The following is a 288,358-nucleotide window of genomic DNA, read 5'->3' as shown; positions in this document are numbered from 1 at the left end:
AGTTAAACATATGAGTAAACCCTGAGTAAAAAAAAGAAACAAGTATGGTGTAAAAATGTTGTTAATTTGCACACAGATGCATTGCTTAATACCGTCATGTCTGTTTGACAGCAGCTAAGGCTGTAAAGTATATCAAATGAAAAATCCCTAGTGGTTTATTACTTGATAAGTAATGATCCCATTCACACTGTTTTTTGTTGTTGTAGAATTTAGTCTTCAAAGTTATCTGAAAGATCTCGCGTGTTTTAAGAAGTTGATGTAGGTGTTATAAATGGCATGAATGCAGTGTAAACCACAATCCTGTTAGATGTGTGATATCAGTGTATGGATAAGATTTTATACATGACAGTTAATACAACTTTCTGAGGGCCTTAAATTAAATCTTGCAAAATACTTTAAGTATTAGCTGCTTTTCAAAGAGTGTTCGTTTAAAGGGGTATTATAAGGGGGTTTTCAGCCAACTTTCAAAAAACACCTATCTTAAAAAGAAAGATTTGAAGAGCTACGTACAGCAATGGAGGACCAACGTGTTTGGAGGGCCATCATCCGATGCTCCGCATCAACTGAATGAAAGCTAAATTATTTGCAGTTCTTGTTTCTCAAAAGTATAGCCAAAAGCCAATATTAGCAAATAAAGTAAGATGTGACATGTTAAATTGTTTGGTTTTGTTCTGTTTTTTTTGTTGTTTTTTTTGGGGTGGGGAGGGCGCTCTGCCATAAAGGGCAAGTTGTGCATCCCCCCCCCCCCCCACACAAACATTTTTGTTTGTTGGTACGTAAGCAAAAAAGTGCTCATATTACATTTCTTGACCTGTGATACACAATAGCAATTTTTACTTGCTGAGACCTATTCCGACATGGGTTTGCAAACCTGAAGCCTCAGCTCCCATGCTAGAAGTGAAAATACTTGAACTTAAAAAATATGAAAAAGATCAAATCCAAAACTGGTCATCTTGCTTCTGATTAATTGTATGACATTAATTGAACAGAAAATAATTTGCAGGTTATTAAAAATTTTTCCATTCAAAAAGAGCAGTTTGATCAAATGATTATAGTTAACATATTTCCAGACATTCAAGTAAATCAAATCAGGACCCACAATTGTAGACCGGTGGTGATTAATATTTTATTAAAAGAATTCTGCGCCTGATATCTAGATGTCTCATAGATCTCCCTTTTGCATTTGAAACTTCTTGAAAGACCACCAACAAAACATTGCATAAAACCTCTTGTTTGACAATGATTGGGATGTAGAAAGTTCAAGGTGGTCTAGAGGTTATAGACTGAAGGACTTGTAATCACATGTTGGTTGTTGGTTTGAAATCTACTAAGCTAACTTCTGATTTCACATTGCCTAGAATAGGCATTGTTGTCAAAATGTAGTTATTTGATCAAATGTCTTGATTTGTGCAATTCATGTTAAACCAATGTGTAAAAAAAAAGAGAGGAGAGATTAGCTGTTGCCAGTGTGGTGTTTATATCCCTTTGTGGTAGTTTGCCGGGTCCCCTTGAGTGGAAGATCGTCTAAACAAATTTGTGGAACATCTAAAATGTAGAAACTGTTGAAAGTTGAGTGTGTTTCATTCAATCTAAGATAAGAAATGTCCCAGATTTTCCAGGTTATCCCCCTTACATGTTGTTCTACCGCTGAGTACAATTAGTGTTTTCAGACAGCAGGCCTCGGACTAAACAGACTTTAGGTTTTTACACAAGGGGTTTGCCAGGATGACAGGTTTAATGATACTAATTTTCCCTTTGGATGCAACGCCATGGGAAATTACATGTATGACAACTTGTCATCTTTTCCCCTCGGATTACTGGCCTGGATTTTACAATCCCCATGGGAGGAAATATAGATTGTTTTTTGAGGATTTGCCGTCCAATTTGCTACGACTGGAAGCTTCTGAGGATATATTAATTTGCTTTTATTCTAAATATAGAAGGTAAACAACGTTAATCTGTAGCGTTGGTTATGTAAGCAGAGTGTCTGTGTGTAAGGTTTGATAAATTGCAGCTTAGTTTGAAAGAAGAATAGAGCCAAGTTTTGAAAGCTAGGAAAACGAGAAGCTGAAATGTTGTTTCTCTTACTCTTCTTTTATGTAAGAGGACATCTAGGATTTGAAACTTTGCATGGTGGCAACATGATAAAGACAGGTTTACAGTAACACCATGAAATGATAATCTATAAATGAGTTGGGGTGGTTCTGTAAAGAACTGTTTGAAACTCAACGAAAGAGGACATGTTGTCAGATCTTCCATTTGGAGCAAAACTGTGCTTGGTAAAATGTTCTTTTAAAGGATGGTGTATGTGATGCAAACTTGTTTGCTTTACTAATTTTGATGCCAGGGGGATCTGTGTAAGAATGTGATAATGAGCCAGAACCGGAAAAACAACAACAACAACATAACAAGATAATAACCTGTAAATAGCACATAAATGGACTTCCGTGGTATAATATAATCAGTAAATTTCACTGCAAAGTTTCACTCGTATTGAAATGTAAGGTTTCACACTCATGTGTTGTTGAAAGAAAAGAAGAAAAACTTGTGTCAGTTAAGAAAGTAGTCTGTGCATCAGCATCTGTTGCCATGGAAACACCCAATCCTCAAAGGCCCCCCAAGTCCCCCCAACTGACTCTAAAATTAGCTCTGCCTTGCCAAAAGCATGATCAACGTTCTCATTTTACTCACCGAGCTTGTATGGGTGCCTAATATAGTATTCCATGGGCTATAAATAGCGCAGAATTAGAGAGCCCACGTCAGCCGGCAGAGGCCGGGGCCTGTTGCCAGGCAACAAGCTGGTTTCCTGTTAGCGAGTAGCATTCTGGACATGCCTGTCTGCCTGTTGCACATGAGTCCCAGTGATTCCCACACTCGGCTGTGGACAAGCTCGGGCAATACAGGAAATCTGTTTTTAAGATGATGAGCAGATGAGGTTAAGAGTCCACAAGCAGGAGGAGGGAGAAAAAACACTACACTTTTGAGTCAATGAAGCGTTACTTCAGAAGCCCTTGCTGACGTAATGCCATTAGCATGTATGAGAAAATGAGAAAATAACGATAAACTACTGGAATATGAGTCATTTTTCTGATCGGAGAGGAAAAACAGAACGAGATCAGAACAATACGAGTTGTATCTAAACTTTTGCCATCTTACAGATTTAATTTGTTGTTTAAAGGGAGGGTATACCTTTGATTGTAACTTTATAAAGAGTTACTTGGTCAAGAGCACTGGAGAGCTGTTGATGCTATTTACAATACGTTGTTAGAAACAACATTTGCTAAGTGTAGTTTTTAAAAATGAGCTTAACTTTCACCAACAATTTGAAAGCTTCAGGAATAAAGCCTTTCTCAGGCATCTGCAAGCACACAATTCTTTGAGGGGGTTCGTTTCTTTCATTATTTTCTTGCAACTTTGATGACCAATTAAGCCCAAATTTTCTCAGGTTTGTTATAGTATGCTTATGTAGGGTTGGGGCACAATGAGTGAGGATAAATGTCTTTGACAATTACCAAAAGTGTAATCTGACTTTAAATCGAATTGTTACCTTATGTTCTACTTGCTTTACATCAGATAAAATTGTCTGTGTTTTGTTACTTATTTTTAAAAGTTTACTTTTTACACACCATTAACAACATCATCATCATCATCATCAACAACAAAAGCAAAATTCACAACAACAAATTACGGGAAGGACCCTTGTCCTCATCACCTGTCTCCTCAAAGCATGACCTTAATTCAGCCTTAAGGTTGCCAAGATGTTTACTCCCTTATCAAAAAGCTGGCAGATTAGATGGGAAGAGGCTAAATAATATCAGACTCTCTGCATGATAAAAACCCTTGTATCATACAGGGTTATCAGAGTGCAAGCAGTTTCAGATTTCACTGTTAGCTTGGTCATGAATTTGCTGATGGTTAAAGACACTGGACACTATGGGTAATTGTCGAAGACTAGTCTTCTCACTTGGTGTGTCTCAACATAATAAATATGCAAAAAACAAACAAAAAAAACCTGAAAATATGAGCTAAATTGGTCAGTGAAGTTGCGAGATAATGAAAGAAGAAAAAACACCCTTGTCACACGAAGTTGAGTGCTTTCAGATGCTTGATTTCGAGACCTCAAAATCTAATTCTGAGGTCTCATAATCAAACTCGTGGAAAATAACTTCTTTTTTGAAAACTACGTCACTTCAGAGGGAGCCGTTTCTCACAATGTTTTATACTATCAGCCTCTCCCCATTATTCGTTACCAAGTAAGGTGTTAAGCTAATAATTATTTTGAGTAATTACCAATAGTGTCCACTGCCTTTAAAGTAATTGGGTCTAAAGTTTTGATTCAACCTGCTCATCATTGTTAGTAAATGTGTTGTTTGTAACAACTGTTGCGTCTTGTTTGAACATGTGTAAAAGAGAACATTCATTCAGTTACTGCATCAATACAACAACAGAAGCGAAGACAAGAGTATAAACAAATGTTTTTTTAAGAGGAAACCATAAATAAATAGTAAACTTGTGGGTACATCCATGTGTAAATCATTTAGGGTGAGTGTTGGCTCTGAAAAGAGCCGGTGTGGTCTCAACGTTTCAAACAGTATACTCTGCTCGTCTTCAGAAAAATGTTTATATTTGGATAAAACCTGGTCGAAAAATGAAAAACATACTGGGGTCATTTGAATAGAAAACATGATATATAAACACAGCAAATAAATAATGCAAACGGAATCTCTAAATTTGTTTACATTTTTAGCGAACACATACATCTCCGTTCATTGTTATAAAACAGTGGTCAGAATGACTTGGGAGTAAAGTATGTGAAAAAACCTAAAAATAAAAACATTTATGCAAACCAAACAGTAACAGCAACAACAACAACATCATCACACAGGTACATTTGGGCCGTTTCCGACTGTTTCGTACAACTTTTTAATTTTATGGTAAGTGGACAACAGATAGACTGCATTAGGCCCAATTCTTAGAAAAGTATCACTAGACAATAATAAATCTGTCCATTTAGTAGGGAGTCGATTTCCAGTTTATTTATCAGCGCTGCATATGATTATTATCCAGTCAGTCAGTCAATACCTCTTTGTTTCCAGGACATGACAATGACACAGGTGGTTTTTTGGCGGTGTTGCTCACTGCCGCAGCCTCTGGGGTCAGCAGGTGCATTGACTTCTGGAGATGATGCAAACTCGCCTCAAGGGGGGAGTGAGGAAAAATAATCTTGTGTTGGGTCATCTTTCTACACTCCGGCTTGTGTTGATGATGAAAGACAATTTTGTTTTTTCATCTTTAGGCCGCTGGTTTTTTTTTCGTGTTGGATCACTAGTGCTATTTTTGAAAGAATTTTGTTTCAATATTAGCTACTGAATAGCATAACATGTGTTGTACAAGTAAAGTTTCTTGTTGGGTTTAAATATTTGCAAAGCCAAAGTATCTTGCTGCATTTGGGGACTTTTGAACACTAGGTGGCAGCAGACTTACCAGTTAAATTTCCATTTTTAAAAGCATTTTGAGCATGCTCGCAATTCCGAGAATAATGGATTTACCTGGAAAGTTTGCTGCCATGATCTAGTGGTCCAAAAGGTTCCCACTGTAATTTTTGCTTTAAAAAAAAATAAAGAAAAAAGAAAAAAAAACTTTTAGGCTCAAAGCTGTTTTTTTTTCCTTTAAGTAGGCCTTCCACTTTTTTCTGCAGATTTCTTTTTTTAGTTACTTTAAATCAGAGCTTGCAACTTTTTTTATTCTAAAAAAAAAAACAGGTGTCAATTAAGTGTTATTTATTTAACCTTCGGGTTAAATCGGCCAAAAGTTGGACCTATCATACTAATGAAAGAAAAGAAACCTGATATAAAATCACAATTGAAATTTCAAATTAAGGCCTATAGTAATAATGCTTTGGATTGAACCTGGCTTGGAGACTTTCCCTTTTTTGTTTAAAGAATTTCTCTTTTCAATATATTTCTTAGTCATACTTGTTAGTACAGGGAGGCTTATTATTCATCTAGCAAACTGACATTAACAAGAGTTTTGTTACGCAAACAAAACAATTAGACACCGGGGACCGCACATTGATCCAAAGTAATCTGTGGTTTCCTGACCCCACATGTGTTGGTCTAGAGAAAAACAATTTCCCACTAAAGAAAACTCCTTTATATTCTTGGAGGGATATCGATGACGATTTTGTACCAAATCAGCAGGGTGGAAAAACCAAGACAAGTAGAGCTGTGTCCAAACTGGCAATGCCTTCGTTTTGGGGGGGTCAGTGGTACAAGTTTAAAAAAACCTCTAATAGAATAATACACAAATAATAAGAGTTCAAAAACTTTTTTTTTTTTTTTTGACAATGTTTCGGGTGTTAAATTGTTGGTCCTACATGTATGTAATTCAACCACATCCACTTCTCAATTTTTTTATTTTATTATACATTTACAGGCTTTCTGCTTATCAAAACAGCACCATACTCTATTTATTACATTCATCCTACTTAACGTTGCTTTACTCCACAGTTGCATGTTCTTTTCAATATTTTTCATGGAACAGGAAGTATATAAATAAATGTGTACCTGAGTTGAAATGGGTCTAAAACATAAAAACTGTATAAAGACAGACTATTGGTTGTATCCTAGTGTAGCTTTTTCATTCAGAGAAGCATTTCCAGTAGAGGGCCCTGTAGGCACCCGTGGGCGGTGAGCATGACCATGCTGAGCCAGTTCTGATTCATCCAAGTTTCACACTCAGCAGGACCTACAGCTAAAAAAGCCGCCTTAAAACCCCTTTGGCTGCCTACCTGCTGATGAACTGAAATAACCCACACACTATTCTTGGGTTCCGATCACACTATTTTCATATTGGTGGTGGGGGCTATTTGTGGCAACTAGGGCATTGGGTGGTCTTATACATGGTTCAATGTGAATGAGCAATCTGCATGCTTCTGTCTAGCCGAGGCAGGGGGAGGGTATTCCCAAACCGGTTCTTGGCTAGGACAGGAGCAATTTTTGTAATGCACTTCAGTTGTTCAGTTGTCCATGTCTCATACTTACCTACCTTAATCCTTATCATTCATAAGGGGATTAGTACATCATTGACTTCTGAAGACTTCTGATTGTGTGTTCAGCACCCACAACCAGCAACCAATCTAGTGCAAATCTCTATGCAAATTGGGTGGTCATGTAGTGAAGACGCTGCTGACAATTTGTTTGTGGTTTTTCAGAGGTTGGGGTACACACTCATATCTACCTGGTGATTTTTTTTATTACTGTGGCAACGGGAACTTCAAACAGATATGACTTGCTTGGTTTTACCAGTTTCTCAGCAGGCTTGGTATTCTTTCCTACTCAAGTCTGAAAAATTGTGGTTAAATAACCTGAAATGTATATTAAAGCCTACACCATGTGTACATGTAGGTCAGCCCTGTATACACAAAAAAATATACTTTTTTTCCAAGGACCAAATATCATGCCTATAGCATGAACACTTCTGTGGAGAATTGGTACTGGTAGAGTTGGCGTTCAGATCATATTTGTCTTTTATCTTACCAATCTTTTACTTTGTCGTCTAGTCAGGTGAGAGATAAGAGTTCACTTCTTGAGGAAAATAGTTGTATCATGTTTTACACTTTACCTGGGAAGGTTTCCAAGACAAAATGTTGCTCCTTTTCTTAAAAGTTATGGTCTATAAATCATTACAATTCAATGGACTGTCTGGTAGCTTATTGGTTTCTCATAGTAGTGATCGTTTTGGAAGCTGCATGCAGTTTTAAGTTTAAATTTGTGTTTCCACCTTTAAACTCGTTGATTCAGAAACTGCAATTCAGTCTTTGCAATTTCGTGTTATGACAGGCCCGGTTAAAACAGTCACCCAAAAATAACACAAATATATTCCTTTTACATGTAGTAAATCAAGTATTTGTTTGTTAAAGGAAGGCTCTTGCTTGCAGGTTACCTAATTTTAATTCAACCTGTGAGCTGCTTGAAGTTTAAACTTTTTCATAAAGAACCCAAGAGTTGGATTTCACGGGCGTAGTGTCTTTTTCACCACGACCAGTATCCAGCAAATTAATTATTGGATTAGCTTTCCCTCTATCAGAATCTATCGGGGCATCAAGGTTTCAAGTCGCTGTCCCAGATTACCGTAAACCCTAAAAAGCCCAAATCAATTTTCACAGAGAGAGAGAGGAACCACTAACTGGATCCAGTTTCATGCCCCAACCTGCCCCGGGGCAAGATACGTACACAGTGAGTGTCACTGGAACGCATCTCCCCTATGGTTGGTGAATAAAAACCCTTGGATTAATAGACATTAAGGTAGACAACTTTCAGGTAGTCTCTGGCGATCTGTCCGTCTCTCTTTGTCGACGGCAAATGTATCCATCATCCATGTCTCGTCGTTCTTGTATCTTCGAGATGATCGGGGGCGGGTTTCATGTTTCAGGATAAGACAATAATTATATTTAAAGGTGACAACAATACGCCAAGCCAATCACTGGTTTGCTGGTTAAGAGAGGCAATGAGTACAACCGAAGTCCTTTGATCCCTCAGCGGTTTCCCTCAAACACGGGGAAGTCACAAGGGGATTTGCGTCAACAAAAGAAAAATGTTGGATAGAATTTTTTATTTTTTTGACTCGGCTTTCTTTGCTTGGGACCTTTCTTTTGATTAATCGTAGGGTATTCATTTATTTCAGTTTTTTTTTAATGAGTTTAGGTCGATGGCGCTTCTATGTCTTGATAGGTGAGCGCGGTCAACAACCGTTCGAGTAGACACTTTTGAGAGATATCAAGGGATATAATAGCTGCTTTCAAAATCCGTTTGGAATTGTTCGTGTACTTATGAAGGTCTGGAGATGTAATGAATTGTTTAGTAGTCTAAACTACACTGATCTTGCCTCTGGTGTCCTTGTGTCTTGTAGATGTTGTGATATTCCAAGAGGGAGGTTCCCTTGTATGAGGGAGAGTTGATGCATTTTAGGAACAAGGTTCTTGGAAATCTGTTCCTCGATAATGTCTTATGATGGTTTTGTTCAATCTTGGTATAAATTTTAACATAAAACAAAGATAGCTTCTAAAATAACCGAATTGCTTAATATTGTTTTGTTGTTGTATCTTCATGAGATATTGCAGTTTGTTTACCACATTGCAACCAGAGAACAAAATCTTTACATCGGTTAAGAACATTTATCTCACGTAACAGGTAGGGTACCAGAGAGTAAAAGATTTCAAGGGGAAAAAAAACCCACAATTTTCAATTCCAGTCCAGTACTTAGTTTTTCATCGCCTTCCAATGTTGTCACATTTTGTAGGAAGAACGAGTATTTAAAATGATTTTCCCCCATGTATTTTTCTTTTCCCACTTGCAGTTGTTAAACAAGAAAGAAAACAAAGGCTGTGAAAGTCCAGAACAAGACGTTGAGGCGTACAACTGTACACTGACACCACGCACAGAAGCCAAATACAGTAAAATCAATGAGGAATTTGACAGAATGATGAACGGTAGTTTGCCGAGGGTAAGTCAACAGATTTCTGGGTTCAGATATAAATCAACTTCCTAAAAGATGAAGCACAGAAAATCTTTGGCTGCTGATTTATCCCTTTTATGAACTGATTTATGATACTCATAATGCCAATTCATAAATACCCCTGACAGTTTCTCTACTCCTATTGGTGTAGAGCCCGTCACGTGGGGGTGTTTAAACAGTTGATAATGACCAACTGAAGCTGTTTATAACCGGCTGGCTTGCATAAATTAGTTGGTCATGAGCAACCAACAATAGGGGACTTTCGGAACTCTTGGTGACAGCAGAGTCACCGGGTAAAATCCATTGTTCTCGATAACGTTTGGTGCTCAGAACTACGTAAACAATTGTCATCTACCCGGTAAGTCTGCTGCTGTTCCAAAGTCTCCTATTGAATAGAAATGTTTTCAGATGTTTCTTTAAAAGTTCCATTGACTCTGCAAATCAGATTTGATGAGGGAGGCAGTTCTAAAGGTACAGGCAGAGCATGTGCGTAAAACGCGTGATTGCCAGCAGCGAAAAACAAGTACTCTTTAAACCCATGAGGGTCACTCTAATTTTGCAATTTTTATTTTATTATTATTTGTTTCAGGGACAGGCTATGTCCAGCAACTACCCCACCTCCATGCCTGTGGCCATTCCCATCCAACAACAACAACAACAACAACAACAACAACAACAACAACAACAACAACAACAACAACAACAACAACAGACCCAACAACAGATGCCCACACACATATACAACAACAGTCCCCCCAGCCAGCCCTCGATCAGCAGCCCACAGCTGATGCAGCCCCCAGCCTCGGCGCCTCGACAGAGTCTCAGCCCCCAGCCGCCGATGTCTAGGATCAGTCTCAGCCCCCAACCCCACCACAACCCACACATGAGGACCAGTCTAAGTCCACAGCCGAGTATGATGCGGAACACCATTTCACCACAGCCCCCTCGCCCAGCTAGCACAGGTTAGTTTTTTGCTTGTGACATAAAGCCAAAAAAAAAAAAAAAAAAAAAAAAGTTATTTCACACACATCAGGTTTAATTCTTAAAATCGGGGTCCAATTTCATAAAGCTGCTTATCACTTCAAACTTTGCTTAGCAGAAACGTGTTGCCATCAACTTCCACACATATTTCGTATCGCCTGTGATTGGTCGCCCACTAGCCTCTGCTGCTAAGCAGATGATATGAATTAGGCAACTTTTACTGCTTGATGAAATTGGACCTCAAGTCCTTCAGGTTTTTTCTGCAAATTGGCTATTGAGCATGATTAGTGAGGACTGAAAATGTTCAAGAAGGTGGGGATTCTTGGGCGTGTTTTCTTTAAGGGAACTTGTCAAGTAACTGCTTGAAGAAAAAAAAGTTTGCAGAAAGAATGATGAAACAAAAGTTTCTAACAAAAATGCTTGCCTTCTTACTGTTTGATATTGCAAAGGGTATGTGTTATAACTCTCAGTGCATTGTAGATCTTGGCCTGTCGCTATGGGCATGGCCAGTCGAGTGACGCTAACAAACAACTCAAATAATCTCTTTCTAAAGAAAAGAAGAAGACATAGATCAAAACAAAAGCCCTTACAGAGCATGCAAATTCTTTCTACCTCAGTTCAACTTCATGTTTTGTTTTGATGATATGTGACAGAGCAATATGAAAGGAAATTTAGATACAAATTATGTGGGTTCTTCATTTTGTGTTTTTGGAGGGGGGCGTTCAAATGGAAATTGTTTTTTAACTTGCAAATGAAACAGTCATGAAAGCCATGAATAAAGGGACTTTGATTACCAAAGATTAAGATTTGGGCAAAAGAGAGCAGCGGCCACCATGGTCTGCATACAATGCGAGGGATATTCATTATGTTTGAAGAAAAAAAAGGAAAAATATTTCACATTTTCAAATTCATGTGAAGCTTCAGTATTTATACTGATCGTTTATTCATCATGCTCGAAGCTTCATCAAAACAGAATTAGTTACAGACCGTTCTGATACAAATTTATGGTGGGAATTACCTTTACTTTTTTTTAATTAAGTGATCTTTATGTTGCTAAGAGAATAACAAAAGGATTTGGTGACTTAAGGCTTTGTAGAGCACATTTAAGAGATCAGGAGTAGAATTGAATTGAGCATGAACTATGCTTTGAAATGTTACCTACGTGCGCACTATTTCCATTGAGGGATGGAAATACATGTCTGACAGAAATGTTGAAATCAATTGCACTTTGACCTCTGCTTATAAAGAAGTACCATTGTCACTGGCTTTAAATCACTCATGGTTCATGTTGGGATCAATAATTGATTGTGTTGCATTTTGGTATGGTAGTCATTTATCACTGTGTTTTGCATTGAAAAAAAAAAAAAAATGTCGCTTCAGCAGCACTATGTGTGTGTTTTTCCATTTCCTCTCTCTCCACTCCATGCATGTCCTTCCTACCAACCAACCAACCAACTGGGGCCATGTGCGCGACCCCCTATTCTTGCATTCACTCATTACACTGGCTGTCACTGGTGCTCCTCCGCATGTAATGGTATCCAGGCTGTTTGATCAGCGTCTCAGACGACCCAGACAAAGCCAACCTAGGTGACAAATCGGCCGAGTCAGAGCGCCAGTCAGGTAAGATAGGACATGGCTTGAACACATTGCGTCACTTCACTACCCACACACACACACATACATCCGGTAAATCCAGGACTTATTTTTGTTAGCGATGTTTCTTTTAGCCTTTCATGAAACCGCAACGAGAGCGTCCTCACTCTGTGTGAACACCAGGAGGCCTTCTTTAAAAACCTCAGTTTCAACCGGTAGATACGCCCTTAAAGTCTTCGGTTGAAATCTGTAGGTACACCCTTAAAGTCCTTGGTTCAACCGCTAGGCATTCAAAATAATTATTAGCATGAAACCTTACTTGGTAACCAGTAATGGGGAGAGGCTGATAGTATAAAACATTGTGAGAAACGGCTCCCTCTGAAGTGACATAGTTTTCGAGAAAGAAGTAATTTTCCACGAATTTGGTTTTGAGACCTCAGATTTAGAACTTGAGGTCTCGAAATCAAGCATCTGAAAGCACACAACTTTGTGTGTCAAGGGTGTTTTCTCTTTCAGTATTATATTTTCACAGGTCTGTTGTTTTATGCATGTTATACATCAAGTGAGAAGACTGGTCTTTGACAATTACCAGTAGTATCCAGTGTCTTTAAATGTCTTCCATTTATAATGGTAGACACGCCCTTACAGTCCTCGGTTTGATGTGGTACACATTCCTTTACAGTCCTCGGTTTCAAGCCCAAGACACACGCCCACTAAAAACTTGGCCTCAACCATAGGAAAAACTTTTTAAAAAAATAGTAAACTTTCATTCTCCTGAAGACGAGCACAGTATACTGTTGGAAACGTCGTGACCACACCGGCTCTTTTAAGAGCCAACACACCCACAAAAGAGACTCACACATGGTTGTACCTGCAAGTTTACTATTTATTTATAGTTTCTTCCTATTTATCTACACCATGCAAAGCTTTAAACAATACTTGGTCTCAACTATTAGACATGCCCTTCAAGTCCTCGGTTTCAACTGGTAGACGCGCCCTTACATACACTTCTTTCATTCTTTTTCATTGAGCTCTGTTGAGAAAGCTACAGCAAGTGGTTTTCTCATAAGCATCAATTGCAACCATTTCTCATAAAGCGGCTAAGCATATAACTGTCGCCTAACAAATTTGCAAGTAGAAATTAGCTGAGAATTGGTCCCAGACAATTCACATCACACTGCTTTGTGGCTGTTTATGCTTAGCAGTTCTATGAAACTGGCCCACACATTTGGTTACTCATTTGAGTCGAATGCTTGCTATGCACCTTCTCTATCTACAATGTTTTATATCTCATCATATAGGCCTACTTGATGATTTCCTGCTTAGTAAAACGATCATTATCCGTAGAGCAGATAACATACATGCTAAACAGCTACATGTACTTGAATTTGGGTACATTCACATACTAAAAAATGCTGTCATAATTTTGCTGACAAAGTATCTTCCTTCAATCCAGCCAAACTTGCTCAAAATATATTCCAGCAAAACTAAGTTCTGAAGCTTAACTATGCAATTAATGTGCATGAAAATTTCTGTAGACCTGCATTTTTTATCATTCTTACAGTTCCTTTTTTATAATTTTTTTAAAATGTATTTTTACTATGAATAATAATGGAATGCCGTCTAAAATCACACTGTGACTCAATGCACTTCAAAATGTACTGGAAAATGGGTACTTCACTGTATGCACTGCATGCCCTTTGTGTCATACACATAAACACAGAATTATGAAAGCTGTCTTTTTAACACATCCCAAGTTTACAAGTTTCCGATAAAGCAATGCTCTGACACGTGTATTCTTGCCTTTGAATCATGTATGACAGTCTGGTATTTGGTGGAAAGATTTGAAGATGGTTTTTGGGGGGCCGAGATCCCCTGTGTGAGAAGATATGATTGCATGTGATTGAGGCTGACACCCATCTATGCATCCATTGCCTTGTGCACGCTCTTGTTTTTAATCTTAGATGTCTAAGGACGTTGAATTCAAAGTCCAGAGCAGCTGCCATTCCCTACAATGTCAAACATTGTGTTGATTTTTTGTACATTTTTTACTGGAAATTTGTGGATTTTGACAGCAACTTTGCGGCAAGAGGAACACTCCAGGATTGTTGTGACATTTTTGCTGACAAATAAACAGAACTCTCAACAATTATATTTTGGTTATTATCTTTTGCAGGAAACACATATCTGGGCCCACCCATTACGTCATCAGGGGGTTTGAGTCCAGTATCGTCAAACAATGGCATAAACAACAACAACTTGCTGAAAACGTTGAACAAGCAGCAGGCAACGCATCGACTCGGTCTGAAGGTGGTCATACCCACATCAAGACCGACCATGCAAACTGTAAGAACCTTTCACCTACCCCCTCCACAGAGACCATTTAGAGTCATTTATGAGCAAGTTTGGGCGAGCGACTAGACCATCTAGATTTGACCAGAAACTGTGATGTAGCTCTCGAATTGACCAAATCGACCATGTCCCAGTGCATGGTTCGATATAGTCAATCTCCCTGTGCTCTATCGTTTCTGGTTAGTCTAGTCAGTCTAGTCGCCACTCAACCTTGCTCAATGTCTGAAATGATTTTATTTTGTTACTTCTTCAAACTTTTGGGAGGGTGGATCGAAAGAAGTAACTGAAAAATTGAAATTCAATAAAAAATAGTAGGAGAATTTTGTTTGTATGTGTTTTGCAATTTCCTCTTCTGTTTCAACTACAAAGTCGCACTCTGGAAGCTTGGAAAAGCCATTGAAAAACTCCCTGAGTTGGGAGAACTTGTATCTTAAACGATCTGCTTTATTTGAAGTATCAGTTTGTTCTTCAGTGTATAGGGTATGTTGAACAGTCGGTAAAAGTTATTTAAAAAATGGAATTTGAGATTGGGTGAATGGGTCAGTCGAAACAATTTTGAAATTAAAAGATGTATTAAAATCAGTTATTACAAATTATATTTATCTAGTATTTTAATCTTTTTTTTTTTTTTTTTTGGGGGGGACACAGAATAACGGAATCTCTGTCAACCAGTCGTTAGCCACGCCCACAGTATCATTAGCCACGCCTAGTAATCCGCACAACGTCATACCAAACTACCCTTCAGCCCTGCCTACAGGATATCACACAGGTAAGGTTTGTGGTTGTCAAACACGCCGGGCTTGAAGCCTGGCTTCTAAAGCCTGTCCTCTATAGCATCGCCTTGCTTTTACAGCCTGGCTTCTAGAGCCTGGCCTCTAAAGCATGGCTTCTAAAGTCTGGCTTTTAAAATCATGACCTTAGAGGTAGTGGACACTATTAGTAATTGTCATAGACCAGTATTCTCACTTGGTGTATCTCAACATATGCATAAAATAACAAACCTGTGAAAATTTGAGCTCAATTGGTCGTCGAAGTTGCGAGATAATAATGAAAGAAAAAACGCCCTTGTCACATGAAGTTGTGTGCGTTTAGATGGTTGATTTCGAGACCTCAAATTCTAAATCTGAGGTCTCAAAATCAAATTCGTGGAAAATTACTTCTTTCTCCACAACTATGTCACTTTAGAGGGAGCTGTTTCTCACAATGTTTTGTACTGTCAACCTCCCCCCGTTACATGCACCAAGTAAGGTTTTATGCTGATAATTATTTTGAGTAATTACCAATAGTGTCCACTGCCTTTAAAGACACTGGACACTATTGGTAATTGTCAAAGACCAGTCCTCTCACTTGGTGTATCTCCACATGTGCATAACAAACCTGTGAAAATTTGAGCTCAATTGGTCGTCGAAGTTGCGAGATAATAATGAGAGAAAAAACACCCTTGTCACACGAAGTTGTGTGCTTTCAGATGCTTGATTTTGAGACCTCAAAATCTAATTCTGAGGTCTCAAAATCAAATTCGTGGAAACTTACTTCTTTTACTCCTCTCGAAAACTACGTTACTTCAGAGGGAGCCGTTTCTCACAATGTTTTATACTATCAACAGCTCCCCATTACTTGTTACCAAGTAAGGTTTAATGATAAAGCTTGGCTTCCAAAGTCTGGCCTCTAAAGCATGGCCTTTAAATCCTAGCCTCTAAAGCCAAATCAGTACATCATGGATCTTGGTCAATTGCAACTCCCTCAGATACAGGTTAACATGCTATGCAACATTTCCTTTAACAAAAACCTTAATAGGGCGCTCTGTTGGGAAAAATACTTAAACAGACAGCTTGGCAAGTCTTTTCTAAACAATTTCTAAACTGTATGGAACCATGACAATTGTCCTGAATTCACAAAAAAACTAAACTATTAGGTCAAATGCTTTGAAACTTCATGTAAAACGGTACTCTATAAATAAGAGTAGGGCGTAGTTTGGTTTGGGGCCAGACAAACTAACCTCATCAGATTCAGAATCTGAATGCATTATTAAGATTGTTGCAACACTGGCTTAAGAATTCCGCATGACTCAGACTTAACGTACCCCTTTAGCGTCACCCCCTTTGATCACTGTTATGTTATCTGTTTGTACAGGAAGCGACATGCAGTTGACGAGTGCCGATCTCAATCAGTTCACCAGCTTCAATTCACCAGGTTCACTATCATTACACGGCTGGCATGGGCAGTCCAGTCAAGCAGGCCCCCTCACGGCGGCGATACAGGCCGCCGGCATCAGTGGACATCCTTTGTAAGTGTTCTAGATGTTGTACAGTGTTTCGTTGGTTCTAGGAAAAGAGGATTAGAAGATTTTTTATCTTGGTGTCAAGTTGTGGCTATCATTTATTTCAATCCTGACAGTATGAGTGTATTTCTCATGCCTATAGCTGAGACAAGATAACCTACTTTTCTTTTTCTTCTTTAAAACGAGAGTTTGAAGAATAAAAAAAATGTACCCTCCCATTGACTGAAGTTAGAAATCTTTAAGAAATGCATCCTTCTGGTTGAAAGGGGAGGTACACGTTAGGTAAACTTAATGTAATCAATTAAGGCAATTAAAACTTACCTGGCTAGAAGTACAGCAGCTTTCAATAGTATAAAATATTTTGAGAATCATTCCAACTCGAATTAGTGTGGTTGTGTAAAAAGACATCAGTTTTTATGCCTCAAAATTTGAATCTGAGAAACTTTTCTGTCAGATACGTTTTCTTAAATTGTATATTCCAATTCTAGATTATTCTTCCTGCCTGGACATAACCACTCGGATTCTTAATGATACCTTAAAAAAAGTATATTTCTGCATCTTCATGGATTGAATCAATCTACTGGAAAACTAAAGATTTTGATAAAGTTATTAAAACATACATTATTCACAAGCAAAGAAAAATCTTACAGTGCAGAACATGCCTCCACAAATTGATATCAATTGCACATTGCTTGATTTCCATCTGTTACACCCCACCCTTACTTCCCCAACACTTAGTCAGAAAATACCGTTGTTAAAGTGTTGTCTTTCCCCCTTGTTTGAACAGGAGTATCAACACATCATCGATGCAGGGACAAAACACCTACACCGGTCAAACCTCAATCAAGTGTGAGCCCCTCTCGCCCCCGAAAGACCGAAAGTTCAACTCTCAGATGATGCTCCAACAACAGCCCAGTACCTCACCGGGACCAGCTGACCCCAACGGTTCCCCGCCTTACAATGACCACGGAGGTCGTGCGCTGGTTGACAAGGACCTTCCACCATCGAAAAGGCCAAGAATGACCGAGGCGTGGGTCCGGTGAATAAAAACCACCCCGCCCCTTGGGGCTGTAATAACCTCCAAATCATCTGTTGCAGCTTCTTTTTCTTCTTTTCCTTCAAGAAAAAAAAAAAAAATTATTATTATTTTTTTTTTTTTCAACAATATGGGGCTAATCCACCGAAATGGTCAGAAATTCAATGGTAGTTTTTAAAAGCAGTCGGTTTTTGAGTTCAGTTCCACTGAGTACATTGTACATAACCTTGTATATTCAGTGTGTGAGTGACATGTAGGGAGTGCCACTATTGGACTCTTGAGGGCGCCAATTGGGGCTCTGTTTGATATCATAGGAAAACGTTGCTGCTTGTTAATTCGTAACTGAAGCAGGTTATCGGTAGAATTTCAATTACATCAAAAACCTACTGCTCTTTAACTGTCCAATCGTGGGTCCTATATTTCTTCCATTGCGGTTTATTCATACATTTGGGTGGGAGGGAGGGAGAGAATTGTCATCATCCGTCAGTGAATTTTGTGTAACTGGGCGGAATTTCATGGCTCTGCTTATCGCTGAATCTGCTTAAGGTCACCATTCTACGCTTACTGTGCAAGTGCCAAATGTGCTAGGTGTGTAGGCGTAGAATGCCTAGTAATGTGGAGTATGCACACACACAAGCAAAATTCTCTGCTAACAGTAAGTGCATAATTCCCTACTTCCGTTAGGGCTGACTCTTTGCTTTCAGTAAGCAGAACCATGAAATAGGGCCCTGACGAAGAGGTCACTCACTTCAACAAAGTGCAAGATGGCATCAAGATTGAATGTCTTAAATTTGACACACTGTAATGTTCAGTTTGAACTATGTTGAAGCCAATATTTTAAAGCAAAGTTTGCTCGAAGAGAATTGGGTTCAGGCTGATGTTTTATCCACCGTGTAAATTTTGCACTGTTCAAAAGTCGATGATGGAGCTCAAATCTAAGACAAGGGTTGGAAAAGGCCCAGCTGTACTTTCCACCCTATGAAGTGATCGGGCAACATGTGTCAAGTCTGAGGCATTGCAGTCAAAATGTACACTTGCCCTGACATAAGTCAGTGTGCCAGACATAAACACAAGATGTGTTGAATCAGCGACTTTGGATCTGGCTATGGCTGCTGCTGTAATAGCCAATAGCTTCAGCCAAATCCAAAGTACAATCAATTCATACATAGGGTCTCAAGAAATTTTTTTTTTTCATGAGTTGGGTGTGGGTTTTTTGTTTTTGTAAACTGCCCAGATTTCTTCCAAAAGGCTGAAGCTGACGTGAACCATTTGTTAGTATGTTTTTGTACAAAATATTCAGTCATCTGCTGTAAACTTAAATGTACATGTAATAATAGTGCGGGTAATATGGTGTTTTGTCTTTTTATTATGCACGGCCAGTGTGTTGCAGTTGTTCATTGTCTAACTGGGTTGCAATTGAATTATTTAAAAGTCTGCACTAAGTCACCTGCACACATGTCACACCCATGTTTTTTTTAAGGTGCCTCCATCACCCCATTGCAAACAGTTTACAAAATTAGTTTGGCTAAAATTGACTTGGAAGTGGGGTTTTTTTTCTCTCTCTTTTTTTATATATATTTTTTCTTTTTTTACATTTTACAATTTTTGTTGTGGAGTTGAAAGATTTGGTAGCTTTGTTCTTGTATATTAAAAATTTGTAGAGTGGCTGTGCCATTGTTATTATTATCATTATTATTTTTTTTTTCTTGTGCGTTGATTCAGATTTTTATTGACTTTAAATATTGATAAACTTTTAGAGACGATTATATATGAATGGTTTATACACAAACTATTTGGGGGCTGTGCCCCAGAAATTATCCAGAGCTTTTGTATAGACTAGAGTATATTCTTCACAAGCAGAATGTTATATTTTTGTTTGAAATGTGTGATGCTGTATAGTTAAGCATGTTTGTTTTTGATTTGATAAAATGCTAATCTCTAAGACGCTTTGGGACCTTCCTAACCGTTCGTTTCACTTCTCTACAAAAAGAAGTCCTCTTGGATAATTTGGGATAAAAGAAAAAACCTTGTACATTTTTTAATTGTAACTATGCGGAAACGTTAGTTCTTAAATTTTTCCCAACTTCATTGATATTTTTTCTCAGATAGTTCTCATGATGGAATATTGAATTTCAAGTGTCAAAACCAATACATCACTAATGCAAGCTATGAAAAACATCCCTTGCAATGGACGAAATGCTTTAGAGATTTTCCTTTTTGAGACTTATGTTTGGATGTTTTTCATTTTGTTAAAACAAAATATATATATATATATATGCTGAATGCTCTAATTTGCATTTAGTAAAATTTTCTGTACAGCAATTTTTCTCCTTTTTTTTCTGTTGGGAAAACATTTTATGATATGCTTTGAAACACTTATAGATCTCCAGATTTACTTACACGTTTTGTGTTTTAAACAAGACAAACGATTGATGTATATTAATTTGAAGTTAACAACTTAAAAGTTATTTTAGATTTATATCTCCAACAAAACTTCTGCTATATAAATTTGTATGTACATAGCATTCAAGTAATTTAAACTGGCTAGGATGCTGTTTTGTATTTAAACAAATTTTTAACAATCAAAATAGCAAACAAGTTAAATAACTTTCTATAAAAAAAAATTATAAAAAAAAACTTTAATTGAGCTACAATGAAATATTTGTTTTAATGTGAACTGGAATACTTTTTTTTCTCTTTTTGATCAGGGAAGAATGTCTTGCAGCTGTAGAAAAACGTTTGAGGAGAATTTTTTTCAGAATGTCGGGACAAATTCAACACCAATTTAAGACAAAAAAAAAACCATTTTCAGCATAAAGTAAGGCATGACACCACTTATTTCTATAATCTAGACCCCTATTTTTTGCATTCCTTAATATTTGAGGTGTGTATCATTAGCATCACTACTGACTATGTTTCTACTCTCTGACCAATCATTATAAAGTGCAAAAACAAAATAATGTTTCTCTATAAAATGTTTTTGTTTTTAAGCACGTGTTTGTTTTTTAGACTTAGTTTCATCAAGTCGTTTTTGCTTAACCATTTTCCACTGAGAAAAAAAGAAGCAGGATACCAGTCACAGATGCTACATGTGGGAATGGTATTTTGGCTGGTAACCTTATTCTGGTATGCATCATTTTGTTGTGCTTAAGCAGCGCTATGAAATTGGGCACAGGTCTTTACCCCTTACACTTTTATTGCCATGCAAACCATTGCATAGACCCCTTGTGTTAACTACCATTACGAAGGCCAAACACAATGCACCTGGCCAATTGGTAGGTCTTCCTTTAACCTCAGTGTGAGCCCTGTTTGTGACATCATATGCAGGGGTCAACTTTTTTGTTAACCTAATTTGTCACAAAAAGTTAAATTCTTAGAAGAAGCTTACACAAAATACAAACGGATACAAATAGTGTGCAAAATAAATCAAGTTGCTATTTTCTTACTAGAAACATAAATCTAAATTAATACTTTACTGATCTTGTTTGTAAATATACAGGAGGGCCCAATTCCATTCTGCTTAGCAAAATTTATCTGCAAAGCAATGGGATCCAGTTAAGAACAGTGTACATTAAATAATTTAGCTGGTAACCTATTCCTGCTAAGCATATTTGTTGTGCTTAGCAGGTTGCTTTCATGGAAGCTCTATGGAATTGTGCCCCAGATGGGAGTGGCTCTCTAGTGCCAAAAGAATACCTTTCAAATTATAAACAAATATATATAAACAGATCTTCTGTAAAAACAAAAAGTACTCAAGTATTTTTCTGACAAAGGTGGCATGAAATCTTGCTGTAAATAGTGTTTGTTTTCTGTTTATAAATCACTGGAGATGTTGCTAATAACAGATGATTAATTAAATCTTTGTATTTCTTGAGACGAGTTGTTGTGAAAGAAAGGAACTGTTCCCATTTTGTTGTTAATAATTTTAAGACCAAACTTGTTGGTGGTGACTTTATTTCTCATGCGATTATTAATCAACTACAGTTAATTTCAGTTTTGTTGTTTGTCAGTGTATGACTTCAAATCGCTAAATTGTGGTCGTTTTGGGGGCACGTCTGACGAATCATTAAAAAAAAAAAAAAATAACCAAGGGAACAGTTTGTGTCTTCCATCGTCACGACGACATTGTAGTGTCACATACTGCGAATGTTACTACTGTGCTATGTTTTTTTACATGCAGCTGCTTATTGGTGGTATAATTTGTCAGAGACTCGACCTCCGGTCTCTTCGTTGAAACTTCTCCTTTCTCTCAAAACTTGTCAGCAAATGACGACCGCAGAAATATCTTTTAAGGCAAATTATACATTTGGTTTTTGTAACCGGTCGATGGTTTTAATCCTATATAAATGTAGATGTATACAAAAAACTGACGTGTGAAAAAATCAACAGGCGGTCGTGCTTTTTATATGTGCACACAGGAAGACTAATCCCTGATAGGAAAACACATTCTGATAAGTGTTCCTGCAGTAACGCTTCTAAGGTTCAAATACTATGGAAAACTGTTTTATGCTTAGCAATTTCATGAGTGATTACAGAACTGATACTTTTCTTTTAAACTGCAATTCACATTGTTTTGACTGGTAATTGTTTTTTTCTTTCTACGTAACCCCTTCATGGGCGTAGACCGTGGTTCCTTGTGTTTTTTTTATTCTTATCTGCTTATGATCCCTCTTTCAACATCTCATATAAGAAACCTTTATGATGTTGCAGCCATAGAGGTATACTTCAATACAGATCCATGTGTTGAAAGTGAGGCTAGAAAATAAAATAGTCCGGTGCCTTGTTTTGTCAGAGTTTAGTATTTATCATTGATAATACACAGGGATCAAGATGGTGGCAACATCATGAAATTGTTTTGGTTTCTGTCTCCATATTGTCAGCTAGTCTGGTTTCAAAGGCATCTTAACTGTGTATTAAACAAACTATGTTGTTGTACATTCAACATTTATTCTGTATTATTTTAATTACAGAAGCTTACTGTAATCAATGTGTTTCTTTCTCAATTCATGGACCACTTAAATGTTTTGTTTATCCCATTAACATAAAGTATTCTGCTCTTTGACCAACATTTAAAAAAAACACCACATTTTGTAAATACTGTTTTAACAAGTTTTGTATCATCATGCACATTATTAAAGACAAATTGTTTGAAGACAAAAGAATGAAAACACTGTGATCGGTTAGAATACTCTTAGCATAAAATATCCAAAGTTTCTTAGGATGGTTTATCCATTCCTTTTAACTAAAAACACTTATGTGAGAGTTTCTTTTTTTTTTGTGGTTATGCAGAAAAATATTCTGTTCAAACTCGACCAATGTCATGCATAGTAACCCTTGGCAACTTTTTTTTGTTAAATCCTAAAATTGCACATGTTCATTTTTACGTCATATCTGTGAACTTAAAAATGTGTATTGATTATATTTAAAATAGCATAATTTGTCCGATTAGTGTGTTGATATTATTTTTTGCTGTTTTGTGGAATTTGCATTTGTAAACAGTTCAAGCCAAAGTTTGTCAAGAAAAAAAGAAGAAAAAATTATATCCATTGATAAAAATGGCATTCACATTGTCTGTGGTCATTTTGTTGAATGATAAACTTATAGTCCAATTTGATCACCTTTTTGTTCTCCTTTTAAATTAAGTTCAAAATATGAGACCAAATTTATTATTTTTATTGTGCTCAATTTTTTAAATCACCGAAACAAAATCTGTACATTGCTGTTCCAAACCACTAAAAATTTGCTTTTGTTGTTGAATTTGTTTGTAAATATGGTATTACTATTTGTGTAACGCCGTTATTTCAGTCATGGGCTGTCTTCGATCTTTGTTGGAGCTGATAAAATGTTAAAGGAACACGTTGCCTTGGATCGGTCGAGTTGGTCTTTGAAAAGCGTTTGTAACCGTTTGTTATCAAATGCATATGACTAGAAAGATATTTTAAAAGTAGAATATAATGATCCACACAAGTATCACTCGAAATTGCGTGGTTTTCCTTTTACCTCGTCGACTAACACGGTCGGCCATTTATGGGAGTCAAAGTTTTTGACTCCCATAAATGGCCGACCTTGCTAGTTTGCAAAGTAAAAGGAAAACCCTGCAATTTCGAGGCAAGTTTGTGTGGATCATTGTATCTTACTTTTGAATCATCTTTCTAACCATATGCATTTGATAACAAACGGTTACAAACGCTTTTCAAATACCAACTCGACCGATCCAAGGCAACGTGTTCCTTTAAATAGATTTATTTGGGAGGGGAGGGGTGGTTTGAATTATTTGATTTTCCTCCTTTACAATGCTTGTATAAATCAGAGCAAAGTATATTACAAGTGTGTATGTACGATATGCATTTGGGAATTGTAATGCCTTTGTCACAAAGTGAGACAAAAACAAAATGATATGTGAAATCTTCTATTATATGGATTAGACAACGATTCTTCAAATTATTCAGGGAATTTTCTATTCGGTTTGAGGTTTTTTAACTAATGTGATTTGTAATTAGGAAATTTCGTACGGTCCTTTTCACATCAGCGGACGATGCTAACAAAATCAATTATGGGGAAAATTATCCTTCGGTAACAAAAAAAATGGTTGAGGTCTCAGAAATAACTTCTGAAACTGGAGACGGCATGTCTTAACCTTTTGTACATGAAGAACTTATCCTTCAAGTGTAATGATTAAGCACAAAAAGTTGTCGACAACAACAAAATTATGCTTATTAGAACATGGTTACCAGCTAACATACAATGTCACATTTACAAGTTTTGACTGGTATCCTGCTCATTTCTGCTAAGCAGAACATTGTTAGGCAATATTTTCTGCTTAAGCAGGTCTATGAAATTGGGCCCTAGGTGAGGTGGTCACATACGTTATGTCTTATTACTGTATTTGTTCTCACTGGAAGATCGGCTTGACTAGATTTTTTTCTCCTGGACAAAAAACCTGTAAACTTATAGGACATATTTGCATATTAAAAAATAAAAAATGCAACATAAACATGTTTCAAACCTTGCTGAAAAGGCATCGGCTTTTTTCATCCTTGACTTTAACGTACTACCCCGACACTGGGTTACAATATTTCGAAAAAAAGGTTGGACTTAAAGGGTTTGATTGACAAAGTTTTTTACAATTATGAATCTCTGGGACAAGGGTTGGAGAATGCTAAATGTTTGTACTGCATTCAGTGTAAACAGTGTAAACAACAACGGTGTGAATCACATTGCTAAACAAATAAAGAATTATTTATTAAGCTTGTATTGTAATGTAAGCTACAAGTATTGATGTTAAAAAAATATATATTTAAGAAAAACGAAAAACTTATACATGTAGCAACAATAAAGAAAGAAAAAGTATAAGAAATAGTGGACAATTGGGAAGAAAAATGTTTATCAAAAGTAAATACAACTTTTTTGTCAAAATACTTCCCAGTATTAAATATGGAGATATATATTTTTGTTGGATGTTGTTGAGAAGGAAGGGGGACTGACTGCAAATCAGTGAATTTTGACTAGAATTTCTGCTTTGAATGTTGACGTTTTCTGGTGGTCTGGCTTGACAACCACTTGTTTGCCTACTTTGTACCATATTGATCACTTTGTGGAGTTATTGAAGAAAAAAAATATACAAAGTTTACCTCAAAATTGTTCGTCTGCTGTCACTTTCTTTGTGTCATTATTTGTAGTATATTGATATTGCTGCTTGATTTGGAATTGGAGTGTCTTAAATGTGGATAAATTTACATGCAAGTTCTTTTCTAATTTGGGGTTGAATCAGGAAAAAAATCTGAGTTAGATTTTAACCAACCTCCTAAAATTCTGCTTCTTTGTGTTATTATTATCTGATATTGCTGCTTGACTTGGGGTTTGTACCAGATATATTGACATACAGTTATTTTCTAATTTGGGGTTGAATAATTTCTTTTTTACTAGAGTTGGATATGAACCAATGTCCTCCAAATTAGTGTGTCGGCGCGCTACCAACTGAGCTATTTACGCTCTCCCTAAATTTGTTTCTGTTAGGTCTTCAGTGTTATTTTCTGTGTTAATTTTGATGAAATAACCATACATCTTTGAATTTGAAAAAAACATGTTTCGTTTTCTGACTGCCCAAGGACTCAACTGTTTTCTTTGTTAATTTTTTCGAGTCCCTTGGTCTCTTAAGAATATTTAGGGAATACTTCAAACAAAATGTTTCTGTTAGGGTTCCTTTTAAAGAAAATTGCAGAACTTTATTGGTCCCTCTTGAGAAACTTATAGGAACACTATCGTCGAGATCAAGCCATTACCCAATTTCATAGAGCTGCAAAAAAAAATTGCTTGACAATTTTATGCCAAGTAGAAATGAGCAGGATACCAGTCACAAATTCAACATGTGACATGGTAGTTTGGCTGGTAAACTTTTTCTGGTAAGCATATTGTGCTTAAAAAGCCATTATACACTTTCGGTAAACAGTATTGTCCAAGTCCCACACTTCGTGTATCACAACTTATTTATAAAATAACAATCCTGTGGAAATTTAGGCTCAATCGGACATCGGAGTCGGGAGAAAATAACGGGAAAACCCACTCCTGTTTTCGCGCGTTTCGCCGTATCATGACATGTGTTTATAACAAATCCGTAATTCTCGTTAACGAGAATTTATATTGGTTTACCGTTTTCTCAAAAAGTAAAGCATTTCATGAACTAATATTTCAAGAGAAGTCTTTCACCATTACCTTCTGTAAACCCTGTAAATTATTTGTAAATCTGTGAACTTTTTAATTTTTTTCTGTACCGAAAGGGTCCATTAAGCAGCTCTATGAAATTCGGCCCATGCCTGTGGCTGTGTGCGTAGTAGTAGAAAATGAGCAAAGTTTGCACAAACTCATAGTTCAAAACAACCGTAAATTTTCAGCACTGGTGGCGCCCTTCAACGGGTCCGTAAAATTCTTCGGCTCCGCCTCACGGTCGGTCGACTTTGAATGGAATCGCCCGCGGGACTGTTGAGGGGGTTTCCCCGTAAATAACTTATTTGTATAACAATTGCCTTGCGTAATTATGATGTTATGGGATCATTGTGTGAACTAATGCTGCAAACAAGTCGGAGGGGGGGGGGGGGGGGGGGACTAATTGGTACGATTTCATTGTTTTTGGTAATTTGTTTTTACTTTAATTGTTTTACTGTAATTATCATAACAAAATATATATTGTAAAACTTTTCCCAACTTGAAAAAATATCGTGTGCTCAATATTGTTTTGGGCATAAGGGCAGACATTTCTACCGCCCCCCCCCCCCCACCCCGGTTTAGGTTATTTGTCCTCCATGGAATTGGGGCATAGCTAGAGTATAGAGTGGAGCTATGTTACGACACATACACACGAACAGCATTGTCCTACCTCCCGGAGTAGTTGAAAAATCAATAAACAACCCAGCTATTCCTGTTAATGACGTGTAAATTTAGCACCCCCCCCCCCAAAAAAAAAACCTAAACAACAATGATATATTGGAAAATTTGGTATTACAAAATCACAATTTTCCCCTGTCTAGTTTACTTTGCCACGACCTTTTGACTTTTTGAAGTGGTTGTAGTGCACAACAAAGCAAAAAAAACAAACATCAAACATCAACTTTTAAGTTGAAAGACGACAACAAAAGTACTCAAATATTAACAATACATCTGTTTAAAAAAATAAACGCCGTTTTTAAGGTTACACTTTGTTTTTTATTATTGGGAAATAAAGAATCAAAATAAACGCACCCCTTTATCTATTTGGTACAGTCTAGCCAGACTGGGGTTGCACTGCTGTACTTCCGGGTGTGACCAAAAAACTAAAACCCGCTCGTTGTGTCGTACGTTGTTGTTTTCGCTCAGTGATTATCAATTTTCCCAACCGATTTTTGTGGTTCGAGAAAGAAGATCTTCATGAATCTTGGATATTAGCTGACGACCCTGGCAATCAAAGGACTTTATTGTTGAAAAAAAACAATGAAATAAATTGACAGCAACAGATGCGTTTGGTCAAATTTCTGGTGAGTAAACATGGATGGTAAATAATTGTGGACGAGGTGGTGTATAATTTTGTTGCAGTTTTAATCGGAGTTTTGTCCAGGGCAGGGTTCTCGAATGGTTTTGATCGACCAGTGCAGCATGGACGCGATGGACAGAGAGCCAGCCCATGCCGTACTGTCGTAATTTAGTTAACTTAGAGAATTATGGATCTTGTGATGGAAAAGTTTCCGTATGGCGCCACCACTTTTTCATTCGAAATAAAATAATATAGTATCTAATTTACCTGATTGATATATCCCTTTTTGTAAAAATGAGTGAAAAAGTGGTGGCGCCATACGGAAAGTTATCCCTTGTGATTTTTATGAAAGTTCTGAACAATATCATCTGACTCTTGCTCTTCTGATCTTGCTGGTAATTTGTCATATTCATTATTATGACCAATGTATGTAATGAGAAGTAAGGGAAAACTTTCTATATCCTTTATACTTTTACTCACTCTCATTTTTACAAAAAGGAGTGTTTCGTTTAGGTATATATATTTTTTTGATAACAAATGAAAAAGTGGTGGCTGGATACAGAAACTTTTACAAGGTAAGTACATGTATTGTAAGTACATGTTGAACTAGTTGCGATAACGTAATCCTCCTCCCGACCTCCGGCTCCGCTGTCGGGAGGAGGGTTACGTTAGCGCAACTACTGTTGAACTACATGTACGTAGCTCGACATTTTGAGTTGCAATAAATGATTGAAATGAAGGCGTGCCCCAAATGCCTCTTGTGATGCCAAGGGCTTCTCTTCCTTCAGTCAGGCATGCCTTCCTAGGCTGTCGGACGCCTCTCTTCCTTTTTTATGCACGAGTACGTCACAATTCTGCTCAAAATGAGGCTATAGACGCAGCCACTGCACATGCACGTGGCGGAGATGCGCCTATAGCCTCATTTTGGGTAAGAATTATGACGTCATGCATAAATATTAAGAGAGGTGTATAGTGTACATTTGTACACCATACAAGCCATTGATTGAAACAAACCATGAGTAATTTTTGTTCTTTGTTTGTCCTAACTGCCATTTTGTGTCATTTTGTTATTATACCAAAAAAGCTTCATGTATCGTCAAGTTTTTGAGAGAAAAAAAAGTGGAAATCACAGAGCAAGAATGTTTTAAAGGAGGGGTGCAATTATCCTTTGTACAAAACTAAGACAATTTTTGTGAAATTGTTTTCTCAAAAACTACAGCACCGTGTAAATTTTAATGCAAAACTGACGACGTTTCAGGTTTGTGTCAGACAGAAAGTACCCAAACCCTTAAAGGTGTCTGTTGTGATAATAAAAGTTTTGTTCCTGTTATAAAACTGTTTTTATCAAGAGCACTACATGTACTTTGTGTGTGCAATGCAAGGTAGTTTCCTCTTTCTCCAGAAGACGATTGGATCAGAGCATACTGATCGAAACGTCTAGTTGAAACCAACGATTCTTTTCAGAACCAACCAACTCATTAGAGATAGTCATTACATGGTGTTACCGCAAACCTTTCTATATTGTATTTCCACCATGCAAAGTTTGAAATCCGACTTAGTTTCCTCTTCCTTCAATGAAAAATTTGCATTGTCTTGAAGTAAACTTTTAAAAAACTGCAATGACAGACATGTTTAGTGAAAGGCCAGTCACTGAAAGAACAGGATGTTTCAAAATCAAAACAGTCATTTCAAATTCCAAAAGGATGAATTGGTTTTGCAAGTCTGGAACATCGGTACACGGAGACCATGAAGGCCTTGATGTTTGTTAACAGAAAAGTTAAGAATGGTTCCTGACTTTTTAACGGAACTTGTAAAAGTGCAGAAACTTGCAGAAAAATTGGTATTGCTTATTAATCTTTAATATTCAAGGCCAGGGGTCGATTTCACAAAGAGAAGACTGTTCCTAGGGGATATTAAAAACGTACAGCTATTCCTAAGTTAGGACGAGTAAACTCTTCGTGAAATCCACCCCTGGTTTTGTTTGCAAGATAGAAGAAATTTGGTATTGCATTCGCTATAGCTTCCCCAGATCCCAGGTGTCCCCCCCCCACACACCCTCAATGTCCGTCAAAACAACAAGTAAAAAACATTTATCTTGTGGATTGAAACAAACCATTGAGTAATTTTGTTTCAATGTTTGTCCTACTTCCATTTTGTGTCTTTCACATTTTGTTTTTATGCAAAGGTGTGAATTTAAAAAAAATAAAAGACAAAAGTTAAACTGGTCTTTAGTGTAAAAACAAAGTTCGCATAAAAAGTAAAAAATAAAGGTCACTGTAAATCTGATAACTGACCTGATGTAAAAGTCATGTTTCTTCCTGAACTTCAGCTTTTGTGATGTATTTCATTCAATAATAAATCCTGAAAAAAAAATGCTTTCAATGTTTTGACAGGTTTACAATTTTTGTCTTCATCATGTATGTGGGGAAATGACAGATGTATCTTCTAAAAAAAGTTGAGCAGAGGTATATAATGCGCACCTGACTTCAAACCAATGCAAGTAAGTTGCATTGGTTTGAAGTCGAACAATGGGAACTTTTACACACCGCGCAGAAATTTCAGCCAATGATAGATCTTCATTGACCTCACTGAGGGCGGTGTTTAGGCTCGTAACGTCATACATCGCCAATACTCTGTACCACACGTTAGGCGTGAGAATGAGGTGCATGCTGGTTTAGCTAGTGGACCAGCATGCAATTTATTTTAAAACAGTTAGCGCTTACGAAAAGGTCTGGATGCAAGAGTCTACAAAAAGATTTTAAAAATCTTTTTTGAAACTTTTCTTTTTTATCTCCAGCAGATGAGACGCCTTCGAGAGAGAATGTAACATAAATCACATAAAAAGACCAATAGAAAACTGCATCTCACTTAGACTCAATTCTCACCACTCACCCACTTACCACTATGGACGCTGAAGTACCACCAGATTCACCTGTGACCCCAGGACTCACTAAGCACTATGAAGGATTTGTGGAGAAGAAAGGACCCAGGGACAAGGTAAATTAGATTTAATCAGTTCTTTTGAAAATTGTTGTTTCTCTTTAAAGACACTGGACACTGGATACCTCTCACTTCATGTATCTCAACACATGCATAAAATAACAAACCTGTGAAAATTGGAGCTCAATTGGTCGTCGAAGTTGCGAGATAACAACGAAAGAAAAAACAACCTTGTCACACGAAGTTGTAAGCTTTCATATGCTTGATTTCGAGACCTCAAATTCTAAGTCTGAGGTCTCAATATCAAATTCATAGAAAATTACTTCTTACTCGAAAATTACCTTAAAGGGATCCATTTCTCACACTATTTTATAAAATAGTGTGAGAAATGGCTCCCTTTAAAGTAATGTAGTATAAATACTATCAACAGTTCTCCGTTACTCATTACCTAGAAAGGTTTTAGGCTTATAATTATTTTGAGTATTTACCAATAGTGTCCACTGCCTTTAATTTCACTTTGTTTAAAATTAACTTTTTTTATATTTTTAGAAAGACTTCAATTGTGTCGAAAAACACAAGGCCAATTCCCACTTTAAGTAAACAACAGCTCTTTTTGGTGGGTTAGTTGTTTACCGCAGCTAATCTTTTTTTCAATTGAAAAAACCCCCAGAACAGACCTTTTGTATTGTTATTGTTGACCACCATCCTGTATAAAAAGTGTTATATACAAGGCAAGAGAGGTCAGCATAAAACAGTGCCAAACAGTCTTAGTTTTCATCTGAGCTAGATTCAAGCAGGGATCTTTATGCTGATTTATTAGCTTCATTTACATAACTTACAACTCTGTCAAAAAAACACAAAACAAAATTACATTATTTGTACAAAACTAATTGAACTTGTTTGTATTTTTTAGTATTAAAAAACCACAAAAATTAAGTTTTTACTAATCCTTCACATAAAAATCCTGACCAGGTTAGTCACTCAGATCTACTGTAGTACAATAATAGTTTCTGGTTTCTTAGGTCCTGAATCCTTGGTTCCAGTCTGGTTCTTTGAAACCCTTAGACTAGTAGTAGTATAGACACTCTCTCCAGCTGCACAATTTAACTTGAAATCTTGCTTGTTCAGTGTTGGCTTTAAAGGAACACGTCGCCTTGGATCGGTCGAGTTGTTCCTTGAAAAGCGTTTGTAACCGTTTGTTGTAAAATACATGGTTAGAAAGATGTTTTAAAAGTAGAATGCAATAATCCACACAAATTTGCCTCGAAATTGCACAGTTTTCCTTTTACTTTGCGATCTAACATGGTCGGCCATTTATGGGAGTAAAAAAATTGACTCCCATAAATGGCCGACCGTGTTTGTCGACGAGGTAAAAGGAAAACCATGCAATTTCAAGTGATACTTGTGTGGATCATTATATTCTACTGTTAAAATATCTTTCTAATCATGCATTTTATAACAAACGGTTATAAACGCTTTTCAAAGACCAACTCGTCCTATCCCGACATGTTCCCTTATAAATCGTCATTTTAATTTATAGCAGAGTTCCTTCTCTACGCGCTAGGAGTGTCTTTCTGATAGTCATGGTGCACTATAAATATCCACTTTTATTATTAGTATTGTTAAATTTATCAGAGTCAGACGAAACAGGGAAATGAATTTTGGAGGATGAAAGAGAAAAAACCTGTTTACACATACATGTAGACATGGCGCACTATAAATATAAAATTTTGTTATTAGTATTATTAAATTTATCAAAGTCAGACAAAGAGGGAAATTAATTTTGGAGGATGAAAAAAACAAACTGTTTACACATTATGTTCTGAGACTAGTAAAAAATAAAACCAGTAGTTGTGTTTAAAGACAAAGCTTTATTTTACTCATTTACTTAAATCTTGAGACATGTCTATTGATCCCCATGAATATATTATCATTGGAACTGTTGACCCTAGGAAGGGAAAGCCCCAGGATTTTCCAAACTTAGTGGGAAAAATAGACAATCCATCTTTTGTCGTGGCTGGCTGGTGAGTGCTTTGTTGATACAAAAGCTAAACCCCTCACTGTAATCTGAAGGTTCTTCTTCATGCCGATGATAACAAATGAACGAACCTTAGACTTTGTATGTGTTCCCAGGTGTTCCAGGTTCGTTGTTGTAGACCATTGAATCTTTTACAGAAGAGCTACAGAGCCTGCAGTTGATTTCACGAAACGCTTGGATTAATCCTATCTTGAGTTTTAGGACGAGCGCCTATGGATATGGAACTTCAACTCGTCCTAAGTCCTATTAAAGGAACATGTTGCCTTGGATCGGAAAAATTGGTCTATAAAAAGCGTTTGTAACTGTTTTTTATAAAATGCATATGGTTTGAAAGATGTTTTAAAAGTAGAATACAATGATCCACACAAGTTTGCCTCGAAATTGCTGGGTTTTCCTTTTACTGTGCGAACTAACACAGTCGGCCATTTATGGGAGTCAAAAACTTGACTCCCATAAATGGCCGACCGTGTTAGTCGACGAGGTAAAAGGAAACCCATGCAATTTTGAGGCATGTTTGTGTGGATCATTGTATTCTACTTTTACAACATCTTTCTACCCATATTCATTTTATAAAAAACGGTTACGAACGCTTTTCAAAGACCAACTCGACTGATCCAAGGCAACGTGTTCCTTTAAGTTTGGTGGAATCGACGGCTGGACCCCCCCCCCCTATCTGATATTTTGGGGAAATTGCACTCTATCAACTTTTGGTGTGAAGAAATGATGCACATCTCAAAAACAGCCAAATTTAATATTGAACACTTGAATTTACTTGGAAATCAAAGCCTTTTGGGAAATTCTCCCCCCCCCCCCTCCTCCAAGAAGATGGCTTTGTGGAAAAAAATGAGAGGCTTATTAGGTTTGAAGTAGATTAATCTGTTTATCATGATGGGTGATCAGTTGGTGATGATACTGCTGTAATGCAAGATAGGTGTGAACTAAGGATTTGCGATTTCACAACCAGGAGCTGGAGGTCAAGGCCATTGGGGGGGGGGGGGGTGCGCTTCACCCTGGACCACTAGGCAAGGGTAAGTATTCACTGGGCATTACATAAACGGAATTTGCATAAATTAATTAATAGTTTAATTCTCTGTAGGCCTACATCTTATCTTGTTTAATGCTATTTCAGGGGGGGGGGGTGCCCTTGGCTTGTTCAGTGACTGGCCATCAGGACCAGTTCACTTGTCATTTCACAGGTCCGTCAGCGACACTAGTCCTTACTGCAAATGAAATACATGAAGGATGCTTTTCAACACTGTGAACAAGCCAGCGGGACCAGTTGTATTGATATTTGACTGGTCCTCGGGTGTTGGGCCAGCGGACCATTGTTAGGGAGAACACTGGTGTTTTAGAGATCTCAAACAGACTACATAACTTCTGAATATTATTTTCCCAACTCAATGTGTTTATGTGTTTTGGTGTGTCATTTTTAAATACAATTTTGTACCATACTGTACATATGTACATGTATGCCATTTGCAGATGGAGTGCAGCTGGCCCCCACAAGCCATCTCTCCCACGAATGCCTCTGACTCTGCACTTTGCCCTGCTCCCAAGAAGACCATCTTTCCACCAAGTCGGGGCCCCGTGCCGGGCCCCCAGTGCAGCCGAGCGAGAGCTTCGCAGCCTTGCTTGGTCGTACTGTCATGCATGCTAACCCTGCTTTGTGTTATTTAGGCCAGTTCGATTTATAGAGTTTTCTTTAAACTTTAGTTGGTACATTTAGCTGAACCTACTTCAAGGGTCAGTACCGCTGAAACACCCCTTATATTTGCATTTTATTGACAATTTCTAATCGACCAATACTTCAGTGGGCAACCAGTGTGGGTTTCAGATTGTGCTTTTTGAAGTAAAGTTCTGGCATTAAGTAGGTACTTTGTAGGCTGTTGGTGCAATTCAACCATAACGCTAACCGATACAAACAGAGGTGCCAGACAATGTTTGAACAGACGTTTCCTTGTACAGAAGTATTTTTTATTTGTATGAAACCAAGGATGCCTTATACTGTAAGTGAACTTGATCATTGTAGCTTTCAGGCCCTGAGTAAACCTATAATTAAAAGAGTGCTTGCTATATGTGAACAACCTAAAACACAAGGGTAAACTACTGCTCTTCCATTAAAAGTGTTTTGGGTTCTGGTTCTTGCGCAGCCAACACAAGACCTACTGCCTTATGTCCAATTCGAAGGACAAAGCATATTAACAGTATATATTGCTCTAGAGGACACAAGTGCCACAACTGGGACTCGAATCCACATTCTGTTGATCAGAAACACGAGAGCTCGAGTCTGGTGCTCATAACAGCTCGGCCATGACACACACTATGACATTCGTTAAGAATAAAACAACAAGTAGCTCGATTCATATTTACATGTGTAGGAACCATTTAATATGAACCTTTTATTTTTATTATTTATTTTACAAATCGCAAACCTAGTTTTTCTTTTTTAATGAAATAAAAATGTGAATGCCATCAGTTGTTAATTTCCCCAAATCTAATCTTCAGGGCGAAACAAAAACTTGATTTTCAAAAGAAACCATCCGTGTTGTAACTTGTAGGAAGTCGGAGTACTTTAATAGTAACTTCCTGGTTGTTGAAAGACACACTGAATCTGATTCAAACATAATTCCTGGTTTGAAGCACATTTACTTAGAAGCCAAAGCAAATAGCATAGCAAGTAACAACAAACTTCGGTCTGCAGAGAAGGAAGTGGTGAAATAGAAAATAACAGATAGCACTGCTTTGGAATCAATCATGGTTTAAAGGCAGACTTGGACACTATTGGTAATTACTCAAAATAATTATTAGAATAAAACCCCTTCTTGGTGACGAGTGATGGGGAGAGGTTGATGGTATAAAACATTGTGAGAAACGGCTTCCTCTGAAGTAACGTAGTTTTCAAGAGAGAAGTAATTTTCCACGAATTTGATTTCGAGACCTCAGATTTAGAATTTGAGGTCTCGAAATGAAGCATTTGAAAGCACACAACATTGTGTGACAAGGGTGTTTTTTCTTCCATTATTCTCTCGCAACTTTGACGTGCAATTGAGCTCAAATTTTCACAGGTTTGTTATTTCGTGCAAATGTTGAGATACACCAAGTGAGAAGACTGGTCTTGACAATTACCAATACTGTTCAGTGTCTTTAATACTGGATGAAAGCTTCCAAAGACAGATTTGCATTTAGTTGAGTTTTGAGCCAGAGCTGTTCCTCTTTCACTCTGGAGAAAAACACAACATTTTTCTTTTTAGTTTATTTCACATTTCATGTAAATAAAATAAGGATGCTTTGAGTGAAAACAAAATCAGTTCAGCTACATGGGATGGTTGAGTGAGTCTCGATCCTAAAATTGTTTGTTTTTAAAACTTGAGACTGAGCAAGTTATAATCACAATATTATTTAAAATGAATAATCTTTTAATAAGCTATAGCACTCAGCACTAATGCTTAAAATAGGAGCCTTAAAGGCACTGGACAGTACTTATTACTCAAATTAATTGTTAGCTTATAAACTTATTTGGTAATGAGCAATGGAGCGCTTGTGAGATTAAAAAACATTGTGAGAAACGGCTTCCTCTGAAGTAACATAGTTTTTGTAAAAGAGGTAACTTCTCACTCAAATATTAAAAGGCTTCAAGCCTGAAGCTTTTTAGTCATCATCTGAATGCACACAAATTGTGCAACAAGGGTGTTTTTTCTTTCATTATTCTCTTGCAACTTTGATATTGACCAATTGAGTCTAACTTTTCACAGGTTTGTTATTATGTTGGGATACACCAAGTGGGAATACTGGTCTTTGACAATTACCAAAGTTGTCCAGTACCCAGATCAAGGACAAACGTTTCAAATATTTCCTAATACACAAACAAAAATAAAAGTTTTATTTTTTACTCTAATGTCCTGAGCTGACAACTTGCTACTGAGCTGAGCTGACAACTTGTAGATGAAAGTGGTGGAATGTTTGTCTGACAGCCGGGTATTTTTTAGTAAAAGTGATGTCAGTAGTGAGGAGTGCTTTTTAAGTAGGTACCCTTCGAAGGTTTTTTCAATTTTTTTTTTTTTTTTGTACATTTTCTTTCTAGGATTATGAGAAGCAGTGGATAATACTTCTTGGAGACAGAATGCTGGCTTATCCACAGAGACTGGCACAGCGAGAAATCAACACAACTAAAGTACGTATTCCCATTCAATGCATCTGAATCCAGCGGCTACGGCTATGGCTATCGGCTGCTGTAGCAGCAATCTAGCTGTAGCTGAAGCCTGTTAACTTGGACTTGAATGTTAGACTACTCTTTTGACTCAAGTTTTAATGCCACAAAACACATGCAAACTGCTCTCGGTTGAACTTAACAATAACATGGTGTTACCGCAAACCTTTCCATATCGTATTTCTACCATGCAAAGTTTCAATTCTTACTTTAAAACGATGTTGCTTTATCGCATAATTCTACACTTACGGTGCTTTGTACATGGTTGGAAGCAGTCAATGTCGTATACTAGTGTAGCACATGACTGAGACTCTGCAACTCAAGAGGCAACTTGTCCAGTAAATTATCATTAAGCATGGCTCATTCATTGGAAAGTCAGATGCCGTCATGTCAGTGTTTCACTTTCATTTGATTGTTTTTACTAGAAACAATAACTGAACTTTCAAACTATATTAACAAAAGTGTTTTGTACTGTCCATAAAAGTACAGTCGCTACACTAGATATGATGTTGTAATATAACGCTATTGTTAATCTCAGGAGGTTCATATATCTCTAAGATACATCACAATACATGTGACTATGGCAACAGTGAAAACCATAGTCACGTTTCCATGGTAACTAATGTTAATGCTATCTGATCACTAATATTAGAAATCTGGCTTGTTTTAAATGATTTTCTTGACTTGTTATGTGGAGATTTGAAGATAATAAACAAAATCAACTTTTTTATCAGTTTATATAACTAATGCTCCGTAACCATTTTGTTGTCCCTTTTAGTAGTTGATTGCTATTTTATTACACATTTGAATACATGTACAAGTACATATATACAAATACATGTAGCTCTGCAAATGGCCGGTGAACTGCAGTATTTATAGTACATTGTGTGCTGCCTTTACAAAATTCATACCTGAGGGCTGTATAAATAATGGTAACATTTTGTTTGTTATGTTAAGGGATCGTCTGAAATGCTTAAAAAAAAATCCACGGGCAAGGACGAGCGCTGCATGCACACTTTAATTGGTGTGGCGATGTAGAGATGTCACTGGGGAGCATTAGTCTGGGCCTTATTTTCATATAGCGCTGCTTAATGGTAAGCAAATTTTCATGCTTACTGTAGCAGACAAAATTGCTAAGGTGCAACAGCACTTCACAGGTTTGCAAGAAAATTAGGCAGCCAGCTTGCGCATTCTCTCTAGATTTGCATCGAGACATCATTCATTTTCAAACAATAAGCACCGAAATGATAGCATGCCTTTGTGTACTTTCGGTATGAAATGGAAACCGTACTACGTAAGCACTTTCGGCTGTTAAGCAGCTCTATGAAATTGGGCCCTGGTTGCACGTGCAGAGATATCACTGGGGAGAATTTGTCTGGCCTTTTATGATCTCTGCTCCTATAAAATACTAGTTTTCTCCTTTGTTTCCAACTCTGTTGTTTTCACATCTTCACCTTCTTTCAGAACAAAAAAATTGTGGTACTTTCCCTTTTGAAACCAGTTTGACCTTTTTAACAGGACATGCAATATGTTCATCATGTTTCGCTTTTGATATTTAAGACCAATAAACAACACCTGCAGACCTGATACTTCACAGAGGCAACAAAGGCGATTGCCTCCATGCCCCCTGGTCATTGCGTTTGTGCCCTTGAACTGCTCCAATAGAAATTGACAATTTGCCTCATGGTGTGCTCTTCACCAAGGAGAAAATGCCTTGGTGCCCTTGCCCTTTCAAAAACGAAGCATACAGGCCTGCAACACTTGTTAGTATGAGAATGCACACAGTAACCAAAGCCTACAACATGGTTTCAACAGCCTGTTGTGAAACAAAGATTCACTTTGATCAGACTTTTCTAAGAAACTGCCTTCTGGACGATGAATTCAGTATCATCCCTGAGTCATATTTCATCCAAGCAGAGCTCATTTTCAAATTGGTTTTTGAATTAAATGGCGCAACAGATGGCCATGGTGGAAAACTTGTCTTGCACTGATTTGCCTGAAATGCTGTAGTTTTTGAAAAATGTTTTAGTAAAGGTTTATGCTGTAGGCCCCTTCAGTTATTATGTAAAAGAAAAGTTTTGTTCATGCATCAATGCACTTGGATGGCAAATAGTTTTTTAAATAATAGTACACTTTACATAACTTAAATACAAAAAAAATACTTGTTGAATTTGTATTTTTTCATTTGCTTGGGTTTTGAAGGAAATATTGATAAGGTTTTTTGTATGCTGCATAGTGTGTTTTCCCGTGAGAAGAAGTTAATCAGACTCAAATTCATTGTTCGTAAAGAATTCATCCATTTAAACAAAACTTTATAGAGTTAGGATTGCGAGTTTATACCAGGAGACTTTTTAAAAAGCAGTCAAACTTGCAGTTTACAGTGCTTTTTTCCTGACACTCACCGAAACTAACACCACAGGCTTTTAAGTTAGAGACTTTTACAATGGACCAAACGGGTGTATAAATGGACTGTATGATGCACCATGGAGGTCTACCTCTATGATTGCACGTAGACTTGGTACTTTTAGGTACAAAAACTGTACTTGCAGTTGCAGTACGGGACCTTTGTGCAGTGTGGACCATGTTCATGTAGTTTTCAATATACCTGGGGGACAATAGGTATAGTAAGGTATACCAGTTGTGTATAAAAACCAATCCCAAGTCTTTAAAACCAGTGAACTGTACACTTTGTTCAGGGTTTGTTTGTGTGACCATAGAAGCAAGGGTGTGACCAAACCATTCGTTAATAAGCCATTTGCGAATTACATTTGTATAAATGATTTCTGGTGATAACAAGTTGTTCGGTCACTCGTGACTGCTCAGTTTGACCTTGGTGTTTCCGAAAGACTTTGAAGGGTTACAATGGAAAGTTCTGCTTTTCCAAAATGAAAATGGCCTTGCCCTCCTAAATATTTAATTCCAGGCCTGTTGCTGTGCCACATTGTTAAGGGCAAGCTTTTTCTTAGGACAAGTAAGAGATGACAAGACCATATAAACCCAGACTTCAATGAAATGTGTGGTCATCTAGTTTTGAAATGCAGTAACTGAACATCGGACGTCGCAATAACAGTAGATACCTGCCTATTAGAACCAGATTTTGCCAGATGTACCTTTGACCTTACATTAATTTCACACGGAGATTCACAGTCAATTCACACGTGCATGTTCACATATAAAGTGAGTAAAACATTATTATAAGATGTACAAACATTATGCACAGGCTGCATGCAGACAATTGAAAATGCAAGATAACAAAAATAATTACATCACCTCGGACCAATCAGAACACAGATATATGGGAAGTTAACGTCACTGCAAATATATCCAATGAAATCATTGAATCCAAGCAAACTTAAATCATTTGGCCTGTAAGAGCAGTGCATGTGTCCCAGGGAAATCTGTCTGCTGCCACATAGCTTCCAAAAAGTCCCTGTTTACTTTTTACGACCTTAGAATTTTCAGTTGAAAATTTTTTTTTTTTATAATTTTACAATCAGAGCATACTGATCGAAACGTCGAGTAAGTTTATCCAACGGTTCTTTTCAGAACCACCCAAACTCATTTAAAGATAGTCATTACATGGTGTTACCGCAAACTCTTCTATATCTTATTTCCACCATGCAAAGTTTCAAATCCTACTTAAAATTTTACAGCAATTTTGATATAATTTTTGGTGGTTCGAAACAATTTGTTTCTCACAGCTAACACAACCTACTCACCCAAACTCACACAGCTCTGTTTTGCAGCCACTGTGTGGATATTTTGGAAAATCCTATTCTTCAGCACTGTAAATAACACTGTGTGGATTTGTGTCTGTCCACATAGTGTTTCAATTCCCTACATTATGTGGAATTCTTCTGTTCTCTGGTCCACACTTTCAGGTGTCAGGTTTGTTTTTCATACAATTAGGTCGTAATATAAGGAAAAATTACTTTACGGATTTAAGCAATAGCATGGGGAGGTCGCAGACAAGAAGCCTAATCTTGTATAAGGTCTGGCCTCTTCAAAAAGAACACATGTATAAAGTTACAGTCATGAGTTTTCAAAATAAATATTTAAGCAATAGTCATTATATGCTATTATTTGCTTTTTTTAAATTATTAAATCAATTTATAACCTGATAAGTCAATAAACAGGGGAAAAAAACATCATCTTTGTATGATTACTTCAGTGTTTTCCTTTAAAGCCATTATACACTTGCGGTACAGAAAAAGAAAAAAAAAGTTCACAGATTTACAATTAGTTCACAGGGTTTACAGAAGGTAATGGTGAAAGACTTCTCATGAAATATTATTCCATGAAATGCTTTACTTTTTGAGAAAACATTAAAACAATATCAATTCTCGATAGCGAGAATTACGTTTTTTCTTTTAAACACATGTCATGACACTCGCAGCGTGCGGAAATAAGAGTGGGTTTTCCTGTTGTTTTCTCCCGACTCCGATGACCGATTGAGCCTAACTTTTCACACGTTTGTTATTTTATATATAAGTTGTGATTCACGAAGTGTGGGACTTGGACAATATTGTTTACCGAAAGTGTGTAATGGCTTTAAACAGAAACACAATGAGACCATACAATGAAACACAAAACTTGGTTCATTTTAAGGGCTTTAGGATCACACTTCCTAATAATCAGAGTACTATCGTCCTTTGTGATATCAAACCAGTTGGAATCGAGGAAGGTGCACATCCGGTGTTCATACTCATTTGAACTTCCTTTTTAGAAGTTTTCTTGTCTGTTGCATGAACTTGTTGTTTGAAAACGAGTTAAAAATAGAGACGGACAAACCCTTGGAAATACTTATTTGACATTTGCAAAATTATCAAACAATCTGTAAATCGGTAGTGCAGTCAAGGATGGAGGGTACCATGGAAGCAAGTTCGCCAGCTGGTGTATCCTTATGGCTTGTATGCATGGAAGCCAGCTTGCGGACTACAGATATCACTCACTAGTAACAGGGCTCGAATTTCGATGAAAAAATCTCAAGGCCCCAGGGCTTAGGCTCAAAATATTTACTGGACCGGACATTTTTTTAACAAGACCAGAATCAAAATGAGAAAAACTACCAATATTACTCATTAGTAGGACTCAAAGTTCGGTACCGCTCAAGATATTCACTGGACTGGATGAGCCAAGAATCAAAATGAGAAAAACTACCAATATTACTCATTAGTAGGACTCAAAGTTCGGTACCGCTCAAGATATTCACTGGACTGGATGAGCCAAGAATCAAAATGAGAAAAACTACCAATATTACTCATTAGTAGGACTCAAAGTTCGGTACCGCTCAAGATATTCACTGGACTGGATGAGCCAAGAATCAAAATGAGAAAAACTACCAATATTACTCATTAGTAGGACTCAAAGTTCGGTACCGCTCAAGATATTCACTGGACTGGATGAGCCAAGAATCAAAATGAAAAAAACTACCAATATTACTCATTAGTAGGACTCAAAGTTCGGTACCGCTCAAGATATTCACTGGACTGGATGAGCCAAGAATCAAAATGAAAAAAACTACCAATATTACTCATTAGTAGGACTCAAAGTTCGGTACCGCTCAAGATATTCACTGGACTGGATGAGCCAAGAATCAAAATGAGAAAAACTACCAATATTACTCATTAGTAGGACTCAAAGTTCGGTACCGCTCAAGATATTCACTGGACTGGATGAGCCAAGAATCAAAATGAGAAAAACTACCAATATTACTCATTAGTAGGACTCAAAGTTCGGTACCGCTCAAGATATTCACTGGACTGGATGAGCCAAGAATCAAAACGAGAAAAACTACCAATATTACTCATTAGTAGGACTCAAAGTTCGGTACCGCTCAAGATATTCACTGGACTGGATGAGCCAAGAATCAAAATGAGAAAAACTACCAATATTACTCATTAGTAGGACTCAAAGTTCGGTACCGCTCAAGATATTCACTGGACTGGATGAGCCAAGAATCAAAATGAGAAAAACTACCAATATTACTCATTAGTAGGACTCAAAGTTCGGTACCGCTCAAGATATTCACTGGACTGGATGAGCCAAGAATCAAAATGAAAAAAACTACCAATATTACTCATTAGTAGGACTCAAAGTTCGGTACCGCTCAAGATATTCACTGGACTGGATGAGCCAAGAATCAAAATGAGAAAAACTACCAATATTACTCATTAGTAGGACTCAAAGTTCGGTACCGCTCAAGATATTCACTGGACTGGATGAGCCAAGAATCAAAATGAGAAAAACTTCCAGAGTCCTGACACAAATTAACATGCACAAAGATAATTTTCTGTTTGAATAATTAAGCACTAAGACATTGAAAAGATTGATGTACTTTATCTGTATTTTGGAGTAGCCCACTTCATTGTTATACTTGACAGAATTGAAAGGTATTTTCCAGACTGCATATTTTTGTTCAAAACACAAGACTGAATGATTTGTCAGGTCATAAGTGTACTGGCCCAACACTAAAGCCACTGCCCTCGGGCCTCAGGCCTGCACTCAAGTGTAAAATTAAAGCCCTGACCGGTCCAGTTCAAAAGAGTTTTGTGAAATAAGTCAAAACCTTTGCTAGGGCCCAATTTCATAAAGCTTGCAAGAACTTGCTAAGCACATACAAGTATTGCTTAGCAGAAACAGATTACCAGCCCAAAATTACATTAGGTTTGCATTGCTGTTGCTGGTGCCAGACTCAATGTTTGCTAAGCAAATACATTTTTCAAGCAGTATTTTCTGCTTAACAGCTTTTTGAAAATGGGCCCAGGTCACCAAAAACCTGTCTCTGTTTGGACAGCTTTTGCTTTGGCTACAACCAGTCCCCGAAAGAATGCTTTATGCAATACTGCTGCTGTAGACAAAAGCCACAGTGAAAGAAGTCAATAGTTGAAAAACAACCCAATTTTCAGTACACATTTGTTTTGCCTTATTTACTAACACTATTATTTTCTGGTGTTTGATTTTGATTGCGTGAATGAGTGTTACTTCTTTCCATGATAGTTTAGCGCAGGAACGTGGATAGTCTCTTAAAACGTAGACGTTACGTTTTTTTATTGACTCTGATGACGATTCATTAATTGTATTTTCTCATATTTTGTACTTTTATTTCTTCAGCCTATAGACTCCTTTGTAATCAATAGGACTACAGAGATTAAGCCTGATTCGAAGGAGAAGACAAAACTCGCCATCAAATGTAAAGAAGGTCACTATAAATTCAAGGTTTGTTGGTATTTTAATGATAATAGATTTAACATGCTAAGCAAAAAAAAACCTCCAGGGCACCAGTCAAGGCAATGTAAAGAAATACCGTTTTGGCTGGTAAAACTTATCTGCTTAGCAAGAATGATTTTCTTTGCTATGCAATTATTTGTGCATTTGTGGCTCTGGCTGTGGCTATGGCCGGAATACCACATTATGCTTGAAGTATTAAGCCCCGCTTATACTTACTTGGAATTTGAATGCCAAGCGAATGTGGAGGTCACCAGTTGGACACAAATAATTTGCAGCAGTTGAGCTGTGCTTAACGGCACCTGGAAATAGTTTTTTTTTCCTTCAAACATTAGAGTATATGTTCCTGAACAATAAAATAATTTTTTGAGTAATTGTTTTTGACGATTTATATGTTTAACATATTAAATAAAGTTGTGTGGGGGGTGACTCCGCCTACCCCTTTTGTGACGTCAATCGAGGAAGACTTTGCCTTGATCGAACATCGAACACACGTACGTGTAAGTACATTCAAGTCCTGGACGTGAGTTTGTACGTTTGCAAAAGTTTTTTTCTTGCATTTTTCCGGCAATGTCAACCAGGTGTATTGCTGCTGGATGCAGCAACCAGCAGCAAAAACAACTAAAGATTGTGTCAGTATGCCAAGTTGTCCGGTCCGACGTCTTTTCCAGCGCTGTGCGGAAAACACTTCGAGCCGTCGTGCTTCGAGAATCCGGAATACACTACACATTTTGACATGAAGAGAAAAGTTCTTTTCTAAAACATGACGCCATCCCAATAATCTTTCCAGGGGAAGTCGAAAAAGGTACCTGAAAGACCTAACGAACCTAAAGGAGCATTTGCCTAACGTGAAAAAAATCAGGTATTGTTTCAACTTTGAGGGCATGTTTTTAGCTTGCGCCAAGCGTCACTATGCTGTGTTGGCACTGCATGCGATTCATCGCGCCTCGATTGACGTCACGAACAGTGCCTTCTCGGGTCGGCTTTTTTCCCAATTTGTAAATAACATGGAAACTAATTTATGTAAACCTTAGTTAGTTGTTTATTCATATTCCACTCATCAAAACACATATTTTAGTGACAAAAGCTTTATTTTGACAAAATACCACTTCCAGGTGACTTTAACTCTTGCGAATATTTGCAACGAAAACAGAAATTCGCTTCGCATTACTATCCGCAGGAAGTATGAACAGGGCTTTAGGCTGGTCTTAGCAACATGCTTAGCAATAGCTGGAAAATCTGACGTACTTCAAGGCTATTGAATAATGCCAGATACTAGCCTTAAGAACCTGGGCCAAATTCCATGGAGCTGCTTTAAGGCACAAAAAGTAGCTTAGCACAACATATTGATGCTTACCAGAGTAAGGTTACCAACCCAACTGCTTTTCCGAAAGTCCGGAGCGAATATGTCCAAGCAGGAAGAATAATCCCTTATAGGAGTACACAGTCTGAGGAGCGTTACTGCGGTAACGCTCTTCATAAATTATTCAAATTGTTTGGGAAAAAAGTGTCTAAAGCTGCTGCACTTCTTACCACATAAGTTTTCATTGGCATTAATTTTTAGAGTCATTACCAAAAGTGCATGTATACAGACCCTTTAATTCTTATTATTTTATCTTTTGTTCCAGATGAGTACACCGGACGAAAGAGACAACTGGTGGATAAGATTCCATGCTTTAGCCAAGGTAACAAAGACAGAAAGAAAGACCTGATTGCTATTATTGTGAAAACTCGCATTCATTGTCTTAAGTTGTTTTATCATTGCCTTAAATTCTATTTGTTTTGTGTCTTTTTTTTTTCCCAGATGGAAATTCCCAAAGTTCATCTGTTACCTGGACAGATTATCGCTCTACAAGAAATCATAGAAAATACTCAAATGAATTACCAGACACCCAGCTCAAATCCTTCATCTCCTAATCAAATTAAGCCAAAGCTACCAGCAGTGACGAGGACGCCCTCGACGAAGACGTTTGTCAAACGACAATCCCAAGAGGATATGGACGCAGGTTTAAATGTAAGTCTCTCTCTAACAAACACAAAATGGACCTTTGGGAAATGTTATGAAGTTGAAAATGCTTATAGTGACTCCCAAAACTACTTTGTATTTGTTTTCATGTGAAAAATCACCTAACACACAGCCAGAGGAGCATTCCGGGTGATGGTGACAAAGGAAAACGAAAATCAAATGTGGGCGATTAGAAGATATTTATTGAAATTTCTCTTGAACGGAAATTGATTGTAAGATGGTGGGAGGCAAGATACAGCAGCAAGAGGGTTTAAAGACAGTGGACACTATTGGTAATTGTCAAAGGCCAGTCTTCTCATTTTGGTGTATCTCAACATGTGCATAAAATAATAAACCTGTGAAAATTTGAGCTCAATTGGTGGTCGAGGTTGTGAGATAATAATGGAAGAAAAAACACCCCTGCACACGAAATTGTGTGCGGTTAGATGGTTGATTTCGAGACCTCAAATTCTAAATCTGAGGTCTCGAAATCAAATTTGTGGAAAGTTACTTCTTTCTCGAAAACTATGGCACTTCGGAGGGAGCCGTTTCTCACAATGTTTTATACCATCAACCTCTCCCCATTACTTGTTACCAAGTAAGGTTTTATGCTAAGAATTATTTTGAGTAACTACCAATAGTGTCCACTGCCTTTAGGCCAAGATGAAGCAGTCTCGAGTCTTGAGTTGAATAATCCCTATAGGCCTACAGCTCACGTAGTAATAATAACAAGAATAATGGAAACTTTTATCGCAAGTGTGCTCATGGCGCTGCTCTACAAAAAACAATCAACAAGCAATAAAAGTAGCGTCACATAATTAGAAAAACGTACGTCAACAAAATGCTTCTTTAGTTTTTAAACTGTTCTTGACTATGCCAAGTGAGTTTGAAAAGTTTCACAGTTTCAGGTAGGGAGTTCCCAAGCCTTGGTGCTGCGCTCTGAAAACTTGTTTCCCCCCATTGATGATTTGTCGGTTTGTGTTTTGAAGATTTTAAGCCATGATGTCCTGGGGTATTTATCTGAACAAGATCACTTAACATATACTGGGGCATCACCTTGTAAGATCTTGAAAATAATAAGGCACAGCTTTGATTTAACTCTTTGTTGGATGGAGAGTCAGTGCAAGTCAGCTAGTACGTCGGAAGGGAGTTAAAGTTGGAAGGGAGTCGGAAGGGAGTTAAAGTTGGTCTCTTAACATATTAAGGCCTCCATATTCATTTTCGATCATTCATTCATTTATTTTTATTAAAAAACCAAATGGCAGCACGAAGCTGATTAATGTGGCATTACAAGATAAAAATATTAATAAAAATTGCACAGATAAAATACACAAAAAATGCACCACCACGAGGTACATAGGAACATTATAAAAGAAGACGACAATAAGTTAAACAAATTTTTTGATAAAAGACACTAAAAAAATGCACAGGGTGTTGGGGGAACCGTCTTATACATTGAAACCCCACTACGAAATAAACCAGCAGTTAAATACTAAACAGATGACAAAACAATGATGGCAAAAATGGGAAAACAAATTTGATAAAACAAGATAAGATTTACAAACAAATACTGAAAGCTTTAAACATTTTCCACCTTACCAGGGTCAATACCACTTCTACCCAGACAAACATCTGATGGACTTTAAGGACGATTGTCCAATTCCACCGACGTGGTTCTTTCAAGTTTCAAGGTTGCAAGCAGAGGAGGTAAGCAGGAATGGAATCAGAGGTTTTGATTGTGTTACTTATTAACAGTAGACATTCCTCCCTTTTGTATATTTCCCACTATTTTTATGATAATAATGTGACCAAGGCCCAATTTTACAAAAAGACGCTAAGCACAGGCAAATTTTGCTTACCATAATAAAGGTTACCAGCCAAATTAATATGTAACTTGTACCATTTCTGGCTGGTGTCCTGCCAATTTCTGCTTCGCAGAAAAATTGTTGAGCAATATATGTTTTCATATTATCAACAGCTCTCCCCGTTGCTCACTACCCAAAAATTTGATACTCCAATTTATGTATTTCGAGTAATTACCAATCATGTCCAGTGCCTTTAATGTATGTTTTTGTTTATTTCGAATCATCAGGCCTTTCACTATTTTTTTTGGAATTTATACCATCAGTCCTTTTGCAACAGCTAATTGTATTTTGTTATTTTTTTTATTGTTTCATAAGATATGAATAACAAAAAATTTGTTTTTTCTTTTGCCGCAGTTGCTTCTTAACAATCGGGAGAGTGGTGCGATTCTCATTCGTGAAGGAGAGGCCCACGCGGGATTCTCGCTCAGTATGAGGCAAGATCCACCCAAAGGCAACCCCCTAGCCCACCCTACCATTAAGCACTTCCGCTTTGTCTGGGAAAAGTTCACCTTTAAACTGCTCATTGAGGAACCGGTAATACTAATGATAGTTTTGGATTCTTAAAGGATCTGGGTACTTTTTGTAGGACACAAAACACAATGTTTACAGATATACATTAAACTTACACAGTTTGAAGATGATGATAGTAGAAAGCTTCCCTTAAAATATTACCTGCTGAGGTGCTGTGAAAAAAACAAGTCACAAAAATGTTCTCAAAAAGGTTCTCAAAATTACTTTTACCCATAGTTGTTGAACAAATGTTAGAGGTCATTGGTTAAAACTACGCTCTATTAAAGGAACATTACGGAATTGGTTTAATGTTATTCACCATATACATAAACTGAAAAACCTGTAGAATTCGAATTTTGCATTGCATTGACACCAAAACAAAAATGAATACACGCTCACTGAGCGATTAACTCTAAACGCGAAATTAGATTGTTTATTTCTCATCAAATTTGAAATTTCAGACAGAAATATTTCAAGGGATGTTTTCTACTTTTATCATGATTTGACCGTGTATTAGTTTCATGTGAATCTGTGATCTTCATGATTTTGTTTTTTTACTAATTCTGCAAGGTTCCTTTAAGTTTGTCTTTGTTCAATCGGCCGAAACTACTACTTTGCTTTGGTGGATCGGGGGACTTCTCTTTGTTAATTTCACTACAGAGGAGTGAGGAGTGAGTGCATAAGTGGTCTCAACATTTTGACTAGCCTGGTCTCGTCATCGTCAGGAGACTGATTGACTTTGTCATTTATTTCAGCAACCAATGATGCCAACCATGTATGACCTTCTGGCTTTCTTCATCGAAAAACATGGAGGTGATATCAAACCTATGCAGACGAGAGATCCATCCGCCTTAAAGCAGTCGCAACATCCGTATGAATGTGGACTCAGTAAGTTCGTTTGAGTTTTACTCCTACCAATTTTCGCAGCAACTCAAACCACTTCCATGGTTGTTGCCTAACCTACTCAATCTTTTAAATCTACTTTTCACAAAATGAGATTAATAAGTTGAATTACTTGCTTGTGCTCCTAAGTTACAAAGAAACTATAACAAATAGTTTTAAAAATACTCCTTTCTAGAATTTGTTTGAATTCAAGAACAAAATTAATTTTCCTCAGATTCTACAAGTACATATTAAGCAAGTAGTGTGTTTTCTTTTCAATGGGTATGTGTATTGCTTTATTTACTTTGTCTCTGCGACTTGAACATCTCTTAAGATTAATTTGGCACATTACCAAAGCTTGTTATTAAAGGGTCTATATTCTTTTTCGTCGCACAATACACAGATATACATTAAACTTACACAGTTTGAAGATCATGATAGTGGAAAGCTTCCCTTGAAATTGTACCTGTAGTTTTTGAGAATTGAGTAAAACTAAAAACTATCGTCCCAGTTTTAGCATGTAAAAACGTATTAACCAGTTATGCTATGTTTATGCTATGTAAAAAAACGTAACTGGTTAATAGGATTTTACATGCTAAAATAATGTTTGTCTCACTGAGACGAAATTATTTTATGTCTTGCTTTACTCATTTCTCAAAAAACTACAGTCCCTTAGTAAGGTAATATTTGAAGGGAAGCTTTCTTCTATCATTATCTTCAAACCCGGTAAGTTTAATGTATCTGAATCAAATGAAAAAAGTATCTGAATCCTTAAAGAGGAAATTTGCTTGCAAAGTCTAAACTTTTTCTTAAAAATGTTTGTTTCTTCAGAGGGAACCAGGAAAGATCCAGAAAATGGTGAGCCCCGTCGCGGTCATGAAACCTATCTGGAACCAACGAGAGGTAACACATGTTAATCTGAACATCATAACCGTCATTCAAACATAGCTGATTGGTTATTTGGTGAGATCAATGAAGCTGATTGGCCAGCTCTATATTTTCTGGTCAATGCGTTCCCTTTTCTTACAAATTTACTACTATATGGTTCTTTGGTCAACCAACGAATGTAATGGGTCAAACTTTGTTGGTAAAACGCTTCTTTCCGGCAAGCTGGGAAGTGATGTTCAGTTTAGCTAGTTGATTACATTGTGTCTTAAAAAAGAGACTTTGGAACACTTGGTGGCAGTAGACTTACCAGGTTCATTTCCAATTGTTTACGTAGTTCTGAGCATGCATAAAGTACCGGGATCAATATATTTACCGGGTCAGTCTGAAAATGTTAGACTTAGGCTATTTTGACTGGGCTTTTTTATTTTGGATTTTTTCAGCACCACCAATGCCACCAGCTAGGCCGAGGCCTGATCGCCAGTCCTTACCAGCATCATTTAATGAATCATATAAACCGGTAAGACCCCCCCCCCCCCCACTTCTTCCTTTTACTTAAGCTTTAACGTAACCCGGAAGTGGAAGATAAATAACCAATAACAACGCCCTACTTATGATGAAAGAAAAATAAATATTTTTGAGGTGGAAAATGTATTTGTTTATCTTTTATTTGTTTACAGGGAGAGGCTATGGGACCAGGAAATCGGTTGCATTTACAGACGTCTGCACGTGAGTACAAGAAAATCAAATTTTTCTGAATATTTTACAAAAGGAGTTTGAGGAAATTTTTTCTCCTATTCTGTTATGCAAATTTTATAATGTTGTTTCTATTAAGTGTATTTATTAATTTCATTTTTTACCCTAACCCAGCACTGTATACTTTCCCCAGTTCCGTTAGCTATTTTGGGTTTCAAAATTTGCACAAAAAGAGAGGACTCCCCCCAAAAAGGCAGAAATGGTAGACGCGCATTGTTCGTTGGTGCGTACACACATGTACCATCCTTTTGTGGGAGTTTTTGACACCCAAAATGGCGGACAGCAGAGGCGCTTCCAGGTGCGCTGTGCAATTTGCAATTGTTCTATTGGAATAAAACACCCTTTCGTTTTGATGACTTGGTTCCCAGAGTCAACTTTCTGTTGTTATGTATTTGTTTCTGTACAGCCACTAGTAATACTTCCCCTTACGTGGTACCTGAATCTTCGATACCAACGTACGTTAATGTGGGCCGAGATACACTCAGAACGATACATGAGGGCAAGAAGGACAGTGAGTAGCATCAGTGTGATGGACACCAGTGTCGGCCATTTTGGATCATATCTTGGCATTGTCTATACAAAAGAAGGAAAAAAGAGTAACAAAAGAAAATCAATTTAAACTTTGACATTAAAACAATCGATTCAGTGTGAACTTGGAAAGTCCATCTCCAAAACAGTTTTTAAAAAGCTTGCAAATTGTCAAATATTACTTCCAAAAGTTTGTTGATTCTAATGACATACATACAGTCTATATTAGAGCATCGTGTCCTAAAGCAGGACAAATAATTAGGCCTAATTGGGGCCTACTTTCATGGCTCTGCTTTTTATAAACGGAAGAATCTGAACTTACAGAAGCAGGTGAATTCTGGGCTTACATCAAGCATATTTCACGGGTTAACAGATAATTTTTTCTTGTGCACATGGGTGCTCTATTCACATTACTAGGCTTTCTTTGCTTACACATCTAGCACAGAAATACCTTACCATGTATGCGGAGAATGGGGGTAGTGGTAAGCAGCCATGAAATTTTTCCCAGTTCTTTTTTTAGCAAGCAATGCACTACGTTTGTTAAGCTCCAAATGTATGAAAATGACAAATCTAATCCATGTCATTGTCATATCATTCATTTAAAAGAAAACAACTCCAGCCATTTTTGGCTCCTCAATCACCAGTACTTTAAACTTTCCAGTTTGCTCTAAAAAAAAAAAAAAAGAAGAACGAGATCAAGTAAACTGATTTTACATTACGTTTAAAACAAGGTTTTCTTGTCCAGAGCTTTGAAGACAATGCCAGCATGTGATCTGAAAACCTGACGCATCATCCCTCCCATGACATCACCGTTACTATGACAACTTCACTGCATGTGCAATTAACTTTGTTTGTTTCCGTAGTAACATCTACATTCCTAACGTTTGATTTCTTTCTTTCAGTTTTTGTTTTCACTCACCAGTTTGATTTTGGTCACCTCTCACCTTCATAATTTTCTGTGAACGTTTAAGTTGTTATCGTTTTTATTTCACTTTGGGAAATTCTCGTTGAAGCCTTGATGCAAGATTCTTCATTTTAGGGTAATTTTATTTAGTTTTGCAAAAGTTAATGTCGTTATATTTGTTCGGAAGTTTTTACCTCGGCTAATTCAATTATTATTTTTTCTTTCAGTTTAGTTACTTCTAAGATAAATTTTGTGATTTCTGTCGTTTACAAAAATCACTAAATGAAAACATTTTCTGAAGTGGGCAAATTTTATTTTGGCCAAATTAAAAAAATGTTTTCCAGTCCTGAAGAATAATTTGATAGAATAAGTAGAAATTAAGAAAGAAAAAAAATGCCACCAAAAACCCAAGAATTGGCTGATGCAAACTGCTTACCAACCGAACAGACCAATAAGGTGTATGACCTGATGATTTTACCCAAGCAGAGTCTGTCTAAAAGGCTGCAAAGAACCTTTGAGAAAAGGGCAGCAATTTTCCAGCCAAAATCGCTGCCCAGGTCAAAACATTGAGGTTTAGCGGGACAGATTAAGGGGAATTGTACCTTTGATGATCCTTGGTTGGCAAACAGATCATGAGATGGATTATGTCATGATATTAGATATTTTTCCATATTGCCATCGTAGATTTAAAAAAAAAAAAAAAAAAAAAAAAGTAGAATAACAACAGACATTGTCAAAATGGTTTCCATTCCATCAATTATTACAAAGGACAAATAGCTTTCGCCTGACATACTCTTTGTTCGTGCCAAAACAATGCTCTTTTCATCAAAGGAATAATCCCACCATCAACATTCTGTACTCGGGCCTTCAATAATTGTTTGTGCACATATCAATCAAAACTAGTGTTTATTTTAACGATTGTGTCATTGCTATCAGTTTGATCAGTTATCGGAACAAAGTCCAACATTGTTGAATGTCTCATCGGATCAATTTTTATCTTTCATCTTGAAATACTTTGTCAGATATTTCACAATGATATTTATTAATAAGCTTCTCCCCAAAACACCTGATTTAGTGTCAAGGAAGTTCCATGTCGAAAACAACATCATGTTTGAGGAAGTATCATAGTATTTTTTTAGGTTTGATTTGACCAGAATCACATGCTCATTCCAATTTTTCTTTTTTTGGAGGTAATATTAGATTATGATTGTCGTGGAATTCTGTAGCTTGTTTCCTCCAAAACATTTGTGCTTATTTGTTTATTTATTCTTTTAAACTTCTGAAAATGGACAAACAGTAATTATGAGAATCAAAACCATTGGTTTGTTCTGGTTTTCTTTGACAATTTGAGATATGGAGGACACATTGTCAAAACATTCTCAGGTAGTCGTTACAAAGCAGGACAGTTCTTTTCAGAACTGAGAAGTCTCCCGAATTCTGAAAATCCACTCTGCAGTATACAGTAGAATATAAAGCAAGACAATTCTCTTAAGAACAAAATCTACCCGAAAAGAAGATACACACAAAGTTTTACCGCAAACAAATTATACCATTAGGTTAGGGTAATTTGTCTGTATACACCAATGCACTCCTATAATGTCCACCATTATTTCAAACAGCCTAATAAATCCTGGCTCGTACTTCCTGCGAAGGCGATACAAGTTTTGACGTCACAAATATTCGCACGAATAGTTCACATCGGGTGAAATGTGCTCAACTCCTGCGAAAAATTTGCAGCGAAAACAGCCATGTGACGTCAAAATTTGCTTAGCATTCACAGGAAGTATGAACCAGGGCCCAATTTCATAGAGCTGCTTAAGCACAAATTTTGCTTAAGCAAAAAATGTATTGCTTAGTAAAATCAGATTACCGGCCAAGACTCCACTCAATTGTTATGCTAAGTAAACAACAGCTAAATACTAGTCATAAGCAATGTATATGGCATGAAATTTTGGCCAGTAAACATGTGTAAAATAAGCGAGCTATTTTCGTGCTTAAGCAAAAATTTTTGCTTAAGCAGCTCTATGAAATTGGCCCCATGATACAACAGGCTTCGGATTGTTTTATTCCTAGTTTCTGGAAAATTTGCAATTCTCAGTACTGATTAAACCTCTACAGTACAAGTCTCATGTAGACCCAGTGCCAGTAATATAACAATGGTCCATCTTACAGAAACAACCCAAAACAATGCTTTTTGTTTCACTTTTGTCTTTGAGGCTAACAGTATATATAAGAATACCATTATGTGCATGCGGCATGTTTTGATAAAATAACGACAGGATATAAAATCATTGGCTCAGGACTAAGGCAGTTTGTATGGATTTCATAAAATTGCTTTTGTATTTTTGTTTAGCTACTTGTAAATGGAGTTCATTGGTCAAGAGTTGAACTCTAAAATAGTTGTTGGCAAAAAGAAACATCTTTTAAGAAGATATATGTATGGATTTCTGTTTATTTTTTTTTCTTCAAATTTCTTGCACACTTGTCCTTTTACCCTTTGTTGATAACTTTGGATATGGAATTGCACTGAGCCGATGAACTTATTTTACCGCCTATGAAGTTCTTTATGTTTACAGCTCTTTGATGGTTTCAGTGACTAATTTGATATTAACTTTGATTTTCAGATTCTACATCATAGTGGTGTGGATTATCGTCTTGTCGCTAACCTCATGAATATTCAGTTTTTGAAATAATATGTTAATTTGAATATTTATTCGGATACCGCTTAAATATCCTTTTGTTTACACATGACTTTTAATACTTGTATGACAAATATTCACAATGCATTGTAATTTGTTTGATTAATAATGCATTATTCATTCTTTGTTATTTTATTCATAATGCATTATTCATATTTTGCTTTCAAACAGTTCATAATGCACTATACTATCCATGTTTTATCATTTTCATCATAATACATTGTTCATATTTTGCACCCTCTCATTAACATAACTCAGTACACTCTCGAAGAGCTGAACGCTATTCTACAACCGACGCCCCATCTCCCCATTCATTCAATTTAGATCAACGTGAGTCGCAACATTTTGAGCAAACTCCAAGCAAGCCCCAGTTCCCCTTAAAGGGTCTGGGTACTTTTTGTAGGACAAAAAAACACAATGTCCACAGATTTACATTAAACTTACACAGTTTGAAGATAACGTTGATGGAAAGCTTCCCTGAAAATATTACTTGCTGAGGTGCTGTAGTTTTTGAGAAATGGGTAAATCAAAGTCATTAAAATCATTTTCGTCTCAGTGATCATAAGACAAAAATTATTTTAGCATGTAAAAAGACGTTTTTTCATGACATTGTTTTACTAATTTCTCAAAAACTACAGCACCTCAGCAAGCTTAAAGTAAATCTGTGGGAGAATTGTGTTTTTGTTAGAAAACGTTCCAAAATCATCCCTTAAAGGGGAGGGTATACCTTTTAGTAATTTATGGAACACTAAAACTCGACTAAGCAAAAAGCACTGCAGCTTTTGATAATGTATTAACACTTTGGGAAATAATTCTCTACAAATGAATAAGGTTTTAGGGAGAGGGATTCAAAAAACATTTCAATCTTTGAAACATTTCTGCATGAAACGTTTCTCAGAGTGATGATTCCAACGATGGACGTAACCACTCAAAGAATTTTTGGCATTGTCTCAAAAACGCTTTATATCACCTTTTGAAAGTTAAGTTTTGTTGTACATATCTACGTTTATCGAGGAACGAAACGAGACTTTTTGCAGTCTTTTTAAAGGCAGTGGACACTATTGGTAATCACTCAAAATAATTACTAGCATAAAAACTTACTTGGTGGCCAGTAATGGGGAGAGGTTGATGATAAAAAACATTGTGAGAAACGGCTCCACCTGAAGTGACATAGTTTTCAAGAAAGAAGTAATTCTCCATGAACTTGATTTCGAGATCTCAGATTTAGAAATTGAGGTCTCGAAATCAACCATCTAAATGCACACAACTTCGTGTGACAAGGGTGTTTTTTCCTCTCATTATTATCTCGCAACTTCGATGACCAATTGAGCTCAAATTTTCACAGGTTTGTTATTTTATGCATATGTTGAGATACACCAAGTGAGAAGACTGGTCTTTGACAATTACCAATAGTGTCCAGTGTCTTTGAGTTCTCACCAGTGGTGCGCTTTTTCAGACCTATGCACTAAGCATGTGCATGCATGCTCAGACCGTAAAAAAAAAGAACCTGTATTCTGTCACCAGCGTCTCAAAAGTCTCCCATCGAACAGTTCCAAAAGCCAAAGGTATACTTTCCCTTTTATATAGAATAACCCTAGAAATAATATAGAGTAGTTTCCCTGCCAGCATTATACCAGGTAGTGGCCATTTTAGAGACCATGTCACAATGTTTACAAAAAGAGAGACCTCGTTCATTTCTGGGCCTTCCTGGCAAGCAAGATACTACGCATAAAGTGTCAGCTGAAATTTGTTCGCACGTGCCACCATAAAAAGATGCAAATTGCAAACTCTATCAAACAATACTAACTGTGCCTGCAGGAAGTCTAGATACGGTCTGTTTTGTAAACATGTGATGTCGTTACTTTGATGGCGTATTTATAGCATTGATCAACTAACATTAACGTTCTTCTTATAATCCATGTCAAAATTAATTGTTGTTGTTTGGATTGAAAGGGAATGTTCACCAAATGTTAGTGCATAATCAATAAAAGATCATTCCTTCTCTATTAAGTAAACGGAGTGTAGAACAGTATAGAAATTGCAACGTATAGAGTTCACAAGTCACAAGATGCTTTAAAGGAAAAAAGTTTTCAAATAAATATTGAGGAATGGTTGGAAAAAAAAGGGATACTCTTCATTTTGTGGAAACTGCTCGTGCATCATGATTGGTCAATTTAAGTCATAGAAGTATTCCGGGTTTATTCTTCTCGCATGGTTCCAAAAAAACAAAGGTAATACTATGCCTTTGAGCAGTTTAAAGGGTCTATGTACTTTTTTCTAACACAAAACACAATGTCCACAGATTTACATTAAACTTACACAGTTTGAAGATAATGATAGTAGAAAGCTTCCCTAAAAATATTACCTCCCGAGGTGCTGTTAGTTTTTGAGAAATGAGTAAAACAATGTCACACAAAAAACAATTTTGTCCCAGTTTTAGCATGTAAAAACGTATTAACCAGTTGTGGTATGTTATGGTATAATACCATAAGTGGTTAATACGCTTTTACATGCTAAAACAATGTTTGTCTCACTGAGACAAAACATATTTTGTGACTTGTTCAACTCATTTTTTTTAAAACTACAGCACCTCAGTAAGTAATAATTTAAGGGAAGCTTTCTACTATCACTATCTTTAAACCCTGTAAGTTTTATGTAAACCTGTGGAAATTTTGAAAAAGTACCCAAATCCTTTAATAGATTCTTCTGTTCTGTATAAATGTTCAGATCCTCCCCAGCTTCCTCCTCCTCGACAACGGTGTGTCTCCTCCGCTGATATGGAGAGTTCGAACCTAGGTGAGTCTTAATAGATGGAAATATACACCGGGGATAAAGAACATAACTATTACGTTTTTACCCATATACCATGTATACACCTATGTGTTATAGCACTGTATACACAGTTCTTTCCCGAGCTCTAACCATAAGCATATTACACAGGTGGGATTCAAACCCATGACCCTTGCAATTCTGGAGCAGTGTCTTACCAACTAAACTACCGAGATTGCCCGGTAGGTAGCGGCAGTTCGAATCTTATATTAAAGCAGTGAGTACCTCAACGATTTAATAGATGAAAAATGTTTTGGAAAATCGAGATGTTTTTGTACAAAGTTATGATCATTTGAATGTGTTCAATGGGGAAGGCGGGAGATGGTGTACCATTTTGTGACTTTGCTAAGCAATGCTTGGGTGATGGTTGCTTAAAAATTCTATTCAGGTATTGATAGTTCTCGCTTGCTTTATGTGTGAAGTTTTTTCTTGCAACAAATGCAGAAAGGATCTGTTATTTAAAAACAGAGGTTTTTCTCCTTAGCCTGCGGAGGATGGAGATATCTTGGCCCAATTTGAGCTGCACAAAAAGTAGCTAAGCACAACAAATTATGCTTACCAGAATAATGCTTACCAGCCGAACTACCATGCCACATGTACAATTTGTGGATGGTATACTGCTCATTTCTGCCAAGCAGCTCTATGAAATTGGGCCATGCTTACGAGATTAAACTTTGGAACTATGTCTGTTCTTATTCCGTTGAGAGCATTGTCATAGAATGACATATTTTATGTTTTAGGTACGAGTCGGAAACAAGTTCTCTCCTACAAAAAGAAACCGCGCTCTCAGAGCTTCAATTCAGGGACTCGTTGATAGAGTGTGGTAAAAAAAACAACAACAATATTTCCAATGCATGGTGAAACAATTTGTTTTTAAACCACCTTTATTGTTTTCGGTTTCGATTATTTTCAAGAAGAGTTGATGCTAAAAACAGTGGCTGCCAAAATATTAAATAAATACTTGATTGCTTTTGTTGTTTTAGCTTACATTAAAATCGGCACAGCTGTTATCGTAGAAAACAAAAACCTTGTAAGCTCTCGCAAGTGGTTGTTTTGTTGCTTTATTTATTTTCCTTTCCTAGTGTTAACGTTGACTTCTTTGATTGGTGCATTTGTTTTTATTTACTCCACTGTTTCTTCAGTGTATGCTACATATGTTGTCTGTTTAGTTGTTGTTTATTTTCCTATGATTTGTTTCTTATCGTTTTCACTAAACGGGTATGTTCTATTTCTTTCTTATTAAATTGCCTCCTCCCTTTTCGTATCGTACTTTACCAGCAGCTAACAAGGAAAGTGAATATAGCGCCCCAGACGGAACAAACTTTGTTTTGTCGAAACGGCACAGTGCAGAATTAAAGGTGGCAGTCCAAGCAGCTCATAACAAGCAAGATGCAAACAGACACAGATCGTTCACCTCACCAGGTCTGAACTTTCAAACAGTAAAATTCAAATATCAAATTTCACTCATGGTTGTGTGGGGAGGGGGAGGGGGGAATGTTTAACCATAAATGTCCAATCATCGATCATAAATAATTATTTAATCGAGAAAGGAAGCAGAATGCATTGTAGGGTTATCCCCCGTGTTTAATGAGCTTGCGTACATCGTGCAGATACGTGCAATCTGCATGCTGATTTGTGCGCATTTTGAACGTTAGCAGAAACACACACATGCAGTCGTGTTTGACCATTTCCTTAGAGGACACCTATTGTTCTTTCTGTTGTTCCTGTATTGAAGCAATCCCTATTGGTTTTGTACACAAATGACTAGTGAGGACCCATGAAAACAAAGAACCGACTAGTGAGGACCCTTGGCCCTATTGAAAAATGTCTTTGGAGGGTAGGCATTACAAGCCCACAAAAAAAATAAAAAATAATAATAATAATAATAATAATAATAATAATAATAATAATTATAATAATAATATTATATAATTTAACCCCCAAAACATCAAGAGAAAACCGTACAGAGTGCTCTAGATTGCACAGTACGACTTTTAAAACCAATTTAAACTCAAGTATGAAAACATTCTGAAGATTTTGTTTCAATTCAGCTTGCTCGGCCAAACCACCCAAATTTTGGGAGCAGAATGTCCCACATTTTTGACAAATATCTGGGGAGAACCCTGCAATGTATGCTTTTTAAAAAATATCTTTCGCTGTACATTTGTTTTACACTCTAAGAAAAATTGTTTTTGTTTAAATTAGACAATTTTTGTCTTTCTCCACTTTCTTCAAACATTTATTCATACTGCGTTATGGGTTTCATTACATGAATTAATAAATTCCATAATAATATGATCTTTCTCAAGTTCCCTTTCTTTGTTTCACCTTTTTCCTTTTGTGGGAGTCCAGTTGCAGTCAAACAATTGTTTAGTAGAAATTGTGTTCTTGCACCGCGTGTCTCATTTTGTGACTGTCTTGTTTTTATCTTCGTCTTCAAGCGATCGATGACAATTACATGTTTCCAACCAGCACAAAGTGTTTGTCGGATCACGCTGAAGGCAACCTATCATTGCCCTTTGCGACTAAAGAACTAGTCCATGAGAAACTGACCAGACGACATTCAGGTCCAGCACAACACATTAAGGACCTCTTGAGTGGTCAAGTAGTGCCTCGTGCACTGCCACGTACAGCCCCACGTGCAGCGCCACGTGTAGCACCTCGTGCAGCGCCACGTGTAGCACCTCGTGCAGCGCCACCTTTAGTGCCACATCATGACCTTCAACCCAGAGGTCATCAAAGACCCAGAGGGATGAGTGACCCTGTTATCAAAGGTTACAGAAGTTCAATTTATCACATCAAACAAATTTCATTCACCAGTGCTGCCAACTCTCCCTGACGCCGCGGAAAGTTCCTGCTGATGAAAAACATTTGAAAATCTCCCTGATTATTGAATTTGGAATTTATATTTTTATTAAAAATGACAAACTTTGTGACCCCATGGTAAAATTACAGAGTCGTTACAATTGTGGACATGGATGCTGTTTCCCTATTACAATGAATGTAATTCTAAATGTCTCTCTGAATGTTGTACAAAATCTCCCTGACAGTTGTAATAAGTCTCCCTGATTGCAAGATGCGAAAATGTTGGCAGTTCTGCATCCACGAGCTTCATATTTTGGTTTCCATCAAAACCAATCATGTTTGAAATTTAAAAAAATCTGTCTTGAAATTCATTTCACTGCAGACTGCAAGAGCAAACATTGCATGTTGCTAAGTATTCAATTTCCCCACTGCGTTCATCTACAGTTTATTTTTTATTTTTTGCCAAGCTCATTGTTTTCTGACTTTGGAAATATCTTTCCCAGTGACATACTGTGTTTTCTTTGCATACAGAATGTCATTAGATTAGTGCACAAGATGAGTAAGGGAAGAAATCTAAAGCAAAGTACTTTAAGAATAATAATAACAAATACTTATATAGCGCATTTCACAATAACCGTATCAATGCTCTTTACATTAGTGCCCTGGTCATGGGGCCAATAACATCCCTGTAATGTTTCTCAGCTCCCTTGGGAGTATACAGCCCTGAGTTGCCTGTAAGGCGCTTGTGGCTTTTTCATACACAATATCAACCTCTACCCTTGCAGGTACCCATTTATACCCCTGGGTGAAGAGAATCAACTCTAGTAAAGTATCTTGCTCAAGGACACAAGTGTCACGACCGGGATTCGAACTTTGACAAATTTACTACAGCAGGACTTGAACCTCCAACCTCTGGATAATAACGTGCCGGCGCTCTACTAACTGAGCTATTTAGCCTAATATTCGTGGCCTCCCTTCAATATCTTTGTTCGGGTGCCAGACATAAGCCATTCAACCTGCGAAGTCAAAACGTTCCTTTTTAATAATTCGGTGAAGCCTTACCCTTTAAAGTTGTAAAACTGCATTTAAAACGGCTCTTTTAAAGGGACACGTTGCCTTGGATCGGGTGAGTTGGTCTATGAAAAGCGTTTGCAACCGTTTGTTAAAACACAATGATCCACACAAATATGCCTCGAAACTGCATGGTTTTCCTTTTACTTTCGGCCATTTTCTGGGTTTGAAAATTTGACTCCACAAAAGAGCGTGCCGTGTTAGTTCATGAGGTGAAAGGAAAAACATGCATCGAGGCACATTTGTGAGGATCATTATAAATTCTACTTTTAAAACATCTTTCTAACCTTATGCGTTACATAACATTTATGAATGTCAGTACTATTTATAAAACACTGATGATGTATTGTATCAATTATATCATGTGAGCGCGATGCCAAAACAAACTTGTATTGATTTGAAATGACAAACGGTAGGAATCGCTTTTCACTGACCAACTCGCCTGATCCGAGGCAACGTGTCCCTTTTAATCATTCCACATCTTCCTTCCTAACTTCCTTTGTATGCTTTACAGATGCTAGTTGACACAGAGTAGCTCTATGGCTTGAGTGTTTATAGACTTTTATCACGGTGTGGCCATCTTGATTTTACTCCATTCCAACTCATTGCAACCAAACTGAGGCTGGATGAAAAAATAGTCTGGTGCCATGTTTGTGCAATGATTGTTAGCATTTGTTAAAATGGAAACTGGGAACATGACCAAGATGGTGACAGCGTGATAAGGGTCTATGTTTGAGGTGTTTTCATAACTCACTGTTTTGCGTTTCATTTTACCTTCCACATCTTGTTAAAGACACTAAACACTATTGGTAATTGTCACAGACCAGTCTTCTCACTTGCTGTATCTCAACATGTGCATAAAATAACAAACCTGTGAAAATTTGAGCTCAATTGGTCGTCGGAGTTGTAAGATAACTATGAAAGAAAAAAACACCCTTGTCACACGGAGTTGTGTGCTTTTAGATGCTTGATTTTGAGACTTGATTCTAAACTTGAGGTCTCAAAATCAAATTTGTGGAAAATAACTTCTTTCTCCGCAAGTTTCGCCATGTCATGACATGTGTTTACTATAAATCCGTAATTCTCGATGTCGAGAATTGATAATTGTTTTAATGTTTTCTCAAAAAGTAAAGCATTTCATGGAATAATATTTCAAGAGAAGTCTTTTACCATTACCTTCTGTGAACCCTGTAAGTTATTTGTAAATCTGTGAACTTTTTTGTTTTTTCTGTTCCAAAAGTGTATAATGGCTTTAAAGGCAGTGGACACTATTGGTAGTTACTCAAAATAATTATTAGCATAAAACTTTTCTTGGTAACAAGTAATGGGGAGAGGTTGATAGTATAAAACTTTGTGAGAAACAGCTCCCTCTGAAGTAATGTAGTTTTCGAGAAAGAAGTAATTTTCCACGAATTTCATTTCGAGACCTCAGATTTAGATTTTGAGGTCTCGAAATCAAGCATATGTAAGCACACAACTTTGTGTGACAAGGTTGTTTTTTTCTTTCATTATTATCTCACAACTTCTACGACTGATTGAGCTCAAACTTTCACAGGTTTGTTATTTTATAGATACACCAACTGTGTCTCTAAGATCAATCTTGGCTCTTTGTGAAACCAGGCCATGGATGTCATTGGTTTTCTCTCATGATTGTTTTCAATTGTTTTGATTATTCAAATTGATTGATTACTGTGCATATGATTTTAAGATATCTCAGTATATCAAAGTCAAAACAATCAAAATCACCCATTTCGAGGGGAATATGACCCATCTTCTTTTCAACACTTTCACATCAGAATGTTACTATTTGATTGACCATTTTTAACCATAAAAAAAACCCTGTTATTTTCCAGCAAAATTTAATAAAGGTCAATTCTCTAGAAATTTCCTTTAAAAAACCCCCCAAAACAACAACAAGACTTACACTAATAGCTTGTTATTGTTGAGTGACACTCTCCGCCATGTTCCCTGTATACACATTATTGAATGACAAGCTGAATTCTCCTGCAATATAACGGGACCAGATCATCATTTCAATTCAGCTTCATTTTGATTTCAATAGTAAAAAAAGCAAATATGGCCGCACCATGCACAAATTTGACAAAATTTTCCTACACATTTTTTCTAAAAATACATGTAAAATCATCGCATAAAAAAAGCATCATGTTCTAATTCTTTAACTCTAACCCAATAGTATCGACAGCAATTTAAATTGTTTGTTGATGTTTGTTTTATTTTTTCAGATAATAACCCTGCTCCAAGAGAGCTAGAAAAGATCTTCAAAAAGTTTGGAATTGCAACAGAGAAATAGAGGATGCTGTTTTACATCTTGCTCTGGCTGGACGACAAGGATCCCTTCTTTAGAAACTTTGTAAAATGACCGGAATTAAAAGTGGATAAAACCTATTTGAACAAGAACCCAATACAAGATTGTTCAGAGTACATGGTTACGAATTTTCAGGTTACAAATTTTCACTGGCCAGTATTTCTATTATCAATATTGAAACCCTACTGTAATTTACTTGATGCTGTGCTGCTCTGGATCACAATAATATACCATCGAATTTCCTGACCATTTCAATATCATCCACATGGTTTGGATTGATAGTAAACTATGCCAGCGATGGGAGCTACACTTTACACAGTCAACCCTCCTACTGTTTGAACATTTAATACCATCCACATGGTTTGGATTGATAGTAAACTATGCCAGCGAAGGGAGCTACACTTTACACAGTCAACCCTCCTACTGTTTGAACATTTAATACCATCCACATGGGGTGGATTGATAGTAAACTATGCCAGCCTGCAATATGAGATCATGTGATGAATGCATCTATGCCGTACACAGTCAACCCTCCTACTGTCTGACCATTCAATGACATCCACTGTAGTTTTGAATGATAGATGAACTGTACCAGCCTGCGATATGATATTACTTGGTGAATGCATCTATGCCATACACAGTCAACCCTCCTACCGTCTGACCATTCAATAGCGTCCACATAGTTTTGACTGAATGATGCACTATACCAGCCTGCAGTATAATATCATGCAGTACACAGTGAACCATTCTACTGTCTAAGCATTCATATCAACCACTTTGCTTTTGAATGAAAGATAATTTATGTCAGCCTGCAGTCAACTACCATACGTCAAATGATAACGCAACAAAAAGTGTGGGGGTTGTCTTTCTACTTCCATCTTCTTCATGTTCGTGTATGCAACTGTGCTTCAAGTTATCAAGGAAAGAAAGGCGCTAGACCACTTCTTCCTCCAATCAAAGAGAAGGATGAAAAACAAGATGGCTGATTGGGATATTAATAGCATATTCAGACATTTATTTGAAAAAGGGTTTGAAAGTAGAAAATATTGTAAAGAATATGTCCAACTTGTTTGTGTTCTAGGATTAAGTAACTGAGTCAATGTTGCAGAATGCTCAACTGTACTGAAACTAATGGCATAAAATTTGCTGTTTTTAAAGGCAGTGGATACTATTGGTAATTGTCAAAGACTAGCCTTCACAGTTGGTGTATCTCAACATATGCATAAATTAACAAACCTGTGAAAGTTTGAACTCAATCGGTCGTCGAACTTGCGAGATAATAATGAAAGAAAAAAAACGCCCTTCTCACACGAAGTTGTGTGCGTTTAGATGGTTGATTTCGAGACCTCAAGTTCTAAATCTGAGGTCTCGGAATCAAATTCGTGGAAAATTACTTCTTTCTCGGAAACTATGGCACTTAATACAAGGTTTCTAAGCTGAACAGGAAGTGTATGATAACAAAAGAAAGACAATTAAAAGTGGGATGAAATAGCAGAAACTGAACAGACTAGATGGATTTAAATAAGTGTGTTTTGCGAGCAGTTTTAAATGAGTCCAGTGAAGATGAGGCACGGATATTAACGAGGAGATTGTTCCAAAGAGTGGGAGTGGCGATTGAGAAGGATCAGTTTCCATAGCGAGAAAAGGAAAACATTACAAGAAACAGCAACCAACTTTATGCTGTTTCATGAAAATACAAAAAGGGAAAATATTTCTATTTTATTGTTTAAACAAGGCACTTATTTAAGAAACTGCATCATTTGACGAGAAATATGACTGGTTTCTTTTAATTATTATTCAGTACTAGAATTTTGCTATGCATTCCTTTTTTCACGTGTTTGCGTCAGTTGCTTGAAAATATTTCTACCTTTCAGGCAAAGTGTCTTTTTTATGTTGAATGAACTGTTAGCATAGATGTGTGACTCCCTAAGCCAAGGTTAACCATTAATTACTAGTAGCACTAGTAGCATAACTCTGGTTAATAGTGCTGATTGGTTTAACCATGGAGGAAGGAAGAGAAGGAGCTTGAACGACCCGCAAAACCGCAGAGTAACAAAAGAATACCCTGACAATGCCCCTGTCTGACCAGTGGAAAAAGATAGGAGACCTCCAGCTGGACGGCCGATTAACGAGCAGGATAGGATCTCTTTGTACAGCACGTGCGGTACCGTTTTCATTTACCATTTGTGGTGTTTCACTGAAACATCATGGTATATTTTTACATTTTTTGTGACTTTCCGGTCACTAGCGGTGGTTCAAAATTTTGGTATTAGCACACAAGGGTGGTTGGTATTCAATTGTGTTTTTCGATTTGGTGGGCACAAGTGTACACAATTTTTATCAGGTCTCAAAAAAGTTGTTTTTTCTGTATTATATTCATACGACATACGACACCATGGTTGAGTGAAGAACCAAGTGCGCACGCGCAAACTCGCATTCGCCAGGTCGCCCATTGTCTGTATAAGGTATGTGGGTGATTATGAGGTGTCGTTAAACGACCGCGGTACCACGGGTTCTACTTTTGAAGGCCCTTCGTTCGAGCTCCTTCTCTTCCTTCCTCCATGGTTTAACTACAACTAATCCCGTAGGCTTTTGCGGGTGCTTGATCCCTGTATTCTTGTACATAGACACAAACAAGAGTGGGAACCAATGAACCAATCAAAAGTGGGATTGTTTTACTGGTTTTGAGAATGTTAGTTTTGGTAAGTTAAAAAGTCCAATCAAACTTGCCCTTAGATGACGATGTGGATGAAATCTTCCAAGCTTTGGTGGAAAAGTTAACATGTATTAATAAGGACAGTGTAAAAAAGAACTTTAGAAACGACTTGCTTTGAAAGTTCAGTTTGTTGCAGTTTTGTTTTGTGTCGATTTGTTTTTTAAATGTAGAAAGTTGTACACATGGAATGAAAAATGACAACTGTTCTAAATCGACTAAATCTGACTTTAGTAGCTCGGGGTGGAATGCTGACGCCAGGTTTTACAAACTACACACTCAAATTGAGGTTTGCATGAAAACTGTACAAAATGGCGACACAGTAGATTAAGTAAAACAAAATGCATTCCACGGGAACTGGACACAATACCCTTTTCAGCTATTGTCATGGAAAACCTTCCGTATCCTGCCACCATTTTTTTTAAACTCATTTTTACAAAAAGGAATTTTGAATTCAAGTAAATTTGATAGGACTACTATTCTATTTCATGCTGAATGATTAAGTGGTGGCAGGATATGGAAACTGTTCCATTCCTAATAACCTTATAAGGTTTGGGGCTATTTTTAAAGTCGTGATCTCAAAAGAGAATAATTTCAAGTTTGTATTTTGTCAATTTGGTTTGTACTTCTAGTAACTCCATATTAAATTCACTCCAGATGAGCTGTTGGTTTAAAAAAAAAAATGAAATTTCCTTATAAAGGTCCACAAGTTTACTGTGGTAATCATTATTTCATGCAAAAGTCTCAAAAGACATTAAAACGTTTCACTTTTCTGTCTCTAATTGGAAAACAAATTGTATGATTTTTTCTTACACATCTTATTTTTAGATGATACAATGTGCACCAGTTTGAAGCAACCAATCAAAGAAGGAGTTCTGTTTGACGATCACTTTGATTGGTGGAAACAAAATGTCATTCAATGTTTGGGGAATATGTCAGTGTAAAGAATTAATTTAATGGTGGAGTTACGATAGGTTTTGATCTGTAAATAAAAAAAAACATTGTATAATTTTCTGTTAAATATTTTTTTTATACTCAGAGTTGGCCAAATAACAATGTATCCTACAAATTTTTGTATGAAGCGTATTTTGTTGAGATATTTGAACTAAGCTTAATTTGTTTAAATAATTGTATAGAACTTTGTGAAGTATTTTTGTACATGTCTGCAGAGGTCATTTTAGATAATTGTGAACAAATATTTTGCAAATTTTAAACAAGACTTTATTTTTTTAATTGACAGTTTTAGCTGGTTATGGAAAAATTTATTATGTGAATGTTTACTTACATGAATTGGTAAAAACCAAAAGTGAGCCTTCTAAGAAATCCCTACAAATAATTCTGGAGATTTTTATCTGGTTAAAAAATTGCCTCAAGTGGCCCCAAATCCATGCCAATGGAAGGTTCTTCATCGGGTTATTATTTTAATTGCTTGTTAGGTACACATTTAATTACTTGTTAGGTACACAGTACTGGAGTAACATTTGTTTATTATAAAGAACACCTTTTTTTCTCAAGAAGACGATCAGAGCATTCGGATCAAATTATCAAATTGAAACAAATATATCTTTTCAGCACCACTGCAACTCAATTAGAGACTATATTTAGATGGTGATACCCCAAGCCTTACTTTATTGAACACTCTTAACCAAGAAATGTCGAGACCAAACGGCAAGACCAAACCGGCTTTTTTCAGAGACAACACTCACCCTAAGAGATTTACATATGGTTGTACCAGCAGGTTTACTATTCATTTATAGTTTCTCCGTAAGAAATGTTGCGTTGCACAGCTGAATATTTTGTAAGTTAATTTGGTGCTTAACTTACAAAAGTTTTTTTTATAGAAGAAAAAAAGGGGCTTAATGTAGAGATCTCGTTTGATCTAGTAACTTTTTATATTGGTAAATATGACAAGATCCCCCCTCGCCCCCCCCCCCAAAAAAAAAAAACAACAACAACAACAAAAACAGCACACCTGACACAAAAGTTTGTTTGTATATTCCATTATATAAAATTATCATGACTTTTTTAATTTTGTTTCAACTAAATAAATCTGAGACATATATACCTTGGGGGAAAATTAACCAATATTTATACATGTAAATAATAATAATCGAAAGGCTCAACAATGAATATGCATAAAGTACTAACGGAATTTTTTTTAATTATATATTTGTGGTAATGTATCAATTATGTATAATTTATTGTACTCCTATTCATGGTTCTATTGATACAATCAAGCTATGTAAATAAAGCAAAAAAAAAAAACAGCGTCTCTTCGTCCTGAATACACCTGTGTCATATTTTCATCACTAATTTTCCTTTTAACTCTTTCAGTGCCTATGTTGTACATGTCAAACTATTTGATGTATTCGTGAAAGTGTCATTACTGGACATGTACAGTCTAATTTATGTAGTCTTAAAAGTGTCATAAATAGTACATGTACAACCTATAAATTACATGTTATCGTTACTAAGGCAACATAAACTAGCAAGATACATTTTGTTTGTGAGAGAATGACTTAAAAAGGGGGAAAAAAGAAATGAAAAGAGTCTCTGAAAGAGTTGAAGGGAGGATATACTTTTGGTAATAACTCCAAAAGTTAGTGACCGCCAAACCTTACGTGTACTTGTTTGGTTAAGCGCTCTAGAGAGCTGTTGATACTATAAAACATTGTTCAGGTCAGTTTAAAAGCGATCGCACAATGGTCGCGCGCTCTTTAAAACACAGTTTATAGGCCTCAGCGCTGACTATAAACTGTGTTTTTTATGATTGCGCATCAAAAATTCCATCCGGCGACTGAAATGAAAATAGCCATTAAGAACGACCCACTTTGAAGTTATGTAGTTACACCGTAATGCTCCTACATCCCTAGTGTGTTTTCCAAACCTTTAAACCATGTAGTTACACCGTAATGCTCCTACATCCCTAGTGTGTTTTCCAAACCTTTAAACCATGTAGTTACACCGTAATGCTCCTACATCCCTAGTGTGTTTTCCAAACCCTTAAACCATGTAGTTACACCGTAATGCTCCTACATCCCTAGTGTGTTTTCCAAACCCTTAAACCATGTAGTTACACCGTAATGCTCCTACATCCCTAGTGTGTTTTCCAAACCCTTAAACCATGTAGTTACACCGTAATGCTCCTACATCCCTAGTGTGTTTTCCAAACCCTTAAACCATGTAGTTACACCGTAATGCTCCTACATCCCTAGTGTGTTTTCCAAACCCTTAAACCCTGGCCCTAACGTTACTATAAGCATGTAAATCAGGGTTGTTTTGTTTTTTCGAAAAAACAAAACCGGGTTTTCAAAACATAGGTTTGTCAGAATATAGAGCAGTCACAGCTGTGATACACCAAGGGCCAATTTCATAGAGCTGCTTAAGCAAAAATGTTGCTTAAGCACGAAAACAGCTCGCTTATTTTACACATGTTACTGGGCAACATGTTATGCCATATACATTGATTGTGACTGGTATTTAGCTGTTGTTCACTTAGCATAACAATTGAGTGGAGTATTGGCCGGTAATCTGATTTTACTAAGCAAGGATTTTTTTGCTTAAGCAAAATTTTGTGCTCAGGCAGCTCTATGAAATTGGGCCCAAGTGAGGATATTAGTCTCTGACAATTACCAAATTATCCTGCTTTCATTACTTACCCTGGAACATTTATATAAATCTTATACACGTAGTTTATAAAATTGCAGCAAAATTATCATAATTATTTTTTCTTAATGACTATTTACAGGTGATTCTGTTTCAAAACAAAACAAAACCGCTGCAAAAAAAATTCACATTTGCCATAAAATACATGTAACATTATTTGTTTTGGCTGATAGACTAGAGATAATACCATAATCCCGATAACAATAATACATTTTTAGCTTTAAATTATTTACCCCTTATCGTTGCCAGTTTATTTTTCTTGCAATACCTTAAGTGAAAGCTGAACTTTCCAGAACTATAAAAATAGCTATTTAAATTTGTTCTCTATATTTTTCGGGTCAATCCTTACTGCAGAAATATACCCTGTGATATTTTAATCCAAATGGGAACTCCACTTTGAAAATAGTTTCTAAAGCTTGTAATCACAAAAACCTGTTAAAGCCATTGGACCCTTTCGGTACAGAAAAAATTAAAAGTTCACAGATTTACAAATAACTTACAGGGTTTACAGAAGGTAGTGGTGAAAGACTTCCCTTGAAATATTATTCCATGAAATGCCTTACTTTTTGAGAAAACATTAAAACAATATCAATTCTCGATACCGAGAATTACGGATTTATTTTAAACACATGTCATGACACAGCGAAATGTTGGGAAAACAAGGGTGGGTTTTCCTGTTATTTTCTCCTGACTCCGATGACCGATTGAGCATAAATTGTTACAGGTTTGTTATTTTTATATAGAAGTTGTGATACACGAAGTGTGGGCCTTGGACAATACTGTTTACCGAAAGTGTCCAATGGCTTTAAGCACAGGAAATCTTGCCTAGCAAAAACAGCCAACATTCCATAAAATCTACATTGTTGCAACTGGTGCAACGAAATTCATTACACAGTATTTTCTGCTAAGTTGCTTTATGAAATTTGGCACAGAACGGTTTTTAATTCAGCAGTCATTCGTTGTGATATAATGGAAAGAAAAAAAAGTTCCCAGTATTTGTCTGAAGTGCTCGTTATTTTTGACCCACAAAGCTAGGTTTGAATAAGGAGTCTCTTACATAACACCTTGTAAGAGATTACAAGGTATCGATGTGCAATCCGGTAGCCAACAATGCCAGAAACACTAGGGTAAACCCCCTTCACTTTAAAGGGACAGTATACCTTTGGTAATAACTCCCCCCCCCCAAAAAAAAAAAAAAAAAAATTGCCATAAAAACTTGTAAGAAGCACTGCAGCCTTTGATAATATTTATCATTTTGAGAAACAATTCCCCTGGAAGAAATTCAAAATTCAGTCTGAGAAATGCTTCAGTGTGAACCAGTTCTAAGATTGTGTAGTCCAATAACGGATTATTCTTCATGCATGAACGTAACCGCTACAGTTTTTCAGCAATATCTCAAAAATGCTTCCACCTTTTGAAAGAAGACTAGGTTAGTTTTATTGTATGTCTACATTTATACAGGATTTAAACAACCAAATGGACCTAAAAACCAAAGGCACTGGACACCTTGGGTACTTGACAAAGACCAGTACTCTCACTTGGTTAATCCCAACATATGCATAAAATAACAAACCTGTGAACATTTTGCTCAATAGGTCGTCGAAGTTGCGAGAGAATAATGAAAGATAAAACCAACCTTTGTGTGCTTTCAGATGCATAATAAAAGGCTTTCAGGCCTGAAGTCTTTTAACATTTGAGTGAGAAATAACCTCTTTTTCTCAAAAACTACCTTTCTTCAGAGGAATCCGTTTCTCATAATGGTTTATACTATCAACAGCTCTCCATTGCTCGTTACCAAGTAAGTTTTTATGTTAACAACTATTTTGAGTAATTACCAGTGCCTTTAATGGGAATTTGTGCTTGTTTTATTTTTACACAACAGAATATGGCTTAACATTCCAGCCAAAAGACCATTAAGCACCATGGAAGGACAAGGGACGTACATTTAGTGTCTCTCTCAAGGACACAAGAGCCAACAGACTGGAATCAGGGGATGGTTTGACAAAGAGCTAAGATTTATGATCTTAATCGTAGCTGCTAGGTGAAGTGTTATGTCACAACAAAAAATCACCATCACTCTGGCAATTTGTCTTATTGACCCATTTCACCTGACGTCATCATCAGAAAAATCTTGAATGCGCCATACTGGTGGGCAATTTCACTGTGCGTTTTCATATATAACTCTTTGTTGTGTGTGGAATGCAGTGAAGTGCGCACTTTAGGCAATGCAGCGTTAATACACGTAAACCTAACTTGCCCACCAACATGGTGAGCGTGGCATCAGTCGCCGCGTGTGACGCGCGTGCAAGGGGTCAATAGGATGAATTTTATTGCTTTGTGAGATCCTGGCCCCGAAGCACAAAAAGTAGCTGAGTGCAACAAAATTATGCCTACCAGAAGTTACCAGCCAAAATATCATGTCAAACATGTACAATGTGTGACTGGTATCCTGCTCATTTCTGCTAAGCAGAAAAATGTTAAGCAATATTTGCTGCTGAAGCAGCTCTATGGAATTGGGCCCAAACCCAAGCAGGATACTCCAATATAATTGGACAAAGTTGAACTTTCTTTATAATGATACTTTACCATTCCTATTAGAGCAAATCATCATTTTCATTTGATCTACAGTTTCTATTTTGTACACAATTTTTACAATAGTTGTATTTTTAACGTGATTTAGAATTGTTGTCTGTTTATTACTTTAATTGCAGCTAATTCAACATCAATATGCACATTAATGTAATTATGGATACATCAGGAATACATCAGAGCAAATTTGGAGGGAAGACTTGTATCTAACGTCAAGACAGAAGTTAAAATGTTTCGGTGGGGATCTTACAAAATGGGCCCAATTTCACAGAGCTACTTTAGCACAGAAAGGAGCTATAAGCATACAAATATTATGCTTACCAGAATAAAGTAACCAGCCAAAATACAATGTCACATGCACCATGTGTGACTGGTATCCTGATAATTTCTGCTTAGCAGAAAACTGTTAAGCAATACTTTAGCAGCTCTATAAAATTGAGCTCAGGTTCCAAGACGTTCATCATCAAAAGGTTCAGGGGTTGAAGGAAGAGGGAAGCCTGGGGGTCATTTTGTTTCATGAGAAGATTTTACTTGAGACCAAAGAAGTACCTGACAGGAGGTGCTGGTAGATCTTTATCATCTTTAAGGGGCTTGATGCATCTAAGAGGTTTAGGGGCTAAAGGAAGAGTGAGGGCTGGGTGCCATCTTGGTGTTTTATTGAGAGGGTTTTACTTCAGACCAAAGTAGTACCTGACGGGAGGTGCTGGTAGATCCTCATCATCCTCACCAGGTGGTTCAATCCCTATCGTTAGATCCATGTATTCCACGCCATCAGCTGGCTTCAGAAGCTCCTTCATTCTGGTGAGAAATAATAAATAAACCTAGCGTTGGTCTCACAAATAAATAAATCAATCATGCCTGGCGGTGTCACCAATCTTCCCTGTCCTTTATGCAGGCAGCCAATGGAAGTGTCGTGGCCGAGCACCAAATTCAAACTCTGGTGTTTCTGATCAGCAGAGTGTGGGTTCAAATCCCTAGCCGTGACACTATGTCCTGAAGCAAGACACTTTACCATTGCTTCGTCCTTCGGATGGGACGTAAAGCTGTTGGTCCCATGTGTTGTGTAGCGCATGTAAAAGAACCCAAGTGCACTTATCGAAAAGAGAAGGGGTTCGCCCCGGTGTTCCTGGTTGTGGCTGCTAAATGCGCTGTAGCACCTTGTCAACCCTTAAAAGGTGCTAAATAATTGGGTTCTCAGAATTCATCACTGCAATAACCTATCTTTCTGAAAGTTTGTATATACTCAGCGCCTTGAGTACCTTGGTAGACACATGGGCTATATATGATTTTGATATAATTATTTTATATTAGCTCTCCTCAGGACACCAATATACAGTGTAGCTCAACCTCCGCCTTCACTCAATGAGTCGGTGCCCACAGCACCAGACGGCTTGCAGGCAGCTCTGTGTGCCTGCAGCGGTGCCCTACCATGCCAATCCGCCTGTGTGCGATCTTTTATGAGATCTGAGGCAGCATGTCTTAAAGGGTCTTATGAAAACACCAGACATTATTGCCCTTTAATTCTTCATCAAAGATAACAATTTGACCCCCCAAAAAATGGGTCAATACTGCTCTCCCCTCTCCCCAAGCTACACCCACAACAAGAATAAATAACTCACCTCTTGGGGAGTCTTTTCGTATGTCCAGGCATCAATGGTACAAAGATCATTCTGACTCCCTGTACTACTAGGGAAACGTTGATGCTATAGGTATCCTAGAAATATAAAGAGAGACAAACACCAACTATGTTAAGAATCAAACCTTACATTCATAGATATCAAACACATTCACCTGGGCTGCATTTCATAGAGCTGCAACAAACTCTAAATAATAGTAAACTTGCAGGTGCAACCATGTAATAAATCTCTGTTGAGGGAATGTTGGCTCTGAAGAGAAGCGGTTTGGTCTTGGTGTTTCAAACAGTATTCTCTGCTTGTCTTCAGGAAGACGAGCAGAGTATACAGTTCGAGACATTAAGTATAATGACAAAGTCCTGAAGTAAACTTTAGGACCTTACCTTTAGATGTTTGACGAAATCCGTCAGTGTATATTTCTCTGTGCCGTGTACATGCCACATGTCCCACTGTGTGAACGCCAAACCAGGTCTAATCGTTGTGACGGCAGCCGGCCCAGGCTCCGAGAACATGATCAAGGACAAGCCCAGATTAAGGAAGCAATTGCGGAAGTCCTCTAACGTAGAATGGAGGACGTATTTGATTAACTCTAACGTTGCCTGATTGGTAGAAATAGAGAACAAACGTTAAGAGAGTGGTTATTAAGAGCAATCAAATTCAATTTTTTTTTGGTGGTTAAGCCATCGTAGTGTGGGTTCGAATCCTGGTCATGACAGGTGTGTCCTTGAGCAAGACACTTCCCTGTAACTACTTCACTTCACCCAGAGGTAAATGGGTACCTGTGAGAGCAGAAACGGTTTCTCGTTTTTGATTTAGCTTAGTGCACAACATACTTGGCAGGACAGGCTGTATATACTCCCCATAAGAGCTGAGATAGTTTAAAGATTGAAATAAATGGCCCAGTGACCAGGGGTAATGGTGTTCATACGCAATGAGCCTCATAAAAGAAGCCACTACTATGTTATATATCTATTATGAAAGAGAACTATCCCTTAGAACCACCACTGTGTATACAGGATACCAGACCAAGATGGCCACAGATTTACTAGTATTTATTGATTCTCACCAGTCCAGCCACTGCAGCAGTCGTTGTAGCTATAGCCGGAACTATTTTTCCAGCGATACGTTTCGTCTTGAAGCGGTCTGCTGGCTCAATATGATACATCGCGGCACGGAGGTTCGACGCAGACGTAATATAATCAATATGTCCGTTTGTATCGTCATCCTTCTCGAACTCTGCAGGAGTCATGTGACATCGAGCTTCAACAAGGTAGAAATAAACAGAATTAAAAACATTTAAAAAAAAGAAGAAGTACATTTTGTGTATCCCTCTTGTCCTTATTTTTACTCATACACCGATCACTTTCCTGAACACTGTTAAAGACACTGGACAATATTGGTAATTGTCAAAGACCAGTCTTTTCACTTGGTGTATCCCAACAAATACATAAAATAACAAACCTGTGAAAATTTGAGCTCAATCGGCCAGATAAAGTTTCAAGATAATAATGAAAGAAAAAACACCCTTGTCAAACGAAGTTGTGTGCTTTCAGATGCTTGATTTTAGGACCTCAAATTCTAAATATGAGGTCTCAAAATCAAATTAGTGGAAAAATACTTCTTTCTCGACAACTATGTCACTTCAGAGGGAGCTGTTTCTCACAATGTTTTGTACTGTCAACCTCCCCCCGTTACGCGTCGCCAAGTAAGGTTTTATTCTAATAACTATTTTGAGTAATTACCAGTAGTGTCCATTGCCTTTAAACAATAAAATAAATATCCACAGGCTTATTACCTAGTTGGAATGCAAACTTTTGACCCATGCATTCTATTGTAGCCCACATGTCATTCTTGAAGTTGTTTGGAGAAAATAGTAGAATATAAACCTGCCAAAATTTCATCAGTGACACTATAAACTGACACACTGTGTATTCTCCTTCATTTTTGTGCATGTTTAGACGTTGTTATCCAAAGCCTACAATTTTATAAAGTTGCAAGGCGTCAGAAGATTCACTTTTTTAATTATGATTTTGATTGCAACTTTGCACTGAAACGACAATTTTCGTTGCCATAAACTGACACTCTCCCTCACCACATCAAGGATGCTAACACTATTCACATTTTCAAGAAACTCCTCAAATATTTTCTATTCCAACAAGTGTATCAACATTAACTTCAACCAACTGTCTTGAGCGCCTTGGAACAACTTTGGTTGACTTTGGCGCTATATAAATTCCCTCTGATTGATTGATTGATTGATTGACACCAACCACAAATGTGAAAACCACTTGTGTGTAGTTGCGCATTTACCATAAAAATAGAACCCGGAGAACGCTGAGCTCGGCCACCCTCTGTGTCGTCTGTGGACGCAGCGTATCGATACCGCGCGATACATGGCAAAATGATCATCGCGTGAGACGAGCGTATGGCAAAACGGCAAGATGTCAGCGCACATAGACCATTTCTAGTGTGCTCATTGGTCAATGATGATGTCACTGTATGGCAAAATTATTGTATGGCAAAATATTTTGCCATACATGCGTAACAAAAATGGCATATGCGTGTCCATAAAAATGGTCTCACAACAAAACCGCACGCACAATGAGACACTCAGCGTTCTCCGGGTTCTATTTCTACGGCATTTACCTACATTTCCACACACACGCACAACACAGAACTAACCTGGAATTGCTTTCCGTTCCATAACAAGATGAGATAATTCTTGTCTGCATTGTTCGATATCATCAGATGAGAAGGATTGTTCCGACGATTCAGGTTTCTCAGAAGATGCTGTTGCGTCTACCTCAATAACCTGAAATCAAGTCAATTCCATGAATGCACAAACTGAATGTGTGCAAGTCCCTCTGACAAAGCATTCAACAATTTTTGTGAGTTTTCAGGAAAACATGAAAAACATTTTTTTTTAAGGATTTGAAATGTTGCATGGTGGAGATACAAACTAGTAAGGTTTGTGGTAACACCATGTCCATGAGTGGGATTTAAAACTTTGCAGGATATTTTTTATTTAATAATAGAGTATTGGAAAGAATATTGGCTCTTCACGAAAAAACAACAATGTTCCAAAGGTTTTAATCTAAAAAAAATTAAGATCAGTTACCGAGACTGAAAAAAACAACCAACCTTGCTTGAGCGTTTGAACTGCGGAACTTTGACTTTGGCTAGAATCTGCAGTAAAGTGTCTGTGCTGAGATCATGTTCCGATACTGAGATATTACTGCAGGCTGCAATCAGCCTTGCAGTACTCACTACGAACAGCATGTGTCTAGAAAAAAAAATAAAATAAAACACATCATCAAAAGTTACCCCCCAAAAAAATAGCTAATGGCCTGACGTTTGATCCTAGCAGAGTCTTTCTCAAAGGTTAAATGACAACACCACAAACATGAACAGGTAACTAAGTCTAAAGGCCGAGTCACACTTCAGCGATAATAAAAATGATAACGATCACGACGTAAAGAGAACGCATTCTATTGGTTGAATGAGCGTGGGCATATTCTGTGTGGAGTAATTCAACGAATAGAATGCCCGCGTGATCATTTTCATTACTGCTGTAGTGTGACTCGGCCTTAACATAAGCAGTGAAGTGGAAATACATGAATACATGAAAAGAGAGAAAGTCAGAAAGCACACTGAAAAAAAAGTAAGCGGGTAAAACAATGAATAGGGGGACAACAATGACCAGTTCATTGCTTCATCTGGGCCCAATTTCATGGCCCTAGTTACCGCCAAACTCTGCGCTTACGATCTTAATTCTTTGTTTCCAGGGCAAGCGGCAAACTTCTGCACTAGCTGTGTAAGCAAAATATGCCTAATAATGTGGAGTAGGTGTGCGCAAAAGGAACAATTTCAAGATGGCTTTGTTTCACAGTTCACAATATTTCAATAAAGGAGAAAGAAACTTACAATTCGCTGGCAGAGTTAAACTCTACTGGGGCTGGTGGTCGTTTCGGAGATTGCCAAAACGGAGCTGAAAAAAAATTAAACACAGTGGTTATGTAAACTGATATGAATAAAGAATGACATTTTGTTCGGTTTAACTTTTATTAAGACTTACAGCAATACCAAAGCTTGTGATGCTTTGACGTACAGTCAAAATTCCACAGCCGTGTTTTGAGATGTTGCTAATAAACCATTACTGAACTAAACTGCATCGATTAAAATACAGCTGTGGTCTATGTTGTGTTCCCTGTTCACAGAAGAAGCCACAAATGACATTCCTAGTTATACAGATAAGGAGCCAGACTATTTGTGACCCGCTACGTGAAAATGAGTCAGATGTTGACAATTTCAAGAATTGAGTTGTACGCATGGCTGGAAAGAACACACCAGCAGCAGTAATTTGGTATATGTCTAAGCTTTGGGGAGTGTTGCATTGCTTTGAAATTAGCCAATACATCATTTTTCTAAAAAGCGAATTTCAAGTAAAGTGATGTTTTAAACTACCATTGCGCGCGAAAGGATACAAATTAGACATAAGTATGATCACAAAATTTTGTGGGCGACATCTGACTCATTTTCATATAGCGGGTCACATTTTACCATCGAGTCTCATTATGGTTAAATTGGGTTGAATGACTAGAAACAAGATGGCCACAGTATTATGAAAATAAAGTGTTTTGACTTGTGAGTATAGTATTTCACTTACTTCCATCGTTCATCATGTGATCAAGTGGGAATATGGACAATAACTGCTTCGCCTGTAAAACAAGAAAACAGCAATTTTAAACACTAAAAAATAAACAAAATACACCAATATCAACTTAGTAAAACATTTATTGTTTTGGGATGTGTACTGTTGAAACTTTCATAAAGTATGGAAATAAATGTGAGTTTTGAATTGAATCTTCTACAAATTCTGTCATAAAACAATGATGACCCTTCACTTTTCAAATTTTATTTCTTTAAACATACCCTGTGGTTGAAGTACTTCTCAAACTTGATCCTAGCCGAAGTGATACAGTCCGCCCAGTTTGTGGGTCTATTCCTCAGAATCTTGACTACAGCTAAAGAATTCTCCGGCTGTTGCGACTCGGACAGCTTCTGTTTAAAAACGGCAAGATTTGACAACAATAATCCATTTGTAACTATAGCGACATTGACAATGGAAAAAATTATTGTTGAAACATATATATATATTGAACTTATAAGCCCTTTTCCAAAGACAGGAAAACAAAATATTCCTGGCAAAATTTTCTCAATAATGTAAAATATTGAGCTGTGTATGAAAGGACAGCAATTTTGTACATATTCTACATTTTCTTGCGAAATTTCTCAAACATTGTGAAGTACCAACCCTTGAAAAAAACTTACGTAAACAAAAAGCAGATTTTTGTTTACAAGGAACCTTGTGCATCCCTCGTGTGAAACAATCCGTTGTTTATACTGGGCTTCTTGCTCAGAGTAAATCTGATTGGTACGAACCCAGATGTAGCAATTGAAAAGTAAACAATCCCCGCTGCTAAAGTTCATCACAAGGAATCTAAGTTTTGGAAAGAATCGTGTGAAAGAGATCGTTAGGTCATACCTTGATGACGTCATTGGGTGTCCCGTTTGTAGCCCAGTACTTGTTGAACGTCGTTGGCTTCTGAGTGAAGGAACTCTCAAACTAATAACAAATCAAAGCATCAAAGCTTGTTAATGAATTATCAGGCAATCATTGTGAAGGTCAAATGAACCGCCAACGCCTAAAATCAGAGGTCGAAGGTTAAAGGTCAGTACCCACCTTATCCCTTGCCCATTGTATAGTGTGTTCGACCGTTGCAGGGAAGGACTTGAGGGTGCAGTATGGAACAGACTCATCAGGTGGGTCTCGTTGACTGCCGTACGTCTCCGTCATGTGAGGTATGATGACCTGAACATGACCTTTAGCCCCCATGGTACCTGACTCAATCAGAGGTCGCTCGTTGGTGACACAACGGCTGATTGAAAAAAAAACCAGTACGTATGTTTATAAATATTGGAGTTTATCACTGTAATAACTAGTTCATAATAGTGCTTTTCACAATATTGTCTCAGTGCTTTTTTAACATTAGTGACTGGTCATTGGGTCAATAACATTCCTTTTAATATTTCTCAGCTCCCTGGGGAGTATACAGTCATCAGAGTCATCGGAGTATGGGTTCGAATCCCAGTCAAGACACTTCACAAACATTACTTCTCTTCACCCAGGGTTTAAAAGGGTACATGTGAGGGCGGCAGAGATGGCTCTTGTGATTGATTTTGCTTGGCCACTATACGCAGCACAGGTTCTGTACTCCCAAGGGAGCTGAGATGATTTAAGACATTTTATTGTTATTATTATTATTATTATTATATTTGCCGTAACAGTACAAAACAAAATACATTGACAATATACCCGAGATGGGCAAGGGACAACAAAAGCAAATACATACTATGATCCGTAGATCTGTTGCCCCACATCGGGGGTACACAATAAAGTTAATATAGATTTAACAAAATATAGTACACAAAGCAATAATAAAAGCATTTAATTATACAACCAATAGTAAATAATAAATAATAAATAATAAAAAGTAAATAATAAATATCTGCGTGGAATCAGTAAATTAGGTAAAGTTTTAGATTTTTTGAGTTTTCAGCCCCAAAATTTAAAAAAATCTGTGATCTGTAATGAAAACTTTAAAAAGGGGGGTTTGTACACAGTGTGTCCTTGACAAAATCCTTGAGAGTAACTAGAGAGTAACTAGTAATAAATGTCGGAAGCGCTTTAAGACACCCCTCGGGCGTGAAAGTAATATATAAAAACGGGTTATTATTACCTGTCCATATACTGCCTGGCAGCTACATTGTCCAATGCATTGACAACCACGTCCATCCCCTTGAAGAAATCATCATGAAAAATGGTCATCTCTGTGTCTGGACAAACTAGAAAAATGAAATCAATCAATCAGTTTGAGGCAATAAATCAGATAATCAATCAATTAATTATCAATCGATTAAACATCAGTAAATCAGTACATTGATAAATTAGATCATCAATAAATGAATGACTCAATCAATCAGTTAATGGGGCAGTAAATAAATCCATTAATCCAATCAATCAAATTCAATCAATCAATCAATAAAATTACCAATCAAGAAAATTGAATAACAGAGTTGAAACCATAGAGTTATATATATTGACTAGAGCGCTAACAGCCCGTTATACACGCACTAAGGTTTTGAAGCCGTGTGGGCGCAACCATGTTTATGTACAAACCAATACAAAAGCATGAAATTTTGTACGGCAATTGTACGGCTATTTGCATGATAGTGCGTTTGTTCTTTTATTTGTGTCATCGAACAAAAAAATGCAGCAAATGTAAACGCACAATCTGCTGATGAGCGTACAAACTGCGAGCGTCATGTGCGTCATGTTTAAAAGGCGGTATACTTTTTTTAGTACGTCAACCAAGTCGAACTTACAGTTTTCATGGTGCCGAAGTACGCAAATGGACAGTCACGTATATGTAAGCGCCCACGCCGGATGTAAAAAAAAATCACGGCAATGTGTGTTCTCCTAAAATTAAGATCGTTCTGTAATCACGCAACACATCAAACATGTCTGCGCCCAGGGTGGCTTCAAAACGCAGAGCAAGTTAGCGCTCTAGTCAATATATATAGCTCTATGGTTGAAACAGACAAGATTACAGGGAACTTTTTTTTTAGGGCTTTAGATTATCAGTTTCTTGTCTTTGCCAAAAAATTACAAAAGATCACTTTTGGTCACAGCGGACCTGGGCAATTGACAAGCCCCAAATATTGGGGTACCTTTTTTTGTATTGCCTTTGATTAAGATGACATTTTCTTTGTACCTTTGTGTTGATGAGCATCTATGTGAAGGGATGGGTTGATTTCCGAGGTTGATTGTGCAGCTGTAGTAGACTTTGGTTTCTAGGGGGAAAAAAAAGAAAAATATTACATTCACAAGTGAACATTCCAACTAAAAGAAAAAGCCTTGAGTGCCTGGCTGGACCCTGCCAGATATACCTTTGACCTTGCATCCAATTCACAAGAAGAATCAAAGTCAATACACATATACATAATCAAACATATTACATAGTGAACATGGTGAGTAAAACCATATTATGCATATTATGCGCATTATGCCCTCATACCCTAACCCCCTTCTCGCACAAACACAAACAAGCTTGTATACGCCTGCAACCTTGGACTTCCTATTTTCACTCTTTTGTTTATACTCTTTTACAATTTTATTTTGCAACAGCTCCCATTGGTTTTGTTAGAATGTGTATACCGGTACCTACTCACAAACCACTTTCTTTGTCAGGAAAAAAACCCATATAAATTAGAAACTCAGCTTTTAATAATCTTTACCTGTATATGATGTGGTCTGAAGAGGAACTGACGATTCAAATTGGATTTCTCTATAATATCATTGTCTGTGATTGTTATCTGAAAGAATGTAAGCAACAGTAGTTGTTACAATTATCATTCACTAAAACTTATATAATAAACCACAAGGGAAACTGAATGGGTAAAGTTTCAAATGATTTGGGGTTGACCAAAGAGAAAATGTCTGACGAGGGATTTAAACCAACGGCCTCTGAATTAACGTGCTGGCGCTCTACCAACTGAGCTATCTAGTCAATCATTCTTTGTTCAACTCCAAATTATAGATTAAAACTTGTCAGTGCAACAATGTTGTTTCTCTTAAAACAGTCAAAATGGTGAACCTGGCTTCAAAAAAAACCTTGATGAACAACTTAAACAAATTGGATCCGAGATACAACTAGTTTTGTACAGACCGTTGTTTTCATGCAAGATGATCCAAATTTTATGAGGTATGGTATTCCAAAATATTCAGTATCATCGAGAATTTGACAGCCCCAGCAGTTACAGAAAAGAGTATCCAAGCAGCTAGACTAGTAACTCAAAGAAAATGATTTCCTTAAATCCCCCCCCCCCCAAAAAAAATTGCCGCTTCTTTTCACCAGCCAGACATGTACAAAACTCTGAATTCAGTTGACAGTCTGAAATTGTTTATCCCTGAACAATGTAAAAAAACAAATAGTTGAAAACCAACCTTGCCCGTCTCTGCAGCAGCTATTCCGATAAGAGCATAGTTCTTAAGCATTTCACATCCTATAGCACCACATCCAACCATAAAGAGATTCAGTCTATGAAGAGCAGTTAAAGTGTCCTCCCCAAGACAGATTCGAAGAGCATCGTATCGATCATTCCTGAAGAAAAAACAAAACATGGATGATAGTTTCCATCAAGGATAAGAATATTATTTGTTTTTACCCAACATCGATGTGTGTAAGCACTGTACACTTAGTAATTTCCTGATTTCTGTGAACAAAATCCACAAGCAAATCACTTTGGTGGGATTTGAACCCCTGACCTTTGCATTGCTAGACCACCGTGCTAGCCCGGTGGCTTTTGGCAGTTCAAATCTTATGTGTTGGCAGCGAGTACCTCACCCAATTGAAAGATCTCAAACTTTTAGATCAGCAGTTGAGCCAAGCCCAACTACCAGTTAATTATCCACGGCAGTACAATGTACTTCAGCAGCAACCTGAAACAGAGTCCAGCATCCTCCTGAAAACGATCAGAGCATACTGATCGAAACATTGGAGTTTTCAACCACAAGTTCTTCTCAGAACCACGTCTCAAAAGCAATTTAAACCTGGGCCCAATTTCATAACGCCTGTAAGCACAAAAACTTGCTAAGCACAGAAAAATGTTGCTTAGTTAGAAAAGGTTACTGGCCAAATTTTTCATGAAGTTAATTGCTGCCGCTGGTTCTCAACTTGTGTTTTGATCAGCAAAGCATTATTTTCTGATTAACAGCTTCATGAAATTGAGCCATGGTGCTACTGCTAACCTCACCTCGGGTCTTACACCAAATACCATCAAGCTCCCTCATATCCTACTTACCTTGGTTGGAATAAACTAGCCGGACCCTCCAATAAGTTACTAATGACTTCTCTTGCATCCAGATGCAGCTGTTAAAAAAATATAAAACATTGTGAATTAAATTTGTCTTCTTTTTTCTTTAGATACCAACAGGATATATCAGATGTTAAAGCTTTAGTTCATCAGTTAATTTGTTTGCACTGTACATTCAGGGATGAGAGTCACTGATGACAACAAAAAGAAAATAAACTGGGATCCAGATCTAAGGAGGTACATTGAAGTGTTGGCAAACCAACCTTTTGGCAACCCCAGGAATAATATATTCAAAGAAACTTTTGGGAATAGTACCCTCAGTGCTAGAGAAGTAGATCAAAGAAGAGGACTTATTTTATTTGAGGAAAATACATGTTTTTTTGTAGCGCAATTAAACAAAATAATGATCAATGCGCTTTACACTCAAAAAAACTAGCAATATAATAAATTAGAATAAATAAGTTTTGAGGTTGCGTTTGAAAGCTAAATTTGTTGGAGAGGATCTTATGGTATGTGGTAATTTGTTCCAGAGAGTTGGCCCGAAAACACTGAACGATCCATCACCTATCCGTCTGCTACTCTGTGGGATGGAAAGACGAGTAACGTCCCGGCTCGATCATAGGCCTTCCCTAGATGGTATATGGGTGGCAATGAAAAGTCTGAAATTTCTCATCCCTGGTGTGTATTTGTTTTTTTATGAATATGTTGTTCCTCTATTTTTCATCTCTTTTTGAAAGTGCATACTCCCTGAATTTGGCAGAGTTCACTTCTTCGTCAATTTTTGTTGCAAAATTTGTTTCACAACAAGAAATTCTTAAAGAAGATGATGTCTCAGAGTTTAAAAATGTTTTGAAACTTAAAAAAAAAAAACCACCCAAGTGTTGGACTTACCCATTGATTGATAGGGGTGAACTTTCCAGTCAGAGCTTTCAAGACTTCCTGAGCAATGATCCCTCCCATTGCAGCAGTGAGAGGGGCAAAACACCCCTCGGCAGAGAATGACAAGGCCCGTAAACACTTTGCATCAAGTGGGTTACATGGACTGCCCATTGCATCGTTGAGCTTCGTTGCTATTTTTAGCAATGAATCACTGTCCGCTACAGACCTGTTTTATCAGAAACCAAGGATCGAAACCGGTGATAAAAGAACTTCAAATATTTGATAATTTGAATAAGGTTTCTTCAATATTACTTCATCATCTGAGACTTAAAAAAACGAAACCACAGCTCAAGTCTCGTACCCAATTTCATAGACAATGTTTCAACTTTCAATTTGTTTTGTATTATCTATCATTATGAGTATTTTTTTGCCGATACTAAGTATTCATAATCTGGCTTCAAACCAGTATAAAGCAGTTCTAACCAGTTCTAACCAGATCTGTCCTTACAGCTGGTAGTCTAGTGATTTCTTCTCTAAAATATTGTATAGATTGGATGGCAACCATAGAAATAGAACCCGGAGAACGCTGAGCTCGACCACCCTCTGTGTCGTCTGTGGACGTGGCGTATCAATACCGCGCAATACGCGCGATACATGGCAAAATTATCATCGTGTGACACACGCGTATGGCAAAATGGCAAGATATCAGCGCACATGGACTATTTCTAGTGTTTTCATTGGTCAATGATGATGTCATTGTATGGCAAAATTGTATGGCAAAATATTTTGCCATACACGCGTTACGAAAATGGCGTGTGCACGTCCATAAAAATGGTCTCACAACGTATCCACACGCACAATGATCACTCAGCGTTCTCCGGGTTCTATTTCTATGATGGCAACCCATAAACACGTTGCAAAAATCTGGCTTCAAACCAGTATTTACCAGTTCTAACCAGTTCTGACATTATAGCTGATAGTCTATCAATTTTTCTCTGGATTGTATAGGTTGGATGGCAACGCCCCATAAACACTTATCTGGCTTCAAACGAGTATAAACCAGTTCTAACCAGTTGTTACCTGACAGCTAGAGTATTCTTAATCTGGCTTCAAACCAGTATAAACCAGTATAAACCAGTACTGACCTGACAGCTGGTAGTTTACCAGTTTCTTCTCTGAAGGATTGTATAGATTGGATGGCTAAATGCGAGAAACTTGGATCTTTTAAAAAGTCGACAAACGAGGAGGAAGGTTTCGCTGTCTGTGTCTCTAAACTCTCCTAAAATCATGAAAAAAAAGGAAACCATAAAATATACTTATAGAAAGCAAAGATGATATTATTCCCTTCAATTTTTAATAATAAGTGTGGCGTGAACCATTTTAGCCATCTTAACCAAAAACAAGAAACAAATACCGAAAGGAAAAAGTCTTCTTTTCAATTGAAAATTGAGAATTGTATACTGGGAATTTCTTATATTGTTTAGGGGGAAGGGCTTTACTTCTGTTCAAAAAGGGGAGGTTGTTTTTACAAGGACATTTCGGTAAGGGTATTCCTCGGCCACATATTATTTGCAGTATTAAAATTGGGGAGAAAAAATACTTACAAATGTTACAGTTTTCGGTGTCCTAACTTGTACTGCAATACCTCCATTCTTATACGGCTGGTACTCATCACCACTGGTGTCACATATACTGTAGGCATAAGGAGACAATACTGAAAAAAAAGATACAAATATTCAATAAATTAATTATTTTGATAATCAATCTGAAAACTAAATAATGGCTACAGCAGCGTTTGATAATATGAAGCATTTTGAGAAACTTTTAACTTCATGGTATGTAAGTATGTAAAAAGATAACAGTTTTTATGCCCCAAAAATTGATTCAGGGGAACTCAGATTGTGTGTTCCTGTATTGGATTATTCTTCCTGCGTGGACATATTCGCTCTGCATTTCAACCGAAATCTCAAAATCATGCCCACCTTTTGAAATTGTGTTAGATTTATTCTGTACATCTACATTTAAGGGTTAAAACAATGGAACGATTTCAAAAGCCTACAGTTAACTTTGCCCTTAAAGCTTACCATACTTTTTTATTTGATAATAAATCAATTCATAATTACCGGATATTTTATGAGTTGTTCCATTGAGGGCCGTCATTCCCTCTACTTCTTTGAATGTGATGTTGTCGCTGGATTCAAAGCCGTGCATTCGATTATCTAAAGAAGTAACCACTCCCGGATTGGCCTAAGGATGGCAAAGAGGGCGGTACAATAAGATTGAGGTTTAATAGATACTAAATTTGCATCAGGGATAATGAATGTTCATTTTGGTTTTACTCATATACTCCATTTACCCAAGTTCGGTGAACAAATCACATGCATTATTACTTTGACAGGATTTGAACCAACGACCTTTGCAATTCTAGAGCAGTGTCATACCAACTAGACCACCGAGATTGCCCCGTAGCTAGAGGCAAATCAAATCTGATGTTTCAGCAGCGGGTACTGCAAAGATTGAGGTTATCCTTATTATATGGGATTTGAGGCATTGCATGGTGAGGTATCAATATATGTTTAGTTTGCGGTAACACCATGTGTGCATCTACTTGTGGCCAGGTAGATTATTATATGTTCTTTTGAGAACTTGTCTTGCTTTATATTTCTAATACCGCTGAGTTGATTTTTAGAGTTCTGGAGCCTTCTCAGTTCTGAAAACAACTGTCTTGCTTTGAACTACTACCTGGACAGAATTTAGAACTTGACCTTAGAATTCGCCTCCTTATGCTAGCAATAAGAAACATTAGAACTTGCCTTTGTGATCATAGCAATACAACATCAAAACTTGCCTTTGTGGTCATAGAAATAAAATATTAGAACTTGCCTTTGTTATGCTAGCAATAAAAGATTCCTTGGGATCTTCCCCAGTTGGGTCCATGATGGTGAACTGAGGTCCAAAGTCACAGAAGCAATAGCTGTACACGCCGAAAACATCACCAGCGATAAACTGTCAAAACAAAATAAACATGTCCATGGTTATCAGTTTGCTGCACCTCTTGTATGAGACAATCTCCCTCTACACATCAAACAAGCTGCCACTATCTCAAGTTTCAAGACTCTTCTCAAAACACTTCTGTTCAATTCAGTTCAATTCATCGTAAACATTATATTTCTTTTGTTCCTCTGAGCACTTTTGAGACTTTCTTTTGGAGGTGATTATATCAATAACAAGTTGTGAGAAAATGATGAAAGAAAAAACACCCTTGTTGGACAAGTTTGTGTGCTTTCAGATAGGAATAAAAGACTTCTAGCTAGAAGTCTTTTATTATCTTAGTGAGAAATTACCTCTTTCTCAGAAACTACGTTACTTCAGAAGGAGTCGTTTCTCACAATGTTTTGTACTACCAACAGCTCCCCAATGCTTATTACCAAGTCAGTCTTTAAGTTAATATTTGTTTTGAGTAATTATCAAACGTGCCTTCCCTTTAACCCAAGTCTGACAGCCTCATACTCTCTTCATTTTTGTCTACATAGATTTAACTCTTTCCCTTCCATCTTCTGTGCCTATTACTTTGCTTATAAATCTATGCAATATTTTGTAGGTTTTCCCCGCATAGCACGCAGGCTCTGGAACTCACTTCCTGAAAACCTCAGGGAAATACACAACATCTCCTCCTTGTATCAGCAGCAACTCAAGACACACCTGTTCACACTTGCTTTCCCTACCACTTGAGAATTCTCTCTTTTCCATTTTAACCGGCACCTTTGAATGGTTTTCTATCAGATTACAGTGCACCTCTACGAATGATGTGTTTTTATTATTATTATGTATGCTATATTCCGAGAAAAGTAGTATGAAATAAATGTTGACTCGAATTCAAATTGAATTGTTGAATTCACAGGAAAAAAGAAGAGAGACGTACCTTGATGGGCGGGGTCTGGGCTCGACAGAACTCATCCACCTTCATTTGAAGACTCTTTGTTCCCTCCGTGAGGACGACGCACTGATACTCAGACAAGAAACTGAGATTGGCATCTGAGAAGACATCCTTGGATGAGGCTCGGAGGGAAACATGAGGGTTGAGCTCAGCGAGGCGTGCCTGACACGCTTCAGCCCTGTAAAGATTTAGTTTTTAAAGGGTCGTTGTAACTTTTGTAGGACAAAAAACACAATGTCCACAGATTTACACTAAACTTACACAGTTTGAAGATAATGATAGTAGAAAGCTTCCCTGAAAGTATTACGTGCTGAGGTGCTGTAGTTTTGGGGAAATGAGTAAAACAATGTCATGAAAATAATTTTCGTCTCATCAGTAAGTAAAATTTGAAGGGAAGCTTTCCACTATCATTATCTTCAAACCCTGTAAGTTTAATGTAAATCTATGGACATTTTGAAAAGGTACCCGAATCCTTTAAAGGTCAGTCTGATAAAATAATATGTAGGTAAGTAAGGTTTGTGGTGACACCATGTAAAAATCATATAGTGGTGGCTCTGAGAAGAGGCAGTTTGTACTGCTCGATGCTTTGGTCAGTTTGATCCGACTGCCTTCTGGAGAAAACTAAATTCTACTCTGCGCCACCACTACTCACAAAAGAAATTCTTGCATGGTGTCACCACAACCTTACTTACTTAGTATTTCCTTTAGTAATACGAATGCGATCAAGCAAAATTAGTCGTTTGCCGAACCAGGTCAATGTTAATTTTTTGTATACATTTTTTTGTGTCTTAGATTTGCCAGTTTGATTTGACTTTACCTGTTTCTTTTAGATTTCACATCATCTTCTCTGAGGAAGAACTGCGTTCCTAAATCCTTGTTATTTGCTGTCTTCGTATCATGCACCATCAACGACTAGAAAAAAAAGAATGTTTCAATATAAATATTGTAAAAAAAAAAAAATTACAAACAGTTTTTTGAATAACTTTGAAACTAAAACATCATCAGAAATGCAAGATAAATTTCCTTACCCTCACTCCAGCTAAAACAACATTCTTGGCTGAAAAATAAACAAGAAAAATACAGTTATTAGGGTCTCAATGGAACTGAATTAATACTTTCATAGTAGGATTAACTTTAGTGTCAGTGTATTTTAGTGGTGAGTTGCAAAGTTCAAGAGGTAAAGAAGAAAACTGTTGCAATTCTAAACACAAATGCAAACTTTGGCATCTCCCTATAGAACAAATGAACCATTTCTTATGTGGTTTGCTTAAATAATATTCAACGTGGTAATTGTATATATATAACTAAATTTTATGAATTATTAATAATATCAGACTAGCTTTTAAAGGCAGTGGACACTATTGGTAATTACTCAAAACAATTATAAGCATAAAACCTTTCTTGGTGACGTGTAATGTGGAGAGGTTGATAGTATAAAAATTGTGAGAAACGGCTCCACCTGAAGTGCCATAGTTTTCGACAAATAAGTAACTTTCCAAGAATTTAATTTCGAGACCTCAGATTTAAAATTTGAGGTCTTGAAATCAACCATCTAATCGCACACAACTTCGTATGACAAGAGTGTTTTTTTCTTTCATTTTTATCTCGCAACTTCGATGACCGATTGAACTCAAATCTTCACAGGTTAGTTATTTTATGCATATGTTGAGATACACCAACTGTGAAGGCTAGTCTTTGGCAATTACCAATAGTGTCCACTGCTTTTAACAGCTTACACTGAATATAAGACAGGGACAGCGACCTCTATAGTTGGTTTCTAAACTCACCAATTTCGACTCCAAGACCGCCCAGCCCGCTGATGAATACGTTGGAGTGAGCCATTGCCTTCATTGCGCTATCACCAAGGACATAGCGCTGGCGACTATAAGCAAATATCAAAATTAAATCATTAGTTGAGAAAAATTATTATTGACTAAAACAATTACTTTTGATGAAGGTTTTATTTTGGGTTATTTTTTTCTGTGAATGTAAACAAACAGGGTTCAGGGTTCAAAGTATAGACGATGTGACCTGTGTCGTCACATGTTTACATAAGAGCCACCAAGCCTGGACTTCCTGCAGGCACGATTTGTACACAGCCTAATGGAAGAAATCATAAAAATCTTATATTTTATGGAGATGCAAAGTCCAATTCTAAATATCAACTTTTTGATATGATGAAAGGAGGCACATCTCAAAACTTGTCCAGCTTTTACTTTCATAACTCTTGGATTTATGTGAAAATTATGAAAAAAGTTCCAACTTTCCCGTATGACCAGTACAGTATCTTGCCTGCCAGACTGCCAGACTAACCAAAGAATGTACGAGGTCACACTTATTTTAAACAAAGTTCACATGGTCTATAAAAACTAAATTTATCAAAACTAAAATCAGAAATATCAATAAAGTAAGTAGAATAATTTTTTTTATAATATCATAAACATGAGACTGTAATGACTTACAAGAATATCTAAAAAATTATTGAAATATTAGTGTTTATATCCCTTTGTGGGAGTTTGCCGAGTTCCCTTGATGGGAAGATCATTCAAACCAAACAAATAATGTAAAATTGTTACCTGTAAAGCGAATCATCAATTTCCTCTTCCGTTGCCATGGTAACCAAGATTACTGATAACTAGGGATGTACCCAAGTTGATGCAAATCTCTGAATGACAATTACTCCTATAAAACATCAAGGAATGTTTTGTTAGCCACGATTCCATGAATTGGTTTCGAAAAACATCCGTATCCTGCACGCACTCTTTGAACCCTAGACCATGTGACTGGGGCGCTGTATTCCTTTTTTTCCCCCGAAATTTTGACGTTATCTGTGTGACAGATAGTGGCAAAATTTTAAAAAGGAAATACAGATGTCAAAATTTCGAAAAAAGGAATACAGTACAGCGCCCCAGTTACTGGCTGGGTCTATCTTTGATCAGTCGAATAAATAAATTAGTATCTAATTTACTCAAATGAGATAATATTCCTTTTTGGTTTGGTGAGAAAAAAACTGAAAAAAGGTCAGTGGTGGCAGGATAAGATAATCTTTCCCAGGTCTTTTGACTTTTGTAATATTTTTAATATTATTATTTAATTATAATATGTTTATACAGACAAATAATATATCTTTCTAATATAATAAATTCTATGATTGATGATCTTGAATCTGTGAATTGATTCTTGTCATCATGATCAAGATCAAAGGCACAAAATAATTTCCCAAATATTTCTGGTGGATCTGCTAAATAAAATAGTGCTATTATTGCTAAAGGGGAAAGCTGCTCGAACTTCGAACAAGTAGCTGAATTGAGTGCTGGGTTCGTGTGCTGGGCGGTCATGATGGTGCACTGGCCATGGCGGGCATGCAGAGCAGGTTTTTCTTTTCAAGGGGAAATGATAATTAATAAATAATTGATAGATGAAATACCCCTTGCGTTGATTTTTACATCTAATAATATTTATAAACATAGAAGCCTTGCCAGAGAAGCTAGATATAACTTGTCAATTAAATAAAGGTCTTCAAAATCTTACCCACAAATGTCGCCTACAACAAAAAAGATAGAAAGGAAGATCGCAAAGTCAAAAGCACAGCCGGCCACTACAGCCTACAGGACTTGTGGGTGTGTACTGTTGTTAGCATGACCTCATCAGCCTGTATAAGAATTTGGCCCATTCTGGAATGGTCTAAGCTTTTTTCCGATATGGCGGGGGATAACAGGAACTAGAGGCGGGCAAGGCAGCGATGACGGTGACAATGGGAATGTTAAATAGAGGTAGCTTGCCCCCCAAGTGAGCACCTATTATATGCTGATGTTTCCTCCGATAAAGTTATTTTTTTAATATAAATTTTGAAAACAGTTGCTTTGTTGTTTCCCAACAATTTAAAATTGGTCCAATTTGTAGTCGGGTCATTTATTTCTAGTTGGGGAACAACAAGGCCCATGTGCAGTTGACTCATTAATATTAATGAGGTCAGTGCTAGTGGAGGTCAGTGGAGGTCATTGGGTCATCACCGGCTGCTCTGTGTATGTTTTTGTGATCGTGAGAGAGCAAGAGAAAGAGGGGAAATGAACGTAACCATCATGACAGATCAAGAAAAAGCCAGTGTTGCCAAAGCGGAAAGAGAGTTAAAGGTTTGTTTTCTTTGTTGGTTTACAGTGTCAGACGATCAACCATTACTCTGTTAATTCATTCATACCATGGAGAAAGGAAATCTCAGTGATCACAATGCGGCAATGCCGATTGTGTGATAATTCCGTCCGGCCTCAGCATTGGAAATTGCATGCCATGCATCTTCATAGGATGGCAATGCATGTTGTTGCATTTTATGATTTTATCAGTCACTCAATGCTCATTCCAAAACAATTGTCAATGTCAAATTGATAAAAGTTTGGAAAAGTTTTTTGTATTTACATGAAAAGCTGCCAGATATTATATATGATATAAATTATAATAATATCTCTAGTCTCTTAAAAGTTAAAGGCAGTGGACACTATTGGTAATTGTCAAAGACTAGCCTGCACAGTTGGTGTATCTCAACATATGCATAAAATAACAAACCTGTGAAAATTTGAGCTCAATCGGTCATTGAAGTTGCGAGATAATAATGAAAGAAAAATAACCCTTGTCACAAGAAGTTGTGTGCGTTTAGATGGTTGATTTCGAGACCTCAAGTTCTAAATCTGAGGTCTCGGAATCAAATTCGTGGAAAATTACTTCTTTCTCAAAAACTATGGCACTTCAGAGGGAGCCATTTCTCACAATGATTTAAACCATCAACCTCTCCCCATTACTTGTCACCAAGAAAGGTTTTATGCTTATAATTATTTTGAGTAATTACCAATAGTGTCCACTGCCTTTAAAAATAATATTAATAGTTCTTACACCACAAATTAAATTTTGATTTTTGTGTTCATCATCAGTATCGTATTCATAAACCGAGCAAAGGTTCAAAGATTTTCAAAACGATTTCTGTATTCTGTTTCTTTCTTTTTTAGGCACTGAGGGCGACAAATCTTCAGCTTTCAAAAGAACTTGAAGAGACTAGGCAAGTCTAAATCCATTGAAGTTACTTGTTTACATTTGCTAAAACTGAAGTGACTCCTGCATTGTAACGTGTCAACAGTTCATTTGTGTCCTGATAAAATTGTTCTCATAAATGAGGTGTTAAACCTGTGTCATGTTCTAACTAATTCCTCTCCATTGTCTCATACTGTAGGGCACTCTATAAGCAACTTGTGGATGAAGGGCCTCACGAAAACTTCCATGAACGGAGAGTTCATCTTCTCAAATCACAAGTCCTCCAGTTAGAAAGACAGGTACGGGTCAGAGGTCATTGGGGTCTTCCATGAGATCATAGGGAGAGGCCAGGCATGATACTCTTTCTACTTGAGTCGTTTTTTCCATTTTTTGTTGCTCTTAGTCTTGGAAAAATCGTAAACTGTTTATTAATGAGGCTGAAAAGTCTATGACAACATACACCATATACACCTTGTCTACTTAGGTCAACCCATGTGTTCAATAAAATGTTTTGACGTTTTTCCAAGTTCCACAATCATGCCCTGGAAAGGCTATTATAAGTGTATTGTGTCTAAAACAATAGTCCATCTCTTCATTTTCTTTCAGCAGTGGACTGCACGATAAAAGAAACAATGAAGTTTAACAATAATCCCTTTTCAAAAGTCTCAAATTTGTCTACAATTACATCTCTTTTTATCTCTCAAGGTTTTACTGCACACAAATGCACTGAGCTCCCGGTCTGGAGTTTTGCTTCATGTGGAGAATGGTCTCCAATCGATAGCCGATCAGTTACGGTAAATATTTTTAAATTTCAAGCTCAGGAAAGTAACCCCTTCTGGTGAATAGATTTGGAGCAGCTTTGATAGCAGTCTGAGGATCTTTCCGTCAAGGGAACTCAGCAAAACCACAGGAGGGGATATGAACACTGAGCCTGCAACAGACAATCTCTCTCATACCAACATTGGTTTAATGTCTGTGGTTATGAATTGTACAAATCAAGAAATTGTGATTCAGTAACTAGATGAAAGTACATATTCTAGTCATTGTGAAATCAGATGTTAGCTTGATAGGATTCGAACCAACCACCTTGTGATTGCAAGTCCTGCAGTCTTACCACTGGACCACGGTAACATCAAATAAGTGTTTAGAAACTCCCTTGGCCGAGGGAACATCTCTGTGCACTTCCTGACCAATTTGATGTGTCAAGTTACTGCCTTTGAGCCATTTGAATCCAGAGTTGGAAAAGGTCAAGATATGGTTTATAGATAAAGGTCATATACAGCAGCTGGTTCTAAGGGGGCTAAAGGTTCGATGCGTTGGGGAAAATTATGTTACATCTTTTATTACCAATACAAATATTGCTTGAAAAGCTTGATTATTATAATAAATATGCATATATTTTATGTATTATTTCTTCAGAGAATTACTTGCAAGTGACCACAAAGGCCCTACTGTTCCTGTCAAGCGAGCTCAGCTGACTAGTCTGATTGAGACAGCAGAGGGCGCCAGACTAAGGCTATACAAAAATGTTGAGGTAGGCAGTGTGTGATGTGAGTCACTCTTGGGTATGGCTGTTGGCTGAAACGACAATATTTTTAAAAGCACTATCCATAGCCACATCCAATTGTGTTCATAATTGCACTGGTTACTCTCCTCCCCCTTTCCTAGTCTTGGTTCAAGATGCTCTGTTCTTACTTCTGGCGTTAATTTCCATCGCTGATAAGATTCGCCGATAGACCATGACCTGCTTTCACCCCAAGAACCACCATTACACAAGACCTGTTCTAGCTAGCGATCAAACTTGATTGATCGCTAGCTAGACAAGCATGCACCTCATTCCACGCCTAACACGTCTTTGATGCAGTCAATGGTGAGAGTCACAATGGATCACTGGAAGATAGTACTAATAACAGGAGAGTCTTGAGCCAAGGCTACACCCTACCCCAATATTCTCTTGATCAATCCTTGACTCAACACTTTTATCTAGCTGATTATTTTTTTTACATTTTTTGCAATTTCTTTTAACATCAATTAAAGGCAAACAATCCAGAAAGGCTATCTCGTCCCATTCTGTTTATGGGTTCGTTCCTCAAACCAAGCGCTGAGGAAGATGGAGTAACTCTTCTTGACGTCTGCAGTGGAAAGATAGACCACCTCAATCTCAAACAAGTGGTATGTTCAGAAATATTTTGTGGCATTTTAAAAGGATTTTAGAAAGTGACTTAATATTTATTTTAATTAGTGGATACTTTTTTTTTGGGGGGGGGTGTTACTGTTACACCATTGTATGCAAGCACTGTCTACTAAAGTAGTTTCCCCGAGTTCGGTGAAAAAAAATACTGGCATTTTACTTGGGCAGGATTCGAACCAAGACATTTGCCATTCTAGAGCAATGTCACACCAACAAGACCACTGAGAATGCCCGGTAGCTAGAGGCAGTTCAAATCCGATATTTTAGCAGTGGGTATCGCAACGATTAAATATGTTGAATTGCCATCAGAGAAAAGAATTGTTTTGTTTAATCCATGGTTATTGGCTATTGGCTATTGATTATTGGTTATTGTATTGAATCAATCAGTCATTGACCAGTATTATAGAGATGTTGATATTTACCAATAACTTATTGATTTACTTTCAGGCAAAGTTGGAATCCAAGCTCTTCAGCCTACACAGACAGCTGCTTGGCCTCCACCAATCACTCACAGTTACGTGGTCACATGACCATCAGCCAATGCAATTGACCAATCAGCACCAATCACTGGCTGCCAAGCAGAGGTTATCCGGCCTCTTGGCCCAGTGCCAGAAGTCAATTTCTGAGAGTTGCAGTGATTTGTTATCCCTTTCTATTCTAGTGCCAGCGGCTCCGTGGGTAAGAATTTCCTCATTGAGTTTTCAAAGGCAAAGTCTACCTCTGGATTTTGGAAGTGTTTAAACCAACATCTGAAAATTTCATTTCAAAAGGTGACCACTAGTGTTTTTGAGATAATCATCAAAACTTTGGGGCGAATTTTCCACTCAGTAAGAATAATCCCTGATAGGAATACATAATCTGAGAAATGATACTGACAGTTACGCTTCTCAAGATTTAAATTTTGGGGGATGAAAACTGACATCTTTTTCCCTTACCACATTACTTCAAAGTGAAATGATTCTCAAACTGCTTTATACTATCCAAAGCCGCTGCACTTTCAACCAAGTACGTTTTTATTACCATTAATTTTTAGGAACGATTACTCAAACAGATACCTTCCCTTAAAGTTTTGAATGTTGGTTCTGGTACACATCCAAAGTGAGGCTGGTAGGTCATTATTTGGAGTTTTTTTCTTTCTTTTTTTCCCGGCAGCCATTGATCACAAGGCCAGTGTGTGCTGAGTTAAGCCTGGATTCGGTCATGTCGGCTCTTCCTAATTTCCCAAAGAGTAAACAACAACAGGTTTGTAAATAATTGTTTGGAGCTATTGAATTTGACCATGCCCCCCCCCCCCCATCCATTTCAAAACGCCCTTTTAATGACATTTTTCTTGTAATGTTTGTCGAAATGTTTATAAATATTAATCAGTCTCTGAAACAACAGTTTGAAAAATAGTTGAACTTCAACTGCGCTTTTCTCCACACACACAAGTGTTGGCGATGGTGAACCATACATCAGTTTATGGTGTGGCTGACAATAGTTTTATTTATTATTTTTTTTGCTTGGAAGAGAATTCAAAGAGAACCTTTGTGTAGATTAGGTTTACTTCAGAATTTCTTTTTTCCAAACTTTTCAGGGGAAGGCCTGCATAGAGGCTTTGCTGAAGGCGTGCAATTATTCCAGGAACGTGGCTAAATTGGAGGTGAGACAAAGTGGCCGTTTTATATGGTTGATATTTTGCAAGAACTTGGCTCTAACATTCATCCTCAATATAGGGGACTCTTTGGGACGCTAAGTGGCAGCAGACTTACCAGGTAAAAACGTTGTTCTCAGCAATCATGCCGATACTCAGAACTACAAAAAACAGTGGAATTTTGCCTGGTAAGTCTGCTGCCACCTAGCTTTCTAAAGTCTCTCATTACTTTTATTTTATGGTTTATTTGATTTGTGTTTCTTTGCTCTTTCTCTATGTTTCCTTTTCAATTTTGAATGCTTTGGAAATTCACAAATTAGTAAAGAAATTTCAAATTATTGTTTGGGTATATGGTTAGTTATCTCTTACGCTATGGATAACCCAATATCATTTTGGAAATACCCCCTCCCCTTCTTTGCACTCTCTTTTTTACTTTCAAATAAAAATCTCAAACTTTTCTGCAGGTTAGACATTTCCTGTGGGATAGTATTCTTGTAAACTTCTTTGTTCCTTTGTTGGCTGCTTTTTCTTCTCTACTGCATGTATTGACTTGATGCTAGTTATTTTGGTCAGCCTGGAAATGCCTTTTATACTTTATGTTTGCCTGCTGTATACCTTGCATGCATGTAGGCCAAGGCTAGTGCGGAAGAGCTACAATTTCACCAGAGTGTTTACGATGTGCAAATCAAGTACATGGAGTCTCTGTTCACTGCTGTCAGGTAGGGATGAGTAGGGTCAGGTTTTTGTAGCAAACACAACGGACCCCTCCCATGAAATATGCTAATTACATTCATGCATGCATACAGACCCGGTTGGTTGGCAAACGCCATAGAGTTGTGCACTAAGCAGACGCGCAATCGCGTTTGCGTCACGCACCCATTAGCCGTGTACAAAACAGCATGATGTTCCCTCATTTTGCCAACCAAAACGTTAGTGCGCGCGCGCCACGTGCAATTTACATATTTCATGGGAAGGGTCTATTAAGTTAGTGTATGTTTTGTCAGAGGTGTTTTGTCCACGTACACAATGCACTTCTTTTAGTGTGTTAAATTATATTGAGAAGTCTTGTGTTGGTGACATATTTAATCTGACATTTTGTTGTGGTGTCAATTTTGTAATCTGAAAAATAAGCCTACCAGAATATGGTTAAAGGATTTGGCTACTTTTTGTACTAAAACAAAAACGTCCATAGAGTTACAGTCAACTTTCACGGTGTTAAGATGATGATGGTAGAAAGCTTCCCTCAAAATATTTGCTTGCCGAGGTGCTGTAGTTTTTGAGATATGAGTAAAATAGTTTCATGAAAATAATTTTTGTCTGCATGGGTTTTCCCTGGAATAATTTTGTTCGGTTTTCCTCCCACACCTAAAACTTAAACTTGCTTTTCTGAGAAACCTTAGCCTCAAACAGAATTGAATTTGAAATGTTATTTTTTCCTGTACAGAGAGGCATATGCTGAATTTGAGAAGAGCACACAGACGCTACTCTGTGAACCTCTTAAAAGTAAGACAAAGTCATGGTTATTCCACAAAACAATTCCGGATTTATCTTTGGTACTTTTCAGAATTGCCTTTCCTTCCTATAGAAACAATCATTGCATAGCTGTTGCCCACAAAGGACATTGTGGTAAGACTGCAAGACTTGCAACCACAAGGTTTTGGGTTCGAATCCTACCAAGCTAACATCTGATTACACAATGACTACAATAAATATTGTCTTCTAGTTACTGAAGCACAATTTCTGGATTTGTGCACTCATAATTATAGATGTTAAACCAATGTTTGTATGAGAGAGATTGGCTGTTGCTAGCTTAGTGTTTTTATCCCCCTGGGGGAGTTTGTCGAGTTCCCTTGGCGGGAAGATCATCTAAACAAACGATCAAACAAACAAGGACTTTCTTCTACACATGAAGCGTTCCAATCTGGCTTACAGTAGTCTTTATATTACGGTTAGATGAGTACAAAATAATGAATAAATTTGCATACATTACAGAGATCCTGGAGGAGTATTCCAGTTTGAAGTCGTCTGCTTCAGAAGAAGCACTCAGGGAGTTCTTGACGGCTTTCAAAGCCCATTCAGTTGAGGTAGGTTAACCAAGATGAAAGACGCATCAAAGAAATTTGTCAAGCAGTATTTTCTACTCAACAGCTTTATGAGATTGGGCCCTAATGGCAGGGGTTTTCCCTGCAATAATTCTCTAGGGTTTTTCTCCTGCATCTAAAAACTTACACTTTCTTCCTTGTCTTCTCTCCATGGGGTTCTTGAATAGTACAGTGATTAAGTTTGCTTCCCAAAGAAATTCTGCCTTCACAACCAGAATTAATAAATAAAATAAAAAATATTTTTTAATCCAGCTTGAAACAGTCGTTGACATCTTAACCATCAACAAAGAAGCACCTTCCACTGGCCAAGAGGCACTCTCTAGTTTCGGCACTGATTTCTTCGCCTCTGTAGACGCCCTCATTAAGAAATGTTCCGCCGAGAGAGATCAACGTGCGGAGGAAATCGAAGAGGTGAAGAAGATGAAAGAAGATCATATGAAGAATGGCCTTAAGGTCTTCGAAAGGCCGAAGCCCAAGACAGGACCAAAGAGTGCGAAGGAGGAGTACAACGAAGCGGTCGAAGGAGTGGAAAACGGTAACTCATCATCTGTGGCTCGGAGAGATAGTGTTACTGAAACAGATCGCAGTGCCAGACCACAAGCAGACACGTCGGTAAGAAAAGGAAGCTTATCATCGTCAAAGTCTGGCTCTGAAGACTCCGTCCAAGGAAAGAATCTCGCCGGTAAGGAGGATGCCGATGCCAAACCAAAGAAGGGACCGAGGGTCATAGCAAAGTTGAGCAGTTCCAAGGACCTAGAAACCGTCTTGAAGGAAACGGGTCGTACAAAACCGCCTCTATCGTCCAAGAGCGTCCCCTCACCGGTTAGAAAAGTATCAGTGGGCGACAACGGCCCCTCGTCAGTACCTCAGTCCCGTATACCACGCTCAGGTAGCCTGCCTCGCCTTAAAACACCGTCCCCCAGGCAGAGCCCTCTGTCAGGTAGAACACTTGAGGGCAGCAAACAGACTGGTATTCCAAAGAGCAGAGAAGGTAGTCTATCACGCCAAAGTATCGGAGGAACGCCAAGATTTAGTGGTGAGAAGAATAGGATAGGACGGGGGTCACCTGTGTCTAGACCAGGATCCGAGGGTGGCACTTGAAGATAATGGCCCTGCAATTATTAGTCCAAAGAAAGTAGTGCCTTTTAAACAGCAATGAATCATTTTATAGCAATAAATAATGTATATCATAGAATGTATATCTTCCAATAATGTCTTATAAGTGTGATTTAAAATAAGACAAGGGCCATATTTCATAACGTTGTTGAATTTGACAAAATCATTTGTGTGACCAGTCATCAAAAAAGATAAAATTTCCATACATCTGCTGTCATATGCAAAGTGCCCCTATTAAATTCAAATTTGTGCCTTAAACAGCATATATGAAGTTCAAAAAGATGGGTTGTTCACACAAGAAACCTAGGCATATTTTGGTGATAACAATGTGGAAAGGTGGAAGCAGCTCGCAATACTGACATGTATTCAAGACATAGTGAAAACACATGGCTTGGAAACAACCAATAGCCTCATGGTAGCATTTAGACTCGAGTTCAATTTGGTTAAATCGAGCCATAAGGGGGGACCTATGTTGATTTCCAACCAAGCACAGTACACTAACGATCACTGATGTCTTGGGGCCAAGACAAGGTAGTAGCACTAAGCCAAGCAGTTAAGATATGAAGCCTGCCCTCTATGGACTTATCATTCACTAGTAGAGGTCATTTTCAAAACAAAGGCTTTGGTTCCGGCTGCCTGCTTGAAACCCTATAAGGACAGCACATGTTTTCTAAATACTGACAGAGACCAATTGCTGTGGTTGCGATAATGGCCATAGATGGTTGTTGAGAGTGGCACAGAGGAACACAGCCCCGTGAAAAGTGGGTAGCTATGGGTTTGAACCAATAAGCATATAATTGCATCAAATTCCATTCTTGTATCGCCAAAGGCACATCTCATCACCTACCTGTCGTACTATTCCAGACAAAACTCAATTAGTTGGAGAAAGAAAGCTCGCCTATAACAATTCCACAATGATATAATTGTTTGCTTTAATCATCTTCTGTTTCATCTTCTTGAAACAGATTTATTTTCAAAATGAGAATAATTACACTTTTACAGCATGATTAACTTTTGGCTAACATAAAATTTGGTTTTTTTAATAGTTTTTTTTTTATTAATCTATATTTATTTTACGACTACTCTGTTTATTAAAAGAGATATGCATTAATTAATAATTATGCTGTAATATTTCTGATTGCAATTAAATAATAGAAAAATATGTCTTCTATTAGATAACTCTTTCAGTCATAAATTTGTTTTCTTCCTGGAGTCCATCCACCATGTCCCTAAGTTCAACTGATGTATAGACCTTTCTGTCGCAATGTCACAGCCCAAGGTTTAGCCAACCGAGGTTTGGCAAACTATGGAAAGCCATCAAGCAAAACAAAAACAGATGACCACAGTTTTTAAAAATGTTGTACAACTATTTAAAAATAGTGTTGAATTGGTTGGAAACAGCAACCAATCACGGGAGGTATATTATTTAAAGGCAGTGGACACTATTGGTAATTACTCAAAATAATTATTGGCATGAAAACTTAATTGGTAACAAGTAATGGGGAGCTGTTGGTGGTATAAAACATTGTGAGAAACGGCTCACTCTGAAGTGATGTAGTTTTCGAGAAAGAAGCAATTTTCCACGAATTTGATTTTGAGACCCAAGATTTAGAATTTGAGGTCTCAAAATCAAGCATCTGAAAGCACACAACTTCGTGTGACGAGGGTATTTTTTTCTTTCATTATTATCTCGCAACTTTGACGACCGATCGAGCTCAACTTTTCACAGGTTTGTTATTGTATGCATATTGTTTGCATTGTCAAAGACTAGCCTTTGACAATTACCAATAGTGTCCAGTGTCTTTAAATGACAGTTTGCAGAAAATGATGAACTTGGTCACAACATCTGTTAACATGATTAAATGTTTTGCTTACATTTGCCCAACCAGCACAGTTTGTTTACCAACAATGGAAAGGTCTATTAGGAAAAGTAGTCTGGCTGCTTTTCTGCAACACAAAAATCAACAGTTATGACTTTTACGGTATACTGGTGACATGACAAAGATGAAGAGAGCATTAATTAATTGAAACCACAGTAACATAAATTTGTAGGATGCAAAAGATGTTCTCAATTTTCCGCACATGGTTATGCATATTGTCAAAAGCAAACAACTTTCAACAAAATCTAGCTCCCTCTAGATGCAGAATTTTTTTTAAATTTTTTTAAAACTCCAATGCAAGACTAGTTTGTTAGTCTGGTACCCTTACTTTACTGTTAGGATTTGTAGTCATGATTTATATATTGTATACAGGGAGCAAGACATACAAGTTTAACAAAGTTCTTAAGCTTAAAATTTGAATTTGGATATACATGTACCAGGATCTTAAGAAGGGTGGCAAAAGCAGAGCATACTGGCTTCAAAAATTTAAACATCTACAATTTTTTTTGCTTTATCAAAATCTGAATCTGTTAACCTGAAATTCAAAGTTTTTCTAACTCGTACCGTGACGGACCACACGATAATATTATCATTCCACTAGGGGGGGGGGATGGGGGGATGGGGGGATGGGGGGGGGGGGAGGAAGCAAAAAAAACACTGCAACAATAAATTATAATGTATAAATAAATCAAACAAAATGTGGATTTCTGTGGAGGATTTTCTCTCAAAATCCATGTGCAAATTGAAGGCCCATGTATTAGCATGGGGAATAACCTGTAATCTTAACAGGTTTAAGTTTAACACACATCTTGCTGTCCCAATTTACAATTTAAAGGGTGAGCAATTAACAAAAAATAAAAAATAAAACAACAAAAACGTAGCAATATAACGGCAAGTTTGATATTTACAAGTGGAGCAAGTAGACGTGGTGTGAATAGCTTGGGTCATGTAAATCTGGCGATAAATGTTGGTACTTTTTTTGTTCTGCATCAATGGTCTGCATGTGTAGCTCCCAGCAAACTTAGAGGATTTTTCAAAAAGTCCATAGATTTACATTAAACTTAACAGGGTTTGAAGATAATGATAGTGTAAAGCTTCCCCTTAAATCTTACTTACCGAGGTGCTGTAGTTTTTGAGAAATGAGTAAAACAATGTCATGAAAATACGTTTGTGAAATGATTAAAATAATTTTCGTGTTATATGACAAAAACTATTTTCATGACATTGTTTTACTTATTTCCCAAAAACTACAGCACCTCAGCACGTAGTATTTTCAGGGAAGCTATCTACTATCATTATCTTCAAACAGTGTAAGTTTAGTGTAAATCTGTGGACATTGTGTTTTTTGTCCTACAAAAGTACCACCCATTAAAACAACTAGTTTACAATTTCATAAAGTATGACAGCAGAATGAAATTGGGCCCAGTTTTCATTGTCATTGATTCAATGGCAACCGTGTCTCTGTGCGGGAATGTCCAAGCAATGCCCATTATGTGATTATACAAAGCGCTGAACTTACTATGACCTTATATGCCGACTTAGAAACGGAAAACTTCTACAACACGTCATCTGACAAACTTAATATGCATGCTGGATGTATGTCTCCAAAAAATAACAATACATTTACATCATACACATGTACCTTAAATATTTACAGTAACGTAAACTATGTACTAAGAAGAAGTCATTTTTACTTTTTTACCGTACAAATACAAACATGGGAAGCACTGCTACATGTTAACACTGGATTATTATTATTCACAAAAATAATAAGGGTCACCTCTGAAATATCAGGAATGAAGATTATAAATGAAGAGGAAATGAACGACCCTACTATGTGTTAAAGACACTGGACACCTTTGGTAACTGTCAAAAACCAGTATTCTCACTCGGTGTATCCCAACATATGCATAGAATAACAATTCTGTGAAAACTTGGACTCAATTAGTGATCTAAGTTGCAAGAGAATAGTGAAAGAAAAAACACAATTTGTTTGCACAAATGTGTGTGCTTCCAGATGCCGTCTAAAAGGCTTCAGGCTTGAAGCCTTTTAATATTTGAGTGATAAATTACCTCTTTCTCAAAAACTACGTTACTTCAGAGGAAGCCGTTTCTCACAATGTTTTATACTATCAACAGCTCTCCATTGCTCATTACCAAGTTGGTTTTTATGCCAACAATATATTTGGGAGTAATTACCAATAATGTCCAGTGCCTTTTAAAATACTACTGTACCATATTTAAATGTTTTGTACAAGTTACACCAGTATGTATTTATTTTACAGAATAGGTTATGACCAAAAAAAATTGTTGTTGTTAAAGGAAACGATTCTTCTTCATGATTAGTTTTACTAAATGTTAAGAATTTGTAAATTTGAGCAAAATTGTCCTAATTTTGAACAATTTTAGATGGGAACTAGTCCCAAGTATTGAAGATATTTCTTTCTTCAGCATATACGTAACACATCCAGAGATATGTCAACACACTGTGCCATAAAAAAGTGGTGTTGAACTTAACAAATCCGATACTATTTATTTAAAATGGGAAGATTATAAATCTTATCAAAAAGATGAATGACAAAGCCTATAATTCACATAAGGGCATACCTTAGTTAAGGCCCATCATATTTTCCCACACTGTGTGCATTTGGTAATACTGTAAAGACTTTATTAACCCACTAGACAGGGTAACTTGTTAGCTGTACCTGAATATTCAAAAGGTCAGAAATTTCACTCTTTTAGGTGTAAAGCCACTTTTAATTGTCAGTTTTTCATTTTCCATAAGAATTAGGGATATTTTTTATGGAATACAAAGGTCAGGAACAAAGCAATGGTTTTAGTCTTTGCCCCAAGAAACCTGCATTCATTGTGTACTTTTTACATGGACAATACCCAACTGTAGAGCGCACTGTGCATCTCCACAAGCATCTCTGTAATGTCAAGAAAGTAATGTCTTGTACCAAGACTTAGGCAAAGGCAGCCCCAGTGAAATTCCAGACCTTCAGTTGCGATGATTCAAATACTGGATATGAGGAACTTTTCAGCTGCTTATTGTCAAGTATCTAATTGTATTTGTAAATAAATAAATGCAGTTCCCAATAACTTCTTTATAGATTAAGTTGACTCAGTTCAAAATCAACTTAATTAGCGCCGAGAGGTACGTACAGTTCTGAACCCGTTTTCATAGGGCTGCTTTAAAGCCATTATACACTTTCGGTGAACAGTATTGTCCAAGGCCCACAATTCGTGTATCACAACTTCTATATAAAATAAAAATTCTGCAAAAATTTAGGCTCGATCAGTCGTCGGAGTCGGGAGAAAATAACGGGAAAACCCTCCCTTGTTTATGCATGTTTCGCCGTGTCATGACTTGTGTTTAAAATAAAACCGTAATTCTCGATATCGAAAATTGATATTGTTTTATTGTTTTCTCAAAAAGTAAAACATTTCATGGAATAATATACAAGAGAAGTCTTTAACCATTACCTTCTGTAAACCCTGTAAGTTATTTGTAAATCTGTGAATTTAAAAAAACAATTCTGTACCGAACGTGTCCAATGGCTTTAAGCACGAAAAAGTAACTAAGCACAGCAAAATTATGCTTCCCAGAGTAAGGTTACCAGCCCAACTACAATGTCCCTGTGTACAATGTGTGACTGGTACCCCGCTCATTTCTGCTTAGTTGAAATTTTGTTGAAGCGGTTTTTCTGCTACGCAGCTCTAAAATAAATTGGGCCCTAAGAAACAAACCCACTCTAGCAATAACTCTTGGGTGTCACTTAGGGAAGTTAAAATCCCAAGGCGGTATCCCAACGTCTCTCTGGGTGGTTACCATAGAGTTATATATAAGAACTAGAGGGCGCACTGGCCTATATACGCGCTCCAGCAAGCGCGCGGGCGGCCATTTTCTAAGTTGACAAAACTGGCATCTCACAGCGTGTGTTTATGCGACCATTTTGTAAGTTGAACAAACAGCATCGCGTGAGCGTTCAATAAAAACAAACTCAACCGTGTATTTCATATTCAACGCGCGTGCAGAATGACGCGCTTGTCATCTTGCGGTCCCGTGGCGTTTGTGCACGAAGCATCACTCGTGCGCCCTCTAGTTCTTATATATAACTCTATGGTGGTTACAAGTCATGTTCACATGTACAATTTGTGACTGGTACCCTGCTCATTTCTGCTTAATGAAAACAATTTCTAACTTGGAGACAGTATTTTCTGCTAAGCAGCTCTATTAAATTGGGCCCTGCGGAACAAACCCACTCTAGCAATAACCCAGTAGTATCACTTTGGGCAGTTGAATCCCAAGGCAGCATCCCAACGTCTCTTTGGGTTGGTTACAGGGTGAGGCTCTAGTGGGTGGAGTTCACAGATTTACGGGTGGTGCCGAGCTTCCTGAGACCCATCGTCTTACACACCCAGCTGGCTATGTCCACCTCTTCCGTCTCGGATTTCTTGGTGAAGGGGTGAATCTAGGTTTAGGAATTGAAAGAGGGCAAAGATTTTAAGAGATGTCTGTACGTATGGGTAAAAAAAGAAGGTTAATAACTTTGGCTGATTATCAGTTATAAGGAATACCATCCCGACCCTTCGGAACTTTATCCCAGATGTAATTGAATATTTATCAAATATTTTAAACCACAAACGAAACTGACTGAGTAAATTTTAAATGATTTGGGCTTGAACAAAAAAAAAGAACAGTAGTACCCGAACCAACAACGTCCGGATTAATATGCCGCTCTTCTACCAAATGAGCTTTCTAGCCCTACATGCACATTGGCGATCTCCCTATTTTGTCAATATCTTTGTTTTGGAGTGGAATTTCTTCTTCTTTTTTAGGGCAAAGAAAAAACTGCATTCTGGTAAAAATGGAGAAACCGCAGGCCACTAACTATTTTGTTTGCATTTCATCAGATGTCCCCAACATCGTGTACTGACTTGAGAGGAATGGTAAAGAAAAATTCTGCCTAAAAGTTTCTCAAAACTAAGAACTAAAAAATGAACTTACCAGAAGATTCCTGAGCTCTGCTCTTTCTTGTGGATTCTTAATTAAGCTGTTAAAGAAGAAAATATGAGAGGGGACAGGTTATGTTATTACATTTCCCAGGCCATTAACTATTTTTTGCATTAAAATTTCCCAGTGATAATTCTGCTGGTAAAGTATGAAATAATAATGGCCGGTTTATAGTCGGTTGCGCGATTGAAATCTTGACGCGCGATCAAAAAAGACAAAGTCTTTAGGCCTCAGCGATGACTATAAACTGTGTCACGGGTCAAGATTTTAATATAAACCGGCCTTGAGGATAACTAGAATCTTGTCATTGGTCACAGTTCATCAGTCTGTCTGGCTGTCTGTCCCATCAAGGGAACTCGACAAGGGGATATAAATGCCAAGCTATCAACAACCAATCTCTCTCATACAAATATTGGTTTAACCTCTCTGATTATGAGTTGCACAAATCAAGAAACTATGATTCAGTAACTAGACAACAATACTTATTCTTTAGTCATTGTGAAATGACACAAGACACTTAGTCACTCATGCTTAGCCCTGCTGATGGACAGTTTATCACAGTGTTTTTGGTGGATTCTCGTCAACAGCCAAAGCTAGTGCTTGCTAATTGCTTTGTATAATTGTATTGATCGTTGCAACTGATGGGTTTAAAGCAACAGCCTGGGTGATCTGTGAGCTCTGTCCTTGACTGTAATTGCTTTGCCCTTTGGATTGGATGTTCCCGTGACCTTCAGTAGAGTAGTGAGGAACGTCTAATGACCTATGGACACTTGTCATTGAGTATCGTGCCACATACATTCACACAAACACACAACATTTCATAGATTTGTGGATTTTTTTCCACAGAACTTGGGAAAGTGTAAGGGTAAAAACAAACTATATTGTCCATGGATAAAAGAAATCACAAAGACTTACCATTTGTTTACAAAATCTACAAATTCTGGCGAAAACACTTTCGCGGGTAGTTTAGGTGGTGGCTGCAAGGAAGAGAGTGAATATAGAATGATGAGATTAATTTTCTTTTTAATTATACTGTCAGGTTATGAAACCTACATGTATGATTCTCAGAAAGAAACCTTAGTCACTGTGCTTCCCAAGAACCCCATGGAGAGAAGACAAGGAGGGTTCGGTCTTAGATGCGGGAAAAAAACACCAGAGAACTAATCAATGGAAAACCCACCTGGGTAGGGTATCTGGTAGGGACTGAACCCCCCCCCCCAAAAAAAACCGGAATCCGCGTATAGTTTCAGGCATAATGCACACAACGAAAACAGTTCCGGTCGGCTGTCCCAAGATGCATTGGTGTCAATGCTTTTGATTAGCTCATGCCAGTGGCTCACCTAGATGAGTACACCAGGGTCGACCCCGGTTAAGCTACATGTAGTCGAACATGCTCTTAGTTTTAAATTCAGAGTAAAAGTTTTCACTTCACTTACTTCATTTACAATGCACTCCAGAAGTTCAAAGATGGCCATGGATCGTGGAGCATCTCCAAAAGCTGCACAAAAGGAAAGACAATTATTAAATAGAGATGACTTTCAGCACTGAAATAGCCAGCCCAACCACTAGGAGTGAATTATTACTTGTCCGTTGTTGTTCTACACAAAATGAATGCACACAAAAACAATATTAGTGAGGTTTCTCAGAAACAGTTAGGGTTATGTTGGGGAATTTTATTGTACACATGTGAAGTAATTTTGTTTCACTGTTTATGTTTTGACCAACATGGAATGAGTATACATTACATTAAACGTGTGTGAAAGGCTTTCAATCAAACATGGCCAAATAGAACCTATTTACACTGCATTTTTTCAATTTGTATTTGCTTATAAAGGCCTAGCACATTTCTATATAGATGACACCATTAAAAACTAATACCATGGGTAATGTGGTAAATCTAGAACAAAAATACTACTAAACTTTTCAAAATGGTATCCGTTTGTTAACAAACATGTATGAACTCCTGTATCTGTTATTAACATGCATGTAAAACATAGATGCCGCAGTTATGCGCCATGTAGACCCATGTAGACGCACAAAGATAGCCTTGGCATACATTACATGTATTCATGGACATCTGCGCAACCTTATTACTGATGATAAAAACTTACTGCTGATGGGCCTGCCCACAGGCTTGCTGCTGGACTTCTGCGCTGAACTGTCGTACGGCAGACCAAATATCTGACAAATCTCCTTATCGTCTGGTGGTGGGATCGGGTACCGTCCGATGGACATCTCAACGATGGACAAACCCATGCTCCAAATATCCGATTGCACTGAATAATGAATCCCTTGAAGTCTTTCCGGCTGTCGGAAAAAAAAAAATCATACTTCATAAGAAAAATTCATGCTATTGAAGCATAGAGGATTCTTGCTTACTAGCCACAAACAAAACACAGGAGAAGCGTAGTACTGCTTCCCTACTTAATTTTTTATTAAAAACATGTTGAATTTTTAACAACATGTACGTTCAATGCTAGCATTAGGTTTACAAACTGGGCCCAATTTCATGGCTCTGCTTACCGCAAGCACAGAATAGGCGCTTACGGAAGCAGGGAGTTCTGTGCTTACGGCAAGCGTATTTCACGGGTTAGCGGCAAATTTTTGATTCTGCGCGTGCGTACTCAACGTTACTAGGCATTCTAGGCTTACAAGGCTAGCGCAGAAATTTGGCGCTTGCACGTAAGCAGGGAATCGTGATCGTGAGCGCAGAATACAGCGGTAAGCAGAGCCATGAAATTGGGCCCTGACCATACTCTATTCTGGAAACCTTGTTAAAATGCTAATTCAATTAAATTTGGAATTGATCAAAATTGTACCCACTATTGACCGCAGAAATTAAAACAATTGTTGTAAAAGTTTTGCAATAATTTCTGTAAAATCAGCTGAACAGGACTCAAACGAAGCTTGATCTGCACTTCAGAATGGGTTCACAGGCCTCGAGTTTCACCATTAAGAGGAGAAGGCTATTTTCATTTTGCAAATATGGCACTTCAACTGGAGAACCGTAGTTTTTGAGGGGCAACAATGGCAAGACGGGCAACACAACCCATGGCCTCTCTGTTCTTGCAGGTCTGGATTTCATACGGTGTGGATTTTCCAGGTTTTAGTTTTGGCCAAGACAAGGGCAATAGAAGCCATGTCGCCCATGTACTCCCCAGGCCTGAATGTAAATACTTGAGTTGAAGCCCAGATTTTAGTGTCAATAACCAAAGAAATGCCTTCTTGATTAACCTTGATGAAACAGCCAAGTTAAGACCGTTTTGGGAACCATAAACAGCCCCTCGTGTAACTCAACTTACCGACATGTACGACCTAGTCCCCACGAATGAATTGGCCATCGAGTCAATCAGCTGACCACTCACTCCAAAGTCACACATCTTGATTTCTCCCCTAGAGTTCACCAGAATGTTGGAGGGTTTCACATCTGCATAGGGGGAACAAATATAATGAATGGATGGTTATTTAAATGAAAGGGTTTGATACATTGTAGTTCAAGTTTTTTGGCCATGACATCGATCCGAACTCACTGTGAATGAGTTAAGTACATGTAATATAATTTACCTGTAGAAGTTTCAGCTTCATATGTTGTCAAGTTTTTGAGGAAAACAAAGTGAAAAACACCCTTTGTCATTTTCCAGGTACATGTACTAAATCAGATTTGTTTTAATCTTTACTTTTGTAACTTCTGCTTTATAAATATATAATTTATATATTTCATATGATTTACTTGTTTATGTTATGACTCGCGAATAGAGGCTCCTGCATTAGGCTAGGCTTATGCGCTATGTCCCCCGTATTACTACTATAAATCCTTGTGACAGTATGAATAAATAACAGAATAACCCCTTACTGTTTCTCAAATAATGAAAACTAACATTATCATTATATTAATTAACAGACATACATGAAGGCCTACTGATTAATACATGTATGTCGAACCCTAGTATGGCAAAAAGGAGATTCAAGGTTTTGTAGCAGTACATGTACTAATTAATGATGTGCGTACATTCATGAAATGACTGTTCCAGTTTTATAGAGCTTCTTCGGTAGGGGAAAAAAAATCTAAGCATAAAGGCCGAGTCACACTGCAGCGATAACGAAAACGATAACGATCACGACGCATTGGTGAAGACATTCAGACAAGACATTCCGATTGTTTTAGTTGAGATCGTTTAAAATAACTTTTTTTTTTTTTTTAAGTGCATAAAAAAGTGCATAAACAATAAGATAAAAAAGTAGGCGTCCTCTAAAAAGGAAGCGGGCGGGGATGCTAAACAAGTTTCTTTTTTTTACTCGGCCTAATGCATACGTACATGTAATACAAACAATGTAGGCCATATAGTGAGTCAGATTGGTGGACATGAAAATGAAAATAACAGTACACACTTCCATATTACCCATGATTAAGAAAAACAAGAAACATTTGTGTGGCGTGAGGCATAATTTACGTATCAACGTGTAGTGTAGTTAACTGTACAATTATCACAAGCAAATTATATTGTGGCGTTCGTTAATGTATTATCCCCTTAGCAAACACACTGTATCATTTAAAAATGAACAGGCACACTTTAATAGTAATACATCCATGATTAAGAAAAACAAGAAACATTTGTGCAGCATGAGGCATAATTTACGTATCCACATGGCGTGTTAGTGTAGTGTAGTTAATGTACAAAATGTATGATTGCCGTTAATGTCATAATCCCCTAAGCAAACACACTGTATCATTTGAAAATGCAAATAAAAATTACAATACACTTTCAAAAGTATGCACATGATTTAAAGAAAAAACAAGAAACGTTTGAGTGGCATGAGGCATAATTTACATATCCCGCTGCTAGCGAGTAGTTAATATCACAGGCAAATTATGTTTAGCGTTAATGTTATAATCTCTAAAGCAAACACACTGTATCATTTATTATGTTGTCAGGTTTCATTTGACAGCACTGTTGGGGGTTAGGTGTCATAAAATGCACAATATAATGCATGAACGAGTGCAGTGGCTATACAAATTGCATCCACACTCATCATAGTGCATACCATTAACTATGGTAAGGCTTAAGTAAAGGGATGCTACATAAATGTACATGGCAGAAGCAAGACAGAGCTTTGAGCAAGTCTTAAAGCATGGAGCAGGCACTGGACACCTTTTGACATTGGTCAAAGACCATTTTTTTGTCATCATAGTTGCAAGAGAATAATGAAAGAAGAAAAAAAAACACTCTTATCGCACACTTATTTGTGCGCTTTCAGATGCCTACAAAAACCTTTAGTCCTGAAGTGTTTAATCAGATTTAAATATTTTAGTTCCAAGTTACTTCAGGGGGAGCCGTCTCTCACAACATTTTACACTATCAACAGCTCTCCATTGCTCGTTACCAAAGATTGAGTCAGGCACCAGCAACAACAGTGCAAGCTTAATGTAATTTGGGTTGGTAACCTGTTTCTGCTAAGCAGTACTATTCTGTGCTTAGCAAGTTTGGGTTTACAAGCTTTATGAAATTGAGCCAATGACACAATATACACTCTTAGACTAATAGTGGTACACTGTTTTTCCCTCCTTGTTGATGCTTAGCAGAAGTTAGTTAAAGGCACTGGACACTATTGGTAATTATCAAAGACCAGTCTTCTCACTTGGTGTATCTCAACACATGCACAATAACAAACCTGTGAAAATTTGGACTCAATTGGTCGTCGAAGTTGCGAGAAAATAATGGAAGAAAAAACACCCTTGTCGCATAAGTTGTGTGCTTTGGGATGCCTTGAATTCGAGGTTTCTTATTCAATTCAAATAAATTACTTCTTTCTAAAAAACTATGATACTTCAGAGGGAATTTTTTCTCACAATGTTTTATACTACATGTTTCGACAGTCCATGTAAATGTTTATGCTAACAATTATTTTGAGTAATTACCAAAAGCCTCCAGTGCCTTTAAAGGGTTGAGATACAAAGGGTGGTACTTTTTGTATGAGTCAGGACAAAAAACACAATGTCCACAGATTTAAACTAAACTTACACAGTTTGAAGATAATGATAGAAGAAAGCTTCCCTGAAAATATAACGTGCCGAGGTGCTGTAGTTTTTGGGAAATGAGTAAAACAATGTCATGAAAATAATTTTTAATTTTAAGTAGGCTAATATTTGAAGGGAAGCTTTCCACTAACATTATCTTCAAACCCTGTACGTTTAATGTAAATCTATGGACATGTTTAAAAAGTACCCAAATCCTTTAAGAAAAGGGAATACCAGTACTGTCTCAAGGAGACACAATCTACGATGGTTTTTTTTAAAGAATAATGAATACAGGTGGTGTGAGGGAACCAGGGCAACCACGGCAACCACATCCTGACTAAACGAAAGAGCGTAACTAGATATGCACCATACAGCCTCTGTGTAGACGAGTAACTGATCCGGATAGGGCATGACTGAATAGTAAGTAAATCCACCGGCAACGGCCAACCTTTTACACTGAGGAACGGGGTAAACAGGAAGATACTACACAGTGCATAGAATGTGTCTTCATTATTAAATCCATGAATGGGCTAGGAGGATGGTTTCTATATTAAATGTCCGGTGAAGTAAAAAGAAATTCCAAAACATTCATGGTGTATACGTGCATGTAAATATACATGTAGATCATGTACATGTATGTACAATATGTAATGTACTGTACATGTCCAAATATGTTCATGTACATACATACATGTGAGGCTTTACAGGTTGTCCCATTTTGCTGTAAACTTTAAAGCAAAAAGTGTGTAAAAGAATTGCTCATTTTCAACTAAAATGAGAACTCCAGATAAAACAGACATGTTCAAAACTTGGACTTGGATTTTACGCAGCATCCTTTGAGCACTGATCATGCACATTATGGGGTGCGTTTTGGCTGTCGTAATTGTCATAACCAGTGATTAACCAATGGCCAACTCAACCCAAACCTCGAACTGCCTCCAGCTACCGGGCAACCTCGGTAGTCCAGTTGGTAAGACACTGCTCTAGAATTGCAAGGGTCATGGGTTCGAATCCCACCTGAGTAACATGCCTGTGATATTTTTTCACAGGACTTGGGAAAGTACTGTGTATACAGTGCTAACACACACTGGTGTATGGGTAAAAACCCAAAATAATATTCTTTATCCCCGACGCACATCTCTTATATCAACCCAAACAGTTATTAGTTACGACCGCGAAAATGCACAGATGGGCTATACAAGACAGCAAAACTGTAAGGAACGACACCATGTGCTTTGCAAGGAAAAGGAATTCTAGGGCCTATTCTTCAAAATCAGTACTATTTTGTTAGTTCCCTCAAGCATTCATTAGTGTTTTCTTATCGGCTACATGTGTAGATGCACTTTTGTATTGCTGGGTTGTACTGTGGATATGCATCAACAGTCTAATGTCTTAATCACTAGGCGTCTGTGGTGGCAGTAATTGAATTCTAGGGCCTATTCTTCAAAATCAGTACTACTTTTTAGTTCCCTCAAGCATTCAAGTGTTTTCTAATTGGCTAGTATGCGCTTTTGTATTACTGGTTTGTACCACATGGAAGTATAATTCTACCTCCATGGTTTTAACAGTGGATATGCATCAACAGTCTAATGTCTCAATCCCTAGGTGTCTGTGGTTGTAGTAATTGATAAATCATGCATGAAAGGCTAATTATCAAGTAACAACTCCTTGTTTATTTATAGAGGAACTTGTGATGCTACAAACTATGAATAATAATGGTGTTATTTAAAGGTATACGTAGATCTTGTGACCTTAATAAACTGAACAGACCGAATACCACATGCACCATCTTTGACTGGTATCCTGCTTATTTTGCTTAGCAGAAAATTGTTAAGCAAAAATGTCTCCTTCAGCAGCACCATGAAAGTGGACTCAGGTTAAATGTTTAATTATCAGACTCTACGGCAACCTCGTTCCCAGGGGTGATCGATCTCCATTTTTTCCCAGCATGCCTTGCTCGATCATAACCCCTGGAATTGGCAAATTTAAATGTGCTCTATGCTAGCACATTTAAATGCGGCATAAATAACAGTACATATTCATTATTCAATGTTTTCTATGCGCGCACGCATGTCTTTCGTCTTAATGAATGTTTTTTTTTATTTTATTTTGTTAACGTGTTGTCCTAAAAAACACGCTCGTGATCAACATACAAATATCTTTAAAACTATGCGCGCACGCACTTGACATCTAATGCATAACCAATTTTCTGAGCCAATCATCGTTGTTTCCCAGCAGCCCTGATACTTCACGACGGCAACGACGGCAATTGCCGTCGTTGCCCCTGCCGATTGCCGCAATGCCCTTCAAAAAAACAATTTTTCACGGCAATGATTGCCGTCCCTTTTCTCATCATTGCCGCCGTGCCCTTCCTCCCGAAAACAAATTATATTCAACGTTGTCAAAGTTCGAAAATAAGCCAAAAAGTCCCGATGTCTGTGTAAATTTCACGCAACGAAATATACCCCAATTTCACGCACGTAAGGCACAACAGCAGATTTCAGGCCCGTTAGTCGTTGTTCTTTGCGTGCGACAAAAAATACTTGAAACATCGAACGCTAGAGGGCGTTTCGGAACAGAAGAATAGCGTGAGAGTAAACGCCCTCTAGTGGTAAAATTACGCGAACCAACGCTAAACGCCTTGAGAAAAAGACTCGACGTGCCTTTGCATGCTGGGATAGTGGTTTTCCCCATGCTTGGTACATGTGATGTACCATCATGTACAGCATAGTCGTCGCGCACCGCATGCATTTATTCTGTCAACATCGTGTCAAAATGGAGCAGTTACGTGGGAATTTTAGCGTCTCTACAAAAAACTACACAACGTGCATGACCAATAATAGTAGGATTACGTATAAACAAAAATTATTTAGGAATTGTGTATTGTAAGTAGTTTTTCTTTATTTTGTTGAATTAGATGAATGCTTTCTTTTTTCATTGGGTAACAGTTAGAAAATGGAAAAATTGGAAGAACTATTTTTTATAGGCAACTCGGAGGTTTTTTTTCAAACTGCCGTCGTGCCCTTCGCAACTTTATGATTGCCGTGATGCCCTTCCAAATTTTTGAAAATTGCCTTGGTGCCCTAAATTTTTACAAAAAGTCAAGGCAAAACTGCCGTGCCCCTTAAAAGCCGAAGTATCAGGGCTGTCCCAGTACATCCCTACAAGGGGTTAGTGACGAGAGGTATCGATACGGCGTGCTGCAAATGGTAGCGAGGCTGAATCAACGGCTTTGTCATAAAAAAATGAGTGATTTTCGATACAGTGCTTCAATCATACGGACGGTTTCTAAAAATAAAAGGCCCGACACGTATGTTCTATTCCTCAAATAAATTTCCACATTTCACACATTAGTCTTCAAAATGATATTTCAGATGGGAATACTCTCTTGGGGGTGTTCAATCAATTATCATTGCTGATTCCAAGAAGCCTTTTCCTAATAATTGGCATTACACATCATTACACATAATATTTACATTCACTGTAAATAGGATGGATTATCAGGGTACTATAGCTAGCCACTTTGCCTCCCATTCTGTTAAAGGCACTGGACACTATTGGTAATAACTCAAACTAATAAATAGCATAAAAACTTACTTGGTAACAAGCAATGGAGAGCTGTTGATAGTATACAAATATTGAGTGGCTCAGAGTGGAATGGGAGGAATATTATCGCAAGGTAAAATTTGGACCATTCCATTTCACGAGGCGAAGCCGAGTGAAATGGAACGGTCCAAATTTTAATAATATTTCTTCCATTCCACGAATTAAAGCCACTCAATATTTGTTATATATAACTGACATATAGATCCTTGTCATTTGATGTATTTTAAAAAGTATAACATTATGAAATATCACACAAATTACTGACAACCAAAAGTCATATAGTGCCGCGCGCATAGCGGCAACAATGCAATGCACAAATCGGGTCACAACCTTTTGCACAGGTGTTACTTTGTTTTAGCAGCGGCGCGGCAGTGCTGTACTGCTAAAAAACATTGGGAACAAGGATGATCTTAACTGTTGAATGGGAAATGCTATTCCCCATGGGCGAATAGGTCTTTTTGATCGCAGGTGCGGATGGGAGTAATAGTGAATGTCACGTGAAGTAAGTTCCACCAATCAAATGACAAGGATCTGTATGTCAGTTATATAATATAAAACATTGAGAGCAACAGCCCCCTCTGAAGTAACATAGTTTTTGAGAAAGAGGTCAAGTAATAAAAGACTTCAAACCTGAAGACTTTTATAATGCATCTGAACGCACACAAACTTGTGCAACAAGGGTGTTTTTTCTTTCATTATTCTCTTCAATGACCAATTGAGCCCAAATTTTCACAGCTTTGTTATTTTATGCAACTTCATGGAAAGACCCATACATGTATGTGTACATGTACATAATGTACAGTGTATGTTGGGATACACAAAGTGAGAATACTTGTCTTTGATAACTACCAAGCGTGTCCAGTGCCTTTCATAAAAGATTCAATGGCTTGATATCTTTTTTCTTTTCCATGACGACTGCTCTTTATGCAGCCGGCGACGCTAAATCATGCTAACTCTCTCAGGCACCAGTACTTTATAGTGTAACGACAGAATTCACTGACGTCAATGCAGAATGCAATTACACTCTGTTCAATTTAATACAGACATCGTGGCTGTCAGTACAGTGAAGAAATCAACAGCAAAGAAGATACTTCAAAGAGGCCTTATTATTAGAAATTAAAAAAAATCAACAGAGATAGCGTTGATGAGTTTGTTTTGACATTTTGGGGAATTTAAGATCAACAACGATTCTAGAATGTAGAGAAGGGTGAAATTGGTGACAATGAATGACTTTTGCTGAACAAATTTGCCAGTGTGATTGTATCGAAATTAAAAGTCCTGACAAAATGGTGGTCATCTCCACTTAGTCTATGAAGGTAACTGAGATTCTTAAAGTCACTGCCGTTGATTTCACCAAACTCTTCCTAACTTAGCATAAATCTTAGGATTTAAGACTAGTTCAGTTCCGTATCCATATCTGTAGAACGCATTAAACCCATCCATAGACGTTAAGACACATTGAACCCATCCTTCCTAGTGTTTTGTGAAATCGGTTCAGGACACCTTTGGTAATTGTGCAAGGCCAGTATTCTACACTGTGAGTCAAATGATGTCTATATTTTTAACTTCTCAGTGCACGTCTTACGTACAAATGTCAAACCAGGCCTCGTCTGGAGAGTCTTCCTATCTCTCTGTGAACCGACTCAAGGAAAACTAAGTAATCAAATCTCCCGGGCAAATCAGATTAGTGTTGGATTATCTACATGGGCTAGGGATTAGGGATGATCCCTGAAACATTTAAGTTCAAAATGTTGACAGGAGGTTGAAAATGGTTGAGATGTGTTCTTTGTTTGTGTGCAACAGAGAGTCAAGGTGAAGATAATAGTGAGGTCTTTATGTACAACTGTAAGTTTCATCAGACATCCTACTTGTACCTTACGGAATTAAAAAATTCCACAAATCCACTAGTTAACTATTTGTTTTTTAGAAACCTGCAGAGTTTTTAAGCAATTGAACTCTTCAAAAACAAAAATTTATCGTAACTCAATTGAGCGACTTTAAAAAAGCTGAATCTAAAAAAATCTCTAAATTGAGGTATGATACTTGCCATAAGCCATTTTGATATACGGTAGACATGTGACACAATTTGGTTTGGGTAAACTTGACAAACTAAACAGTGCACTCCTACATAGTGGCCACCATATCTCAAAGAGGCTTATGGGAAAGACACTGCATTATTTTTTATTATTTTTTATTATTTTTTATTATTTTGTATTATTTTGTATTATTTTTTATTATTTTTTATTTTTAAGTTTATGATTATTTCCCCTGTTAAATCAGCACAGCCAAATGGAGACCAAAAAACACAGAAGAATACTACTCGGTTGGGATTCGAACCATGACCCCTGTATTCTTGAGCAGATGTCTCACATGTCTTAGCCACTAGCCAACCGAGCTAGCCCATTGACAAGCAAGTGTGAATCAAGATGGTCAATTTAAACAGGACGCCTCAATTAGAACAAGGTTGTTATGTACTGTGTGTGTTGGTAAAGTAAATGTAGTTCATTAGAAAGACTGAACTAATTAAGGGAAGTGCATCATTAGTTTTTGTTAGAGTAAATTAAATCCTATCCTCTAACTTTTCAATAAACACACTATCAACCTTTATTAGACCCCGTTGTCTTGTCAAGGTAAAAAACAATAAACTCCATGCAGACTTTTTTCAAAGAACTTGGGAAAGTACTGAATAAACAGTGCTTACTACACATTGGTGTAAGGGTAATAACAACATTATGATCTTTATCCCTGATGCAAACATTAAAAACAAAAAAATTGTTGTTGTTTTGTCAGGAGTTTCTGTACAATTAGCCTCCATTACACCTGGTTTATTTTGAATGATATTTAGCGCTGGAAAAAAAAAGAGGAACTTTCTGTCATGTACAATGTCTAAACTACATGTACATGTATCTAGCTGTTTTATACTTTTATTCAGGCTATCTTATTGGAATTTTGTAGATTGTTACCAGGAGAAAGACAAAATCGTATTTCAGAATTTGAGTTAAGTTAGAAGAATATTACTTTTCTTTTAACAGCATAAGTCATGTACATGCTTGTAAGACTGATACTTATTTAAAAAAAATTATAAAAAGAACACTTGTTTCTGTTACGTAAGCTAAGATTTGGCGCTTGCAAAAGCAAGGAATTACGCTCATGTCTAGGGTATTTCACGGGTTAGCAGGTAATTTTGGCTTGTGCCCATGCGTACTCCACGTTACTAGATATTCTACGCTTAAACAGCTAGCGCAGAAATTTGGCGCTTGCACATAAGCAGAGAACAGCGATTGTAAGAAGCGCAGAATTCGTTGGTAAGCTTAGCCTATAGCCATGAAATTGAGCCCTGATCTGCGTACGCTTGGGGAAACCCTGAAACGTAGAACAGCCACAATAAATAAAGGGATGAGAGCAGCTTACCTCTGTGCATGATTTCATGTGTTTCTCTTAGATAACTCAGCCCTCTCAGAACCTAAATGTGCATCAGAAGAAAAAGGAAGACTACATTCATTCAATCATACATTTTTTACAAACACTGCGAAACGAAGGAACTTAGCGCCTTTTTTGTATGGGATTGATGGTTGCATGTCGCAGACGCATTTGTGCAGAGGCTTAGTGCACATCTCTACGGCGTATGCCAACCAGTGTCTGTACACATGCTTTAATGTAACTGGCATATTCCATTGAAAAGGAACCGTGGAGGAACTGACTACAAAGTTTTACTTACTGCAACTGTGACTTTGCCCAGGATGTTTTCAGGTATTCTTCCCTTTTCAGCTCTTTTCATCACCAAATCCAATGAACCTCCATCCTGTCAAAATGAAAAAGAAAGGGAAAATTGTCATGATTATACATGTAAGCATGGCCTGCAGTTTGGTACATGTAGTTTGCAAGTAGAAGTGCAGATACTATGACATTTTGTGGGGGGGGGGGGGGGCACTAAAACGTATGTTGGAATATTATGTATTGAAGGGGCACCAAGACCAAGGTCCAATTTCATAGAGCTGCTTAAAGGCACTTGAAACTATTGGTTATTGTCATAGACCAGTCTTCACTTGGTGTATCTCAAAATATGCATAAAATAACAAATTTGAGCTCAATTGGTCGTTGAAGTTGCGAGATAATAATGAAAGACAACAAAACCTTGTCACATAACAAAAACTACGTCACTTCAGAGGGGGCCGTTTCTCACAATGTTTTATACTATCAACCTCTCCCCATTACTCAGTACCAAGTGAGGTTTTATGCTAAACATTATCTTGAGTAATAACCAATAGTGTCCACTGCCTTTAAGCAGAAGATATTGGACCCAGAGCACAGAAACCATCTATAGCCTGCTTGACAGCAATTTTTTAATTTTTTTTTTTTTTTTTTTTGGGGGGGGGGGGTATTTATGGGGTTTTTTCATTGGGAAGTGTATGCACCTAGAATGCTGCAGTCACAATCCCTGGGGAAAATACAAACAACAAATAATACAGGCTTTCCCTCAGGGATGTCGTTTTCAATTGAGTTGACAATAAATTAAAATCATTTTATAATTATAATTAAACCTAAAATAGGTGAAAGGACTAACAATTATGTATTTACAACAACCTACCCTTCTCAATTAAATGCTCAATTCCCATGGCCACCACAAATTTTTACTAAAACAATAATGTAAATTCACATGCCGAAATGTTGTTAAATTTTTCAAAGAAAGAGATAATAATCGCTTTCATAAGAAAGTTAAATTGCTGCATTATTGCAAAACAAAAATGTCCAGAAAAACCTACCTAAATTCATAAATTTACTGATTTTTTTTATCGTCACCCACTTTCTACCAGGTCGTAATTATGACACTGGTATGCAAAATAGCAACCTGGTAATCTGGCCCCATTAACAAAATCAAACCCTTGATTTCCGCCAGGTCCAAAGAATTTCCCAGGTCCTATTTATTGTTTACAGTTAAAGGGTAAATATAGGTGGAAATGAAAGCAACACATTTATGCTGGCCTATAAGCAGTGTGTATAAAACACTACCAGTAGCTTAAAGAGCTACAATACACAAGGGGTATCGTGTATTTTGTACATTTAAAAAAAAAAAAAGTACACAATGCACCAGCTGTAAAATAGTAAACATCCTTGAAACACAAATGAAAATCAAAGGTTGTAAAAGGTCTTTGGCATCACCTACATGTCCATCCTGAGCAAAAATCTTCCATGGAAAACAATTTTTTTTTTTTTTAATCATTGGGCATCACTACAAGGTCATGTAATGTTAGAGCATATATTCGTACTGTACATGTACATGAAGCTTGCCTGATAATTAATGCACTAACCATTTAAAAGCATCCAGATTATTTTTGTGCAATATGTGTGCACAACTAATTGTCTGCAGGTTTAACAGTTTGTGGATGTAATGCATGTCAGTGAATGATTTGCATACATGTAGCACTTGCCAATTGTTCCATAGGTTGCTTGTAGCTACTAAAAACGCATTGCTAACTTGCTACTCAATAATTCAAAATTACAAGACTTGTTGTTGTTAAGTTCTTTTGTCGAATGCTACAAAAACACTGGCCTCGAGCCTATACACAGTCCAGTGTCAATTTCAAGCCCTGTCAGTGCTTGGCATGTTTTATCGATGCAGCATTTTATTCCAACTACTCCATCAGACAAAATTCGCAGGGAACCAGTCACAAACAGTCTACATTCCATGGTATAGACCTATGGTGTGGCCATCTTCATTTTACTCCATTCCAACTCATTGTAACCAAACTGAGGCTGGTAGTAATAATAGTCTGGTGCCATGCCATGTTTGCGCAATGAATGTTAGCATTCATTATTGTATTGGAAACAGGGAACATGCCCAAGATGGTGACAGCGTGATAAAGGTCTTGGTTGGCTTGTGACCTGCTAAGCAATATTTGTTGTGCTAACACAGGATTCACTGGTTCCACAACAAAATAACACTCAAAAATTTGATAATCGCCATCGGCAATTACCTGATGCCTTTAACACTCATAAGTCAAGCCCTGGGAAAAATTTCACAGCGCTGCTTTTATTTAAAAGCACAAATGTAACTTTAAAGCAAATTATAAAAATTGTGTTCGCCCAAATAAGGTAACCGGGCAAACTGACATTCATGTCAAATGTAACGTTTTGGACTGGTAAACTCCTCATAATTGCTAAACAGAAATTTGTTGAGCCAAATTCTCCGTTTGCGCAGCTCTATGAAATTTGGGCCTGTCACGAAGGCCATTGCGTAACATTACAAGTAACCCAACTCTCCACGAAGATGTACTGGTGGTACATGTACATTGAACATTTGAAGCTACATGTACTGTTAAGTACCTGAACGCAACCTTTTAATCTAGAACAAAACGTGCTATAAACCCATTCAAGTTACCCTGACTGGCAACATACATATTTCAGGGTTTGAATCATACCATGATGTAGCCTTGGAGAAATGCTCTGCTATGGTTTAAACGTCAGACCATCAATTTTTGTTTGCATTTAAAATGATTTTCACTTAATTAAAAATAGTTGGGTGAGATAGCAAGGCATTTCACTATTCATTTCCACTGGTCCATTTATTTTTCAACGAGCCCTTTAACCTTCTCATTTGAAGTCCATTAACCTTTTCACTTGTCCCTCAGCATTTTCAATAGTCCGTCAACAGTTTCAAGAGTCCATTGTTAACCTTGTGACTGGTCTGTTACATTTTTCACTCGTCCATGTCTTAAGATTTCTTCAAAACATTTTATTTTAAATTTAAATGCCTTGAATTTTGAAACAATATGAACGTTTTGGTGAAACAGAGGTTTGCACACTGACAAAGAATTCAGCCTGAGGGAGCAGTTAACTTTTACTGGTCGTCATTAGTTTTAAGTACATATTTAGCCAGGGTTTGCCCTTAACCTTTCAGTGACCGGCCAGTAGGACTAATGACTAATTAGGTTGTAATTTTACTAGTCCATGTCAGCTCTTATTAATATTAGTCACTAGTTAGTCCGTCTTTTGTTTAAAAGAATTAGGGAAGCTTTTCAACATCGTACCAACCAACTGGACCACGAGGCCTGATACAAGAACTTCATAGCAACCTCCATGCCCTTTGGTCATTGCCCTTATGCCCATTTGACATTAACAATTTCCTCATAGGGTGCCCTTTTTACCAAGGAGGTAATGCCTTGGTTACCTTGCCCTTTCAAAAACAAAGCATACACAGATGTACAGACCTGACTTGGGAGTAAATTTTGATGGGTCGTCTGGTGTTTTAAAGACCCTGGACACTATTGGTAATTGTCAAAGACCAGTCTTCTCACTTGGTGTATCTCAACATATATGCACAAAATAACAAATCTGTGAAAATTTGAGCTCAATTGGTCGTCGAAGAATGAAAGAAAAAAAGTACCCTGTCACACGAAGTTGTGTGCTTACAGATGCTTGAATTGGAGACCTCAAATTCTAAATCTGAGAAAATTACTTCTTTCTCGAAAACTACGTCATTTCAGAGGGAGCCGTTTCTCACAATATTTTTACTATCAACCTCTCCCCATTACTCGTTACCAAGTAAGGTTTTGTGCTAATAATTATTTTGACCAATAGTGTCCACTGCCTTTAACTGGCATTGTCCAGCGAACCACTGTAATGCTGTCAGCGAACAACTGTGAAGGTGAAAACTCTATGCTTATTATGAGTTTTGTGTTTGAAGGTTTTAACATGGCACAGGTGTCACCCAATGCTCTGATCAATACAATATCAAGTGTACGTATACCACGGTCCAGTCGGACAGAAACAGATATTGATTGAACAGCAGTCGGAGACAGGAATAGACAGGGTGGTTCATTTGTGGTTCAAGCTGTATGCTAATTAATATGCAAATTATTCTTGAGAGGCTACGTGATGTCATTCACAGTGACAGGGTTTAATGGATTAAGTTGTTTAATTTTCTTGCATTGTGAATGTCTAGTTACGAACGGAGTTTAAATACCAGCCTTTGTTATAAAGGCAGTGGACACTATTGGTAATTATCAAAGACCAGCCTTCACAGTTGGTGTATCTCAACATATGTATAAAATAACAAACCTGTGAAAATTTGAGCTCAATCGGTCATCAAAGTTGCGTGATAATAATGAAAGAAGAAAACACCCTTGTCACACGAAGTTGTGTGCGTTTAGATGGTTGATTACGAGACCTCAAGTTCTAAACTTGAGGTCTCGAAATCAAATTCGTGGAAAATTACTTCTTTCTCCAAAACTATGGCACTTCAGAGGGAGCTGTTTCTCACATTTTTTTATACCACCAACCTCTCCCCCATTACTTGTCACCAAGAATTTAGAAAGGTTTTATGCTAATAATTATTTTGAGTAATTACCAATAGTGTCCACTGCCTTTAAGTACAAAAGTAAAATTTATGAATTTTGTTTTACATTGACAGCTGAACCTACAGGGAAACACCCAAGCTTTTCAGGCACGATATTTGTTCTTTTGAAAAATTAGGAATATTGAAAGCGCAGTGGACACTATTGGTAATTACTCAAAATAATCATTAGCACAAAACCTTATTTGGTAACGAGTAATGGGGAGAGGTTGATAGTATAAAACATTGTGAGAAACGGCTCCCTCTGAAGTGACGTAGTTTTCGAGAAAGAAGTCATTTTCTACGACTTTGATTTTGAGACCTCAGAATTAGATTTTTAGGTCTCGAAATCAAGCATCTGAAAGCACAAAAATGTGTGTCATAAGGGTGTTTTTTCTTTCATTATTATCTCGCCTTTTTCAACTAGCAATTGAGCTCAAATTTCACAGGTTTGTTATTTTATGCACATGTTGAGATACACCAAGAGAAGGCTGGTCTTTGACAATTACCAATAGTGTCCAGTGTCTTTAATACCAGCTTTTGTTTTAGTTTGCACACATGTACAGTGACCCTACAGGGAACCACCCCAGCTTGCCAAGCATGATATTTACAAGAGCTTACCTACATACATTATGTTGTATGCTGTGATATACTTTTCAGTCCTTATTAATAACAATTTTTCAGATTCTTTCACCGAGCCAAAAAGTATGGAAAACAGACTTTAAGTAGGATGAATTTCTGCTTTTCAAGCTGCAAGCAAAATGAGGGCATTAAACATTTCCTTTTAGCAAAATAATCTGAATAACACAAATTCCTAAAATCTGAGCAGACAATTTTTGTCAGAACACAAGCAGTAAACACTAGACCAAAATTAAAAAGGTTAGAATACAAAAACTTGTACATATTGACTACCTTTCAGAGCTCTAACATGTACAACAGAGCACTTTAGGTGAGTTGGGACGCCCTTAGAGAAAATGACAAAATTCAACTGCCATGATCGGAGCTTTTTGTACACTGGGGAAGCACCACACACCAATCTGAATTTCTATTCTATTTGTGTACCGTGCAACCATCAGAGACGCAATCGAAGCGAAGAACGGCAATCTGCTTTTGTCGTTTCATCTTCGTATGATCTTTTGGAATTTTCAAAAACAGTTCCTGGGATGATGGGGCCACTTAAAGAAGTGGCTCTGGGGAGCCTGAAAGACTGGAGTGAGATTTACTATGGTTTCTCAAGGATGTTTATGAATTAATTCGAGATGGGTTATGGTAAAATATCCATAAAATGGAGTGTTTTATCAATTTAGATATTTTGATTTAGTTTGTTGTTGCAAACAAGAGAAAACTGCAACTTGTGCAAAGAACATGTACACACACCATTGAATTAGTATTTTAAACTTTTTTATATAAGACTAAAAGGAAGCATGTTTCATTATTAATACAAGAAACCTAAAATGAAGAAATGAAGTTGTTGACCTTTGTATTGCAATTCATTGCGATTTCTATCAATTGCGACTGACAATCAATTGAATCGCTTGTTCAATGATGAATAGACAATAATTCCTTCTTATTTATGTCAATAGATGATAAATTTGTATCTGGGGATAAAGAATATTAACTTTGAATTTACCCTTATACCGATGTAGCACTGTATACTCAGTAGTTTCCCTGAGTTCTGTGAGCAAATCACAGGCATATTGCTCTGGTGGGATGCGACACTGCTCTAAAATTGCAAGGGTTGCCTGTGATCTTTTCACAGAACTCTGGGAAAGTACCGAGTATTTGTTCGACAATTTTGTTTATAACTGTCTGTACTCAAAAAGTATACCCAGTATCGTGGTAATTTTCAGAGACAAAGTTGAGAGCCTTACCATGTGCTCCATACAGATGTTGATTTCTCCATCACTGTAGAAGGCCCCATAGAAGCCAACGATGTACGGAGAGTTGCAGTCATGTAACACCTTCAACTCTCTGATGATCTGGTTCCTAATGGCTGGTTTGATTTCCAGACGAATAAGCTGTGGATATCCAAGCAAGATATAACGGATTAAGCACCCAGACTAATGGCTGTAACCCTGAACAGAAATCCTACCCTCCAACATGCAAGAACTGCCCATTACCTGCAAAAGTTGGAGATGTTGTACGCTTTGTTTTTGAAAGGGGAAGGGCTACAAGGCGTTTTCTCTATGGTAAAGGGCACCCTATGAGGAAGTTGTAAATTTCTACTGCAGATCATTTCAAGGGCACGAAGGCAATGACAAGGGGTTATGGAGGCTATCGCCTTCGTTGCCTCTGTTAAGTAACCGGCCTGGAGATGACAGACCCTGCTTCGTTCTGCAGGTATCCAGAGCTGGGCCTGTATTAGCATAAAAATTCCCTAAGCACAGAAACTGGTTACCAGCCAAAATTCTATAAAGATTACATTGTTGCAACTGGCCGTGCCCACTCAGTTTTTGCTTAGCAAAGAAATTCTATGCAGTATTTTCTGATCAATAGCTTTTTCGAAGATGGGTCCACGCCATCCCACACATGGTAGTGACCATCCATTTTAGGTATTTCTATGGTGTAAACGGAGGCTACCCCCTGGGTACTCCTAGAACTATTTCGGTTTCGTCCGGCTATCATCTCCCGTAACCTCATAGGTTTATATCTCTCACGCGTTAAACGATGATGGTTCAATCAGTGTTCAATGAATTTTGGAATCACAAACATCTCTTTTTTTTTTATTTTAATCTCGCCAAAATTAGGCTCTATGTGTCCTTTGATATCTCAATGTCCGAAGGGGGCGACCATAGAACCCACTCCGCAATCTAAAAAATTGTTTAAAATTATAAATTCTTACCGTAATTCAGTCCCCAACTACTCCGTTTTACCACTTCACTACAAATGCTGATTGTCCCCAAACTCTGCCGAACGCATTGCGAAGTCACGACGCGTGACGAGCGTGTGCATATTATTATTTTTTTCCCAGTACAAATGTGGAGAATTATCTGCACACGTTCGTCCTAGAATAAAAAAAAACACCTGATCCATGCTTTGTGTTCAAAACATATGGACACGCGTCTAGGAATCAGACGTCTGGTTCCCAGATGCGTGTCCATATGTTTTTGTACACGATAGCTGGACGAAACCGAAATAGTTCTAGGAGTACCCTGTGGGCTAGATGTCTACCTTTGCTGTGGTACCCTTTGCATGGCCTACAACCAAACCGCCTTAGATTCAAATCTCAGCCTCACCTTTCTTGCCATAGTAAGGTTACTAGGTTTGTGTAGCACCTTGGTGACCACGCCTCCGTTTCCCGCCCCTAGCTCCTCTAGCTTCTCAAAGTCGTCCCCGTTGAGTTCCCCGATGGCCAGCACCTTCTCTTTCATTGTCAGGAACACCTTGAGACGTTCAAGCTGCGTCTTGTCTACGTGGAGCTGAACGTCTGCTAGCTTTTTGTTGATCGCCTCCATTGAGGCACTGGAATTATTGCTATGGGAAAGAGTGGACTAATTTGATTAAAAAGACACAGTGTAGGAGGTGGAATGTGCATCTGTTTATTTTTATATTTATCAGTTGGCCAAACGACAACATTGAGAATGTTAAACTAATTATAAACATATAAAAAAACCACTTGTATACACAAAAACAACAGAGTAAAATACAATAAGAAGCAAAAGGTGGTTCTGTTAAACCATGGAGGTAGAAATAGAAACAATGTTCAAACAATATTTGCCAGGAGGTGGTCAATCTGGGAAAAAGGACAGTGCATGGTGTAGACTGTAGGTACGCTCCAATCAAAATTAATTAATTGTATTTGTCAACACATTTCAACAAGGATAACTTTCCGTATGGCGCCACCACTTTTTCACTCATTTTTACAAAAAGGGATATCTCATTGAGGTAAATTAGATACTATATTATTTCATACTGAATGTAAAAGTGGTGGCGCCATACGGACGCGTTTCCTTTAACTTTTTCACATTTTGTTTTAAGATAAACTGCAGAGTTCAAAGTAAAAAATAACAGGAGAGTGTGGTTAAAATATGCACAGACACCTCTCCTGCTGATTATCTGACAAACACTGCCTATTTTATACTTACTTAAGGACTTGGCGATGTTGCTTGTTAATGCCATTGCCTTGTCAACACTCAGCAACCCATTGAAATTTAATGTTACTTTAAATTAAGATAATAATGCAAAAACAAAAATGACATCTCATCTCTCTCAACAAGTTACAAATTAATGACACAATTGAAAATTAAGCACAATGAAATTATGTCATTCTTACACTGCATTTGCCGGAGCAGAGTCATCCGTTCTGACAGAAAGTGTCAGATTTTTAATGTTCTTCTTTGAGGCGGCCATCTTTGACAGTTATATTTTGATTATGGGTGTCCGTCAACAACACAAACTGAGCGTGCAGCCAGCCAGCCAGCCAGCCACAGTGGGGTAGCTATCCCGTCCGTGTGTTCGGGTGCGTTGGTCCAGTGGTCACTGCTTTTAGACGGTAAACTGAACTACCACTACCAGCTTTCCTTTCCAACAGTTTATTCTTCCAGTCGTTTCTCCCCCATTTAGTTGTCAATTAATTGAGGCCTTAAGTTGCTGACTTTCGCTGTATTTACATGCAGCGTTCTTTTAGAAGTTCTGCTTGCAATAGGTCCACGAATCTGGCTCGACACCGACCGAACAGCAGAAGTGAGAATTGGAAGTAAATGAAAACACAACTAAAAAAAAACATAGCCCATAATAATTTACTAACTGGTTCCCCGCATGCTATGCTAGTGAAGGCGATGCGTTAATTTGGAAGCCTGCGGTTTTGTTTCGTTTTTTGACCGAGTTCGGCCGAGTTTTGATAAGTGCGCCCTCTACCCTTTACAATCTTCCACTTGTTTCACATAGGCCCTTTTCGAAACCACGGTTTCGGCTTTGGATTCGGCTCGGGCTAGTTTTGACAATATTGCGTGTGATTTGCGTATACACGCTCAGGGCTTCAGACAAGGGATAGGAGCGTGCTGCCGAATCCAAAGCCAAAGCCGTGGAGTTTTTGTAAAAAGTCACCCCATCCCATACAAATTATCACTCCTTACAAAGTCACCCCTTTACAAAGTCACACCCTTACAAAGTCACCCCTAACAAACTCACCCCTTACATAGTCACCCCTGAAAAAATCGCCCCCCCCGACAGAGTCACCCCCTTACAAAGTCATCCCTTTACAAAGTCACCCCTTACAAAGTCGCCCCTTACAAAGTCGCCCCTGGCACTGAGACACCCCCTTACAAAGTCACCCCCTTACAAAGTCACCCCCTTACAAAGTTACCCCCTAAACAAAGTCGCCCCTTTTAAAAAGTCACCCCCTTACAAAGTCACCCCTTTACAAAGTCACCCCTTACAAAGTCGCCCCTGGCACTGAGACACCCCCTTACAAAGTCACCCCCTTACAAAGTCACCCCCTTACAAAGTTACCCCCTAAACAAAGTCGCCCCTTTTAAAAAGTCGCCCCCTGACAATGTCGCCCCCAAACAATGTCGCCCCTAGCAAAGTCGCCCCTTGACAATGTCGCCCCCATCCCAGCCAATGTCGCCCCCAGAAAAAAAATGTTACATCTGTAATTCTGTAATTGCTGGCTATTTAGCCTGTTAAATTTATATCGGCTCGCGCATGCTCGTTGTCAGCCGTCACTGTTTGTTGTGGATTCATTGTTTGTTCCTCCCTGAATCAGTGAATATGTCTCACTTGACTCAAATGTTACATCTGTAATTCATTAATGGGAGACTTTCTGGGACGATAGAGGGCAGCAGACTTACCGGGTAAATCCATTGTTCTCAGAATTATGCGCATGTTCAGAACTACGTAAACAATGGAAATTTACCCGGTATGTCTGCTGCCGCCTAGCGTTGGAAAGTCTCCTATTGCTATTTAACCTATTATATTTGTAAAAGACAGGTCCAACGTGATCAAGTATTGTTTAGGTTATTCGCCGCCCGCCGCTCAGCTGAGCTGCTTATACTTTTCTTTTTGTGGGCCGCTTTTTTACGGGACGTTTTTTTTGTTTGAAGAAGTCAACGGTTTTCTTTTCCAGGATTTACCACGCTATGGCAACAGAATAAGATTATCACAACTCAAATTAACTAGAGCAAGGACTGGTCCTTGCTCTATGAATTCACGATATAGCTGACGAAGATTTTATGAATTTTTACCGAAACTTGATACTTTTTTTTAAAATAAAAACAATCTTTGTGGCCTTTAATAATAAAATAATAAAAATAAAAAATATTATTATACGTGGTGATTATCGGTTTTTGGGGGTTTTTTTTTTTTTTGGGGGGGGGGAAACCACAGACTGCAATGAAAAGGTTGAAATCTTTTTCAGAATTTTAAAAATAATATCCAAGGAAAGTGAACAAACCTAAATAAACCACTGGTTAAAACACCACTATGTGATCAATATTCATTTATTGAAATACGGCGATGCCATTGGATAAAAAACCTAAACATTTTGACGTCACAAAAGCGGTGACACCCGGACCCGCCACAACACCGCACCGCTAGCTAGGATTTAGCAGTGCGCATGCGCGAGCTGAGCAGCGCCATTACAACTAAGAGGATGACTCGGTGACGTAGTTCTTAATTTCACCAAGAAAAGGTAAAACAAAATTGTTTTAATTTCTTCCTGTCTAAATGCATTTGCGTAAAACCGCTGGTAATTCGTGCATGGTAATCTTTGGTTATTTAGCACTTAAAATACATGTACAAATCCGGTCAATTTCCTTCCGACTCCGTACCCAAAACACAGTGCGTGTTCTGTTCACTGTGTGCCACTCACTGGTGGTGGTGCCACAGTAGTTTATATTCTGCATGGTTTTCAGTAAAGAGCCAAGACAAAGAGTAAGTGGGAGCTAAGTAATACGATACTCAAAATTAAAATCCCATTATTCCAAATCTATTTAAATCATAAAAAAAGATGGATAACATTCCGTATGGCGCCACCACTTTTTCACCAATTTTTACAAAAAAGGATATTTCATTGAGGTAAATTAGATACTATATTATTTTATATCGAATGAAAAAGTGGTGGCGCCATACTGAAACCTTTCCAAAAAGATTAATATTATTGATTCTCATGTTCCTGCTTATGTATCTTCAAAACCAGACTGAACGGTGTAACCTTCAGTTAAATATCCATCCCCCCACACAAAATGTTTAAATGCTTTTACTTGCACAGTATGCGTATCTTTTATGCCTTGCATGTCTGCACCTGCTAGTTTGCACCTCGACCAATGTGCGAGTATACTCCAGAGGAGGTTTCTGCATGATGATGATCTGAATAAATAATTAGTACCGCTTCTTCCTTGGCCCTATGTCTATTAGTTGCGATAACGTAACCCTCCTCCCGACGGCCGCAAGGCCGGAGGGTTACGAGATTGTTTCGAGCGGAAACGGTTGATCTGGTCCAACACGTACAATTTTGACAGCTAGTCACCAGATTTGCCCCATTTTTACCACTTTCAAAAATCATGACACAAATTCTGAAGGTACGAACTTAATCTGCAATGTCTAATGCAGCCTGCCATAATACTCAAAACACCATTGAGGAAATATTTCGAAGAAAAATGGACAAAAACTGGAGCAAAATTCACAGGTTCAAATGTCGAATCTGCGTGGGGCGGAGCTTCGGCTCTACGTGTGTGACGTACCATACAGTCTTCAAAGTGTCTGACGGGTCAAGTTGATATGACGCGTGGAATCGTCAAGTACGAATTGTTTGAACACCAATTCTTACTCGTGACCATGTGCATCGTTAAACTTCATTATAACATATCTGTTATTGTGGTTGATATAGGGCCTACTGGCTCTCTTGTTCATTACAGAAAATGATATGAACCACATCTAGCCCTTTTAATGGAAGTTCTTATACTTTATTTGCAGATGTGGTTGAAGATGCATTCAAGATGTTTCAAGACTCGAGGTCGGATCTGCACATCAAGCTTGCAAGAAGAAGATTGGAATCAGGTCAGTACAGATCACATCAAGAAATGGATCAAATTGTATCAATAAAACATTAATTCTGTAAATCTATACTCTTTAGTAAACAATCACAGTGCTAACTGTTGCTTCAGTAAATTCCAGTAATGATTGATGTAAAATTACAAATTCCTATGTTATGACAATCAGGGTTAAAATTTTGTAAATGGTTCTGCAGAACTCATGCAGCATCAACTTGTAAGTCCACTCAAGACTAATGGCCTATTGGTATTGTTTATGTATATCCACATTATGTTTTTCGAATGGACCATGCAATACTACATATAAAATAGTATCAACAAATCATTGAGGTCTTTAGAAATCTACACTAATTATTGATATATCCAAATCATTAGTCAGAGAATAGACTCTGAATTGTAGAATCATTTAACTACACAAGTACCTGCCTTTAGCTCGTACATTCCATAAACAATTAGTCATTTACACACTTTCTTCTGTGCTGTTCAGAACTATAAGGTTGCTACTGGCTTTTTTTAGGTGAAAAATGCATACAAATTTGAAAAAAGTAGATAAAAATCAACAAATTAAAATTTTACTTTCTAGAACACTATTGATCAATAAACCCCATTTACTAGAAGCTCAACAATACTGGCTTAAATTTGTGATGTGGTTCTGTTTGAGGCCAAGTTGTGGGTGGAGAATCTTTGTGAGATGTTGGCCTTGTTGTAGGTTGTTGAAACCCTGGGCGCCACGATGGGACGGAGGGGAACATCGGGATTGTGAACTTGGGTTGACCGAAGAAACAAGGGCAGGTGGATGCAGAGGTCTTTTGATGGCAGTACCTGGGTGAGCTGATGGCCTTAGACCGATGGAGAGATCGGAGCTTGTTGCTGATCTTGCATTCAATGGCCAAGATGTGTTTTTTGGTAGGCGTCTGTAAGTGTCAGTCAACAGAATTTTAGTCACCTTGTGGTCATACTTTAGTGGTAGATAGGTCCACAGTGGTGTGTCGGCTGGCATGAAGTGGATAGATTGGTCTTTAGGTAGGGCTTAGATGGCAGCTTTTGAGTGGTCTTGGTAGGTTAGTGTTCTTGAGGATTAGCAGGATCTGGATATGGACTTGAGTTAGGTTTAGGGTAGAGTTATAGTTGAGTTAAGGTTAGGGTTTGTGGTCGAGTCCACATCTGACTTAGAGACTGTGATTCTGTCGACCAACACTTACATACATTTACCAAGAAACTCCATTCTGGCCATCGAACACAAGATCAGCAACAAGCTCTGGTCTCTCCATCAGTCTCGTTTCAAGCCATCAGCACACCCAGGCCATCTCAAGACTTCTGCATCCCCCTGCCCTCGTTTCATCGGTCAACCCGAGATTCACAATCCCAATATTCCCCTCCATCCCATCATGGCGCCCAGGGTTTCAACAATCTACAACAAGGTCAGACATCTCACAAAGATTCTCCACCCACAACTTGGCCTCAAACAGTACCACATCACCAATTTAAGCCTGTTCGTCAACATCATAAATGACATTCACCTTGGTCAAACGCCATTCTGGAGAGTTTTGACAAAGTGTCTCTCTTCACCAATATACCTAAGAAAGAAACATGTCTCATCATCAAATAATGTTTAATCCCTCCATGACAGACCCCACAAGCATCACTACTAAACAAGTCATCGATTTTCTCATTACCTGCGTAGTTTCATAATGCTTCTTTTTAAGGGACTAGTTCTATGATATACAAGTTTCTAGTAGGCTTCATTATGGTCTTCCTTGCACACACTAAAATACCTCAATGATTTCTGATACTCTTCTATCGGTAGTAATTGCATTGTTTATTCTAAAAACATGATATGAGTTATTTGTAACCTATACAAATAGGGCATTCACCTTGAATGGACTTTTCACAGGACTCAGGAAAGTACTGAGTAAACAGTGTTAACACACATTGGTGTAAGGGTTAAACCAAAATTATCAATCTTTATCCTGGATGCAAATTTAACATCTTTTAAAATAGGAATGGTAGTTTTACATCGATCATTACTCAATCTTACCAAAGCAACAGCTGTCACTGCAGTGCTCAGAACTATAATACTGTCTGTATTGCAGTTTGTATGGGTCTCATAAAAATGCTTTGCATATTAATTAGCTCCTGGTAATTGTATATGAAATGAATTAAATAAATTTGTTGAATATCTCAATAATAAGTGTAGATTCCGAAGATTACCCATGCATGCATATTTCAGTCATTTTACGAACGGCCATTGGATAAACAATTTTTAAAGTTTAGAAATTAATTTTGAAATTACTGGCTGGTACATGGAGTCTCTATTGCTGTTCTCTATTTTAAAATCAGTTTAAGTTTCACATTGTTTCAAACTTATTTTATCTATCATATATTGTGATTGCAAAAAACAAATCACATACGTTTTATGAAGTGTGCCTACTCCTGTTTAAGCCTGGGCGACTTGCATGACTAGGGTCGACACTATTGATTGCTTAGACGAGTCAGGACAACCGCGTTTTTACTACTAGGTTAATCATGGTACTATGAACATCACTGACATCGGTGACACAATCTATCAATCCTTTCAGCTGGAATTTTAGTATATTGCGCCTGCGGCAAACAAATGCTGCATTGCATCTTGGGAATTAAAAATTACTCGCAACTACATGTAGTTCAAATTCGCAACTGTTTGTGGTGCGACTAGTCAAGTAGTAAATGTCACTAGTTGCCCAGGCTTACCCCTGTTGTTAATACCTATGTTAATATGTTGCCTTTTTTAAAGTTTAATTTCTACATTATATTACCATTTAAAATCTTTTATTAAAGGCACTGGACACTACTGGTAATTACTCAAAGTAATTGTTGGCATAAAAACCTACTTGGTAAACTTACTTGAAAATGAAGTAAATTTTGCCTTAGTCTTGTTTTTGTCATCTGTTACTCTCTTTTAAACAAACTCAAAAAGGAAGAATTGTTTAGAAATGTTTTGCATGATTTTGGCAGGTTCTCAGCAAACCTGAACTCCCTCCTATTTTGTTTTGTCACTTTTTCAAAATATAATAAGTGATATCAACTTTCGAGACTCAATTTTGACACCACATTATTTACCTTGAAGATAGTCATTTGACCTACGTGTAGCGTGGGGGTATTTTCTATTATTCTCAATGAGTTGTTGTTGACTTTTCAGGAAAAGTATAATTGACTTTTCCTGAAATTCATGTTATGTTACCACTTTTGTGCTCCCCCTCTCTTTCAGAGATAGGTAGTCTTTGTGCAGGAAAAATCATCATCTTGACTATCAGCACAAACACAATAATTGTACCCAGTGGAGTTACTGGCCGTGGGAGACATAGAAATACTTTAGGCCTGAAGCCTTTTTCAGTTGAAGCCCAATTGATCAAATGAGCCAAAATTTCCACAGAATTGTTACTTTGTGCATGTTGGGATACACCAAGTGAGATACTGGTCTTTGACAAGTACTAGACGTGTTCAGTGCCTTTAAGTAAAATAGGGAAACCACATATAATACCTTCTACAAATTGTATTTCTTATGAGTTGGAACTGATATCACACAACACAAAAAATGTCTGTTTGAAATTTTGTTTCTCATTGGTACTTGAGCCGTCACTCAAATCATAGTAATTTAATTTGTTGTCATGATTGGTAATAAATAAAAAAAAAATTATGCAAGTCGCCAGACACACGAGGCCCGAACGCCACTTCAAGGTGTGAGCTACAATTTTCTTTTTCAGAGGCCGTTGCCACCTACTCCTAGGGCTGAAACAGGGTTAACCCCTTTTAAACTCCATACGGATGTAGGCTTGGGTATCATCAGTCTCAAACCTGGCCGGTAGGGCAGAAAGCACTACGTCCCCAATTTTACGTAGCAATAAGGACATTTGTAAAGTGCATAATAACGCAAAAAGCCTCTCTAAGTGCATAGCTAGAACAATAAAGTGTATGTCTGATTCTTCTACATGTATATTAGATATCAATCTGCTTGCACACAAGAAGTTTAAATAATTAAAAGTATACATTATGCGCATTTTTGCTTGTGATTTATGTATCTAGTACTTTAAATGAATGTGTCATACAATGTAGTTACAATTCAGTTGTAATGTTGTGAAAACTTAACCTATTGATCTATCTATCTATCTTTCTTTCTTTCTTTTTTGAACCTGTTGATCAATGGAGCCGAACAGCCAGCCACAGCGCTTTTTACGAAATAGATAATAGTTTAAAACTGACATTGGCTCTAACGCCCGTGCTTAACTGGAAGTAAAGGTCAAATGGGGTCACACTCTGTGTAGCTTTTTTTTAAAAGTATTCAAAGCCCATGCAAGGATTTATAGATTGTACAAATCTATTGTGTGGTTTATTATAATTTTTATGTGCTATGTTTTTTTAATATATTAAACTTTTATTTAATGTATTGCAGTACGTAATGTAGGATTTAAATTGACCAAGACATGGGAACCAAAAATCACCAAAAATATTCAACATGGTGTTGGAAGAGGTTTTCAAGAACACTTTACTGGATGAGAAAGAAGGGGTACATTATCGATGGAGAAATGTTATTAGATCTATGCTTTGCAGATGATGTGGCTCTATCACCTCTTCTGCTAATGACTTAGAAGTGCAAATAAATGAAGTAAACTGCAAAAATAAAGACAGTGATTTGAAGATGCACCAGGAAAAGTTCATGACCAACTTCAAAACAGATGACTCAATAATGGTGGAGGACCAAGAGATCGCCAGGGTCAATGAATATAAATACTGTACCAAACAGTAAAACTGAACAACATCACAAAAGATGAAGCATCAACCAGGATTAAGACAGGATGGAACTCCTTTGGATGACACAGAGGAATACTTTGTGATAGGAACATACCTACATGGTATATGGTATTGAGGAGAACAATAATAGGATCAGTGTGGGCTATCAACAATAACTTATGGAGCAGAAACATGGACAGACAACAACAAAACTGATTGAACATAAACCCTGCACACCAACAAAAGCAATGGAGAGACGAGTGCTACATTTCTTAATATAGAGACAGGATTAAATGCACAGAAACATTGGATGGACACTTTACCCTAAGAAATAACAATATAATATGGACAACAAGAATCATGGATTGGCAACCAAGGACGAGGAAAGGGAAAAGCGGTACAAGTAGACAGAGAAGAAGATCATCACGGAGAGATGACATCGTGCAGGAGCAACATGGACCAGAACTGCAAGTAATAGAAATGAATGGCATTTACATGAGGAGGGACATATCCTACACTGGATGCGTACACAGCCTAAGTGATGATCTTTAAAAATGCATGCTGGTTGTTCAGGTGTTGGAGGAACTGATGATCAAGTGTTGTCTTGACAAAACTGACATGAATGTTGAACTTGTGTTGGTGATATGGTGCTGTGTGAGGCCAATTGGGTGGAGGATCTTGGTGAGATGTTGTAGGTTGGTGAACCCCTGGAGGACACCACTATGTCGTGGAGGGGAGCATCAAGATTGTGTATCTTGGGTTGTTTGAGGAAACGAGGGCAGGGGATTCAGAGAGCTTTAGAATGCAAATTAAAATGACGCTAAATTGGTGTGCTAATGGCTTGAAACAAATGGAGCTGCTATGTGATCTTGCATTCAATATCCGGAATGGTGTTTCTTGTAGGTGTCTGTCCCTAACACAACTCTAACCCTCATCGTAACCCTCATCCTAACCCTAACCCTAGTTCTACCCGGGAGTTCTATCACCCTAACCCTTAATGTAACCCTACACCCTCACTCATGACCACACTTACCGACACAAACGACTAGGCCTACAACCGACCCTTACAGACACTAACCTTCACTTAGACACAAACTGACACTTACAGATACCTTACCAAAGAAACCCCATTCCAGATATTAAATGAAAGATCACATACCAGTTCCGGTCTCAAGCCTAGTGTTCGGTGCTGCGCGATGTGGCAGCTTTTGCTATTGCTCTCCTGCAAATGTCTCTGTCTTCTCTGTTTTCGTACTGCATTGGTTGTCTGCATATTTGCATGTCGTTTTCAAGGTGTTTGAAGTTTGATTCGCCTGGAGAGTTGTGCCATCCCTTGTGTGGACAGGCGGGTCATTAATGTTGCAAGGTTGTAAGCGATCACCTTTTCTTCAACAAAAGAACTGGGTACAGATGCTAATTGCTGATGCCAAGATCAGGAGAGCATACTACTCTGACAAATTCTGCGGTGCCAATCCCAAGGACATTGTGCATCTGACAAATTCTGCAGTGCAAATCCCAAGGACATTGTGCATACTATTCTGACAAATTCTGCAGTGCCAATTCCAAGGACATAGTGCATACAATTCTGACAAATTCTGCAGTGCCAATCCCAAGGACATTGTACATACTACTCTGCTAGAACCTCCAGTGCCAATTCCAAGGATATACTGTATACTACTCCTGTAAACTCTCCAGTGCCAATCCCAAGGACACTGCTTACGCAAACTCTCCAGTGCCAATCCCAAGGACACTGCTTACGCAAACTCTCCAGTGCCAATCCCAAGGACACTGCTTACGCAAACTCTCCAGTGCCAATCCCAAGGATACTGTGCTTACGCAAAATCTCCAGTGCCAATCCCAAGGACACTGCTTACGCAAACTCTCCAGTGCCAATCCCAAGGACACTGTGCACACACTGCTCTGACAAATTCTCTGGTTCCAATCCCAAGGACTTTGTGCATACTACTTTGACAATGTCTGCAGTGCCAATCCTAAGGAGAGTGTGCTTACGCAAGTTCTCTAGTGCCAATCCCAAGGACACTGTGCAGACTACTCAGACAAATTCTCCAGTGCCAATCCCAAGGAAATTGTAAACCACTAAATATGATCTATTGACTAACTGTTAAACAACTCGCTGAGAAAACTCATCCCCGGCAGACAAAGATGCCCAAAGAAGACCTTTTTTGACCGATAGATGGAGGATACTGGATGCAGGTTCGAAAATCAACCAAGAAAAAATGGAAGGAACATGCCAAAGAAAGCTGAGCACGTCCGACCTGATGAAGATGATGAATATCTGTACCAACTGTAAAGCTAATGTCTTGAAATAATAGTTACATGTAATAATTAGCTTAAACTAATTAGTTAATTTTCTTAATATTGACATAAAAAATGTCTTGATAAGAACCTTATCAATTATTTATAATAAGCTTACATTAGGTTATTGCATATAAAAACACTTGATGCATATAAATACATGTATGTTATAAATCTCTGTGAAGTTTGATCCCATGTGACCTTTACTTCTGGCCAAATCCGGGAGTTAAAATTTCAGAATTCAAAAGTTCATGTCTCATGAACCAAACTTTTAATTCATCTTTGGGGAACGTTAAATCAATGCAAGCACATTAAGATAGGTATTGTGAAATGCGCGCTATAAAAGTTTTATTATTAATTTTATTTATTTTTATATTACAAAAATCTGGAGAGCCATAAAAGTCCCAAATGGAAGCACCATATGTTGTATTGAATAGGTTCACTGCGCTCCTTTTCTATTTCCTCTTCTACTTCCCCTTCTCTCTTTTAAAGGAACACCTTGCCAGTTTAGTTTTAGCTTTTGTTTAGTGTATATATTAGGAGGCGCCTGGACCCCGGAATGGTCGACACTTCATTGATGCCAGTTGGAGTATATACACACGGTTCTCCTGCTGGCGGGAAAGGCGTATCCCCACACTGCGGTATGGGTACTGGCCTGGTGTTCTACATTACTCTTTCTGTTGTGTTCCTCAAACCTCTTACACGTAGGTTATATTTTGTCCAGACTATTCCAAAAAAGAATGCCACTTGTGGACTTGTAAACAGATTTTAGTATTACTGCTGGTTTAGTTGGAATGATGTTTGAGGTACAGTAAAACAAGGTTGAAACAGACATGTAAAACATTATCTTTACACATTTTTGTAAATTAAGATAAATGTCAGAAGATTTGAACATTTTTAAGTTTCCAATGAGGCCCAGAGTGTTTTAAGCCATTGGACATTAGGAAGAAGAAAAAAAAAGTTCCCAAATAACTTACAGGGTTTACAGGAGGTAATGGTGAAAGACGTCTCTTGAATCATTACTCCATGAAATGCTTTACTTTTTGAGAAAACATTAAAACAATATATCAATTATCGATATCGAGATTTACGGATTTATTTTAAACACATGTCATGACACGGCGAAACAAGGGTGGGTTTTCCCGTTATTTTCTCCAGACTCTGATGCCTGATTGAGCCTAAATTTTCACAGGTTTGTTATTTTATATTTAAGTTGTGATACACAAAGTGTGGGCCTTGGACAATACTGTTTAGCGAAAGTGTCCAATGGCTTTATTAGGGTCTGTAATGTTCCATAAGCCAGTTTTAGAGATTACTGTGGAACTGCATGTCTCATGAAAGTTAGCAGATTGTTACATTCAAGTGTATATGGACTACCCCAAGTCAAACTGAGTAACTATAGTCAAATAAAAGAGTTGTACTGGTTAGTAATATGCTTCTTGGAAGAAAATACTTTTACATTAGGAAGAGTCTATTCTGTGACTTTTGTCATTGATTATGTTTCAGTTAAATGGTTTTCTCAATAATAAGTGTACATTCATAAGATTACTGATATGAAAACATATTCATATGCTAATCTACTGGTCAGCATTCATTTGGTGTACGATCTTCTAAGAGAACAACATGCAGACCAAGAGAGTCCATCAGCAAAGCTCGATACTACAGAGTCTTCAAATACATGTTCCGTCTCTTTCAACTCGGGAGAACTGGCATCTTCATCAAAAGACAGCCATCATCACTAAAGTAAATTCATCTTGCTATTGATTAGTTTGTCTATCATAGCTTTTACAGATTATGTCTTTATAGTGTAGTGTGACGACTTTTTCAATGTTTCCGGCCTAATTGTTAAAGGCACTGGACACATTTGGTAACGGCAAAGACCAGTATTCTCACTTGGTGTATCCCAAAATTAATACATGTATGCTTAAAATAACAATCAGTGAAACTTTGGGCTGAATTAGTCATCAAAGATACATAAGAAAATAATGGAGCCATTCTCCACAATGTTTTTTACTATCAACAGCTATCCATTGCTCATTAACAAGTCAGTTTTTATGCTAACAATTGTTTTGAGTAATTACCAATAGTGTCCAGTGCCTTTAAGGTTTTTGTTTGTAGTAGTGTGTATTGCTACAGTTTAAACTCTGTTTTGTTGAAATTTGCCACTCTGTAATTTTGTTTAATCAAGGGAGGTTTACAATATAGAGGACAATCATAATGTCCATATCCTACCACCACTTTTCCATTCATTGTAAAATAATTTTAAATTGAATTTACTCAAAATAAAGAGATACTACTTGAGGTACACATTTAAGTGACAAAGTGGTGGCAGGATATGGATATCTTTCCAAGATAACAGTGTACAGTGTATGTTTCCTTAATTGTGTCTAATTTTGTGTACTTATTGTCAAGCATTATCTATCCAGTACAATGCCAGTTTGCTCAGCTCACAATTAAACTATTTTAAATCAAAATGTTTTGGTACATCGAAAGATAACTATTTTAAGCTGTGTTTTATTGGACAATGATCATATTTTTTCTTTTCTTTTAAAGAGCCAATGGGTGAACGCGCACAGTTTGATTGATAGGCCGGATCGATCCATTCTGCCTTTTCATTGGTTTAGAGTTTACTCTGTTAAGCTTGTCACTCTTTTTTTTGTTTAATCAAGGGAGTTTTAAAATATAGATAGAATAATGTCCGTATCTACCACCACTATTTCATTCATTATGAAATAATTTTATATTGAATTTACTCAAATGAGATATTCCAAGATTACAGTGTACAGTACAGTGTAAATGTATCTTTCCTTGTTTTTATCTAATTATGTGTACTTATCAAACATTATTGAGTACAGTGCCAGTTTGCTCAGTTTACAATTAAACTATTTTAAATGGAAAGTTTTTTGGTATACCAGTCTCGGAAAATAACGTGTTTTCAGCTGTGTTTTAATGGACAAGGATCATGTTATCTTTTAATTTGGGAAGACGGCCATTTTCAAGTTGAACTATTCACTTTAGTCTGTAACGAATTGACAGTTGAGTGTAGATTCACTAAAATAATCTACACTTTCATCAATATAGTTTATTTCATTTAAAATTAAAGAAGGGTGTCGTGGTTAAGAGCGTCGAATTCAAGTTCTGGTGGTTAATCATCGCAATGTGGGTTCGAATCTGGTCATGGCACTTGTGTACACCCAGGGGTATTTTATGGGTCTGTGGGTAAGATGGATGCGTACTGCCCGCTGGGATGTTATTCTGTAAAAGCACTGTGCACGACGCCATTATTTGTCAGTTTTTGTTTTTTATTTCAAGAGGTCTGCTTTCATTAAACCATAAAGGTTTGTCGGATACCTATCTTTCTGAAATGAATAACTCAGTACCAGTATGTAATTGTTTTTTGTTTTTTTGTTTTTAGAAAAGTAATAGTTTGAAATCAATACTAGATGTTTTGGACAAGGAGTGGGCCTACATGTTGTGTATTTGTAAAACCTGAAAAGAAATTTAAATTGCATTACAGAACTTTATTTAAGTTATATGTGTTTTATTTTGTAATTTCCTATTCTTATTTTTGGACAATTGGTTTGCAATCAAGTGCTCCAGTATAGGTGAACCGGTTGAAGTTTAACTATTTAACTATTTAAACAAGTAACTCGTGACCCTGACTCGGACTTGACCCAAATGATTCGTTACTCGGACTCAGACTCAAACAAGTGACTCGGGACTTGGACTCGACCCAAGTGACTTGTGACTCATGACTCGGACTCTGATTTGACATAGGTGACTCGACTGCCACACTGCTAAATTGTATCTTATTTTGTGTACTTTGTCAAACATAATCTATCTAGTAAATTGGCAGTTTGCTCAGCTTACAATTGAACTATTTTAACTGAAAAGTGTTTATGTAAATAAATAAAAAGTTAACATGTTTATGCATCCAATGTTCGCACGTTAGCTGGGTAGCTGGGTAGTGGCACATTGTAGGTCAACACTTAAAGAAAATTTATACTCCGGCAGTTCTTGCCCTCCTTTTTGGCTTATAAAACCTAACTTAGTCTCATCATCTACTTGGGTTTTTCTTGTTTTGTTTTTCTTCGCCATAACCAACAACTTTTCCTCTTGTGTCTCTTTTCTAAAAAGAACAGAAATGTCTCGCTCTTTGGTTGCCCCCACAACCACAGAATTGTCTCGGTCTTTGGTTGCCCCACAACCACAGGAATGTGTCACTCTTTGGTTACGTGGTCAACCATAGAAATGTATCACTCTTTGGTTGCGCCCTCAACCACAGAAATTTCTATCTCTTTGGCTGCGATGAAAACCACAGAAATGTCTAGCTCTTTGGTTGCGTCATCAACCAGAGAAATGTATTGCTCTTTGGTTGCGTCATCAACCAGAGAAATGTCTCGCTCCCTGGTTGCGCCGTCAACCACGTAAATGTCTTGCTCTTTGGTTGTGCCGTCAACAACGTAAATGTATTGCTCTTTGGTTGCCTTATCAACCATAGAAATGTCTCGCTCCCTGGTTGCGCCGTCAACCACGTAAATGTATTGCTCTTTGGTTGCCTTATCAACCATAGAAATGTCTCGCTCCCTGGTTGCGCCGTCAACCACGTAAATGTATTGCTCTTTGGTTGCGCCGTCAACCAGAGAAATGTCTCGCTCCCTGGTTGCGCCGTCAACCACGTAAATGTATTGCTCTTTGGTTGCGCCGTCAACCACAGAAATGTCTCGCTCCCTGGTTGTGCCGTCAACCACGTAAATGTATTGCTCTTTGGTTGCAGCATCGACCACAGGAATGTCTTGCTCTTTGGTTGTGCTGTCAACCACATAAATGTATTGCTCTTTGGTTGCAGCATCAACCACATTAATGTATTGCTCTTTGGTTGCCTTATCAACCATAGAAATGTCTAGCTCCCTGGTTGTGCCGTCAACCACGTAAATGTATTGCTCTTTGGTTGCCCCGTCAACCACAGAAATGTCTTGCTCTTTGGTTGCGTCATCAACCAGAGAAATGTCTCGCTCCCTATTTGCGCCGTCAACCACGTAAATGTATCGCTCTTTGGTTGCGCCGTCAACCACTTAAATGTCTCGCTCTTTGGTTGCCCTGTCAACCACAGAAATGTCTCGCTCTTTGGTTGCGTCATCAACCAGAGAAATGTCTCACTCCCTGGTTGCGCCGTCAACCACAGAAATGTATTGCTCTTTGGTTGCCTTAACAACCATAGAAATGTCTTGCTCTTTGGTTGCCTTAACAACCATAGAAATGTCTCGATCTTTGGTTAAGTCATCAACCAGAGAAATGTCTCACTCCCTGGTTGCGCCGTCAACCACAGAAATGTATTGCTCTTTGGTTGCCTTAACAACCATAGAAATGTATTGCTCTTTGGTTGCCTTGTCAACCACAGAAATGTATTGCTCTTTGGTTGCCATGTCAACCACAGAAACTTCTATCTCTTTGGTTGCGCCGTCAGCACAGAAACTTGTATCTCTTTGGTTGTGTCGTCAAACACAGAAATGTCTCATTCTTTGGCTACACGGTCAACCATAGAAATGTATCGCTCTTTGGTTGCGCCCTCAACCACAGAAATTTCTATCTCTTTGGCTGCGCTGACATCCACAGAAATGTCTCACTCTTTGGTTGCGTCATCAACCACAGAAATGTCTCGCTCTTTGGTTGTGTCATCAACCACAGAAATGTCTCGCTCTTTGGTTGCCCAGTCAACCACAGAAATGTCTCGCTCTTTGGTTGCCCAGTCAACCACAGAAATGTCTTACCCGTTGGTTGCGTCATCAACCACAGAAATGTATCGCTCTTTGGTTGCGCCCTCAACCACAGAAATTTCTATCTCTTTGGCTGCGCTGACAACCACAGAAATGTCTCGCTCTTTGGTTGCCCGGTCAACCACAGAAATGTATCGCTCTTTGATTGCGTTATCAAGATCACATAAACTTTTGTCTCCTTAAATTTGGTTGGGCTGACAACCACAGAAATGTCTATCTCTTTGGTTGTGCCATCAACCACAGCAGTTTTCTTTCTCTTATACTCTGGCAGTTTTGGTCAAGTCGATGATGTGACAAGTTTGAGACATTTTGCATATCTCATGCAACATTCAGGGGTTCCGAATATTATCTGTATGGCAGGACATAGTTCTTTTTGGGCTTGATTTTTGTAATGTTGTTTTCGTTTAACTTTGTGCTGTAGTTTAATTTTAGTGTCTGTTGATGTTATTCTAACATTGTTGGTTACAACAAAAGGTTGAGTAGTGGGTTTATGTAGTTTTAACTACATAAACCCACTACTCAACCTTTAAAAAGCCATTTTGATTTCAAGCTATAATTTTTATTTGTCACTGTAGTTTTTTAGTTTTTTTTAGTTTAAAGACACTGGACACCTTTGGTAATTGTCAAAGACCAGTCTTCTCACTTGGTGTATCTCAACATATGCACAAAATAACAAACCTGTAAAAATTTTAACTCAATTGGTGGTCGAAGTTGCCAGATAATAGTGGAAGAAAAACACCCTTGTCACACGAAGTTGTGTGCTTTTAAATGCTTGATTTTGGGACCTTTTATTCTGAGGTCTCGAAATCAAATTCAAATATTTTAGTGGAAAATTACTTCTTTCTTGAAAACTACGTTACTTCAGGGGGAGCCATTTTCTCACAATGTTTTATACTATCAACAGCTCTCTATTGCTATTTACCAAGTAAGTTTTTATGTTCACAATTATATTGAGTATTCACCATTAGTATCCAGTTTACTTTGTTTAGGCTTTTACTGTATTTTTCTTTGTAGTATTTAAGTTTTTGAAAAGATTTATTGTAGGGTTTAGGTAACTATTCATATAGGTCTAAAGATGTTTTTTTTTCCTGCTTTACCTTGTAAGTTCTGTCAGTCGGATTTGTGAATAAACTCCAGCAACTAATGGAACACACGGTATAGCTTAACTTCCGAGTCCCTGCAATAACATAAGTATTTGACCCACTGCATCATTGTCATTTAAGGCTTCTGATTGCAGCATTTGCCATTATGGGAGTAAAATTGCATATGGATTTTATGGTAGACATTTCAAAATGTGTTTAATGGATTGAGTGTCACCTAATATGTGCACTAACTGCACAATCATGGAGAAATTCATTGTATATTTCACTCCCAAAATGGTGCAACAAAGATTTTCCTGATCATCAAATTTAAGTTCTGGTGGTTAGGTCATCGGAGTGTGTATTCGAATTCCGGTCGGGACATTATAAGTGGGTACCAGCTAGGGTAGAGGTTGATACTGTGTATGAAAAGCCCTTAGAGCATCTAGGTTGCCCAGCCGACGATTTCACCAAACTCATCCTAACTTAGGATTAATCCTAGGACTTAGGACGAGTTAAGTTCCGTATCCTTAAACGTCAGGACACAATGTGCCTGTCCTAAGTTAAGACGGGTTACCCGTCCTAACTCGAGATAGGATTAATCCTAGCATTTCGTGAAATTGGCTGCAGGTTGTATACCCCCAAGGGAGCTGAGACAGATTAAAAGAATGTGATGGCCAAAATGACCAATGCAATAATGTAAAGCGCATTGAGACGGTTATTGTGAAATGTGTTCTGTATAAGAACTATATTAATTACTACAAATATTATTATGACATCATGTGGTTTGGGTCAATAAGTTGTTTTATCATGTGTTGTACTCTTTATTTATTTTACTTATCAAATAATAATCAAATAATAAACCTCAAGGTCAACTGACTGGGCATTTTTTTCTTTGCTCAATCCCAATATTCTTTTTTTTACTTGTAGGAACCCTTGAGAAGATGACACTCTGAGATGTGCTGGAAGATGTGTGGGGAGGCAGCCCACCAGCAAGGCCTCCCCTGAAATGGCTGCTGAAGAGACACAAGTACATAAAGTGCCATAGAAGCTTTACTGTAGTGAACTATTTGCCATCACCCTGCAATACACACATGGTAAGTTGCAGTCAAGTTTGTTGTTATTCTATCTTTAAATAAATTAGCTAACGACAGGGCCCAATTTTATGGCTCTGCTTACCGTAAGGACAGAATCGAGGTTACGGAAGCAGGGAATTCTGTGCTTACGACAAGCGTATTTCACAGGTTAGCGGTGAATTTTGGCTTCTGCACATGCGTACTCCCTGTTACTAGGCATTCTACTCTTACAAGACTAGCACAGAAACTCGGTGCTTGCTCGTAAGCAGGGAATCGTGATCGTAAGCACAGAATTCTGCAGTAAGCAGAGCCATGAAATTGGGCCCAGTACCGCTAACAAAAAGGTTTTACTGAACTCCTGTATTTGAGATTAGCGCCCAGAGTTAAAACAGTTTTCATTTCAATGATTTTGTTGTGGCATGTTATGGCCAAGTTTCTGCGACTGCCTAGTGCCCAACTTTATGGTGTGTGCCAACCAATTATGTCTGTAGGTATGCATGAATATAATCAGGGTATTTCATTGTCACCAATTGAAGGATTTCACTGTGCACATTTTTCCTTACCAGAATGCCTTGTGCGATCATGACCCCAGCGGTGTGTTTTGGCGGTTGTAACCAATAACTTTTTTGGTTGAATCGGCCAATGGTTAATCACAGGCCAATAATCAAAACTTTTATTGGTTACTGTCGCCAAAACGCACCCCTTGAAGTGTAACTTTGAAATATCCTATATTGCATATTTAAGTTAATCCTGTGATTGATCCATCTTATGGTGAAGACTATACAGAGCGTACTGTAAAAAGATGCATCAAGATAGAGCTACTGGTCCCCTCTCAATGTTTTTCGATCTTGCGGAATGCTAATTGCATTTAGGTCATCATATAAAAGCATGATTCATTTGAATTGTTTTGCATCGAAACACAGGCAATTTGACACCCATGTACTTCAAACATAAATTTTTTAATAAATAGATTAAAGGAGCACATTGCCTTGGATCGGTCGGGCTGATTTTTAAAAAGTGTTGTAACCTTTTGTTATAAAATGCTTTGATTAGGAAGATATTTTAAAAATAGAATACAATGATCCACACATATTTGCCTCGAAATTGCGTAGTTTTCCTCTTACCCCGTTGACAAACACGGTCGGCCATTTATGGGAGTCAAATTTTGGACGCATGTTAGTTCGCAAAGTAAAAAGTAAAAGGAAAAACATGCAATTTCGACGCAAATATGTGTGGATCATTGTATTCTACTTTTAAAACATCTTTCCAACAATATGCATTTTATAACAAACGGTTACAAATTATGTTTATAGACCAACTCGTCCGATCCAAGGCAACGTGTTCCTTTAAAGGCAGTGGACACTATTGGTAATTACTCAAAATAATTATTAGCATAAAACCTTTATTGGTGGCGAGTAATGGGGAGAGGTTGATGGTATAAAACATTGAGAGAAATGGCTCCCTCTAAAGTGCCATAGTTTTCGAGAAAGAAGTAATTTCTACGAATTTGATTTCAAGACCTCAAGTTTAGAACTTGAGGTCTGGAAACCAACCATCTAAACGCACACAATTTTGTGTGACAAGGGTATTTTTTCTTTCATTATTATCTCGCAAGTTCGATGACCGATTGAGGTTAAATTTTCACAGGTTTGTTATTTTATGCATATGTTGAGATACACCAACTGTGAAGGCTAGTCTTTGACAATTACCAATAGTGTCCACTGCCTTTAACGTGACAGCACTCTATATACCAACTGAGCTATCTAGACCAATGTTGGTGTCCCTATTTTGTACATACATCGTTTAAAACTGTCGTGTAGCCAGGGATCATATGACACAGTTGGTAGAAACGTCTACACGTTAATCTGGAGGTGGTTGGTTCGAGTCCCACTCTAGTCAATTTTGTTTTTCAACCCGAATACTGCTCAGAATTATAATAACAACAAATCCTTATGTAACAGATAAATCAAACATTGAAAGGGGCAACAGTGTAGACAGACTCATGAGCAGGCCTGGAATTTCATATTGGAAGGGCAAGGCCATTTGCATTTTGCAAAGGGCACTTCGATGGGAAACTTCTGAAGGGCACCAAGGCCAAGACATGGGGCAATGGAGACCGATGGTCTCTGTAGCCTGCATGTTATTCCAGGCCTGAGTGCAGATGCTATAGAGGGAAGGTATTTTGATGGTGTTTATATAAAACCTTTGATCAAAGTTCGTTGCATCAGAACAACAAAGTCAAATCTGCATGTAGATCCTGCAAATATTACCCAAGTGCCCCATGCGAAAAATTGTGCAATTTTGTCCATACATTCTCGTTATTTTAACCATGTCTGATGATGTATACAAAGTCAAATCTTATTCAAACTAGCCTATGGTGGCCACTTTACAAACGCCCGGAACAACTCAGAGTATCCATTTTTTTATGGTCATTTGAACATATTCTTTGAACTGGGAAATCTATTGTGCTGCATGCACAGGCTAGGCAGGCACCTATACCGTGCTATGCTTTGAATCCTTCGAAAAAATAAATGGAGGGTACTGGAATTCATGCTGTAAATCTCCCTTTTTCTGGGGGATATTGTGTAATTCCGGATTCCAGACCTTTTGTCCTTAATTTACAAATGATCGAGTAGGTTGCCATCACTGTATTTGGCTCAATGAGAGGTTGTCCGAATGGTAGATTATTAATATTAGATTATCATTCTTAGCCTTTGCCAAGGTTTTACGATAAAGAGTAAACTCATACCTATTTTTAACACAAAACAGAAGTAAGTTCATTATGTTTCCATTATAAAGCTGAGGGGGTGGAAAGTCTCGATTACCTATAGAGGTGAGGTAACCAATAATTATTTCTACTAGTTATTTGCAGTGTTTTTCTTTGATTTTTTTATTATCTTGCAGTACTTTGATAACATCTTCTCCACATTCGGAGAGATTGAAAGAGAACAGGTGATGAGGAGGGTGACTCCAGGAATGCATCCCCATTACAATGTGAGCATGAGGCGACCATGCACGGACACATGTTTATGCCAGACCGCAACACTGTACTAATGAAACTCAATGCATGCATTAAGGACATTCACCAAAGAGCCACTGCAAACAAAATGATGCTAAATGCTGCAAAGCATTGGTTCTTCATTCTACATCAAGATTTTCACAAGATTTTCTTCCAGTCATTTCCATCACGGTTTGTGATGTGAAACCACTCAACGGAAGCCAGAAATCTCTGTGCAGTCATGGATGAACATCTACATGTATCACTGAAGGCACACGTCACCACCCTATATGCCGCTCTTCAATGACTGTCATCCAAAGATGTTTTAAATTTAGAAAATATAATGATCCGCACAAATACACCTGGAAATTGTTTGGTTTTCCTTTGCCGCGGCCATCACTAACATGATCTGCCATTTTGTTGAAGCAGTAGTTTGACTCCCCAAAATGGCAGACCATCATAGTTCACAAAGTATTTGGAAAACCTCACAGTTTTTAAGTACATTAGTTTAATTATCCACTACTTTTAACATGCTATTCTTTTTAAATGCTATTCTGTCCAACCTGGTTCATGTCATAACAAACTCTTTCATAGCCCAAAACGCCCAAAAGCAATATGTGTCTCTAAAAAAATCTTGATGAAATAAATGAAATCATTGATTGTGATTGCAATGGACCGATCCGGCCTGTCAATCAAACTGTGCGCGTTCACCCATTTGACCAAGCACATCAATGATTGTTGTCGGACAAACTCGGTCATGCGTGCGCGTAAATTTGGCACGCGCAGCAGAATCGTGCAGAATGTCATTGGGAGTGCTCGTACACGTGTCTTGCTCACGTGCGTTGTGGGCGGAGCTTAGTGGGAAGCCGGAACGGTCCATTATTGAAGCTTGAGACTCGAAAACAACAATAAGGTTTTGACAAGTACAAGTACTGAGCCTGACAATTTAATGTTGCCTTATGTCTAAAGGCACACGTCGCTTTTGGGTTGGGTGTTTTGAGCTTTAGAAAGTGCTTGCTATGAAATGGATGACATTGGAAATCATGTTTTAAAATTAGAAAATAATTATCCGCAAAAATATACCTGGAAATTGTTTTTTTTTCTTTCTTGTTACCCTCCTGAAATATAACACAACCTGCCATTTTTGTTGAAGCAAATTCATGACTCCTCAAAATGGCAGACTTAGATTTTAGTTCACAGTAAGTATTATGGAATTTTTGACTCCACAAAACACAAAGTAAAAAGAAAACCACACAGTTTTGAGGCACCTTAGTGTTGATAATTACACACAAATCTAAAAGCAATGTGTCTCTTGAAGAAGGAATTGATGACCATGTGATTATGTTTAAATTTGAGATGTGATCAATTTTCAACAAGGTTTGATAAAAAGTAGCGAGTCTGACTTTTTATTGTTGAATTATCCCACATGCCTAAAGGGGACACGTCGCTTTTGAGTTGGGTGTTACTGTTTTGGGCTTTAGAAAGTGCTTGCTGTAAAATGGATGTGGTTGAAAATATGTGTTAAAATGAAAAAAAATAACGATCCACACAGATAAACATGTACCTGGAAATTGTTTGGTTTTCTTTCTATACTCTCTTGAAGTAACACAGTCTGTCATTTTGTTGAAGCAAATTATAGACTCCTAAAAGTGGCGGACTATTTTAGTTCACAAAGTAAATGGAATTTTTGACTCCACAAAACACAAAGTATAAAGAAAACCACCCAGTTTTGAGGTACCTATTAGTGTTGATAATTATACACTACTTCCAAAACATGTTTCCAACCAGGGGCCCTATTTCATAAAGCTGTTAGGCAGAAAACACTTCTTGACAAATTTATTTGCTAAGTAAAACTGATGTTATTTTGGGTGGAAACCTGTTTCTGTCAAGCAATACTTTTCTGTGCTGAGCGAGTTGTTTTGCTTTTAGGCTTTATTAAATTGGGCCCAGATTCATATCATACATGTGGTCAATTCCACACTAATGGACTAAAGGGATAACTTTGTAAGACAGGCATTTTTTTTGTTAACCACAATCCTCATGTGCTTTTGAATGTACACAGACAAAAATACATGACGACATACTTAATTTTGTTACTACTATCCAACATTCCCTTTCCATGTCACACTTTTGTGCCCATTAGTGTGGATATAATTGCCCATGTACATGTAACAAATGCTTTCATTGTCCAAAGCGTCAAATCTAAAAGCAATGTTTCTCTTGGAGAAGGTTTTGATGACAATGTGATGACAATGTGATGACAATGTGATCGAAATTGTTGAAATTTGAGATGTGACCAATTTTCAACAAGGTTTGATAATAAGCATTGAGCCTGACTTTGTAATGTTGAATTACCTCAGATGCTTAAAGGGACATGTTGCATTTAGGTTTGGTGTTTTGTGCTTTAGGAAGTTCTTGCTATGAAAAGAATAGGCCTACATGGTTGGAAAGATTTTTCAATTTAAAAAAAAAAAATGACCCGCACATAAATATACAATAAATAAAATTGTTTGGTTTTCTTGTTATACCCTCTTGAAGTAACACAGTCTGCCATTTTGTTGAAGAAAATTCTGGACTCCTCAAATTAGCAGACATTTTAGTTCACAAAGTAAATGGAAAACTTTGCAGTTTTGAGGCAAATAGTGTGAATGATAATTTTAAAACATGTTTCCCAACCAGATTCATGTCCACAAACACAGTCTAATGAGCCAGATATTAAAGCAATGTGTTTCTTAAAGGTTTTAAGAAATAGTATTATTGTTGAATATTGAGATATGATGAATTTTTACAAAGACAAATTTTGATTTTGTGTACTGAGCCTGACCTAATTGAATTGGGTACATTATACAATTGGCGCACGCTGTGACAGGGTCCATGGCGTTTTGTACACCCGAGGGGGGAAATGGAACCCGAGGCAAATCCAAGTTAATCAATACTTATAATGAGAAATATTTCATAAAAATTAAGAACCATCAAAATATGTTTGGCCTATCATTATATTTAAAAAAGAGTTGAATACAAGTAAAATTCCCATATAAAATAGTACAGATTTTCTTACACAAACTGCAAAGGAAAGTCCATTTTCTAACATTTTGTTTCACTTTAGTTCACCTAAATAAAAATTATGCTTTAGAAAGATGTCTTTTTTAAACGGTGATTATTATTAATTTCTGAGTTAATGTCCCAAAATCATTCTCATTGTTATTTTAGTTTTGCACTTAGAAACCAGTTAGTACTTGTTTGGTAAATTGAGCGCGTTAATAAAATCATTGACAAAAAATTTGAACTTTGTGCGAGTTTATTATTATTGATGACGTTTTTCCTCAAGCAGACTTTACTTTGTATTATTTCCAATACAATAATTAAGCCGTTACATAAAGAAACCTTAATTATTTTCTGGGGGGCGACTTCGCTAGGGGGTGACATTGTCAGTAGGCTTTACTTTATACTCTTTCCAATACAATAATTAAATTCGCAAAAACCATTATACTACTGTTAGAATCCTTACTTATTTTCAGGGGGCGACTTTGCTAGGGGGCGACATTGGCTGGGGGCGACATTGTCAGGGGGCGACATTGTTTGGAGGCGACATTGTCAGGGGGCCACTTTGTCACGACCCGGGGCGAGCCTGTTAGGGGGCGACTTTGTTGGTTGGGCTAGCTTGCTAGGTGGCAAGATCACCAGCATTCTTACAAAGTTACCCCTTACAAAGTCAAACCCTTTACAATTTTACCCCTGACAAAGTCGCCCCCCCCCCTGACAAAGTCACCACAAAGTCACCCCATACAAAGTTACCCCCTTACAAAGTCAAACCCTTTACAATTTTACCCCTGACAAAGTCGCCCCCTGACAAAGTCACCACAAAGTCACCCCATACAAAGTTACCCCTATACAAAGTCGCCCGTTTAAAAAGTCAACCCCTTATACAAAGTCACCCCTTATAAATTCACCCCTGACATAGTCACCCCTAACAAAGTCACCCCTTTACAAAGTCACCTCTTACTAAGTCACCCCTTACAGTTTCACCCCTGAAAAAGTCGCCCCTGACAAAGTCATGCCTTACAAAGTCACCCCTTACAAGGTCACCCTCTTAAGTCACCCCCTTACTAAGTCACCCCTTACAAAGTCAGCCCTTACTAAGTTAGTCACCCCTTACAAAGTCACCCCCTTAAGAAGGCCGAGTTATAGTCGGTCGCGCGATGGTCGGGCGTCGGAAATATTGACGCGCGATCATAAAAAGACACGGTTTATAGGCCTCAATCTTAGGGTTGCGCGCAAGATTTCCGTCGCGCGACCATCGCGCGACCGACTATAAACCGGCCTTTACGGAGTTGCCCCCTTACAAAGTCACCCCTGACATTCAAATCTAAGTAGGACTTACCTACTGTGATGTGTTCATTATATTATTCGCCCTAAATGAATTAAACTGCTTGATGTTATTTTATCAAACTGCTGGACTTATTGTGGTTTTCAAAACATTTTCCCAAATTGAATAAAACTGCTGTACTGACCCTTTATGAAGTGGTCAGTTTTTTAGTCAAAATTTGATCATAAAACTACTAATATAATTTTGGCAAAAATAAGTGCTCTTGTAAGCTATAAGCTGACACATAGATTATAACTTCATAACATTATTACTGTGCAGAAAATAATATACAAAAAAAAAATACAATGCTTAGGCTTATTGTAATAATAAACCGAACTAAAGTTGCAGAGCTCATTTTCACTTTAAATTCAGACGATTTAAAAACGAGAAGAAAGAAAGAAAAACTAACAGCAAATAAAAAAATGTAAAGTGTATTAATTTATTGTGTATACGTTGGCCTGCATGTATATGTAACATTGTTATTTATTTCACGGTTTAGTTGATGTTATAGTTATAAACTAAACAAGTCATACTAAAAAAAAGTGTTTGCAATATATTATTTAAAAGTTTTACCAATAACTTTCTACCTACAGTAACACTTGGTAACGACAATGTTCTGAATGATGAAACACTAAAAAATCAATTGTTAACTGTGTGAGGTAAACATTTTTGTTTTTAAAGCGACTACTTAGGTTATTTCTTTAGTTCTTTAGTAAAAAAAATAGAAAAAAACAGATGTATTTAGGCACTAATTAGTGGGCCTAATTAGCTGAAATGGAATATTTAGACCGTCGTGTTTTTAAATGGACCCAATGAATTTTATATTTTGTTCATTGTGAGGTAGGTCTCCATTAATTTTTGTGATACGCTTTTTCTTTTTCATGCCAACAGATTTCAGAAAGTTGATATGCAATTTGTTACTTTTGACGGATCGAATAAAGCATTAAAGATGCTGTGTCAAATTTTTGGCCGATTTGACCCGAAAATTTTGATTTAAAATTCAATAGGTATTTTGATGTGGGTCAAGAAAGTTACAAGCTTTCATTTGAGCCATTGCTCGAAAAAGTCCGCCAATTATTAGTAGCAGTGAAATAAAGTGCTCAAAATTAGTTTTTGTCGACAATCACGTGACCAATTCTTATGTGTTTTATAAGAAAGGTTCCTGAATTTTTGTCATGGTTAAAAAAATCTGACATAGCATCCTTAAACAATCAATTATGTTGACATAATTTGGCCTACGTTTTGTTATTGGATCTGAATTATTATTTTCACGGGTTTGTTATAGGACCCGGCACCCTCTCACTGCCCACAGCTTTGCTAAAACATGATTGAGGGCGCTAGAACGCTTTTGCTGGAAAGACTCTGTATTCTAGTCGATTATCCCAGGAATTAATTAGCCGCTGCAGCTAGCTAGCTACGGCTACGACTGAATGGCTGGCGTCCTATACTTAACCATATGATGACGCGGAAATCTTGCCGTAGCCGTAGCTGTAGCCGCTACTTCGGACCGGTAATGGCCAGTGAGCTATCTACTCTTAGAATTATGAGGGGTTCGTTCGGGTTAGCCGAAAGAACCTCATAGTTCGAGGAGTAGGAGCATGATCCACACATAATAGTTCGGCCCACCACTCGCATGAAAAGTAAAACTGAAACAAATACAAGAAATAACTTCTTCTGTTACTTCTTGATTATTCAATATTGATGACTGACAGACAGATGAGGTTATCAAGTTCTTAAGTGAGTGGGACAAGGCTTCTCATCAAATAATCAAACTTTAAATTTCATGACTCAAAATAAGGTACAGCATGACAGTGATTAAAATATGTGTGAATGAGCAATGCAATGATTAATCACTCAAGTGACGTAACCGGCTCCACAACCATTAGCAATGAATGCCAGCCGCAATTGTTTTTAATAGAGCAAAGACCAGACTGGAGAAAGTCTAATTAAATCCAGTCATCATTATCACTGGTACCCGGCACCCATATCGCTGTTATCACATAGACACAAGTGCTGTACTCTCTGACGATGGCGAATGGTACCAGCCACTAACATGGCCGCCTGACTGCCAGTAATTCTCGTGATCCAACTGCTGCAAAACTGCTTGTAACGTAAGAGATTGCTACTGGAAGAGCTTCCATTATCCAGTGAAAATGTTCATCATTCATCTGCAAAACTCACAATGAATCGTCACCAAGTGCTCACAGGATCTGTCAATCCTGGCGATCGTTGCTTTGCCGTTGGATATGTGGAGGGGGTTCCATTCACGGTAAGTTGAGCTATGGTCTGGATAGCGGTCGGTTATTTCATGCATTCTGTGACCCCGCCTCCACTGTTAATTTTCTCTTTAATTAGTCTTTTCATTTGGTTGATGGGAATTTTCTTCATGCAGTGATGCATGCATTGTATTAGTATTTGATGGCACGAACGCGATCACCTTAAATGTAACTAAACATGTAAAATTTTCATTATTAGCTAAACAAAATAGATTATTGAAAATGCTGGGTGGATGACGACTTGCATACAAATTCGTCCACAAATTCAATACACACAAACACAGTCAGCTGGTCAGCCTACAAAAACAATGAATTTAATGTTTTTTTGTGTGTGTGTTCTATGATATTGTGAATGTGGTGTAGGTAGGAAGGTTGTATAAGGCAGATAAGTATCGCATGGCTGTATGCTTCGTTTTTGAAAGGGCAAGGGCACCAAGCAAGGCATTCTCTTCTTGGTAAAGGGCACCCTATGGATGAAATTGCCACTTTGTACTGGAGCATTTCAAGGGCACCAAGGCAATGACCAGTGGACACGGAGGCAATCGCCTTCGTTGCCTCCGTGAAGTATCAGACCCGAGATGAACGTAGTGTGTATAGTAATATGGGCGGAAAGTTCTGACTAAATAAAGTTTAGTAGGCCAATGGGAAAAGTAATACGATTGTTACTTAGCCTTATTAAATATTATAACTATGTGAGTGTTGCCTGTCGGCATGGTCAGATGGTCAGATGGTCAGCAGGAGTATGTATGTTCGTGACATGGAGGAATATGTGAAGGAAAGTAATCTTGACTGCCATGTCAACCTGGCAAGCTAGAAGATTAAAGGTTTATAACATGTAGAAGAACAAAAAAACAGTCGCAGCCTGTGCCAAAAACTGACTGCCATTGGCATTGCACTTTTTCATTCTTTTAGATAATTAAATGATCAATATTTTCCCTGCCCTTTTTTCACCTCTGTGGACCACCCCTTTCGAATCCTGTCCCAATTACTACAGAGCCTTGCATGTGGTAGCCCACCTTGTTGAGCTGTTAATAAGCAGAGCCATTAACAGCTCAACAAGGTAGGCTATGCATGTGGCTGCTCACCTATAAGCAGCAACAAGTCTTTTTTACTTGCACCATGTACAAACGCACCCCTGCACCGCTCATGGACAAGTAGTCCCTCGGCTTTATGGACCCTACCGAGTATACAAGTAGAAGTAGAAGTAGAAGTGGATCGTTTTTTTTATTTTTATTTTTTTTAAATTTTAATCCTTGCTAGCCCATAAACTTGTGCTGTCAATATAAACCGTGTTTGGCTCTCACTCACCTCAATCACCACAGTACAGGCCACCTCCTACCCATTCACCAAATGCTATTGATTTCAAAGTAATTGTATGTTGCATAATCGTACCACTTTAATTGCAGATCTTCCTCTCATTAGGCCTACACATCAGGGCCCAATTTCATAAAGCCTGTGTTGTAAGCATAACTTTTTTTTATACACTAAGCACAAACAAATCTAGCTAATTAAAAAGAAACTGGTTCCAGCCAAAGTTCCATGACGTTTAACGCAGGCCTGATACTTCACGGAGGCAACGAAGGCGATTGCCTCTGTGTCCCCTGGTCATTGCCTTGGTGCCCTTAAAATGCTCCAGTACAAACTTGCAATTTCATCATAGGGTGCCCTTTACCAAGAAGAAAATGCCTTTGTGCCCTTGCCCTTTCAAAAACGAAGCAGACAGCCCTGAGTCGTTTACATTGTTGCATTTGGTGCCCATAATTTTTTTTGCTTAGCTTAGGCTAGCAAGGTGGGCTAAGTCACCACAGATATGTCTATGAACAGCCTCTTTTTAAATATTGTCTTCGAACAGCCTCTTTTTAAATACTGTCTTCAGGCCTACACCACAGCCTACACAATTTAGGGTTCATTGGTTTCATTAGGCCTTCTAGAAATATTATATAATATTTATAATTTAAGGAATTACGGCTTCAAGGTTGACTCACTCAGGCGTGTCAGTCTTTCTTGTGCGCTGGAGCAAGAAGAAGGTAGAGCCTGAAAAGGAGGTGGGGGGGGGGGGGCACTTGCCATTAATAGACAATTGGTCCTAATAACAATTAACCTTCTGAGGTGGATAACTGTTGTCTTGATTAGCCTTGCTTGGGTTCTCCAGTAGGATGGGTTAACCAATGTCACTGATGAATAAGTCAATGTCTTGTGTGGTCATTGTTGTGTATCGGGATTTCTATAGCCTCTCTATTATAGTATTAAATAGACTGCCAGGGTGGGGTCGCACTAAATACCGACAACTCACGACAACAATTTTTAAATGCACTTAAACAGAACATTTGAACATAATTCAACAGGTAAATATATGCACTGCATCCAAATCACTTTCAAACTGTTGAAAAAATTGTATTTTTAAGTGTACAAAAAGTGTTTTTTATCCCGAATTTAGTAACGAACGGAAGTATCCGCCATTTTGTCTTTCAATGTACTTGAACGATTCCATTACACCGCAGGGGTAATACAATATGCAAGATGATTATTTACCATTTTATGTGCCTCTCATAGTCCCCATAGAGTTTAAAAAAATATTGTATTTAAATCTTCCCTTTTATTGAATTCCAGAGTGTCGGCTTAGTTAGTAACAGAAAAAAAAAAAACAGCAGCTAAAACCAAAAAGAAAAAAATACAACTCAGCCCTCTGAAATTCCCCATGCACTCTGCGGTGTAATAGAATCGTCCAAGTACGTCGAAAGACAACATGGCGAATATTTCCGTTTGCTACTAAATTCGGGGTAAAAAACACCTTTTTTACAGTTAAAAGAACAAAATGTTCAACAGTTTAAAAGTGATTTAGATGCATATGACTCTTGTGCATATAATTAACGGTTGACTTATGTTCAAATGTTTTGTTAAAGTGCATTAAAAAATTGTTGTCGTGAGTTGTCGTGAGGGGTCGTGAGTTGTTGGTATTTAGTGCGACCGCCAGGGTGCCACCGTTTTGTGCTGGTGATTAGGGATGCTTCTTTCCGATGGAATGACACAAAAAGCCACTGGCTTTTGGTCATGGCTGTTGCCCCTTTACACTTTGCAAATTGAACAAGCCCTTGCTCTCTGGTATTCAAGGGATTTTGCTTCTCCAGTCCAAATCAGATTACCTTCTGACTGTTATTCTGTAGACTGTTTGAAATAGTGTTTGAGAAGCCGACAATGGCTAACTACATGTATGGCATGATATTTTAGACAACCATCTTTAATATACCCGTTGTTGATTTGGACACCTTGTTTTGATTTGGACACACTGTTTTGATTTGGACACACTGTTTTGATTTGGACACCCTTTTTTGATTTGTGCACCCTGTTTTGATTTGTGCACCCTGTTTTGATGTGGGTGCCCTGTTTTTATTTGGGCACACTGTTTTGATTCGGACACCATGTTTTGATTTGAATGCCCTGTTTTTTTTATTTGAATAATCATCTCAAACAGTATTTGTGCAAAGTCTTGATAAGTCCTTAATCCTGATTGTATGTTAACCCAACCCAAAATGAAATTGAGCCCAGTTGGGTTTCAAGAATGTAATATAAAAACAGCATAAAACTGGCTCATGTATGTCCCAACATGTCTCTATGCTCAAGACCATGTTTTTGTTATGACAGTTTTTGTTGACAGTGCATACTGTATGCAATCTTGTATGCAATCTTGTATCCATGAGCCCACAGATGAAGTACGTGTACGTGTGTAGTTTATGAATGACACATCACACATGATGCTGTTCAGTACACTACATGATGTATACAGATGTAACGTGTGGATAGGAAGTGATCACATATATTGCATTCTAGTCAATTACAAACAGCTTCGTACACAATCACTGCACACAGGAAGAGCCTTCCCAAACAAAACCACAACCATTTAGATAAGCAATTCTAAAACTAAAATGCGCATAAACCAAAACTAATGATTCATAATGGGATATGAGATGACCCGGCTAACAGTCTGCATAAACATAAAAGGTAAATGCCATAGAAGGCCTGGAGTTTCATGTTTGAAAAGGCCAAGACCATTTTAATTTTTGCAAGTGCACCACCATTGGGACTTCTTTTTAAAAGGGGCACCAAGGCCAAGACCAGGGACAATTAAAAGGGCGACGACGATTTTCGTTTTGCAAAGGGCACTTCCATTGGGACATCTTAAAGTCAATTAGAAACATTTGAAGAGGCACCAAGGCCAAGACCAGGGGCAAAGGAGGTCATGGCCTATGTGGCTTGTCTGATTCCAAGCCTGCCATAGTAAGATGAATAAAGGCAAACACAGTCAATTGGTGTTTTCTTTTAGTTTGCAATATTTTCTTTATTTAATGAAATGTTTAAATTGAAAGCCAGATTATTACGATGAAAATATTCCTCCAAAACTCAACAATGAAGTCTACCTTTTGATAGTATTAGATAGGATTGGTACTGACCAAATAGGAGTTGACAGTGTTCATGTTTTTGGCGGTCAACCACATTCATGAAATAACAAACCGGTGAAAATTTGGCTTAGAGCCATAATTATACACTTTCGGAACAGAACAAAAAAAAAGTTCACAGATTTACAAATAACTTACAGGGTTTGAATTAGGTAATGGTGAAAGACTTCTTTTGAAATATTATTCCAAATGCTTTACTTTTTGAGAAAACCCTAAAACAATTACCAATTCCTGATGATTACGGAGACATTTATTTTAAACACATGTCATGACATGGCGAAACGTGCGTAAACAAGGGTGGGTTTTCCCGTTATTTTCTCCCGACTCCAATGACCGATTGAGCCTAAATTTTCACAGGTTTGTTATTTTATATAAGTTGTGATACACGAAGTGTGGGCCTGTGGACAATACTGTTACTGATTCTCCTTATTTTGATTATAAATAACAACAAAAATCAACTGTTATCATAGATTTTCACAGGAACAGTTTTCACGACTATGACCTCATTTCAGAGGGAAATATTTCAAAGATTTTTTTTCTTTCTAGTATGAACTTCATAATCAGTAAGCTTTCAGACTGAAATTACACAACAATGTTTTTTACTCCATGCAATCCTGTATGTTCCTTTGAGTACGTATACATAGATCTACATCTTAACCAGTAGTTTACCTGAATGCTTTTAACTTTCAGATTTTATAATTATAAAGCGATGGCTGCAAGACCCCGGGCTGTCTTGTATCAATTTTTTGCACCCACGTAGCTGTCCAAATGATATTCCACGCTCTAAATAAAATTACCAAAGGCCATTATGTGACAGATTTTGTCTACTGCGATATCGATTGGTTCTTTTCTTTTCTTTGGAGATGTTTTGAAACTGTTGGCGATGCTTGAAATGCATTTGTGTGGAAGAATTGCCTCATCCATTTGTCATAATGTGTGACTCAGAAAAAGACATTTTTTATCTTTAAGGCACTGGACACTATTGGTAATTACTCAAAATAATTGTTAGCATAAAAGTTTATTTGGTAACAAGCAATGGAGAGCTGTTAATAGTATAAAACATTGTGAGAAATGGCTCCCTCTGAAGTAATGTAGTTGAAGTGTTTGAATTGATTTCAAGACCTCGGAACTAGATTTTGAGGTCCCGAAACCAAGCATCTGAAAGCACACAACTTGGTGTGTATATGGTGTTTTTTCTTTCATTATTATCTCCGACTTCTACGACAAATTGAGCTCAAATTTTCACATGTTTGTAATTTTGTGCATAATGTTGAGATACACCAAGTGAGAAGACTTGTCTTTGACAATTATCAAAGGTGTCCAGTGCCTTTAAGTTGTAATGTAATACCATGCCATTTGTTAAAGGGCTGGTTCATTCATCGTTGTGTTTTTGTATAAAATGCCATTTGAATAAATTTCAATGGATTTCAGCTGCCAACTCTCCTTCATTCTGCAGAAAGTTCCCTAAAAATAAACCAATCTTTCCATGTTTCGGTGAATAAATTTGAGAATTTCTGGAACTTATGGAAACTTTTCTCCTATTATGTTGTGTACAATAACAGTGTGTACATGTAGTTCAAAATATCTCACCGATTGTTTAACAAAATTTCCCTGATTCAAGATGCAAGTTGGCAGGCTCTGATGTACTTTATTAAAATTTCCCTTTTTTTTTTTTTAAATAAATGTTTTGAAGAAGCGAGTGCAAATGTACAACTTTAACAATAAAATCAAAGTTGTTTACATATAAACAGGAAAACACCAAAGTGCGTTTACCTACCGTAAAATTCTAGGCAGCAAACACTTGAGTAAAAATATCCCTTAGGGTTTTATGTAAACTTACTGATACTGATCGTTCTTTTCACACAAGAATAACAATCAATAAAAACTTCAAAATGGAAGTCAGCCAAAATGTATTCAAGAGGAATAATGCAAATTACCTGCTGTGTTTGGATGTGGGTGCCCTGTACTTTGTGTGTTTAATTGTAGTGTAATGGTGCCTTCGTTAATTTGCACAGATTCTTCCTTGACTGTATTAAAGACACTGGACACTATTGGTAATTGTCAAAGACCTGGTCTTCTCACTTGGTGTATCGCAACATATGCATAAAATACCAAACCTGTGCAAATTGGAGCTCAATCGGTCATCGAACTTGCGAGATAATAATGAAAGAAAAAATACCCTTGTCACACGAAGTTGTGAGCGTTTAGATAGTTGATTTCGAGACCTCAAGTTCCAAACTTGAGGTTTCGAAATCAAATTCGTGGAAAATTACTTCTTTCTCCAAAACTATGGTACATGTACTTCAGAGGGAGCCGTTTCTCACAATGTTTTATACCATCAACCTCTCCCCATTACTCATCACAAAGAAAGGTTTTCCGCTAATAATTATTTTGAGTAATTACCAATAGTGTCCACTGCCTTTAAACAAGGTATAATATAACTCTGAAGCAGATCATGTATGGGAAGTAAACAAAGGGACAGTAATAGATTTGGCGTTCTTGTGAAAATACCATGAACAATTTCTTGCTGTTTTCTGAGCAAGAAGACACTTTATTCTGCTGAAACTTTCACATGTGACTTTTCACATTGTATTTTTCTTGATAGTTATAACTATAAATCAGCCTTATAACGCTGACAAGAACCAATCTGTGCCCAATCGTTAAATGGCGACATAGCCTAACACAGGCTGGGAAAAAAACCCACATTTTTAGTGTTCTTTCAGACTTAAAATATTCATTTATTCATTATTCACACCCTGTTTGTGTGCCCTCTGGAACCAGCCCGTTCAAAATGTATGATCTGGCGCTCTGTAATTTATCCCGACAGATTTGTGATTTCTTTGAATAAATCTTTGAACATATCGCTGAAAGTCGGAAAGTCGTTTACGCCGCAATTTGTTTTCTTATCCTGCCTTATTAGATTGAGAAAAATCAATGCCATCTGTGGGAAGGAATTATAAGCAACTGTATTTATGTATGGCTTATTTATAAGAGTTGTTTTTAGATTAAAGGGAAGGTACACGTTTGGTAATTGTCAAAGACCAGTCTTCTCCCTTGGTGTAACCCAACATAAGCATAAAGTAACCAGCCTGTAAAAGCTTGAGGTAAATTGGTCATCGAAGTTGCGAGAATAATGAAAGAAAAAACACCCTTGTTGGACGAATTTATGTGCTTTCAAATAGGAATAAAAGACTTCTTTTTATTATTTTTGTGAGAAATTACCTCTTTCTTGAAATCCATGCTACTTCAGAGGGAGCCTTTTCTCACAATGTTTTATACTATCAACAGCTCTCCAATGCTCGTTACCAAGTCAGTTTTTAAGTTAATATTTGTTTTGAGAAATTACCAAACGTGTACCTTCCCTTTAAGTAATAAACCACAAGGGAAACAGACTGTAATTGTTTTTTTTTTTAAAGTATAATAATAATTTGGGGTTGAACAAAGAAACATTTACCAGAGCAGGACTTGAAGGGATTAATTACAAACATACAGCACACGTACATCCCCTTCAAAAGAATTTATATTTGATTCCATCTCAACCAACAATAACGCAGACGTAAACAGGCCTTGAATTTCGCTCTCGGAGGGGGCACAGCAATTTTCTACATTTCCCCTCCTTCTATGAGGAAAATGTACAAATTGTAATGGAACTTTGAAAAAGGCACCGCAGAAAAAGCACAGGGCACCATTGCAATTGCTGTGTGTGCCATGGGTAAAAGGCACTGGACACCTTTGATTGTCAAAGACCAGTATTCTCACACTTGGTGTTTTATCCCAACATATGGATAAAATAACAAACCTGTGAAAATTTGTACTCTTTTGGTCATCGAAGTTGCAAGAGAATAATGAAAGAAAAAACATCCCCGTTGCATAAATGTGTGTTCTTTCAGATTCCTAATAAAAGGCTTCAGGCCTGAAGTCTTTTAATATTTGATTGAGAAATTACCTCTTCAAAAACTAAGTTACATTGTACTACAGAGAGAGCCGTTTCTCACAATGTTTTATACTATCAAAAGCTCTCCATTGCTTGTTACCAAGTACGTTTTTATGCTAACGATCATTGTGAGTAATTACCAATAGTGTCCACTGCCTTTAAGTCAAGACCTTCGTACATGTCATTGCATTATGATGACTACTTGGTGAATCACTAACTACACAGGTCGGCTCATAAGCTGTTTGCTGAATTTTGTTTGATTTGCAATATCATGACGAGACCAGAATTTTCATAATTTATTTATGACCGGTGTCCGGTGTCGGTTAATAGTGGGTGTTTATTATTGCCAAGCAATCATTCTATTTTAATAAGAAGGCATGGTATTTCATCTTTGAAAGGGCAAGGCCATTTTTTTCATTTTAAAAAGGGTGCTTCCATTATGTCAACAGGAATTTTGTGAAGGGGCACCAAGGCCAAGGCCAGGGGCAACGGAGGCCCAGCCTTTGTGGTCTGCATGTAATTTCAGGCCTGAATAAGTTGCATGGAAACACATGTGCAATGAGAGTTTTCAATAGATACTAGAATTACATAACAAACATGTGAAGAAATAGGCAACATAACATGAACTGCTATTAAAGGAACACTTTGCCTTGGATCGGTCGAGTTGGTCTTTGCAAAAAAGTTTGAAATCGTCTGTTGTCAGCCATTCCGTGGTATTTGCGCTTCATAGTAAAAAATTTAAAATGGTTAATGTTGAAGTTTTTACATTAATTTTGAAACAAGAACACCTAGTGCTTCTTCTTCTAAAAAGACTTTATACAAATATTCTTTATTGTTTTTGCGACAGCCTTGGGAGTAAAGGGTAAAAGTATACACAAAAGTCTGAACAATCCTTGAAATTCAGGTTTTGAAAAAAAAATCATGAATCAATAGATGTTCAGATTTAATCATTATGTATAAACAACAAAGAGTCATTAGTAAGGACACCCAAAATCAAATATGCCTTTTTGAACTATTAACTTTTAAAAAATGGGAGTTAATTTTTACCCTCGTTTTACTGTCACGCGAGTCACAAAAAAAATGATTATAGTATTTTTTCTATTATAGACCCTCAACATTTTTTTTCTTCTCTCTCATAATAGTGGTCTTTTCAAAGGGTCTTTCAAGAATTAATTAGTTTTTTTTACCTAGGCCTTCTACCTAAACAAAAAAAAACACCCTCGAGTTTGTCACGCGAGTCACGACTAATGCACTTAATGCACATGGTTAGCAAAAGCTACCAAAGTATTCTTGGGATGATGTCTATGGAATGTTACCAAAGCACCCCCAGCCCACTGGAACATACTACTATGCCCCTGAATTTATAAATTTTTGTTAGAACAATGAATTATAACAGTGTACAATTGTAACCTGGCACACTGTCAGCAGATCATGTTGAACTACATACACTGCATACTGCACTGTACAATACGCTCACATCTGCATAATTTACCTGCATTATTTAAATAATACAAGGAACGATAAACTTAAAACAAGAACAAACAAAAATATTAGATGAAACTGGGTATTTTAAGACAGTATTCTTAAGTTAGATTTGGAGGGGGGTATCAATCAAGAAATTACTTATCAGATTTACATGTACTCAGCCTAACACAGTCTAATGCCATTAGAACTTGACACCAAAATTTGTGGTTTCTTAACCACTCTGCCAAGCGTAGTGAGAAAAAAGTCCTTTACCCAATCACAAAACAATATAATAATTTCTAGTAAGGGTTCTCTCTATGGGTTTGAGTGGTTGTGAAAAGAACCGGTGGTTTAACAACTCAACGTTTCGACCAGACAGTGTTGTTAAACCGCCAATTCTTTTCAGAACCACCCCAACATTACCATGTTTAAGTCAAAGCCTGTTCAGATAATTTTTCCTTTAAATGTTGCTTCAGGCGTTTCTTCCTTTTATGAAAAGATTCAATTTCAAGTTCTGAGTGTTCTGAATGAAATAAAATGTTCTTGTTATGCAGTATCCTGTTTAGTTATTGTATATTTTCTCACTTGTCACGCGAGTCACAAACTTCTGTCATGCGAGTCACGTTGCATTTAACAAATTTTCAATTTTGTAAAAACTTTTTATTTTGTACTTTTTATAGTATAATATAGTGCTTCTCTTGTACTTAAAAAAAAAGTGATCTGTAACTAAAAAGTTCCTCTGAGTTCTCACGACTGGGCAATGGCATACAGGGATGCAACACCTTTCATTTTTTGGCAGTCACGCGAGTCACATTTTTGGAACTCCTATAAAACATGATACCTACACAATTTGTTTTCCTTTTTTATTTTTTGTTATAGGGCTCTTCACTAAGTTTATATAAATTGAGTTACATGAGAGCCATGTGTTATATTTTGGAGTATAGATCTTTCAAAAGTTGGAAAACCAGTGAGATTGTCACGCGAGTCACAATGGAATGGCTGTTATATGTAAAATGCATGTGATTAGAAAGATTTTTTAAAAGTAGAATATAATGATCCACACAAATGTGCCTTGAAATTGCACGGTTGACTCTCATAAATGGCCGACCGTGGTACATGTAGTTTGCGACGTAAAAGGAAAACCGTGCATTTTCGAGGCATACTGGTGTGGATTTTTATTCCATACTGTACGCGCATTGAATATGAAGTACACATTGGAGTTTGTGTTGATTGAACGCTACGCGATGCTGATTTGTCAACTTACAAAATGGTCGCATGCGCGCATGCCGGGCCGTGTATGCCAGTGCGCCCTCTAGATCTTATATTAACTCTAAAGTATAATGTTGACCATGAGTCTCATTATTCTCATAACTATCTGTCAATTTTGTTGACTATCAAATGATACTTATCCATGAGACAAATTAGATCGATCTCTCACGTTGCATTTATGTTAGCCTGAACATTGTCCCATTCCGAGGCTTGTGAATAACGCCAGAGACCGGCATAAAAAACTGGCGTGTGTTTTAACCTTTGACCTAATTTATTTCACATAGTGATACGCAGTCAAATTCTGTTTCTGACTTGACAGTAGTGTACTGTTTGGGCATAATGGGCGCTCATTTATCCAATATCATTGTATCCAATGGAATCACTGGATCTGAAAAGCTGGGAAAAGCTGAGGCCCTGTCTTTATCCTTGCGGAAAAAGACAGGGGCTCAGTCTATATTTATATATTCAACTCATTTTCATTCTAGTTTTGTATTTCTGGTCGTGTTAAAATTTCAGCTGCAAGCCCTGCGGTCTTGTCAATTTGCTCCCTGTTACATGTACGTCTAGAAAAAAAATACACTTTGTTTACATGATTTATAGCCGAACAGTCAGACGACAGCGTCCTAATAAAAGAGTACTCTATAATTGCAGTACATCATGTTTGAGATTTCATCGTGTCGCAGTCACATTTCTCATGCCTTCAAAATTCCTCGTAGTCTCTCATAAAACCGATCTGTCAATGTGATACAGTCACACTGCATCACACGGACACCGATCCAGTCAGCTCCCCACCACTACTACCAATGCTGTCCCTCAATGATTAATGCTAAGACTAAGAGGCTTCCACGGTCCTCTCTCGGTATATGCATCGGTAAACATGCAGCACAAACAAAACCCTGAGCAAATCACGTTATTTCCACGTACACTTCCGACTCATCCCGGCCCCCCCCCCCGGGGGGGTTGACCATCTCCCGATAATCACCCACAAATCAAATCCCCGGAAACCTGTAACAGATTGGCATGGTTCTAGAGTCCACCCTTAATGAGAATTATAACAAGTGTGGAGAAAATTGCCTGATCATTCTTTGTATTATGACTTTGGCAGGGACCCAATCTCTTGCCTAATATCTTGATACGTCTGGCGTCGACATGTATGGAAATGTACTTCAAAGTTATGTGAAATTAATGTGGAATGATTGCAGGAAACATTATACATAAAAGAACCTAAGAGAAAATGTTAATAAATGAATAGGTTAAAGGGCCTAATCTCTCTCTGTGTCTTTCTAGTTGACCGAGGTCGGAATCATATTGAGATTTGCCCATTTTGGTCTTTTTTAGACAAACTTAAAATCTCACCTGTTCAAACAACTATACTCACACAATCCACAGTCCTAATTTGTTTTTTCTCCTCAAGCGCCATGAGCGCATTTTTTTTAGGTGGATACCCGCGCTATATTACTTGTTTTCTTTATTATTATTTTTATTATCCCTTATTAAGTTTGGGTGGATTCGTTGGAAACACCCCAATGTCACTGAGCTTTCGTCTTCCCCCCATTTCTCCTTCAATGTTTTGGTGACCAGGGCCCAATTTTATAGATCTGCTTTTAAAGCAGAAAATAGTGCTTAAAAATCCCTGCTTAACAATAATGAGCTTGATACCAGTCATAAATTGTACATGCGACATGGTAGTTTGACTGGTAACCTTACTCTGGGTAGCATTATTTTGTTGTGCTTAGCTTATTTGTTGTGCTTCTGCAGCTATTTGAAAATGGGCCCTGGTGCTAAGCTGCGAGACAGGTTCTTTGATGTTTCTGTATGAGTGCCCTGCTAGTCCCAGACGATGCTGTTATTAATAGATTGTTTTGGTTTCATCACCAGTTCAGTATTTGTCATGTGATGGATCCAGTGAACATTGAGGCATTTCCCCATACAGGGGCCTACATGTATGCTCACCATTTTCCAAACCCAAAGGGCGTTCCAAAACTCTCATTTTTTTTTAATGTTTATTTTTATATTTTTTTATATTTCATTTTTGGTTTGAACAAAGAAAAAGTGACTTAAGTGGGACTCAAACTCAAAATGCTTTTTACTTATACCAAAAGCTGAGGGCTTCTGCTATGCGTGAGTCCTGCTAGAGTTCCGCACTGTGGCCGACTTCACCGATCCCCCGTCCCACGAACCATTGTGTGCCCCTTCCTTTCCCCGTCCCACGTGCTCTAACCCCCTGTGATCTCTCTTTTGTTTTTTGGGTGTTTTATTTTAATTTTTTAAATTTTTACCCAAATAGCTTAAGCGGACATGGTTAAGTAAACATAGTTAAGTGGACCTTGAGTCCCGCTCTAGTAAATTTGTCTTTGTTCAATCCAAATAGATTTACAATTACTCAGTCAGTCTCTCTTGTGGTATATATTGATATATAATTTTTTTTACAAATTTATGCAGAGCTTAATTTGGAAATATAAAACGACAAACCCATTTGATAAATTTATTATCATTTGAAAGTGTTCTAATTCATTTTTTATTATCTCTTCTTTGTGTTGGTAGGCCTATGCATCGGGATGTGACGTCGTTATCTTATCCAGTAATTTCCAGAGGGTGCAGATCATCCCAGGAGAAGAGCAAGGCAACATCCAAGTTGGCTGCATCGACTGCTCTACGGAAAATGGAAAGGTATCAACTAAATGGGGGGCGGGGCATGTTATTAATTGTCTTTACTAGCGGGAAACCCTTGCTATGCGTGAGTCCCGCTAGAGTTCCGCACTGTGGTCGATTTCACCGATCCCCCATCCAACGAACCATTGCGTGCCCCTTCCTTTCCCTGTCCTACGTGCTCTAACCCCCTTTGATCTCTTTTTAAAATTAAATTTATCGCTTAATTTTTATATTTTATATTTACCCATACACCGATGTGTGTTAGCACGGTATACTTTCCCAAGTCCTGTAAAACATGGTAAAACTTTTCTTCTCGTCACATTGTCTAGTATGAGATCGTGATATCTTGAACCAATACTGCGTGATCTCGTGCAGTGGCAACGTTCTTCGCTTGCATTGTTTGTCCATAACCCATGTTTTCCAGTTTCGTGCAGGTCCCCGCTAGTGATTCTTTCCCTGTCCCGTTTATACCCCGTTTTGTGTTCCTTTCTCTTTGCATGCTACATTTACATGCTATGATGTACATGTATATTTCAGCTCACCACTGTAAAACATATATGAAGTGTTTGGGTACTTTTTGTACTATACAAAACACGTTGTCCACAGATTTACATTAAATTTAAACAGTTTAAAGATAATGATGGTAGAAAGCTTCCCCTAAAATATTACTTGCTGAGGTGCTGAAATTTAATATAAGAATTTCTCTAGCTAGCATGTCAATGGTTACGCGACTCTCCTGAAAACATTGCTCTGTGTTTTTTAACTACTTTTCTCAAAAACTTGCTACCAAATAAAACCCAACTCAGGATTGACAGCTGAGGACATTTTAAATTGCCAGATTGAATCAGTCGTTTTATGACGTAGAAATTTCACCTCCCCATTTGCGTCATGGAGTGGCGTTAAGTTCTCTAAATGATTTACAAACGGCATAAGATTAGTCCCGAGTAGAAAAATGTCTGGCGGAGTGTTTACACACTGTGTAATGATGTGTTGAGGTGTGAATGATTTATTAAAAGGACATTCATGATGACAACAATTGCCATTGTTGTTAGTTATTTGTGTCTACAGCCAGCACAAGTGTGAAGGAATTATTTGATGTTGGTGTACCGGATAGTGGTCAAAGTTTGTAATAAGTAAAAAAAATTGAATTCACTTTAAAAAAATGAACATAAATAAATTTCAAATGTTGTTTTAACAAATGTAGGGAATACCCATGTGTGTATCAAGTAGGAACAATACGTATACAAATATATGCACGTTATACACTTAATCAATATCCAAGTCTACTGATGTAACTTATTACCATAATTAGTTTAAATTCTAAGTTGTATTGCACATGTACGCATGCATATTGCACAAACCTTGTATGTTGTACACTGACTGTATGCAGAAATGAACTGCTGATCAGATAACAAAACAAAAATTAATATTTGAGATATGTAAAATTTTAAGGAAGAACTTGAAAGAAAAAACCCCAACAAAACAACAAATCCCTGAAAATCGTTATAAGGATGTTATTTTTTAAAGGTGTGTGGGAGTTTCCCACCCACCTCTTACACTCAAAAATGGGAGAAAACAATTATGTCAGAAGGGAGCCCAAAATCTACAACATGGAAAAAACTGCCAGTTTGGCACAGTCAGTGACATGAAGCTTATATTATGACATTCATGTTTTGTGGATGTCATAGTGTCACACAGACGAGTGTCATTTAGAATGACATTATGTTCCAATTCCGAAGGTCAATTTACGAAACTGTGGATTTCCCCACAAGGATGCAAAATAGACCGCCTCCTCATCTAATGAAAAAAAAAAAATCAATCGTTTCAATGTAGATTGCCAACGACTGATTTTACATCAATTGGCAAAAACCAATCATGGTAGGGCCTATGTAATAAAACTAGTACAGCTAAGCAACCTTCATTAAGTTCAGCCTTTTTGTGCCAGATCCGAGCAGTCTTCAGTTTTGTGGTTTTGTTTTTGCCCTCCTTATTGCAACGCCCTGAACAATTTCCTTACGTACAACCACCGCACGTGTATTATTATGCAGAGTTGATGAATTCTTCGTTAACTGTGTGGCCAAACAAATTTACTACGTAATTACCTTATCTTTAACACTCATGCTCAGGGGGCCTGACATTTAAAATGAAACGCTGTAGCAAGGGGGGGAAGAGTTCGTTAGAAGAGGTGGATCTGTGGTGTCTACGGTTTGGTTTGGAAGGGTTGTTCTGGCTGGCTGTCCATCGATATGGAGCTGGCCGTGTGTTGTGTGCGTGTGGGTTCGTGTATTGATTAGGCTTAGACATAAGCCTTGTAGTCCTGTAATTGGAGTGGCTGCTTTGGTAATATAAGAGTATCTGGTCGGGGCGAGTGGGGAAATTTGAACGAAGGGGAGGCTAGGAGATGGGAGAAAATTGCGGAGATGGATTTTGATTTTATACAGAAAGGAATGGGATGGTTGTGTGAATTTTAACTATTAATGTTAAAACATGTTTGTTAATTTTTTGATTTGTTTCCGCAGAAAAATATTTAATGTCCCGACGATTCGCCCTAATGTACATTATAATGTATCGAAAGTGGTATTTCCTCCTAATAATTGGTTACATTATAAAACATCAAAAATTTGATTATAAGTGATAAGGTTAAAGCCTTATGTGTCTATAATTTGTTTGTTTACCCTTAGATAGGGATGGTGATGGTGTTGTTGGTGTCTTATAAATTTAATGGCCAGAAAAACTTGCTTGGTAAGAGCATTGCAGAGCTGTCTTTTTATATTTGAGTGAACAATTAATGCTTTCTAAATAGTATGTTATTTCAGGGAGCTGTTTTTCACAGTGTTTAATTCTATCAACAGCTCTCCAGCAAGGAAGTTTTTTTATGCTAACAATTATTTTGAGTAGTTACCAAAACTGTCCAGTGCCTTTAAAGTAGAGATCTGCAGTACCCATGAAATCCAAGAACTTAGATCTCCCCAGATACTGTCATTTTTCACAACCTCATCTTGCAATCTGCAACTAAACAGCCTTGACCAAGCTCAGCGTGTAGTCTCATTGAGCGCCTCGCTAAGACAGTTTGAAAGACACTAGTGATAATTCATCTTCCAAACTCCATCATAAGAGACTCATCTCTTAAATTTTTGATTTCGTCAACGACAGTGATTCTCCTTTGACCGTCACCTTTAAATGAGTCACCTGTTATAAAACTGATAATATTATTATAATAGTTTGTCATGAAAAAAAAACGGTCAAAACAATGTGAATGAACACAGTCCATGGGAAAGGGCTCCCTTTGACGAAATTATGAATTCCTATTGGACCATTTCAAGGCCACGAAGGCATTGACCAGGGGGCATCGAGGCAATATTGTGCAACTCTTTGCAGATCAGGGCCAATTTCATTAAGCTGTTATGCAGAAAATTCTGCTTAGCAAATTTCTTGGCTTTAGAAGCAAGAATTGATCAGGGGATCAGTCACAGCAATGGTATCTGAACGGTGTTTGGCTGGTAACCTATTTTTGCTAAGGAACGGTTTTTTTTGTTGTGCTGAGCAAGTTTTTGTGCTTACAGTCTTTATGAAATTGGACCCTTGTATTCGACCAACTTAAGCGTTTTTTATTCATTATTGATTTGACACAGCAAATGTCAAATTAAACTTTATCTAAAATAACAATGAGATAAAAGTGGTTTTCAAACTGTTCTTCATAAAATGAACACGATAAAATTGTGTACCCATGATCGTGGCTGTACACTAATGAATAAAGTAAATTAATAACGTCAGTCGTATCGGTAAGGGTGGCATGGTGCAGTTTTTAGCTTGTGAATAATTAACGAAGCAATTTGTACATGTCTAAGTGCTTTATTGATCACACTACACACATACATGTTGGTGTACTCAGATACACTCCATTGTATGTAGGTATTTGGTCACCAAGGTCTCATACATGCGACGGTATTTATTTTTGTCTTATTAAATTGACACCGTTAGAAAGGAAATTACCTTTGTGTTAGAGCGTTTCAATTGTGGCAATATTCTTCCATTTTGTTGTTGTAGAGTATCAATCACCCCGTCGTATCCAGCATTCAAGATAAAATGTCGGTCAGTTAGATTAATGTCAGAGCAAATTTGTTGGTAGAATACTGAAGCGTGATGTAGAATTTGTTGGAATGGGGTTAACAGTGTTTTCGATAAATTAAACAAAATCTGCAACAGGCATGTTTTTTGCTCATATACAATTTTTATAAAATTCAATATTCAATATATTTGTGCATGACATAATACAATATCATGGAGGTTCGATCCTGGGAAGCCAAGGCTGGGAGTAGAGTGCCATTGGAAGAGAAAACAATCGGGCACTTCAGGCCTTAAAGGGACACGTTGCCATGGATCGGTTGAGTTGGTCTTTGAAAAGCGTTTGTAACTTTTTTAAATAATACGCATATGGGTAGAAAGATGTTGAAAAAGTAGAATACAATGATCCACACAAACATGCCTCGAAATTGCACGGTTTTCCTTTTACCTTGTAGACTAACACGGTCGGCCATTTATGGGAGTCAAATTTTTGACTCCCAAATACACATGGCACCAGGGCAATTGCTGTGAGTGCCGTGGGTTAATTCAAGGCCTCACAATAGACCGATCCATTAAGCTCCGCCCCATTGTGCATTGTCCAATCACAACGCAACGAAGGTCCGACACTAAGGTCTGACATGCATGCGCGTATCTTGGCGCGCGCGGCAGAGCTGTGCAGAAAGGCATTGGAGAGCCCCACGTGTTCTTGCTCACACATGCGTTGTGGGCGGAGCCTACTGGATTGGTCTATTACATCAGTGTAATGTGCATGCAGTGGAGGAAGAAGGATGCCAACATTTCAAATAAAACATTTCATAAGAAATCCAGCCAACCCTCTACCCAACACCACAAAGTGAAAGAAATACAGGAGAATGCTGTCCATTTTTAAAACTGAAACAAAGTTACAAAAATTACAAAAAATTATTTCCTTAGATTTGTGTGATGAAAACTTCATCCTTTGTATAATTTGTTTTCCCATTACACCGATGTGTGTTAAGCACTGTATACTCAGTAAGTACATTCCCAAGTTGTGTGGGGAAAAAAAATTCACAGGCAAATCATTCGGGTGGGATTTGAACCCAAGGCACAAGCCTAGCCTGGTGGCTGGAGGCAGTTTGAACCTTGAGTAAACCGTTCTTAAATTAAAACACATTGGTGTAAGGGTGAACAAAATTTATATTGTTTATCCCTGATACAAAAATAACATGTTACATCATTTTATTTTGTACTGAATCTACACAAAATATACACAGTTTTATTTGTGTAATTAAATATTCGCTTTTAATGCATACATTTGTTTTCCCTTCAACCTCAGATTGCTGCTTCCTTCGCTAATCAAGTTTTCATCTTCGAGCCTACCCCCCAAGTGCCGACACTCAAGAAAAGCTCATATGTAAGTAGACACTAGACGGGAGTTAAAACAGGATCTAGAGTAAGTGATGATTAAACAGCTCTAATAACTCGTTCGTAAAAGCAGAGAATCCCACGGAAACATTTAAAAATAGGTCATCGGGGCCTCGGGAGAAATCATGAAATAGTCTGGGTTACAAAACTCTTTCAGGTCCCGCAACATACATCCTTGACTTTACTTCAAGACTTCTCATGAAAGGGGTAAAACATGGGGACTTTGAGAGATTATGTGTAGTGTTTGCCAACAAAATATTCTGCTGGGAAAAAAAACAAGTTCTGATCAAAGTGGTTTGGCTGGAGTACTGCCAGCTCAGATCATTAAAGTATTCTCTCATTCCAATTGGGACTATTGAAATGGCAAGCTGAGGCAATGTCTGGCTACAGCTACGGCTGTTACTAAGGGTGTTGCTATGGGAACCCTATGCCTCAATGCATGTTCACATGGTGATCAAGTCATAGTCGTTAACTAGGCTATCTCGTATACACTGATCTGGCTAGACAGTTATCAAAAAAGTAAAGTTAAGACCTTAAACTTTATTGACAAAGAAATTGGCTGGAGCGTGATTTGAACCTGTGATCTTCGGGTTAACGTGCTGGTGCTCTACCAACTAAGCTACCTTATTTACCCCTTTGTTGCTAGAACCAACTGAGCTTTCAAGCCCTTTGTTGGTGGTCTCCCTATTTTGTCAATACGTTCGAGGGTGATCCCTCTTCTTCCCAGGTTGTATTGTAAACTTGGGTGTGATCCCTGGGAGTAACAGGTTGAATGGCTTCTGACCGGCACCCCGAACAAAGATATCCACAAAATAGGGAGACTGACTTCATACATGTGGGGCTAAAGCCCAGTTATTGGAGCGCATGCATACTAATCTGGAGGTCGCAGGTTCAAATCCCATTCTCATCAATTTTGTCTTTGTTCAACCCAATTTCATAGAGCTGCTTAAGCAAAAATTGTTGCTTAAGCACGAAAATAGCTCGCTTATTTTACACATGTTACTGGCAAAAATTTCATGCAGTATACATTGCTTGTGACTGATATTTAGCTGTTGTTTACTTAACATACCAAATGAGTGGAGTCTTGGCCGGTAATCTGATTTTACTAAGCAAGGATTTGCTTAAGCAAAATTGTGTGCTTAAGCCACTCTATGAAATTGGGCCCTGAACGTTAACGTGAAAGCTTATAATTTCCAGCAAATTTACTTGTCTACCAGACCAACGATGCATATGTACTTACAATTACACATTCACGTAATTATTGTCATGCCATTTTGTATGCAAAGTGCATTTTCAGTCTCATTTTAGTTGAGTGGTTTGCAAATAATTTAACTGGAACAGCTTTGCATGTTGCTGTCTGACCGTGATGGAACATATGCTTGTTTTTGTTTTGTACAAAAAGCCATACGGACATCGCCTCCTGGATGTTAATGGGAAGACTGTACATCCCATCAGTGGGGGATGTTTTATGCAAAGAGGCCAGCTGATGCCTAAGTAACGATGCGTTATTTCCTCGCGTTTCTGTCGGCAGACCTTTTTAGGTCGTGTTTGAATTTTGCCAAAGTGGACTGGGCAGGAAGTGTGCTCCGTACACTCTGCAAATGCAGCGTGAAGATTTACCCGATCAACAGGGGGATGTGCTGTGTTGATGCACAATTGAAGGGTTTTGTAAGGTTCAGTGACCAGCCTGAGAATTTAGCTGTGGCTCAGGTAAATGGAGTCTGTGTTATCATGGTGTTACCAAAATTGATTCTGACGCACTCCCACTATTTTTAAAGGGTTTTGATACCTTTTGTAGATCAAGTTATTGGCCATGACATGAACTCCTACTCACTGTGAATAAACATGTATGTAATATAACTTACCTGACTGGACTGTAGCCATGGTAGCAGTTTCAGCTACATTTGAAAATTACAAAGCAATGTTTTTAGGAGAGTCTAGTCGTTGTGAAATCAGTGGTTAGCAGTAGTAGGATTCCAACCCACTTAATCTTTCTTTGAAGTCCTGCAGTCTAACCATTTGGTCACGATGGTCTATTTCAACTTGTTGACTTGTTGAAAGAGAAGATAATCATTTCAGATCTCATGATGCTTAAGGCTAGCAGTTCAGTTAGATGTTTCAACCCTTTGCCAGAGTTTTTTATTCCATGACTAAAAAATGTACAATTCTTGTATTCTTTCTTGCAGAAATTAGAGTACCAGTGGTATCGAACTGGGAGCTTCAAGACTGAATCCCTGGTCACCAACTTGTCGTGGAACCATGATGGTAATATATGATTGTATTAATTTTTACAGTTTTTTTTTTATGTAACTTGCTCTTGTTATCGGATATGATTCTTGCAAGAAAAACATTTAGACCGCCCCCCCCCCCCAAAAAAAAATAAATAAATAAATAAAAATAAAATAAGGATTAGTTTTAACATCTTTTTTTGAAAAGTGCCCAAGCCTGATGTCTTTCAAAATGTGTTGGGCGAGCTTTTAAAAAGAAAAATACCCAACCCATAACCCTTCTTCCTATTTTCAAAAACAATTTTTTGTCTTGCCCAACTCAGTTGTTAGAAGAGTCAAGCTTCTGAAGAATCTCGTTTGAACCTTTTAGAATAACTTCATGCGGAGTTATTGAGTTAAAGCCATTATACACTTTCTGAACAGAAAAAAAATAAAATAAAAGTTCACAGATTTACAAATAACTTACAGGGTTTACAGAAGGTAAAGGTAAAAGACTTCTCTTGAAATATTATTCCATGAAGTGCTTTACTTTTTGAGAAAACATTAAAACAATTATCAATTCTCGACATCGAGAATTACGGATTTATAGTTAACACATGTCATGACACGGCGAAACGTGCGGAAACAAGGATGTGTTTTCCCGTTATTTTCTCCCGACTCCTATGACCGATTGAGCCTAAATTTTCACAGGTTATTTTATATATAAGTTGTGATACACGAAGTGTGGGCCTTGGGCAATACTGTTTACCGAAAGTGTTTACTGGCTTTAACTTCAGATATAATTTTACTTGATGTTCTTGAAACTTGTGAGAATAATTGTTTATGCACCACATTCAGAGGGGATTGAGTAGAAATCGTGCCTGCAGGAAGTCCAGGCTCTGTGGCTCTTTTATAAACATGTCATGTCCCAGGTTGTTTCTACCACAGACAGATATCAATTTCCATCCACCACCTTGCAAAGCATCAAAATCTTTTGCTGAGAATATTTTTGTTAGAAATTCTCCACACGTTCCGAAGCTTTTAAGCTACGTGCGTTCATTTACCACCAAAAGTAGCGTTTCAGACATGTCTTCAGCCCATCTCTTGAGAAATCAAATTCACATCTAGCCAGGAGTATACGTGTGTACATTTCCACGTGCCTATTCCCCTATGTATACTCCACTACAAGAAATCTGTTCACTTCACTTTCGAAGACGAGGTTTTCAATCAAAACCTGTATTTTTTTTATCAGACGGAAATTTGTTTTAAAGGAGTGGTTGACTTTCACAAGTCACTTTTTTCTTGTGCTGGTTTATAGCTGGATACGTTTTTTTTTGATTGTCTGATTTCTGTGACTTATTATTCTGTGCATTGAATTCATTTTGTACTTGTGCCTTGACATTTGGCGAAAAAATAATAATACTGATAAACAGTGAAGGGCATACTGATAAACAGTGAAGGGCACCTCCTTTTAGAACTTTTGAAAGGGCACCAGGTTGGTTAACGTATACGAATAACCAGTGTTGTCACTGTTGAGAAACCCAATCAATTGAAACTGTTAATTATATATAACCAATTGGGGAAATAGTTTAAGACAGAGAATAGACTGTAAAGTGTAGATTCGTGAATAGAATGTACTCGCCTTCGGCTCGTACATTCTGTTCACGAATCTACACTTTATCGTCCATTCTCCTTAACATACTTGCATAACTTGTAGAATAGATCAGAAATAATCTTCTTGGGAAATATGGCAGTTGATCTAGTTGCTTGTTGATAGAGGCAGAGCAGACTGTTCTACATGTCTGCCTGTTGGCTCTGCTTTCACCCTGGAGATGGGGGGGGGGGGGGGGCACCAGCACAGGCCTCAGGTTGATTACATGGTGGCAAAAGAACGGCTGAATAAAAGTATACTGTGGGGGAAACAAATAAATAAATTGCAGAGCTTTCAAGGAACACAGCCAAGAGATTGAGACGGGAGACAGTAATCCTTGACATTTCTGCTCTGACATGTCGACCTCGGTGTGAGCTGTTGATCTATTTTCAAATTAACCCGGGACTATCTGTAGGTGTTATAGCCAGGAAATGGCCTGTATCTGTCAATGTCCGCCCCCCCCCCTCTCCCACTCCCCCTGAGCTAGTAAATTGTCACCCAGCACTCGGTTCTTTACCGTGTGAGTAAATTGTGTACAAACACTTTCATCTTTATTTTCATTGGGAACATTGAAATAAGCACATTTTTACAAGATACCAGACAAACAACTACAACTGCTTGAAATAATTATCAAAACTTATTTCTTGAAAACCTGACCAATTTGCTGAAAATTTGATCAAAGTAAAGAATTCAGTCTGTCTTCCAAAAACCCTAATGATGTAATTCAATACATAATCCCTTTAAGTTCAATGGCACTGTTAGCACTGTTGCTGTGTTATTTCCATTTTGTCTGATGGCCCAGATAAATGTCATACAGATTGTCTGAATATTCATTGGATGTCCCCAGACAGTTTCCATGGTGACTGATAGCTAGAGAATACATGTATTTGTTGGATGTGTTTTGGAGTTAAAAAAAAAAAAAAAACCTGGGAGGATAAGCTGTTTAAGACAAATCATCGCTGGCTACTACTTAAAATACAGTTATGCCTCAACGGTTCACTCACACTGTGAGTGTGTTCACCTTTGAAAGGGCAAGGCCATTTTCATTTTGCAGAAAAAATAGCAAAAAATTACTGAAGTTAGCTTGTGAGATGGTCAAACTATTATTATAATATTATCTAGAAAGTAGAGTTGCCATAATACAACAATGAAAAAAAAACCGACCCCAAGATACGCATGTATTAAAACTACAGACAAAACAGCCACCGGTAAATTGATGAACTTTGTTTAAATGAGACAATACGACATATTTATATATTTGCAGGTTCCAGGATTCTCACAGGCAGTGATTCAATCCAGCTATGGGCAAGTTGTAAGGAAGATGGCCCTCCCCAAGATGTATCAACAGAAGGGGGAGGCACTGCTGCTGACTCTGCCCCTTCCACCACACCCAAAGCGTCAACAACCATCAAGGGATGTCAATGGGAGAATATCTGGCAATGCACGTTAGTATGAACTGTTTTTAACATTTGTGAATTATGTCGCATTTCAGCAATGTGCTGCAATGACATTTTAAAATAAATGAACCATTAAAAAAAAGGAACCATAAATTTGATAATTTTATGATAAACAGGGTTGGCTCATAACGTTTTCAGTGGCTAACCAGGGGACCTGCAGCCGATTTCACAAAACGCTTGGATAAATCCTAACGTAGGATGGGTTCAATGCGTCCTAACGTTTATGGTTACAGAACTTAATTCGTCTTAAGCCCTAAGATTAATCCTAAGTTAATTTCATAAAGCCTGTAAGCACAACAACTCGCTAAGCACAGAGTAGTATTGCTTAGCAGAAACAGGTTACCAACCCGAGTTACATTCAGTTTGCATTCTAGCTGGTGCCCAACTCGTTTTTTTGTTCAGCAAAAATATTTGTCAAACAAAGATTTAAAATCCCTGACTTTTGACTTAAACTTGAAATGGTATTTTTTGTCAAATAGTGTAAGTGCTGTTTATTATTATTAAGGACCCTGGTTTGAATCACCCAATCATGCCGCTACATGTACATGAATGTAGCACTACATTGTACATCATTTGATTTTCAGCCACTACCCGATTGCATGGGTTTTCCTCTGGAACAATTCTCATGGGATTTCCCTCCCACATCGAAAAACTGAAACTTCCTTCCTTGTCTTGTCTCCATTGGGTTCTTGGCTTGTTGTATTCACTATACAGGTAGACTTTCTGAGAATCCTTGGCTGCACCATTTTGTAAAATATCAAACTTGGTGAAGTGTAAATGTACACAAGGGAAGATGGGATTTGCGCTGTTAAAAACACAGACATGTAGGTTGTACATGTTAATGGAACACGCTGCCTTGGATCGGGTGAGTTCGGCATTTGAAACCGTTTGTTATAAAATTGATATGGTAAGAAGATGTTTTAAAAGTAGAATATAATGATCCACACAAACATGCCTTGAAATTGAGTGGTTTTCCTTTTACTGTGCGAACTAACACGGTCAGCTATTTTATGGAGTCAGAAACTTAACTCCATAAAATGGTGTGCCGTGTTATTTCACGACTTATAAGGAAAACCATGCAATTTAGATGCGTGTTTGTGTGGATTGTATTGTTTGTTATAAAACATCTTTCCAACCAATATGCATTTTATCTGGATCTGGATCTGTATATATTATACGCCGATAAAAACGGATACCCGCATCGCATCAGAGTATAACAAACGGTTTCAAAACGCTTTTCGTAGACCAACTCGCCTGATCCAAGGCAACATGTCCCTTTAATGTGCACGTCTACAAATACCAATTTTGCCCCTCAAATAATGGCTGATCAATCGTGATTATTCCAGGTGGGTTGATTATTATTGACAAATGGTTGATTAAAAATGGCCGTTACTTGAGAAAGTGAACATGGTGATGGATGGTTCTGTATTATTACTGGGCTGTTTCTATGGGCTAATTTTCAATGGTTAATATAGTAGGAGCTTGATTTGTCTGTACGCTTTAGAATTTTGATACATACAAAAATAAATTCAGGAAAGCTACATGTAAATACTTTTTTTTTTACACAAAGTATTTAATACTATTCCATGTGTTCTGATCAAACTAAATTTATGATTGACAGCCACACGGAAACTAGGGTACCAAGGTAACTAGGGTAAAGGGCATCATTTTATTCTAGAGGGGCACATTTCAATTGGACTATTAAAACTGTCAATTCGATTTGTGTTTCTCTTAAACAAGTCACTTTTCAGCGCTCTTGCTATGCCATTTACTATTTTAATGAAATAATCTGATGTGAGTGTGAAATCATATACATTGTCTGCGCGTAAATAGAAAAATAGAAAAATAGACATTGTGTATTTAGCACCATTCAGACTGGATGGTTGTCTGCTTCACATGAAGCTTGCCTTTAATATTACAAGTACAAAGTTTAAAATTGAGCAGTATGCACAGCGCTCATAACATTTAATGGTTGTTGATGTGCAGTTAAAAACTACCATTTTATCACTAATTACTTTTTTATGACATTTGAATAAAAAATGCATGTACAAAAATCTTGTACTTTTCATCTTAAGTTTAGACCCTTTGAAATTACACAACAAAAACTAGTCAAATGCTAGAGGCTTAACGTCAAATGCTAGAGGCTTAACGTCAAATGCTAGAGGCTTAACGTTTTGTTATGTTCCGTTTTCCTCTTTTTACTCACTTGCAAGAGAATAATGAAAGAAAAAACGCCCGTGTTGCACAAATTTGTGTGCTTTCAGATGCCTAAAAAAAGGCTTCACGCCTGAGTGAGAAAAAACCTCTTTCTCAAAAACTTCAGAGGGAGCTGTTTCTCACAACGGTTTATACTATCAACTGCTCTGTTTTGCAAGTTACCAACTTAAGTTTTTTATGCTAACAATTATTTTGAGTAATAACAAATAGTGTTCAGTGAAGGTTCACATGTTGCCCAAAATTTGCACATAAGTTGTTTTGCATCAAGAGTTTTTTCTTCATATTTTCAAATACCAGTTTCATCAATTGAGTTTTTGATCTTATGTTTATTGTAATCACTCTCATTACAGGACAGCCACGCCCGTGTTCCACTTGTTGTTCTCCCACGATGGACAATTCTTTGCATCTGCAGGAAAGGTAAATGCAATTAAATTTAAAAGATTAAATATAATGGTTGAACATACAGGAGTTTGAACCTATGTTTCCACTCTCCCTATTTTGTTAATATCTTTGTGCGAGGGTGCCAGTCAGAAGCCATACACTTGTTTACTGCTGTCTAACCAGGGATCACACCCAAATTTATGATACAACCTGGAAAGCGACAGCCTGGGATAACTATAATGGGATGTTTTTATTATTTTTTAAATCAAGTTATAAACCACTGCCAGGATTGGGATTGAACAAAGACAAATTGATAGGGCAAAATTTGAACCAACAACCTCGGGATTAACGTGCCCACGCTTGACCAACTGAGCTATATAGCCCTATATTGGCATTCATCCTATTTCTTCAATATCTTTGTTCCTAGGTGCCTGTCGGAAGCCAAACATGGGTTTCACTTTAAGCATACAATCAGCGCTTTAGCCAACTGGTCTTAAACATGGTCATGTGACCACCTATCAACCAATAGGACTGCCTTAACTGTCTAGGGTATTTATGAATATTCATCAAAGTATTAACAATAACTTGTTTAGACAAGTTACTCATTAATTGTTATTCAAAAATTTTTCAAAAATTCAGGCCGACAGACTCGTCAAAATATGGTACCAGACTCGGAAACCAGCCTTCAAGTGTGGTACCCAGACTACTGCAGAGCCAACCAAGGGAGATGGCTATAGCTTTGTGTATATTGCCCATCCAAGGGCAGTCACTGGCTTTTCATGGAGACGCACAAGTAAATATATGACAAGGTACGTGTAGGTCTTGTATTCTTAACGTTCAAAAGTTCTTACTCTTTTTAAAGGCATTTTTTTTTATTGAAAGAGCACATGATGTACATGTACCTATCAATAGTTTAATGGTGTTCCTGAAGCTGACACAACTTATTTTGGCCTCATTAACTGGATTTTGCATGTCTTTCCTACAAACATTGGCTGAATTAACTCCTACTCTTGGCAACATTTTCCCATTGAGTTGACTCAACCATTTGAAACCATTCAACTGCATGGGTTGTGTATGGTAAAACAACTATGTGCTTACATGAGCAAAATGACAGCCCGGTGAAACATTTTTTTGCTCTTCTTTTGTCACTGTGCTTTACACTTTACCATAGACTTTGTCCATAAACTTCCTTGTGGAGCACCTCAGTCTTTACAATTCCCCTGTGCCAACACCCCCCCCCACCATACAACAATCAATGTGAAGATACTTACTTTATGCATTGTGGTGTGTCATGGCCGAGCGGTTTAGAGCACTGGATTCAAGCTCTGGTGTTTGATCAGCAGAGTGTGGGTTCGAATCCCGGTCGTGACACTTGCTATGTACAATTGGGGAGGTAGTGCTTTCTGCTCTACAGGCTACGGATTGATGATACCCAAGCCTACATCTGTAAAAAGGGGTAACTTTGTTTCAGCCCTAGGAGTAGGTGGCATCGGCCTCTGGAAACAATTTTTTGTAGCCCACACCTTGAAGTGGCCTTCAGGCCTTGTGTGAGTGGCGACTTGCAAAAAAAACCCAAAACACACGATCACTGTGCCACATTTGACCAATTTACCCTTTTAAACAAAATTGTTTTTAACGACTATTTTGATGACAGCGGTACCGTCGCAAATGTCCTGGTTACCTCTTGTCGGGATAACATCTGTCGTTTATGGAGCGAGACGTTACTCCCTAGCAGCCAGCTTGTCGAGTCCTCTTCGCACACCGCTAACATGGCTGGCAAGTCAAGAGAAACTCGGAGTAGACGACCACAGTTCAGTCTCGGCATGAAAGGAGGGTGAGTGATATTCCTTCTTAATGGTTATTTGTTGTTGTAAGTATATTATAACTTGGAGCACAAATAATATAAATGACGCCATTCGCACTCGACAAGCTTGCTTCTTTCAATTTCCCTTCACCTCTTTGTTTAGTCTTATCTACTTGTTTAGGTATTAATAAAGAATATACCTCTGCTTCTTATTTTTTGCATTGATGTGGAAATAAAATGAATGGAAACAAGAATGAATGAATGAATGGTTGAAAAGGAAAAAGCATGATCTCATTCCTTGTATTGAAGTATTCAATTGTTTTAATTCTATACAAATGTAGATATTATATACACTCAAACTAACCTGATCTCATTCCTTGTATTGAAGTATTCAATTGTTTTAATTCTATACAAATGTAGATATTATATACACTCAAACTAACCTGTGAACATTTCATTTCAAAAGGTGTTGGCGTTTTTTGAGATTTCGCAGAAAAATTTAGATTAATGTGTAATTCAAATATACAACCTCAAATTCAAAACTTTGGGGATAAAAATGAGATCTTTTTCCATATCCACATTTCTTTGATGTGAAATGACCCTCTAAAGGCTTTGTACTATCAAAAGCTGCCGACCTTCTAACCAAGTAAATTTTGATTGCCATCAATTTTATGAATGATTACCAAATGTACACATCTTCCCTTTAAGGTTATTAAGGCCGTGTTTGAATCAGCTGCTACAGCTACAGCTACAACTGTTGCTAAGCATGTTGCTAAGGACAAACTGAACTTAAGCATTAATCTAGCCAGAGCCGCCAGTTCAGATACAGCCTCACATTGCTTTATACTTTGCAAAATGATTGTTGAAGTACTGTTCATGTACCTGGGATTTGTTTGACTTTTCTCAGTAAACGAAGGCGGAAATCTGGAGGAACTTCAGCTAATTCATCCGGTGGAGGTACCCAGGAAGGTCAGCAGAGTAATGGCCACGGAGGTCTACCCTTACACTTCCATATCGCTGCTACCATCAACCCTAATACAGGTAACTACCTCACTCATGTCCCCAGACTAAGATTTTGTATGCCATGTGTAACTTCGGTCATGTCCCCAGACTAAGATGTCTGGTGTGAAACCTTGTCATGTCCCCTGACTAAGAATTTATATGAAACACTGTGTAACCTCAGTCTTGTCCCCTGACTAAGAATTTTTATGAACCACTGTGTAACCTCAGTCTTGTCCCCAGACTATGTTACTATGCCTCACTGTGTAACCTCAGTCTTGTCCCCTGAGGAAGATTTAATATGAACCACTGTGTAACCTCAGTCTTGTCCCCTGGCTAAGATTTTATATGAATAATAATAATAATATTTATTGGGGCAATCACATTTACAAGCACATGTACATACATTAAAAATATTTAAGAAAACAAAGTAAAACAACAGTGGGGTGCCCAGGAGAGCATAAAAGTTTAAAAAATAACTGTCGCCAAAAGGAGTATGTCTCCTAAAACCCTAAAAATACATTAAGGCAAGAGGGGGCATATAAAAAAGCACAGAAGATAATACAAAACACTAAACAATTTAAAAAGGCAAACAAGCATAGACATACACAGATAAACACACATAAAATGATATACGTTAAAAAAGCAAGTCTATACATCAAAATGGTTAAAGAGCAATACAACAAAATTCCGATAAGGGGACACATATGAAATGACATTGTAAACAGGCAAGTAACTCTATCTAAGAGCAAAACTGCAGGGGGCGAACCACTGTGTAACCTCAGTCTTGTTCCCAGATTATGTTTGTATGCCTCTCTGTGTGACCTAAGTCTTGTCCCCAGACTAAAATGGTGTATCAGAGATACCAACATACACGATTTCGAGCCGTGACTACGACGCTACGATAATACTCAATAAAACACGCTAAACAAGCCGCCCAATATAATTTTATTAAATCGTACAATACATGCAAACAACGAATGAACTATTAAGTGGAAATAAAAATTAAGAAAAATATCAAAACAATTGTAACAGAAAAGAAAAACACACTTTTTATTTTTGAATGCAGTGTTGAATAATAGCGGCGAATTCACTCGAACAATGTACGTGTGTCGCCGTAATGATTGTTGCGTGCCCTCCCCCGCTGGCTGGCCGGCTGAGTGTGCATTTTTTACGCTAGTGATTGCTGCAAGATCGTACCCATTGATCTCTATTACACGATGGGGAAATAGTGCACACGTGCGTGGGGAATGAGGTTGTGTGTGAGCTATACGTGTCACAGTAACCTCATTCCTCATGTATCCACTATTATTGTGCCCACGCTGTCTGTACATGTACTTCATCGAAGCTTGGCAAAAAAAAGTACGAAATAATGGCGACAAAAAAAGGAGACCTTCTGAACAAAAATACCTTCAACTGAGTGGCCTGTGAGGTCTAAGCTAGACAGTTTCCATGTTTTCCTACCAGTAATTGTAGTGCCGATGTCCAGACAATGCCCAAAATACGGACACGTATTTTTGGCCCAAAATCCGGACACGTTTTTTTTTTTTTTCCTCTCTCCCAATAGCTTGCTGTTGCATTTCTGATCATTAAAACAAAAACATTTGAGTAAGGCCACCCTTTTTTATGTTACATTTAAGTAAGGCCACCCTTTTTTATGTTACATTTATTTTTGAAACATAGTCAGAAGATGAGGGAAATCAGTTTTTTTTTTTCAAGTTTCTTTTCACTGGCCATTATAAACATTTGTAGCTGTTCTGTTGATGCATACAGGTAATTGTTATTTCACAACAATGCCTGAAAATGAGCTAATTAGCATTGTAGAGAGTAATAGAAAGATCGGTTTAGGGAGCCCAAGCTGCGCTCGCCCTTAACATTTGGGGAGATGCTACTCTTTTTTTAAATTCAATGTTGGCATCTCTGGTGTATGCTTTGCGCTATGGGGCCCTCGAGAGAACATAGGTAGCACAGCACATGTAAAGTTATTGCATGGTGCTAGGTAATAAAGGGGTCTTATAATTCAAGGGTAGGTCTGCATACTTTGTAGAAAAAATGCTGAATGCTTTCAGCAATCACAAGTTCGATAAACGGCTTTATAAAAACTGTGAATTATTATTATCTAATTTGGGGTTGAACAAAGAAGAGTTGACAAGAAACAACAACCTAAGATTAACGGATTTATTAATATCTACAGATATCCCTTTGCTGCCAGCTATGGGTAAGATGTCCAAGGGTAGCACACCAAACTTTGTGGTCAACTGGCTGAACAACAAGGAGCTTCAGTACACATTAGCAGCAGAAACACTTCTTCAGGTCAGGGCCCCCCCTCCCCTTCCCTTAAAACCCATTCAAACTCTTTGTTGTTTGGGTTGAATTTAGTGCCAGAGGTCTTTGTTAGCTTTGTACAAGAAAATAATAATAATAATAATAACAATATATTTGATTAGTTATGAATGAGGTATGATAAAAAAAGGCTAACAACTTGTTGCACTGTATATCATTATTTGGATGATTTTTGGATTCTGATTATGGTGGTATGCCTGATCCCATGTAAAGCATAAACAGTTTACTAGTGCAGTCCTCTGTTGAATGCTATTTAGTAACTCAACACTCAAACTGTTGGACTCTGATTATAGTGTTATTCCTGATCCCATGTGAAGCAGAAACAGTTTACTAGTGCAGTCCTCTGTTGAATGCCATTTAGTAACTCAACACTCAAACGGTTGGACTCTGATTGTAGTGTTATTCCTGATCCCATGTGAAGCATAAATAGTTTGCTATTTTGTTTCAATCATCATTGTAATCATTTTCTACTTGTAGCCCCTTACCTATAGTGGCTTTTAGCCTTGTTTGGGGCAAACATGTTTTAACAAACTTTGAACAAAATTGCAGTTTCATTTCAAAAGGTGGTCTTGTTTTGAGATATCGCCGAAAATTCATAACTATGTCTTTGCAGGAAGAATAATTCCTAATCGGAATACGCTTTCTGAGAAACGTTACTGACAGTAATACTTCGAAGTGAAATGTTTTTACAAATTATTTTTACTATGGCAAGCTGCCCAAATTTGTTGTTGCCAATAATTTTGAGAGTGATAACCAAAATGTTTATTCCCTTTTACAGATCAATAAAGATGATAAATCAGAGAGTGATCTTGAAGATTCTTCTTCGGAGGCGTCGTCGTACTCTGAGGATGAAGGGGTCGGGGAAGGAGTGAATGAAGGAGCGGAGGAAGGCGGGGATCCGACCAATCAGAATCCAGTTACGAGTAAGTTGATGATCAGGAGTCAATGTGATTGGCTATGGTCAAGGATTTGATTTTGCTGGATTTTTTCTGATTTTGCTGGATTTTTTCTGATTTCAGGATTTTCTCAAAATCTCATTGAGCCTTCATTTTTGTTGTTCAAAGAAATGAAGCAGTCACCGAAGGAGAAATGAACAGTACTCATTGTGTCTAAACCTGTAGTTTTGTATTTCTGGCGATGCACAGAGTCTGTAAACCTGAAATGAAACGCCAGGGATGTTCCAGGTCAAGCACAAGGTCAAACCGAGACCTGCAGCCAGTTTCATTAATTTTACTCAAAGTTTTACTCAGGACTATTACTCATCATAGTTTCTGCTGATATCATTCGTCTTCAATAAACTATTGTTTACTATTTTTCACTTTTCTAAAGCCGACGAGCATGACTCTGGGACATCAGGGTCCACGCAGAATGAGTCGGGCCAATCCGGTCGGATGACACCACCTGAGATTCTGACCGTCGACACCGATGCGAACGGAAGCAGACCACTCGCCAGACCGGGGAATCTGGGCTCATTCCCATCATTTCCACAGCTTGCTAGTATCGCCCAAGTCGGGTCCACACCTCTGGGTCGCCTTCAGAAGAAATTCGACGACATGCTGCGAGAGTGGAACCAATGCCCGGACATGTTGTTTAGTATTCATCCGATCGATGGGTCCTTTCTGCTGTGGTTGGTCGACTGGGTCGATGAAGCCATTCCAGGAGTCCATCGCCAACCCCAGGTTAGCTTCTCGTGTCGGATACCACAGGCTTTCCCGATTCACGACGCGACGACATTGTGCAGTAATCTAGTCCTGTACAGGAGCAACTTGACTATGGACCCTAGAGCCAGCAGGAGGCAGCCGAATCTTCTCTCGCCAAGAGAAGAACTTCCTGGCATGACTCCAAGCTACAGCTTCTCCCAGCGGCTGGGCATGGTACCGGCAGGCGTCAACATCTATGCATTCACTCCCAGAGTCTCCATGCTCTCAAAACATTCCAACGGGACACTGAACCAGTGGGAGATCAGTTTCTCTGAGACGTCCAAGTTCCAGACTGTGCTGAACGTCGCCCACACTTCCAGGTGCTGTGGCCACCGCTTTAGTCTCAACGATATCTCCTGCCACCCTGTCTTACCCCTCCTGCTCACCTCCTCCCATCACAACATTCCCAGCGTTGAGGTGGACCCTGAAATCGTTTCATGTCGGTCCCGCAGACTGTCGACAGCGTCCCGAAAAGTGTCGCCAGGAGACGTTGTATCCCCGAAGAGAAGGAGAAGCTCCATCAATTTATTCGGTCGGAGCCTTCTGTCGGAAAGCGAACATCAAAGAGTTATGCTGTTGTATAACTTCAATACCGATATGGATGAACTTGAGGTGGACTTGACCTGCAAGGATGATGTCATCATCCCGGATAAGATCATGGAGCAACTGAATCAGGAGATGAACTGGCCGGACATGAGTGCCCCGACGGGACTTTGCAGTGAGCTCATCCTCTGGAGGGTCTTCCCAGTGGGGCCACTCACCAAGAGCAGTGGGGTCGTAGAGCTGGCACGGATTAACTCCCCATTCCTGTCGGCCTTCTCCCATGTGGCATGGTTCCCAAGTCTCTTGCCCAGCTCTTGCCTGGGCACGTTGTCCAACTCGCCCAGTGCGTGCTTCGTGGCTTCTGATGGATACAGTCTGCGCGTGTTTCAGACGGTTATCGATGCACGCTCCCTTCTCACTGAAGTCATTCCAGGAACTGACCAATTTGAGGTAGGTTAATAATCTAGTGTATAACATTTCTTTATGTAAAAATGAATGAAGAGAAGCAATTTATGGTAATGATTCAAAGTCAATAATGCCTTAAATTTGTACTCCACATTCTAATTACTTCAATTTGAGGTATGTTAATAGAGCCAAATTTGACATTTCTCAATGTAAAACAATGGTCCATTGAACAACTGGATGAAGAGAAACAATTTATGGTAATAATTCAAAGTCAATGACGCTATCAGCATTTATGCCATTACATTGATTTGTTTTCCACCATGATATTCCCCCATTTTAAAGTTGATTTTTTGTAGGGTCACATTGTGCTTCATAGTTGATCTAGTTAGTTTTGTTAAATATTTGTTTTCCTCCACAAAATGAAAGCTTATAAAACAAATAGTCTGACTTCTTTTTAGTGGATGGATTTCAGTATTCATTATTGTCATATTGCACATAGGGAATATGACCAAATAAAACAAGGACTGGACTCTGTTTTCATTTACAGGGGTATCTGAGTAGCAGTTCACCGATCAAGAAGTTCATTGACCCCTCATCGGAAGGAACCCACCACTACAAGCCTAATGTTATCAGTTTACAGTCCACGGCACGCCCAGGGTGCATCATTGAGTTGGATGCCCTCTTCTCTGCAAAACAGGTATGAGAGGACCTTAAAGGCAGTGGACACTATTGGTAATTGTCAAAGACTAGCCTTTACAGTTGGTGTATCTCAACATATGCATAAAACATAAAACCTGTGAAAATTTGAGCTCAATCGGTCATTGAACTTGCGAGATAATAATGAAAGAAAAAAACACTCTTGTCACACGAAGTTGTGTGGGTTTAGATGGTTGATTTCGAGACCTCAAGTTCTAAATCTGAGGTCTCAAAATCAAATTCGTGGAAAATTACTTCTTTCTCGAAAACTATGGCACTTCAGAGGGAGCCGTGTCTCACAATGTTTTATACTATCAACATCTCGTCCCATTACTCGTGACCAAGAAAGGTTTTATGCTAATAATTATTTTGAGTAATTACCAATAGTGTCCACTGGCTTCAAAACATCAGATGAATCAGAGTTTTTACCCATTGCACCAGCGTCACACGCTGCTACTGTTTTCATGCTTGCCATTATGGTAGTCAACTCGTTAATATGTAAAATGCTGCGTCGCCTAAAATACCGCATATGGAGAATGACTTTAAAAAATGGCGCTTCCAAAATTATTGTTATGATAACGTCAGATGAATTGGGTCACCATGTCAATGATTGCACTGCACAGCAAAGTCTCTAATGGGTTAAAACATAAAATAATCGGTTAGACGAAGGATCGTTCAGCATGTTCGGGCCAATTCTGGAACAAGTTACCAAAGACCATTGGATTGAAGCTTTCAAGTGCAATCTCAAAACCCATTTATTGTAGTGTTTTCACTCTGCTAAAGTTGTTCTTGTTTGTATGTGTAATGGTAATTTTTGGAATTGCGTTGATAAGAGCTGTTATTAATACTTTTATTACTTATTTCTTTTCTCATTTATCAAAGGTTTGGCACAACGTGCAGCTGATGCACATATTTCCCCATCAGAGTGTCACCGAGCACGCACCAGCAGGAACAGCGCCTCCTAATATTACCATCGATGCTACCAGGCCTTACGCAGACCGCTTTTATCTGGTGGTTCTGGATCAGGATCAGGAAGGGGTCTCTGTTGTCCACATGTGGTACATCCATCTAGAAGCCAAAGTACTAGAAGGTAAAAACTACCGTGGGGAACTTATCACATTACAAACAAATCCGAGCTGCCGTTAAAAGATATTAAATATCAAGTAATAAACATCAAGGGAAACTGACTGGGTAAATTACGGGGGAAAGAAAATAAAACAAAACTTACTAGAGCAGAATTTTAACTAACGACTTTCGGATAAACGTGCTGGCGCTCTACCAACTGAGCTATATCTAGCCCTATGTTGGCAGTCTCCCTTTTCTGTTGATATTTTGTGTGTGTAAACTTTACAACATTACAAAGAATTCTGAGTCATTAGAAAAACATGAAATATCAAGTAATAAACCGCAAGGGAAACTTATCAGGTAAATTGTTAAATAGTTTTTGGTTGAACAAAGAAAATTTGACGAGAGCAGGACTTGGTTTGTACATAGCACTTTGTTGGCGAATTTCATTATTTCATTGTCAAGACAAGACATACATGTATTAAGTTAGGAACAAAATACTGATTAAAACAGTTGGAAGAATGGACAAATATGACTGTTTTGTTTGAATGAAGTAGTTGGCTTTAATTTTGTCTTAAAAAATAAAAAATAAAAATTAGTAGCTCCAATCACAGAAGTTTGGGCTGTAATGGGTCATTTGGTGGGACCATCGACAATTTATTTTCTGTATACAATCATACCCTTACAAGACACATTCAAACCTCCTAAGCAGTTTCATAATTTCGTCATTTGCTTTTTTTCCCGACAGTTCAAAGTAAAGCAAAAGAGATGCAAACTGAAGACATTCCAGATGACTCCTCCGTCGACTCTTCAGACAGTGAAGAATCTCCTCAATTTGACTCCAGCAGCGCTCCTCAAACCACCATGAAGGTGCGTACATACTCCCACAAGATCTGCACCCAGCAACTCGCCCTTCCCCCAGGCGTTGAGGTCATCAGCGCCACCCCATCCACCAGCCATCTCAGCTCTTCGACAATCTACCCTGCGATCATGTCCGCCTACATGTTCTCCACGGCGTGCTCGGATGGCAAGCTCCGCTTCTGGTGTTGCAAGATCGTCGATCCCAGCAAGGTCCACCGCACGGCTCTGGACTTGAAACTCGAGCTGGAGTCCATCAGAGCACGGTCAGAGTCTGACTCGTCAGCCGAGGCTTGTGAGAAGCTAAGAGGGGACGTCTTGGCCGAAGCCTCGTATCGTTGGCAAGAATGGAAGCTCTTGGCGCAGGACCGCGACTCCACCAGCTCAGTGGAGGTACCGGGTACTCCGGTTGGACTCAGCTGTGCCTACAGTGGACGAATTGCATGTGTCTATCGAACTGATCTAGATCCAAAGTCACCAGTACGCAGACGCGAGGGAAAGGAAATTCCACTGCAGGCCAGCATTTTCGAGTGCGAATCGAGCGGAGGAGCAGAGTGGGTCTACGAGGACAAACTCGATTTAGGATTACTGGATTTAGAGCCTCTGAACCCCGAAACGGGAAGCAATATTGAGGATCTGAACTATAAGATGATGAAGCGTAGCTCCAAAGTGAAGGACTTTATCAATCTTCGAGATCTTACTGTCGGTGTAAGCCCCACGGCGCTAGACCTCACCAACGTCAATCTGAGCCCAAGAGCTGGCCGTATTCAGAAACCAAAGCTGTCTCCAAGAGAAGAGAAAAAAGCGCTTCCTGTCCAGATAATGTGGGTCTCTAAAGAAGATGGCTCTTACATGCTCACGGTAGGAATTGGCACCAGAGTTATAATCTTCGCCCAAGTGTTGCCAAACAGAGCAAATGTCCATCTCGGTGCTAACCACGAGAAGCTGCCCGAACAGAGCATCTTGGTAAACCAGAAAACCCAAGGTCATGGCTCCACACTCCTAGCTAAGGAGGACTTAAGACCCAAGTGGATGCCGCTTTGGACAATCACGCTGTCGAGCGTGGACGGTATCGCTCCCCATACAAAGATGCTGTCCTGGGTGCGGCCTGGTGTCTTAATGGTCGGCATGCAAAATGAGATGCATGTTTACTCTCAGTGGAAAGGGCCTGAACAACATTCGGCTGCCACTAAAAAGAAATCGGCACGACGTGACACCGACGCAGGCAGGAGGCCCAGCTTGACAAACAAAGAATCAGTACTCTCTTCGGTGTCCAATCTCTCCGTGAATATCCTGGCGGTGCCGATGACAAAAATGGACCGTGAACAGTCCTACTCTGAGCTCACAAGGTTCGCTGGAATCGACATCGAGGAGCCATCCACATCGGAATCAGCCGAGGCGGAAGAGTTAACGTCTGATGTCGGGATATTCGAGTATTCCTACATGGCCTGCCCTGTCTTGCCGCAGTACCATCCAAAGCAGCTGATGGAGCTGTTGAATTGTGGCAAGGTACGTCGCGTCAAGGCCATCCTGGCACACTTGGTGCGTTGCTTCGCGGGAGACAGTGCAATCCAGAAAGCTCTCATGACCAACGACAGCGACTCGCTCCACTCCTTCTCCGAAACGGAAGACGCCTTCTCCGGTCGCGGTAAATCAGTCAGCAACAGCCCTACAGATCAACCCTCTCTGGATGACTCCAAATTGGATTATATTGAACTGATGTCGATCCCGCCACTGCCACTATATGCCCTTATATCTGCTGACAAGGCAGAATCTCTACCCCCCCATTCGTCGACTCCCAGTATAACCAAAGCCAACAATGTCGGATCCTTCGCCTCACCCCAAGACCCCAACGCGGAATACTCAAAGCTGTTCTCCTACAGCGTTGATGCCTCATCCCCGCCAACGTTTGACGTCTTTGCAGAGCCAACCGGAGGCGATCGGATGAATAGTGTCACCATGAAGATGAACGATGTGACGTATTTTGGCATCGCTCAGCTACGACTACTTACCAACTACTTAACCCATATGCATTTACCAGGACTAAGTAGCTTGGATCAGATGAATCTCTTGGCTTTGGCAGACACTGTGGCTTCCACAAAGACTGAAGTGACAACTCATAACACAGCTGGAACAGGTAAATACTATTTTTCAATATTCTTAGATGTGAAACCCTTACTGACTTAACTCTCCATGAATGTTAAAAAAAAATCAGTCCACTACCCATACCTTCCACAAACAAATGACAGGAGTTGAGTGCACTGGGGTACTTTGTTAACTTAGAAAATGTTGATACAAATTCTATGGTTGGTAGCCCTATGTAGTTGAGGCTAAGTGATGGGGCTTCAGATAAATGGCCTACTCGTTATCATCAACCATTCATAACGACAGGTGAGGGGAACAAAGAGTAGGACCTGTTCATTTTGGTAAAGCGCCGATAAGCATTTGTAGCGCCTCTGAGGGGTAGCAGGTTGGATATTAAACAATGGGAAAAAGGCTCGTACCCGTGCATTATAATATAATTTTCCACACTGAAAAAGTAAAGTGAGTCTGTTATGAGGTCATTTAAACTGCGAGGACAACCTCACAGGTACCCATTTACCCCTGGGTGGAGAGAAGCAATTATAGTAAAGTGTCTTGCTCAAGGACACAAGTGTCACGACCAGGATTCGAACCCACACTCTGCTGAACAGAAACACCAGAGCTTGAGTTCGGTGTTCTTATCCACTCGGCCACGACACCCTATCTCTTTCTAATAACTCAAACTCATGTGTAAATAAATAAAGAAAGGTTAAGTAAACTAAGTTCTAGAAAAGGGCGGAACTCCTGATTGCCGAATCTCAATTTGGTATCTTGCCAAAACAACATTAAAAAGTGGCTATAAATCTAAACACCCCAAAAAGTTTGGACTTGGATACTTGATCACTGTATTGATGTTATTCAAATTTAACTTGGCCTATTAACTGGAAGGTTTCTGATTATTGTTGTTATCATAGGCACAGCGATTGGGAAAGATGGTGCGGGATATGCCACCACTGCAGGCACTACATCAGCTCATGCAGGTACATGTCATTTTTATATCGGATCATTTTCTTCTTGCATATGATATTATTATGTTTAGGGCAGTATCGTCGAGTCAGTGCAAAAAACAACAACAATTTTGCAGAAATTTTATATCTTGCCTGAAAATGCGCAGTGCAAATTTGTCATACCTCGGTGTGAGCTATTTTAAGGGAGATACAAAGTTTTGACAATGTCAAACTTGTGGGCAATTTAAAGCTCTTTTAGGAAATACAACATGTGTACTTGTTTTGTGCGTACATCCAGGCTATTTTAAGGGAGATACAACGTTTTGACAATTTTAAACTTGGGCGTAATGAGGATATACAGCACATTTGCTTTGACTTGAAGATATCATGTTTACTGGCTTGAGAAAGGTCTATCGTACAAAAGGTCATCTTTCTTAAAGGCAGTGGACACTATAGGCAATTACTCAAAATAATTATCATCATAAAACCTTTCTTGATTATGAGTAACGGGAAGAGGTTGATAGTATAAAACAGTGTGAGAAACAGCTCCCTCTGAAATGACGTAGTTTTCGAGAAAGAAGTAATTTTCCACGAATTTGATTTCGAGACCTCAGATTTAGAATTTGAGGTCTCGAAATCAAGCATCTGAAAGCACACAACTTTGTGTGACAAGGGTGTTTTTTTTCTTTCATTAATATCTCGCAACTTCGTCGCTGATTGAGCTCAAATTTTCACAGGTTTGTTATTTTATGCATATGTTGAGATACACCAACTGTCAAGACTAGTCTTTGACAATTACCAATAGTGTCCACGGCCTTTAAAAATTGAAAAAAATATATCTTCTTTCAGGGGAGACGCTAGATGAATGTGGATTGCGATTTCTTCTTGCCATGCGTTTCCATGTGTGTCAGTTACGCTCCATGCCACCAAGACAACAAGTAAGTAATACAAGGGTTGTGATTTTTCTGTTTTTAACCATACAGTACATCCAGGTTTTTTTTTAGCGCCCTCCCCCCCCCCACAAAAAAAAACCCCACAAAAACACAAAAAATAACAAAACATAATATTGACAATACAAAAATACAGCCAATAAAAAGTTTAATTACTTTTTTGTTAAATATTATTTTTAGTTTTCTCATAGTTCAAATCAAATTCATGAAAAATTTAAGATAAAACAGTAGATACAGCCCCAAATTGCAGAGCAGGGTTTTTTAAACCAACAATAACTGTACGTTAGTACGTCTTTGTGCTAACGTACAGTAGCGCTTCTCGGATTCAATTCGGGGAGATAAAAACTAATATCTTTTTCCATAGCCACATTACTTCGCATGGAACGTTTCTCAAAAGGCTTTGTTACCTTCGAAAGGCTTCAAAGTTTTTATTGCTATTAATCTTACAAGTGATTACCAAACCTAGAACTTCCTTTTTAAGTTATTTCAGAGACTAAATCAAGGACAGCTTTGCAACGATCATTTAAAAAACAAAACAAAACAACAACAACGATTTTCCTGTCCTGTTTGTTTTGACAACAGGTTCAGTTGAGACGCCAAGGTCTTGCCACATCACACTTTGCCTGGGCCTTCCACTCCGAAGCCGAGGAAGAACTCCTGTCCGTCATACCCGGGAATCAGATGGGCAAACCAACATGGGCTGAGTTGAGGGCCATGGGGGTTGGATGGTGGATCCGCAATGATATCACACTCAAACGATGCATAGAAAAGGTAAGACTCCTCTGCAACATCTATTTAATGTCCTTTGATTGCTGGAAATACCTTTGAAACGAGTGGGATAAAAAAAATCTATTAAAATTGTTTTGGTACTCTCTGCTAAGGACTCAAAGTTACCATCAAGCTTGAAACTCAAGCTCTTGTGTTTCTGTTCAGCAGAGTGTGAGTTTGAACCCCCAGTCGTGACAATTATGTCCTTAAGCAAGACTGTTAACCATTAACTAAGCTTAACTGAACTGCATTTAAAAAAAAAACACACATTAAAATGCAGGATAAAGACATGAGCAAAAATAGAAATATGGTTTTAAAAATACACAACAGTTAAAATTGAGACTTATTTTATCATTTTTGCTGCATCCTTCGGATGGGATGTGAAGCCGTTGGTCGAGTGTGTTATTTACTGCATGTAAAAAGAACCCAATGCTCTTATTGAAAAAGAAGTTGTTCAACCCGGTGTTCCTGGTTTGATTGGCTGCATATACTTTTAAAATGTAGCTCGACAATACCTTGCAGGAAAATACAGAATGTTAAAGCGCCTTTAGTGTCTCTGAGTGATGGATATGAGCGCTATATGAAAGGCCATTATAATAATATTATAATGAATGTATGGTGATGTTTCTGGACAGCTTGCCAAAGCCCAGTTCCAGGCGAATAAGAATCCCTTGGATGCCGCTCTCTTCTACATGGCCATGAAGAAGAAGACGCTAGTCTGGGGATTATTCAGGTACGTAGAAACGTTTCTTCTGGGCCTAATTTCACAGCACTGGTTAACGACTGATTTGATTCCTACCATCCGATAGTGCTGCTAATCGTAAGCACCTGAAAAGGCATCTTCCGGTGCTTACTGTATGAAAACGAAGGACTTAACAATACAAATCCGTGGTGAATGCACAAGATGGCTGCCTAATTTTCGAGCTAACCTGTGGAATATGTTTATGCTTATGCTTTTCTGCTACAGTTAGCACGAAAATCTGCTTACCATAAAGCAGCACTAGGAAATTGTGCCCTGGTCTTAGTCTCAGTATCTGTTTTCAAGCCATGGGAGACTTTGGAACTATAGGTGGCAGTAGACTTACCAGGTAAAATTCCATTGTTACTATAGTTCTGAGCACGCGCACATTACCATGAACAATGGACTTACCTGGTGAGTCTGCTGTCACCTAGTGGCCCCCAAAATCTCCTACTCAAGTTTGAAGTTTGAAAAATGTTGTTTTAAATATTAGTGCGAGATTGTGTTTGGTAATGTTGCTGTTTCTTTTAATTTTATAATTAACATACAGGTCTGTTAGTGATCAAAGAATGACCCAGTTCTTTAGTAACAACTTCAGCATTGAACGCTGGCGTAAGGCAGCCCTGAAGAACGCCTACGCTCTGCTGGGACATCAACGCTTTGAGCATGCAGCAGCCTTCTTCCTCCTAGCTGGATCTCTCAAGGACGCCCTCGAGGTTTGCTTGAACAACCTGGAGGACATTCAGCTTGCGATGGTCATCGCCAGACTGTACGAGGAAGACCTAGAGATGCCGACCGCCCAGAAGGAGATTCTCTACCGCAACATCCTGGGATCCGACAGCAACGGGAACCGAGTTGAAGGCCTTCAACCGTCCAAGGACCCTTTCCTGAGAAGCATTGCCCACTGGATGCTGAAAGATTACACCCAGGCGTTGGATACCCTCATCATCCCACCGGTGAGGAGAAAAAACAATGTGGAGTACCACGAGGTCGACGATGAACTTTGGGGGAACCCTGACGTCTTCAACTTCTACAACCATCTGAGGACGCATCCACTGCTGATGCGTCGACAGTTTGCTGACCAGGACAAACCAGGCATGTCTGTCCTGATCACAGGATTTGGAAGTGGGTCGGGGCTTGTCGCCAAAGAAGGTGATAGTTTCATTAAGGATGAGATCACAAACTTGGAGAGGAAGATGTTCTTTGCGACGGCGCATGCCCACTCGGCGGCAGGCTGCCCAATGCTCACCCTAGAAGTGTTGTCCAAGCTTCCACCGGTGAAATCCAATGGCATTCATTCGTGTGAAAACGGGGATGTCCAAGTGACGGTAGACACAAAGACCAACCATGAAATCAGTACTGAAATGATAAGCACAGGAACTATAGGTAGCTTCACCGAGTCGGGGCTCACAAACCAACCCACTAAAAAGAACCCAGAGTCTATGGACTGGGGTCAACCGTTGACCAATGGTAGAGCGGAGCCTGAGTTAGATTTGGACTGGGGTCAACCTATTGCAGGAAAGTTTGACGACGAGTTAAAACTGGACTGGAGCGATGAGAGCGAAGAAGAGGAGAAAGAGGACGATAAACCAACAGAGGGCGCCATTCCAAACCATCTACAAAATGGTGATCATACCACAGAGAAAACTGTCAGCAGAGGACAGTCCTCCGAGAGCGAGGAAGGCACTGTCGACGTCTTCGCCCAGCAGCTCAAGTTCTCGTCCTGTCTGAAAATCATGATGGAGGAGCTCAGAACATTGGCGACTGGATTCGAAGTGGAAGGGGGCCAGCTCCGCTACCAGCTCTACATGTGGTTGGAGCACGAGGTGGAGATGCTGAAAGAGCTATGCAACTACGGGGTCACGGGGAACCAGGGAGCTTCGGAGGACACCGGGGATGAAGCCGATCAGGAACTGGAGCATATAGATTGTCTGGCCGAGCGGGCTCTGCACGCCCGCTGGATCGATCTAGAGGAGAAACGACAACGTGCAGCCAGGAGGAAAAAGTGGCTGAAATGCCACCATCATCTGCTGAGAAGCTTAATGAGCTACGGGATCATCTACGGATTGAATGGAGGTGGGTTGACATCGGTCGCCGTAGAACTGCTCCTGTTGACGCAGGAGATACAACAGGAAAGCCTACAGCGACAGTTATCCACCCCTCTCCCACTTCCGACCACTCTGCCTCTCCTCTCGGCGAGCATCGCAACGTGTAAGACGGTCATGACCGATCCGATCATGTACTTACGGAATTTCATTCACGATATTCTGAACTCCATCCTGGATCTGACTGCGCCTCCGAGCCCCAAACGCCACATTAGTAAAGTGCTCACCATCCATCGACTCAGTATGGCACTCTCCGCCTGCGTCTATCAGACACTCTGCGATAGCGATAGCTTCAGCGGGGCCGATACGTACACCAAGTCCACTGGAATGGATGCTTACGACGGGCGCAACACGAATGTGATGTACCGTTCTGGTTCGGGTAACCTGGTTGGTGTGAGTGGAAGGAAGCGAAACGCTAGTAACGAGGGAATGCTGACTGTTACATCATTACCAGCAAAATGGCCAGGTGAGTCCTTTGTGCTTATTCTTATTACTGGGCCCAATTTAATAAAGTAGAAATTCCTGCTTAGCAAATTTCTTGGCCAAGAAATGACTGGTGCTCTAGTTGCAACTGTGGTATCTGTATGGTATTCTCTCTGGCTGGTAACGTATTTTGTTAAGTGCAAGGGCACCAAGGCATTTTCTTCTCAGTAAAGGGTACCCTATGAGGAAATTGTTAATTTCTACTTGAGCACTTCAAGGGCACCAAGGCAATGACCTGGGGGCATGGAGGCAATCGCCTTTGTTGCCTCCGTGAGAAATCAAAGTAGTATAAATAAAGTGAAGTATAAATCTCACATAACTTGTTATATTATAATATACTATTAAAACTCATCATACAGGAGTTGAAACATTACAAGCGCTACTCGTGAGCGAGCGGGACGAAGACTCGGCCACCCCTAACGTGTTTCTGTGCGAGAGTCTTTTTGCTGTCTACCTGAGTCAACTGGTGCACGCTCTTACAACGGGGAACGCCAGTGATCTCTTTCGTCTTGCGTCTCATACGCTGGACACCAAGATGTGGTCCTCCGTGTTCGGCGGTGGTGCTAAAGTACTAGATCAACCCAAATCTGCTCGTGAGTATTAAATAATCTCTTTCCCAACAAGACTGAAAGGCAGTGGACACTATTGGTAATTGTCAAAGACTAGTCTTTACAGTTTGTGTATCTCAACATATGCATAAAACAACAAACCTGTGAAAATTTGAGCTCAATCGGTCGTCGAAGTTGCGAGATAATGATGAAAGAAACAACACCCTTGTCACACGAAGTTGTGTGCTTTCTGATGCTTGATTTTCGAGACTACGTCACTTCAGAGGGAGCTGTTTCTCACAATGTTTTATACCATCAACCTCTCCCCATTACTTGTAATCAAGAAAGGTTTTATGATGATAAATATTTTGAGTTATTACCAATAGTGTCCACTGCCTTTAAATAATCTCTTTCCCAACTAGACTTAAACGGTTTGGGTACTTTTTGTAACACAAAACACAATGTCCACAGATTTACGTTAAATCTACACGGTTTGAACATGAAAATGGTTTCCCTTAAAATATAACTTGCTGTGGTGTTGTAGTTTTTGAGAAATGAGTAAAACAATGTTGCGAAAATTATTTTACGCGACTCTCCTGAAAACATCACTGTTTGTCTCAAAAACTTGACAACTAATGAAGCTGAAACTTCTACAGGTAAATTAAATTACATACATATTTAATCACAGTGAGTTGGGATTCATGTCATGGCCAAAAACTTGATCTACAAAAGGTATCAAAACCCTTTAAACTATTTTACTTTCTCCACGCTTATCTTTTGTGATTAAATAAATACAAATGTCAAGAATAAGTTTAAAGATATAAAAACAGAGCTCTGAAAGTTAAACAAAATATTTGTTACAAATTTCTGACTGGTAGCGAATACAAGCAGCACCGGTGACCAGACCCTGACTAAGCAGCGGAACCGTTATATGTTACGTCTGATGGGAAAGGCAAGTAGTGGGCGCCTTCCAGCATCGGCCACGGAAGAGAAACCGACCCCGAGAGATGTCTTTGTGCCTCCTGAGACGAGCATCATGGATTACTTCATGATCAAGGTGAGACTGAGAAAGACTAAGTTCCTCATCTAATAGATGTTAAGTTTGCATTGGGGATTAAGAATATTGCTTGCTTCTATCCTGACACCAGTGTGTGTATGCATTCTATACTCGTTGCGTTCCTGAGTTCTGGGAGGAAAAAAAACATGCATTAACATGCATATCACTCCGGTGGGGTTTGATCATAGAGCTATATATATTGACTAGAGCGCTAACTTGCTCCGCGTTTTGAAGCCACCCTGAGCGCAGACATGTTTGATGTGTTGCGTGACTACGGAACGATTTTAATTTTAAGAGAACACACATTGCCGCGATTTGTTTTTAATTCGGCATGTGCGCTTTCGTACGCGACTGCCCATTCGCGCACGTCCGCGCTACGAAAACCGTATGTTCGACTTGATTGATGTACTAAAAAAAGTATACGCGCCTTTTAAACATGACGCACATGGCGCTCGCAGTTTTGTACGCTCATCAGCAGATTGTGCGTTCACATTTGCTGCATTTTTTGCTTCGATGACACATAGAAAAGAACAAACGCACTATCATGCAAATAGCCGTACAATTGCCGTACAAAATTTCAAGCTTTTGTATTGGTTTGTACATAAACATGGATGCGCCCACACGGCTTCAAAACCTTAGTGCGTGTATAACGGGGTGTTAGCGCTCTAGTCAATATATATAGCTCTATGGGTTTGATCCAACAACGTTTGGCAATCCAGAGCAGATAATCTTACCAACTAGACCACCAAGACCACCACCGAGATCGCCTGTAGCTAGAGCCGAATCCTATATCAATATCTGAACATATTTTGTTTTGTTAATGATATTACACAGTAAGGTATTCAACTGAACAAACACAAGACTGCCAAACTTTTCTGGTTGTAACTTTACTGGCCCAATGCTAAAAACAATGCCTTTGGTCCCTTGTTATTTCAAGCCCCATATGTTTTACTGGCCAAATACTAATACCGGCCTCAGGCCTGCAGTTAAATTTTTTATACTTTTTTTATGCAAGTCGCCGGACACACAAGGCCTTCAGCCACTTCAAGGTGTGGGCTACAATCTTTTTTCAGGGGCTGTTGCCGTTGGATGGTACATGTAGGCACCTAGCTGGTAGAGCAGAAAGCTACCTCCCCAACTTAAATGTTCAAAACCCTATGCGTTCATGAGTCAAATATCATGCCTTGCCTCCTTGCACAATCACTGAATATTATCTACGGTTTATAATCCTCAGCCTTACATCCCACCCAATCAAGAGGGCATTGACTTTGACTCTGACGCTAGCGACAGCTCGGACGACGAAGACTACGACGATGATCTAGACCCCTTCGGACCACCCAAGAAGCACTCCCTGCCCCAGCCCGGTGAGACGGAACACACCGACCCCAGCTCTTTCAGTTGGTGTTTGATGCGCTATGCCTTCGTTAAGCTTGTACTCCATAAGATACAGACGTTCCTTCCAACTAGCGGAATAGAACTGGCTGGTAAGTTGAATATATGTTTTTTAACTGTTTTTTTATTTATTTATTTGCAACCACAGGACAATACAAAGTATGATTCGATTAAAATACAGCAATCTAAAAATCATCAAGGCGCTTCCAATATAGGAATGCATTAAAACATACCAAAAATACATATAAAATATAAATTAAATTTGGTGTGGTCGAACTTAAAAAGTTGTTAGAAAAAATATCAGGATGGAGAAACAGGCCAAAACAGGCCAACAGGGGTGAAGGTTTCAAAAATACTTTTGTAAATATAAATGTCAAAATACATATTTGATTTATTATTTTATTAATTTTAGCAACTTCCTATTTCATGGTTCTGCTTACCGTAAGCAAAGAATCGTCATTTATGGAACCCGGGAAATCCACGCTTACGTCAATCCTATTTCACTGGTTAGCAGGGATTTCTGGCTTGTGCACGTGCATACTCCATGTAACTAGACATTCTTCGCTTACACAGCTAGCACAAAAATTCGGCTATTGCACAATAAGCAGAGAATGGTGATTATAAGCGCAGAATTTTGCAGTAAGCAGAGCCGCGATATTTGGGCCCAGTCATACTTTCTTTTAGCAATTTAACCCCGGTACGATTTTTGTTTCTTCCAACAGAGCTTCCCGTCTCCTCTCCCAAGCTACACAGCATTCTGAAGCTCTTGGAGCAGTGGCAGCAGGCCATGATGAGGAAGCTAGATCTATTCGCTGGACCCCCAGTGGATTACATACCCGGGTGTAGTGTAGACACGCCTAGCGCTGTTGGAGGCCCCGCCCTACTGCTCTATAAGGGGCTTCTGGAACCCACTAACACACCTTTCAGGTATGAGAGACAATGAATAATAATAATAATAATAATAATAATAATAATAATAATAATAATTAGGATTTGAAACTTTGCATGGTGGAGATAAGATATAGAAGAGTTTGCGGTAACACCATGTAATAACAATCTCTAAATGAGTTGGGGTGGTTCTGAAAAGAACCATTGGTTTAACTTGACGTTTCGATAATAATAATAATACAGCATTAAAGGATCTATGTACTTTTTGTAGGACAAAAAACACAATGTCCACAGATTTACATTAAACTAACACAGTTTGAAGATAATGATAGTAGAAAGCTTCCCTTAAAATAATACTTGCTGAGGTGCTGTAGTTTTTGAGAAATGAGTAAAACAATGTCATGAAAATAATTTTCGTCGCACTGTTTATGAGACAACAATTATTTTAGCATGTAAAAACACATTTTCATGACGTTGTTTTACTCATTACTCAAAATCTACAGCAACTAATATTTTAAGGTACGCTCTCTACTATCATTATCGTCAAACGGTGTAAGTTTAATGTAAATCTGTGGACATTGTGGTTTGTGTTACAAACAGTACCCAAATCCTGTAATCAGGCGCACTTTACTGAAAACATTCAAACGAACACCACACAATGTTCCAAGGAAATGCATTCATTACTTGTTTTTTTAATAATACGCACAATGGTCCTTGTCATTTGAAACGTGTTCACAACCAACACTGTCCTTGTGCCCTCTTCCTTCATAATGCCCCATTCTTAGACTCGAAGTCAACACTTGAACATCATTTTTTTTATGAAAGGTATCACACAGTAAGGTATTAATATTGTATTACAAAAAAACCAAACTGCCAAACTTGTTATTTTACTGGCGCGATGCTAACAATACATCACTGGTCTATTCCCTTCTCTTCCTACGCTCTGTCCCCTTCCTTTGTACTCTACCCTTTCCCTGTACCTGTCCCTTCCCTTCCTACGCTCTGTCCCCTTCCTTTGTACTCTACCCTTTCCCTGTACCTGTCCCTTCCCTTCCTACGCTCTGTCCCCTTCCTTTGTACTCTACCCTTTCCCTGTACCTGTCCCTTCCCTTCCTACGCTCTGTCCCCTTCCTTTGTACTCTACCCTTTCCCTGTACCTGTCCCTTCCCTTCCTACGCTCTGTCCCCTTCCTTTGTACTCTACCCTTTCCCTGTACCTGTTCCTTCCCTTCCTACGCTCTGTCCCCTTCCTTTGTACTCTACCCTTTCCCTGTACCTGTCCCTTCCCTTTCTATGCTCTGTCCCCTTCCTTTGTACTCTACCCTTTCCCTGTACCTGTCCCTTCTCTTCCTACGCTCTGTCCCCTTCCTTTGTACTCTACCCTTTCCCTGTACCTGTTCCTTCCCTTCCTACGCTCTGTCCCCTTCCTTTGTACTCTACCCTTTCCCTGTACCTGTCCCTTCCCTTCCTACGCTCTGTCCCCTTCCTTTGTACTCTACCCTTTCCCTGTACCTGTTCCTTCCCTTCCTATGCTCTGTCCCCTTCCTTTGTACTCTACCCTTTCCCTGTACCTGTCCCTTCCCTTCTACCATTTTATTCCTTTCTTCTAAACCTCCTCTTCCCTCATACACCTTCCCTCTCTTCATAATAATAATAATATTAACTGTATTTATGATGCACTTTTTGCCAAAGGATACAAAGCGTCTGGTATTATTACTGCAAGGAGTGGGCCGTAGTTTTAGATATAAGACCTAATCCTTAGCACCATGTAATGGTTTACAAGGTGCTGTGGCGCGATTAGCTGCCAATCCAGCCAGGCACCGGGTTCTTTTTACATGCATATATACAACATGGGACCAACAACTTTACCATCTGAAGGACGAAGCAATGGTTAAGTGTTATTGCTTAAGGATACAAGTGTCACGGCTGGGGATTCGAACCCACACTCTGCTGATCAGAAACACCTGAGTTTGAATTCGGTGCTCTAAACCGCTTGGCCACGACACTTCATACCCTGCACTTCACTTGAACCCTTCCCTTCCCTTCCCATATACCATTTCCCTTCATCCTTCATCCTTCATCATGTGTTTACTTAAACAAAAATGAAGTTTTAATTGCAAGAGTTAGTCAACCCTCTATGCTAGGCCTGGGCGAATTATTCAAATATCCTATCCGTAACCGCGAATGCCTTTTTTTTCTTAACCGGATATCCGCAATGGGCGCGAATACCTATTTATAAACCGTATAGTTCTGTAATAACAACCAAGTAACCGGATATTCTTAAATATCCGAATATCCGTGGACGTCGGGCGACAACTGATAGGAATGTTTTGTCTGAATCCTTATGAAACTTCTATTAAGACAGCATAAAACAGCATAAACTAAGTATTTAACTATGCTCACCTCCGTGAAGAGTTAAAACAATGACATTTCTGCAAAATTTGTTCAAAGATTACAAATGTTTTCCTTCACGTAGAGTCAATCACGATCAAAAGAAAAAGCAATCGCCATCTTTAAATTAGATCCGGTTATTTTTATGAATGAACCGAGTGATACTGTCTAAAATTAATATCAATCCGCCCATGAGATCTCATTCACAAATGAACAGTGCCCTCTAGCGGCAAAAACAATATAGCGCCCTCTAGCGGCGAAAAAAAACTATTCGAATATCCGGTTAATTTCGGATAGTTGGCCAGCGGTATCCGAATATCAAAATTTCACTATTCGCCCAGCACTACTCTACGCTCATTACCTTCTCAAGACGTCAGAGTTATGAAAATCCTTTTCGAGGGTACTCTAAATTGTGTTTGTTCTTGCTATAATTGTTTTGTCTTTTAATGTTTCTCAGCCATGTCCTTGATAAGACTTTCAGGTCATAACCTCACTCAGGCATAGTTATGTATCTGAAAAAACCTTCATGAAAAAAAAAAAATCCACAAAAAAAACCAGGCAGTTATCGTCATGTTCCTTGAACAAAAAAACAAAACGGTAAAAAGGTTCCTTGAGAATCATGTAATGAACCCCGTACGTTGTATCTGCTGTATGGCCAAAGTTTTCGGTTCTTCCTGCTCCAAAATCAAGAGTCAAAAGTCGAAAACACTATTACATGACAGTATATTCTTTACACAAGGCACACATTTAGAGCATGATTCACAGCTGTCAGCGCCTCAAGGCAAAAACAAAAAATATATATATATTTCCCCCATGCAGAGCTGTTATTTCTTTATTTAAACATGTACAAAGTACAAGTACATGTATTTATATATGTGTTTCTATGCGTGTTATGTATATGTTATTTCTTTGTTTAAACATGTACAAAGTACAAGTACATGTATTTATATATGTGTTTCTATGCGTGTTATGTATATTATTTGGAAAAAATAGTTAATGGCCTGACGTTTCGACCCTAGCAGAGTCTTTCTCGAAGGCTAAAAATTATTAAAAATATTATTTGGGTTAGTGTTGTAATGGAGACCACAAATTCTGAGACCAAGACCCTAGAAATTCTGAGAGTCCCCTAGAAGATCGAGACCGGGTTCTCCTTGGAAACCAAGACTTAAAAGGGGGAGACTGGGATATCTGAGAGGGGGCCAAGACCTTCCTATCGAGAGCGGTCGGAAACATACTGTTAAAAAAACCCCCACTGTGTCATGCCCTGTTTACTGGGGTCGATTTTATGAAACTTAGGCTCTTTGAAAAGCTCTTGACACAAGACTGCTTGACAATTTTGTTTTTGCTAAGCAAAACATTGAGTCAGGTATCAGCCACAATAATGCAAACTTCGGGCTGGTATTCTGATTCTGCTAAGCAATATTTTTCTGAGTTTTTGTGCTTACAGGCTTTATGAAATTGGGTCCTGGTAACTGGGGTCGATTATGAAATTTAAGCTCTTGGAGAGCCCTTCGATGCCAAGACTTAGACTTTGGACAAAGACAAAATCTTCAAAAAAACCTCAACAACGGATCCCGAAACTCGTCTCAAGATTTTACAATACTGCTTCAGATGGTTTCTTTTTTCCATCCACATGAGGCGCATGGAAATGAAAGAAAGTGCCGAAGGACAGATTTTTGTTTTTAATGAGACAGACAACATAGCAGAAACGGTTTTGAGGTTTTAATTAGTTGCTAATTGGAAACAAAGTTTTAATTGCTTATCAGAAAAAAAAGAAGATTTTGTCTGTTCATGGAATCAAGCCACAATTATTTTTCTCTCGTATTTTTAGCATTGTCCAACCAAACTAATTCTTTGGTGAAAGTTGCTTTGCATAGACGTTTTGGGTCTGGAACAAGTCTTCATACTTTTCTCTGTATGTGTGTTTTTACTCTAACTATTGAATTTTATGGTCCAGAAATTATGATTGAAACTTTCTGGTAAAGGACCAAGGGGATTTTGCACTGTAACAGTAGCCATCCATGAGGCGCATGAAAATAAAAGAAAGTGCTTATCAGAAAAAAGACCCGTGTATGAAATATTTTTGTCTGTTCACAGATCCAAGGCACAATTTTGTTTCCTGTGTTTTTAGCCTAGTTCAACCAAACTAGTTCTGTAGTGAAAGTTGCTTTGCATAGACCAAGTCTTTGTCGCTTCTTTGTATGTTTTTTTGTTGTTGCTGTTAATTGGTCCGAAAAGAGAGAATTAATCTTTCTGGTAAAAGAACCAAGGGGACCTTGCACATGAAAATGAAAGAAATTGCTTGAAGGACAGATTTATTTTTTAATGAGACAGAAAACATAGCAAATATGGTTTCAAAGTTTTAATTAGTTGCTTATTAGAAACAACGTTTTAATTGCTTATCAGAAAAAAAACGCTGTAAAAAATGTTTTCTGTTTTCCTGGAATTCAAGTAGCAACTTTTTTCTCTCGTTTGTTTTAATGTAGTTCAACCAAACACGTTCTTTGGTCAACCAAACAAGTGCTTTAGTGAAAGTTGCTGACAAATGAGTAAAACAATGCCACAAAAATAACATTCATCTCAGAAGATAAAAGATTATTTTAACATATATGTACACAGTGTGTACTCCGTATTTACGCAACTCTCCTAAAAACGTTGCTCAATGATTTTCATCATTTTTCCTAAAAAATGACTAATGAAGCTGAAACTTCTACATATAAAAATATATGTAAATTGTATTACATACATCTTCATTCTCAGCGAGTAGGGATTCATGTCATGGCCCAAAAACATAAATCTACAAAATATATCAAAAACCCTTTAAATAGCTACTTGAGCGGAATGTTTTGACGGAAATGCAATTTTAACTTGTATAAAATGCGTTTGTTCACCATTTAAATGTAATTTTGATAGGTGCACACTTCTGAATTTTTCGAAGTTTTGAAAATTGAAAAGCACTTCTGCCGTAAAAATGACGCTTTGACGTCATGCTTGGGAGTTTACTTTTTTGTACCTCAACTCTGCAGCAAAGCGGCTATACAAATTGGAGCTGCCAACTATGATGAGCATGTAACATGAGTGATTCGTAATGGTGCTTTTCGCGAATCTTTCAGAAGAGCGTTGGATAAGGGTATTCAAATTGACCGTTTTTTTTTACACAATTAAAATCTATTTGTAGTCATATGACTGGTTTTCCTCATTAATTGAAAACATTTTAAATGAAATTCAGCAAAGTTCACAACTTGACATTTTCGTTCAATCAGGTCTTTAAAAACTTTTCTGTAATCAAGTTATTTTAACTTTTGTTTTACCCTCAGGTGTAAACAGAGCACTGCGCTCCCTTCTAAACGTCTTTGGAACTACTTAGTGAGGCAGGAAGTGGTACAAGACATCTTCATTACGTACATCTTCAAGAAGAAGAGAGGCCTGGAGGATACAGTGAGTGTTTTCTAATGAGGAGAATCGTTGTAATTAGTGACGCAGGGGGTGAAACGTGCATCCTTGCATCCCCTATTACTATAGTAATTAAATTAATTAAGAATTAGTTTCATTTAACAGTTTTCAACAATTTTTGCCAAGGTGTATTGCTACAATTGCGTACTTTGTCCCTTTGGTGTGTATTCTTGAGCTAAGCGCAAAACTATTTTGCTCAGCAGGAACAGGTCACCCTTGCCCCTCCCCACCAGTCACTGGTCTTACACTAGTTTTTACTAATACATGTAATAATACATAAACTCTTGAAGAACTATTTTGAATTTGATATTTTTTCAAAAAAAAAAATTAAAAAAATAAAACTATTTTGCTATGCAGAAACAGGTCACCCTTCCCCAACCGTTAACTGGTCGGAAACTTGCCAATACTAAATAAATTCATAAAAAATTATTTCCAACTAATAAGTTTTCTAAAATTTAGCATGAAGTGTATTGCCCCAAGCACTACTACATCCCAATTTTGTATTCTTGAGGAAAGCACAAAACTATTGTGCGGAAAACAGGACAGAAACATGCACCCTTGTTCATTGAACCTAGGGCTTAATGTCCCATCTGAATGATTAAGCAATTGCGCTAAAGTATCTTGCTAAAGGACACGAGTGTCAAGATTGGGACATGAACCAACACGTGGAGCAAGTTTGTGCATTGACCTTTAGTTAATTTGCTATTTAAATAATGCATGCCTGGTCTTTGTTTCAATCGAACATGATTAGTCGGTTGAATTGCCAAATATGGCAACCACCATGGCGACGGCGAATCAAAGAGAGAAAAAGCCACCCAAACTTGCTCTTTGCTGATGAGGAACACCATCAGAGCTCAAGTCACTCTTTGAGGCCGCTGATCGGTGTAATTACCAAAAGCGTCTAATGCCTTTAAGTCCAGTCGACTCTAGTCAGCCGCCATCTGAACTTGCTCTCTGCTGATGGGAAACACCAGCGGAGCTCAAGTCTATGTTTCAGGCCGCTGATTGGTGTAATTATCAAAAGCGTCCAGTGCCTTTAAGTCCAGTCGACTCTAGTCAGCCGCCACCTGAACTTGCTCTCTGCTGATGAGAAACACCAGCGGAGCTCAAGTCTCTGTTTCTGGCCGCTGATTGGTGTAATTATCAAAAGCGTTCAGTGCCTTTAAGTCCAGTCGACTCTAGTCATCCGCCATCTGAACTTGCTCTCTGCTGATGGGAAACACCAGCGGAGCTCAAGTCTATGTTTCAGGCCGCTGATTGGTGTAATTATCAAAAGCGTCCAGTGCCTTTAAGTGTCTGTCGACTCTAGTCATCCGCCATCTGAACTTGCTCTCTGCTGATGGGAAACACCAGCGGAGCTCAAGTCTATGTTTCAGGCCGCTGATTGGTGTAATTATCAAAAGCGTCCAGTGCCTTTAAGTCCAGTCGACTCTAGTCAGCCGCCACCTGAACTTGCTCTCTGATGATGGGAAACACCAGCGGAGCTCAAGTCTATGTTTCAGGCCGCTGATTGGTGTAATTATCAAAAGCGTCCAGTGCCTTTAAGTCCAGTCGACTCTAGTCATCCGCCATCTGAACTTGCTCTCTGCTGATGGGAAACACCAGCGGAGCTCAAGTCTATGTTTCAGGCCGCTGATTGGTGTAATTATCAAAAGCGTCCAGTGCCTTTAAGTCCAGTCGACTCTAGTCAGCTGCCACCTGAACTTGCTCTCTGCTGATGAGAAACACCACCAGAGTTTGAGTCACTCTTTCAAATCGTTGATTGGTGCATTTGTGTTGCATTTACAGGTGGATTCAGTGAGAGGTATGGCGGGATTTCCCCCGGCAACGACCTCCAAGGTTAGGGTCATCCACAAGGACCAGGAGAAGATTCCAGCATTTTGCTTCAACAAGGTTTGTTGCTTTTCTTATCTCCTCGGAATAATTATTTGATAATGACAGGCATGATTTTCTTCCTACTTATAACTTTTCTGATTTTGTATCCCTTGGAAAAATCTGTGAAAAATTGTTGTTCATAAACCCTGAAAAGTATATTAGGGGATATACCTTGTGTTCATGTAGGTCAGCCCTTGTTTTTTTAGTTAATAAATGATTAAAACAACCGGTTAAAAAAACGGAATGACCAGAGGGCATGGAGGCAGTGACCAAGGGCATCAAGTCAATGACAAGGGGGCATGGAGGCAATTGTGATATATCATCAGGCTTGGTTCAGGCGTTGCATTTGACATAAACCTTTGAAATGTTTTCCGATATCATGTTTCATTTTACATGGCATGTCACATTATAGTTTTGTGAATGTCATAAAAGCTTTGTACGTTAATTTGGTAATGACCATGTGACTTGCATGAAATGATCATGTGATTGAAGTGTGACATGAATGTGACTGTTAGGCTGTATCCGAATTGGCGGCTACGGCTACGGCTGTTTCTAAGGGTGTTGCTAAGGACGTCCTATACCTCAACGCATGGCGATGCGAACAATCTAGCCAGAGCCGTATTCGCCAATTCGGGTTCGGCCTTATCGTATAGACTGATTGATTTTGTGGCGGTCATGTGTTTTACCATGTGATAATCATGTGACTAACCTTCCACTTTTATTATACCCATTCCTTCCTACCGTCCATTTCCTGAAAACCCTAGGCCGACTGGAAGAATGTAACCATGAACGGCGAATACAGAGTATGTGCCCCTGACTCGATCCGAGCAAACTAACATTTCATAGCCAAACCAAACTCTTTCTCTTCCTCTTCCTTTTCCTTCTGCATGCAATGTTTTGTTTCAGGTTGAGGGTAGCCATGGAGAATAAATGCCTGTTAGTGTTCTCCCTTGTTTTTAAAGTTCAAAGGATAGTAACCAATATTAAAAAACAGTCTCGTAGGGTTAAGAGGGACCTTTCTTTAAAGGCACTGGACACTATTGGTAATTGTCAAAGACCAGTCTTCTCACTTGCTGTATCTCAACAATTGCACAAAGTAACAAACCTGTGAAAATTTGAACTCAATTGGTCGTAGAAATTGGGAGATAATAATGGAAGGAAAAAACACCCTTGGCACTCGAAGTTGTGTGCTTTCAGATGCTTGATTTCAGGACCTCAAAATGTAATTATGAGGTCTCAAAATCAAATTCAAATATTTTAGTGGAACCTAACTTCTTTCACAAAAACTATGTTACTTCAGAGGGAGCCATTTCTTAATGTTTTATCTTATCAACAGCTCTCCAGTGCTTGTTACCAAGTAAGTTTTTATGCAAACAATTACTTTGAGTAATTACCAGTAGTGTCCAGTTCTTTAAAGACAGTGTACATGTTTGGTAACTGTCTAACTGTCTGTTTTATTTACAAAACAAAAAGTCAAAGGACTACAAACTATTACTGAAAAGCAATTACTTCAAAACATTTAAACTCAAAACATTGATAAGTTTAGTGCAAAACCTCACAGGCATGATATTCTTCTTACTTGGGTCTGATTTTCTCGATTATTTTGCCCTCTAAAAAAAACGGCAATTTTTTTGTTGAATAGTCTGAAAAGTCTACTAGGGCCCTTAACCAAAACCACAGCTTCGGCTCCGAATTCAGTTTAAGCTAGCTTGGCCCCGCAGTTGGCTATCTTTGCGCACATGGTCATCCAGGGCTTCAGACGAGAGGACGGAGCCTGAAGCCGAATCCAGAGGCTAGGCGTGGTTTCATTAAGGGCCTAGGTTAGCCATTGTACTGGTCAACTGTTGCTAGGTCAACACTTGTATCGGTCAACTGTTATCAGGTCAGCCCTTGTACTGGTTAACTGTTATCAGGTCAGCCCTTGTACTGGTCAACTGTTATCAGGTCAGCCCTTGCACTGGTCAACTGTTATCAGGTCAGCCCTTGCACTGGTCAACTGTTATCAGGTCAGCCCTTGTACTGGTTAACTGTTATCAGGTCAGCCCTTGTACTGGTCAACTGTTATCAGGTCAGCCCTTGCACTGGTCAACTGTTATCAGGTCAGCCCTTGTACTGGTTAACTGTTATCAGGTCAGCCCTTGTACTGGTCAACTGTTATCAGGTCAGCCCTTGTACTGGTTAACTGTTATCAGGTCAGCCCTTGTACTGGTCAACTGTTATCAGGTCAGCCCTTGTACTGGTCAACTGTTATCAGGTCAGCCCTTGCACTGGTCAACTGTTATCAGGTCAGCCCTTGCACTGGTCAACTGTTATCAGGTCAGCCCTTGTACTGGTCAACTGTTATCAGGTCAGCCCTTGTACTGGTTAACTGTTATCAGGTCAGCCCTTGTACTGGTCAACTGTTATCAGGTCAGCCCTTGCACTGGTCAACTGTTATCAGGTCAGCCCTTGCACTGGTCAACTGTTATCAGGTCAGCCCTTGTACTGGTCAACTGTTATCAGGTCAGCCCTTGTACTGGTCAACTGTTATCAGGTCAGCCCTTGTACTGGTCAACTGTTATCAGGTCAGCCCTTGCACTGGTCAACTGTTATCAGGTCAGCCCTTGCACTGGTCAACTGTTATCAGGTCAGCCCTTGTACTGGTCAACTGTTATCAGGTCAGCCCTTGCACTGGTCAACTGTTATCAGGTCAGCCCTTGCACTGGTCAACTGTTATCAGGTCAGCCCTTGTACTGGTCAACTGTTATCAGGTCAGCCCTTGTACTGGTCAACTGTTATCAGGTCAGCCCTTGTACTCAATAAAACGCAACCCCTCAACAAGGACGACACCCTCAAATAGATTTTTATTTGTTTTAAAAAGACCTTTCTTTTAGGTCAAATTATATTTTCTCAGAATTGATTTCATCTCACACGCAAAGTGGATACTAATTTGTCCTTTCGAACCTGAACAAGATGTCTTCAAGATGCTTAGGAACACGCCTAACAATTAAAAACAAGCTTAGCTTGCTAGGTTAGCCATTAATCCTTTTTTCTGGGCATGGTACGCAACTAAATGAGCAGTAAATAACCGCCATGGCCAACTACGTAGATCCGCTTATATAGGTTGGGTCATAATTTTTCCCTGTTTTTTATTGTCTGCTGATTTATAGGCTAAGTTATAAAGGAAGGTACAATAAAAAGTCACATGTGAAACGTTGCTGTCAATTACAGTGGTTACTTTCTGAGAAAACATCAAGGCAAATTTTGGGGATTCACATTTTAATAATAATAGGCTGTATACTCCCCAGGGAGCTGAGATGGTGTGAGGAATGATTGAAGGCCCAGTGACTGTGGGTAATATTGTTGAAGCGCCAAGAGCATCACTGCATGACGTACCTGAGAGCTATATAAGAAGCCACTATTATTATTATTATTTAATTATAATAAAAATTACAATAGTGGCTTCTTAAATAGCGTCACTCAGTGACACTCCTGGTGCTGTAACATGGAGTATTTTCTGTAAGATGTGGGACTACGTTATTAATTATGAGACCAAATCCTTAGATAGCACCATGTAATGGTTGACTAGGTGCTGTGGCGCAATGTTTGCGTGCCAGTGCTCTAGCCAACTGAGCTAGTATCTAGCTAAATGTTGGCAGTCTCACTACTGTGTGAAAGTAACGTCATCAGAAACATTAGAACCATTCCGTGGTGTCTTTTTTTGTGAAAGCTACGGCCATAGATGCTGTGGATAGATTAAATGTTCCTTATGAAAACACTTTCACAAAGTTAGCGAGACCACCAACATTGAGCTTGGATTAGCTCGAGCGCCAGCATGTTAAACCGGAGGTTGTTGGTTCAAATCGTGCTCTAGTAAAATTGTCTTTGTTCGAACCCCAAACTGATCAACATGTGACACTCTAATCAGCTGAAACTTGCACATGTGACTTAAATTGTGCCTTTCTTGTTAAATTTGCCTATAAATCAGCGTGACATGGACAAAAACCAATCTATGACCCTACCCTCAAGCGGGAAATATTTTGTTGCTGCTAACCAATTTCTGCTTAGTGGTAAGCAAATCTGTTTACCATTCTGTGTCGTTATTACAGTATACTGCTTACTGTAAAAACAAACAAATAATCATAACTTGCATGAAGTTAAACGAAACAATTATTACAGACCCAAGAACATTAATCTTAAAGTCATAAACGTGTCATGATTCTATGAATTGTCATTTTAATGTGGATAGTGTGTAGGCCGAGGTCTTTTGCTTACGAGAATTTCAGTGAGAATTTGAACTTTGCATGGCGGGAATTCAATCAAGTGAGGTTTGCGGAGACACTAAAGGCAGAGTCGCACTGCAGCGAAAACGATAACGATGCAAAGATAACGCATTGGTTGAGTTCCTCCACGCAGAATACGCCCACGCTTATTCATCCAATTGAGGGCGTGCGTTTTTAACGTTATCGTTTTCGTTCTCGTTATCGAGGCTTGTGTGACCAGGCCTTAAGAGCATAAAACTCTCTCTGAGTTTTGATGGTTCTGAAAAGAACCGGTGGTTTAACAACTCAATGTTTCGATCAGTATGCTCTGATGGTCTTCAGGCGAGTGCTTGATTATGTTGATGTTTTTGATTAAAGGAAAGGTACATGTAAACGATTGGTATTAAAAACTTGTAAGAAGTATAGCAGTTTTCACTAGTATAAAGCATTATGAAAGGATGAGAAAGCACAAAGGAGAATCTTTGGCTGCGGTTTCCAGGACAACCCTGGGTGGCACGTCTAATTAGATTCATCGAAATTAAGTTTTTTTGTTTGTCTCTCATGTTTGATCTTTCCACAATGGTTGGGGTGTTGGTGTTTTTGCATCGATTTGTATCAAATTTTTCTGGGAAAAAAACTTATATTTCTTGGTGATTATGGTGAAGGGATTTTTGGAAATGGGCTTATCATTTTTGTTTTGGTTTTCTGTTTAATATGCAAATTTTTTGCTGTGGTGGGAAAACCTGAGCAATCAGGTAGGGAGTGCAGACTCCTGTCCAATGTGTGAGATTTCAACTGGGGTCCACAGAGTTAATAATAATAGTAATAATAATAATAATAATAAAGTAATAATAATAATAATAATAATAATAATAATAATAATAATAATAATAATAATAATAATAATAATAATAAACAAACATTTATATAGTGCCAAATCCATTAAAAATGCTCCCAGGCGCTTTACAACAATAAAAACTGACAAAATTTTAACCACAAAAACTAAATAATTGAAAGGTCCAAAGATGTTGAAAAGAATGGAATGAAACCACCGAGCTGACAAGTCAATGTCATGTACCACGTCAAGTAGGTAGTGCAAACTCGAGGCTCCTGCCAAGGTGTGAGATTTTAACTGGGGTCCACAGAGTTGAAAGAAATGGAATAAAACCACTGAGCTTACCAGTCATGTACCATGTCAAGTGCTATTCGTTAAAAAGCTTGTGCAAAAGGTTGAACCCCTGGGCTCAATTTCATGGAGCTAACAAAATTATACTTTACAGAATAAGGTTACCAGCCAAACTACCATGTCTTGTGCACAACTGCCCAGATAAAAACAGGATTACCAACCAAATGTCCACATGATTTCCAGGATAAGCAAACAACTGTCGAATACCAGCAACTAGCAATATGCAATGCGTGTAAATTTGGTTGGTAATCCTGTTTTTATCAAGGAAGAAATTTCATGCTCAGCAAATTTTCGTGCTTAGCAGCTCTATGAAAGTGGGCCCTGATGTTTCGACCCTAGCAGAGTCTTTTGACCCAGAGAAAGTCTCTGCTTGTTTCAAAACTTCAGGGAATTCAAAATTATTTTTTGACGGACAAAGTTCCAATTCAAGTACATGTATTTTGAAATCACATGAAACAAGATAAACAGTAAAACGGATCATAATTTGGATATTTATAGGCAACATAAAAAATATCTTCATTACATGTACGAACGATTTCTTAATGAGGTTATATTATTGGCTCCAGGAGAAACCTGATTGCTCATTAAGTTTGAAGAAACCTGTTAAGAGTGTTTTTTTCCGCTCGGTAATTAGTGTAGGCCTACAAAAAAAAAACCCAATAATAATCAGCACTCAAGAAAAATAAAGCCCTCCACTGGTATTTCTTTCTTTTGTTGAGGGCTTGGGATACTTCTATTTCTATGTTTATTTATAGAACTAGTAGGGGAGATGGCCTTAGCTATTGATCCAAGTCGGACATTTGTCAGAGGCATCGTTAAGCACAAACATATTCTATGTAATGGCAAGTGCAGTTCGGTTATTAACTGCGATACATGTTTTAATAAACCATTTTTGAATTGAATTGAATTCGATTGAATAAAAAAAAATAAAAAAATCCATTTATAGCAAAAAAAGGTATTATAAACGTGGTATTTGTAGGTGAAGTCCTTATCAGGTGATTACAAAGTTTTCTTTAGATAGATTTTAAGCGAAAAAAACAGTTTGATATTAAATCTGTATTTTGTTCTTATTTTTAAAAGCAAAATTATTTGGATGTTCATTGTAGCAATACTTTTCTAGCAACCTGCCAGGAAATTTGCTAACTTATTTCATCTATATTTTTTTCCTGACTTATCTTGGCACCATGATGTGGACATCAATGTTGTTTTTTGTTTTGTTTTTGTATTTGTTTGCTAACAGTATGCAGTTACATTGATTGAAGTTTACTAATTGTAGACCTCTGTAGAACAACAATCTTTAGATAATAATATAATAGTTATTAATTTTGGTTTTTACCCATACACTGATGTGTGTTAGCACTGTATACTCAGTACTTTCCCGAGTCCTGTGAAAAAATATCACAGGCATGTTACTCGGGTGGGATTCGAACCCACGACCCTTGCAATTCTAGAGCAGTGTCTTACCAACTAGACTACCGAGGTTGCCCGGCGGCTAGAGGCAGTTCGAATCCTATGTTTTGGCAGCGGGTACCGCAACGATATAATAGATGTTAATAGTTATAGTATAATAGTTTATTTTCATATAGCGCTTTACACACCCGAAGGGCATCTCAAAGTGCTTCCAACATTGTTACCCCTAGTCATTGGGTCTTAAAACATTCCTTTAACCATCTCAGCTCCCTGTAGAGTACACAGCCTGTGCAACAAATATGCGCTTCTACGAGTAAGCTTAATCAATCACAAGTACTATCTCTGCCCTCGGCCACAACGCCCCACGAAACTGGAGCATCAGAAATAACATTATTTTTTAAAGTAGTGCAGCCAGGGTATGAAATGGCATTTTGCAGTTTGGGTCTTTAGCTAGGGGTTATAAAGAGTGCGTCCACTTTCCTGGATTGAAACTAAGGAACTGAGTAGGGCACTAAGTGTCTTAAAGACACTGGACACTATTGGTAACTGTCAAAGACTAGTCTTCACAGTTGGTGTACCTCAACATATGCATAAAATAACAAACCTGTGAAAATTTGAGCTCAATCGGTCGTCGAACTTGCGAGATAATAATGAAAGAAAGAAAAAAAAAACCATGTCACACGAAGTTGTGTGCTGTCAGATGCTTGATTTCGAGACCTCAAGTTCTAAATCTGAGGTCTCGAAATCAAGTTCGTGGAAAATTACTTCTTTCTCGAAAACTATGGCACTTCAGAGGGAGCCGTTTCTCACAATGCTTTATACCATCAATAGCTCCCCATTACTCATTACCAAAAAAGATTTTATGCTAATAACTATTTTGAGTAATTACCAATAGTGTCCACTGCCTTTAAAGGATAAACTGTTGTATCGGATACATCACTTTATGGAAACACAAAATAGCAAATCTAGCGATACATTGGTTATATTACGCCCTGAAACTTGTTGAAATTTAAAACAAGTAATGAATACATGTACATCAGCAATTTGTACAAAAACTGAAATGCAAACTTTGGTGGTGTTCCCCCCACATCATGTCAGTTCATTGCGGAATCAAGTGTTTGTTACTTTGTAAAACAAAGTTTTAGTGTCCTGAAACTGGGTTTCAGACATAAGCGCTTAACTGTTAGGTTGGTTTGCCTCTTCCTTCTGAAACTACAGAACGCTTTCAGGGCATGAGGTAGGAAGCCCTTACTCTCCAGTGCGTTGACGTGTTCCAGGTTGTCATCTATGATCAGCAATGATGAATCTAATTGTAGTCTAGCCAAATCAAATACTTTATAACACATAACAAGTCATCATTGCATGAAAAATCGCAATTGCCTAATTTATTGATATTCCTAGAAATAACTTTTCTCAGTCTTGAAAATCTAAACCATTTTGTTAATAACTTCAGCTTGTCAGGGTTATAACTCATAACTTGTGAGCAGGGTCCAATTTCGTGGCTCTGCTTACCGCCGTACTCTGCGCTTACAATCACCATTCTTTGCTTACAGCAAGCGCCGAATTTCTGCTCTAGCTGTGTAAGCGTAGAATGCCTAGTAATGTGGAGTACACATGGCGCAGAAGCCAAAATTCACTGATAACCTGTGAAATAGGCTGGACGTAAGCACTGATTTCTCTGCTTCTGCAAGCGTTGATTCTTTGCCTACGGTAAGCAGAGCCACGAAAATGAGCCATGTTTTATGAGTGTTTTCTTTTCCTTTGTGTTATTTTGTTTGTGCAGTCCAACCCTTCTGGCTCACCCTGTGGTAAATGGGCCATGAAATTGGGGGTCCGCTCTACTTGTGTGTGTTTTTTCCTCATGTTTGGTTTGGTTTGGTTTGTGTCCATGCAGGCAAACCCTACCGGTATCGTCGTATCAACCCAACGAGGCCTTCTGGAGCTGGATATATCGCTCCTTCTCAACCCACAACAGACCTTCTGGATGGAAGAGGAGATTGATGAATACACCACTCCCAGGAAGTATGAAATATTCGTCAGGATTTTTAATTAATTACAAAACAAAATTGTGGAAATTTTTGAAGAAAATTAACTGTTGACAAAATTTGTAGTAATCTGTGATGAACTTCACTAATGAAAAAAAAAAATAATTGTGAGAAACTTAATTGTTGTAAAAACATTTGTACTAACTTGTGAAGAAACTTGATTGTTTAAGTTCTCAGTTCTAAAAAGAACTGTCCTGCTTTTGAACTACTACCCGGGGGATGGTATAGAAAATTTGCTTGGACTACTACTTTAGCTTACTCCGCAGTAGTAGAATAAAAAAAGACAGTTCTCTGAGAACAAACTGTACCTGGCAAGTAGATACACATATGGTGTTACCCCAAATCAAATACATATTGTTATTTTTTATTGTTACTACTTCAGTCGTGGTAACACTGCGAGTCATCTGGAAAATGATTTCTTGATGGTGACGCCGGTGGAACGCACCATGGCGAACCCCTTCACCAACCCCATCCCAGCGCCTTCAATGATCACCACTGGCTTCTCTAATGAGTTGAATCTCTCCAACCAGACTGGACGTGGAACTAACATTGTGAGTAGTCCCCGCCCATTTTTGGGGAGGCCTTACTCCTCAAGTTCATGACCATTTTTTTAATATTTTTTTTTTATGCAAGTCGCCAGACACACAAGGCCTGAAGGCCACTTCAAGGTGTGGGCTACAATTATTTCTTTCCAGAGGCTGTTGCCACCTACTCCTAGGGCTGAAACAGGGTTACCCCCTTTACTGTCCATACGGATGATGTAGGCTTGGGTAACATCAATCCGAAACTTTGCCGAAAGAGCAGAAAGCACTACCTCCCCAATATTAAATAAAAAGTTACTTGGTACAGAGCACTGGAAATCTGTTGGCAATGTAGCTTTTGAGAAAAAGAAAAATTTCAACCCAAAATGTGAATCTGGGAAAGGTTTCATCAGGCATGAAGGCTTTATCAGGCGTCTGAAAGCACATAATTTTATGTATAACAAGGGTGGTTTTTTTTCTTAACAAGAAAAAATCGTTCTTTACGTCGGGATACACCAAGTGAGGATACTGGTCTTTGACTTTTACCAAAAGGATACCCTGTCTTTTTAACTGTGTAGGTTTGTTTCCTTCTGACATGCAATAAAGCAATGCACCTTGGTCCCCAAACTAACTCGGGTGCAAGACTTACTAGGTCTGTATACATATGGTGTATCAAGGCGTAGCACCGGACTTGATCTCTGGGGTTTCTGTTCAGGAGAGTTTGGTTTGAGTCCCTGTCGTCATACTCGATCAAAATCGTAGAAAATTACTTCTTTCTCGAAAACTACATTACTTCAGAGGGAGCTGTTTCTCACAATGTTTCATACTATCAACCTCTCCCCATTGCTCATTACCAAGTAAGGTTTGATGCTGATAATTATTTTTTTAGTAATTACCAATAGTGTAACCATGATTGCTTCATCATTTGGATGGGACGTAAAGCCTAGGCCCCATTATTAGTATTGTTGGATGTTTTTAATGGGCTCATCTGTAGCGTCTATGTTTTCAACATGTTTTTTTTGTTTTGGATGTATAGATAATGAGTCGCCCTTTGTACCATATCCGAAGACTCGCTGCACATCCAACCCTGCCATATTGTAAGTTTGAATCCCTTAAAAATGTGTTTTTACTGAAACCAAGGTTACCCGATAACAAACGGAATTTTCTGTACAACAGAAACGTGTGATAAAGGTTGCTTTCTAATGTTCCACAAACGGCAATATATTTCCATGTCTAGTTTTCCATGTTCATAACTTTGAATAACCTCTCTTTCTTTATGAATGTACACATACTAAGCGCCTTGAATACCTTGTTGGTAGATACGTGCGCTATATAAGACTTTGAGATTATTATTATATTATTGGTCTCATTGGTGGTTACAGCTAAGGCCTGGGCCCAATTTCATAGAGCTGCTAAGCACAAAAATTTGCTTAGCATGAAATTTTTGCCTCAATAAAAACAGAATTACCAACCAAATTTTCACATGATTATCAGGATAGAAGCAAACAACAGCTGAATACCAGTAACAAGTAGGAAATTTGGTTGGTAATCTTGTTTTTCTCAAGGAAAAAATTCCATGCTAAGCAAATTTGTGTCCTTAGCAGCTCTATGAAATTGGGCCCTGATCACCGTGTCATCATGTATTGAATGTACAGTATGGGGTGTACATTGTACTATAAACTATGTGTTCTTTTTTTCTTTCCTGTACAAAGGGTAGCATGAACCTGCCTCCAACTTTTTATTGAGCGATTAGTTCATTTCACTCACTGTTGATTTGATTTTTTGTTCCTCTCATCTTGACTACAGACCTGAGTGGGTCAAACGACGGCAGTGTCCAGATGTGGGAATGGGGGCATACTCACAAGCTCTACGCCCACAGGTTCCCTGGACAGTATCCTAAAGTCACCCAGATGTACTTCAATGACCAAGGCAATAAGGTACATGTTCATCAAGAGACTACACAAAAGCCCTTTTCACCCTGTATCTTTTATCCCCCATGGCATACAGCTACGGGGGAGGCTCAAGGAGTTTTTGACATCACGGTTACCCCCGCATATCTTCACAATGCGTCCCTATTCCCCGGTGTTCCGGTTGCACGTTCCAAGACAATCCCGAGGTGTTACGGCTTTCACCTACTCCGGAGTAGGGCTGGCTCATGCCAGGGCATTTGCTAGGGCATTTTCCTGGCTGCCAACGTACTGTTACTGAGGCCCCAGGAGTTTTTTTGCCCCACTAAAACCCCTGTAAACTTTTATGATGTAAACCTTTTGTTTTTTGATTGTCTGGCACTTCATTCTTGTAAGGGCAAGGCAGTTTTTGACTTGGCAAAGATCACCTTAATGGGAAAAATGTGAATTTCCTGCTGAAACATTTAAAGAAGCACCGAGGCATTTGGGGGAGGAGGTCTGGTCGCACACATAGACTAAAACACAAAACCTTTGATCGTCTAGCCACGTGTCGTACGCCTGGCATTTTATTCTTGTAAGGGCAAGGCAGTTTTTGACTTGGCAAATATCACCCTAATGAGGAAAATGTAAATTTCCTGCTGAAACATTTAAAGAAGCAGTAAGGCAATTTGGGGTCGGAGGACAGAACATTAGTAGAACACTTAACCATTGATCATCTAGCCAGGTGTTGTATGCCTGGCACTTCATACTTGTAAGGGCAAGGCAGTTTTTGACCTAGCAAAGATCACCCTAATGAGGAAAATGTAAATTTTCTTGCTGAAACATTTAAAGAAAGCGATTTGGAGTCGGGAGGACAGAACCTGCTATTTCTAAACCTCTTATTGTATAAGGAGAATTACAAAGATTTTCCAAATATAAAATGGGCTAGCCCTTTCAAAGGTGAAATTCCAGACCTGATTTAAAGGCAGTGGACACGATGGGTAATTACTCAAAATAATTATTACAATAAAACCTTGCTTGATTAAATGGGGAGAGGTTGATAGTATAAAACATTGTGAGAAATAGCTCCCTCTGAAGTACGTAGTTTTTGGGAAAGAAGTAGTTTTCCACGAATTTGATTTTGAGACCTCAGATTTAGAATTTAAGGTTTAGAAATCAAGCATCTGAAAGCACACAACTTTGTGTGAGAATGGTGTTTTTTCTTTCATAATATTATCTCGCAACTGTGTACCAATTGAGCTCAAATTCTTACAGGTTTGTTATTTTGTGCATATGTTGAGATACACCAAGTGAGAAGACTGGTCTATAAAAATAATTACCAATAGTGTCCAGTGTCTTTAATATGATCTTTATTTTAGACTCTAATATTTTTGTTTCCTTTTTTTCTGCGTTTGGACAGTTTGGAGTTGCTGATGACAGTGGTAAACTCTCCTTGTGGCAAGTCGGCATGAACTCCCAAGCAGTCACAAAACCATTCTGGGTACGTTGTCCACATCTCTGATGTTCTTGTCACATTGGAAGGACCTGAAGCCGATTTCTCAAAACGCTAGGGTTAATCCTATCCTGAGTTAGGATGAGTAACTCATCCTAACTTAGGATGGGTTTGACGTGTCCTACGTCTTTGGATACGGAGCCTAACTCGTTTTAAGTCCTAAGATTAATCCTAAGTTAGGGAGAGTTTTGTGAAATCGACAGCTGGGCCCAATTTCATAAAGCTGTTTAGCAGAAGTTACTGCTTGACAAATTTCTTTACTGAGCAAACATAGTGGGGAACCAGTTGCCGCAATGTCAACTTTATGGATTTTTGGCTGGTAGCTTGTTTCTGTTAAGCAATACTTTTTTTGTGCTTAGCAAGTTTTTTATGCTTACAGGCTTTATTAAATTGGGCCCTGAACATAGGTTTATTTCATTCTCAACAAAAAGGCTATAAATTATAACTTATTTTCATAATTCTTAATGGTATGGATCATACATTGGCAAAATTTTAAAGAGAGATACCAGAAAAGTCATATGTAAAAGTTTCAGCTGAACACGGGCTGAAACTTTTACGTGCTGACGCCACAATGCTGTTTCGGCAGCGAATGTTTCACAGGAGTTGAGCACAAGTCAACTGACGTAAATCATTTGTGCGCATTTGAAATTCGCTTCGCGTTGGCAGAAAGTATGAGCAGTAGTTCCACACAAGCATTGAATCCATCTAGGTTAACCAAGATGACTTTTGGTACTCATCGATGTGTCCCAAGTGACAGTAGCATGCGCCATCTTGTTCACCTTGTTCAAGAGGGCGGACTTGTTTGATTTCAAGCAGACGTTGCCGTCTATGAATCAGCTTGAGATTTCCTTCACCTTCAGACTTCATTGAAGGACTGTTTTGAAGTAAACAATTCTTCCTCCTTAACAAGATGCACTCATTTTAATTATTACCATGAAAGTGTTTGCTTCTTTCAGAGTTCATGTGTCCTTACTTCGTAGTGAACTGCTTGGAAATCTTGAGCTGTAAACAACGGAAGTTTTGTAGATGTATCATTCATAGTACCTCCTGACCATGGTCAGTCAAATACATCTCAGAGGGTTCTACTGAGCACCATATTATTTAGATTGTTTAATGTGTAAAAAGAGGCCGAAATATAGGACCCTTAATATTCACATCCATACATAGTATGCCTTTGAAACTTTGAAATTGGAAAAACATTGCCTCAAAAACAAAAATATTTTGTCACCTTTTTAAGTCACTTTTTTGCCATTGAAAGGCGTCACTGATCTCCTCGCTGCCTCACATGACGTTGATTTCACAGCTAACGAGTCTCATTTCGTTTTTATGTTTCCAGAGCAAACAATGCCACAGCAAGACGGTGTATGATTTCAATTTCTTGGGTTCGTCTAGTTTCTTAGCAACGGCCGGTCTCTCGTCCGATAACAGGAACATCTGTCTCTGGGATACACTCATGCCGACGAACAAGGCCATGGTCCACGGTGAGTAGGATGATGGTACCTGGTGATGGGTTTCACGGAAGAAGACGAGTCTTGGATATTCCTCATCAATTAAGGTTTTAGCCTCATAAAGCCCTTTGCACAACATTTGTCCAGATGGCCAGATGTTTTGCTGTCCGCTCATTGTTCTCAAACATTTTAAAATCCACTCCGCAGAAGTAGAATATATAGCAAGACAGTTTTCTAAAGTTTGAAATCTACCTGGTGAGTAGACATGGTTTTAATGCAAACCAAATATATGTTTTAATAATAATAATAATAATAATAGTAATAATAATAAAGACATGTATCCACCCTGCTGGTTGCAGTAAAACCAAAAAACAAATCGAAAAAAACCCAGACATAACTAAACTAATCCTCGAAGATCTGTGTCATAAGATAAGTTTTGAGAAGAGATTTGAATTTTGTGGTACGAAAACAAGATCTAAGAGTAAGTGGTAGAGAGTTCCAGATGCGTGGCGCAGCTGAAGAAAATTACCCTTCACCACAGGAGTGTCTAGATTTGGGTTCAATGAGGCGAAGCATGGAACTAGATTCCCTTCACCGTAGGCTAATAGGGGTATTGTCATTGCCTACGGTGGCCGGCCGGCCGTCCGTCCGTCCGTTTATACGTAAAAGAGCTACGGACATTTTTAGTAGAGCGACATTGTGGGCTTTCCCCAGGTATTGTCGTATGATCCCCCCCCCCTTTTTTTATGGCTAAGCCCACTATGTAATATTTCTTAACCTGCCAAGAATGTCCGTCCGTCTGGCTTTTGTTTCCGGCTGTAACTTGAATTAGAAATGAGTTGTGAGAAGTGTTTTCACTGGCTGGGTGAATTTTAAGGGAATTTACAGTGCAATAAAACATACATACACACATACATACATATCAGCATTTATATCGGGCAACTTTTCCCTAATGTTACAAAGCGTCCTACAGAAGATGCGACAAAATAATCCAAACTCAAGATGTTCTAATTTAAGGTAAATTAAAAACAGTCAAGTATTTCTGTATTAATGAGTCTTGAGTAGTTTCTTGAGTTGTCCAAGTGTAGTTGCATGGCGAAGATGTGATTTTGATGATAAGTTCCATAGTTTTGGAGCATTAGCAGAAAATGCACATTAACCAGCTCTAGAGACAGTGCGATGTTCGGCCAAGAGGTTCTCTGAGGAAGAGCATAGGGAACGTGGTGGGAGGAACATACAGATGTAGATATGTATGATGGTGACTGGTGAGCAAGGGATTTGAAGACATGTAGACAAAGTTTAAAGGCAATTCTGTTTGTGATATTGACAAAGTTTTTTCCATTGTTTGCAGGCTTCACTTGCCATGAGGGTGGCTGTCCAACGCTAGTCTACTGCCCCCGACAGCAGATTCTTATCACTGGTAGTAAGAAAGGAGAGGTAGCTCTGTATGACATACGACAGCGTAAGTTACGTCACACCTTCCAGGCTCACGACAGCAGTATTAAGTGTATCACCGTGGATCCATCGGAAGAGTTCTTTGTGACGGGGTCGGCAGAGGGGGACATCAAAGTAAGTATTCTTTCAAGGATTAAAGCCATTAGACACTTTCGGTAAACAGTATTCTCCAAAGGCCCACACTTAGTGTATCACAACTGATATAAAAAATAACAAACCTGTGAAAATTCAGGCTCAGTCGGTCATTGGAGTCGGGAGAAAATAAGGGGGAAAACCCACCCTTGTTTCCGCATGTTTCGCCGTGTCATGACATGTGTTTAAAATAAATCCGTAGTTCTCGGCAACGAGAATTGATAATTGTTTTAATGTTTTTCATGGAATAATATTTCAAGAGAAGTCTTTCACCACTACCTTCTGTAAACCCTGGAAGTTATTTGTAAATCTTTTTTTGTTTTTCTGTGCCGAAAGTGTATTATGGCTTTAATGAATGTTATTTTATTTGGGTGGGATTTTGATACTTGGTGGGAGTATACTCAATCACGTGTCATGGCTGAGTGGCTAAAGGCAGTGGACACTATTGGTAATTGTCAAAGACCAGTCTTCTCACCTGGTGTATCTCAACATAATTATTATTATAAAACCTTACTTGGTAACGAGTAATGGGGAGATGTTGGTAGTATAAAACATTGTGAGAAACGGGGCGAGGGCCTTTATTGCACGGCAACGACCCTGCAAATGTTTAAACAGACATTGAAGAACGAGTCACTACTCTTTTATTCCCATTCATAAATGCCCTGTTGTTACAAAACATAAACAAATACAGTTAGAGACACTTTAACCATTGAAAATTCGAGGTTTCAAATACCTTGTTCCAAAACTTTGTGAAGATTCTGTACGAGGCGCGTGGGTTGTGTGTATGCGCGCGCGCTTAGATTACGCGCTGATAGCTATGATTTGCGCGTTCGGCATGAAAATCTTGCGCGCCCGACAAGCGGAAGCCAGCTCAGTGTGCATTAACAGAGCTCCAGTGTGCATTTACAAAAGGTTTATGCACACCCACATGATGCGCTCTCCACCAATAGGAGTAGAGAAACTGTCTGGGGTATTTATGAATATGATTTCGAGACCTCAGAATAAGATTTTGAGGTCTTGAAATCAAGCATCTGAAATCACACAACTTCGAGTGACAAGGGTGTTTTTTCTTTCATAATATTATCTCGCAACTTGGAGAACCGATTGAGCTCAAATTTTCACAGGTTTGTTATTTTATGCATATGTTGGGATACACCAAGTGAGAAGACTGATCTTTGACAATTACCAATAGTGTCCAGTGTCTTTATTAAGAGCAATTGAAATCAAGTCATCTGAGTGTGGGTTCGAATCCCGGTCATGACACTTGTGTCCTCGAGCAAGATGCTTTGCTATAATTGCTTCTCTTCACCCAGGGGTATAAATGGGTACCTGCGAGGGTAGAGGTTGATACTAAGTATCAAATAGCTTTTGAAGGGCCTTGGCAGTGCTGTATACTCCCCAGGGATCAGATGAGGTTTGCTGATGCACTATGTGGACATTTAGCCTTTTTGATTTGTGTTAGTTCTGAGACGAATTGGTGGTTGGCAACTCGATGTTTTGATCAGTATGCTAAATCTGCCCTTCGTGATTTCGAAGATGCTCTCAAAAAACATCTTTTCTTGAAAAGTGCCATTTAAACAGCGACTCCTGGTGCTTATGCCTACTTGCTTGATTTTGTATAATTGATACACGTAGGATGTTTTGGAATGATTTTTATATATATTTTATTTTAGTGTCTGTACTTTGCCATGAGTGTCAATTCCTGGTGGGGTACTGGCACGTAATAAAGTGATTTTCTGTCTTGATATTATTTATAATTATAGCCAGTAGTAAGGGAAAGAGGATTAGCAGAAAAAGTAGTCAATAAAATATATAAATTTTTGCAGATTTATAATTCTTGTCTTTCAGATTTATTGTTTTCTTGATTCTTTATTTTATTTGAATTTATTTCTATTTTAGCCTTTTGAGAAAGACTCCAGCCATTGACAACTACTTGTATTTATACCGCAGGTCAGTTTGGTTAGTAAAGCAGTTTGCACCAACTAATTCTATTTTGTAATTTTTATTATTTTTTTTAAGGTTTGGTGCTTGTCCATACACAGTCTTCTTCATTTCTATCCCGGCCAGCACCCGCGCGGGAACTTCTTCCGCCAGTCTGGCAACGGCGTGCTGCAGTTGTCCATTCTGCCGTCGAGCCATCTTTATTCATGTGGTGCTGACGGAACGATGAAGTGGCGTTCACTTCCAGAGTGGGACAGCATCTTGTAATCAACCGGTACTCTGTAAAGCGGTGACCTTGTCCTATGTTCATTGAAATCTTACCACAAAAAAAAGTTTACCAACCAAAATGCCGTTTCTTTACTGTAACTGGTGTAATAATCAACCGGTACTCTGTTTGTAGGTGATCTTAACCTATTCTCATTGAAATCTTATACGGTAAAAAAAAAAACTAAAAGTTTACCAGCTGAAATGTTGTGTCATTAATACTAATGTAACCGGTGCCCTGACAGACTATGTTATAATCAAACGGTACTCTGTAAGTTGGTGACATTGTCTTAATCTCAATAAAGTCTTACACAACAGTTAACTTTTGAATGGCCTCTGACTGTCACCCCAGCCCCCCCCCCCCCCCACCCCAACAAAAATATTGACAAAATAGGGGGAGACCGCCAACATAGGGTTAGGTAGCTCAGTTGGTAGAGCGCCTGCACCTTAGTCCAGAGGTCGTTGGTTCAATTCTTGCTCTAGTCAATAATCAAGTCAGTTTGCCATTGTTGTTTATTATTTAAAATCTTTCTTGGCTTAAACAGCTTACCAGCCAAAATGCCATGTCATCAATACTTGATGTAACTGGTGCCCGTTAGACTTTGGGAATCTTGTTTGTTTTTTCCACTCGACTGGTCTAATCTTTCTTGATATGTGAATTTGAAAAAAACAATGGTTAAAATTTGGTGAAGAGTTCAGTACTCAGTTCAGACGTGAGGTCTTGACGAATTGAGTTAAAAACTGAGAATCTTTTGGCCCCATTAAGAAAATGTTTTTTAAGCACGGAAACCTACTTGGCACGGAAAGAAAATGTTGTTGACCATAGAACAACATTTTTGCCGAGGAACTCCCACAAGTTGTGACGCAAATTGTTAATAACGAAGAGAAGGGTTTCAGTTTTTTTAATCAGCTCACTCTACAATGGTATCTTTCCAGTCTTTAATGATGTAGAATTTGCCTAATAAGTGACTTTAAGGTTACCTCATCTTAACATTTACTTTAGGTAGGCTTCAAGAACTTAAAGGTCAAAACTCAATAGTGACGTCTGATATTTTAAAAACCTGCTATAAGTTATGTTATGAAATGTTATAGAAACAGTTTCCATTGTGTAGTTCATATTATTCCGGCCAATTATTCCTTAGAGTGAAGGTATACGTTTGGTAATCACGCCCTAAAATTAATGGCGTTAGAAACAACTTTGGCGACATCTATTGCAATTAGTTGATGCCATTGAGGAATGTAGGACTGTTCGGGTGTCTAGCCATAGCAACCGCTTTAGCCGGCTGTATCCGAATGGGCGGCTAAGGCTACTACTGTTGCTAAGGATTTTCCGCACAAGGCATAGTGAAGGTGGCTATCCAGCCCTTGCCATAGCGTTTGGAGTTAACTTTTACACCTGGAATTCTGCAACAAACCTGCTAAGCCTAGGAAAGATTTAGCTAAGCAGAAAAGGTTTGCCAGTCAAGGTGCCATGTGATATCAAGTACTAGTGACAGGTCACCTATCAGTCCATGCTTAGTAGGTAAAAATACTTTGCAAATGTTTTTTTAATTTTTCTGCTTCTTCGTATTTCAGATTTATTTGCAGGTTTTTTTTCCTGTCGGTGTTGTACTAAAATTAAGAACTGGCATCAATGCCTTTATATTATGTACAAAGTTTGTACAGATCATGAATTGTATATTAACTGAGAAGAAAACTATGATATCATAAAAAGAAATATATCAGTCACAGTGTTTATGTCTGTAATTTATATTCGATATCATATGTTTTTTTAATAATAAGCAATAAAGTGGTTATATTGTCAGTCGTTCACTGCAAAAGTGTTGCATGGTGTCTATAATTAAAAGGGCACTGACACAATGACACTTGTAGACACGTTGACAAATACAAAAAATAAAAATAAATATATATTTTAATGTAAACTTCCCACAGTGTAAATCTGTGTATATGTGTTAAATGTTGTGGTTTATGGGAAGAATAGTCTGAATTGTCAGCAAAAAACTATGAACAGTATTCCTAAATTTCCAAGAGAGAGAAAAGACACACACACAAGTGTACACTTTAATTCTTGTGTACCTCGTTGGCTGTTGGTTCTTTTATGGGTTAATCTAAGCGTGTAGTCATAACCAGAGTTTCAGGTTCAAATGTAATTGATACAAAATTTGAAAAAAAAATTGAGTTTAACAGAAAAGGTACCTTTTAGTTTATCGTTAATCGATCATATTTTCAGAAAAAAATGATTTAACTGAAGCGATGTTTTTCTTCTGTTCGGTTCTTTGAAGTACGCTGTGATGTTATTAGTAAGAAGTTTTAAAGATACCGCAAAAATTACAACTTTTTGGAAAAATGTACTTGTCTATACGTGATGTGAAATTTTCTGGGTTTTGTCCGCCCCCTTTCTTTTAGCAGCTAGGGAGAAACAATTGTTTATGTCTAATGTATAAAATTGTAAAATATTGTGAAATTTGCTTAATTTGATTATGTTCGCCATGAATATATTTGTACATAAAATGATATATAATAATAAATCTCTGATGTGTTTGGTGAAGCCATGAAGTTGAATGGTATAAAGGCCACGTATTACATCAAGACCTTGGGCTTCTTTTTTTCCCAGGGGTACATTAATACAGTTGCAAAACATTGTTTTTCAAGTTAACAGTTCATCAGTCAGTTACAACTTTTATTCTTTCATTATGAACATTAGAAAATGCTTCTTCTTTTTTTAGCACAAACAAAAGAAGGGTATAGAGTGCTCAAACTCTTCATGTTTTGGCCACTAGAATCTCTAAGAACAAACTCTACCAGGCAAGTAGATACACGCATGGTGTTACCGCAAACCAAATATACATTGATCCAATATAGATCTTAATTCAAGCCAAATGTTTGATTTGCCAATAGATGACCTTATATAAAGTATGTGTTTTAGCTCGCAATTACCCCTATAATATGCCAAAAATGTGGATTTAACCTGTGTCATATTTAACGTGTACAATTTTGTAATGACGAGCAATGAAAGATACTATAAATACTGTACCCCGTTTAATTGGTTTAGATTTTTTTGGTGTATTTTTTAAAACACTGTTAAATATGAAGGACCACAGCCATGTGTAAACTTGCATTTGATTGGTCGATGCAAAGCCAGCTCCCACCTCTGCACCAATCATGTCTTTGCTTCTTCCGATGTTAGGTATAGCATTAGCATTTTGTGAACTAAAAGGAAAACTTAAAAATGATATACATGTACCAACAAATTTTAATGTAGTGGTTTTTCTGTGGATTCATTTAAATGTCTCTCTTTTCATTCTTTGGACTGAGGACAATTTGTTTCTGTGAAATGTACGGCTCCCCAATCCTCTGAATAATACATGGCTATGGGACAGAACCGTGAAGCCTTTAAGCACAGGCAGACTTTTCGTGCATGGTGTGGTTCTGACCAAACATTTACTGTAAGCAAAGCAAGAGGCATGCAATTCTTAGGCCCTTTTCGAAACCACGGCTTCGGCTTTGGATTCGGCTTAGGCTAGCTTGGCCTGAGCTTGACGCGAAGATGGAACTTAAAGCCGAATCCAAAGCCGAAGCCGTGGTTTTAACCTACCTCCATGGTTTTACCATATCATACCTTTTGTTTTACCACACACAAAGAAAAGTGATATAATTTACATTATATTAAGATGATTATGAAAAAAAAATAGTTTCGAAAAGGGCCTTACAGATGAGTGACGTAAAAAAAACCTTCTCTAGCGCTTTCAAGGTTGTCTGCTACATGTTTAAGAACGACAAATTACGTAATGGTAAAAACATTTTTGAGTTATGATCTCAAGTATTTAGACTCAATTGAAGTTTACAAAGTTATGAGTTTCATACATTTTTATGAGTGTCTTTGAGATACTTAAAAAATATGACATTTCATATTTAGCTTCAAGTAAAAACTTGCAACTTTCATGTGACAGAAAGTACTTAAAGTTGTTACCAGTTTCTATGTTATGGAATTCCATATAAAGAGCCTAGGGGTTTGGGATAACTCGGTGGTTAAACCATGGAGGAATAAATTAGCCTCCATGGTTAAACAAATCGAGGAGATAATAATGAGGAAACAAAAGTTAAACAAGAAAAATAATGTTTTGAAAGATATTTCCATTGGTATTGAAACAATTATGAGACTATGTTTATGTATATTATTGGAACAAAAAAATTGTGTCACTTGTTTTAATATCAATTCAAACAATAACTGTGTACTTTTTATTTTTAATAAACTCACGCAGAGGTATAAAGAAAAACCAATCGGGTGTTTTTTTGTTTTTGTTTTTGTTTTTTTGATGATTTTTTTCTTAAAGTGAGTTCTATATTTGGTGAAAAGTACGGTTTGTTATCAATTGGGATATTTACACCTTGCAGCCAGCTGCACTGACTAGCTAGCATGTGACTAGCTAGTGTGTACCCGTCTGGGTATGGCTACCCATTTTGGAATCAATGTTGCATCGTCATAAACCAAATGCCCAATAAACTTTAGCCGTGTTTGAAGAAGCGGCTTCAGCTACGGCTATGGCTAGATATCGTGCTTTGCAACTCCATGTACAACAGTCGTAGCCGTAGACTTGTAGACATGTCGTTAGGCGTTGACTATTTGTTACCAACACATTCTGCCGTTCATGCAACAGTCTCAGTGCGATTATGTGTGTACCGTCCCCGTGACTAATCCGCGCTTAATAATTACAGACTTGACTCCAAGACTATCATAGCCGTAGCTATATAGCCGCCAATATTGATTGCCAAACTCCCGGATGTGATGATGTCAGGCGAAGGGGGTCAATTCTTGAACCCAGTTGAAATCCGTTTATCCCAAATAGACGTTTCTTTGGTTGAGAAACAAACCGCCTTGACGGGCAGACGGCCGAATGTTTGTTAAACATTCACAATCGTATTCACTGGACACTATTGGTAATTGTCAAAGACCAGTCTTCTCACTTTGTGTATCTCCTCCTCAACATACGCATAAAATAACAAACCTGTGAATTTGAGCTAAATCGGTCGTCGTAGTTGCGAGATAATAATGAAAGAAAAAACAACCTCGTCACACGAAGTTGTGTGCTTTCAGATGCTTGATTTCGAGACTTCAAATTCTAAATCTGAGGTCTCGAAATCAAATTCGTGGAAAATTACTTCTTTCTCGAAAACTACGTTACTTCAGAGGGAGCCGTTTCTCACAATGTTTTATACCACCAACAGCTCCCATTACTCGTTACCAAACAAGGTTTTATGCTAATAATTATTTTGAGTAATTACCAACAGTGTACACTGCCTTTAACAGATGTTTTAACCAAATTCATGATTTCTGCAAACTTTCAATTAGATAAAAACCTCCCATAATTAGTTGTTTTTCAACACAATCAACACAATGTTTGAATATTTTTGTAACACTGTTACAACCCAATAGCGATCTGTTTTTGATTTGCATTTATGGCTTTTCATAGTTTTCCAACCTGGGTTGGCAAAAACTCGGGTTGTGACGTTGCAAAAGATAGGTCTTTTGATGGATTGAACATGACGTCATTGACCACAATCTTTGATGTAAAACAATGAATCGAAGACGACGGCCAATGCTTGGAGATAATCGTGGTCCAAAGAATCAAAGTGGTTCACTTTGACGTCATTAAATTCAATTTATGTATTCATCATGTGAAAAACACTTGATTTATGCTGTACATTTTATAATATATAACTCGTTAAAGTTAGGTATGGCATTTGTTAGGCATTTTAATGTTTTGTTGATAATTTTTTTTTGTCATGAAAAGTGGTTAAAATCATTCATGAAAACACTTTGAATTCGCATAAAAAGACTCCCAATGAGTTTAATGCTCTCTCGCGTACAAAACGTCGCGACCCAGCCAGGCAGCGTGGCGCGCGTGCAGCACGTGCGCGCTTTAAGGCCGGTTTATAGTCGGTCGCGCGATGGTCGCGCGACGGAAGACTTGTGCGCAATCCTAAGACTGAGGCCTAAAAACCATGTCTTTTTATGATCGCGCGTCAAGATTTCCGACGCCCGACCATCGCGCGACCGACTATAACTCGGCCTTAAAGCAGTTTATTTTGTATCATTAGTGCGCATGTTCACTTGGCATCACCAGAGAGGAAGCCAATCAGTGAATGAACACCCTTTTAAAAGTGTCGGTCGCACAACAGCGTGCACAGATTCATGTTAATCCATATTGCGCAGGCTAATTGGACATACGTTGGTTGCACTTTTCTGTTCTTTGTTTTCTGTTTTTCTTTTCTTTCCCCGCCTTTATTTTTGCATACGCGGGTGAGCATCAGCACACGTAGGCAAACATACATCCTTCAGATACCGGAGGTCATCGGCAGTATATAAGAAAGGCGTCTCAGCAACTCACGGCACAACTTCCTTTTGAATACTCCAGCAGATACTCTAGCATAAAATGGAGAGCTCACCTGACACCACACCAGTGCTAGTCAAACGTAGCAGCACACAGCTCCTGGCTGTCTTAACCCCAAAGACCATACCTAAGTTTGTGATTCCTCATCGCCGACCGGGTCAAGCGAGTAGCCCAGTTCGAACGGGTCCTGCTGGCAAGAGGTCCTCCCGTAAGTGGAGTAGTGATAGTGACTATTCCTCGGGCTCTGCAATGCTCGATGAGTACGATATGTCCTCACCGGTACACGGTAGTCCCTATCACCACCAGGGCAAATCTAACGACTGCATCAATGGTTTTACCCCGAGCGATCCGGGCTACACCCTAGCTATGACCCTTCGACATCTACCGAAAAACTACACCAAGTATGGATTCTCGACGCTCTCGGCTTCTCCCAAGACCAACAGAACAGAGTCAATGTTCTTACCCAAAGCTAATGTTCTGTCTAATAAACTGGAAACATGCCGTTTTACTGACAACGTGTTCGACTCGCCAGGCTCGGCAAAAGGCAGACGCACTACCCCGACTCGTCGTGGACTTTTTCCCGCTTCCCGGACCTACCTAGACACGGATTCGTCTGAGAACAGCGACGATGACTCCTCAGCGGAAGACGGTTTACTCCGTTTTCCAAGATCTTACAGTAACGACCAAAGTCGTAGCTGGGCCAAAACACAGAGAACGAGGAGAAATGGCGTAAATTTACTCAATCAACAAAACAGCGATGGGGACGAGTACCTCTCCGACCAAAGTTCAATCGAAGGGAGTCCGGTGCTTCGTAGACACGCAACCAAACATTGCCGACGAAATCTCCCCGAAGAAGACCCGGATAACAAGAGATCACTGGCTCTACAGGAGCTCCATCTAACGTGTGCACGGCAGCTTTACGGTACCAAGGATCAATACTCCACGGACATGGGTGGCATCGAGATATGCCTACGGTACGATCGCGCCGCAAGACAGCTGATGGTTCTCCTCATACGCGGTGAAAACATCGGATCGCAACATGCCCTTTTCCCGAAGAGGGTCTGCTCGTTCGTGAAGCTGAGCATAAACCAGTCATTCTGCAAGGTGCAGAAATCCAATACGGCGAAGAACACTTCCGACCCTTATTTCGACGAAGAGTTTGCTTTCCATAACATCAGCCCCGTCATTCTGAAAAATTCGCATCTACGACTTCAGGTGTTCTTGGAGGGACTCGCCAGCAAACTCCGCCTGAAGAACTCGACAAACATCGGCGAGGTCCGGCTGAGACTTGCTGAGGTGGAACAGAACGGATACGTACACGTCAAAGAGGATTTGAAACACAAAAAACACTTTACTGTAAGTTGTAATCCATTTTATTGCACAAAAAATCACCACCAGAAATCAAAGACACCACAGACATTAATATTTATATTAAACACAATGCCACAAGTTTACGCTTCTCATGATAAAACATAATAATATTGGTGTATAAGCTCTGGTGCTTCTGATCAGCAGAGTTACGTCTGGGTTCGAGTCCCGGTTGTGACACTTGGCCATTATTGCCGATTCGTCCTTCGGATGGGACGTTAAGCCGTTGGTCCCGTGTGTTGAGTAATAAGAAGGGTTTTCTTCTCCACAGTGTTCCTGATTTCTTTGGCTGCGTATTGCGCCGCAACACTTTGTAAACCATAAATATAAGACTAGATCTAAATACTTTTAGAAACGCAGCTCCTAATAACCTTTCAGGAAACATTTAATGTTGGAGCGCCATGAGCACCACTGAGTGACGTTATACCATCATTAACCAGACTTGAATTATCCCTATGTTTTAGGTGCGTGTCAGGCGCCCAATCCATACCTCTTGGTCCCCTTCTTAAACTTTGTCTTTTTTATTGTTCCACTTTTACAGGTTCCTAAGAGGATGAATGTAGGCTTGAGTTACAGAGCAAATAACCGCGTTCTCACAGTGGTCGTCGTCAAAGCACAGAACCTGATTGACGGCATCATGTCACGTGGATCAAGTAAGTATAACAAGCCAAGAAATTCTCAAAGGCATCATAAAGTGGCAATTTTGTAGACAACCAGTTTCAGCGAATCTCCAAAAAAATTCATGTACATTTCACTTTCAGTTTTCTAATTATTGTCCCTGAATGTTCGAATGCTCGCAAGACTTGCCGATAGGTCTATATTGTCAAAAGATTGAGAAAACCAACAATAACCAACGGTTGACAAACGTGCATCAAGTGCAGTTATGGAAAAGAGAAGGGGTTCACCGGGTGTTCCTAGTTTAGATTGGCAGCATATTTCGCTACAGCACCTTGTAAACCATAGTATGGTGATAATAATTATGTCTCATAATTCAAACGTAGTCCTGGCATGAAATACTGTATGTTACAGCGCCAGGAGCGTATGCGCACTATTATATTATAAGAAGCCAAAATAATTCAAACATTGTGCTGAATAAATATTAATAATATTCATCTCTTTATTCCCTTTGATTTCAGACTGTTGTGTTGAAGTCCAGTTGACCCAAGTCGGTAGCAGTGGTGGTCTGGACACCGACGTACGGCAGTCGAGCGTCAGGCGGCTGACCAACTCACCCGTCTTCAAAGATGCCTTCACGTTCCGTCTTAACGAGACCCAGAACATCCGAGACGGCCTGATGGTCGTCTGCCGGATCGTTCACCGGAAGCCCTTCCGCAAGAACACCACCATTGGCCAGGTCCAGTTCGGCATCGGCTCCACACGCCTCAGTGAAACTATCCAATGGACAAACTTGTTACGTAATCTGGGTCGACCAATCACGCAGTGGCACGCACTTTCAAAAAAAGGACAATGAAACATTACGACCATACTATAAGCACAAACACAAGACTCTTAAAATTAGACAATTGTTATTTTTGGCTTCTGTCCTGGTAAACTTGCGGGGAAATCTCTAAAGGGAGTCTAAAGATGGATTGAACATGACGTCATTGACCACCATCTTTGATGTAAAACAATAGAACGTGCGCGCGCGTACGTGCTGCGTACGATTCTCTCAGCCAATCATAGCCCTTTATGCGTGCACGTTTTATCAATGCAAAGGGTCCATAATGTTTGGGAAGACGGAAAGAGTATACAGTTCGAAACGTTTGTACCAACCAACGGCTCTCTCTCTTCGGAGCCATCACTCCTCCTGAAGATTTGTAGACCTACATTTTATTGTTGTTTAGATTGCACATGACGTCAATGACCGCCATATTTGATGACTTACATTTTGTAAAGTGCAGCGTGCAGGGCACGTATAAAACAAAAATGGCGGCTAATGCCAGCCTTGGGAATCTATTGCAAGTTTATTAGTAATAGTTACTTCCTATCACGCACTATGCAAAGCTGCAAACCCTTTAGAAGTTAGGGTCATATTGATTTTATCAACGTAATGCTGATTGAAAAAATAAGCAGAATTTTCAAGAATATAACAATAAAGGTCACTTGCGAGCCTCAACCGTCGACGTTCCGGCGGATATGACAGCGGGATACCAACAATATCTAGCCACAGCATTTTGTGAATCGAAAACCACAAATTACAATAATGTGTAGGACTCAGAAAATCCAAGTCCCTATTAATCTCATCGATGTAATAAACTCTTGATTAATTGCAAATGCAATACTGTGTATTTTGTGTGAGTTTATTTATTTGTATGCCCTATTTTGTAACGGTGGTTGAACCACCCCCCCTTGTAGCGTTCTTGTTTTCTTCCTCCAACCTTTTGGGGAAATCATTGGCCACGGGGATTTTGCCAACCCCCCCCCCCCACCCCCCCCCCCCCCCCCCCAATTTGGAAAAAAAGAAGGCGATATCGAAAGACATTTGACTCGGTTTGCCGTGGGGGTGGAGCGGGTGGGGCAGCGTCTGTGGGGGAGGGGGGGGGAGATGATATCCTGCCAGACCGGTGTCCCGTGTGAAATCTGTCCCCGAGATTCTGTCAACCCGACTGTGGGAATGGAGGGGAATCAAAAGAGGGCGCTTATTAGAAGAAGTCAGAACTACCTCCATGAGACCGTGCATGATGCCGAATCCAAATTGGCGTCTACGGCTACGGCTACGGCTGTTGCTAAGGGTGTTGTGAGGACGTCCTATACAATACATGGTGACGCGGAAATCCAGCTCTAGCTTTCATCTCAGTCATAGCCGCCGATTCGGTCACGGTTGCACTTTGGTCTTTTGCAGGCGGAGGCCACCTATGCTTATACTAAGGTAGCACTTTATGGCACTTAGCCAATACTTTTTACATGTAGGCCCTATTTATACAAAAAATTGAAAATATAAATGGCGACTTGGTGGACCGATGAATGTGTCCCTTTTCAGATTTATTTTATGTAGCGCCCTCTCTCGTGCCTAGCCTAGAGTCAGATTACTGACAGGCGCTCATGATTAGCCTATAATGAGAAAAAACCCCAAATTAAAAACAGTTGGAGTTAAAATGCCCATGTTGCCACTTTGTTGTTGTTTGTGTTGTGTTTTATTTGTTTGTAGGCAGGGAAAGTGGAGAACTGCGCTCCATGAAAAACTTACAGCAAGTTGTTTTCGAAAACAAAAAAATTGAAAAGATTCCATTCAAACAGTTGACCTGCCAAAATTGGAAAGAAATCTGAAGTTTAGTGGTCTGAAAATACATTTGATTGGTTTTCAAGAGGCTGAGAGACTTTCAATGTTTTTTTTTACTATTACTATCTTGAATATTAATTATTTTAGCATTAATTTTAGCATTGGTTGATGCATGGTTGATGCATATCGGAGGAGTTTATTGTATGGGTGTGTGCACCGTGCAACACATGCCAGCCACTGAGCAACTAGCTTTTGCCACATGTACACTGAACGCCCTCAATAGTCCAAACGCAGACAGGTACATTTCCCTTTGGAATTCGTCGCTTCGGTAGTTTGTGTCTGCTGCCAAAAACGTCTTCAAAATGGGTGAGCATTTGTTGTTTTTGAAAGCCATATAATTTTTGATGGATACACATTTCTTGTGAAGTGTTCATGTTTGTTTTAAGCCGATGACAGAGTTGTCAAAGTGGCCTTTGCCTCTGAAATAAAACGGAACTGAGAGTGAGAGTTTATCATAATCATGTCAGTTTGTAAATTGTAGTGTGAATTGTGTTGATTGGACACATCTCGACCACTCTCCAGAGGCTCCCCTCTGACTTGAGGTCTGGTTAAAATAAATCCTCTTTAAATTATGGCGGAAAAAGTAAAGAAGATAATAGAGGGAATCCTAATAGAATATCAAACAGCAGCCCCAAACAGCTTATGACATGATAAGACAGCTGAAGTGTATGTATAATGTGGTGATGCCAATGGATAACGTTCCGTATGGCGCCACCACTTTTTCACCCTTTTTCACCCTTTTTTACAAAAAGGGATATCTCATTGAGGTAAATTAGATACTATATTATTTCATATCAAATGAAAAAGTGGTGGCGCCATACGGACACTTTTCCATGCCAATTTTGATGTCACAAATTCTCAAACAAGAAAGTTGCAAGCAAATGATGAAAGGACAAACCAGTCCATTAGCATTATTATTGCCATTTAAGTTGACGTCATTTGTGCAAAAATGTGTGTGCTTTTAGATGCTGCGCCTCTCAGAAAGGCTGTAGGTCTGTATCACTCTTTCTCAGATTCAAATATTTTAGTGAGAAATTACCCTTTTCTAAAAAACTGCATTTATTTTTCGAGAGAGTCGTTTCTCACAATGTTTTATACTGTCATAAGCTCTTGTTACCAAGTAAGTTTTATGTTAGTGTGTATTTTGAGTATTTACCGAACATTCCCAGTTCCTTTAAATGGTACTTCAACATTTTGATCTACTTAAAGGGAGGGTACACGTTTGCTAATTGTCAAAGATCAGTCTTCTCACTTGGTGTATCCAATCATAACCATAAAATAACAACCCTGTGAAAATTTGGGCTCAATTGGTCATCGAATTTGCGAGAAAATGATGAAAGAAAAAACACCATTGTTGGACGAATTTGTGTGCTTTCAGATAAGAGCTAGAAGTCTTTTATTATTTTAGTGAGAAATTACGTTATTTTGGAGGGAGTTGTTTCCCACAATGTTTTATACTATCAGCAGCTCTCCAATGCTCGTTACAAGTCAGTTTTTAAGTTAATATTTGTTTTGAGTAATTACCAAGCGTGTACCTTCCCTTTAACTCAACATTTTGATCTACTTAACTCAACAGCTGTGTCAACGAGTATCTCTTTCCTGCTGTCCACTCTGCTGACCATCTCCATCTTTGCCGGGATGCAGATGTTTAAGAATCAGCTGGGAGCTTCGGAGTGGATGACAATCCTCGGAGGTTTCATGGGCTCAGTGTTGTTCTGTCTCATGCTTACCGTATCCTTTTAAAATTCTACATCAGCTACATATAGCGGATATAAGACTGGTCCGGTCCCTGTATTTGCTTTTGTGGTTTCATTTTTTTGAATTTTTTATATTTCTTTTGTATGCATGTCGCCAGACACACAAGGCCTGAAAGCCACTTCAAGGTGTGGGCTACAATTATTTTTTCCAGAGACCGTTGCAACCTACTCCTAGGGCTGAAACAGGGTTACCCCTTTTACCGTTGCAACCTACTCCTAGGGCTGAAACAGGGTTACCCCTTTTACAGTCCATATGGATGTAGGCTTGGTTATCATCAGTCCGAAGCCTGGCCGGTAGAACAATAAACATTATCTCCCCAATTTTACGTAGTAAATTTCACGACCGGGATTTGAACCCACACTCTGCTGATCAAACACCAGAGCTTGAATCCGGTGCTCTTAACAGCTTGGCCATGACACGCCACATTGGATACAATGATGTCATTGGATAAACAAAACGTGCAGTGATGTATAGCTTTCCATATCTGTGTTTTGATTGGTCCGAGGTGATGTGGGTGCAGCTGACAAATATCACCTTGGACCAATCAAAAGACAGATATGGAAAGATTACTTTTTTTAAATTTTTTTATTGTCATACTTTCATATTATTATTCCTTAACTATTTGCAACAGGCTGTTGGAAACTTTGAATCATTGATGTTTGGAAAAGGTTTCCAGTTGAAAATCTTCCCTGAAGGTAATAGTTGAATCAAGACTTAAATATCAGGTTCTTTGACTCAATATTTTGACTCCACAAAATGGCTGATGGTGTGTCTTCGCTACGCTAAAGGAAACTGTGCAATTTCGAAGCATGTTTGTGTGGATCTTTATATTCTTTTTCTTTTCAGAAACATCTTTTCAACTATATACATTTCATAATAAATGCTTTCAAACACTTTTCAAAGACCAACTGGACCGATCCAAGGCAACGTGTTCCTTTAAAAAATATGCTTTTACGTTGATGTGAGCCTTGAAGAAGGACCTAACAAAAAATTCCTGGAGAAATGGCGTAAAGCAATACCATTCAAGAGTTTGTTTCAAGAAAATCAAGAGTACATGTTTGGTTGGTTTACTGCCATTCATAAGCCCTTACAGGAAAGTTAAATTCTGCATCAGCCTGAGAGTGGAAAATATGTTTGTGGAGTGATTCTATTAGAGGGTCTATGTACTTTTTGTAGGAAACAAACACAATGTCCATAGATTTACACTAAACTTACACAGTTTGAAGATAATGATGGTAGACAACTTCCCTGAAAATATTACTTGCTGAGGTGCTGTGGAAGAAATGAGTAAAAGAATGTAATGAAAAACATTTTTGTCTTACTGATGAGACGAAAATTATTTCAGCATGTTAAAACGTATTTTCATGAAATTGTTTTCCTCATTTGTGTCAAAAACTACAGCACCTCAGCATCTAATATCTTAAGGTATATTTCTACTAATATTATCCTCAAACATGGTAAGTCTAATGTAAATCTCTGGACATTGCGTTTTGAGTTACAAAAAGTACCCAAATCCTTTAATAGGAATGTAGCAGTAATGTCACATCCTTGTTTTGTTGCTCTGGCGCCATTATATTGCTTTCTGGCTATTTGATAATGGAAACTCGGATAAGTATTCTGAATTTTGTTTTGAATATTATAACCTTCCACAGTTGCCCTGTGCCTCGGTGCCGCCATGTTTGCATCTGGACTCGTACATCGTGTCTGTGTCACAACATGGTACGTATTCACTCATGATTAGAAGTCAAGATTCAGGTTCTAATACCTGCCAGGCTGGTCACCTTAATACTGACCATAATTGCTTCTCTCCACACAGGAAGGGTGTGGGTTCAATACCCGGTCATGGAACCTGGGGTGGATTTCACAAATAGTTAGGACTAGTCTTATCTCGAGTTGGGACCAGTTACTCGTCCTAACTTAGGACTATCAATGTAATTTGTATATCTCCTACTAGTCCTTTGTGAAATCGACCCCTGTGCCCTTGAGCAAGGTACCTAACCATAATTGCTTCGTAACAAGTTGAAAAGGTAGTTAATTCTGCTCTACCAGGCAGGCCCTTAGTGCGTGATACTCAAGCCTACATCCTTACTGCCTGTGAATTGGGTTAACCCTGTTTCAGCCCCAGGAGTAGGTGACAATGTGCCCCTGATGTTGTGGCAGTTGGTTTGAATCGAAAGTCACCTTTCGGCCTTGTTAGGTTAGGTGATCTCTCATAAAAATATGTAAATAAAATCATAACAGGGTAAATATTATGTGTGTTTGATTATGAATGCTTTGCTAGAAAGTATGTTCTCTTTGTGTGGTGTACATCCATAAGGATTGTCTGAGAGCTTGAGTTATTAAGCTAACGGTTTTTTTGAAAAAATGAAAAAGCCTTTGATTAGGCATCTGAGAGTTTACCAATTCGTGCAACAAGCGTGTTTTTTTTCTGTCATTATTCTTTTGCAACTTCGATGACCAATTGAGTCCAAGTTTTCACAGGTTTGTAATTGAATGCACGAGAATACTGGTCTTTCGACTTTGACAATTACCAAAGGTGTCCAGTGGCTTAAATACAAAGACTGAAGACTAACCCATTATGTGTTTTTTTTTTTGCAGTTTTATATTCTCTCTGGTGGCTGTGTATTACATCAACAAGATTGCTCAAACCAAGTATGCACCTATCGTCGCCACCCAACAAAGCCAAGGAAAGAAGAGGAGATAAAGAAATCCACTGACACATTCACTCGTATCATCTTTGTTATTTTCAAAAAAATGTCCCAATTATAAGTCAAAATCAAAACCAACCAAAGAATGCAATTTTATAAAAACTCAAAGTAGGGTTGGAATGGATTAAAGCCTTGTTCATACTTCCTGCGAATGTGAATGCGATGTTTTCGCAACAAATAATTTGCATCAGTTGAAATGTGCTCAACTCCTGCGAAACATAGTGAAAATAGGGCTGTGATGTCAAAATAGGGCTGTGATGTCAAAATAGGGCTGTGATGTCAAAATAGGGCTGTGATGTCAAAATTTGTATCGCATTAGCAGTCGCAGGAATTAGTAACCTGGCTTTATTCTCAAGCACTAATCCAATCAAATCCAGTGGTTTCTCCTGCTAAGATGTATGAGTTGTCGGGATAAAAGAAAAATGTTTTAAAAATATTTCATTTTTCTCCCTTCATCTTCAGATTTGTTTCAAAAATGTGGAGATGCATAACCAAAAAGACATAACCCTATTTATGATATAACCTCAAGATTCCTCAAAGAAAACTGTGTATCATTGGCAGCAGTTTATGAAAATCAAAGGGCGAAGGGTCGAGTAGTCTGCCATGCATCCGATTGGTTGAATGGTCACTTTGGCGTAAGCAAATTAATCATGTACCAAGATTGAACCGTATTTTTTTCAGATGACTAGTTTGCAATTTACTACTGTTTTAATTTGAAACAAGTCTAGCTTTTTAAACTTAACCCTTTTTGTTGAGAGTTACACTTTAAGTTACTAAACCTTTGTCACCACTTTAATGTCATTAAGTTGAACTTTGCTCCCAATAAAATTTGAAAAATGGTAAGAAAAAGATTGGTTTTATTTTTCACTATGTTCATATATTATAATTAGACATTCATAAGTTGTTGCGGGTCATTATTGATTACTCCTGAGTCCTCCTGAGAAAAGTAACTTCCACTCGGGAAAGGGGGTGTGGTTGGAAAGGGTTGGGGTGTGATCAGAAAGGATTAGGGTGTGGACAGAAAGGATGTGGGTGGTGGTGAAAGTTCCTGGGTGTTACTAAAGATGGATTGAACTCTGATTGTTAGAGGGAGGGTGCTACCTGTCCAAGGCAATTATCGATTTTGTTTTATAAAGTCTTGGATAGGTGAGGAAACTTCACATTCTTGATTCAAAACGGTCCAGGGATGGTTTTCCATAAAAATCACTGCGTTTTTAGGTGGTCACATGTTTTAGTAAAACATTGATTTTTGCTCCACAAACCAATGTTGAATTATAATAATAGACCTTTTTGCACAAACGCACATTGCACAAGCACTAGCTGTTGCATGAGGTGAATGCTGGTCTAGCTGTAAATTAGCGATCAAACTAGATCAGATTCTCACCAGGCCGATTAGGTACATTAGTGAGCGGGCATGGCTAAACTCCACGTTCACTGCCCGAAAGGTTGAGGAAAAAAAATCGCGAGAGGGCTCGCTTGTCTTGCGCCCTCTGTTGTGAAGAAGTTGCACAGCTGGTTGTATAAAAAACATGTGGCGTGTTGAGTGACCTTGTCGTACGGACATACCCTGGACAGCCCACCAGCAAAAAGCTAGAGAAAAGAGCATGATCTTCCATGGCTCTGTTATACTTCTGAGAAAGTTTGTTTGCTGAGTCTCAACCAAAGATATACAGCGCCGTATCAACCCGAATTAAGTTTCTTACGTGAGTGACATGGTTACATAAACTTCTAGAAACTATCGTAGCGTCATACGTTATCGACCCTCATATGTTTTCGGTCCCCAACTTTGATTCCCGTTTACCGCGAAATTGTGCAAGCTGCACCGGTGACAGAAGCTATGCAGTTTACTCACGGTCTGTATTTTCATCAGGCTTAATCATGCTGAGAATAAAGTTTCCTGTCGTTGGTTATGCTCAAACATTTATAAAATGATTGATTTTTGGTACTAATCACTAGTGCATTATTATGCCAACATTCAAATGAGTAAAAACAGAAACATCATCCAACCTCGAAAGTTCAAAACAAAATTACTATCTGCTAGATTGAGTTTCATTCTGCTTTAGTCACTAGATGGATCACGTGAGGTGGTTACTATTTGGGATTCTATGGTGTGCTAATGTGGGGAAAATATTAAAATATTTTAAGTGAAAATTACAACAATTATTTTTTTTTATTTACACTGCATACTGTAATAAATTCCGATAAGCGTAATAAATATAAGTCTACATTAAAAGAGAAAATATCATAGATTGGTTTCTTATCTCCTGAAACCAAATATTACCGGTCTGAAATGGGGGAAAACGGATTGTTATGAACTGTGAGTGCATCAAGGGGGGGGGGGGGGGTGGGGTGTTTTACTTTCATGCCTTATGATATCTCTGGATTCTAATATAGTAGCCATAATGCCTTAGGACAAAAATGTAATTAAATTTGTTAAGTAGTAATTGAATAATATTTTTGATTTATTTTGCATGCCATACTATCTTCTGAATATTCAATAAAATACCAACCAATGAAAGGTGTGAAAACATATGACGTTGCTCCAATGTCGTGCACGCATAGGCACTGTTAATGGCGGACTGTCTCTCGCAACGTAAAACCAAAACTTTAAAAATTTCAACACACCATGAAGTGAAAGTGTTATTGTTAAAAAATTGGATCGATGATTTGAAAAAAAAATATTTAGTTTTTGATTGTGAACAATTTTCCTGTTATCCTACTGAAAACACATGACACCAGGATATAACTTATATTTTTAGAAGTAGGTTATCATTGACTGCTTCAGTCGGCTCAGACTGTGTTTTCCTCCATCCATGGTTTGAAACACTGTTTCTTGCTAGCAAGGAAGGCTGTTTTTTTGTACATACAGTTATTGTTGCCAATACAGAGTACTGTGAGCTCACAGGGGAGCCTTATAAATACTTATAGTTTCTAGAATAAGGACCTGCCACCACTTTTCACTCATTTTTCGTTTTAAGTTATTTAGCATATTTTAGTAATTAATTATTAATAAAATAATTAGTAACAAATATTTTTCTTCATAGACATATTGATTGAAAAGGTGGTGGCAGGCACTACATTACTATATAGTCGTAGTAACTAGTAATAGTGCATTTTATAACGTCTTTGCAGAAACTTTTGCGGCTAAGCTAGCCCTGCCCTGCCGTTGATTTGACTATGGAGGTATAGAACATTTTTTCACCAAACTTTTCCTAACTTAGGATTGGGACGAGCACAGTTGAGTTCTGTATAGGGTGTAATAAACAAACTCTTTCTTAGTCTTCAGAACTGTATATGAGGTTCCTTCCGCTATCGTCTCCACGATAGCGGAATGAACCTCAGAGTTCTAGGAGTCAAGTATGTTCAACAGACCCGTCCATATACTTTTACACTGAGGTTTTAGCGACTTGTAAACTTTTAGTTGCGATAACGTAACCCATGCTTTGGACACTTTCGGTAAACAGTATTGTCCAAAGGCCCACACTTCGTGTATCACAACTGATATAAAAAATACCAAACCTGTGAAAATTTAGGCTCAATCGGTCATCGGAGTCGGGAGAAAATATCGGGGAAAACCCACCCTTGTTTCCGCACGTTTCGATGTGTCATGACATGTGTTTAAAATAAATCGGTAGATCTCGACAACGAGAATTGATAATTGTTTTAATGTTTTCTCGAAAAGTAAAGCATTTCATGGAATAATATTTCAAGAGAAGTCTTTCACCATTACCTTCTGTAAACCCTGTAAGTAATTTGTAAATCTGTGATTTAAAAAAAAAAAATTATGTGCCGAAAAGTGTATAATGGCTTTAAAAGTACACTATTGGTAATTGTCAAAGAGCAGTCTTCTCACTTGGTGTATCCCAACAAGCAAAAAATAACAAGCCTGTGAAAGTTTGAGCTAAATTGGTCATCGAAGTTGCGAGAAAATAATGAGAGAAAAATACCCTTGTTGGACGAATGTGTGTGCTTTCAGATAGGAATAAAAGACTTCCTGGCTAGAAGTCCTTTTTTAATGAGAAATTACCTCTTTCTCAAAATCTATGCTACTTCAGAGGGAGCCATTTCTTTTAATTTTGTATACCATCAATAGATCTCCAATGCTCGTTCCCAAGTCAGTTTTTAAGTTAATATTTGTTTTGAGTAATTACCAAATGTGTATATTCCCTTTAAATTATCACAACCAGTACACTTTCTGATTGTAAATTGAAAAATGTACATCAATCTGAATCTAAATACATCGACAATCTCCAACTCGTTTAATGATCCAGTTATTAGATTAGAACTACACCTATAATAATTGACTATTTTGAAAATAAAAATATGTGAATGCTACTTTAATACCTTGTTTTTTATTCAGATGCATGGAGAGTTAAACTAAGTTCAACATGACAGAAGACCCAAGCACAAAACCAGTCAAGACACAGATACTAAAGGCTCTCCACTCAAGCGCCAGCGATGGTGACCTTCAGACTGTGTCCAGATTGATCAATGGAATTGCTGATGTTAACGGGGTTGACGATCACGGCTGGACTGCGCTGATGTTAGCAGCCAGGAATGGCCGTGATAAAGTTATCAAACTTCTTCTAGACAAAGGGTGAGTTAGATAGTAAGCCTGTTGTGCAAATTAATTAAAAGGTGGAAAGAACAAAAACTTGCATTTGTTTGTGTTAATTCCTGTTGGGGACTATGGACCGTTACGGCTTTCCACTAAGCTCCGCCCACCGCGCACGTGAACAAGACACGTGTACGAGCACTCCCAATGACATTCTGCACGATTCTGCCGCGCGTGCCAAATATCCCTGAATCTCCATTTGTATGCAATATTGTACATTTTAAATCCATTTTGCCGGCCGATGTATAACCCCCTAAGGCACATGTCTATTTCCATTTGTTTGTTCTTATCTGTATTGTTTTAGTTTTTGTAGCAACAGTGCATTGAGTCGTGTTATTGTGTCCTCCCATCCTGCCTGCTTTTTTGGGACCATTGTCTGCAAGCTAAGCTTGGGTGTTTGTTCCCGAGTGGTTTAGAGCAATGAAATCAAGTTCTGTAAATACCACCGACATCTCCTCAGGATTCTTATAGCGTCCATAGAAAATAGAAAAAGCATAACAAAATTAATTTTTCATAATTCTGAACTCAATAATTATATGCGAAAAACCCCATACATGTAGAGACTGCAATCACTCAGCACCGAGTCCACATGCCCAAACTATAGGGGGCGCTTTCCAGGGTTAAGTCATCAGAGTGTGGGTTCGAATCCTGGTCACGACACTTCTGTGTCCTGTAGCAAGATGCTTTACTATAATTGCTTTTCTTTACCCAGGGGTATAAATGAATACCTGCGAGGGTAGAGGTTGATATTATGTATGAGAAAGATTAAAGGAAGGTTTACTGGCCTAATGACCAGGGGTCGATTTCACAAAGAGTTAGGACCAGTCCTAACTTAGGACTAGTCCTATAGGAGATATACAAATTGCATGGACAGTCCTAAGTTAGGACGAGTAACTGGTCCTAACTCGAGATAAGACTAGTCCTAACTCTTTGTGAAATCCACCCCCAGGGCACTTTTTATAATGCACCCCCGTACAGTTATTGTAGGCCTATATTGCGATAAATAAGAACTAGTTGTTATGATTTTTTAATGGATTCCTCTGTTAGTATCACATTTACTTTTTTCTCACCTCTGATCTCTAAAATTCATTTGCATGTAACAACTTTTCTGTGATTTTCTTTCTTAAAAAAATTCACTTAAAACTTGAAACCCGATAAGTAAAAAACAAATTATATTTATCCAAGAAATTATCCAGAGCATCATTAAGATGTTTGTCGATTCTCTATACCCACAGATGCGACTACACTCTGATGAACCCAGCCGGTCAGACTGCTCTCGCTATCGCCGATTTCTGGCACCATCCAGCCGTCTCGCATCTCATCAACCAACACGCTCAACAAGGAAGTAGTAGCGCCGACAACAACAATATCATCAATTTCTTCGGCCTCAGCATCCTGGATCGGTTCAGTCACAAGAGAACGGAGAAGGAGTGGCTGAAACAAAAACGGATGGACCAAGCGTCAACGTTTGTCCTGTTCAGCCAAAGTAGTCCCTATGTCACTTGGTCGGACAGCAGCAGTTGTAGAGTGTGCCGCTTCCAATATAACCAGCTACAATTTCTCTTGGAGAAGCCGGAAGGCGATCAACCAACTCTGATCTTCTTAGGAGTTGGAAAGATCCCTGTTTTAGAATCCGAACCATCACCCTCAGACAGTACCTCTTCAACTACTACTACCTCTTCAGCTACTACTACCTCTCCAGCCACTACTACCTCTGATTCAGACGACCCCGCCTGGTTTGCTCTGGACGTTGCAGACATCCCCGAAGATACCATAAAAGGAATCGCCCCAAGCGCGGAGCTGCTCTCCCCTAAAAATTATTTGGCACTGATGTCATTGGCCGATAATGAGGCAGGTGTAATTGGTCAAGCGAGGGCGCTGTTTTCATGGCATGACAGATACAAATTTTGCCCGACCTGTGGAAGTTCAATGAGGATTGAGGAGGCTGGATACAAGCATGTGTGTGAAAACAAAGGTAAGGGTCAAAGTTGTGGACCTTTCTAAAGTTCACGCTTATTTCGCATTTATCAAAGCTCACAAAATATCTTTGTTCCAACAACCTTATGTTTTGACAGCCCTATGTTTCGACAGCCCTATGTTTCGACACCTCAATGTTCAGACACCCTTATGTTCAGACAACCCTATGTTTTGGCACTCCTCTGTTCAGACACCCCTATATGTTCCAACACCCCTGTGTTCTGACACCCCTATATTCCAGCACCCCTATGTTCCAACCAGCTGGTTCCAACATTCTAGGACCCCTGTGTTCCAAGACCCAGTGCTCTGACACCAAGACCCTGTGTTCTGACACCCCTATGTTCCAGCACCCCTATGTTCCAACCAGCTGGTTCCAACATTCTAGGACCCCTGTGTTCCAAGACCCAGTGTCCTGACACCAAGACCCTGTGTTCTGACACCCCTATATTCCAGCACCCCTATGTTCCAACCAGGTGAGCTGGGTCCAACATCCTAGGACCCCCTTGTTCCAAGACCCAGTGTCCTGACACCAAGACCCTGTGTTCTGACACCCTTATATTCCAGCACCCCTATGTTCCAACCAGCTGGTTTCAACATACTAGGACCCCTGTGTTCCAAGACCCAGTGTCCTGACACCAAGACCCTGTGTTCTGACACCCCTATATTCCAGCACCCCCATGTTCCAACCAGGTGAGCTGGGTCCAACATCCTAGGACCCCCTTGTTCCAAGACCCAGTGTCCTGACACCAAGACCCTGTGTTCTGACACCCTTATATTCCAGCACCCCTATGTTCCAACCAGCTGGTTCCAACATTCTAGGACCCCTGTGTTCCAAGTCCCTGTGTTCTGACACCAAGACCCTGTGTTTTGACACCCCTATATTCCAGCACCCCTATGTTCCAACCAGCTGGTTCACACATTCTACGACCCCCGTGTTCCAAGACCCTGTGTTTCGACACCCCTATGTTTCGACACCCCTATGTTCAGACAACCCTATGTTTTGACACTCCCCCTCTGTTCCGATATACCCCTACATGTTTCAAACACCCCAGGACCCCTGTGTTCCAACACCCTTATGTTCTGACAACCCTATGTTTCGACAACCCTATGGTTTGACACTCCTCCTCTGTTCCGATATACCCCTACATGTTTCAAACACCCCAGGACCCCTGTGTTCCAACACCCTTATGTTCTGACAACCCAATGTTTCGACAACCCTATGTTTTGCCACTCTCCCTCTGTTCCGATATACCCCTACATGTTTCAAACACCCCAGGACCCCTGTGTTCCAACACCCTTATGTTCTGACAACCCTATGTTTCGACAACCCTATGGTTTGACACTCCTCCTCTGTTCCGATATACCCCTATATGTTTCAAACACCCCAGGACCCCATGTGTTCCAACACCCTATGTTCTGACAACCCTATGTTGCGACACCCCTTTGTTCCGAATGCCCCAATATGCAACTTCTTCCATAAAGGAGTAACACATTCACAAATCAAAAGATGTTTTAAATCTGAGCAAGTGCTAATAAGTAACTGAGTTATTTATTCCGTCGTTTTATCACAGAGTGTCGCAGTTTGAAGGGAGTGCATAATACATGTTACCCGAGGGTAGATCCTGTGACAATCATGGCCGTCATCCACCCTGACGGGAACCAGTTACTGCTTGGACGCAAGAAACAATTCCCAAGGAATATGTACTCCTGTTTGGCTGGATTCATGGAACCAGGTCAGTAGAATGCTTACTTCCCACAAATCTTTGTTATATATCTATGATGAGCACGTTAAACCGGAGGTCGTTGGTTCAAATCCCGCTCTAGTCAATTTTTCTTTGTTCAACCCAAAATCATTTAAAAATGTACCCAGTCAGTTTCTCTTGTGGTTTATTATTTGATATATGAGTAGTTTTGAGTTGCTTTAGAGTGGGATTATAACGGCTCCTTTAAAGGTCTTATTATCCTTGATGGATATGATGTCTTTGGTGGTAATGTGTTCAAGTCTTTAGTAACTGTTTTGGGTTTGAATGAATTTATACCCCGGAAGTGATCCAAATGATGTTTGAGAGCACCCTCACGCGGTCATTGGTGGTAATGTGTTCAAGTCTTTAGTAACTGTTTTGGGTTTGAATGAATTTATACCCCGGAAGTGATCCAAATGATGTTTGAGAGCACCCTCACGCGGTCATTGGTGGTAATGTGTTCAAGTCTTTAGTAACTGTTTTGGGTTTGAATGAATTTATACCCCGGAAGTGATCCAAATGATGTTTTAGAGCACCCTCACGCGGTCATAAAAATGGTGCAATTGCGGTAGAGATGGGACCTACTGGAAACTTTCTATGCTATACCTGGTGCTGTTATGTTTGACTTAAGTTCGGCAGCTGATCACCGTCCTTTCTTATTTAATACAGGAGAAACCATTGAGGATGCTGTGCGCAGAGAGGTTCACGAAGAAAGTGGGGTCAAAGTCGGTCATGTGACTTATCACTCCTCCCAACCTTGGCCCATGCCTTCGACGCTCATGATTGGTTGCTTTGGGTATGCCGTTTCCACGGAGATCACCGTGGATACCCAGGAACTAGAGGATGCGAGATGGTTTGCGAGGAGGGATATTGTAGCTGCTCTCCAGACGGGGCGAGGTACCGGTGATACTAGATCGGGAAGCAGTGAGGGTCCGAAATTACTGCTTCCATTTAAACAGGCCATTGCGCATCAACTGGTCAAGGCGTGGGTCGGCATGACAGCAAACCTTTAGGCATCATGGTGATGAAGTCGATGAGTCACACGTGGGCTTTTTTTATTTTTAAGACTTTTGACAAGTTTGTTTTTCATTTTAATTTTTTTTTCTTCAAGATTTGGATCGGTTTATGTTTCTGAAAACTGGCACAATATACCTTATGCATTGATGCGCACGCAGCCGCCATCTTAGAGGTAAAATGATGACGAAACAATCGAAACGCACAGACTGGTACGTGTGCCACACTGGTTTGGCCAACGTTCAGCTGCTTTTTACATCTAGGTGAGGGCGCCCCACTGATATGACATCATAATATAAGGGCTATATGGCAGCCTAACCTCCTTAGGATTTTGCTGTGAAAATGTAAAACTTCCATCCTTTAAACATGGAGTTCTGTTTAACAAGTTCTCTAATGAGGGCGCTAAAACACTTTCATAGACCTTATTGCAAATATTCAGTACGCGCACATTAGACATTGAATGAGGTGCATGCTGGTTTAGAAAGTGATCAAGTTTGATCGCTGGCTAGACCAGCATGCACCTCATGTAACAGTTGGCTCTAACCAAATGGGAATTTCGAAAAGGTCTATGAACACAACATATTTATAAATACCATGTGAGGCAAAGTCTTTCACTGACAAAAATGTGCAAAAGGAACATATTAATTCTCATGAGACATCTTGTAAATTATTTATAGAATTATTTTTATTTTAATTTTTGATTGTTAATATTCCCCAAATCATTTATTTAAAATTTTACCTGTACATTGATAGTGTTATTTAATTGAATTTATTATATACTTTAATTTATTACTGATGGACATTATAAAGATTCCAGAAATTGTTTAAATGCGGGGAACACAATTTGCAGGTAAAATAAATAGATATTTAATATAAAACTTAATTTTTAAAAATAATTTTCGGCCTTTTAGTGGACAATTTTGCCTGCCTGTCTCTTGTACCCAAAAACTAACTTTCTAACAGTAGTATCGAGTATTTCATAAAGTTATCATATTTGTTACAGAGAGTCGATAGCCACAAACTAGCTAGTCTTGGTTCCAAGACCTTCGTGCCGTATCGCTCGCTAGCTTTGAGAAAGTCTATTCTTGGTTTGATTTCCAGGAACTGAAATGAATTCAAGAAGAAAAATGCGCCCTCTGTCGTTACATTATGTTACGAGTATGAGATAATGACATATTGGGCAAAGACTACAAACTAGTGCACTAAAAACCGCATTTTGATGGTGTGGAATGGTCGACAGAAAGACGTGCATTAATCTGTAGTCTTCACCACAAGAAATCAAAACTATCCTTTATGCCGTTGTTGTATTCAGATTGCACATCAATTTATCCCATTCATTCTCCTGAAGACGAGCAGAGTATACTGTTCGAAATGTCGAGACCAAACTGGCTCTTTTCAGAGCCAACACTCTCTCAAAAGAGATTTACACATGTTTATACCCGCAACTGTTTGCCAAATTACTGTTATAAGAGTGCATATAAGTCCGCTCTAGACAGAAGTGTCTATTTTCCCATCAGTCTTTAATACAAACCGTTGAGCTTGTTTGCTTTTTGATACACAGCGAGTTTGATTTTTTGTAATGATTAAATGTTAGCAAGCTATACATGAACTGTTGATTTACTACACATTCATAAATACCTCAGACACTATTCACTATTCCTATTGGTGGAGAGCACGTCACCTTTTGGGTGTTTAAACGGTTGATAATGACCAGCTGGAGCTGTTTATAACTGGTTGTTTTCGGATACGTTTAGATGTATACTACGCGTACGAATGCATATCTGAAAACTGTTTCGGTCATAAAAATGCAACACACGTACAGAGCTCATCAAGGACGTCGGAAAACGGATAAGTTGTACAAGGTGTTTCATACTTTATTACGTCTTTTAACCATGAAGGCATTTATGAATGGGAATAAAAGAGTTGTGACTCATTCTTAAACTGCCGTTTAAAACCTTGCAGGGTCATGGCCGTGCGATAAAGGCCCAAGCCTATTGCACGGCCACGTCGCACGCACGGCCACGACCCTGCTGGTGTGACGTAGTTTTCGAGAAAGAAATAATTTTCCACGAATTTGCAATTTTTGCCAGTTGTTTGAAAACTTCTCCACGATACCGTTTTGTACATTTTGTATTACCTGCAAAAGAGTAGGCCGAGTAGCCCACCACCTCGTTGGCTTGTTAAGGTTCTAAGGGACACGTTTTGTAATATGCCATTTTGAGATATGGTGGACACAAAACTATGACACTATTTGGTTTGTGTAAACCCAACCCAATGCACTGCTGCCCTCCTATTGTGTCCACCATAGCTCAAAAAGGCTAATTTGTCAAAGACCAGTACTCTCACTTGGTGTATCCAAACATATGCATACAATAAGAAATTCTGTGAAAATTTTGACTCAATTGGTCATCGAAGTTGCAAGAGAATAATGAAGAAGGAAAAAATACACTTGTTGCACAAAATTGAGTGCTTTCAGGTGCCTATAAAAGGCCGCAGGGGCATGAAGTATTTTTTAATTCAAATATCGATACATTGTGTCTGAGTCAAGCGACTTTGGCTACAGCTACTGTGTTCAGGCCTTAGCCACTGCCGAAGCCATTCATTCCAACTGGGCCTAATGCTGAGCCGGTATTATTTTAATGACACTGCTAAAGCTCCTGCGAGTGCGAGGATAGATAGACCTCCGATGGTATCGAACACCGTGATGTAATTGCCAGTCATATCGCCAATCCAACCTGTATATAGGTAAAGCGGATGAGACAACACAATCATAACAGGTATCACACGATCATAATTTGTTTTTTAAGAAAGACCTAAAGTCTAACTGCCCTATATATACCTCACGGTATACTGGATGTCAAATACACAAACCGTTCAGAAAAAGAGGTGTGCATAGAATGAGTGTGACGACTAGTTACATGTATGAGATCTAGACATTGTACATACTCGGCACGAAAGGAAGAAACAATTAAAATACACGAAGCAAAAATTTGGCCATTATGAAATGCGTTTGGGGAGAATATGGGGGAAATAATTTTAGATCGCGTAATTTGACTAACGTATAGGTAAAGCAGACGAGACAACACAATCATAAACGGTATCACCACGATCATAATTTTTGAAACTAAAATGGCACGTTCCAAGACCCCATGCAGAAGTAATAACCCCCTCACACCGAACTCTATCTCGCTACGTTCTGAAAAAATGTAGTCTTGGTGTAAGACGTTGTTATTCAAACTACCACTCAACTATCGCGATCCCCCGCTCGCTCCTAGCTCGCCGCGCACATTCGTCTTGCAACAAGACTGATTTTTTTCTTCTTCAGAAGTAGAGAACGAGGTCGGTGTGACGGGGGTATAACAAACGTGGATCAAAATGTGCAAACATTGGTTATTGAAATAAAATGACGTTTATTAATCGCTCAAGCAGCCATTTTGGATATGCTAAAAACATCTTTGTGCCTTTTAAACAATTCCTTATAACCAACTGCTCGATATTCCGGGTATGAGGTTGGGAAAAACACACACACACACGTTCATAATTTTGGCAACTAAATGGCACGTTCTAAAGATCCCATGCAAATGTAACATAAGTGAATCAAATACAAGCATGGAGTGGCTCACAATTGCAATGACGTCACTCGCTCGAGCAGCCATTTTGAAAAGAACTCCTTATAACCAACTGCTTGTTTTACACATAGAATGGCAATGGTGGCTGGTTTGAATCCGAACCAGGAACAACAAAATTGCATTTGGATTTTGTTTCACATGACATAAGATAGGCGCACAGATGATTATACAGTGGTGGGTAAAACCTTTCATTTACTTTTCTCCCGGACGCAAATTTAACATGGGTCTAAAATTAATTTGTTTGCGGTGGTGCCCAAAAATGTAGGATTCGAACTTCCTCTAGACTAAAGCGACCTAGCAAACTCGGTGGTCTAGTGGTAATTTTTCTGCTCTAGAATGGCAAGGGCATGGGTTCGAAACCCACTGGAGTAACATGGCTGTGTTGTCTTCACAGGAGTCGGTAGGTATTTCAACACACGTTTCGGTACATTGTTTAATTCAAATTAGGTATACTCACCACACTGATAAGAACCCGACACTAAACCGATACCTTGCCACAGGTACATGAAAGCTAAAGCTGTGACCTCCCTTCCATCTGGGACTTCGGCTGACAGAACAAATTTTCATGCGTCGGGATAAAGAATAATTATTCATTTTGGTCTTACCCATAAACACCGACGTGTGTTAGCACTGTATACTCAGTACTTTTCCAGAGTTCGGAGAGAAAAACCCCAGGCATATTACCCTCGGATTGGATTCACTACCCGCGACCTTTGCAATAAGTGTCTTGCCAACTATAGACTACCGAGATTGCCCGGTAGCTAGAGGCAGTTCGAATCATATACAGCGTCGCCGGGTAAAACTATAACAGCGGATGACTATATCGTCTGGATATTTTCACATCGTCGTTCGGGCCTCGCGATTTTGCGGATGTCGGTCACTTCGTACTTTTGCCACTTCGTATAACCCTGGACACTTCGTACCGTAACCAAATTGGTTACTTCGTATACCGAAGTAAACAAAAAAAAATACCAGTTGATCGTCCTGGTTTTTACAAAAAGAGGTCTATTTCTATACTTGGTAACGAGCAATGGAGGGTTGTTAGTCTAAAACGTTGTGAGAAATGGCTCCCTCTGGAGAATTGTAGTTTTTGAGAACGGGGTAATTTCTCAATCAAATTAATACAGGACCTCCGGCCTGAAGCCTCTAGATTTATAGGCAGAATATGAAAGCACACAAATTTGTGCAACAATGGTGTGTTTTCATTCATTATTCCCTTGTAAATTCGATGACCAATTGAGCCCAAACTTGCAAAGATTTCTTACTTGATGTTGTTGGGATACACCAAGTGAGACTACTGATCTTTGACAGTCACAAAAGGTTCCAGTGCCTTTAAACGGTGTCAGGTCACTTCGTACCTCGGACACCCGAATCTTCTTCGCACCTCGTACTAATTCGGGATTTCTGCATCATTTCTGGAATATTTCAAATCGAAGGAAAACACATACTCTAACCTTCTATTACACTAACGTTGAAAGGAGCACCGGTCGGAAGACCCGCTGTCGAAACACCGATATCAAAATCATCCACAAAATATACGGGTACAAATAAACTCATACACTTGTACAAGCCAAGACCGACGAAACAAACACCAAATCTTAATCCAACGCCAAGGGTTCCTTGATGTTCCCATCTTGACTCCTATGAACAAATGTCTATCACTTCTTGCTCTCTGTTAACTTCGGGATGCAGCGCGAATGTATGGACGTGGTGTAGTCCTTGAGTAGTTGAGCAAGTTCGGGTGCGACTAGACTTGACTAAAGACGTACCGACTAGACTAACCCAAGGGAGATTGACTAAATCGAACCATGCACTGACATGCTGGAGCATGGTCGACTATTTTTGGGTGCGTGTTCTTATAGAACTAGGCCACTCGTGTACCTATTAGCTGTATGCTACTGCCAAATGGAAACACCACAGTGACAAATCTAAAGCTAAATTTACGTACTGGAATACTCATCAAATCTTTACTGTGCTGCTTTTGGCTGCTATAGATGTAAACTGAGAGAAAGATAAAAGGTTCAGCCAGCCTATTGTATTAGTGTACTAGGCCCTATACGGTCATGGTTGATCAATGGAATATCACACACTTGGTGATGCTCCAAAGAAATAACAAAGGGCTACTACAACTATGGTCAATTCGAGAGCTACGTCACAGTTTCTGGTTTCCAACTATACGGCTCGGGTACGTCAGGATGTTGTCGTTCACCGCTCACCCGAACTGTCCCTCGTCATATTATGTAAAGGTGTGAAAAGGTGTGACCCTATACCGTACATTCTTTGGGTGGTTGGTCAATAGGAGACTTTCCAACGCTAGGCGGCAGCAGACATACCGGGTAAATTTCCATTGTTTACGTAGTTCTGAACATGCGCATAATTCTGAGAACAATGGATTTACCCGGTAAGTCTGCTGCCCTCTATCGTCCCAGAAAGTCTCCCATTGGAAAAGTTTGCGGATCCATGGCCCCCAAACAAATATTATTGTACGGTTTTCCCGGCCAATTTCAACATTTAAGTTAATACCCGGCTCATTCAATTTCGTTTTGTGAAGACAAAATGCTGAGCTATACACAAACATTCCAGAGTTGCAAGGGGTTCATTCATTCACTCTCATCAGCACTTGAGTTATATTACTCTATAAAATGAGATCATTCAAATTCAACTGGTCCCTTATAAGTTCATTCAATTTCGTCAAACTTCACCGCATGATGACGCTGAAATCTAGCCGTAGCCGTAGCTAGCTCTAGCCGCGCAATCGGACACGGCCTCTGGCAAAAAGCACGATAACAGACTTGTAACCAAGTCTAGAAACGGCGCTCCGTCACGCCCACCCTACTCGTAGCCCATTGATTCTAGTCTTGTTTACATTTCATACTTAAAATCCATGTGTCATCACAATTTAGGAGGAGTTCTGTGTAATTCCTGGCTGTAGCGTAGGTTTTTGAGCTGGGGCGGGTACTTGGGATGATTTGACAGCGACTTGACTGCTAATTCCACGATGGCTTCGATGAACAGAAATCAACCGAAACTCCAAGGTTTTGTTTTTACAGAAAAACTCGGCTGCGGATCGTATGCAACGGTGTACAAAGCGTACAGAAAAGTGAGCACAGCACAACTAACCATGGAGGAATAAATTCCTCCATGAACTAACTGAACTGAAGTTAGAATTAGAATTGTATTCTTACTCTTTTTTTTACGAAGTGGATTTACCCAAATAATCATAATGGGGCTATGCTTAATCTTAGATTAGAAACTATAATTTGGAAAAGTTTCCGTATGGCGCCACCACTTTTTCATTCGATATGAAATAATATAGTATCTAATTTACCTCAATGAGATATCCTTTTTTGTAAAAATTAGTGAGAAAGTGGTGGCGACATACGGAATGTTATCCAATAATATATTGTATCTAATTTACCTCATGAGATAGGGCCTATTCCTTTTTGTACAAATGAGTGAAAAAGTGAACGATAGCGGAGCGAACCTCATAGTTCTAGTGGTGGGTTTACCCCGGTGTTTCTCGTTCATATCAAGCACCTTTGCAAACCAATTTCCTTCTATCTAGGCTACCTACTAGTGAACTACTGTGATTATTACACTTGTCACGCAGTTGCGGCATCTTTGGTTTAGTTACCAGAACATAATAAACTACTCTCTATCTATTATGTCTATCCTCTTCAGGGTCAGCAGCGTGAGGTGGTTGCTGTGAAGTGTGTACTGAAGAGCAGTCTCAGCAAGAAGTCAGTTGAGAACCTTCTCACCGAGATAGAGATCATGAAACGAATCCATCATGAGCACATTGTGGAACTCAAAGATTTTCAGGTAGCCATTTAAAGGCGGTGGACACTATTGGTAATTACTCAAAATATTTATTCGCACAAAACCTTACTTGGTAACGAGTAATGGGGAGAGGTTAACAGTAAAAAACATGGTGAGAAACGGTTCCCTCTGAAGTGACGTAGTTTTCGAGAAAGAAGTAATTTTGAGTCTCGAAATCAAGCATCTGAATGCACACAACTTTGTGGGACAATTGGGGTGTTTTTTCTTTCATAGTAAACTAGCAACTTCGACGACCAAATTGAGTTCAACTTTTCACAGGTTTGTTATTTAATGCATACGTTGAGACACACAATGTTAGAAGATTGGTCTTGACAATATTACCAATAGTGTCAAGTGTCTTTAACAACCCTCCTTAAATATGGACTTTTGGTGTCGAGTATATATGCCTTTTTTAATATTGATGCATGACGTCAACATTCTAACCCAATGCGAGGCCATTGATGCAGCCACTGCAACATGGGGCCTTTCTCAAACCTCGGCTTGCGCTCCTGCTCTGGCTTTGGCTTTGCCTGCTGCATATGTAGCTCGGCCTTTAACCTGCCTTTTGGAGCAGTGCATATTGCACGAACATCAGCACACAGAGCCTGGAGCCGGAGCTTAAAGACACTGGACACTATTGGTAATTGTCAAAGACCAGTCTTCTCACTTAGTGTATCTCAACATTATATGCATAAAATAACAAAGCTGTGAAAATCTCAGCTCAATTGGTCGTCAAAGTTGAGAGATAACTATGAAAGAACAAGCACCATTGTCACACGAAGAGTGTGCTTTCAGATGCTTGATTTCGAGACCTCAAATTTTAATTCTGAGGTCTCTAAATCAAATTCGTGGAAAATTACTACTTTCTCGAAAACTACGTCACTTCAGAGGGAACCATTTCTCACAATGTTTATACTATTAACCTCTCCCCATTACTCGTTACCAAGTAAGGTTTTGTGCGAATAAATATTTTGAGTAATTACCAGTAGTGTCCACTGCCTTTAAGAGAGGTGTATAGACGATGTGACCTCTGACGTCACACGAAAACCATAACATGATTAGCGCGCATACCGCTGGGCAAAACCTTTGTGTTTTGGCAGCCAGCTAGAAAGTGTACGCAATCTTACGATTACTACGCAACTCGGTGCCCAGCGAAACATGACATATATAGTGTTTTGTCAACAGAGGGCGGTTTCCCTTTGCCTTTAAGATTGTCCAGTGGAAGTGCCCTTTGCAAAATGAAAATGGCCTTGCCCTGTTGAAGATTAAATTCAAGGCCTGCATTGTCCTACCGATTATCCAAAACCCTGACCAAAGTCTGGTGAACAAAGAAAAATTGACTAGAGCGGAATTTTAACCTGCAACCTCCAGGTTTAGATGCCAGTGCTCTTACCAACTGAGCCGTGTTATGTTGGCAGTCTCCCTGTTTTTTTTCCTCCAATTTTGTTGTTTGGGGGGGGGGGCACATGGTTGTATCTTAAAGGAACACGTTGGCTTGGATCGGACGAGTTGGTCTATAAAAAGCGTTTGTAACCGGTTTTTATAAATTGCATATGGTTGGAAAGCAGTTTTAAAAGTAGAATACAATGATCCACACAAGTTTGCCTCGAAATTTCGTGGTTTTCCTGTTACTGTGCGAACTAACACGGTCAGCCATTTATGGGAGTCAAACATATAAATGGCCGACCGTGTTAGTCGACGAGGTAAAAGGAAAACCGTGCAATTTCGAGGCATGTTTGTGTGGATCATTGTATTCTACTTTTACAACATCGTTCTACCCATATGCATTTTATAAAAAATGGTTACAAACGCTTTTCAAAGACCAACTCGACCGATCCAAGGCAACGTGTTCCTTTAAACTGGGTGTGATCCTTACAATGTATGACTTCTGGCTGGCACTCACAAACAAATATATTGACAAAATACGGAAGACTGCCAGCATAGGGCATGATAGCTCAGTTGGTAAAGCCCCTGTGCAAATGTTGACAGGTTCTAAATTCCGCTTTTTTAAAGTACATAGTTCAATTAGTCGTAGGCACAGAATTCCTAAGTAAGCAGAGCAACCTCATGAAGTTGGGCCCTGCGTTGTAGGCTTATTGGATTGATTGATCGATTGATTGATTGATTTATTGATTGATTGATTAACTTACACTATAATGGTACCTATCCTGGTTTATCCTTTAGTGGGACGACACCTACATATACCTGATCATGGAGTACTGCAGTGGTGGTGACTTGTCTAGTTTCATCCGAACCAAACAAGCCTTACCAGAGCGGACCGTTAGAGTGTTCCTCCGACAGCTTGGTATGTTCAGCCGCTGAGCTACCTGAGTGTTTTCAGTTTAAAGGGTTTGGGTACTTCTTGTACGACTCAAAACACAAAGGTCCACAGATTTTCATTAATTGTACACGATATGAAGATAATGATAGTAGAAACCTTCTCTTAACATATGACTTACTGAGGCGTTATAGTTTTTGAGAAATGAGTAAAACAATTTCACAAAGAAATAATTTTTGTCTTATTAGTATACAACGGATTTATGCGACTCTCCTGAAGACATTGCTCTGTGATTTTCACTTTTTTTTTCTCAAAAACTTGAAGACTAATAAAGCTGAAACTTCTACAGGTAAATTATATTACACACATTTTCATTCACAGCGAGTAGGGATTCGTGTCATGGCCAAAAAACTTGATCTACAACAGGTATCAAAACCCTTTAAATGTAGGGTCATTTGTTTTACAGACCTACCAAGTCTCACGCATTAGGCGTGAGACTCACGCATTTGGGCTCTGTCTCACGCTCACACGCACAGCAACCATTTTCTCACGCAGTGGGGCCAGACCGGGAAAAAAAATTAAAATTAACGACACTGCATTACCAAATCGCGCTCGTGTGTACAAAAACGCAATCACAATGTTTGCACAATCTTCAGATTGCACGCAGTTTATCAGAATCACCGACTTGAGCTGCCGTACAAACAGAGCGCAAATTTGCAGATTGCGCACGCTATTGCTCTCCCAGCAGGTTCAGCTAGGATTCGGCAGAGCGCAAAACGGTTATTGCGCACAAGTTTTTCCCGATTCGTTTAGCAAATTCGTTAAATGCGCTCCACTAGCGAAGACACAACAGGCAGAAGAAGTGAGCGGAGGATTTTGGACATCATTTTTAGTAGATTTGTTTTAATTTGGGGGGAAATAATCTGACACAATCGTACCTCCACATTAACCATCTCCTGTGTACCTCATGTGAGTTTCAATTATTCTGAAGAGGTTTTTGATGCATTTTGGAACACTTTTTTGTCCACAATTAAATTTTTGATTTTTGTTTTGTTTTATAAAAAAAATAAAAAATTGGGCGGCGATTTTGAAAGGCCTCCAAAACTGACAAAAAAAATTCACGTGAAAATTGTCACGCATAGCTGGCCTCTGGACTTGGCATCTCTGGTTATAGTCAACACAATGTGTCCATATTCTGAACAGGGTATCCATAGACACTTAGCATGCAACCCTCTAGGTGAAACCTTTCATGAAATTGAGTTTTCCCTTTTATGGTTTCGTCTACAGCTAGTGCACTTCTATGTCTGCAATCCCAGAATATCACACATATGGATTTGAAACCACAGAACCTACTCCTGTCAAACACTTATGATCCTGTACTCCGATTAGCAGGTGAGTTAAAGGCAGTGGACACTATTGGTAATTAGTCAAAATAATTATTAGCATGAAACCTTACTTGGTAACGAGTAATGGGGAGAGGTTGGTAGTATAAAACATTGTGAGAAACGGCTCCCTCTGAAGTGGAGTAGTTTTCGAGAAAGAAGTCATTTTTCACGAATTTGATTTCGAGACCTCAGGTTTAGAATTTGAGGTCCCGAAATCAAGCATCTGAAAGCACACAACTTCGTGTGACAAGGGTGTTTTGTTCTTTCATAGTTATCTCGCAACTCCTACGACCAATCAAGCTCAAATTTTCACAGGTTTCTTGATTTATGCATATGTGATATACAGCAAGTGAGAAGCATGGTCTTTGACAATATCCAATAGTGTCCACTGGCTTTATTAAACAGAGCCATTGCCAAGGCTCTGGGTCTACCAGGCAGTCGTTCTCATTGGTTGCAATGCTCTGGAAAGATAGCTGGTGCACTGTTGCTACATGTATGCCCCAACAATGAACAGTTGCAATGTTATCACCTATTTAAGGTCAGATGTTAAAAAAAAAACGTCTAAATTGGAAGACAGTTTCTTAATCTATTGAAATTCTTCCTGACATTCAAATGAAGATGTTCAGTCGTGGCAGCATGATAAACCGAGTAGCTGAAAAGTTACTAAGCGACTCGACTAAGCAATCATTAGGATCGCGACTATGACACAAGTCACACTAATCGCTCAGGCTTAATGAGGATCAAAGAATGAATGTCACAAGCCGATAATTTAGTCATACAAATTTTACATGAATTGTCTTGATTTTGCCGTTGCAGATTTTGGTTTTGCGTCCTACATGACAGAGGATGTGTTTGCTGACACGTTACGAGGCTCTCCACTATACATGGCTCCAGAGATTATCTGCGAGCGTAAATATCACGCTAAAGTTGACCTGTGGTCAGTAGGAGTCATCATGTTCGGTGAGCGTTTCTTAATTAATGAAACATGGTTATTTCTGCATTGGAACAAACTACGCCATTTCTGCTTCAGTAAATGTCATGACTAGAGCAGTTTTAGTAATGGTTTCCTTTTTCAAATAAAACTGTAGAAGAATACTTCATTAAGTTACATAAAAAACTCCACAAAGATTTTGCCCTTTTAGTCATGACTAAATATTGACGTTTAAAGACCCATTTATTGCATTTGCCACTCCGATTTGCGAAAAGACCCCCATTTGCACACAGCTTCTGCGATTAACTGCATGACGTCACACAGTGGAAGAGGTATTGTGTTGTCACCAAAACAGCGACATACCCTTAACACACATAAGTGTTATTTTCAAAGATCTGACGCTTTTGCACTGACAAAATATTTTGCTGGTATGACTTTTGTTTTGTTGTTGACAGAGTGCCTTTTTGGACGCGCTCCATTTGCTTCAAGGACCTTCACTGAGTTAGCGGAGAAGATTAGAAGTTCAAGGCCCATTCAGGTGTGTATTTCTGGCTACAACCAAATACACCCATGGGAAAAGTTTGTTTGTACAGTTCTACAGCCATACAAATCCAACACAGTCGAATGATTTCAATAAGCCATTTTGAGATATGGTGGATTCAATACTACAACACTGTGGAGTTTTGGGTAAATTTGTCTGTATACATCCAAACAACACACTGCACTCCTATAGTGGCCACTATATCTCAAGAAGGCTAATGGATTTGCCTAATCCCTTGACAATACTACAAAGAGTAGGAGGGTTATAGTAAACCAAGTTCCTGCTTATATTTTAATTACAACTCATTATTCCAGATTCTCAAAAGGACAGTTCAAAATGTTTTTATTTTCACATGTATTGTCATCGTGATCCAGGACTTGGGCATCACATCAGGACTTGTCATATCCTCCCAAGTTAACCACTGATTTCACAATGACTAGAATACGTATTGTCATCTAATTACTTGATCACAAATTATGGACTTGTGCAATTCATAATCTGAGACGACAAACCAGTGTTTGTAAGAGAGAGATAGGCTGTTGCCAGCTTAGTGTTTATAAACCTTTGTCACGCTGTCACCATCTTGGTCATGTTCCCTGTTTCCATTTAACAGTAATGAATGCTAACATTCATTGTGCAAGCATGGCACCAGCCTATTATTTCGTCCAGCCTCAGTTTGCTTGCAAATAGTTTTGCTGAGTTCCCTTGACAGGAAGACCAACTACGATAAAAAAAAAATCTCTGATAGATTTTGTAAATAAAGAAACTAATACCACATATTTTCTCGTCTTGATTAGATTCCAGACTCGGTGCACATATCGGACAGTTGTCGAGACCTCCTTGTAAGACTTCTTCAGAGAGACCCAGAGGAGAGAATCAACTTCAGTGATTTCTTCGCTCATCCCTTCATCGATCTAGAACATATTCCTAGTGCGGATTCACTCAATAAAGCTGTAAGTTTATACTCTGGTGACGTGGGCCCACGTTCATAGAGCTGCTAAACGGCACACGAAAAGTCTTGCTAAAAACCTTCCGGTGCTTATTGCATGAAAACTTGTGACGTAACAATAATCCATGGTGAATGCTTTCTTGACGAGTAAACACCTAGAAAGCTAACTGCTTGTCCAAGAGGGGTATAGTGTGACCGTGCAAGATGGCCGCCTAATTTTCTTGCTAACCTGTGAAATACATTTACACTTACGCAAATTTTTCTGCTACAGTAAGCACAAAAATTTGCTTTAATATCGTTAAGCAGCTCTATGAAATTGGGCCCTGATGGCCTTAATTAATACATCTTTATCAATAAATATGAGGCTATCAGGCAAGCCTGGAATTTCATCTTTGAGAGGGCAAGGCCATTTTCATTTTGAAAAGGGCTCCTCCATAGGAAAATCTTTAAAGTCTGTGGGAAACTTTTGATGGGGCACCAGGGCTAAGACCAGGGCAACAGCCGTCATGTTCTCCGTGGCCTCCATAAAATTCCCGTACCTTTTCAGTACCTGATTGCTTGGATTTCCCCTTACTATTTGGGTTTTTCCCCCAACATCCTGTTATTGGCGCTTGTGCTTGGCACTTGATAGTTCCCAATTAACGTCACAAGCTGCTCATTTTTGTTGTTAGACCATTTTAGTTGTTCAGACTATTAGACCCAAAAGAAAATGTTGCCAGCACTTTTTTCAAAATTAAAAGTATCAGCTCTATTTATTTTTGATTCTCAGAAATCTATTATAATGAAAGCGATTGAGAAGGACACAGCAGGAGATTTCAAATCAGCAGTTCAACTCTACTGTGAGTCTGTCCAGTTCTTCATACCAGCTATACACTGTGAGTTTATCAACTTCATCTATACTGGGTGCATTCAATTAGCTTCCCCGTGTGTATCGCGGATTTACACTCCTGGTATCCACTAGAGACCAGCTCGTGAGCTGGGTCTTTAGTGGCTGACACCGGGGGAGACACGAGTATCACGTGTAAGCTAATCGAACGCACCCATTATAATATACAAATAATGAATGTTTATGAGTGCAATGGTGCGAATATGTTCATGAGTTGAAAGATGGAATGTTCTATTCAACGAGGCGGAGCTGAGTTAAATGGAACGTTTCATCTTTCAACGAATGAACTTACTTTGCACTATTGCACGAATGAAAAACACTCATTATTTGTTTTATATAACATCCAAGTAGATCTTTGTCATTTTGATGGGAGGATACAACTTTCAAAATAAACAAAGCGTAGGTCTAAAATTTCTAATTGTGAAACTACACCCGTTTCTTTTGGGTCGGCCTGTTTGACAATGTGTGTCTGTACAGCTATTTTGAGACACGCAGTTGCCGAATGCTAGTGTGTGCATTGTAGTAACACTGCTGCGTGACCAAAGACATGCGTACACAGTGATGTTTTTTGCTCAGCGTGTGATAGTACTTTTCGGATGGAACGAAAAATACACGCTGAGTGACGTAGCGTGCAAAAGTACTTTTATTTGCTAACACGTGACGGACAATCCTCCAATCAAATGGCAATGATCTGCTTGGGTGTTATATAATGATCCTTAACTCGCCTGGGCGGCACCATCTTAACACAGGCTTCCGCCACGTTGTTTCCGGCGCTTTCAGGGTGCCGCCATGTTTTCACGTCAACTGGCGCCCGCACCCTGATAAATTGATACGTCCTGGGTCATTTTTGGGGTACACACGGGCTGAGGTCTGCATTGGTGTTCCAATTTTTAAAAGTGATAGTGCCCAATGGCAGCCAGACACCCGCATTGGGTGGGGTGTTATCGCCTTGGTCTGCGCCTTGGTCGTTGATGTTCCTTGTGTGCCGTTGATGTTCAAATTTCTCTCCTGTTATTGGCAATTGCGCTTTTGGATTTGAAATGAATTGAATAAATTTGATCAATGTAGGAAGAAGAAATTAAACGAGTTTTACAAAATTTGTTCTCTTAACTACAGATGAAAAGGATCAAAAGAGGAAAGATGCTCTGAGAGCCAAGGTTGGTGTCTTTTTTGCCCTTTATTGTCTATTTGTTTTATCAATACTAAGAAGTACCGGTAATTATCAATAAATAGAACACTTGCAGGTCCAACCATGTATTAAATATATTTTGCGGGAGTGTTGCCTCTGAAAAGAGCCAGTGAAGTCTTGATATTTTAAAACAATATCTTTCCAACTGTATTCATTTTATAACAAAATGCTTTTTATAGCCTAGTCTATAAGGAGTGTGCCCCATGAATACCATGGTAACATGAACTATGAGCTTCCTTTATTTCTGCACTTCTAGGTCCAGGAATATTTGACGAGAGCTGAGGAACTGAAAGTTTTACTAAAGCCCGAGTCCCATTCAACTCCTTCAGCAACTCCATCCACATCTCAAGTTAACCAGCCTCAAACATTACCCGATGTCTTCCTACTAGGTAATTTAAAGCCATTGGACACTTTCGGTACAGAAAAAAAAAGGGTTCACAGATTTACAAATAACTTACAGGGTTTACAAAAGGTAATATGGTGACAGACTTGTCTTGAAGTATTATTCCATGAAATGCTTTAGTTTTTGAGAAAACATTAAAACAATATCAATTCTCGATATCGAGAATTACGGATTTATTTTAAACACATGTCATGACACGGTGAAACGTGCTAAAAACAAGTATGGGTTTTCACGTTATTTTCTCCCGACTCCGATGACCGATTGAGCCTAAATTTTCACAGGTTTGTTATTTTATATATAAGTTGTGATACACGAAGTGTGGGCCTTGGATAATACTGTTTACCGAAAGTGTCCAATGGCTTTAATGTGGCATACTAATTTTGGGTTTTACCCTACACCGATGTGTGTTACACTGTGTACTCTGTACTTTACAAGTTCTGTGAGAACAGATAACAGGCATATTACTATGAATATTCAGATTGCAAAGGTTTCGGGTTCGAATCCCACTCAAAGAAATGTGCCTGTGATATTTTTCACAGAGCTCGGGGAAAGTTCTGAGTATACAGTGAAACACACATCTGTGTACAGTAGAACCAAAATTAATATAATGTGGCGTGTCGTAGCTGAGTTGTTGAGTGCATCTGATGCAAGTTGTGGGTGCTAAAATCATTAGGGTGTAGGTTCAAATCCCAGTCATGACGCTTGTGTCGAGACACTCAACTCTAATTACTCCTCTTCATCTAGTGGTAAATGGGTACTACCTGTGAGGGCAGAGATGGTTCTTGTGATTGATTTAGCTTAGTGCGCTGCATATGTAGCAGCACAGGCTGTATACTCCCTAGGGGGCTGAGATGGTTTAAGGAATAAAATAAATAGCCCAGTGACCAGGTGTTATAGTTGCTATATTAATAACTGCATTTTTATTTTTATGTTATTTTTTGGCATTAGCTTGATTTACAAAAAACTACTTCTTGAAGATGATGCGATTAAAGGATTTGATGCCTCAAAGTGCTAAACTGTCTTAAAAATCTGTACATTCAGTATATTTGGTACATGTTTTTGATTTTGTTTCTTTTAGAACAACTGGCTGCTGGTCACCATAACTTACAACTCGCTCTAAATGTTGCACATGAGGCAGAGTTAAAGGTCTGTAGATTATTGCAATATTCCTTCTAAGGAAATGGACAAAATCAAGCTCACATGTTGCCTTCCCATTTTTTGCTATTCTGTTTGATTCTCTACAGTTGAAAACATGCTTTTACATAGTCTTCCCTTATTCTATTATACTGAAGAAAAAAAAAGAGAAATAAAAGTAACAATTTGGAAAAAGCATAGTCTACAACCTGCTAAGAACCCCTGTGACATCCTTGTAACATAAAAATTGCTCTCTGGCGTCATACCTCTTCACTTTGGCAGCCTTATCCTTAAAGGATTACGTTGCCTTGAATCGTACGAGTTGGTCTATAAAAAGCATTTGTAACCGTTTGTTAAAAAATGCATATGATTGGAAAAATGTTTTAAAAGTAGAATACAATGATCCATCCACACAAATTTGCCTCGAAATGAGTGGTTTACCTTTTACTTTGCAAACTAATACGGTCGGCCAATTATGGGAGTCAAAATTTTGACTCCACAAAATGGCAGACCATGTTAGTCGACGAGGTAAAAGGAAAACGCATGCAATTTCGAGGCATGTTTGTGTGGATCATTGTATTCTACTGTTACAACATCTTTCTAACCTATGCATTTTTTTGTTAGTCGAAGAGGTAAAAGGAAAAAAAGCATGCAATTTCGAGGCATGTTTGTGTGGACCATTGTATTCTACTTTTACAACATCTTTCTAACCTATGCATTTTAAAACAAACGGTTACAAACGCTTTTCAAAGACCATTCTGACCGATCCAAGGCAACTTGTTCCTGTAACCCTTTGCTTTAAGCTCTTCTATTAAAAACGTTTAACTCTCAGTTTTATTGAGACAAAAAACAGGGTCGCCAATCAAGACCAGGTGCTGATCTAAGTTTACCCTCGATAAAAGATGATTTATTTGTATTTTGTATTTTACACTCTTAACTTGCCTGGCATGAAAACACTTCCTCAAAAAAAAAAAAACATTATTGTCTTAATTCTCAGGATGCAAAAGAAAATTATGAGTCGGCATTGAAACTCTACCAAGATACGTTAGAACAACTCATTCCAATTCTCCAGAGTGAGCCACGAGGGCGCCGTAGGGAGGTGATGAACAACGAGGTGCAAAGATACATGGGAAGGGCCGAGACTATTAAGCAGTTTTTGGAAGTAAGTCTCTTACCAGTGTTGTCGACTCGAGACAGTGACATGGACTCGAGTCAGAATCGAGTCGCCAATTTCAATGACTTGCGACTTGACTTGACTTGGTGGAAAAATTACTTGGTTACATCACTGTCTCTTTTTGCCCTTTTCCGAATAGACTGATCTGTTAAGCTCCCCCCCATTGCGTATTGACCAATCACAACGCAACGAAGGTCCGACAAATAAAGTCCGACATGTGTGCGCGTATGCTTGGCAGGCGCAGCAGAGTTGTGCAGAAAGGCATGGAGAGGCTCACGGGTTCTTGCTCACACGTGTGTCGTGGGCGGAGCCTAATGGATCGGTCTATTGGCGGCTATGGCTACAGCTGCGTTTGGATTATTGAAAGGTCATGCCGAGATCGATATAACTACTTCTTAAATAGAGCATGTTACAAAAGCGTATCAATGCGCTTTATATTATTGCCTTGGTCATTTTTATGTCTGCCTAGTGAAGAAAACCAGGCAGAATTTTTTCAACATATAAAGAAATCATGCGGTTTGTTCTAGTCTACTCCTCTAGTGCTGAGGACACTGTTCCAAAGCTCATAAGGGGTGTCCTGGCCGAGCGAATAAGAGCACCGAATTCAAGCTTCGGTGATTCTGTTCAGCGGAGTGTAGGTTCGAATCCTGGTCTTGACACTTGAGCCCCTGAGCAAGACACTTCACTATAATTGCTTCTTTCCACCCAGGGGTAAATGGGTACCTGTGAGGGCAGAGTTGGTTTTTGTGATTGATAAACCTTGATTGCGCTACATATTTGGCGGCACAGGCTGTATACTCCCTAGGGAGCTGAGATGGTTTATGGAATGATTGAAGGCCCAGTGACCGGGGGTAATATTGTTGAAGCGCCATGAGCATCACTGCATGACGGACCTGAGAGCTATATAAGAAGCCACTCTTGTTATATGAATCTACAACTCCTTTGGTTTACCAAAAGGTGGAAATGCCATTATTTCAAAAAAAAAATAAGAATTTGTATCCTAGTTTCAGATTTTTGTTTGTTAGTAACGACTCTCATCCCTGACAAACAGACTCCTTTATTTTACAGATCAAAAGAATACCTCTCAAGCAAGAATCCATCAATGAGGCGCTCACAGGCGAAGCACGAAAAACCGGTAAGTTAAACATAAAAAGGTTTTATAACTGTTCTTATTTTACTTGGGGCTATGAAACCAATCAAGGAATCTTAATTGCGGTTTTCGAGAACTTAGATGAAACTTGTAACCAAGGGTGACCCTCGATGGAATCTTGACTGTGGATGAAAGGGTTTCATTCATACAAACATATCAGAGTTTATATCAGCCGCCTTTTTCCTAAGGTTACAAAGCGCCTACAGAAGATGCTTCAATCAAGGAATCTTCATTGCCGTTTTTAGGAACTTAGATGAAACCTGTAACAAAGGGCGACCCTCGATGGAATCTCGACTGTGGATGAAAGGGTTTCATTCTTACAATTGTATTAGAATTTATATCGGCCGCCTTTTTCCTAAGGTTACAAAGCGCCTACAGAAGATGCTTCAAAAAGTCCAACCCTCAAGACGTTCCAGTGTGTAGTCAAATAGAACAGTCAAGTATTTTGGTATAAATGAGTCTTAAGTTAGTGGGATTTGAGGCATTGCATGGTGAGGTATGTTTGGTTTGTGGTAACACCAAGTGTGTTTCTACTTGCTAGGTAGAGTTTGTTCTTTAGAGAACTGTCTTGCTTTATATTATACTTCAGCGGAGTAGATTTTTGGATTTCGGGACTCCTCTTAGTTTAAGAACTGTCCTGATTTTTAACTTCTTCCCGGGTGGAAGGTAGAAAATCAGCTGGGACTACTATTTAGCTTATGGAGGATCATTATTAACTTCGCTAGAGTGAGGTCTTAATTGGTTTGAACGTTTCAACTGTCTTGCTCTAGTCATTGTCAGGAGTCTTAAGTAGTTTCTTGAATTGTCCAAGTGTAGTTACATGACAACGATGTGACGGTAATGAGTTCCATTCATTTGGAGCAGCAGCAGAAAATACACGTGAACCAGCTTTAGAAACTCATAGACTCGTCAAGCGGACAGTTTCGTTTTCATATGAAGGGCTTTCATTTGATAGGGAGGCAGTATCTCTCTGTTGATACAACAGGCCACTTGTCCATCACTCAGAAACCAATAATATTGTCTGCAATACGGTGTTAGTTCAGGCTGATAGGTTGTTCGTTTGCGTAGTGAACTACAAGTAGTTAGAATTGGCGCTGTCACTCTCAGAGGGATGGTGTGATTAAATTCAATCAAACTGTCTTTTGTCAAAATAAAAATATGTTCTTAAAGTGAATTAGCCAATCATTCTATCAAAACTTTGTTTTGAAAATGTACTTTAGTTTCAGAGAAAAAAAAACCCAATATAAAACGTACAATAACTGATAACTGGGTGAACAAAATAAATTTTGACTTGGACATGCGACCTCGAGATTTATGGACTGGTGCTCAACAAACTTGGCTTAAGCCACATAATGGCAAACTAGACAGACTTTTTAGACAAACTTTTAACGCAGGACGAATACCACCATTAAATCTGCATAACAAGTAGAACTTTGGTTAAGAAGTTCCCCCTTTTTTTGAGGGCCATTTATTACCAAAGTATGACCATTCCTTTAGCATATAGGCAGCTCTATATTTGGTTTGTGTCTTATTCAATTTGGATTTTGATCAATGCTTTACAAGTTACCAAACAGAAATATGAGAAGGTCTCCTCCATTTATCCTGCAACTAACAAGTCAATGAAGACGAGCAGAGTATACTGTTCGAAATGTCAAGACCACACCCGCTCTTTTCAAAGCCAACACTCACACGGTTTCCCAGCAAGTTTACTATTTATTTGTAGTTTCTTCCTATAAGTCAATGAACCTTAGTTTATTAGGTCAACTGAATCCAAGTCTGTGCTGGTTTAAGCAAGCTCTTAATGCCTAGTGTATCAAACAGATCCAGTTGTGCAAATCAGGTTACCAACTTATGACATATCGGACGTACTGTACTATTTTCAATCCATTAATACTGGCAGAGATTGGGGAGCAAATGTAATTTCCAGGCAAATGGATATTTTGTGTAGATGTAGAAGTGTAATGTTGATTTGGTTTAAAGCACGTAATAAGAACAAATCATGTCGGATAGATTCTACTGCGTGTAATGTGTGTGTGTGTGTACTGTGTTTGAGATGGAAGATCAGCGGGCATTGAGCATGCCACTATGCCACACTGCACCGACGCACAGATGCTTAAAGGAACACGTTGCCTTGGATCGGTCGAGTTGGTCTTTGAAAAGCGTTTGTAACCGTTTGTTATAAAATTGATATGGTTAGAAAGATGTTGTAAAAGTAGAATACAATGATCTACACAAATATGCCTCGAAATTGCGTGGTTTTCGTTTTACCTCGTCGACAAAAACTTTGACTCCCATAAATGATCGACCGTGTTAGTTTACGACGTAAAAGGAAAACCGTGCAATTTTGAGTGATACTTGTGTGGATCATTATATTCTACTTTTAAAACATCTTTCTAACCATATGCATTTCATAACAAACGGTTTCAAACGCTTTTCGTAGACCAACTCGTCCGATCCAAGGCAACGTGTTCCTTTAATAGAGTGACATTGTGTGGGCTTTCTCAAGTTGTTGTCTCTGATCTCTTTTCTGTGATCTTTCCTGATAAAAAACACTGCAGGTGTAGCTAAGCACAACAAAAGTATACTTACCAGATAAAGTTACCAGTCAAAATAGCCTGTCACTCACATGTAGCATCTGTGACCGGTATCCTGCCCAATTTTTACTTAGCAATATAGTTTCTATATAGGATATGAGCATGGAGCAATAAAGGCATTGCATGGTTGTATCAATATATATTAGGTTTGCGGTAACACCATGTGTGTATCTACTTGCCAGGTAGAGTTTGTTCTTAGAGAATAATAGTTTCTGCTAAAGCAGCTCTATGCAATGGACCGATCCGGCCTGTCAATCAAACTGTGCGCGTTCACCCATTTTGACCAATCACAGCAATGATTGTGGTCGGACAAACTCGATCATGCGTGCGCGTATATTTGGAACGCGCAGCAGAATCGTTCAGAATGTCATTGGAAGTGCTTGTACACGTGTCTTGCTCACGTGCACGGTGGGCGGAGCTTAGTGATAAGCCGCAACGGTCCATTGGGCCCTAGGCTCAATAGCATAGAGCCTGTAAGCAGAAACACTTGCTAAGCACAGACAAGTATTGCTTAACAGAAGTATGTAACCAGGCAAAATTACATAAAGTTTAAATGTTGTGACTGGTGCCTACTCAGTTTATTTCAAGCAGTTTTTTCTGCATTTTGAAATTGCGCCCCCCCCCCTCCCCTATCATCACCTTTGCTCTAAATGCACCATTTTTCCTGGCACTAATGTGTTGTTTGCGTAGGTTGTTGTTTACGGTATCAGTTAAAAGTAATTAACAGTCAGTTATTGAGTACTTTAATGACATTTATATAAGGTCATTGTCTTCCACACTACCCCCCATTGGGGAATAATACCCCCATTGAGGAAAACACCTACCCCCCCTGCCTGCACTCTGTTCACCCAATCAAGATAGCCATGGGAGACAATAACACTTTCCGCTGTAATGAAGTTGGCATTAAGTTGCATTTTACACGAATGGACATTGCAGTACACAACATTAAATCCTCAGTTAGGCGTTTATAATCACCGAGAGATGTTGCCCCCAAGGGTTTGATAAAGCGTAGAGAACTTTTATGGATAACGCAGTTGGCTTGTAGTAGATGGCTTACAGTAAGCCAACTATAGCCTTAGTCAATAGCATGATGCGGTTTCACATTTCAATTGCAGTCACAACCAACACATTTTGTTTCAGACAGTCAATTTGAAGATAATCCCAGTCTATGTATTTGTCTTCATCATATTACACATACTTGGAAAACATTAGATTCAGGGCCTAATTTCATTGAGCTGCTTAAGCACAAAAAGCAGCTTAGCACAACAAAATTATGCTTACCAAAAACAAGGTTACCAGCCAAACTACTATGCCACATGTGCAATTTGTGCCTGGTATCCTGCTAATTTATGTTTAGCAGAAAATATTTTTAAATGCAAGATTTTCTGCTCAAGCAGCTCTAAGATATTGGACCCAGGTACATCTCTACAACAAGTCTACTCTTAAATTTTCTTGTTGTTGCAATGCTCAAGTTTACACATACATGTAACAATACAACATAAAAGTACAAATTACATACCAAGGAAAAACAAAAAGGAGACTAAAACAAACAGACAATCCGTCAACCTGGCATCTTATGTAAAAAAAAACGTCATTTCTTAGAGCAGCCCACTTATTATCAAATTTGTACAGGTTGTTGTTGCCCAAAGCAATTTTTTCTCCAATGTGTAGTGTAACTTAACTAAGTTCAAAAACTACTATACCACATGTGCAATTTGTGACTGGTATCCTGCTAACTTATACTTAGCAGAAAATTCTTTTAAATGCAATATTTTCTGCTCACGCAGCTCTAAGATATTAGTCATACGGAGCTCTGTCAGACTAAATGAGTTTAAGACGAGTTATCAGTATCGCCTGTGTGATTTGTATTGTGGCATCACATTTTGCTCAGCAATTAAGATTGAAACGAAGATTCAGGGGTGTGGGCGGGATAAACGCACTGGTTTCTTTCCTCACTCGCCTTCCCACCCTGTATGACCCAGTTTTCAAATCTTGTGTAGATAGGTTGCGTAGTTGCGTAGTTTGCAATCGCTACCTTCCTGCTTGCGTGGGTTTTCCCATGGAACACATCTCGGGGGGTTTTCCTCCCACATCTAAAACGGAAGACTTCTTTCCTTGTCTTCGTTCCATGGGGTTTCTTGGCTTGTATAGTGATCAAGTTTGCTTTTCTGAAAATTCTTGGCTTCGCAACCATAATTAATATATAGATAAGATCAATCTTAGCTCTTAGTGAAATTGAGCCCATCGGGTAACCATAGAAGTCTCTTTGAGTAGAGTTGTTAAATTTCATCTCACTATCGCATTTTAGTGAAAAACAAAAATTACATAGGAGCCTTGTCTCGTCACTTTTTGAGCATTTTGTACATTGTTATAATATATACTGCACTGTTACTGCAAACTGACCATTATTCAGTTAACAGTAACACCATATCTATATATCTACTTTGCTGAGTAGATTTATTCTTGAGAGCTTGTCTTTCTATTTATTCTACTCCGGCAGAATTTATTTTTAGAATTTGCGAGACTATTTCCACCAGTCTATCCAACCTTGTTCCTCCTGTCAGGGTATTTGAGTGCGAGACCAGGCTTTCTGCTTGTTCCCATCCTTATGCTGTGGCTGTGCCGAGATGTAGAACAAAGAGCTACTCCAGTAGCTTTTTCCCTCGTACTGCATCTCTTTGGAACTCCTTGACTGGTGCATGTTTCCCTTCATCCCATAATCTTCCATCTTTTAAGACGAATGTCAATTCCTACCTTCAGCTCCACTGAGTTCCTGCTTGTCTATGTTTTCTTCCTTGTAGCCCTTATAACCTATAGTGGCTTTTAGCCTTGTTTTATGCGACTTGCAAAAAAACAAAAAAGGAGGTAGGACATCCTTTTGTTTTGCTTCGTCTTTGAAAGGGCAAGGACATTTTCTCCTTTGTAAAGGGCACCCTATAAGGAAATTGTTAATTTCTACTGGAGCATTTCAAGGGCACCAAGGCAGTGACCAGGGGACATGGAGGCAGTTGCCTTCATTGTCTCCTTGAAGTATCGGGCCTGGCACATCATATCATGTGTTCTCAACGAGAACCGTTTAATGAGATTGTCAGAATGTGTTGAGTTGTAGGTACTTCTATTAATTCAAATAAGTTCAATTGCTTTTGTGCGTTACTTTAAGTCAAACAAATACCATCCATGATAGAATTTCTCGAAAGTCAACCAACCAATAATCATAACAAAAATTATAACATTTTTATGATCACTATAAATATTTCCTCGCAATAATTTTTCGCATGATTTTATTTTATATATTTTAGTCAAACAAATACCATCCATGATAGAATTTCTCGAAAGTCAACCAACCAATAATCATAACAAAAATTATAACATTTTTATGATCACTATAAATATTTCCTCGCAATAATTTTTCGCATGATTTTATTTTATATATTTTTTTCCGCAGTGATTTTATTTTAAACTGCAACCAACCCGCCAACAATTATAAAAACTTGATCTCATTTTTTTATGATCACTATAAATATTTCCTCGCCAAAATTTTCCGAATAGCAGTGATTTTATTTTAAAATTGCTAGCAGCTGGCAGTTCACGAGTCTGTTTAAATCATTCAGTGGAAAAGTGTATATGAACCCCTGTCTAGACAAGAGGCATACAATTTTCCAATCCATCTCTTCTTAATTCACCATAAAAAAAAATCAATTAATTTATTTTTTGACGACGCAAAGAGGGGAACCGTGACAGATGCAAGGTCGGCACCTGTTTTAATGCGGGGCTAAGACTGAAAGCTCTCTAAGCTGATGTGTGATATATGATATGAGCTGGATACCCAGTGGTATTAACGTCTTATAGGGTTGTTAACATTGACTGTAGGAGAAGAACATAATGACCGTCTGAAGTCTGAACAGTGTGCTGTCGAATTTAGAATATGAACTTGAGATGAACATTACAATATGGTCTTCGGGAAGCTGTGCAGATTTAGAATATGACAATGTTCACCTTGACTTTAATAGGTCCACTATCTGTAAATCCTTGATCCGCCCCATGCGTCAAAACCATCTCTTTTCTAAAAAAAGGTACCTGAAATTCCTGAAAAGGGTTGGTTTGTTATAATTGTTCTGTACCAGTCAATGAATTTCCAGGAATAAATGTGATAATTAACCTGTTTAATTGTAACGAGAGAACATTTAATTGTATTTTTTTTTTGAGTAAACAGTGGATGTTTTTCTGAATAAGATCCTCTGAAAAGTGTACTGTCAGATACAGATTATGAAATTCTTACTTTATCTTGAAAATTACTAATTAAAACCCTCTAGTTTAAGCACCCAATTTGTACGCAAATCCCGGAAAGGCTATTAGATTATACCACACCATCTATAAGGTATATTATTAAACAATACTTTCTGTGCATTTCAACTTAAGTGCCTTCTTCATTTTGAAATATTGTTCTTTATAAATTATTCATACTCGTACTCGGATGTCCAAATACTGGTTCTCAGTTCTTGTTGGACTTGGTACTCGGATATCAGAATACCTGGTACTCGGAAACATACTGATACTTGATGTCCCAAGTACTTGACTCAAGTACTACCCCGACACCCTAGTACTCAGCATTACAAAACACACGACTGAAAAGTACTTGACTACATAATACTACCAACATGGATATCCATATACTTGGTTCTCGGCTGTTGGACTCAGTCACTTTTATACTCATACTTGAAGTCCCAAGTACCTGACCACCCTAGTACTCAGCAACTCGACTAAACAGTACTTAACTACAAGCACTGACTTTAGATCATAAACACTTTAAAGGCAGTGGACACTATTGGTAATTACTCAAATTAATTATTAGCATAAAACCTTTCTTGGTGACAAGTAATGGGGGAGAGGTTGATGGTATAAAACATTGTTAGAAACGGCTCCCTCTGAAGTGCCATAGTTTTCGAGAAAGAAGTAATTTTCAACGAATTTGATTTCGAGACCTCAAATTTAGAACATGAGGTCTCAAAATCAACCATCTAAACGCACACAACTTCGTTAACAAGGGTGTTTTTTTCTGTCATTATTATCTCGCAACTTCGATGACCGATTGAGCTCAAATTTTCACAGGTTTGTTATTTTATGCATATGTTGAGATACACCAACTGTGAAGGCTAGTCTTTAGACAATTACCAATAGTGTCCACTGCCTTTAAAATTGAACTCGGTTTTGATTGACACATTTCACAGGATATTGTACCACCAAATGTATACTTAAAATTATATATGTTTTCTTGAAATCTTTATCTCGGCCACCAAATCTGGAGCTAAGCTTCCCTTAAATCCAGGTCTTAGAAATTGATCCCCTAGGTCTTAGTCAATAATCCCCATGTCTTAGTCAGCCAGGATTCCCAGGTCTTGACTTTGTAGCATTTGCACAGATGGTATACCTTCAATATCCATGTTGGATTTTCAGCGGGTCATGTATGTAGGCTAAATTTGTCTGCAGCATTAAGCACACATTTATTAAGTGTGGCTTCACTTTCATACAATACTGACCAGAAAAAGTTGAGATGAGTCCCCAATGCGCGATAGAAGTCTTTAAATGTAGCGTCAACAAAAAATGTTTAGTTTTAAAATAGGGTGTTTATACTGCACTTGTAATATTTTTCTTTGTGCAACCCAAAACTGTTGTTGAATTTCTTTAATAGATGTTGTATTACTAGACAAATATTCCTTAACACCAATTGATATAGGACAGAAGCGTAGTGCCAAACATTGTCTTTAAAGGCAGTGGACACTATTGGTAATTGTCAAAGACTAGCCTTCACAGTTGGTGTATCTCAACATATGCATAATATAACAAACCTGTGAAAATTTGAGCTCAATCGGTCGTCGAAGTTGCGAGATAATAATGAAAGAAAAAACGCCCTTGTCACACGAAGTTGTGTGCGTTTAGATGGTTGATTTCGAGACCTCAAGTTCTAAATCTGAGGTCTCGAAATCAAATTCGTGGAAAATTACTTCTTTCTCGAAAATTATGGCACTTCAGAGAGTGCCGTTTCTCACAATGTTTTATACCATCAACCTCTCCCCATTACTCGTCAAGTAAGGATTTATGCTAATAAGTAGTTTGAGTAATTACCAATAGTGTCCACTGCCTTTAATGTGTACGTACACAGTAACTTATCGTGTACCTACACAATCAGTTATAATGTTCACACACGATCAGTTATGATGTACGTACACGATATGTTTGGATTTCTCGTGTGGCGTCAATATGGTTGCATGTATCAAGTTGTTAATTTTTCCCATATATCATTACACCCATGTGTACTATACCTTTAAGCCAATGTGCAAATGTTAGAAAGATCTTTTTTTTGTTAGAAGAAACACAATGGTAACAGAGCCCATGCCGCATTCAATAAAGAAGAAAAGTTGTTTTTCTTTGTATTCTCGAACGGCCTGCCGTGTACCATAAGGCTTCTTAGTAAGCTCCCGTGCATGGTATCCCAAAAGTGTATTTATATCTACAAGCTAAACTATGTTATTTGAAACATGTACATATTATTGCCTGTATTAGATTTGTTACTGTGGAAACAAATAAAACCTGTAACCTTGAAAGCACTCGTGCGTGGCCGACGATGACGTCATTACTTGATGGGCAATGATGTGGTTCATCAGGAACAGTGCTAGTGGATCAATTATAGTTTTTACTGTATAGTTATAAATAGCATCATGAAAGTCATACAGTTTTAACGACATGCTTTCACCCAAAGGAAGATTGTCATTCATGTTTTGTGTTTTTGCGTTCATGGTTTATGGTGGAGCAAGGCAAAGGAATAACATCCCCATCGCATTATTGTCACTGACATGGTGGTAACCGTATATACCAGGTTGCCTTTTGAACGTGGAAGATTTAAACGACTTCCTTTCAGTGAAAATTGGCATTCATGTTTTATTGTTCCTTCCGTTTATGGTCCATGGTGGAGCAAGGCAAAGGAATAACATCCCAACGCATTATTC

At 38.5% G+C, this 288,358-nt stretch overlaps 10 protein-coding genes and 1 long non-coding RNA gene across 24 annotated transcripts in view; 9 read left to right on the top strand and 2 right to left on the bottom strand.

The window, feature by feature from the left end:
* The window catches only part of LOC117295354 (myocyte-specific enhancer factor 2C-like), a 93,134-nt gene extending 74,929 nt beyond the window's left edge, over nt 1-18,205 (top strand). For 4 of the 5 annotated variants that reach the window (XM_033777953.1, XM_033777951.1, XM_033777952.1 and 1 more), the window contains 7 exons: nt 9,358-9,504; nt 10,106-10,478; nt 12,040-12,117; nt 14,267-14,436; nt 15,091-15,211; nt 16,576-16,729; nt 17,511-18,205. In XM_033777953.1, the coding sequence (XP_033633844.1) occupies nt 9,358-9,504; nt 10,106-10,478; nt 12,040-12,117; nt 14,267-14,436; nt 15,091-15,211; nt 16,576-16,729; nt 17,511-17,766 (1,299 nt within the window). In that variant the 3' untranslated portion in view covers nt 17,767-18,205. The remainder of the gene's footprint in view (nt 1-9,357; nt 9,505-10,105; nt 10,479-12,039; nt 12,118-14,266; nt 14,437-15,090; nt 15,212-16,575; nt 16,730-17,510) is intronic. The other variant, XM_033777955.1, reaches the window with a different exon arrangement.
* A 9,360-nt stretch (nt 18,206-27,565) lies between these two features.
* Nucleotides 27,566-65,461, top strand: LOC117295605. 9 transcript variants are annotated; one of them, XM_033778306.1, is made up of 17 exons: nt 27,566-27,766; nt 30,563-30,759; nt 36,822-36,911; nt 44,061-44,165; nt 45,803-45,859; nt 45,979-46,188; nt 47,782-47,886; nt 48,399-48,578; nt 49,310-49,442; nt 50,268-50,294; nt 50,765-50,841; nt 51,002-51,050; nt 51,484-51,588; nt 55,467-55,538; nt 57,936-58,004; nt 58,778-58,860; nt 64,157-65,461. In XM_033778306.1, exons 2-16 carry the CDS (start codon nt 30,667-30,669, stop codon nt 58,849-58,851), a joined length of 1,446 nt encoding a protein of 481 aa, XP_033634197.1. In that variant the 5' UTR covers nt 27,566-27,766; nt 30,563-30,666; the 3' UTR covers nt 58,852-58,860; nt 64,157-65,461. The 9 variants fall into 9 exon arrangements, with proteins under 9 accessions (XP_033634197.1, XP_033634193.1, XP_033634194.1 ...); XM_033778302.1 differs by having other exon boundaries at nt 50,268-50,339; XM_033778303.1 differs by having other exon boundaries at nt 30,560-30,759; nt 50,268-50,339.
* Nucleotides 65,462-73,065: 7,604 nt separating this feature from the next.
* LOC117295994 (ubiquitin-like modifier-activating enzyme 6) lies at nt 73,066-93,219 on the bottom strand. The gene is made up of 27 exons (XM_033778824.1): nt 93,125-93,219; nt 92,170-92,275; nt 91,381-91,475; nt 90,622-90,650; nt 90,411-90,505; nt 89,579-89,771; nt 88,540-88,662; nt 87,780-87,903; nt 87,261-87,370; nt 86,802-86,935; nt 85,669-85,882; nt 84,766-84,833; nt 83,909-84,065; nt 83,200-83,277; nt 82,677-82,755; nt 81,642-81,747; nt 80,585-80,780; nt 80,387-80,467; nt 79,774-79,902; nt 79,508-79,559; nt 78,766-78,829; nt 77,983-78,124; nt 77,524-77,653; nt 75,908-76,101; nt 75,225-75,440; nt 74,827-74,921; nt 73,066-74,005 (listed from the first exon to the last, which is right to left on the bottom strand). The coding sequence occupies exons 2-27, from the start codon at nt 92,205-92,207 to the stop codon at nt 73,876-73,878; spliced, it is 3,072 nt and encodes a 1,023-aa protein (XP_033634715.1). The 5' UTR covers nt 92,208-92,275; nt 93,125-93,219; the 3' UTR covers nt 73,066-73,875.
* Nucleotides 93,220-93,633: 414 nt separating this feature from the next.
* LOC117296054 lies at nt 93,634-102,232 on the top strand. Its single transcript, XM_033778919.1, has 13 exons — nt 93,634-93,726; nt 94,591-94,640; nt 94,812-94,911; nt 95,318-95,406; nt 96,032-96,146; nt 96,650-96,784; nt 97,251-97,481; nt 97,956-98,045; nt 98,380-98,445; nt 99,067-99,155; nt 99,881-99,939; nt 100,429-100,520; nt 100,791-102,232. Exons 1-13 carry the CDS (start codon nt 93,661-93,663, stop codon nt 101,637-101,639), a joined length of 2,031 nt encoding a protein of 676 aa, XP_033634810.1. The 5' UTR covers nt 93,634-93,660; the 3' UTR covers nt 101,640-102,232.
* Nucleotides 102,233-107,648: 5,416 nt separating this feature from the next.
* On the bottom strand, nt 107,649-131,228 carry LOC117296124 (dual specificity mitogen-activated protein kinase kinase 1-like). Its single transcript, XM_033778998.1, has 11 exons — nt 130,779-131,228; nt 129,742-129,979; nt 128,377-128,523; nt 121,892-121,975; nt 121,585-121,636; nt 111,854-111,978; nt 110,663-110,858; nt 109,988-110,049; nt 109,467-109,528; nt 108,546-108,591; nt 107,649-108,009 (listed from the first exon to the last, which is right to left on the bottom strand). Exons 1-11 carry the CDS (start codon nt 130,853-130,855, stop codon nt 107,890-107,892), a joined length of 1,209 nt encoding a protein of 402 aa, XP_033634889.1. The 5' UTR covers nt 130,856-131,228; the 3' UTR covers nt 107,649-107,889.
* A 1,819-nt stretch (nt 131,229-133,047) lies between these two features.
* LOC117295859 lies at nt 133,048-153,205 on the top strand. The gene is made up of 4 exons (XR_004519694.1): nt 133,048-133,136; nt 134,420-134,503; nt 149,366-149,532; nt 152,416-153,205. It is a non-coding gene; the product is annotated as an uncharacterized LOC117295859 (long non-coding RNA).
* A 5,732-nt stretch (nt 153,206-158,937) lies between these two features.
* Nucleotides 158,938-234,812, top strand: LOC117295320 (dmX-like protein 2). Of its 2 annotated transcripts, XM_033777893.1 has the most exons (35): nt 158,938-159,144; nt 172,817-172,942; nt 178,305-178,382; nt 180,580-180,658; nt 183,516-183,696; nt 186,276-186,342; nt 186,946-187,115; nt 187,961-188,140; nt 189,018-189,151; nt 191,304-191,422; nt 192,231-192,375; nt 192,782-194,145; nt 194,648-194,797; nt 195,679-195,886; nt 196,610-198,856; nt 199,716-199,781; nt 200,598-200,686; nt 201,281-201,469; nt 202,102-202,199; nt 202,756-204,776; nt 205,153-205,386; nt 206,220-206,398; nt 207,633-207,882; nt 208,513-208,717; nt 214,386-214,506; nt 216,310-216,414; nt 217,161-217,199; nt 225,128-225,255; nt 225,661-225,829; nt 226,836-226,896; nt 227,606-227,736; nt 229,106-229,186; nt 230,535-230,679; nt 231,998-232,215; nt 234,253-234,812. In XM_033777893.1, exons 1-35 carry the CDS (start codon nt 159,058-159,060, stop codon nt 234,439-234,441), a joined length of 10,053 nt encoding a protein of 3,350 aa, XP_033633784.1. In that variant the 5' UTR covers nt 158,938-159,057; the 3' UTR covers nt 234,442-234,812. The 2 variants fall into 2 exon arrangements, with proteins under 2 accessions (XP_033633784.1, XP_033633785.1); XM_033777894.1 differs by lacking the exon at nt 217,161-217,199.
* Nucleotides 234,813-240,872: 6,060 nt separating this feature from the next.
* On the top strand, nt 240,873-243,669 carry LOC117295691 (C2 calcium-dependent domain-containing protein 4C-like). The gene is made up of 3 exons (XM_033778402.1): nt 240,873-242,186; nt 242,740-242,851; nt 243,335-243,669. The coding sequence occupies exons 1-3, from the start codon at nt 240,873-240,875 to the stop codon at nt 243,667-243,669; spliced, it is 1,761 nt and encodes a 586-aa protein (XP_033634293.1).
* A 2,015-nt stretch (nt 243,670-245,684) lies between these two features.
* LOC117295524 (keratinocyte-associated protein 2-like) lies at nt 245,685-250,153 on the top strand. Its single transcript, XM_033778218.1, has 5 exons — nt 245,685-245,784; nt 247,055-247,209; nt 247,868-247,931; nt 248,889-248,955; nt 249,835-250,153. The coding sequence occupies exons 1-5, from the start codon at nt 245,781-245,783 to the stop codon at nt 249,938-249,940; spliced, it is 396 nt and encodes a 131-aa protein (XP_033634109.1). The 5' UTR covers nt 245,685-245,780; the 3' UTR covers nt 249,941-250,153.
* Nucleotides 250,154-250,190: 37 nt separating this feature from the next.
* On the top strand, nt 250,191-261,224 carry LOC117295523 (peroxisomal NADH pyrophosphatase NUDT12-like). The gene is made up of 5 exons (XM_033778217.1): nt 250,191-251,647; nt 254,305-254,541; nt 255,795-256,534; nt 258,108-258,269; nt 258,948-261,224. Exons 2-5 carry the CDS (start codon nt 254,333-254,335, stop codon nt 259,289-259,291), a joined length of 1,455 nt encoding a protein of 484 aa, XP_033634108.1. The 5' UTR covers nt 250,191-251,647; nt 254,305-254,332; the 3' UTR covers nt 259,292-261,224.
* A 4,596-nt stretch (nt 261,225-265,820) lies between these two features.
* On the top strand, nt 265,821-279,191 carry LOC117295690 (serine/threonine-protein kinase ULK3-like). The gene is made up of 14 exons (XM_033778401.1): nt 265,821-266,021; nt 266,603-266,743; nt 268,925-269,045; nt 270,306-270,410; nt 271,220-271,363; nt 271,790-271,872; nt 272,673-272,828; nt 273,594-273,699; nt 274,827-274,867; nt 275,156-275,288; nt 276,381-276,448; nt 277,434-277,598; nt 278,679-278,745; nt 279,121-279,191. Exons 1-14 carry the CDS (start codon nt 265,920-265,922, stop codon nt 279,189-279,191), a joined length of 1,503 nt encoding a protein of 500 aa, XP_033634292.1. The 5' UTR covers nt 265,821-265,919.
* Nucleotides 279,192-288,358: the final 9,167 nt, after the last annotated feature.

Source organism: Asterias rubens, chromosome 10 (assembly GCF_902459465.1).
Source record: "Asterias rubens chromosome 10, eAstRub1.3, whole genome shotgun sequence".
Classification (NCBI taxonomy): domain Eukaryota; kingdom Metazoa; phylum Echinodermata; class Asteroidea; order Forcipulatida; family Asteriidae; genus Asterias; species Asterias rubens.
The sequence above is the reverse complement of the archived record's forward strand: the minus strand, read 5'-3'. Positions and strand labels throughout refer to the sequence as shown.

What these genes read in the sequence shown, in the direction of transcription:
- LOC117295605 (XM_033778302.1), top strand. Translation starts at nt 30,667, where the DNA reads ATGGACGCTGAAGTACCACCAGATTCACCTGTGACCCCAGGACTCACT. An exon ending in TCCGTATGAATGTGGACTCA is followed by an intron (nt 49,443 to 50,267) that starts GTAAGTTCGTTT and finishes TTGTTTCTTCAG; the next exon opens with AGGGAACCAGGAAAGATCCA. An exon ending in TATGGAGAGTTCGAACCTAG is followed by an intron (nt 58,005 to 58,777) that starts GTGAGTCTTAAT and finishes TTTATGTTTTAG; the next exon opens with GTACGAGTCGGAAACAAGTT.
- LOC117295994 (XM_033778824.1), bottom strand. Translation starts at nt 92,207, where the DNA reads ATGGCAACGGAAGAGGAAATTGATGATTCGCTTTACAG. An exon ending in TCAGACCACATCATATACAG is followed by an intron (nt 82,756 to 83,199) that starts GTAAAGATTATT and finishes TTTTCCCCCTAG; the next exon opens with AAACCAAAGTCTACTACAGC. An exon ending in GGAACGGAAAGCAATTCCAG is followed by an intron (nt 76,102 to 77,523) that starts GTTAGTTCTGTG and finishes ACCTTGTTGAAG; the next exon opens with CTCGATGTCACATGACTCCT.
- LOC117296054 (XM_033778919.1), top strand. Translation starts at nt 93,661, where the DNA reads ATGAACGTAACCATCATGACAGATCAAGAAAAAGCCAGTGTTGCCAAA. An exon ending in TCCTCCAGTTAGAAAGACAG is followed by an intron (nt 94,912 to 95,317) that starts GTACGGGTCAGA and finishes TTATCTCTCAAG; the next exon opens with GTTTTACTGCACACAAATGC. An exon ending in CAAAGAGTAAACAACAACAG is followed by an intron (nt 98,046 to 98,379) that starts GTTTGTAAATAA and finishes CAAACTTTTCAG; the next exon opens with GGGAAGGCCTGCATAGAGGC.
- LOC117296124 (XM_033778998.1), bottom strand. Translation starts at nt 130,855, where the DNA reads ATGGCCGCCTCAAAGAAGAACATTAAAAATCTGACACTTTCTGTCAGA. An exon ending in TGTGGGCAGGCCCATCAGCA is followed by an intron (nt 110,050 to 110,662) that starts GTAAGTTTTTAT and finishes CCTTTTGTGCAG; the next exon opens with CTTTTGGAGATGCTCCACGA. An exon ending in GTAGATTTTGTAAACAAATG is followed by an intron (nt 108,592 to 109,466) that starts GTAAGTCTTTGT and finishes CTTCTTTAACAG; the next exon opens with CTTAATTAAGAATCCACAAG.
- LOC117295320 (XM_033777893.1), top strand. Translation starts at nt 159,058, where the DNA reads ATGAATCGTCACCAAGTGCTCACAGGATCTGTCAATCCTGGCGATCGT. An exon ending in CAGGAACTGACCAATTTGAG is followed by an intron (nt 194,146 to 194,647) that starts GTAGGTTAATAA and finishes TTTCATTTACAG; the next exon opens with GGGTATCTGAGTAGCAGTTC. An exon ending in TCAAACGATGCATAGAAAAG is followed by an intron (nt 201,470 to 202,101) that starts GTAAGACTCCTC and finishes GTTTCTGGACAG; the next exon opens with CTTGCCAAAGCCCAGTTCCA.
- LOC117295691 (XM_033778402.1), top strand. Translation starts at nt 240,873, where the DNA reads ATGGAGAGCTCACCTGACACCACACCAGTGCTAGTCAAACGTAGCAGC. An exon ending in AACACAAAAAACACTTTACT is followed by an intron (nt 242,187 to 242,739) that starts GTAAGTTGTAAT and finishes CCACTTTTACAG; the next exon opens with GTTCCTAAGAGGATGAATGT. An exon ending in CATCATGTCACGTGGATCAA is followed by an intron (nt 242,852 to 243,334) that starts GTAAGTATAACA and finishes CTTTGATTTCAG; the next exon opens with ACTGTTGTGTTGAAGTCCAG.
- LOC117295524 (XM_033778218.1), top strand. An exon ending in TGTTCTGTCTCATGCTTACC is followed by an intron (nt 247,210 to 247,867) that starts GTATCCTTTTAA and finishes TATTTGCAACAG; the next exon opens with GCTGTTGGAAACTTTGAATC. An exon ending in CGTGTCTGTGTCACAACATG is followed by an intron (nt 248,956 to 249,834) that starts GTACGTATTCAC and finishes TTTTTTTTGCAG; the next exon opens with TTTTATATTCTCTCTGGTGG.
- LOC117295523 (XM_033778217.1), top strand. Translation starts at nt 254,333, where the DNA reads ATGACAGAAGACCCAAGCACAAAACCAGTCAAGACACAGATACTAAAG. An exon ending in AAACTTCTTCTAGACAAAGG is followed by an intron (nt 254,542 to 255,794) that starts GTGAGTTAGATA and finishes CTATACCCACAG; the next exon opens with ATGCGACTACACTCTGATGA. An exon ending in GGCTGGATTCATGGAACCAG is followed by an intron (nt 258,270 to 258,947) that starts GTCAGTAGAATG and finishes TATTTAATACAG; the next exon opens with GAGAAACCATTGAGGATGCT.
- LOC117295690 (XM_033778401.1), top strand. Translation starts at nt 265,920, where the DNA reads ATGGCTTCGATGAACAGAAATCAACCGAAACTCCAAGGTTTTGTTTTT. An exon ending in AGTAGGAGTCATCATGTTCG is followed by an intron (nt 271,364 to 271,789) that starts GTGAGCGTTTCT and finishes TGTTGTTGACAG; the next exon opens with AGTGCCTTTTTGGACGCGCT. An exon ending in CGGATTCACTCAATAAAGCT is followed by an intron (nt 272,829 to 273,593) that starts GTAAGTTTATAC and finishes TTTGATTCTCAG; the next exon opens with AAATCTATTATAATGAAAGC.